Here is a 288358-nt window from a genome sequence, read left to right as displayed (position 1 = left end):
ACGGGGAGTGCAGGCATCAACCAAGTCACGGAAGGACAGGAAAGGAGAAAAAACAGAATCACATTCCACAATACAACTCAGAACACAGTCTTCATTCAGTCTTGTTAATCTGGTTTTGTCTTAGTACTATTTAGGTTTTAATTGACTTCAGAAGTTTACACAGAAGCCATAGGCTCTCTGCCTGCTGATGTTAGACTTAATATATCCCAGGTAATTATCCTCTTTTTTATATTAGTTTTTTGCTTAACCTTTGAATACATTATACTATCTCCAGTCATTTTTGTTGTTTTTGTTTTGAAGTGGAGTTTAACTCCACTTCTCTCATAGCAATCTTTGTGCCTCAGATGAAGGGGGTTCTGGGATTTCAGATGTCATCCGCCATGCCCAGTTTTACTTCCATGTCTTTCAAGTGTCTCAATTACCTTTTATTATTGCTGATTCATTAATTTGTGATGGTTTCCTAGCCTTTGGAAGCATTTGTATCATGGAGGCTCTTGATATTTAAAAAGCTTCTACAAGAAAATCAAAATACTAGCTCTAGTCATCATGGTCCATACAGCTACATGTAATGCTATAGGCTCTTACTCCATGGATTCTCAAAGTAGAGACATAATACAAATAGCTTACACACAAATGATTGGCACTCAAATGCCAATGCAAATTAAGTGCATTAAGAACAAAAGGAAACACAGAATCATTCAGTAGCTGATTCCCTTCCAGTCTGCTCATTGCACTGAGGTTTTCTTGCAATGAAAACAGTAAAATAAAGCAAATAGTACTTATTTTCTGATGACTATTAGCCTCAGATTCAATAGTATTTCTTCTCCACTTCCTAATAACACTTTACTGTAAAGGCAACTTTAGCTAGGATATAAGGAGTGTTTTTTACATCCATAATGAAAACAAGTAGAGCAACATGAACACCACATATATTAGATTCTTAGCAGTTTCCTAGCAAAGCTCTTGGGACATAGAGGTAGTGTTTATCGACTCTCTGTGTGTGCCTTACACATATTATTATAGGTCTGCACAACCACCCTGTAAATTAGTACGTAGGAGCAGAACCTTGACATAATGAAGGGACATGGTGAGTATTTCCCAGTCCTCAATCCTCTAAACATGGCTGGAGCAGGTAGTTTCCCAAGTTATATTTTTGCCAAGCACCGAATGCTTCTTGTAAATAGCCTCATGCTATGCTGTATAATTTTCCCACAGTTAGAACAATCCTTTTCTCCACCTGCATAGCCATTTTAATAAGCAAAGAAGCAAACTGAAAAAAATCACTTTGCAAGAAGACTGTATGGCAAATAAAGTGAGAACAAGAGTTGGCTGAGCTGGGCAATCAGCTGAGATCACTTATGTCTAAGAAATTTCCTGGTGTATTAGTCCCCCAGAAGGCCCTCTTCTTCTTATGCTATGTACAATTGTACACTTTTGGGGTGGGTACAAATTGGCACAGTGTTGTGGGAGGGATTTTTGTTAGAAGTCCAAACATTTAAAAATACTTAAGTCTTTTGGCTTGGCAATTTCATCTGTTGAAATCTCTTCTGTGGAGGATGTGGTATCCATGAGCAATTAAATAAATATTGATCATAATTTTAGTTATAACATTAAAAACATGCAAGGAGGCAGTTAAAAAGAATTGAATTGTTTTTGAGCTGTAAATCTTTATTTCTTTGTTCTGCTTAGAATCATGAGAGCTGGACTCCGTAAGCATCTCTGTGCCAGCCAGCAGAATGTCTAGTGTTAAGCCTGTAAAACCTGAGTTTTCCAGGACAGTGAGCAGATGCATGGTGATGAACTGGACCATCTAAGAAAGACTTGTTAGGTACCTGCCTCTCAATCTCTGATCTGTGCATTGTAGCTATTCGACAGAGCCGTGTATCAATTATTTGATTTTTGTTTATGAAACATCACTACGACAGTTCCAAGATTCCTCCCCCAGAGGACTTGGATCATCAAGGGCTTGTTTTGAAGCTTAAATGTCTTAGTGGACATTTTATCAGGCTATTCTATGTTTCCAGACATTTCTGAAACATGGGGTAACTGATAAGACTAATGACCCTCATAACTGTGAGCAAACTAGAATATTTTCTTTGCTGTACAGTGATATTTTCTTCTCCTCCCCTTGAATTTAGCTAACCTGTGTGACAACCTCAAGGGAGAGAATGTAGCAGAAGTGATGCTATATGGTGCTCGACATAAGTTTAGGAAAGACTATGTTTGTTTCTCTGGAGACATTGGTATGGAAGCTGTCAGTGACCATCTACTAAACCCACAAGGTTAGCAGCAAAACAAGTCTTCCTTAGTGCTCATTGGAGCACCAATACATACACTATTGAAAAGCCTTGCTTCCTTATGAAGAAAAAATTAAAAAGGTCCTACTATTATAGCATTTGGGCTCTGGTTGGATGATTTGGGGAAGATTTGAGTAAAAGGTTTTGTCTAGATTTGGTGCTGTTCAAAGATGAAAAAACACAGCTAGGTATTTTGTGGATGTGGTGATTTGAATAAAAATGACCCCCATAGTCTTATTATACTTAAATGCTTAGTCCCCAGCAGTGGCATTATTTGAGAGGTTTAGGAAGATTAGGATGTTTTGTGGTCTTGTTGGAGGAAGTGTGTCACTGAGAATGGGCTTTGAGGTACCAAATTCCATGCCAGGCCCAGTCTCTTTCTCTCTTTCAATCAAGAAGAACTCTCAGCTACTTCTCCAGCACCATGCCTGTCTGTGTACCACCATACTACCTGCCCTGATGATAATGATTAATCTCTGAAACTGTAAGCAAGTCCACAGTCAAATTCTTTCTTCTTTATGAGTTTCCTTGGTCATGGTGTCTCCTCACAATAACAGAACTGTGACTAAGACAGTGGAGTATTGGAATGACCGTATTTTGTCTGCATTTTTATAAAATCATGAAGTGGTCTCAGAGTGACCTTGTCTGAGGTTGACATTCTATAAAATTGTTTATGTCCAGTAAGGGAATACAGCTTGGCTGCACAGTCAGATTGATTCTGGACATGAGGGATTGCTTTTGCCTTTTTCATAACTTCCACCATTTATGTAAGAAATGTTGCTATTCTGAGATACCATATGGAGCGACCCCATAAATATGTAAAAGAAGGGTGTAGAGTTCAAGCCCCCAACAATTAAAGTAGTCTCAATCCAGCTGACAAATCTTTGAAGGAAGAAGACTTTGATAAAATCACAGCTATAGCTAGTTTGACTACAGCTTTGTGAAGCGGAGTTGCTTAGCTGAGCCAGGTTAACATCCACATTTGTAATTAAAAGAAATAATTATCATGAATTTAAGTGACTCTTCTCAAGTGGCTTTTTACACAAGGATAACTTATACAGCTGTCTAGAGCGCAGCATCAACATCTGGCCTGGGCCCTTACATCAGGAGGATTTTTAACAAGAAGTAGGTGCTTGAAGTGACTTGAGAGGAAGAATAACAATGAAACTTGAATAGCACCCTTAGTAAAGAGGCAGAGAGGACTAGGCAAAGCAAAAATGACTCATTTACAGAGAGACAAGCTAATGGTAAGGCTTAGATGATGTATAAAAGGTGATGCTCAGGAAGTCGGCAATGAGAACATTCCAGAAAGGGGGCTGATATTGAGAATTCAAGCTTTGGAAGGAGATCCAGTAAGAGAAGCTGGAAAAGTCCTTTGGATTTAGCAGCAATGAATTTTCATTGTTGAGAAGAAGTGGGACATAGGCAATGTTGTGGGCAGAAGTCAGTTGAAGTGTGACAATCAGAGAAGAGAAAATGAGAAAGAAAAGCATCAGAACTCCATGCTGTTTTACCATACATCTTGGTACTGTTCTTCTGACCATTTGTTGACAGAGCTTTATGTCCTGCATGGTCCTATAACCACTCAGTCCCAAATAAACACACAGAGGCTTGTATTAATTACAAATTGTTTGGCTTCTTTGCTCAGGTTTTTTACTAACTAGCTCTTACTACTTAAATTAACCCATAATTCTTATCTATGTTTAACCATGTGGCTTGATACATTTTCTCAGTAAAGCATTCTTGTATTGCTTCCTCTGCATCTGGCTGATGACTACACCTCTGTCTTTCTTCTTCCCAGAATTCTCCAGTCTGGTTGCCCTGCCTATACTTTCTGCCTGGCTACTGCTCAACCAGCATTTTATTAAACCAGTACAAATGACAAATCTTTACAGTGTACAAGAGCATTATCCCACAGCAACTATCTGTGCCTATATAATTTCTTTTCTACCATTTAATAACACCTGAACCAATCACATTGTGCCATGAACCCTAAAATTTCACAACAGCTTGTATAGGCCATCTTCTGGGACATATTATTGCTGGACTTTCCAGTCATAAATGTACTACTGTATCATCGAGTGTTTTAGTCTGTCATTATAAGCACTTTCAATCTCTCATGTTTATTTCTCTGGCAATTAAAATAGGCCATCATTTAGAATAGTACCCGGTGTTCAGTGTTCACTGGTGCCTTGTAATTATTTCAGAAAAATAGTCTCAGTTTAAAAATTATAAGTGCTGCAGAAATAGCTTACTTTTGCCAGAGAAGTCTGGCTAATCATTTTAGTTATACCCTGCTGACTCATTGGCCTGCTAGTCAGGACGCCCAGACCAGTGTGCTCTCCTAGCAGGCAATTCTGATTACAAAATGGGAGTCAAGGTCTCCATGGTGACCGTAAATGAGTTACTAGGGATGGTGGATAGAAATCCCTCTCCTTTGAACCCATAAGTAGGTCCCGCTGTAAAGACATTGTCCTCCCCCATTGAATCTATTTCCTCATTACTTGTCTGTGCTTTCCTTGCTAGAGATGCATAGAGGAAACCACCAGGGCAAGGATGGCAATAGTTGGCATCAAAGCTTTAAAATGAAGTGTTCATATTTTAAAGAACTTAAAGTATATGTTTAAAATGCCAATTATAAATGAGACTACACAGACAAAAGCATGATTGGTATGTTTAGAAGGCAATATGTAGCACACATTTTAAACTGTGGTCATATTTCTGGGCAACACTGAAGTCAGCCTCTTTTCTAGGTCCTGCAGTTACCTTGAACTATTACCACCAGAGTATATTGTTTGTGAAAATACTCTTTTGCATGTATGTAAAGGTATAAAAAGTACATGCCGTGAGGCAAAACTATTTGTGCATTTCTTCCTATTTTTAGGTTATCAGCAAGGGCCAATATGGAAGTTTTCTACACATTCCTCAGGATTTCAGGAGACTTGCTTTGAGCTACAACTCTGACCCAGTGGGGGAAGGAAACACTTGCAGAAAGTGAGTAGAGACGCTGAGGGAGCTTGTCACAGAAGTGACTTACAGGGTGTGTTTGAATGCCTGGTGTTACCCTGGAGATCTTCACACACTGCATTTAGTCATCTATGATTTCATGGAATGTGCCCTGGGACTATGACATCCTGAGAGAGATAGGCTGAGCTGTCATCTTAAGGGAAAACTGTAGTATGCAGGGCCAAAACCAGCCTGTGGAGGGGCTTGGGGGTAGAAGAGAGGGAAGGATCTTGGCAAATGGCTCATGTAAAAAAAGTTGTGTCATCTTCATTTGTATAGTTTTTGTGACTCATTTCCAGGCTCATATGGTGGGCAGATGGGTGCAAAATGCCTCTTGGTACCCTTGGCAGGTTCTTAGAAGGGACATACAAATCACAGTGGCATAGTGTGACAAACAGACACAGCCAAGTTTCTGAGGGCTTCTCATGTGTGTGCATGTAGGCATGTGTGTGGACACATCTCTGTGCTGACATGTCATAAACCTGAATCTGATTTCCAGATCCCCAAATTGCATATGCCTCCTTGGTATGCCCAAGAGAATGCCTCTGTAGAAGTAAAAAGCAAGATGAGTGCAAAGCTCTTTCTTCTCTCTGCCATCAGGGACAACACTAGTTTTATTGATAGTGATTTGGGGGCCTCAAATACCTTCAGCAGTATTGACGGTGCAAACACAAAAGGTAGCAGATGATTTGACCCTGTGTTATTTTATAGAGCATTTTGTTTCTTTTACCTTTGCAAAGTATAAAACTCATTTTAAAATGAGCTTGAATTTTTAATTATAAATCTTTAAAACTGTGATCAAATCTGATTCTTTCTTCTTACTTAGAAGGAGCAATCTCATCTGGGAAACCAGAGCCCGTGTCGTACCATTGACATTTTCACTTTTGCATTTGTTATTTCTTATTATTGTAGAAATACTCATTCTAAACGTAAATAGCTAGAACAATGTTTTCTGTTTACTTCATCCATCTTTGTACATATTTCTTATCTCATTTCTATTTAGTGAGATCCTACTTAGCATAGTTTACAATCCTTTCCTATCCTAAAGAAATCTCAAGGATGCTGAGATGGTATAAGAGACAGTTCCAAGGACACATGCTGTTAGCAGCATCCCAGCAAGAAGCTTGAACCATGGCCTGGTGAACTTATTGCCTTCTTGTTCCACCAAGCAGTCCCTCCAACTGATGGCATCACCAGGGATAGTCCTCACTTCTTCTAGGAAGATGTGATGACTAGTCTCAGTTGTTAACTAGACTACATCTAAATTTAACTAAAACCAAAACAGCTGGTAACATCTGTGAGGGATTTTTTTCTTAATTAAATCATTTGAAATAGAAAGATCCACTTTTAATCCAGATATTTTAAGGTGTAATGATACACCATTAATCTGGGTCACAGCTTCTGCTGGCAGTCTATAAAGGACATGGAAAAAGGAAACTTGCTCTCTTTGCCTGCTTGCTCTCCCTCTCACTAGTAAGTCTATTTTTTGCACTGGCATTAGAGCCTATTTCTTTGCGATCCTGGCATATATTGAAGGTCAGCTGAGATATTTAGCTCTGTGAACTGAAAATCTACTATATTATTGGATCTTCCATTGGTAGACAGCCATGGTTAGAGTAGCTGGATTACAGCCTGTAAGTCATCCTGATAAATCACACACACATACTCACATATGCACACATACACATGCATGCATGTATGTTTTATTAGGATCTACAGTGGGATCTACTCATAAATTCAATTATGGAAGCTCACACACATATGTTCCTTCTATAAGTTCTATTTCTCTAGAGAACCCTGAATAACACAGATTTTGGTATCAGGACTGATTCACAATTAGTCATGCAACCATGCAACAGTGCATAAGGGTGCAGAACCAGTCCTGTAACCATGCAACAGAAGCATGAGGATGAATATTTTAAGTATCTGGAACAGGCTTTCCAATTTGCCAACACCTACAGTTACTGAAGTCTCTCCAATTACTGAAACCTGTCCAAGAAGCTTGGAGAGTACTTAAACTCATGGTGTGAACTATTTTACAAACGTTTAAAAAAACAAATACATTTTTTTATCCTGATTTACCCACTAAGAGGGGCAATGCCTCTGTAAATAAAACTTTTGAGAAATTGTTGGAAAATAAGGAAAACGATGATGATACTAGTTGGTTGCTCATAGCATGTCTGATAAACTGACAAAGGAAGAGAATGAGCTCCATGATGGAATTAGCCAACTTCTAACATCTCAGAATACAATGAAGGAAAACAATAAACTCAGGAATAAAATTAACCAACTCCATATGTTCATACACAGTCTAAAAGTTTTTAAGTGTGCCCTAGAAGAGAATCTTCTTTCTGGAAACCGCAGAACTCAGGAAAGCAAACTGAAGCCCCCCCATTATAAAATTAACTGAATTAGAGCAAACACCCAAGTCCCACCTCAGAGTGTGGCAGTCCTTAAAGTAAAGATATTAATTGATAAGGAATTGGATCCTGTAACATGAGGGTGGAAAAGTGCAGGAGAACCTTACTGAAGCTGAGAACTTTGAATCTTCAAATTCTAAGGGTTTATCTCACCTGAGGAAGTAGTCTTTCTACCCTCACTGGAAGATATACTCCCATATCCATCCCTTGAAATATTGCTTTTTAAAGCTTTGGACTGAGGAATAATTCTTCTTTGTCTGCTAAACCAGCAGTGATTTTTTTTTTTGGAGGGAGAAGAGATGCCAGGAAAGCCAATACCAGTGTTCTTCAGGGCCCACCAATAGTTACCTATAGATCTATAACCAGACTTAAGTCTAAAAGACTCCTAGAGTATAAACAGAAGTTTCTGTCACACCCGATCTCACAACCATTCAGTCCCAAAGAAACACACAGAGGCTTATATTACTTATAAACTGTTTGCCCTATTAGCTGAGGCTTATTATAAGCTAGCTCTTACAACTTAAATTAACCCATAATTCTCATCTATGTTTAACCATGTGGCTTGGTACCTTTTCTCAGTGCATCATTTTTATCTCACTTCCTCTGTGTCTGGGTGGTGACTGCAACTGCCTTTCATCTTCCCAGAATTCTCTTAGTCTGGTCGCCACATCTATACTTCCTGCCTGACTATTGGTCAATTATTGTTTTATTAAACCAATATGAGTGACAAATCTTTATAGGGTACAAGAGCATTATCCCACAGCACTAGGGGTAGAAGAAAATGTAGCCTATAAAGAGGTGTGCTAGACTACAAAGCATTTATTTAATAAATTTGCTAATTCATTCAAGCAGAAACCTGGGGAAATATTTGTGGAAATGAATTTTAAGGGTGTGGGATATTGGTGGATTGAACATACAACTGGTTAGGTTGAGTTTATTGATATGGGCCCAGTGAGTAGAGATTCCAGGTTTAAAATGGAAGTTTACACAGTTAAAAAAGGAGAGAGAGGGGAGAGAGAGAGAGAGAGAGAGAGAGAGAGAGAGAGAGAGAGAGAGAGATTTCAAGTGTGTGAATGGTTGATTGAAGTATTTGTCAAAAAATGTCCTACTGAAATGGAATTGGAGATGTTTGTTAGTCTTTGGCTTAGTGTTGATGAAGGGATTTTAAGGCTCAGGGAAATAGCAGAGCTGAAGTTGGAATGCTGTGTAAAACTTAGTGCTCCACAATGGAATGGTCCAGAATACATGCCCTTCACTAATTCTATATGATGCAAAAGGGTGAAGGGGTACTGGTGCATTTGAAGGGCTTTGTTGCTGTCTGTTTCCTTGGGCCAAACCTTAGGATGCTGTTGCTCAGTTGGATGAATTAAATTCAGTGGGTCTAATTGGGCTCAAAAGTAGTGAGGATCAGGTGGCAGCAGTGATTCACTGAAAGCCAAAATGATAACACTTGTCATAATGGTCAGAACAGGCAAAGCAATGTCCAAAATGGTGTAACCCATAAAGGACAACACAGGTAAAGTGGCATGACTCATGTGGACTTTTGGTATTTCCAGTCATGAAATGGATAAGCCTACTGCATTTTTATTATTTAAAAATTATTTAAAAATGAAAGAAAGACTATGGCAAAAGGGAATCTAGGCCCACAAACAAATTTACAAACTTGAGTCTGTTTGTAAATCCAGAACCCCTTGAATAAAAGGTAGGCAGTGTTCCCCCGAGGAAGGACCTTGATAAATATCAACGATTTTTTACTATTAGCCTTTCTCTAGTCCTTCTCCCAGAGGGACCTAAGGCCTTTTACAAGGGTAATTGTACACTCTGGGGAAAGGAAACAATCAGAAGTTCAATGGTCTATTGGATACTAATTAGATTCTCGTTCTTGATACTGATGCTAGGAGATTCCAAGAAATATTGTGGCTCTCCATTTAAAGTAGGGGTTTATGAAGGTCAGGTGATTAACAGAGTTTTGGCTAAAGTCCAAGTCACAGCAGGTCAACTGGATCCGTAGAAATCATCCTATGGTTATTTCTCCTGCCCAAGAATTTATAGGTGAGATATACTTAGGATTTGGTAGAATTCTCCCAGTGGTTTCCTGACCTGTGAAGAGAGGGCTACTACAATTGGAAAGGCTAAAGGGAAGCCTTTAGAGTTGCCTCTGTCAAGGAAAATAGTGACTCCAAAACAGCATCACTTCTCTGAAGGAATTGCAGAATTGCAGAAAATAGTACCTCCATTAAATACTTGAAAGACACACTTCCTTTTACTTCTCCTGTCTGGCCAGTTCAGAAGATAGATCATGGTGAATGACAGTTGACTATTGAAAACCTAGTCAGGTAGTGACTCCCATTGCAGCTGCTGTGTTCAATGTGGTGGCCTTATTTTAACAGACTGACTACATCTTCTGCTACATGGTATGCAGCCATTGATGTAACAAATGCTGTTTTTTCAGTACTTGTCCATAAGGACCACCAGTAGCAATTTGCTTTAAGTTGACAAAGCCACCAGTATACCTTTACAGTTTTACCTCAAAGACCTATTAACTTTCCAGTCCTACAGTTCAAAGCTTAGTTCAAAGAGTTGTTGATCAACTATCTTTTCCATAAAACTTCGTGTTGGTTCACTATACTGACGACATTATGGTGATTGAACCAAGTGAGCTAGAGATAGTAACCACTTTGGGCTTGCTGGTAACACATATGCACATCAAACGAAGAGAAATAATCCAACTAAAATTTATGGGCCCTCTATTTCAGGAAAATTCTTGGGAGTTCAGTGGTAATGGAACACACAGAGATATTCTTTCTAAGGTGAAGGATTCTCCAGGCTTCCCAAAACCAAGAAAGAACAAAGTTTAGTAAGCTTGTTTGGATTCTGGAAACAGCACTTTCCTTACTTGGGTATGTCACTCTAGCCCATATACCAAGTGACTCAGAAAGCTGCTGGCTTTGAATGGGGCTTGAAATGGGAAAAAGGCTCTTTAACAGATCCAGGCTGCTGTGCAATCTGCTCTACCACTTGGACCAAATGATCCAGCAATCATAGAAGCCACTGGTTTTGTGATGTTCCCCTTCATTTTGAACCAGCTGGCCTGACAGAAAGATGGAAAGGCCCTTCAAAAAGAGTTAGAATGACAACTGGGTGACAGCACCTTGGAGGGCTGGAGAAGAGCTACACAGATGATATATGCTTTGAATCAATGCACAATATATGGTACAGTTTCTCCCATAGCCAGGTCTCACAGGTCCAGGAATCAAAGTGTGGGAAGGAAGATAGCTTCACTCATCATCACCCCTAGTCACACACCAGGAAAATCTTTGTTTTCTGCTCCTGTGACCTAGAAGTTTTGCTTTCAGAGAGTGTTGGGGTTACACCTGCCAGGGGCCATCACAAACATTTCATTGAACTGGAAGCTCAGATTCCCCACTGGCCACATTGGGCTTCTGACAACCTTAAGCTGAGAAGGCAATAACAGTGTTATTGGTGATTGGTCAACATTACCAAGGGGAAATTGGACCATTTCTCTACAACAGAGGTAAGAGGGATTATCTGGAGCTCAGGAGATACTTTAGGGTGTTTCTTGGTGCTACCATATATTTTGATTAAAGTCCATGGAAAACTATAACAACATAGTCAAGGCAGCATGACAAAAGGGCACAGACCCTTCATGAATGAAGGATGTGTCACTCTTCCGAAGGAAGAGCCAAGATCTACTAAGATGCTTGCTGAAGATGGGAGAAGCACAAAATGAATAGTAGAGGAGGGTAGTTATAACTATCAGCTAAAGCCCTGTGACCCATCGCAGAAACAAGAATTGTAGTTGATATGAGTATTGCTGTTGTATTTTGTTAAGAATGTGTCTGTGCAGGTATTTGTGTTTTATTTGTTTGATTCCTTTATCATATAATAGACCCTCAGTTAAGAGAATATTAGTGGTTGTCACATTTAAATTTGAGATACTTACTGAAAGAATCTTACTCAAAGGATATTTCCACCCATTCTAAAATTTATAATGTGTTTTCTCTTGTACAAGGGATAGTTATAATTATGAGCTGGTTACTATTTTCATTTTGGAAATTAAGCAGGACTTAGGGAGATATGATTGCATGTCAGTTTAGCAAGAATGGACTTGTGATGGCTATTGTTGGTTGTCAACTTAACGACATCTGAAATTAACTAAAACCCAATTGGCTAGGTATATACATGAGGGTTTTTTCTTAAGTCGTTTTAAGTGGGAAACCCATTTTTAATCTGGATATTTAGAGGTGAGAAGAGCCACCTTTACTCTGGACTACACATGGTGGCAGCCTATATAAAGGACATGGAAGAAGGAAGCTTGCTCTCTTTGCTTGCTTGTTGTTGCTCTTGATGGGAAGTCCATTCCTTCCCTGGCATTGGGGCCTACTTCTTTGGGATTCTGGCATATCCTAAATACCAGATGAGATATCCAACTTCAGAGACTGGACAACTATTGGATTATTGGAACTTCCATTGGTAGACAGCCACTGTTGGACTAGGTAGGTCATAGACTATAAGCCAATCACCATTTTAATAAATCCTCCCTCATATATATATATATATATATATATATATATATATATATATATATACACACACACACACACACATATGTATATGTATGTATATTGTGTGTGTGTGTGTGTGTCTATATATACAGCCATGGTTTTGCAAGGTCAATAGGTTAGTGGAAAATTCTATTAAGAATATTGATTATGGTGGGCTGGGGTTGTAGCTCAGTAGATAGAGAGCTTACTTAGCATATACAAACCTATAGTTCAATCCCCAGCATCACATAAAGTGGATGTGGTGCTACTTTCCTATAATCCTTGAGTTCTGAAGGTAGAGGCAGAGGGATCATAATTTACAGCTCACCATTGGCTACATAGTGAGTTTAAGGTAAGCTGGAGCTACTCACAACTTTGTCTCATCAAAAGGTATGATAGTATAGTCAAAGGTACTTGGAATGCTATGGCAGGAGGATACCATGTCCAATAACTGCTTAGATCTACAGAGTTAGTTAAAGATATCCTGGGTAACATAATGAGAACTTGTCTCAAAATAAAAATTATAAAGGGGGCTGAGTCACAGTTCAATTAGAAATCACCTATCTAGCACGTCTGACTCTTCATTTAAAAGAATGAGCTTCATTTAAAAGAACTAAGCATTGACAAAAATAAATATTGCTTTTGATGCAAAATATCCCAAGCTCCTACAAAAGTTATACAGTACTATTAGGTTCTTCCATCTGCCTGGTGTGTGTGTGTGTGTGTGTGTGTGTGTGTGTGTGTGTGTGTGTCTGGTGTGTTTGGAGCCAGGCTAAGGACATTGCAGACAAGGACACAGCATGTTCAAAATCAAGAGGTTGAGATGGAAAGTCATAGATTGTTTGGTTGAACTCTGTGCAGCAGAGTATAAGAATACAAGTCTTTGAGAATGGTGAGATCAGGATCTTGGCTTTGGAATCTTTGTAAACTTGATTTGCAGTTTCCTTGATAAGACAAGTATTTTCCTTCCCAAATGAGGTTTTAGATCTTTTGAATACATAGTATAATAGTCATAATATTTTCCCTAAGAAGAGATGCAATTAACTCAGAAATTTATGGCGTATAAAGGTCTCTCTGGTACTCAAGATAGAAAACAATTATCATCCTAGCTAAAGAATAAAACTAATGAAGATATCCAGTATTAGTAAGAACAAGATGATGAGGACAGTATTTTTTTAAACAGTCTATACACTGGTTAAATGCGTTTGTGTGGCTGTGTACAATACATAATAAGATGTTTTAAATGTTTATGCTCTTTGCGTCAATAGAATGAGTATTGAAATTCTATAATAAGAAAGCTATAATAAATATTTATTTCAGCTTTTAAATAGTGAATCATCAAAATTAAACTAAGTAGCTATGGTGTATTACTTTGATGCAACTTAAAGCATCATTAAAATTCTGTTTGCAAATAACCTTTAAAATACATTTAACATCTGATCATGGTGGTGAATCTTTAATTCTAGCACTTGGGATCGAAGACAGGAAGATCTCTTTGAGTTTGAGGCCAGCCTGGTCTATATAGAAAGTTCTAAACCAGCAGGGGCTACATAGTGAGACCTTATTTCAAAAAATGGCGAATTTGATATAATTATGGATAAATAATATGACACTGATACATTTATGTGTATGTGAGTGCGCATGCTCAACACACATACACTCCCACACCTCTAATAATGAATTAAAAATTGTACTTTAAAATAGTGAATTCAGGGCTAGTGACATGGCTCAGCATTTAAAGTACTTGCTGCCAAGTCTGATGACCTGTATTTGATTCCTGGATCTCACATGGTAAAAGGAGAGAGCCAACGCCTGCAGGTTGTCTCCTGAACTACATGCACACACCATGACCTGAATGCATTCCTTTTCAAATGAATGGAACGAGTAAAATGTTAATTAAAATGAAACACTAAAAAAAGAAGTTGGAGAGGAATTCACAGAATTTGTAGAAATGGTACCTGGTTTTAGATAGTATAAGTGTGGATAACTTTTCTTTATTACTTTATATTTTTAAATAATACTTTAAATTTTACAAATAAAATTTATATTTATATAGATATATATATTTACAAATAAAATTTATTTCATGTGTGCTCACATATTTGTGTGTATGTGTGCATGTGCACATGTGTATGTGCATAAATGCTTGCCTGTGCTTATAGAGGCCAGAAGAGAATAGTGGATCCCCTGGGGCTGGAGTTACAGGTGGTTGAGAGCTGCTTCATGTGTTAGGAATGGAAATTTGCTTCTCTGCAGGAGCAGTAAGCGCTCTTAAGCAGAGAGCCATGTCTCTAGCCTATGACTTTATAATTTTTAAAAACAAAACTAGAATGATTGTATATGTTGCTAGTAAACACAAAACATGTGCTATGGTGTTCAGTTTTGTTGTATGTTTTTTATATTTGCTACACTCTTACACATCTGTAGCTGGGGAACAATTTCTTTCTGCAATTCTCAATATTAAGCAAAATTTCTCTTGTTATACTTCTGCTGAACTGGAGAAAATCTCCCCACCTCTTTACCCAGCCACTTGTCTTTGGCTTTCTGGACTGATAGAAAACTTGGTAATTTATGGTCAACACTGAATAAATTACTAGAGTAATTCTAATCTACAAGTACCACAGAAACTGTTATGTACTGTGACATTTTGTGTTGTGAATTAGAATTCGCAAGTTATAATACCCATAAATAGTCTCACATCAAATATGACTTTAATAGTTGTTTTATCATTCCTTGAAAGGGCTGTTTCTTTACCAAGAAGTCTTTAGAAGATTAAGGACGGTATTTTGTGCCAGTCCTCCATCTGTTTGTCTTCTTGAAAACAGCACATCTGGATCAGTGTCTCATTGTTCAGAGACAATCACGAAAAAGCATCAACGGAACCCATAAAAGTAACAGTAGCAAGAAGACTGAGAACAGGAGCCCGATGGTGCCAAGAGAAGAAAGGCAAGATTCAAAGCTGCCCGAGGAAGATGGAAGTGGGCAGAGAAAGGGTGGTGAAGTGCACCAGGACATGTAGTAATATGGAAACCAGAAGACACCCTTACTGATGACTACGGGAGATTCCACACTGCAGGAGCTTTCCCAAGGCTTGCAATGAATGGGAAGGCAATGGACACGAGCGACAGATGGGAGTTAAAAGCTCAATTAAAACACTGGAAGTGGCCAAACATGGTGGTCCACACCTTTAATCCTAGAACTCTAGAGTTCCTGGATATCAAGTATATACACTGAGAATCTGACATAAACAATAAAAATAAAAAATACCATAGTTCTCAGGAGGAACCAAGAAAGGTCATTGAAAAAAAGCACAAAATTTGAGAACTCAGTGAAATAAAAAGAATCTGGGTTTAAGAAGGGTATGTTGTACAGATTGGAACAGCTCACAGATAATAACATTAGCACAAAGAACAAGGAAACTTATGTGAGGGTCTTAAGATTGTATCAGGCAGGGACAGGAAAGATGGTGCAATGATTAAGAGCAAGAAACCTGGATTTGAGTCCCAGAACCACATGGCATCCCACAGTTCTCTGTAACCTTAGTTCCGGAGGGATCGGACACATCTGTGGGCACTGGAGTACAGGACATGAAGTGGCACATAGGCCTACCTGAAAAGAAAACATTCATATACATAAAGCAAAAAATTAAATGTGTTACGTACAATCTGGGTTTTAAATACCAGCTCTTAGGAAGAGGAAAAGCATTTTCTAACAAAGGGGGCAAAATTAAAATAAACTCTAACTTTTCTTATGTACGCTGAGTTACTTAAGAACTTAGAAACATACACATTGTTTTGTAGGTGACAGATTAGGATACACATCTGTCAGATTAGAAAAAGCCTCTTGCATTATAAGACAACGGAAAGGGTGAAGTTTCAAAATAGAAGCCCTCTATCCATATTTAGTTTCCTAAAACAAGTAATTCAATTGTGATAAATAAAACCGGCTTTCATCTGCACTTTATTACTGAGAGATGAGTCAAAAGGGGAATGTGAAGAATCAGAAATTAGTATTTGTGGGTAAATGGAGCTTTCTACACTTTGTTCAATAAGAGTAGATCCAGTATAATGAGATGACAGATCCAGGATGAGGTGAAAGATCCAATATGAGATGCTAGATTCAGTATAACAAGATAATTGATCCAGTAGAACAAGATGATGATAGATCCAGTATAACGAGATGCTAGATTCAGTATAACAAGATAATTGATCCAGTAGAACGAGATGATAGATCCAGTATAACGAGATGATAGATTCAGTATAACAAGCTAATTGATCCAGTAGAATGAGATGATGATAGATCCAGTATAACGAGATGATAGATCCAGTACAGTGAGATGGTAGATCCAGTATATGTCTCTTGATGCTTAAAGAACAAGTCTGGTCCTACCTTTCCTCCTCTTTGTTTTAAACTCCTTCATATTATTCTTTTTAATGGCCACATAGTATCTGTATATATTTATGAAGTACAGCATGAACATTTGGTAAATGTATGCAAATGTCTGATGTTAAAGACAAGATAAAATCTAGTTTTTTGCTAGCCAATAAATCCTTTCCCATTTGAGACTGACTGTCTCCATGACCCATATCGCCATGTGGGGTTACTCTTTTGCTGCAAAGGTCAAACACAGATTGATGTTCCTGGGACATTTACAATGATATGACCTTGCTTTCAGCCAGGGTTTGAGGGCCCTCATGCTTTTTTCTACCCAGGGATAAGCAAAAGAGGGCCATAGTAGATACCAAAGCCAGTTGGACCTCGTTTATATTCAAATCTGGGGCTAGATGTTTAGTTTCTGACTTCATTTTCTTTCTTCACACTCTGAACATAGAGATACTTTTTATTTTCTTCGTGATCCAGGATTAAATCAATAATATTGACACCTTTTGACTGGTATACAATATAAAAACAAAACATCTAAATTTTCCTCACTACAACTGCAGGACAGAAACTATTTTCTCCATATACCTTTTGGTGATTAAATATGGGAGGGGTTTCCTAAACCTATTCAATTCAGTCTGTCAGACAGCTCAGGTGAAATTCAGTTCAGTTATGACAACACCCCCGCATAGTCACAGATCCCATGTATTAACATCTCAGTTCCCTAAAACTGTCCCTTTTAGATGAAAAAGGAGAGTCAGGATTGTCACTTGCGTGGCTATAAATCAGAGGCTCCCATGACCTCTCCCTCCTCAGATCTGGTAACTGCTAGAATGACTCCCAGAAGTCAGAAAAGCAGCTTATGTATTAAGTTACTGGCTTATTGTAAAAGAAATTTATAACCTAGAGAGAAATGGAAGAGAGAGATAGGAGGACTTCTAAGAAGAGAGAGATAGGGGATGTCTAAGAAGGGACAAGTAGCATCTTGGTTTGAACTCCACTCACAGAACTTTCACAGTTTGCTAGCACACAAACTCTCTCAACTTACTCCCTTAGGGCTTTCTGATAGATCCATCACATGGCATGATTGCCTTTGGGCAACTGTCAGCTCCATCCTTCTTCCCTCCTCACACTGCTGACTCTCTAATGACATAGCTTGCTTTCTTGGCAACGAGCACCACCCGCCTCCTCCAACACTAAAGATAACTCTGATAAAGGTTGCCTTATAAACATAAACTCAAGTGAAATTGAGAAGGACTTGTCTGAACAAGAAATGCTCTTTTTTGTTAGGTCCAAAATGGGCACCCCAATGTCAGTGCCACTGATACTGCCCTAAATGGCAGTCTGGGCTCAGCTCAGGTTGGTTTCTAACTTGTTCTAAACTGCTAGATTACTAAAACATACAAGTTAATAGTCAGTCGCCTTATAAATGGTCATATTTTTTCATGTCCAAAACCATGTATGTAGTCATGCTGTAAATATATTTGCAGGGATAAGCTTGGAGGGGAAGACCAATTCATATCTATTATATAATCTCCTGTGCATATTGTCAAAATAAACCTGAAGACTGAAAATAACTTTAAAGAAAATTAAAAGTTTGTTTAATGTAAAATAATATTTAAAATAATATAAATAATAAAAGAACATTCAAAATCAGATATATTAAAAGATTTTAATAGACTAGACAATAGCCCTCAAATCCCTCAGAGAGATCTGATGAATAAGGCATTTAATGGAAGGGAGAAACAAGAAAGGATGGAAAGGGTTTTATACAGTAGGCAGAAATACCAGCTCTGGCATCAGCCCTGAGGCCACCGCCAAAAAAGATGGGGTACTGACTGACTCCACTTGGAGCTTGCTTCAAATGTGGCAACATGGGTCATTGGTGGAAAAACTGCCCTATATGCTTCACCTGCCACTAGGACCCAGCCCAAACTGTGGACAGGAACTGGAGGATTGACTGCACCTCCTTGCATCACCAAAGTTGGTCAGTTCCCCAAATTCCTTCCTCCCAGGAAAATCTCTTGGATCTTCCGAGGCTTGATGCCAAAGACCGACACTTCCCTGGGATCTTGGTCCCTGAGAACATCATTAAGATTACCATGGAAAAGCCTAGATTAACTGGCCAGATAGTTGGGCGCACTCTGTCATTGTTAATTGACACTGAGGTCATGTTTTCTGTGCTTCCTGCTCACTCTGGGATAGGCACTGATGGCCGGCCCCATTTTGTCCCAGGCCATGTCTTCATGAGACACCCTAGCAGCCCTGCTATCTGCTGCTACAGCCGTTCCCCAGAGGATGCCTGGTCAGTCCCCAGAGGATGCCTGGTCAGTCCCCAGAGGATGCCTGGTCAGTTTTGGGTTTACAGTAACTTTAGATGCAAAGGACAGACATGCCGCTTGCTGATGATACAGACCTGAGAGCTTAAAAATCAAAGTTTAAATTGCCTGAGTCTTTTGAACTAAAAAATAAAAGATTCAAAACGGAGGCTTACCTTTCAGTCAAAATTAGTTTCAAGAACTAAAGGCCTTCCCACTAAAATAGTTAAACTCACAGACAGGTCTCAATAAAAAACAAACTCAAAACTACCATACTGCTGCTGCTAACTTTAAGAAAATATCTTTTACTATTCTTTGATGCTTTAATGGTGATTTTAAAAAGACTTTTTTTTCAAGGATTCCTCTCAATAATCAAGCATCTATGCCTCATGGTAATGACTGGATAGTTACAAATGGATAGGAAAGGTAGGGTTTTCACAAGTGGCACAGATTAAGATGGCAGGTGTTTCCAGAATGGAAAAGAGAAGTAGGTTTGTACAAACTGTGAGAGTCTGAAGAAGTGGCTAAGCTCTGTGAAAAATGAGACTTGAAGGTGATGATATGAAGTTACAATTTCAATGTTCAAACTTTAACACATTAATGTTAAACCTCTAAGTCAAGAGAGTTGCTCTAAGTTATTAATCTACTTTTGGTAACTGTTAAAATGTTGCCTATTAAAACTTTAACAATGATTAAAACGAGCATAGTCACAGGCCCAACAATCTTTCCTTCTTGTTTTTCTAAATATAAACTTGCTCCTTGAGCTGGAGACAGCACTTTCTGGTCGGTAGCTCTCCATTATCTTAAGGTGGTGGTGGGAAGATGAGGAAACATAGAAGAGCATCCTGCTTCTGTCCCAGAACCATCCCTCAGGCCCTCGAGCTCCTCTTGCCTTTCTCCTCTTTCCTGTTAGGAAATTTCTGTCTTACTAGAGATTAATGTTCACATGTATATTGATAAATTTTCGGGCTTTAATTTTGCTAAGCCCCCCCCCCGCAAAAAAAATAACTTGAGTCTGCTCACACTATTTGAAGACAGTTATCAACTGCTTCCTCCACAATGAAGACCTCAATACAAATTAAAGCAGACCATGGTCCTCCCGATATAGCAAACACGTTTATGTCTTTTTCTCAACTTAAGTAAATAAATCATGGAAGCTGCAGGAAGTTGCTACTTGGATCCATCTGTCACAGCGCAGACGAGCACTGCACGTTTTGCCTGATACATCTACCCATCAGTCAGTGGGACTGCTAAAGCTTCAACTCCCCTGCCTACTGACTACCCCTGAAGATGGTCCCCACTTCTCTTCCCCATCTGGTTGGGTGTTTCTCTATCTTTCTGACCTCCCAGGCAACAGGACAGGTCTGAAAGTTTCAAATACATGTCAAAGATAAAGATGCTTCTAAGCCCCGTAATTTGACCATAGCCTATTTCTATCCTAGCAGCTATCTATTGAGATAGCAGACACCACCCGGGAATCAACATCGGCCCTTCAACTACTCGGGAAACCAGCTCACCTCCCTAGTTTTGGTGGTCCTATAAAATCAGCAAGCCCTTGATTCGCTAACCATCCAGAATGGAGAAGACACTTGTCTCTTCCTCGATGAAGAATGTTGCTGCTGTGTGAACTAGTCTAGACAAGAGAAAAAGAGAATTAAATACACAGGCTGAATCAAGAATATCAGCCTCCAGATGCCAACTGCTGTATAGGGCTTTTATTTTTTGGTCTTCCTTGGGTTTCTGGCTCCTCCATTTTCTTGGTTAACTGCTACCCATCCTTCTTGAAATAATTATTTCTTCCTGACTTTTCAGGATCTTTTAGGAGAGAGTTGATGAAATAACCCAATAGTCAGTAAACCAAAGGCTTTAGATGGAAATTCCCCAGGTCTCCTACTATCACTTGCTTGCCTACCCCTCTTCTTTTCACTGGTGTTTCAGTCTTCCTAAGACCACTCCCACCCCATGATGTTCCAATCCATGCTGGAGTAGCTGGATGACTACCATTGCCCCTTATCATTAACAAGAGACTAAATCATTAGGTCCAAAGACAGCCTTCAAAATGACAACGCCACTGACAATGTCCTATGTGAGAGTCTGGGCTCAGCTCTGGCTGGACCCTGACTGGGTAAACAGAAGGATTGCTGCCTAAACTCAGCATTCCCTAGATACCTAGTGAAGCAGGTTTCTGTTTGTCAGGAAAGGTCATTACTTACCTTATCCTCTCCCAACAACCAACTGCCTCTGACAGAGGGGTTCTAGGTCTCTATTAACTCAAACAAAACCCCAAGAGATCACAGTTCCCACACTAGTTCCCAGCCTGTAAGTGGAGACTGCTTGCTCATTTCCCAGCTGCCCAGACCCGAACAATCACACAGAAACTATATTAATTTCAACACTGCTTGGCCAATAGCTTAGGTGTCTTTCTAACTAGCTCTTATATCTTAACCCATTTCTATGAATCTGTGTATCACCACAAGGCTGTGGCTTACCAGGTTAGGTTCTGGGAATCTGTCTCCTTTGGCAGCTACACCAGCCTGTCCTGGGCCACGTGCTCCTTCCCTCTAACTCCCAGTCTGTTCGACTCACATGCCCTCTCCTGTCGCTACTGGCTCTCCATAAAATTGGCAAGGCTTTTCTAGCCTTTTGCTGTTCTCTCTGCTCCCCTGAAAAAAGGCCTCAGCAACTTGAGTTTCCAAAATTAACCTGTCTCTCTACCCATGGATTATCTAGTTTCCCAGTTTTACTATTGCCCTCGCTTACACTTTTACATCTACTATTAAGAAACTCCAAGAATCTTAGGGTAGGATTTTTTTCAGTCATAGAAAAAGACAAATATATAGACTTATATCCTGATTATGTCATGGTATCATGTTATTGTTCTTCCTCTGACTTATAAGGATACATCGGCCAAGTTACATCTCTTTGTGCGTTCAACTAGATAACTCAGAAAATCAGCCAGGTAGCAGCTAAACACTGTAGAGCTTCATGGGCAGCTCCCACCGAAAGAACTGCTCAGTCCCAAGAGTCAGTCATACAGGAACTGAGAAACTTCAGCTTACAGAAGACTGGTACAGTAACCGAGTTCAGAACAAAAGCCTTGGATCAGCAGTGGGTAAGTAATTAAGCAGTACTGTCAAGGTACAGGTGGCTGTGGATGGCTCCCTGACTCCTGCTTCTGAGCATCACTGTCATTGCTTGAGGTGAACAGTGTGGTCCTCATGAGATGTTCAACTCTGCTCCAGGGTGTTGCTTCACCATAGTGGATAACTGTCTCCATTTGGGTGTAGTCTCTTGCTTGGGGGTAGTTTTGACTTCCACCTGACAAAGTGTTCACAGAATTTGAAATGAGAAAAAAAAAGTTAAGAAGGTAAGTAAAGCTAGAGAGGGACAAGATGAAACTAGTCATTCTAGTGACCCATGTCCTCTTCCAGAATTTCTGTTATATTTTTTTCAGTTAATAATGAGAAGAAATATGGAGCAAGGCAAGACTGTCTTTGGTGCTTAGAAGTCCTTAGGTCTGTGTTATTCTTCTGCTGGTTGGGTAGGTCTTTCGACTGACAGAGAATAGAAGTAAGAAAAAAATGGTTCTAAAGTAAAAGAAAAGAAAAAATGCAGAAACTTGCTACAGCATGTTCCTATTGAAGAGAGAACAGGCATGAACAGAAGCACATGTTTTCTTTTTATGGTATAGGTTTGATTATGGTCACTGGTCTTGAGTAGGTTTGCCTAGAGTTTCTTTATTTGATTTACTTACTTGCCTGCAGCTGAATCAGTTGGACTTGCAGGCTTCCCGCTTCAATTTTATGCATTTGTTTGTTGAGTGTCAAGTACTGTGGGTGATGAAACTTCTATAAACTTCATTCAGATCTCAGCTCAAATGCAACTTGCAGGATGACTTCTTGCAAACATCTCATTTCAAACAAAAATACCTTCACTCTTTGCCTACTACCTTTCCTGCTATCCCACGCCTGCTCTAATGCACCTCTTTGTATAACTATAAGAATCTTAACCATTTCTTCATACATTAATGACCTGTAGCTCTCACTTCTCAGATACTATAATACGTGACTTCCGTCTCCATGGAATGAACTTGGGGCCTTCCTTCATCTTTTGAAACTTTTTTTCCCTCCCACCTGTAACTCTGATTTGTCAGGTAGTCTTGACTGTTCTCTTCCGAGCATCTTGACCTCTCCCAATGTCCCCTACTGTCACTCTCGTCCAGGCTCCTTTGAGGCGTTCTAGTGTCAGCAACATCCTGAAGACTCTCTTACCCTCACTGTGCCTGTGGTGGCTAGTTTTATGTCAACTTGATTCCAACTAGAGTTTTCAAAAAGGAGAGAACCTCAGTTGAGAAAATGCCTCCATAAGATCTGGCTATAGGACATTCTTTAGTGATTGATTGGGGAGGGCCAAGCCCATTTTAGGTGATCCTATTCTTGGACTGGTGGTACTGGATCCTATAAGAAATCATGCTGAACAAACCATGATAGGCAAGCCAGTAAGCAACACCCCTCCATGACATCTGCATCAGCTCCTACCTTCAGGTTTCTGCCCTGCTTAAGTTCCTTTCCTGCTTCCTTCAGTGATGAACAATGGTATGTAAGGGTAAGCAAAATTTACTCCTTCCTTTCCATCTTGCTTCTGGTCATGGTGTTTTATCACAGCAACAGCAGCTCTAAGAAGGCAGCCTTTTAGCCTATCTGACAAGAGAAGCTGCAAGGATATGATCCGAATGTAGAGCAGGCCATGCCTGCCCGGCTGAAGCGCCCACCCAGTAGTCTGTGGTCGGAGCTGAACATAAGAGCCAATGAGGCCAGAGTGACTGGCCAGAAAGTCTTTCCAGTCACGCTTACAATGAGGGCTAGCAACAATTGCATGGCGACCTGTCAGATTAGGGACTATAAATGCAGTTTTTCTTGAGCAGACAAGGACTAATAATATATGGAAAATAATGCTGCCGGAGCTCTTCATGCCAACAAATTAGAATTTTATTTCACTTTAATGCACAATAATTTTTAGTTTTGACAAATTGTTATTTACTTGCCGCTGAAAGCAAATTGAAGAGCTCAGAAAAATATTGAAGAGCTCAGAAAATAGGAGCAATTTATAAATTAGTCAGGTCTGCATTTACTATCAGCTTTAGGTTTTTCCGTGCCGTGGTAACATTTATTTATTGAAAGTATGCATTTGTTTTTATAGCAAGGAGAAATGTGAAATAATTTAGCTGTGTTGTGAATTTTATTACCAGAAGCTAACTGCTGATTATTCTTAATGCAGTTCATTCCATTTCATGAGGTTTCTCTTTGGGAACTTTGTGATGTGAATTTTCATAATGCATGGGAAGACATTTTAGAGAATACTAATGAGACATTTCAGAGACTTGACTTCATAATTTTAAATATGAGTTATATCATTATTAAGATAACTTTGTCATTGTATGCCTAACCCAAAGAATTTTTATAGCAACTTTTTAAGAAGTAGAAAAAAAGGTAAAACAAACTTTGTCACCATTTTAATTAGGAAAACGTAGGTTTGCGTAAACCTGTGAGGTGAAATGAACCATGACCCGGCCAGTGCTGAAGCATGCTTGGGCAGCTGTTTATATTGGGTTTTATGGTCTGAGTTGATGAGGATGACTGTCTCTTCCTCAAGGAACAGGTTCCACCGAGATACGACCTCAGATGACTGGATTCAGAGTCTGATGTGGGATTCTCACATTGAATGAATACCACTGGTTAATAAAGAAACTGTCTTAGGCCTGTGATAGGGTGGAGTAGAGCTAAGTGGGGAAAACTAAACTGAATGCTGAAAGAAAGGAGACAGAGTCAGAGAGAAGCCATGGAGCTGCCACCAGAGACAGACATGCTGAAACCTTGCTAGTAGGCCATGATCCTCATGGTAAAATATAAAATGATGGAGATGGGTTAATTCTAGATGTAAGAGCTATCTTGCAATATGTTTAAATGATTTAATTAATACAGTTTCTGTGTGCTTATTTTGGTTCTGAGCAGTCAGAAACAAACAAACAGCTCTCCTTACAAGAGTCTAGCATATTAACTATTACACAATGGGACCTGGTGTGCATAACTTTGTAGCTCTCTTTAAAGACACATGCACACACACACACACACACACACACATGCACACATGTTGGACTTTCTTATGGATTTTATGCATAAAATGCATATATAAGATATATTGCTTATACATAATATTTTTATATGTAATCTCTGCAACATTTACACATTTTATATCTGTTTTTTCATGTGTATTGATAGAGTTGTTCCTGTGAAATGTACATTCAAAATATATTTAATTTGTTTTTACACTTGTCACTACAATAAGCATTCTTACCTAATGTGTAGAAGAATAAATATAATTTAATACCAAAATTATCCTCTTCTTAATAAAGCAAGAATGAATTATTTATTTTAGCATAGCAAGACATGTCAAACTCCAGTTGCCTTCAAATGCAATTTAATTTTCCATTATCTAGCTTTTCAAATTGTCCTTTTCATCTCTTTTCTTCTTTTAGGCACTGTCTATTCTCCATCTCCAATATTTAAAATCAATTTCAAACTATATCAAAACAATTTGAAATGATCAAAGAATCTATTTTATTATCAAATTTTCAGGATCAATCTATAGCATTAGTAAAATATGTATCTGATGCTACTAATTTAAAACTTTAAAAAAGTTTTTAACAAAATTCCTAGAACATTAAAATACTTCATAATGTATGGCAATGTCTTTAGCATGACCTATTTTTTATGCTTTTCATATCAAGTCTAAGAACTATATATATAGACCCTGAGCCTCAATATAATTTTCTATGATTTTTTTAAATCCTTATAGTTTAATTGTTAAAATTGGCTTAGTGAGATATTGTGTCAATTTTTAAAGCTAATGTTTTTATTTATTCTTTGAGAACTTCATACAATCTACCCAAACATTTTCTAGATTACCTCCCACTTCCCTATCAATTTAATTTTATGTTCTATCTTCCCACATCTCTGCATTAAAAAAAAAAGATACCATTGAGTTTGGCTTCTTTTGACTGACATGAGAATGAAGCATCCATTTGAGTATCAACTACATTTTTCTATGTTCTATGACTCAAGTGTGTGGGGTCTCAGCTATTGGGTCTTACCATCAAGTTCTGAAAGGTAACTGATGGCATTGGGATATTCTATAAAGTTTGGAGGGGGAATATCTATAGGACTGCATTGCTCAGCAACAACTCAAAAAGAGGTAACCCCTTCTTGTATTGGAGTTTTAGTTAGTAGCATATGGTATCTAGTAAAATTATTGTTCTTCCGTTATAGGGTCACTTCATTTAAACTCCTTTTACACACACACACACACACACACACACACACACACACACACGCATACCCACATTTTAGGAAATTCTACAGTAGTAGGCTTTCATATGGCCCTGCAAAAGGCCTTTAGTGTTAGTTCTCTGACCCCATATTTGCCCCTCTACCTTGCCATTCCACCTCCCCTCCCATTTGATTATTATTGTTTTATCCCCCCTCTTTTATCTGCCTATAACACTACATTATATCTTTCCTTCTTTGGAAGATTCCTTCCTCTCCCATGGTCCCATTGTGGGAATGTCCCATATTTTGATTTCATCATTTATTGATGAACATCTAGACTGTTTACCATTTTTATTACTACAGTTCTCTAGTATAGTTTGTACAGCCAGGAATAGTGATACCTCCAAAGTTCTTTTATTGTTTGAGATTGTTTTAGCTGTTGTGTTTTGTGTGTTGCTTTGTGATGTTTAAGCTTACTTTTCAATGTTTGTAAAAATTATGTGAGATTTTTATGGAGATTGCACAAATCTTTGTATTGCTTTCTGGTAGGATGGCCATTTCCATAATATTAATCCTACCAATCTATGAACATGGAAGCTCGTTCTATCTTCTGATGTCTACTTAAGTTTCTTTCTTGAATGTCTTAAAGTTTTAGCATACAAGTCTCTCACTTGCTTAGTAAGATTCATTTAAAGATATTTTTGAGGCAGTTGTGAAATATATTGTTCCCCTGCATTCTTTCTCAGTATATTTGTCATTTGTGTATATCTTCTTGGTAGATTTGTTGCTCTTTAATGAGTATGCAATGTTGTTTTCTATCTCTTACATTGCAGGGTTCCTGAATGACTGAATAGATCTTGTACAGTATAAAGTCTTATTTTTCTTTCCAGCCAGCAATTCTAGACAAGTTTATTCACAGCTGCAGAACAAACCATGCTAACAAAGTTATTGACCTAGTTCTAAAGGGATTCAGTTCATATCTCTCACTGGAGAATGGACAAGTAATGTTCCATACACAGCAAAATCAGTAGGTACAGACTGTGTGCTTAGAGAAAAAATGGTTGCCTTGCTGGCTATAAAGGGCTTATTGTCATAAAATTCTTAGCCAATGATGAACATCTGTATTACTCGCTTTAAGACTTAGAGAATCCAAGAGCCAGAGGAGGGGATGGTCCGCTATATGGTGCTTTCCTCTAAATTCCAGCATTCCCTCCAAACTGAAACTTTTCCTTCAGGAAAGAACTGTTTTCCTTCAGGAAAGAACTGGAGATGATCAGCTTTGATGGGGAGCTTCCAAAACTGGGTTGAGAGAAGTAGAATCCTCCCTTAGAACTGTGAACATGGACCTACCACAGGGGGATCCGATGCCTCCAGATATGGACCCATAAGTCTCTATGTGGCTTTTCCTGATGTTCTACTCATTCTGTGGGCACATCTGCCCAACAGAGCATATTGTCTCACTCAGATTTGCTCCAGACACCGCCATGTTATCCCCCATACTATCCTCAGATGTATGTTGATATCTATTCTATATGCCCCAAACCTCAATTACTCATTTTGAGTAAAGATTCGGGTTAGATTTAAGCATCATGATGTGAAGAATTTTTGTTTTGTTTTGTTTTGTTCCTTGGTATTATTTGAGCCTTTTATTGATAGAAAAAGTCCTTCTTGACCTTTTGTAAACTTTCCATCCAGTTTTCTTAATATATGTTGTATATCTGATTCTTTCTGGTCCCTGTGGGGATTTCATTTAACATGCCAAAATGACGGATAGCACAATTGTGTGTGCTGGCTCGTTTTATGTCAACTTGACACAAGCTAGAGTCATCAGAGAGGATTGAGCCTCAATTGAGAAAATGCCTCCATTAGCTCCAGCTATAGGCAAGCCTATAGGGCACTTTCTTAATTAGGGATTGATGGAGGAAGGCCCGATGCATTATGGGTGGTGCCATCTCTGGGCTGATGGTCTTGGAATCTATAAAAAAGCTTCAAGGATCAAGTCAGTCAACATTACCCCTCCATGGCCTCTGTATCAGCTCCTGCTCCCAACCCCTGACCTGGTTGAGTTTCTATTTTGTCGAGGAACTGTGATGTGAAAGTGTAAACTCAATAAGCCTTTCTTCCCCGAATTTTTTTGGTCATGGTGTTTCATCACAGCAGTAGCAACCCTAATTAAGACAAGGTGACTTTCAAGAACATGGAAGAGATGGCTCCAGCCCAGCCCCTCAGTTGCTGATCTCAAATTTATATGTGTACTGTGGTCCAAAAACTAGTGAGTGGTATTTCCTGATACCTTAGTGATGTAAGTCACATAGAAAATAAAAATAGTGCTCACTTTTATTTAATCTATTATTTAATTTATTTAATTTAATTTAACTGAAGATAACCTTGCCTGTCTTCCTGCCTATCCTCCTGCCCCCACCTGTCAAGAGAACTCACTTTTCCAATTGTTTTTTGTTTCTTTGGCAGTACTTTTAGGGGCAGTTGAGAAAGCCTTGGGTATGGAGTTGAGTTGGAGGAATTGGAACCATGGGATGTTTGGGGGATTGCCAATGCAGTAAACCAGGGGCCTTACTCTCCTGCTGCCTGTCATCAGTGGGCACAACCAGGTCCTTACCTGCCCTTTGGGATCCACAGCCAAAACACTCTGTCTCCCTTAAGCTGCATCTTGCCATGGTCACAGCCATAGGAGAAATAACAGTTCTTGGTGACGGAAAGTAAGAGGAACTGCTTTGGCTTGTGCACAGCTAGACTGGTTCCTTCCTTGCTGTGATGTCACAAAGAACCATTGTGAGGAATGAGAAACACTAGGGCTTCTAAAACACTGGCTGGGTGTCTTCTACAGCAGAGAAGTGGCTGGTTGTTACAAAGCAGTTGGCTTAAACCTTGGCTCTGAAGGCTCCTGTATTATTCATCTTTTGGAAACAGACATCAGTAATCTGTTCTAACAAAAATCATGGTGAGTTTGTTTGCTGATTGTTTTGTTTTGTTTTGTCAGCTTGGGTCATATTTTGATTGGTTAATTTTGGTTTTTAGCTTTATTTGTGTTTTCATTTCAGTTTTGTATGATTAGTTCACTTTTCTTTTGTTAAATATCCATTTTTTTTTTTGATTTTCGAGACAGGGTTTCTCAGAAGCTTTTTGGTTCCTGTCCTGGAACTAGCTCTTCTAGTCCAGGCTGGCTTTCAAACTCACAGAGATCCGCCTGCCTCTGCCTCCCGAGTGCTGGGATTAAAGGCGTGTGCCACCACCTCCCGGCTTAAATATCCATTTTTATTTGACTTTTTTACTTGCTTATTTTAAAACTTCTTTTAGTAAATAACAACTGTGGAAAATACAGAGTTTCATTGTGGCAGGCCCTTTGAACATATCTATATAGCTGCTCTTACTTTCATCCTGCCCTTCCATGTACCTAACAGTTCACCGGCAGCCAGCATGTCCCTCTGACATGTCCTTATTAGAGAAAATACCCTGGAGTATCTTGAGCATAAGCACATTCTGGTACATCATCAGTGTCATGCAGAGGATTCCTTCCTTTTGATGCCCATAAATAGCAAGAAAGGAACTGAGTATCTATCTTGAGTATTAGAGACGATTTTTGTTGAAGGCAAAGTTTCCACAGAATTAGGATCAGAGTGAAAAGGACATGGCTCAAGGTGAGTTCACTATCATGTCATTAGCACTTCTAATAACCCAGGGAAGAGCGGTGTTTTTCGAGTCTGTCTTCTTTGTTACTACTGTAATTATCATGGCAGTCCAAATGTCCCTATGGTTTGAATGTGAAAGATCGCATGACCTGTCATGTGCTTGAAATCTTAGTCTTCAGCTGGTGGTGTTGTTTTGGGAAATAAGGAAACTCTTGGGAGGCAGAATCTATCAGGACTGGAGTTGAGTCAGTGAAAGGAATGGGTTTTGCCAAAGCCGTGTAACCTGTGTTTCAGACCTATCTCTCAGTCACTGTTCCTGCCATGACAACGACTTTCCATCCTCTGAAACCCTGAGCCAAAATAAGCTCTCCCTCTGTTAAGCTGCTTCTTGCCATGGATTTGGTCACAGCCATGAGAGAAGAACTAAAACATTCTGGGGAGACAGCATGTGAAAAATAAATTATGCGATGTGTGGGACCAGCTATGATTGGTTCACTTCTGTGGTGATGTCACAAGGAGCCGTTGGGGAATGGCAGATACTCACCTACATAAACATGATTATGGCTGGGTCTTGACTTATACAGCAGAGAAACTGTCCGTTGGCTGCACGGAGACTGGACTTACTTTGGTTCTGATAGATTTGCATAGCACTTTTTGAAATTGAGTACAGGTGATTTGGTTTGACATCAATGTGATGAGTTTATTTCCTGATTCGTTGGGTCTGGTTGGTATTCTGATTTAATGTTTAATGATCACCCATTTTTCTCGGAGCTTTTTCTCAAGTACTTTTTTTTTGACATTTTTTTTTGCTGTAGAGGAAGCAAGATGAGAATGCTTCACTGAGAAAAGGGAAAAGGTACCATGCCATGTGGCCAAACAAGAATTATGGGTTAATTTAGGTCATAAGAGCTAGTTAATAATAAGTGAATAGGCCAAATAGTTTATAATTAATGTAAACCTCTGTGTATTTGTTTGGAACTGAATGGCTGCCGGACCAGGCTGGGCAGAAACTTCTGTCTACAGATGTGGCTGAATGGCTGAGGGACTGGGCAGGACAGCAGTCTCTGTCAACATTTTGCTTTGATTTTGTTGTTTGTTTAATTTTAAAATGCTGTTAGTATATGTTACCTACATAAAATAAGGAATATCATTATGGTGTCACTTGGATCATATTCACCTGTTCCATTACTTACCCCAGGCTTTTTGTGTACTAAAAATTGCCTTAGAGCATGGTCTTTCCTCTCCTCACCTTATTAGACATGTCACTAATCAGACATGCTTTTGGGTGTCTTGAGGGATGAGGTAGAGCTACCATCTTATTGATGCTCATAAATATGAGTTTGAGAAAAAGGAATTCAGTAGCATGACTGAAGAATGATGATGTGGTCTACAGAAGGCAAAATCTGTACAAAATTTTCAGGTGTAAGTCAAGAGACCATTGAATCAGTCTGTACGCTCACTCTCTTCTCAATACCCATGCCCATACCCCAGGGAAGCACAAAACTTAGTCTGTCTTCATTGTTGCTACTACTTTTGTTTGTTTTGTTTTTGTTTGTCAAACACCATGCAACTTTGGCTGGCCTGGCACTCACTATATAGAGCAAGCTATCCTGAAATTCAAGAGAGCTCTTCCTGCCTCTGCTTCCCAAAGTGCTAGGACAAAAGACAAGTGCAAACAAGCTTGGGACGTTACCACTATTGTTATAAGTTAAAATGCTCTTGTGTTTTGAATGCAAAAGTCCTCATAACATCTCATGTGTTTCAGTGCTTGTTCACTAGCAGGTGGTATCTTTTGGGGGCTTAAGAAAACTCTTGGGGGGGCTGGAGAGATGGCTCAGTGGTTAAGAGCATTGCCTGCTCTTCCAAAGGTCCTGAGTTCAATTCCCAGCAACTACATGGTGGCTCACAACCATCTGTAATGAGGTCTGGTGCCCTCTTCTGGCCTGTAAGCATACACACAGAAAGAATATTGTATACATAATAAATAAATATTTAAAAAAAAAGAAAACTCTCGGGAGGTGGAATCGTAGCAGGAATAATGGGAATGACTAGGAAAACAGGACCCTAACCATCCTGTCACCAGCTGCTTCAGATACATTCCCAGGGCCACCAGCTCCACTCACAGCAGTGTCTTCCCAGTTCTCTGAAATCCTGAGTCAAATTAACTACTGCTTTGTTACTTCTTGGTAAGTATTTGATCACAGTCATGGGAAATGGAACCAGTGAAGCTCTTGGGGAAGGAAGGTGAGAGAAACTGCTATAGTTTGTGCCCAGCTGGATTGGTTTCTCCCTTGCTGTGACATCACAAAGAACCATTCTGAGGAAAGATAGACCCTTGAGCATACCTGGCAACGCTGGGGCTGGGAGACGCTCTTGTTGGCTGGAGAGGAGCTGGACTCCAGCACTGGTTTTGATGAACGGAACCTTCCCAATCGTTGGAACCATGACACAGTGAGTTTTATGGTTTGTTGGTTATGGTATTTATGGTTGTTTGTTTCATTTTATTTATCGCTTTAATTGCTTTTGCTCTGGAGTTTGGCTTTGTTTCTTTCATTAATATTTTATTTTCAAACAATTTTTGTTTGCCTTTTTCACTTGGGATTCATTTTTCTTAATGTAAAACTTGTATTTATATTAACTGTACAAAATGACTAATTTCAGTATGGTATTTTCATACATGCATATAACAAATGCTGATATTATATTTCCTAGCTCTGTTACATTTTACCAGTTCCTTGAATGTGTCCAAACATCTCCATTTTACATCGTCTTATTTCATCTGCTCATGCCTCTAGCTAAACAAAGCATGTTTTTATGTAACTGGTTTATCCCATATAATATAAACCATTTTTTCCACATATATCCCAGAACATGATACAATTTCTTCTTCATGGCTGAGTATGAAACTATTGCCTTGAATCTGATCATGCGGTTTTTTTGTTGAGTTTGTGAATATGAAATTATCCCAGGATTCCTTGTTGAACCCTTGTTGAACAGCTAGGCAATGGTGGCGCATGCCTTATCCCAGCGCTTGGAGCCAGAGGCAGGCAGATCTCTGAGTTTGAGTTTAATATTGTCTTCAGAGCTAGTTCCAGAACAGCTATGGCTACACAAAAACCCTGTCTTGATAAAACTAGTCAACCAACCAACCAACCAACCAACCAACCAACCAACCAACCAACCAACAAAACCATGAAGCATTATCGTTGACATGTGTGTGGTAAACTGTGTATCAAGTATTAAATATTCAGGGTTTTCCTGTGCATATTCTTAAAGACTATAGGCTTATACTTTATGATTTTTGTTGTCTTTACATATTTTTGGTATTTGGGTAATATTGGCTTTGTAGAACAAGCTTAGAAGTGTCTACCCCTATTTTATAAAATAGTTCCAGGAGCATTGTATCTTTTACTCTTTTCCTTTTCTTTAAAAGCTGGTACAATTTATCAGTGAATCTGTTGATTCTGGGATATTCTTTGGTGGAAGATAACTTTATTACAACTTTAATCTTGCTCCTTGTGTTGATCTCTTTAAGTGGTTTGTGACATCTTATTTCAATTTGGGTGTTGGTTGTAAGCCTAGAAATTTATCCATTTCTTTTAGATTGTCAACTCCCTGAAGTGTACATTTTCAAAAGATCTGCCTGGGAGTGGTAATTCACACTTTTCTTGCCAGCACTCAGTAGGCAAAGGCAGGTAGATCTCCACGATGTCTGGGCCAGCCTGGTATATATAGCAAGTTCCAGGCTAGCGAAGGCTACATAGTGAGATCTCTAGTGGCCATATGGTTTTAGTAGTGTCTGTTGAATTTTTCTCCTTTTTATGCCTTTAACTTTATGAATTTGCATCTTGTGCCTGTAAGTTTGGGTAAGAATGTATCAGTTCTATTTATTTTCTGGAACCAGCAGTTTCTTTGGTCTTTGTTTTGTCCTTGCAGTGTGCACTTAGTTAGAGCTAATTGGCTAACTCTTATATCTTAATTTAACCCATTTCTAGTAATCTGTGCATCACCACAAGATCATGGCCTACCAGCAAAGTTTCAGCACATCTGTCTGATAGCTCTATGGTTTCTCTCTGACTCCACCTTTCTTCCTCCCAGCATTCAGCTTATTTTTCCCTGCCTACCTAAGTTCTGCCTTACTATAGATCCCAATAGATTTTTATTCACTAATGGTAATCACAGCACACAGAGGGGACTCACACATCATGTAGGATCTGTGTTTGGGACAGGGGAAAGGAGGAAGGGGATCCCTATTTTGGCAGTCTTCATCTATGTGGCATGCCTACCTCATGAGTGGGGTCCACCTTGTGAGTGTTGAGAGGCCCTTAAAATAATTCAAGGTTTAGGAAAAAATGTTTCAGTCTTTGAGAGTAACAGCAAGACTGATATTGTCAGCAAACAGTAGTGAAAGGTGCCTGGTCACCACTGTGTACAGTAAAAAAATGTGTCTGAGGAAGAGATGGTTGCCAAGCAGGAACTTGTTTGTGCAAAAGAACTCATTAGTGTACAATGAGAAAGGAAGCTCTGGCTGACATCGAACATTGTCTCTCTGATTTAGCAAATAAATTAGATAAACAAGAGGATAAGTTCGTGTGTTGGTTTGCCATGTCTGATGTCTTGGCAAGCCAAAGGGAAAAGGCCCTGTGGTAGACCTGTTCTGAAAGCCCTTCTCGAGACTCAAGAACTTAGAACTCATGGGAAGAATTAGAGAATAAGAATTTCATACAAGTGGAAGAAGATATCCATGGGATTTGACCTTTAATAGAAAATAATGGGGGCGGGGTGGTATTTGTGATCCAATATACAGATGGAACCTGTAAAAAGGGCCCAGTATTAGAAACTATGGTAACTAGAGAATACTTGGCATTTGAACTGACAGAATTGGGGAAGAATTTTAAATAGGAAATGAAAGAACCTGTCATAGCATTGCTCATGAAGCTGTGGGACATGGGAGCAGGGAGGATCCATCTGACTCTTGTGGAGGTAGAAAACTGAGTAACATAACTAACCTTCACAGAGGCTGCTTCCCCTGAGACAGCAGGAGATAACTCAGTCCCTGAGAGAGTGGACTGTTATCTTGAACTTATTTGCCTTCGTTTTTCCTTCTGTTGGTCAAAGACCTGTTTAAATCTCCTACATGTTTTCTATTGAGCTGTGTGTCTTAGCTGTGTCTTAGCTTTAGGGATTGGCCAAGTTCCTTGCCAGCCATTTAATTCACAAACACTTCCCCCATCTGTGATTATCCTTTCATTTCCTTTCCAGGGTTTTTGGAAAAGCACAGGTTCGGAGTTTTAAAGTTTAGTGTTTCTTTTATTGTTTGAATATTTCACATTTCAAGAAAGCCCCGCGTCGCTCAGTTTCCTGTGTGTTTTCCTAGGAAATTTATAGAGGTGGGTCTTATATTTGGTCTGTGGTACATTTGAAATTAACTTTTATAAATAAATCACCAAGTGTTCTCTATTTGGATGAAAAGAAAAAGCCTATAAGCAAGGAATCAGTTTTCTAGTTTTGGTAGCCCTCGACCCTTGAGTACCTGAGGCTTGTAACCTCAGAGGCTCTAGGCCCGAAGAACCAAAAGCTATGATTCCAAAGTTTCAAAACCAAAGACTTAAATCTAGGTACTAAGGTCACAGGAAGTTCTGGGTTTTTCACAGACAAGTACTTATTGCTGTAGGCCCTAAAAACTGGGGGCTTCTTGATCCAAACTTTCCAAATCGTGCGTACAGCTTAGAGGGTTACTGTTCCAGGCTTTGGTTGCTGGAGAGCCGGCACCTGGTACCTGGTGTTTCAGCATCTTAGCTTTGGGGGCAGGATCCTCATCTTTAACCCTTGGTGGTTTCCAGAAGCTGTGGATTGTAACATTTCAATCCTTAGCCCTTGTCGCTCTTTTGCCCTCAGATTTCACAACTAGCTTCTGCAGTTGTGGCCTTCCACACAGGTTCTGCTTTTGTGCTCTGGAGCTATTCTGCTACCTCTAGCTGTTTGCTGAATCTAGGGCTCAAAGAACTCACAGTCCCAGGAGCTGATGAAAATCACTCTCTGTCTGCCTTGAGGATGCTGATACCGGCGGCATTGCGGTGGAAGCCCGTTTTGTCTGTCATATTTCCAGGTCAGCACTCCACCCATAGTGGAGAGCACAAATACTAAAACGTTCCTCAGGAGAAGCCTTTATGCGGACGTACGGTTTTAGTGTTGGTCTGTAGGACACTGAATGAAAGTTTCCTGAACTCATCAACAGTATCCAGCTCCACTAATCACTGCCTTGAACATATGATCTGGATAGTTTAATGTCAACTTCGCAAAAGCTAATATCATCTGAGAGGAAGAAACCCTAACTGAAAAAATGCCTCCAGAAGGTTAGGTTGTAGGGTATTATCTTAGTGATTGATGTGGGAAGATGCAGCCCATTGTGGGTGATGTCACTCACAGGCGAATGGTTGTATCTGGCTATAAGAAAACAGGCTGAGAAACCATGAGGAACAAGCCATAAGCAGCAATCCTCCATGGCCTCTACATCTGTTCCTGCCACAAAGGTGAGCTTTTTATTAACTAAAATGTTGAATTCTTCTAGCCACTTGCTTGAAAAGACTAGCATTGCTCAACAATATTGTCTTTGACTGCGGGACACTTAGCGGTATATGCGTGGGTGTATTTCTGGACTCCATGTTTTGCTGCATATCTGAAGGCCAGTGTGTACTCCACTATGTTTACTACAGTTGTCTGGTGAAGTCTTGACGTCAAGGAGTGTGTCTGCAACTATTGTCTTCTTTTCCTAAGTAGTATTTTCTCTTCTATGCAATTAGTATTTATAAACAAAGTTTTTGAATTGACTTATCAGTGTGTTCATTTTTACTATTAGGTTCCATTCTGCTCTGTTTAATGTTCTTAAATTGTTAGTTTATAGATATATGTTTTTGTCTCTGTGTTTTTAATATCCTTACCATATTGTGAATAGTGCCTTCTCTTGAGTATGTGGGAGAACTTTCTGCGGACAATCTTCATGGCAGAGCAAATGTCCAGCTTGATCGGATATTGTTGAATCTGTTTCCAGAGAAGCTGAGCTCAGACATACTCCCCATGCAGACTATTTAAGATACCTTTCATTGCCATTTTTGGCATCACCAAACTTCTGTTTTACCACTCAAATAGAGAAAAGCTAAAAGTCACTTTTGTAGTCATCATGATTTCTACTACCTAAGATTGAGCTTGGGCTCCTTTCTTGTGTGTGCTGGCTGAGAGTCTCTTTAAAGTGACCTATGATTCTGCTCCTTTTGGGGCTTCAGGTCACATTATACCTAGGAATAACCTTATTCTGTTTTCTCCTGTTGCAAGGTTCATCTGCTCATGTTGACAGACTTTATTTCTTCTGCTAATACTTGTGGCCTGCAGTGGCTGTACATGAATGGTCCCACTTTTGTTTACTTTGAAACGTGTTGACTAACAGATTTTTACCTTAATGTAGCTTAATTATCTTCCGAATTTTTCCATTGCCGGTACAACTTTTTTTATTATTATAATTTTGTAGGTGAAAAGCTTGTAGAGCACCTTTTGTTAATTTATATATTCATTACTTTTTGTTAGACTAGTTTTTAGAGTCATTTTGTATTTATGCTTTTATTAATATGGGTCAGGTCAAGTTCTACATTACTCTCAGTCTAGATTATAAGTCAGATAGTCTGCAAGAGAACCTCATCTCTTTATAGAACCACCCAGAATGTCTGTTAGCTGTCTAACAATCCCAGTTCAGTGCCCAGCAAAGGAACCATCCAGAAGCTCTTTTATAAGCAGAAGTTGATTTCAAGCTATCGTTTGGAGCTTGTTAAAGTCTGCACATTACTCTATTGATTTCCAGAAGCATCATATGTGAGCAGAAATCAATTTGCAAAGCCAAAGGCTTCTCTGGTGTACATGTGCCAACAGGATCCATTTCACAACATCGCTTCCTCTTGCCAAGGTCAGCACACCAGGCCTGTTATCACCAAAGTAACCAGAGAATGCCGGAGTTCTCGGGCTCAAAACCCAGCTTCTTTTGCAACATTCCATTTCAACACGTTTTGTCTCTTTCATTCTTTTCAATGGCAGAAAGCCTTATCATTCTAAAATGTAGTTGGCTTCTTTCTCATGAGAATTTTAAATAGAGAGAGAAAAAAGTTATACACCCTCTGCCCCTCCCTGCTCTGAGACTATTTCCTCATGTTCGGGGGAGTAGAGTTTCACAAAAGTTGAAGAAAGGGGTACAATGTGTCATGCCATGCCCCCACACTGAAGACAATTGTGAAGCTGAATGCTCTTCGCTTTGCCCCTTTGACCTGGAGTCCAGGTGTGGGCGCAGCTTCGTTACTTACTCATTTAATTTACCAAGTATACCTGGCGGCTAGTATTTCTCACCTTTCTGAGAGTGAACTGACACGGCCCTCCCTATATGTAATTAGGATAAAGCCCTGGGCTTTATAAGGTAGACAGGAAGTCTAGGCATAAATGGAAAGAAGACAGATTTAGACTGAATATGACATAGAGGATCACACTAATTTCATTTTGAGTGTGAAGCTCTCGAACAGACACTTTTGACCTGAGTACTTCATCCTTAAATGGGAAACTAAACAGCCATGAAATTTTAATAGTGAGGAAATTAGTGCCTTCTTACATTTCAGACTGTGAAATGGCACCAGGGAGACTCAGGGGCAGGCCGTAGGCAGTGTGTAGAGGTTCTAGATCAAACCTGAAAGTTTTGCCACTCTGCCCAGCAAGCCCCCCACGGAGACATTCTGACCGGACACCTCCAGGATGCCACCCAAGAAAGGTATTTCAAAATAATTGTCTGTGAATGTCTGTATATTGCTTAGAAGGAGATGTTCTCTTCCAAATTTTGTTTCAGCATTTCTAGCCCCTCATTGTTTTTCTGTGGTTGAATTCCTTTGTTTCTTGAGAACTTGGGAAGATTTTTAATAGATCTTCAATGTCTTTTCTTGTATGGTTGTCCAATTTCTCCACTGGCAAAAGTGGCCACATGTATTTATGTTTAGGAAGACAGGGAGGAAGCAATGTACAATGAGATTCTGGTGAGGCAGCTCGCAGGATTTCTGTAGCAGAGACCTATCTATGGTCAGATCATCATGAGGGCTTTTTGCAAAGTACCTACACTGCTTAGATTTACACATTAATGTCCCTAATTAAATGCAGCTAAGAACAGAAAACAGACTAAGACAGAGAAAGCTAAGAGACATGAAATCACATATTGGGGGGTTATGAATGGAGATGAGAAGCTGCCACTGGCCATGAGGTCTGTCTGTATTTTGAAGTGTTGACTAGCTTTTATTTTGATCTGTTTCTGGCAATATTTAAGTTCCCCTAAAGACAAACTGGTAGAATTTTCAAATGGCAAAAACCTGGACATGCTTTTATTCTTGTTATTAACTAATTCATTTAATCTTAAAATTAAGAGTGAAGGCTGAGACTTCATGGAGAGATAATCTATGAAAACTATCCAACCTCTGACTGGTATCTTGGGGATCTGAGCAGTAGCCTACTTAATATGTTCAGCCATTTTATTAATGTCCAACATTTGGAGAATCATAGGCACATCAGTATTGAAATTATTTCTTTCAGAAAAGAACAGAGAGAGAGAGAGAAAGAGAGAGAGAGAGAGAGAGAGAGAGAGAGAGAGAGGAGAGAAAGCAGGGCAGCAGGAGAGAGGAGAGAGAGTTTGCCAAATCTTTCCCAGAAATAAAATGTCACAAAGTCAGGTATTAACTTTTAGCAGCATGGAGTTGATTTCATAGTAATAAAGATAAGATTCACATCTCAGGTAAAATTTTCAAACCTGGGGTCCTCAGGCTTCTGACGCTATTTTGTTTGTTAGGGTGTTGGAGGACTTTTGGTTTTGGTTTGTTTTTATTAGCTCTCCAATAATACTTTCAAATCCTCGTAATGGAAATTCTTGGGCTCTCTGGGTCATCTTCTTAACAAGTAGTATCAGAATTAGTAATTTCTTTACTCAAATGTGGTGCTGGGTATCTAAACCAAGAGCCCCACAATCGCCAGGCAAGGGTTTTACAACTGAGTTTCTTCCACTGTGGTCAAGTGGGCTGTTCTCATTTATGGTTAATGCTTTCTATTGTATTTCATCTACTAATTTTTCTACACAATAATATATTTTAAAATTTAATAACTTTGATTAAGGATGTAATATGCTTTGTACAAAATGTATAAAATTTACAGAAAAATGCTTTAGAATAGTTCAGTGAAAAGACAGAACCCCACTATAGAAAGATCAGCATAAACACTTGGCTGTCTTCCAGATGTTTTATATGATAATTATGTTTGGTTTACACTTAGTAAAATAGGCATAATGTAAGCATCACTTTGGATCCCATGAATATATAACATATGTAATTATTCTTTGTCAATTAAAAATGGAATGAATAAGTGAAGCAGATGCAAATTAATTTAATAAGCAAATGAAAGCAGTTTCATAGAATTCAGTTAGGCTTTTCAAGGAAAGGATGATAGCTTTCTCTCTTTTGGTTGATGGACTATCAGAGCATCCTGATGATTGTGTCTGTAATTGAGTCCTTGTAACATGCCAGGCTCTAGACAATGACCAGTAAGTAGTCACTCACCATGGTGGCTAGATGTGAAACAATGACAAACAATTATTACCTTTCTGCCACTTCCAACAAGCTGTGAAGGACCGTAGTGTACTAGTTCCAAGTACATGGCTCCGTGTGAGGAAAGGCACCTGTGCTTTTGGGCGATGGAGAGGTGAAGGGAGGCACATCTGTCTCTCTGGGTCCCTCTCAGGCTTTGGCCCAATTGAGAAAAATAACAAAACAAAGGTAACCTTAGCCTTTTCACTGGGGGCATCATTCTACCCTGCCACATCCTATACTCTGTCATCTGGTATTCCATCCAATGACTGGGATGGCAGAGGCCCTTAAACTCTGGAGGTCCATGTCGTTATGTGCTTGGTACTTTAACAGCAAGTGATTAGTTGGACAGGGATTTGGCTGGAATTTCGAGAAGGCACATTTGAGAAAGTTGGAATATGTACTTGAGGTTTATAACACAGAAAAGTAGAACTCCAGAAACATCTGATGCACCATAACTCTAGTTCTTTGTGAGGTTTAATATGGAAAAATGAAAGAGGGAAGGTGCCACAAATGCCCTTCTACTTCCAAGTCAACTGAGCAGAATTAAATTCCAGTAAACAACCAGAACACAGCAGAAAGGGAAAGTTTAGTGGGAATGTGACCTGTTTTCTGCAAGGTTTTCCTTAAGGACCAGTGGAGAGGTGAGCGTTCATGATGGGGTTGCAAAGAGTTATTTTAGTACTCTTGGGGATCATGAAGTTAGTGTAATTATGTAGATTACTTTAAATTTTAAAAAAAATATTGTAGATTGAGCCTCCAGCCTTGTACATGTCAAGCAGGCACTCTGTCCCTGGGTCACACTCCAGCCTTCATGTGGCTATCTAAGAGAATATAAAATGATAAGAGATGAGAAACAAACAAAAAAGTAGGTCCTTGGACAGCTGCAGCACTGAGTGGTAGGTGGGGAGAGTCAGTGGGTTGCAGACCAGAGGAACCGAAAAGATGGACAAGAGAGTTGAGAGATCGTTTAGAGATGAAAACTCAGAATCTGGGGACTGAGGGAAGAGAGGTGATCAGTGAAAACCTTCAGGATGCATCAGAGAAATCTGCAACACAGAAACATAAGGGTGTGTAAGGCGGGGGGAGGGAGGGCGGGAGGGAGAGGAGAGAGAGAGAGCACGTGCACATTTAAAATGTGGCTACTCTTTCTTACCATTTTAAACAGATTAGCAGAATGCTAATGAGCAGAGATGTTTAGAAACTTTCCACCAATACGTCAGTGAATCCTGAAGATTAGAAACTGTTAGTGGTTAAAGGGTGTTCCAAAATAAGACCACGAGACCCTGCTTATGCAAACCATTTGTAAATTCCAAAGTGATATGTTAATGATGGTTTCAGGAACCACTATGCTCCTATGCTGTTGTTTGGGATAAGAATGGTTTCTTAACCATGCAAAGATAGGCCTCTTTTCTGCTTGAACAAATTAGTCAAATATCTGAATTTCTGGTTACTCCAATGATGCTCTTTAGTATTTAAAGGCAAATAGGACACATTTTGTATAACAGATGTTGATGTGTGTATATACATATTATGGTTTTATAAATTCTTATAGAAAGTCACTCTGTTAAATAATTTATTTGACTGTGTTTTTAGTTCATTTGACAAATAATTCATTTGTTCTTGTTATATGCTTTTGGTGGCTTGAATGAGGATGGTCCCCATAGGCTAATATGTTTGAATGCAAGTTGGTAGAACTGTTTGGGAAGGATTAGAAGGTGTGTTTTTGTTGAAGGAGATATGCCAGTAGAAATGGGCTTTGAGGTTTCAAAAGGTCATAGCCTCTCTCTCTCTCTTTGCCTCTCACTTGTGGATCAGATACAAGCTCTCAGCTACTGCTCCAACATCATACCGGCCTGCCTCCTGTTGTGCTCCCTGTCATGATCATGCATTCACTCTCTGGGACTATAAACCAATAAACTCTTTCTTCTATAAGTTGCCTTGATCATAGTTTCTCTTCCCAGCAATAGAAAAATAACTAAGACAATGCTCCAGGAAAAATGTGATGTGACAATGTCACAAAGAATTCATAGATTAAAGTGCTGAGGGGAATACTCAACAATTATTGGAACAAAGTCAGTCAGAAACACCATGTTACAAGCTAAGATCTTTGAAAATTTGTAACACGATGTGTTTGCTTCTAATGTGGCTTGGGTTTTTAAGGTTCCTCTGAACTGAGAGCATTTCCTGAGCTTGGAAGTGAAAGGATAGTGTCCTACTACCTGATAAAATCTTGTTGCGTCTTCATATTTCAATCTACTTACTTCATGGAGGAACTTTATGTCTAACAAACTGTATACATTTAAAAAGTACAAATTGAAAGTCTTGATAAATACTTATCCATTAGAATCACAACCAAGATATTTCATGTCTTTTGTTGGCAGAAATTTTCAAAAAAAGCCACAATGTCCCTGTATACTCTACAGCAGGACCCAAGGAATTATTAGCTGACTTTTGCCACTATTGAATAGTTTGTATTTTCTACAATTTTACATAAAGGAAAATAATAAAACTGTTTTTAACATCTGAAATCTTTAAAAGAATATTTCAATCGCCCTTATTGACTTGTGGTTTATACCTACTTAGTGCATGTGTTTAAAAGACAAAGTCAAACAGCTTTAGATCCACATGTATTCTGTGAAAGCACAGCCACAAAAAGTGCACTGAATCAGTGCCTGTACTGAGAGATCCCCCTCCCCCCGCTGTATTGTCAGACGTCTTAGTCCTTTGCTGCTTTGGATTGCCAAGCACACCCCACCTTGTATTTCACACTTGGCTTATCTATTCACCTGTTGGTGAGTAGTGGAGTTGTTTTTAATTTGGGGATGAATGAAGCTCTGAGTGTTTGACTACAACTCTAGATGAACCTGCAGACCAGAACAGCTGGGTTTGTGGGATTGTTTGAATAACTTCTCAAGTCCTGATCAAATTGCTTTTCCAGGTGGCTGTGTCATTTGTCCTCTATATGTGTGGTGGAGCCTCACTGTGGCTTTAATTTGAGTTTTACTAATGCCTAATATGTTTAATATGCATTGATTCTTTTTTCTTTTACTCTCATCTGTTCTTTGCCCTTCATTTTTTATCTAAATTTACATTAAGTACTTTTTATTGCATTCCATCTCTACTGTTGGTATTTTATCTATAACTGTCATTTTTTTATTCTCATAGGTTTACAAAAAATCTGTTTGTTACTGTCTGTCTCCAAATAACAGTAGACCGTTTTATATATATAAAAAAATTACTATACTACGTACATTACCTCTTGCGTCTTGTTATTATTTTTATGTACCTTTCTAAATATCATAAATTGTAAAATCTGTCATTATCTTTGCTTTATTTATTTATTTTTATTATCTTTGCTTTAAATATCAATTACACATATCTATATATCTATAGCTGCATAAATATTTGTTGCTTATTTTATCTGGTGCTGGGGATAAAACCCTCAGCAAGTACCCCTGAGCTTTAGTTCCAACCCTAAACTTCCTGTGTTTTAAAATATTTTGAAAAATGAGAAAGTTTTCCTATTTTTCTACTTCTCTAGTGTTTCCAGTGTTTCTTCTTCAATTTCAGATTCAAATATCCACCTGGTATTATTTTATTTCTTTTTAAGGGTTTTTATTATTTGTGTATTTGTGTGTGTGTGTGTGTACATGACACACACAAGTCACAGTACATATATGGAAGTGAGAGGTGTACTCATTTCCCTCCTTCCACCTTTACGTGGGTTTCCAGGATCATATTCAAGCCACCATATGTAGTGATAGTTCATTTGTGTTTTAATAAATAAAGTTTGCCTGAATAACAGAATGCAAAGCAGTCACACTAGTCAGCCATAGAGACCAGACCAGGCAGTGGTGGTGCACACCTTTAGTCCCAGCAGCCACACTAGAGAGCCATAGGGCCAGGCAGTGGTGATGCACGCCTTTAATCCCAGCACTAGAGAGAACTATAAAGTGGGATGAGACAGGGGCTCCCTCTTTCACTCTGAGATTTCTTAGTGGTAAGAGCTCTCTAGTAGCTTGGCTGCTTTGCTTCTCTGATCATCAGGTTGAACTCCAATGTTTGTGTCTGGCTTTTTATTATTGGTGCTGTAACCAGGTTTATTCTTTGAGTCAGAAAATGCTTTGTCAGCGGAGCCATCTCACCAGCCCCCTGGTATTATTTTCTCTCTGTTGGAAAACATTCCCCTGATGTTTTGGATAGTATGGTCTGTTGGCTATCATTTTGCAACCCCTCAATGGTTGAAAGTCTTCACGTTGACTAGTTTTTGGAAGCTCGGGGGATGCAGAGTTCTGGCTGAGGGATGCTCACTCTCCCTCAGTACTGGAAAGATCATTTTGAGCTACTGACGAGAAATGATGCTATTCTTGGTTTTCTGTGTCATGCTGTTGAATTTATTCATCGAACATTTTAGAGTTTTGATATATAGTTGCTGTCAAACTTAATATGATTAGTCAGTATCTTCTCATGTTCTCAGATTCCCTCTTCTGAGGCAAAAATTACCCAGATCCTTGGAATTACTGGAAGGCTCCTGAGACTTGCTTTTGAGTTTTGTTCTGGTGAGCTCAGAACTCTGCTAATTTGGTCTGGGATTCTGAACAATGGGATGAATTCTCTTCTCGCTCAAGTGAACAACATAAAGTGTTTCTAAGCTTTGTAAGTTCTGGGAACTGTTTTGTTCAATCTGTCCAGGGCATCCTTCTCCGGATTTCATGCAAGTATGGCCCATTTGTATATGTATACACACCATACTGCTCAGTCAACGTATGAAAGGTATTAGTCAATTAATTTCTCCTCAGGAAAAAGAGCAGTGTGGAGCTCATATCATTCACCTTTGTCCTTCCAGAGGTCACAATTTGGGACTGCCTATTGAACCAGCTATGAAAAGAGATATCACATATATTTAGTCTGGCTTCTTAGTTGTTAAAGAAAGTAGAGAATTCCAGTTGCTTCAGTTGTACTGAAAATGAAACTCTAATACTCTTTTTAATGATTTTGCCTAATTATGTGAAGATTCTTTTTAATTATTTATTTTTAAATTGTATAAATAGGCAAGTGCGAATCTTTTTAAAACCTGTTTTATAGTGTAGAGAATAGAGTTCTTACAGCCTACATCTTACCAAGGATATTAATTTCTAATATCGGACATCCTCTGTGTCTGTAAATATTAGCTACTACTCATATGATAGGAGAAGATGATGATAAGTATTCTGCTCATGACTGACATCTTCGCAGGACTTGGAGAGACTTGAAAGAGGGTTATGCGGTTTATAATTCATTTTAAGTGATAAAGCATTAATGTAAGCTAAGCCACACTTCAGTTACTCTAGGCAGTGGAAAAAATAGCCTCATGAAGAAATTGAATTCCTTAAACTTTTTTCCCCTTCCTGTAATTCAAATTCAACAGTGATTATATTTGGAAAGACATTCTTAACATTATTTTAGATGTTTCATTTTAGTATGTGATAATCCACCTGCTTTTCTTGCTGTGATATAGCCAAACGTCAGTTTCCATCAAGGCAGAGAGTTACGGTGTCATGGCTAAGTTATGCCATCATCTGCTTTTGTTTGAGCAAGTGTATATATTTAATTTGAATTCATGTAAGACAGTGTCCAATATCTAGTGATTATCAACTATCACAAAAAAACCCAGCTTCTCACTAAGTTTAAGAAACTCATAACTTGTGAATGAGGCAAATATGTAGGGTAAGTTGAAAGCAGAATACCATCATGGTGGAACAGTGTTTTGGAAGAGTAGAGGCAGTGTGGACCGATTGTGTAGGTGATGAAGTAGTCTGTTACCGTTTTCCCTTTTCCAACCCTGTTTTTTCTTGCTTCTCTGATGAAGCGCCTCAGCAATGTAATGGACATTCTTCAGTTTGTCTTTGTCATCTCTCAGATGCAGAGCTGAAACAGCTGCTGGGGTTGGATCTGTTTAGAATCTATTAGGTGATCACAGTTCTCATTGCTCCCATCTTGTTCATTCGTCCCAGGCCTATGCTTGCTTGGGTAGCAGAGTCAATACTAAAATCATAAGTATCAAAGTTGAGTCTGTACAACCTTTATACCTTGAGTTGCTGTGTTAGTGAAGCACAAGTTGGTTAAGAAGAAAATATTCTAAGAAGTCTAGCCTAGCCTTCAAGAAGACAGCAGGAAGTAACTCATGAAACATACAGACAAAAATGAAGCTGAGCCCCTAGTATTAGTTAGAGCCAGAAAACCCATAGCAGAGCCAGGGAAAGTTCTGATGTTTGCCAGTCTGCTTCATTTGTCCTGGCTACATAAGCTTTCTTCTCTTTTGTAGTAGACATGATAGGAAGACCATTAGTGTGTTCATAGCACTCAGTCTGTCAGTCATGTGTCTAAGTATGTGCGTGTATGTCAAAGTTCACGTTACAGAAAATGTTAGGGTAGGGAAGAAGAATCCCATAAATGTAAAAAGCTGACCCTAGAAAACTGAAGACTGTTCACTAATGTTAAATATTTCATACTGTCAGTCCCTCTTTCTCATCTGTAAAATGGTGATGATGCCTACTTTATAGTGTGAGATCTGATATAAAGCAAGAATTCTATGGACCCTAGGTTCTTTCCTAACTCTCCGTTCTGTCTGCCTAACTTTTCATTCTTTATCTTAGATAATCCTCTGCTAAATTTGTTCACTCTAGAACACTTACAGCTGAGAAAATATCCTGATCAAACAGAATTATTATAGAGAGCTTACTTGAGGAAACTGCCTGACTCCATTTTGAAGGCAGGGGCCATTGTGCTAGATTGTTAAAAATCAGTTTCTATCTGCTGTAAGAGCTGAGTTGCTCTCCATTTCCTGGATCCTGACCTTCCCCGCCCATGATCTTCCTGACCTGCCCTGATCACATCCCTAATCACATGGGGACCGCATGGTGCCTTCTGGAGATTTTTTTTTCTGTGTTTCCATATTGCCCCATTGTCCCTCTTCTGTAAACCTGCTTTGCAATTACTCATGGTTTTACTCTTTAAAAGGGCCCCAAGATTTGGATTTGGGACTGCTCTCTTTAACTCAACTTAGGAGGCAGTCTTGGCCAATAACAATCAAGCTTGCTTCAAATATGGCTCAATTTGTGGTAGTGGTCTTGTTCTCGCCAGCAGGATTCACATACTGTCCTATCAGTTTCAAAGTAAGGATTGGTATTTTCCTCCTGAGCCAAGGACATGCAGATGGCAGAGCTGGGTTGAGAGCTGCCTGTTGAGTGAAGGGGGCAGCCTCGAGGGTTAGCTTTGGGAGAGTACTTACAGAGGGTTGTAAAAGGCACCTAGAAGAAACCACAATGTGAGGGCTCCCTATGTGCAGCAGGAGACAGCTGTGAAGGGGGTCACAGCAAGAGCTGCGGTATGGTGGGGAGAGGGGAGGATGTGAACCTGGACTGGATATTTTAATACCTGAAAATGCATCTGAATTTTCAAAGTGAAGTGGTTCTTCTCACTGAAAACGATCAGAGAGCTACGGGATATATCTGAGAGATACACATTTACAGCTGGAAAAAGGACTGGGGATGGTTTCTTTACATTCAAATAAAGTGTCGGTGTGTACCAAAATGAACCGTATGCTCAGTTGTAGGGGCCACACTAGACTTTGATTAAAAAGTCTCTTCCTTTTATGAGTAGTTAGACCATCAGATCAAAGAATGTCTTATGGGTAGCTTATCCACTGGCCTGCCCCCTCTATTCAGCCTTTGTTCTAATCTGAGCTAAGATTTCCATTTGACCTTAATTACTGATTGCTGAGCATCGTCCGGCATTGCATTCTAACCTTGAGAATGACTGCCTGATGCCCTGAGTCCTTTTCTCTTCCCAGTGCTTGTGGTCTGTTAGTTTAGCCCACACATCTTCCCTTTCTTCTTGAAGTGGTGGGTGGTCCCTATGCTGTGTCTATTGAACAGACCTTCCTATACCTTTGATGCCACTGTTTTCTTCAGTCCATTAAAGGCTGAGTTGAAAGCATGTCCCTAATTTGTGAGAACATCATGACCTTTTTCTAAGTAATAAACAGCTAAGCATCCTTGCCAGAAGTCTTGGCTGTTTTGTTTTTAAACTTCACAGCCAGTATTGTGTGCAAGTTATACTTGTGATCAGCCCGAGGCTTCACATATGGTGATTTTCATGAAATCTAATTCTCTACTTCATATGTATTCCCTTCTCCTTAGCTTGTATTGTATTCAAATCAGTTGCCCGGTTCTTAGACATCTAGATTTTGAGAAGTAAGGACTAACACAATAACCACCCACTATCCCAAATTCTCTTTTGTCTTTTAGCCAATAGGAGGGAAAAATTCTTCTCTACTTCTGCTACTCCCCAAAGACACAATTTTTTAAAGTGTTTCTAAGTGTCTGACTGTACACATTAGATTCTCAATAGAGAGATGTGTTGACAATACTAACCTCCCACTGAATCCTTGGAGGAATAAATTTATTTTACATTTTAATGTTTTCCTAGCTGTATGAATAGACAATGTTCTTGGAAAAGTATTTCTTGGGCCATGGTAGAATGTTTGGAAGCCCTGGTCAAAATTATGAAGCAGCCAAGATCTGTGCCTCTTGTGGTTTCCCTGTCTTATTATACCACTGTTGTTCAGGACCCAGTGCCCATGAGTTCTTTGTCCTTCTTCTTTCATGTTAGACTGCTTTCATCCAAGTATCTGTATGGAAAATATTGGCACATCATCTGTACCCCAGAACTGTACCAGGCTTTCTTTTGGGCTACCAACCAGCTCCCAAATCTCGACATGATGTGGGATTCCCCTCTGTATGCTGATAATACTGTTGGTTAGTAAAGAAACTGCTTTGGGCCTATGGCAGAGCAGAATATAGCCAGATGGGAAATATATCTATCTATATCTATATCTATATCTATATCTATATCTATCTATCTATCTATCTATCTATCTATATATATATATATATATATAGAGAGAGAGAGAGAGAGAGAGAGTAGGCAGAATCAGAGATGCCATGTAGCTGTTGAAGGAGAAAGACACCAGCCATCAGCTAGAGCCTTACTGGTAGGCCACAGCCTCATGACGATACACAGATTAAAAGAAATGGGTTAATTTAAGATGTAAGAGTTAGCTAGAAATATGCCTAAGTTATTGGCCAAACAGTGTTGTAATTAATATAGTTTCTGTGTTGTTATTTGGGTCTGGGCGGCTGGGGATACACGCGAGCAGTCTCTGCCTCCAATGATATAGAGACTTTTTAATTGTAAATGTTCAACTTTAGGTTAGGCTTGTTTCTTGTTAGCTCATATAACTTAACCTGCTTCTCTTCATCTACATTTTGCGTTGGGACATTTTACCTTTCTTTCCTTCTGTATATCTTACTTTTACTGCTTCTTTTGTCTGGCTTACTGGAGACGGACTGACTTCTGGCTCTGGGCGTGTTCCTCTCTTCCTTATTTTCTCTTCTTTCTTCTCTCTCAAACCTTTATTTCTCCTCTTTATTTTCTTTCCCCACCAGTCCTGCCTATCCTTTCTCTGCCTACCTATTGGATAGTCAGCTCTTTATTAGACCAATCAGTTGCCTTAGGTTGGCAAGGTGAAACAAATGCTACACATTTTTACATTGTTAAATATTCCACAGTGTAAACAAACACAACACATTTTTACATATTCCACAACACAGGATATAGAAATTTCTGGTTGCCTATTGTTGTGTTTACAACCATGGTTCCTGTTTATCAGACTAATCCTTCTAGAATCAGTCCGTGGTGTTGTTCTCATTATTGTGAGACCAGATGCTTTGCACTGCAATTAGTTGCTTCTTAGGGCTCTCCAAACCTGAATGCCATAGTTTGAACTTGGTCTTTCTTTAGTTCCTACTTGGTTCGTGTGATTTGCTTTTCATTCCCTGCAGGCCCATACATGTTCCAATCTGTGAATCTTATTTCATTGATGCAATTGCTGTAGTCCCTCTCCATTTTTTGATTGAGTCTTTCTGGGCTCAATTCAGGACCACCTTCTCTGTGAGGCTTTCCTGGATGACCGCAGTAACACATGATTTCTTCCTTTTCATACTTCCTGTGGCATTAAATACCTATTGTTTATGTGCCACTCGTCCTTTGGAGTAGAGCTATCATTTCCTTTGTGTGACTGTAGAACTTCCTTTAACGGAACAGATGCTGAGACATTTTGGCTAGACGATTTTTTTTTCTAAGTTTGTGAGGTTCTTTCTCTAAAGTATTTGATATGTTTATGAAATTAAATCTCGTTGTCAGGATGGGTTGAGTTTGTGGAGTTCAGTGGTCTGGTTGCTAGGCTCTGTGATGGCTTACATCTGCTGCCCAGGATGGATGGAATACTTATTCTATGTGAGAGAGTCCTGCTTACCATGCCTGAGTAGCTTCCATAGCTCATGTACAGTCAAGATGGAGCAACATGCTTGAATGCTTCTTCCAGACTGATAGAGTGTCTGCGGAACAGGTTCTAATGTTTCCTCCAGATTAATGGAGTACCTAGGTTTCATCAGTAGAAAAGAAAGCATTGCATTGCCTGTCTTTTCCAGAACTACATCTTGTTCTGTGCAATAACATTGAATAAGCATGAACGTTGCTTCCTTTTTGGGTTCCCATTGTCGGTGCATCTTTCCTCATTATCTCTCTGTTGAATCCTGTTATCTTTCTTTATGTGTTCCAATTGCATTGTTTGGCCTTTGTTCTGCTTTGGTGTCCAGGCTGTTTCCCGTTCCTTCTTTTCTTCCCTCTTCTCTACCTCCTTTCCTTTTTCGTTTGTGGAGTTGAGGCCAAAGCCTCACACATTCTAGGTGAGAACTCTACCAGTGACCTACACCTCAGCTTTTATATTTCAATATTTAATAGCACTCAAAGGTTTTATTTTTATTTAAATTATATAAAAATATGTTCACGCCATAAAATTCACATTTAAAATGTGTGTGTGCATGTGTGTTTAATTTGAAAGACAACAAGGAGGAGAATATGGGAGGATTTGGATGTAAAAGAAAGGATAAGTGATACAATTTTATTATAATCTCAGAAATAAAAGAAAAAAGTGTTTTCTTGAATAAACAAACACATTTAAAAACTCTGAAATGGTAATCTTAGCCATAAAATGGTTGTCATCAAGAAACCTCTTGAGATTCCAGGAAGCCTAGTTCTGAGCTATTTTATTAGACAGAATGTTTTTGTCTCCATGGAAAAAGCTCTGTCTATGCAGACCTGTGAAATAGGGCCTCAGTTGCTGAACTCAGAGTAAATTTGATAGTGTTCCTTTCCTTTTTATTTTATGCAATAGATGGAGGAATAATTGCACTAGCTCATTTTTAAAGGTCTGGTAGAAGTTGATGCTGAATCTTTCCAGTTCTGGGCTTTTTAAGTAGGGAGACTATAGTACTGCTTTGAATTTTTGCTTGGTGTTGATCTACTTAAATTGTCAATGTCCTCTTACTTTGTTTTAACAAGTTCCCTGTGTCTGGGAACTAAGTTTATTTTCTTAGATTGTCCAGTATTTTTGAAATATGTTTGTAAACTACTTCCTAATGACCCTATAGATGTTATTGGCAACTGTTGTTACCCTCCCTGTTTTTTCTTTTTTAAGTTTGAATTTTATTAACTGGGCTCTTCTATCTCCTTTGGCACAGAGTTTGTCAATCTTCCTAATGGCTTTAGAAAACTAGCTCCTTGTTTGATTCTTTGTTTTATTCTTTTAGTTTCCATTAACTTTTGCCCTCATCTTTGCTATTTTTTTCATGTATTGCTTTTGAGTTGGCATTACTTTTGTTTTTTTACCAAGACCGCTCTGATTTTTTTAGTTAATTAAAAATATTTTGCTTGTGTATATTCATTGTACATGGGACTGTGTCACATATGGACATTTTTATGGTTGCTCTTTTTCTGTGGTTTCTCTTGCTATTGATTTCTAGTTATATTACACTATGATCTGAAAAATGATAGAAATTATTTTGATTCTTTTGTATTTGTTCTGACCTACTTTATGACTTCAAATGTTATCTACTTTGAAGAAAGCTGCATTAGCTTCTGAGAAGATCAGATAGAACACTTGTAGTATGGCTTTCTTTCTCTGGTTATGACTCAGGTGTCCCATCACTGTCTTGGAGTATAGGATACACTAGATCTATAGTCATGGCAATAAAATAATCAAAACAATAGATAGAGAGTTCTGTTTATGGTAATCTTCACTGAGCCACGAACCCTTCATAACAGGAGGGTCACAATACCCTCACATGGTATTCCAGGTATTAGGTATTCCTAAGCAAACCGCAGTTACAAGTGATCTTAGGAGATACTAATTTATGGGAAAAGTTGAAGGCAAACTGAAGGTGTGAACCCATAATTCATATTTGAGTCTATAAAGTTGCCATCCATGATGAGGTGACTCGTTGGAGTGATGCAGCTGTCTTGAGGTCACCTGAGTGTCTATTAAAAACTTCTCACCCATGCACCTTAAGAAAATCCAGTAAACTCATTGGTGAAATGCTTATTTTGGTTTGTTGTCAGTGCCCAATATGGGGATAAAAGACCTTTGTTCTTTCTATATGAGAAAAATCAATGCAGCAGCAGATCGTGTATAGATACCTATGGTAAAGATTGACTTTTAATTTTTTTTATTTAATCTTAGTGTGGATGAACTAAACATTAAAAAGTCTAGGTTATTAAAATGGTGGCAGAGTCTTCTTTATGCTGTGCTGTTCTTGTTTCATGCTTTGAAGATTGGGATGGAAGTGTGGACTATGAGGAGTAAGTAAGCAAAGAGAGCTTTATTAGTCAAAAGGAGAAGGGTAAAACTCTTGGCTGCTGAGAGGACCCTACAGCCAGTTGCAGGGAAGGGTCATATCCAGGGGTGTATATCTCAGGGTAAGAACGATATCGGCTTGTATTTGTTAATAAAAGTCATTGTTCTGGAGGGTTATTAAAGAACCAAAGTTCCTAATGCATTCATTTGTGTGTGTATCCCTCCCTCCTTCCATCCCTCCTTCTCTCTCTCTCTCTCTCTCTCTCTCTCTCTCTCTCTCTCTCTTTCTCTGTCACACACATGATATGTGAATGCAGTGTTTCCTTAACCTTGTTTTCCATCCCTGATACTCTTTTTTCCAACATGATGCTTATCTGCAGTTTTTATTTGGTTTACTAAACACTTCATTTGTAGTGTTTCTATTTTTTCTTTTCAAAATCTTACTTTCCTTGCTTAATTTCTCATAGAAAAAAATAAAAATAAAAAGGAAGATATCGATAGGCTAAAATGACACTAATATTAAACATAAGCTAATGGGATAAGAGATAAATTCAGATGATGCCAGACAGGTATTCACAGAAAATGTAAAAAGAAAATCAAACTCCAGTTAAAAGTTATAAATGATCAAGTTTTATGAAGAGATAATATCCAATTGAAAGGCTTTCAAAGAACAAAAGAGGTTGAAGATATAAGATGTAAGAAATATATTAAACTAATAAAAAAACCTAGAATGGTCAAATTAGTATTAAATTAATTATATTATCAAGTAAATAGTATTACCATGAATGAAAAATTCCATTTTATAATAAAGGAAATTTATCAAGGGAAAATTTAAAAAATATTTACCAAATATTAGAGCTTAAGATATATAAACAAACAAAAAATATGTATGTAACTGCTGATAAAAATAGACAAATGAGCCAGGCATTAAAGGCAACGTGCCTTTATTCCCAGCACTTGCAAGAGAAGTGGATAATCTGTGAGTTTGAGGTCAGCTTGATCTAATGAGGTCCAGACCAGCCAAGGCTACATAGTGAACACTTCCTCAAAACCACAATTATTGTATCTATGTGTGCATATATGCAAATGCATCATTGTATTTTTATTAAAGCATATCTCTGTAATAGAAAACTAAAATATCAGAAAACACATATAAGACCTTTAGAGTACTATCGGCAGCTTGATGTAATTGATATAATAGCCCCTTAAGGGAAGCAAATACACATTTTCTTTAAGTGCACACAGAACATTTAGAAAGATAAATGACCATTGCAGGCCAAAAATAAACCTCATAGATTTAAAAATGTTCAAACAATACAAAACATTTTTATTCAAAGTATTAAATTTGAAATCAAAATAAAATATCTTTTTAAAATCTCTATTTTGAGACTAAATATTGCACTTCTGAATGATTCATTAGTCAAATAAGAATTAAAAATTGTTTTTTCTTCTTTCTTATCCTTTTCCCTCTGTTTTGCTTGTTTGTTTTTTAAAAAGAAAGTATATTTCGACTCACAGTTTTAGGGGATAGACCTTCACAGCAGACTAGTTGCGGCGGGGGCATGAGGTAGCTGGTCACATTACATGTGCAGTTAGATAGGGAGAAGCAAATGCTGCTGCCTAGCTTGCTTTCTCTTTGCTACTCTGTCTGAACAAATTGCTTGTATGACACAACTTACCAGCATCACTCAAGACATTTTGTACCTCTTAGAGAAGTTAAATTTATGATTAAAAGATTCCATGAAAATCTCTTAAGGCCTAGTTCCATCATTAGAATATTCAATTAAATAATTGAGGGAGAAGAAATTCTGATTATGTAAAAACTTTTCTAGGAAGTGGAAGAGCAAAGATTATTTCCCAACTTTCTCTGAGATGGCCTTATTTTAATATCAAAATCAGACAGATGTGTTAATTTTTATTTGCTTATTTGTGTGTATGTGTATAGGTAAATGCATGCCCAAGACAGATTTTAGGAGTGGATTTTTATATCATGTTGAGGGGCAGGGTCTCTTTTTATTTTTTTAATTAAAAATATTTCTTTTATTTTGTGAGATTATAATATAATCACATAATTTCCACCTTCCTTTTTCTTCCCCCGAGCCCACCTGTATGCAAAGTTAAATGTCTACAAATAACTGTCAGAAATAGAACTTGAAAAAATAGCATTTACAATATTACAAACAAGAATTGCATAGTAATTAGGCACAAATTTGAAAAGAAAGTAGTGCAAAACTTGAACATTGAGGGCTACAAAATACGGCTTAAAAATTAAAGATGGTAGAATTAAATAAATACACCCAATTTGTGAATGAATTTGAAATTTATGCCCTGGCAATGCTGAAGCATGCATGGGCAGCCCGTATGTGGCAGTTCTGTTGAACTTGTCCATATTAGGTTTCATGGTCTAAGTTGATGAGGATGACTGACCAGGTCTTTTCCTCAAGAGGGCACCAGGTCTTATCACAGATGGTTGTGAGCCACCATGTGATTGCTGGGAAATGAATCCAGGACCTTTGGAAGAGCACACAGTGTTCTTATCCGCCAAGCCATCTCTCTTAACCCCAGAGAAGATCAATATTAAGATCTCTGCGATTTGAATCAATTAACACAGTTTCATTTACTGTTCTATGATGCCTTTTAAAATGTTTATATTAAGTCAAAACCCAACCTCAAAATTTAAAATACAAAGGACCTTTAAGAGGCAAATAAAGTTTGAAAAGAACAAAGAAGGTCAGAAGACATATATGAAGACACATGATGGCAAAGACAGGTCACTTCCAGGACAGAAGAGCTCTGCTTCCTCAAACAAGGTGGTAGTTGGTTCTCCTAACCCGTCCACCAGGCTGTCTCAAAGCAGTGGTTCACAAACACTCACTCTCAGCTCCAGTGTGTCCTGGAAGCATTTAAGATAAGGCAGCTACTGGGTTTATGAAAGAACTAGCAAACATAATTTCCAAGGTAAGATGCTGGCGTCTTGTTTCACAGGCACTCTCTGGGACAGTGTTGCATGTTAAAGTTGGGAAAGAGTTGCCACAGTTTTTTCTGGCTAGAAATATGCCAGGATTCGGGAGACAAAAGAGGTCTTCAGACAGTGGCAGGCTTCATTGTCTCTGAATGAAGAGAGTGCTGATGGCCTTTGTCCATCAAATCCATTAAATTTTACATCAAATGTTGCCGGGCTGAACTGATAAATAAAAAATAAGATAATCTCATGTCTAGCCATGAGGGCACTGACAATAATTAAAGCGCACAGCTTTACCAAACACAATTTGTTGCTTTGAACTAACAGTCTGTGAAAAGATTCTCAAAAATAATGTAAAAGTTGTGAAAAGAAACTCAGGATTCTAAACCTTATACTATCTCTTTAAAAATCCCTTCTTATACACTCACACAATCTAAGCACACATATTCACTATAACATATCATAACTCACAAGACAGGATAAAAGGACAGTTTGATTTTTCAGTTATAAGATCACTCTTAAAAACCAGAAATGAAGGTCTATGGGGGGGGGGGGATGTCTTTGAGTTGCTATCCAGTTTCTTGGGAGCATTTAAGTGTATTAGGAATTCAAGGGGTCTGATAGTAACATTCTGATTCCAGGTCTAACTCAAGCATCTGAAAAATAAACAAGATTGAAGGAGTAAGCTGATTAAGGGTCTGCTCTTACTGTAAGCCCCGAGAACCACAGGAGGGGCCATGGCCCCTCTCTCGATGGTCAGTTTCCACTTGCAGACTACTCTAACTACCCTAACTGCTAAACCTTGTCCCTATCCTACAGAGTAAAAAGCCCAATCCATGAAATCCCATCAATCTCCACCCCAGAAAGCTCCACCCTGAGAAGTTCCACCCCCTTCCCAAGAAGCTCTATATAAACACTGTATCCTGTTCAGTTTGCTGCTATTTCTCACTGAAGCAAAGGAAGACATCCTTCTGCTTTTTTCCTCTCCCAATAAATCTCTTGTTGTGCAGTGTGCCTTGTGGCTTTGTGGTATTCCTTGGCTTCCAGCTGCTAGGATAAGGGTATGGTTTGTCCCAAGAACCAAAATGATGTCATCTCACGTAAAACAAAGGAAGGACAAGAGATAAGAAGCACCGATGACCTGCACTCTGTTTCTTCAGAAGGGACTCTGCTTTTTCCACACCCATCATCCCCTTTCTGCTCTCTTTCCTATCATCAGAAAATTAACGAATTCATTAATTAATGAATTAATTAGATAATTAATTAATTTAATCTTAGACAACTGTCTTTCTCTGCACGATGTGATGGTTACCATCCTAGTCTCAGTCTTCTGGCATTTAATCAAAGTGGAATTGATTGCCATAAACGGAAAACAGAAACTGTCTCTTATAATCATAATGCAAAATGTATTAGGACAGAGAAGGTCCAGACTTTCACGGGCTTGGCAGTCAATCAAGCCCCTACTAAGTGCTCCCTACCTCGCATCTCTTTTTTTCAGTTGACACATAGTCATGATAATTTGTCCTGTGGGTACCAGAATACTGCCAAGAAAAGGGATTCTGAATTGTGTGAGGAAGAACAAAAAAATCTCTTCTTCCAGACGCCATTGACTGCTGATCTTCGTATTGAACTGATTTAGTTGTTGTACTGAAAGACCTAATGGTTACCTCCTGTTTATTGATCAATGTCTGTACCACAATCCTTCCTCTAACAGCTGAAAAAATAAAATAAAATAAATTGGACAATGATGCTGACTCCAGGCTAGGTGACATAAGTTTGAGTTTGGCTGCCTCTGCTTTCAGCATTGGTTATGGCCATTAGCAGGCATGCGTGTCAAAGGAGCTCTGAGTGTCAAGAGAAAGAATTTAGTGTGACATATTTTTCTTAGTCAGTAGCCTCTAATATTATCTCAGACCAAGTATGATGACAGTTTTCCTATTTGTAGAATCCAAAGTATGAAGATAATACAAAATACATGTATCTTCTAGAATTTTAGATGAAATTTGCCCCAAACTTGGAAACTTGGTACTATGTTGTTTTGTGAAAAACTGTAACAAATAGGAAATAGCTTGAAACATCAACTAATAGGTTTTCTGTCCCCCAATAATAAATTTCTCTGCCAATGCAGTAAGCTACATCAAGCCAAATTTGAAAAGATATAGCAGGTTTATTTAACCATACCAACTTCTGGGTGAGTTCTCTAGTCCCAGAGATTGAGGTCAGAAAAGTTGTGACCTGAACTAAAGCAGGGAGAATAGGTTGTAGGCAAGGAGTGGTGACATGTCTGCCACAAGCTGGGTTTGTGCCTAAGTATGGTTAAAAGCTGAGTGTTTAGGCAAGGATTTGGGCTGCTGATGACAATAGAGGAGAAATTGTAATAGTTGCTAAAAATGTAGAACTGGGATTTTTTGACTCATTTCTTTGTTCAGAGGATCTCTTAGTGGGTAGGGTTTGGAGAGAGAGAAAGATAGGAATGGTGAGTTCCAGATTGTGCAGGGGGTGAGCTGATGGCACCCTCCATCTCCCTGTCCCCTCTCTAAACCCCACTGTGCCATCCTCCACCTCTCACCTCTGCTAATAAACCTGATGTGCTGCTTTTCCCACTCTCATGGGTCTTTTGTGTATGTTTCCTTGGTGGGATTTGTCGACCTATATCTTACATCTTTTTATTTTTGTGATTGTGTGTGTTTCAATTTATGTTTTCACATGCATATGTCAGTGTACAGATGTATACATGCATGTATTTGTGTATGTATAAGTCAGAGGACAATCTCAGGTATCAATTCTCAAAAGCCATTTATCTTATTTTTCATTTTTTTTTAATTTTTTTGTTTTATGATACTAAGGCTCTTATTGACCTGGAACCCAGTGACTCTGCTAGGATATCTGACCAGCAAGCCACATCATTCAACTGTCTATGCCTGCTCAGGACTGGGACTGCAAGTGGCCACCATCAAGCCTGGATTTTTAAAGTGGTTCCAAAGAATCAAACCTAGGTTTTAATGCTTTCTCAGCAAGCACTTTAGCCATGGAGTTATATCCCTAGCCCATACTTGTATCTTTCTAGTACACTTGTCTGATTCCACCGAAGTATATGAAGACCAAGATCATCCACATTGTCCAGGTTTCTTCAAAGAAACAGAAATATGATGTTTTAATAATATAGGATAAATACATAATTTTTATTACACATAAATTACATACACACACTGGCTGATTCAGGGCAACTAAGAATTCCCAAGACTGGTCAGCTCAAAGGCCTGCAAACTAGACGCTCCATTGATAGGAGTTTCAGTTAGAGTTTGAAGGCTGGAGGAAACCAATTGCCCACAGATTCATGTAGGGAAGACAAATGTTTTCTTGTTCAGCATTTGCTTTATTCAGGTCTCCAATGGATTAGATGATGTTTACCACACAATGGGAACAGAACCTTCTTTACCTAATCTGCCATGCCAAATGATGATTATGTCCAGAAACAACTCTTGTGAGATACATGATTTAATTATACTGACTTTCATGTTTCAGAAAATTAGAAAATCATAACGCCAAATCTAATCTCCAAGTCAAATATTTAAAAGCCATGACTAAAATGATTTCAGAAATACATCTCACATAGACAAATTCTTTTCTTATTTTTATAATGTTGACCTCAGTATCTATTGTTAGTAATAAGTATACAAGTTGGGAAAGCCATATATTGTACTTATTTGTAACATTTTTACCTGTCCATACCTACCAGTTTGCATATACCTAGTTCTTTGCTTATTCCTTCCTCTAAAGTCTATTATATTTCAGTGTTCTTCTATTTTCTCTGGACCCCACTGTTGTAAGGAGAGTGGGCCCTTTGTTTCGGCTGCCCATCTATAGTATACCCAAAATAATCACACAGAAATTGTATTATTTAAAACATTGCCTGGCCCATTATCTCTAGCCTCCTATCAGATAACTCTCACATTTTGATCTAACCCATTTCTATTAATCTGTGTTCACCACGAGGTCGTGGTTTACTGGGAAAGATTCAGCATGTCTGACCTAGCAGCTCCATGGTGGCTCTCTCTCTGCTCTTCTTCTCAGAATTCAGTTCTGTCTCCGCTGCCTACCTTAGTGCTGCCCAAGGCAGTTTCTTTATTCAGCCAATGAAAACAACATATAGACAGAAAAACCTCCTACACCACCCTACCTCTTTCTTGTTCCAGAATACTGGGAGCTTACACTTCAACATGCAATTTGGGAAAGAACATAAATCTATCTAATCATTTTTAGGATAAAGTTTTACTGACTCATTACCTTATATAATGAAATGTGATTGTAGTGGTGTTACAGGGAGCCCACCAGAGATGACTACTCGGGCACAGTTTATAGCCAATAGAAGTTTTATTCTAGTCATCTGGAACCACAATCAGGTATTTGTGACCTAAGTGTACCATTGACCATTGAGAGCAAGGGACTTTTAAATACAAAAACACCCTGGTATCTAGCTGCAAGAGAATGTTTTTCACAAGCAAGTATTTAACAGAAACTGAGATAAGTTCGTTGGACATCTTGACCTCAGGTTTCCGGAATAGAGTTAGGTAATTTTTCATGGAGTTCTCCATCAAGGAGATCAAATGCTAGTTAACCCTGGAATGGCCTCAGCAGGAACCCTTCACTGTCTTACCTTGTCACATTCCCCACTGGTTCTATGTGTATGAGTCAAATTGTTGACCCATCCTATTTATGAGGACATAGTTGGTCCTAAGGAGAGGTAGCTTACGTGAGTTTATTCTATGTTTAATATAGTTTGCCATGCAGTTGTGGATGCAGGAATGCACCATTAGCCCAGTGAGAATAAGAATCAATAGTTTGCCTAATGTTGACAGTAAGGTGTTCATTCATAGAGAACAAATAAATAGAAACTGATAACCAATTTTCTGATCTATGCCTCCTTTCTTCTCTTTTATTGAGACTTCTCTGACCAAAGCAAGGTTTTCCCTAATTACTGCTGATTGGTTGGCATAGAAAATGCAAGTTTCTCCTAAGCCCATGCAAAGTATTCCTTGCTACAAAGTGTGTGTGTGTGTGTGTGTGTGTGTGTGTGTGTGTGTGTGTGTGTGGTGGTGGTGGTGGTGGCATCCTTCTTCAGTTCTATAAGACTAGCTCTGTGAGGGAGTCAACTTGGCTTTGCCTATGGAAATAGAATTCTTCCGATGTCTAAGTTTTGGCTCTCAACAATCAAGGATGCAGGGCCTTGTCACTCACACAGATAGTAATACACAAAGAGACACATAGAAACATATACAGAGAGATACAGCCATGCAGAGAGACAAATAGTAAAGACAACTAAGGGTGTCCACCACACTTCATATACCTGAACTGACTAGGGGAGGTATCTCAGATGGTGTATTCACTAAGAGTCCTCTACAGCCACTCTTCCCTGCTTCTGGGGGTCCCAAGACTCCTAAGTGTTGGGTTCCAGTCTTTAAGAGTCTTACTGGATCCTCCACAGTGTTATGGAGAGTCCACCAGAGATAACCACTCAGATACAATTTTTAGCCAATAGAAAGTCTTTATTCCAGTTAGCAAGGGCGACACTCAAGTATTCAGGACCTAAGTGTGGCCTTAAAAACTTAGAGCTAAAGGGCTTTTAAAAGCAAAAAGACATACTATTGTCTTGCTTGGCAGCTACAGGAGGGCTTTTGTGAAAGCAAGCAGTTTAACAGGAGCTAAGATAAGCAGAAGGTGAGGTTTGCACAATCAAGCAGTTTAACAGAAGCTGAGATAAGTTATCTGGAGCATCCTGGTCTTGGGCTCTTGGAATAAATCTGAGTAAGTTTCCATGGGATTCTCTATTAAGGAGATCAAGTTCTAGTTAAATCTGAAATTGCCTCAGTAAGAATACAAGATGGAGCATCTGCATTGTCTTGCCCTGTCACAGTGGTTTTTTTAAAAAATTATATATATTTCCTATGAATATCAAAGTTTTGTTTTCAATTTTATTTTACTTCTCTTTTCACCATGTATAAATACAGAGATGACAATATTTGTCTCGTTGGATATAAAGAAGCATCAGTGTCCAGAAAATGTGTATTATGTGTATTGACCAAATGAACATAATCTGATCAGCAAAAGTAGATTTGTGTTCATGTTCTATGTAATAGTATCATACATTGTGATAATTTCATGGGGTCAGAGAACCTGTATTAGTATTCTTGGATTGAGGATCTGGTAACTTCTGTGTAATACTGACAGTGATTGAGACGATAAAGCCTGGGTTTTAGATTTGGGATGACTTCAAACCTCAGGCCTATAATTTATTCTCTCTGTGAGCTAATGTTACCATTTTATAATCTTATCACCCTGTAGTTCTTTGTTTTTCTCACCTGGAAAATGAAAAGAATAATTAGTTCAAAGAATATTTATCAGAATACAAAAGCCTCCATTAATTGGCAAAGTTACGCGGTATTTGAACTTCTTGGTTCAAGAATACCTACTGTTACAAAAGGATATGATTAAAAGCTGCTTTGTTTCTCACCTGATGCATATCAAGGTAAAGGGTATTGATGATGTTTTACCCAAGCTACACAATGTGATCATCTTTAACTAGTAAATTTTGCTTCTGATAAGTGTTTTCCCTATTAGTATGCCAACCTGGTTACCTGAGTAAGGAGGTGAAAGTGCTTCTGACTAAGTCTTTGAGATGCTCAGTCTCCATTCTAACAGTATGGGGGTACTCACTAGAGGACTCCTAATGTTAGTAGCTGTCCTAGATATAGGTAATATACATGCCACATCTCAAGCACAAAACTTTTGTAAGATAACGAATCAATTACAAATCAAGTAGAAGTCTGGTGTTTTTAAGCATGGTTGAATCTGGTAGGAAGAAGTAGGGATGAGTGGATGAATGGATCTCTTATAAATTTATAAAAACCTTGGATTCAGAATTATGTTTTTATGGTCAGTATTGAGTATTGTCCCCACTGGATAGAACATTCTATAAAGAGTAATTTTTACCCTTAAAGAACAAAACTCAGGAAAAAAATTCAATCTAGTACTCACTGGACTGGCGTTTTCTATCCTTCCCTTTCTTTGTTGTTTAGAAGAAAATTAACTAACATGAGTATTTCTTTTTCTTGGTGTTAATACTGTTACCAGAAAGAGAAGGGGAATAGTAAAAATTCCAAGAAGAACATTACCCCTCCCCATTCCTTTCTCCCTCCATCCCCTCCCCTAGTCCTGTCTTTAGTTGCAATCCTTCCTGAACTATTCACCTCCATCCTGACTCTCCCTGAACCCACTGCATTTTGTTCTCTGGAAGATGCTGATTAACATTTGCTAATGTATGCTAATGAGTGTTAATTACCATCTCTGATGTGAACAAAAGCAATGCTACAAAGGAAGGATAAAAATGGGGGAGGGGTGTTCCTACATCCTCCTCTTGCTTCTCTATGCTCACAACCTTCTGCTTCCATGCCTCTTTCAAATTTCCTCAGTATTTTTTGTTTCCTTCTGTTTATCCAGGATTTCTGACAGCCATTCTTCTTCACCACTTGAGATACTGCAGATGTGCTCTGGAGAGCAGAAAGATTTCCTTTTTGTTCTAAATAATATGAAGATCTAAGCTTAGCTGCTATGGGTTTTGTTTTTTGTTTTTTTTGTTTTGTTTTGTTTTGTTTTGTTTTTCGAGACAGGGTTTCTCTGTGGTTTTGGAACCTGTCCTGGAACTAGCTCTTGTAGACCAGGCTGGTCTCGAACTCACAGAGATAGGCCTGCCTCTGCCTCCTGAGTGCTGGGATTAAAGGCGTGCGCCACCACTGTTTTATAGCACACATTTGTATTTTCATTTGGTTGTTATTTTGGTATCTTGATACTATAAAAGACTGTAGCCACAAGAACTCCCAAGGGGATGATTTTCATTTTACTCCACTTATTTATGGGGACTACCCTGTATGGAGGGAATTGCCATGCTAGAGCGCACATTCTGATTATGTATTATGCCAGCATGGTTCAATACGAAAGCCCCCTCCAAACAGTCTAAGCAAAGAACAGAGTACACTCACCACTGACTCTTTTTTTTTTTTTTTTGGTTTATTTATTTATTTCATTTATTTGCAACCACAAAGAAATCTAAATGTCTTCACAAATAGCTATTTATTTGTTCAGTATGTATGGTTTAAAAGGAAAAATGCCAGTAACTAAACCACACAGAGTAAGAAATGGTTTTTAGTCTTTTTTTTTTCAACCGTTGGTATCGTGAAGAATCTAATTGCAGCTTTTCACACTTACACCAGCATGTAATTCACCATCTGAAGAACTCCACCTCAGCATTTCATCCTCCCTTCCAGTGTAGGGGTGGGGAAATTTGGAAGCACACCAGCTATTCTCTTCAGTCAGCCTAAGTTTAATTATAATTTATTGTGCAATGAAAGCAAAAGGGAAAATGGCAAGGATTTAATGTCTTCCTTTCTTTTCCATTGATATGTGTGTGTGCATGTATATAAATAGAAATAACTCATTTATTCAGTAATATATGTGCACCAATTTAGATATAGATATAAATTCAAATATACATAAATTTTGAATTACTTCCATTTTAAAAAATAGAAAGGGGATCTGTATCTCAAGTGGCTTTAGTTCCTTGTGTTTTTCTAAGTGTTAATAATCCTTTGTCTTTAATCTCATAGTAAAATGTGTTTTCCTGCAGACTTCTTCCTCAATTTAACAACTGCAATATTTTGTATTGTGTTTCTAGTAAGGCAGATATGAGTAGCTAATTATTTTCTTCTTCTGGGTGTCCCAGATTCTCAGGAAAATGGGCACAATACATATGGAAGAACACTGGAGCAGAACCACCATTATGACAGTTGTATCCCTCCTTACCCAAATGCCAGCTTATTATTCGCTTTATAAGTTTAAAGCTACAGAAATTTAAAATAGCTATGCAGCATTGTTAAGACATTATAACATTAGAAAATGTGAGCCATTTTAGAAGGATTTTTAATGTAAATTTTTATTAGGAATTTTTTGAAGTGTTTTGTCTGTTCACTTTCTGGTTTCTCCCTCTCTTCCTCCCATTATGGTATTTTTGAATGTGTGTGCCTTATGAAAGTTGAGATCTCTCTTAAGGAAGATAAGACACTGGTACATGTAAATGGAATATCAGACTAGCTCTGTCGAATTACATTTTTTTCCAGTGTTGATGATATTGAAGTATAATGATCTCCTTTTCATTATCCATCCCTGAGAATTTTGAAATGTCTTATAGTTTGCAAGTGTATTAAGACAGTTTATTGATATGAGAATCAAGGAATTCTACTCTTCACCCAGTGGCTTTCAAGATTATCATGCTCTCTCCCATCACCAAGAGGAGTAAGAACACCACAGTGAGAGCAACATGCATCTATTCTTGCCTAAAAACAGCAAAAGTAAAAGGAAGTAGAGGAAGAAGTTGCTCAGTCTTTCATTTTCATTCAATTTTGTTCACTGAAATTCCTCTGCTTCATATCCACAGATAGTGTTATAATAAATGAATGGGAACTGACAGTTGGGCTTTTCTCTATGGAGAGTGTTAATCCTGAAATTCTCAAGAGAAAAACCAGTTCCAAAATTTGAAGCAAGCTTTAATTACACACTGGCCAGGAAGATGGACTCTGACCAGATCCACCCCTGGGTTCCCAGGGAATGGCAGCTAGTCACATTGTGCAGAAGCTTATAAAGGCAAAACCCATAATCCACTGCATTTTCCATTGGTGTTATTTAGGGCCAAGCCTATCCTCTGACTTCTTTCCTGCCTATGTACCTGCTGCCTACATGTGATCAAGCACATACAGTGTAGTTGGTTCAAACAAACATGTTTAGGGGAGTGAAAACATGTGGCTTCTTATTTCTCAAGAGCTAGAGCTCCCAACATTCCAGGAAGTTGTCTTGTCCTTGGGCAAGCGAGGCTTACAGAATAACTTTGGCTCTTAGAAGAGATCACACCTGACTATGGTTTGGTGACTGACTTGAGTACACAAGGCTCACAGTATGGAAATCCTACTTTAGAGCTAAATTAATTCATACACTTTGAAATTTAGATTTATTTGTTTTTTGTTTAATTTTTAAGAGAAACAGGATTTAAATTGTTCTTTGGGAAGGCATGTATATGTGAACATGCATGTGCACACATACTACACATAAAGAAGTATCAACTGTGTTCTATGTATCATTCTCTGCATCATGCCAATTTTGCCACTGTGGGGAAACATAGTTTATTATTTAAGAGACTGCTGGATTGTTGAAGATCTGGAATATTCAGAGCATTAAATTTCCCAACTAGCCTATTATTGAGGATTCTACAAGTTTAGAGAAATTTAGAAAATAGCTATTTTCTATTGGTTTTCTGACCTTTCCCTGATATAGATATGAATAATTTGCATTTGTATAAATTTTGTCTTATTGATAGAAATTTAAGGTCAATTTTGTTATATGTATATGTATTTCTGATATTGATTAAAGTATTGTGATTGTGTAGTTCATTTAAAAATGTAATGTATATAGGTTGTTAATGGATAATCAATAATAATCAAGCTTGTAGTCATGTTAGTTATATTTTCTACATGTGCATAGATATATTTCAGATAGGCATTCTTCATATCTTTCAAAGACTACAGAATAGGACACTTAATGTTTTAATAACTTAGGGCTTTTTATGACAATGAGACACGTCTGCTCCTGGCAGCACCAATCTATTTCAAAAGGAAGATGGGCATCGAAGAGGCTCCTTATGGAGTTGTTTAGCCATTTGGGCAAGAAACTGCTCTTGCCTGGACTGTTGCATAAACTGTACATAAAGAACTCGCAGAGAGAGGACTGTTGAACTTGCCTAAAGGTGAGATGATCTTTTGGGGTTCCTGATTCATGAAAGAGTCTGCGAGACATTCTGCAGGACATAGCAGATAGTGACTGAACTGCCTTTGAAATTTCCTGCTTCATGGAAATGTCTTCTGGAAACTATGGGCCTGTAGGCTGAAGATGGATGCCCCAATGGTACAGAGGAACTTTGGGTGACTGTCCAGGCAGCAAGATGTCTCTGTGATTTCTAGAGTTTTGTAAGTTGCTTACTTCTCATTTACTTAGGTAATATCATATGCTTCTGGAGTCTTTGATGAAGTTAAAGAATAGATAGTTACAGTTTTCCTTTGTTATGATAAAAGATAAAATAGATATAAATATTGTAACTGTAATTCTTACTTGATTACTGCTTTGTTATGTGTAATTTTGCTATGTTAAAGTTAAAGCCTTCCTTTTTGTTTAAACAGAAAAGGGGGAAATGATGTGGGATTTCATTGGTCAATAAAGACACTGCCTTGGCCCATCTGATAGGGCAGAATTTAGATAGGCAGAGTAAACAGAATGCTGGGAGGAAGAGGAAGTGAGGCAATTGCCATGCTTCTCCTCTCTGGGGCAGAGGCGATGAAGCTCTGACCCAGGATGGATGTAGGCTAGAATCTTCCTGGTAAGTGCACCTCTTGGTGCTACACACATTAATAGAAATGGGCCAAGCAGTGTTTATATGAATACAGTTTGTGTGTCGTTATTTTGGGGCATAAGCTAGCTGGGGGGATGGGAGTCCAGCAGCAGGAACGCAGCCAGCAGCTCCCATACTACATTTTCCCTTAAATGAAGGGATCTCAGGATTTTGTTAAGGGGTCATAAGTCTTCTTTATTTCATTCACTCTGCAATACACCATCTTGTCCCCAACTTTCAATTACTCATTGAAGCAAAGTAGGTGTTTTGTTTGTTAACACAGATAATTTACAAAATACATGATTAAGTACGTGACTTTAGATTAGAGATAAATTATTGTTTTGTTTGGGTGGGAAGTCATATACCCAAAGAATCTGGAATGTTTGGATTAAGGCTTCACCCTGTCCCTGGCATCCATATACCCAAAGAGTCTAGAATGTTTGGATTAAGGCTTCACCCCAGTCCCTGTATCCAAAAAGTCTGGAATGTTTGGGTGGAAGTTGCATCCCAAGCTCTTTCCGCTTGGAGTTGCCTCAGTCCAGACTTCACCTCTGAGAAAGCCTGTTAAATTATGACCCCTCCCCAGAGATGCTCAAGACCACTCCCACAGGGTATTTAAACAGCAACCCAGAGAACAAACACATGGTTTTCTGGCCTTCCCACCTGGGAGCGCTGGCATCCATTAAACCTGGGCTTTTTCTAATTCAGTTTGATTTGGTTTGATTTGAATTATTACATTGGTAGAGAGGTTTATCAGAGTGCAGAAACTTTTCAATTATAATATTAGCTCATGTAAATGTCATTGGCCCTATGATCTGTCTTTCATATCTCCGAATCTAAGCAACACAGACCCACGCTCTTCAGAAGAAACATGCATAGGAGATTGGGGGGAAGACACAGCAGTGAACACTTACTGCTCCTATTCCAGCAGCACCCCAGTCTTGTATGATGTTTTGATTATGTTCTGCTTGAAGTAAGAGGGTGGTGCTAGATACTGGCTGACCAAAATTACCATAGAGGTTTGGAGGACTGTAGAAAGAGAGAAGACAGGAAGTAGTAAGGTGGGGCAGACAGGTTCGCAGCCCTTTTGGATGGGGAATGGAAGGCATAGGAGGTGACTGGTGGCTGTTCCCTGCTTCTCTGATCTTTCAGGTTCTTATCCCAATATTTGACTCCTGATTTTTTATTGATAAAGATTCATTAGATTAATGAATCCACATTGGATGGCTCAAAAATGCCTGTAACTCCAGCTCAGGGGAATCTGAGTCCCTCCTTTGGTCACCATGGCACCCTGACAAGTGCTTTCCCATTGGCATAGAGGAATATTCTAAGTAGAAAAACTAGCTGCTTTCTATACTGCAAGGCCCATTGCTATTTAGTTTTTATTTGTGTGTACACTAATGTATGTGCACATGTACATATATGTTTGGAAGTCAGAGGACAAATTTCTGAGTAGTTTCCCCCCTTCACCTTGCTGAGACAGGTGTCTATCGCTGTTTCTGTACTTCATAGTCCAGGCTAGCTGGCCCTTGAGAGTTTCAGTGATTCATATTTCTACCCATCACCTCCCTTTAGGAGTGCTGGGATTCTAGATGTGTGCTACCACATCTGCCTTTTTACAGGATCCAGGTACACACCAAAGATGGCCTTTACCCACTGAGCCATCTCCTCCAGCCACAGCCAATTATCTTTTATTGCCATAAAACTCAGGCTTTGTATCAGAGAAATGCAAATCAAAACATCTCTGAGATTCCATCTTAAACCCGTAAGAATGGCCAAGATCAAAAACACTGATGACAACTTACAATGGAGAGGATGTGGGGTAAAGGGAACACTCCTGCATTGCTGGTGGGAGTGCAAATTGGTACAGCCCCTTTGGATATCAGTATGGCAATTTCTCAGAAAATTAGGAAACAACCTTCCTCAAGACCCAACAATACCACTTTTGGGTATATACCCAAAGAATGCTCAATCATACCACAAGGACATGTGCTCAACTATGTTCATAGCAGCATTGTTTGTCATAGCCAGAATCTGAAAACAACCCAAATGCCCCTTGACCAAAGAATGAATAAAAAAAATGTGGTACATTTTCACAATGGAGTACTACACAGCAGAAAAAAATAACGACAACTTGAAATTTGCAGGCAAATGGTTGGATCTAGAAGATATCATATTGAGTGAGGTAACCCAGGACCCAGAAAGACAAAGATCATATGTACTAATTCATAAGTGGCTTTTAGACATAAAGCAAAGAAACCAGCCTACAATTCACAATTCTAGAGAACCTAGACAACAAAGAGGACCCTAAGAAAGACAGATATACATGGATCTAATCTATATGGGAAGTAGATAAAGAGAAGATCTCCTGAGTAAATTGGGAGCATGGGGGCCTTGGGGGAGGGCTCAAGGAAAGGGGAGAGGCAGGGAGGGGAGCAGAGAAAAATGTATAGCTCAATAAAATCAATTAAAATAATGAAGAATAAAATTTCTATTCAGAAAAAAAACCCCTCAGGCTATGGTCCACACCACATCCCTGATTCTATGGCCACCATATTGGTTGATTGATTAACTTCTATGTTGCCCAACCCACTGGTCAATTTCCAGTTCAAAGTGTGGTTAACTGTCAGTCGTGACATATTTCTTTGATATACATCACTTGTCTTCCATAGCATCTTATTTTTGCCAGAAATCCTGGGGAGCCCCATGAGTTACCCCTGCTACTAGACACATCAGGATCCTTTCTTGAGGTTCTTAGTCTCACAAATAAAGGAATTTAGAATGGACACAAACGGAAGCTCAAAGATGATGTCACAATTTCAAAGAAAAATACCAGGGCAGCAAGCTTACTTTTCAGCAGCTGACCAGAAGCAGACGATGAAGGGAAGGAAAAGGCTCATGGAGGACAAACAGCCCCATGACAGAGAAGAAAAGGTCCTAGAAATGTGTTCTGGATAGCCTCCTAAAGTAAGAGAAAGGAAAACAAGCAACAACAAAAATCCATCCAGCCAAATAGACAAACAAAAAAACAAGGAAAATTTTTACCTTTACCTTGCTCAGAAGGATCTCTGGATCCAACAGAACCTCATGGTGGCTGATAGGAGACTGCATTAGGGGACAGAATTCTGATCAGAAAAGTACTGAAGTACCCTGCCTTGTTAAAGGCCTGCTCATTTCTCCTATCTCTTCTGCACACCCTAAGCTGAGTCTGTCTTTATAAGAATGGTCCCACTTTCCTGAGGGGTTTCCCTTTTGCTAAGCCATTGATCTGTCCACTTTGAATTTTAGGTCTTGACCCAGGCCTGAAAATTTGTTTTCTTGATCAGAGGAGATGCAGATGTTTTTCAATGGGCCTTCACTGCTAACTGTGACATGCCCTTCTCTGACTTTGTCCTAACATCATTTGGGAGACAGGTCAGGCATGAGAGTGCTCAAGCATTGACATTCCTGGCCTTCAGCCAGGACAGGTCCATTAATGTTTTCAGTTCATAGCCAGAAGCAGGAATGGAGGACCCTGTCCCTAACTGCCCATTTCTCCCACCTCAGCTCTATTTTCCTTGCATCTCATTACTGTTTGCTTTTTAATTTCTTAGTGTTCTACCTGGGCTTAAGGCTTTAAAGATTTCCATGCTAATTTCAAGTTCACATTTCCAGCCTACACTTTTCTTCAGAACTTCAGGCTGAAATACTCAACCGCCTATTTAATGCCATGCCTGAATGTCTTAAAGGCATCTCATATATAAACCCAATCTCAAAGGAAATTGTTGCAAAGGCATCCCCCCCCCCCCCGCTTGGATCAAATAGAAAACTCCTTAAATCAAGGGCATTTTCTATAAGACTTTATACATTCCTACCCCAGAATATTTCTGTGTATCTTTGCAGATATATAACCACTAGTTGAAAAAAAATTAGAATTTTCAGCTTCCAAAAAACAACCTGGTATGACAACATCACTTTAAGAGCTGGCCTTGGTCAGAGGAATAAACAATATTGAATTCTTCTGCCCACTTGGTTACTGTCACCCTGAAATACAAAGAACGACTTTCAGAAACGCAGATTAAATAAGAAAGCCTCAGACAACATCCGCTTTTCTGAACAACTCCAATGCTTCTGAAATATGACATTTTGCTGTTGTTTCCTTTTATGGTTGTTTTAATTACTGACTTTATTTGCATGAAATGAGGATCTGGGTTGCCTAGGAGTTCATCTGTTCCTACTGCATATTCTTCTCTTAAATAGGCACCCTCTGATGTAGTTTCCCTCGCCGCCTCCAACATTTGACAGAGCTTGCTGTCTTCCCCCCTCTCACTGTCTTCACGTTACTACCAGAGAGAAGGGCTATTTTAAAAAAAGATCGATAGGGCTTTTGAAGGAGCCAATGAATGAGAGAGTCGTAGGATTGGAAAAAGCTATAGGGAACTGCTAAGTAAAGGATAGCAGGTCTTTCCCGAAGATTGTATGAGACAGGAAGAGCAATCTTTTACACAGGATTTGGCCTTAGGTGTCTTAGCTTGGTTCCTCAGTATTGTTTTCAGTGGGATTGAATACAGAACCGTATTGATGGATACTCTAAAGACCCTGCACAGCTCCATTAAAAGAAAACCTGGGCTAAGAATTTTGATAGAGTCTTAAATCTTGTTGTAGTTTTTGATGTTGATGATGTCTTAGTTGAGGGTTTGGGTTAAGAAGAAAAGTTAGTGATTACATCAGTGGCTATAAAAAATGGTCCTGTCAGAAAAAGGAAGGCTAGAGCAAAGACCGTACCTCATGAGAATGGGAGGTGATCACACAGAGACTGGCCCACTCAGGAGAAGAGAATGGCTGTATCTGCAAGATTCATGACATCCCTTAGGAATCACAACTCTTTCTTAGTTTCTTACTTGACACCACATTTGATGGCCAGTTAAAATAGTTCTTTCTTTACCAGGGAAGATGTTCCTTGACTCCAGTTTTTCTCTCTCTACCCCCAACCCATCTGGAGTTAGGGAAAACCCAATTGTTTCTGATGTTGTTTTTGTTTAGTTTGTGGTCTTTCCTAAATATGGGATACACTTTTCTTCACTTCATAGTTTTCCTATCTTGTCTTATTTTAGCCATCAAATCCTATTCCAACAAACTAATCATTATAAAGCACCATAATGTATTATTCATTTTAGTTGCTTCCAAAATAGTTGCTTTGGATAAGTTGTTGTGCTGGATAATTTTATGTCAGCTTAACACAGATAGAGAATTATGTGACAGAAGAGAACCTCAATTGAGAAAATGCCTCCATATGATCTGGCTGTAGGACATTCCTTAATTAGTGATTGATGGGTGAGGGACCAGCCCATTGTGGGTGGTGTCATCCCTGGACTGGGGGTCCTAGGTTTTAAACAGTGGTTCTCACCCTTCCTAATGCTGTGACCCTTTAATACAGTTCCTCATGTTATGGTGACTCATAGCACAAAATTATTTTGTTGCTACTTCATAACTGTAATTATTGCTACTGTTATGAATTGTAATGTAAATATCTGATATGTAGGATATGTAATGTGTGTCCCCCCAAAGGGGTTGCAACACACAGGTTGAGAAACACAATTCTATAAGAAAGCAGGCTGAACAAGCCATGCTGAGCAAGCCAGTAGGCAGCACAATTTCAGGGCCTCTGTGCCAGCTTTTGCCTGCAATTTCCTGCCCCGTGTGAGTTTCTGAGCTCACTGCTTTTGATGATGAGCTGTTATATCATTGGGTCTCAACTTTCTAATGCAGTGACCCTTTAATACAGCATCTTGTGTTGTGGTGCCCCAAATATGAGATTATTTTCATTGCTGCTTCATAACTGTAATTTTGCTATTGTTATGAATTGTAATATAAACATCTGTGTTTTCCTGTAGTCTTTGGGGAGTCTCAACGAACAGCTTGAAAACTACTGGGCTAATGGAAGTACAAGCCAAATAAACCTTTTCCTCTCCAAGTTGCTTTTGGTCATGGTGTTTCATCATAGCAATAGTAATTCTAAACTAAGGCAGTGGGTTGACATTTGCTATTGTCTTCAGCTGTTTCCATATTCTGTATTCTGATTAGACCCTGCTCTAGGAGCAATCTTACGCAATCAAAATGTCTTCCTAGGAAATTCTTTGACGAAAGAAGCTTGGAGGTGGCGTTAATTGCAAATAAGGAACATGACCTCTGTCAGTCAGACTGTAATCTTCTCAGATTTGCCTTCATTACTACAAAGTCTTTGTAGTGACATAAAAATTCTGCTAGCAACAGAAGGCACACGTCCACCCTGAACAAAAGGACATTGAGTTCTGCAGTCCAGGGCTGATGTTGATAGATAACATTTTTGCATATCTTAAACTTTTTATGGCGATAATATTTAAAAGCAAAAAGTGCTTCACAATAGTCTGCTTTGTGGATGAAATTTACATCTTTGGCATGTGTTGCCTTTTTGATATGTGTGTCAGGAAAAAGAGAACCTTTTGTTTTAAAGATAGAGTCTCACTAGCTAGCCTTAGCTGGCCTGGAGTTTGCTATATAGAGCAGGCTGCCTTCAGACTCACAGAGATAGGCCTGTATCTGCCTCTTGAATGCTGTGATTAAAGGTCTTACCTTTGACAGAGAAAATCAGCAACACAGCCAGAAGATGTTTGACCCACTCATACCAACATTGTTTTCCATGATGGCATTTTTAGATTTATGCCACTCCATCTTAAATTATGACAAGTTTTTAGACTCTGTTTTCTTTCTGTTGTTAAATTTTGCTTGCGTGTTTATAGGTGGTATGCCTCTGTATGCACGTGTGTGTATGCGTGTTCCCATGTTTAAATGCATACATGTGTACAAACCTGTATAGACCTGGAGTCGATGTTGGGTGTTTTTCTCAGTTGCACCACACATATATTTATGGAGGCAGAGTTTCTCCCGATGCCTCAACTCGGGGACTCTGGTTACGCTAGTTAGCCAGATGACCAGTCTGCCCAGGACCTAAGACCTCAGCCTCAGTGTTGAGATATCAGGAGGCTGCGACTCATGCCTGACTTTTTCATGTGTTTTGGGGTCCAAACTTCAGTCCTTCTACTTCTCCAGCAAGAGTGTGACTGAGCCACCCTCTGGCCCCTAGCTCGTAGTTTCCATAAGAACTTACTGAGCTCTCCTAGCAAGTAGTGATGCCTGCAGCGATAAATTCAACTTCAGCATTCGGGAGAACACTAGGAAGATTCCACCAATTCCCACACATTTCTTATATTATTGTACTGTTAAAACTTTTTATAAGAAAGTTATTTGTCTTTCAAAGACAAATGTAATATGTACTCGCTCATAAGTGGCCTTTAGACATAAAGCAAAGGAAAATCATCAGCCTACAATTCACAATCCCAGGGAATTTAGACAACAGAAATGACCCTAAGAGAGACCTGCCTGGATCTAATCTACAGGGGAAGTAGGAAAGATGAGATATCCTGAGTAAACTGGGAGTGTGGGAATCATGGGAGAGGGCAGAAGTGGAGGGAAGAGAAAGGGAGAAAAACAAAGAGCTCAATAAAAACAATAAAAAAGAACATTATATTCCCTTATAAAAATGAACCATGGCTGACATCAAAATGTTTGAGAGTTTGGGTAAGGGATAGATAGAAGGCTTGAGTGTTAAAGTCATAGGTTCCCACGTTGACATGGAGGACCACATGCTGGGACCTTTAGGCTGCACTGATACAAGGCTGTAACCGAAATAGGGAAGACCCAACTTTTTACATGTTTATACAGGATTTATTTTTTTTTGGGGGGGTGATTCTTGGAAAACTAGGTTGGAATGAATTATTCTCCATTTTACAGTAGTAAGTTTGGTAAAATCGTGATTAGGAATAGGAGGCTGATACACAGACACAAGTGTCTTAGCTGTGCAGGTGATGAAACGTGGACTTGTGTGGGGGTTTGAGTCAGGGCCTCCGATATAGCCCTGAGTGACCTTGAACTCAGACTTTCTGGCTCACTCTCTGGAGTGCTGTGATTCTGAGTGTGTTTTTAGTTTTGTCATTGTGTGTCAGTTTGTGCCCAAAGAGGATCTGAGGAAACACCAAATGGGAAACAGCAGTAATCTGGGGATCTCGGCAGGAGTGGAATTGGGTCACCAAGTATCAGCTTCCTACATCATGTATTTAATAACAATTGGATTTTATAATGTTTTGAAAAGCCATATATTTTGTAATAGTTAGATTTTTGTATTTACTATATAATCAGAAAAGAACTAGTTTAAAAAAATAGAAAAAAAGTTTTAAAAATATTCATTTCTTTGTGTGTGTGAAGGTTTTACCTGTATTTTTATGTATCACTTGTGTGTCTGGTTCTTTGGAGACCAGAAAAGGATACCAGGTCCCCTGGAACTGAAATTACAGATAGTTGTAAGCTGCCTTGTGGGTGCTGGGATTCGAATCTTGGACCTTCTGTAAGAACAGAAAGTGCTCTTGCTGCCTGCACCATCTCTCCAGTTCTCATTTTTTTTCTCCACCCGCACAGAACCCTTATGATAAAAACGATGACAGTAGAGGCAGTGGCTGACTGTTCCACAGGCATTGAAGTGATTGCTGTTCTTGTCTTTCTTCAACAGTGCAGATCAAAGTGGAGGAGAAAGAAGACGACACGGAAGAAAGCTCAAGTAAGGAAGGGTGGGCTCCTAGGGAAGAGTTTCCAGCCCATGGTAGGGCATGCACCTGCCATCTTGTCTCCTGAGCCACTGCATACAACTACAGGAATGTGTGGGCATGCTTTCTGCCAATCTCATTGACCAGTGAATAGAATCCTCACAACCTCCATATACACACACACACATGAATGCACACATCACACACACACACGCACAAGCACACACACACACACACCTTACAAATGGTTCGCTGTGAAGAAAATAGTAATGTTTAACATTTTTCTTTCTACTTCTGTTCTATTTTTACTGGGAACACCTTGACTGATGACAAAACAGATTGGCTTTTCCTGAACTGTAATATTTAGTTCATGCTTGCCTTGGTGATACATGAGAGGTAGCACTTTGAAAGCAGAGGCACCTTAATCTCTGTGTGTTAAAGGCTAAACTAGACTGTGTAATAAATTTCAGGCCACTCTGTACACACACATACACACACACACACACCTGTTTGCACATGTTCAGGTTGAATTATATACTAGGATGTTTGGGCTGACCAGATGATTCAATTAAAACAAAAGAACATGTTTGTCTTGTGTGTCCAGTTCTTAGATGGTTTGTATGAACTGCTACATTCTTCTCACTTTGTATAGGCTCAGCTCAAGAGCACGAATCAGGTTTTTTCCAGGCAACCAGGCCACTCATGGGCAGGAATGTTAGAAATATCATTATATGAGCAAACGTTTTGAATTTTTCAAACTAAGAATGAAAGAGCAGTATCTAAGGAACAGTTCATTTTTAGGGACACTGGGCCGACAATTTAATATCCATACAGTGCAAGCAGACCACCAGTGGTACCCTACGAGCTCCATCCCCAAAATGAAAACAGCCTAAAGCTTCTCTATGTCTTGGTTTCATTGCTTAAAAGAATTGACTTGAATTGACTTGTTTTTTTTTTTTGGCATTTGCAATTTTGTCTATTTGTAAAATTTGGCCCTTTCTGGCTCTTCTAGCCCCTGGCAACCACAATTCTATTGTTAACTTCTGAGCCTGAAAAGTTTAGGCATCTCATGTAAGTGTAATCATGTGCTTTTTGTCTTTCTGTGTGGCTTATGCCGCTGGATGTAGCATCTTTAGTGTTCACATGCATTGTATGAAACAGCAGTGTTCCCTACATTTTACAGCTTGAATAGTACATTTCTTGTCTCTGATGATGAATGTTTCCGCTGTTCCTTTATCTTAGCTGTTGTGACTATGAGGTAATCAGACTTCTAGATCTCAGTTGAGTTATTTGGGTTAATGCCTGTGACTGGCATTGCTGAAGCACCAGATACTCTTATTTCCTATTGAAGAATTTCGTGCTTTTTATGGTGGTTGTACAATGTTACCTTCCTACCAGCATTGCACGTGGACTCTAATTTCTTCATATCATTGCCATCATTTATTGTATTTTTGATGAGTTATCCTAGTAACTGATGATATCTTACTGCAATTTTGGTTCCCATTTCTCTTATGATTAAAAGTATAATACATACCTTCATGTCTGTTGGCCATGTTGAATGTCTTCTTTAGAGAGATCTTTATTAAAGTCCTTTAATTATTTTAAAGCATAGACAGTTACTATTATTTTATCTTAAGAGTTCCTTATGTATTTTGGACATTAGTCCCTTTTCAGATACATGGTTTTCAAATAAGTATTTTATTCTGCAGATTTTTTTTAGTGAACTATTTCCATTGTTGCATAAAAGCTTTGTCTGTGATGGGGCCCCATGGCTAAGCACAATGGTTCATTTTTTGATGAGTACAAAGCAGATAAGCATGGCCCAAAGGGAGAGGAAAGGAGACAGGTGTTCTTTCTGCACTGGAATAACTTTTGGAGTTATTCCAAAATCTTCTTTGCATGAAGGAGGCCTGAGGCCCGCAAACACTGAGCTTAAGCCTTTTGAAGTAATACAGTTCTTCAGAGGTGGTACATCTGGAGCATGCTCAGTTTATGTGATACATTCTGGAGCAAGCTCTGTTTAAGGGTATAAGTCAAGGAGAAAAAAAAATAGTCAACGTATTCTTGGGCCTGATTAGCTCAAGGTCATGGGCATATGTATAAAATATTACAATGTAGACAAAAATATTTCCATCTATGTTTAGCAAGCATCCTAAAGATGACTGGCAGAAATATTTCTTGGTATACTAAAGTACTTTTCTCCAAAATGGCTTTAGCCGAAACCATAGGAAAAGGAGATATTGCAGTAGTATTAATGGAGGACTTTGCCCTTGAGGGCAACTTTCTCTCTCAGTTCCTAACTGTACACTAACTACTTTTGGTTTTATTGCTTGTACTTTTGATGTCATGTACAAGAAATCATTACTAAAATCAGTTATTATAAAGCCTTTCGAGCATATATTCTTTGGAATTCTACAGTTTTATAGCCTATATTCAAGGCTAATACATTTTGAATTGATACTTGTTATAGTATAGACTAGGGGTTTAGATCTATTTTTCACAGAGCTATCTGGTTTTTCTAGTGTCGTTTGTTCATGACCTCATTTTCTGTTCTTTGGCATATTTCTGAATATCACTTTACTGTACGTGTTCATGTTTCCTTTGGGACTCTCTGTTCCCTTCTGTTGGGCTATATGGATGTTCTCTATGTCAATAACATTTTGGTTTTATTTATTTATTTTTAAATGAATATTTATTATGTGTACAGTGGTCTGCCTGTATTTATGCTTGGATGCCAGAAGAAGGCACCAGATCTCATTATAGATGGTTGTGAGCCACCATGTGGTTGCTGGGAATTGAACTCAGTATCTTTTGTTAAGAGCTTTACTACATCTATTGATGTGTTCTTTGTCCTTCATTCTGTCAAGGTAGCAACGTTACATTATTTGAATTTTGCACTGAACTGACTTTATATCTCATTTAATTTTACTTGGTTACAGTATGTAGTCTTTTCACTATGTTGTTACATTGAGCTCAATAATGTTTCATTGTGAAAATTTCATCTATATTCATCAGAAATAATCTTCTCTAGTCTTGGGTATGACAGTAGAGTGGGTCTCATGGAATGAGTTAATATTCCTCCTTTTCAATTCTGAAGTGTTTCATAAGGACTTACACTAATACTGAAAAACACCCACTAGAACCATCAGACAGCATTAACTTTTACTTAGACTGTGGGTTCACTGGTCAATCAAGTAAATATAGGTATTATACATTTTTTTAAAGGATGGAAAAATACAATTTCAGAAAACGAAAAGAATTACTTGGAATCAACAATGAAGAAGAGTTTGGTATGGTACCTGTAGTCCCAGGAGCTTGGGAGACAAATGCAGGACAATCCATTGAATCCAGTAGTTTGTACCAGTCTGGTCAAATTAAGCAAACTTCTAAAATGAATACTAAATTCCAAAACAAGGGTGGATAATTTGAACTAGGAAGACTCTCAGGATTTAATCAATTTCTTTAAAACTGTTTCGGTTTGTAGACATTTTCTTGTGAGTTCTGGTTTCTGTCCTAGGAAAACTAGTAATAAAAGCACAATGCTTTATAATTTTACATTACATGTTACATGGTAGCCTTCAAACTCAAGGCTACATTGAATGGTTTTAGAGAAATTATAATATAGTGATAAACTTCAAGATATCAATTTATCTTAATAAATTAGGACTGAAGCTATAAGGATTAATTGTAACGGAGAGACCCATATTTGTATATTTGACTAGATGAACCACAGAGCAAATTAAGTTAGGGGTGTATGTGTATGTATGTGTACGTGTGTGTAAAATACTATTTCATATTACATTGTGAGGAACTAGTAGTTGCACTCACTGATATGTGGCACATTTATTAAAAAGTAAGAATAAACTTGTTAGTGAGAGAAAGCAGGCACTTTCTAATGCTTCTTATTGATGAGTCAACTGTTGTGGTCAGGTGAAGAAGAAGACAAACTACCTAGGAGAGAGAGCTTGAGACCCAAGAGGAAACGGACAAGGGATGTCATCAACGAGGATGATCCAGAACCCGAACCAGAGGATGAAGAAACAAGGAAGGCAAGAGAAAAAGAAAGGCGGAGGAGGCTGAGGAGAGGAGCGTAAGTTATTCCTCCTGTATAGCTGGTGGTATTATTATATAAAAACACGTGAAAGAGGATTGCTCTATGTGGGGACTCACTGGATTTTACATCAGTCATTAAAATTAGTTCTAGTAAGATAGGCTTAAAGTGATTCTGCCATTTTCCTCCACTTGAATATATTTAAATACCAAAATATACTTTTGAAAATGAATACACAGTGAGAATGCACTATGAGAAATTCCCCCGTGAAAGACTTAAATTATTACAGGTTGTTACAATGTTATGGTTGTTTTAAATATTTGAAAATTGTATAGAAAGATCCAGAAGAATGAGCTCTGGTCTCTTTAGCTTATGGAGAAGTATTTGGTAAAATTCTACTAAATGCAGTACAGGAGCTATCCGCACAAACTTTTACAGTTTTATAGTGTTATTAATAAAGAAAATGGGTGGTGGTGGTGCACGCCTTTAATCCCAGCACTTGGGAGGCAGAGGCAGGCGGATCTCTGTGAGTTCGAGACCAGCCTGGTCTACAAGAGCTAGTTCCAGGACAGGCTCCAAAACCACAAAGAAACCCTGTCTTGAAAAACAAAAAAAACAAAAAAAAAAAAGAAAAGAAAAGAAAATGAGTATAAGACAGAGTTGTATGTAGTATTCAAAGCCTAAAATATTAGCTGCTGGGAATTTTGTAGAAAGAAAGTATGCTGGCTTTTGTTATAGAAGGTTAGGGACACACACATGCACACACACAAATTTAATTTGTTTCTTGTTGTTTTGAAGACAGGATCTCACTGTTGGTTGCCCTGGAACTCACTGTGTAAACCATGCTGGCCTCTGAAGTGCTAAGATTAAAGGTGTGAGTCACCACAGTCAGTTCATACTTATGTTAAAAAAATTCAGCATCTTTTAGCTTCAGACTTTTATTTCTGACACTGTAGAGAGTAATGTATTTAAACGCTATTTTTAAAAGATCCAAGAAGATAAGTTTTTGGATTACTGGAAATTTGCGGGTGGCAAGAATTGAGGGAAAGCGTTCCTGCACACATCTAGTCTGTGAAACCGAGGCTCTGTGAAAAAGATTCCAACAAAGAGCTAGCCTGTTCTATACCTGCAGGTTATGGGCTTTGTGGACTACCATCAGGCAATACGACCCAGTACTCTTCTTCTCACTGAGGAATGTCCTCACCTAATCCTCCCAAGATGGTGCCTTTCAGTGTTCAATAAGTCTATTGCACTAACTCCGGAAATAATCATTATTTAATGAAACCATATGGAAAATTGTCAGGTAGGGAGTAAAGCTCTGCCTTAATAGACTGTACTTTTTTTAAAGAAATGTTTTAGTTTAAGTTTTGAATTTCCCTTCCACTGTTATTTCTTGTTCCTCCTCCTTAAATACCATGGTGTCATTTGCTTTAGATTTTAGCTCTGATATTTTTTATTTGTATTTTCTTTTTAACAAGAAATTTTTTAAAAACTTAAAAATGTAATTCAATAAAATCCCATGTAATGTTATGCTGGTTAGTGCTATATACAGGAATATGTCCTGTTAGCAAAGCTTGTTCTTTTTAGGAGGGATTTCATCATGAAAACATCGCCAATGTAGACATGTGTTCCACAGATTCCACAGAATTTGCTTTTCCTCCTCATTTATACTTGGGAAAAAGAATCTAAGAAGATATATATCGGGCTGGAATTTTTCTGCTTGCCTGCCCTCTTAGGGCTCTCATTCAAAATGCCCAGCCTCTGGGAAACAGGTCCATGCTCACCAATTGTGTCTTCTTCTATAAGAGTATCTCATCTCAGTTGGTCTCATTTCCATTTTGGTTCTGAGGATTCTAGAGTTACTCCTCATCTCCCAAACCTTCCCCATAGATAACTTTAATATCCTCAGAATTTTCAAATTATATTGCCAAAGCTCTGTATATTTAGTGTTGGCATTCTGACTAATATTTTAGGGTCTATTTTTCTCTGCTTTTCTTTGTTAAAAAGGAAAATATACTTTTAAAACTCATTTTGAAGAAAATTAGTAGGCAAATGAGGACACATTGGTTTAAGTAAATTAATTGAGAATCTTTCTTCTTTAAATATTCAAGCAAAGCCTCAGGGAGATTCCCTTACCCTCACAAACATTTAAAACCAAGTAAATCTAATACTGTAATGCTATCTTTGGTGATGGTTAAGACATATTGCCTTGGTAGATGCTGTAGATTATTTATAGTGATATCACAGGCTTTTCCTGACCCACTTTTGAAAGAGTAAGCAAAATGTTGGTAGTAGTGAAAATTCAGTATGTTATCCTTTCTTTTTCCTCACAACTGTTGGTAAGCTCAAGATAGAAAGCCTTTCTTGCACAGAGCAGTTCTAAATTTTAGAAGGTAGAACATATGTCATATGTAATATATATATATATATATATATATATATATATATATATATATATATATATATCTTTGAGTGGTTCCCAGATAAGCAGTTTCCTTCTAATTCCAATGAGCATAATTTAGGTGCTTGGGTATTTGAAGGTAACTTATCTGCCAAGCACACTCTGAAGCACAGCAAAATCCTCTTGGGACTTACCAACAATTAACAACAAAGTCTTAAAAATATACAATTTTGGGTCACTTCCTATAAGAACGGACCTCTTCCCATGTCATGGAAACATTTCTGTAGAGCATTGCTGTGTTCTAGGACACTTTAATTAAATTATCGGGTTCAGGGTGCGAACTCAATGTTAGGCAGGAAAGTTTGATACATATTTCTTTAATAAATATTTATCCAGACCCCCAAATTTATAGTCCAGTAAAAGAGAAGCTACTCAGATACAAACTTTTATGAAATAAGATAGAATGTACATGCTGGAGAAAAAAGATGAACAAAGTTATTTGGAGACTGAGAGAAGAGAAAGTTCCTAGAAAATCAGAGATACACAAAAAGTTGATTGGTGTCAGAAAGTTCTCTGTTAGATGGTCGCTTATATTTGGCATGTAAATTCATAAGCTTTGAAGCCATTCATACATCGATTGCTCATAGCTCATTCTTTTATCCCTACTGAGACTTTCGTATATAGTGGAACTCAGTAATGTAGTACATTATTGTACTTACTGTACACATAGGATATTTGGGAATAGGGGGCCAGTTAACGATTTGAAATATCAGATAACTAACTTACTAATCTTAAAGTCTTCTCATTGTAAACTGACCCCATTCTTGAGAGTTTCATGTATCTAGTTACTTTTACAAGCTTTTTTTATTTTCAAAAGGAACATGTCTTAGGATTTGTATTTGTATCTATAGCTACGTAAAAACAAGTTCAATTATTTTTGTCAAAACATTTCTAACCTTTTTAAGACTAACCACCACAACCTATATATTGCTTCAGATTGTCACAAGTATTTTATGTCATTGTTATACAGTATCACAGTGTTTTGTATAATAAATACCAAATAATTAAAAAAAAACAATGATAATCTAAATTGTATCTTAGTAAATGTCCACACATAGTTTTCTTGAACCAAGATTGCTGTTTTAAGTAAAATTTATGTACTAGTTTGCTTCCTGTTGCTGTGAGAAAACACTGACCAAAAGCAGCTTGTGGAGGGAAAGGGTTTGTTGAAGTCAGTGGTTCTCAACCTTCCTAATGCTGTGTCTCTTTAATACAGTTCCTCATGTTGTGGTGACTCCAACATAACAATTATTTTTGTTGCTACTTTATAACTCTAATTTGATACTGTCATGAAACATAATGTAAATATATGATACGCAGGGTAGTTGATTCACAATTCCCGTGAAAGGGTCATTTGACCACCGAAGAGAGTTGTGACCCACATGGTTTAAACATTTGCTTCACAATCTGTCACTGAGAGAAGTCAGAGAAGGAAATCAGGAACAAAGATAAAACCATGGAGAAAAGCTGTTTACTGACTTTTTCCCCTTGGTTGGCTGGTGAAGCTACCTTTCTTGTACAGCCAAGACCGATCTGACAAATGTCAGCTAGGCATTTGTGTATCAACTAGGAAACAAGAAAATTCCTAACGCATATGCCTACAAGCCAACCTAATAGAGGCAGTTCCTCAACTGAGCTTCCCTGTTCTTAAGCACATTGAATTGTCAAGCAAGGTTGGCATACTACCACTAGAAAGTGTTAGTTTATAGGGGCAGTCTGAAATTTTTTTTGAGAAGGCATATTTAGAAACAATAGAAAATAAGTAGGAGATTACAACAATCATTTTCTAGCCTGGTCTGTAATCTGAAAATGTGTGTTTTTTTACAATATAATTAATCAATTAAAAATAGCTTTCCCCCATATTCCCATTGTGTCTAGCAATAAACTTAGTCAAGTATAAAATATGTTTTTCAATAATAATGAATAGTTTACAATTTTTCAATCTGGGTCTAATGAGGAGAGAGACTTCAACAGTAAATTGAATCCTGAGAAATTTATATGAGAGTTGTTAGGGGTTATACATAAAAGTCTTGTTAACTAGGTCTTTGGAAACTGAAATATGATGGCAACAGCTGTAGAAGTCAGACAGCATTCATAAACTGCTGGTGTAGGAGGTCCTTCTGCCTTTGTGTTGCTTTCGTTGGTTAATAACGAAACTTCTTTGGGCCTGTTGATAGGGCAGAACTAAGGTGGCTGAAGAGACAGCTGTGGGTGCAGGGAACCAAACTTTTACATTTTTGGTTGTGAGCCTAGCCTTTATCAGTATGGATAAAACTATGCCCATACTCCCAAATATTGTTTATAATTGTTTGATGTGGGAGTGTCATATATCAATCTGTTGATTTCATTGGTTAAGTAATAAACAAACTGCTTGGGCTCATAGCTTAGAACATAGGAGGGTGGAGTAAACAGAACAGAATGCTGGGAGGAAGAGGAAGTGAGCTCAGACGGACAGCCCTGCTCTCTGGAGCAGAGACGCCGTGCTCCCGGCTCCTGGGCAGACACACGCGATGAAGCTCCGACCCAGGATGGATGTAGGCTAGAATCTTCCCGGTAAGCGCACCTAGCTGTGCTACATAGAATATTAGAAATGGGCTAGTCCAGGTGCGAGAGTTAGCCTAGAAGAGGCTAGATAGAAATGGGCCAAGCAGTGATTAAAAGAATACAGTGTCCGTGTAATTATTTCGGGGCATAAGCTAGCCAGGCGGCCGGGGTGCTGGGAACGCAGCCCCACCGCTCTTATTACTACAATTGTTTGTTTACATTTAATTGGGGGATATGATATAGATATGAATAATTTGCATTGGTATGATTCTTGGTTTATTGATACAAATTTAAGGTCAATTTTGTTATATGTATATGTATTTCTGATCTTGATTACGGTATTGCAATTGTATCGTTCAATTACAAAAATGTAATGTATAATTAAGAAATATAGGTTAATAGATAATCATCTATAATAGTCAAGATTGTAGTCATGTTAGTTAGATTTTCTAGAATTATAGAGATATATTTCAGTTAGATAGGTATTCTTCAAATCTTTCAGAGACCTTCAGACTATGGCATTTAAATGCTTTAAGAACTTAGAACTTTTCATGACAGTGAGACACATCTGTTCCTGGCAATACCAATCTATTTCAAGAGGAAATTGGGCATCAAAGAGGCTCCTTATGGAGTTGATTAGCCATTTGGGCAAGAAACTGCTCTTGCCTGGACTCCTTCATGGCATGCTGAAAAAACCAGATATGCAAAACCCACAGAGAAATGACTGCTGAACTTGCCTAAACGTGAGATGATCCTTTGGGGTTCCTGCTTCATAAAAGAGTCTGCGAGACATTCTGCAGGATACAAAAGAAAGTGATTGAACGGTCTTTAAAATTTCCTGCTTCATGGAAAAGTATGCTGAGTACTATGGGCTTGTAGGCTGAAGATGGATGTCCTAATGGTACAGAAGAACTTTGGTGACTGTCCAGGCAGCAAGATGTCTCTGTCAATTCTAGAGTTTTGAAAGTTACTTACAATGCATTTCTTGTTTACTTAGGCAATAGTATATCCTTCTAGAGTCTTTGATGAAGTTGAAGAATAGATAGATAGTCATAGTTATTGTTTTCCTTAGTTCTGATAAAAGATAAAGTAAATAGAAATATTGTAACTGTAATTCTTGCTTAATACCTGTTATATATAATTTTACTTTGTTAAAGTTAAAACCTTTATATTTAAACAGAAAAGGGAGGTGATGTGGGAGTCCCCTCTGTGTGTTGTTTCTATTGGTTAATGAATAAAGAAACTTCCTTGGCCTAATAGGGCAGAACCTAGGTAGGCAGAGAAGACAGAACTGAATTCTGGGAGGTAGAAAACAGTGTCAGGAGATGCCTTGGACCCATCGCTGGAGATAGACATGCTGAGACTTTGCTGGTAGGCCACGACCTCGTGGTGATATACAGATTAATAGAAATGGATTAAATTAATATGTAAGAGCTAGCCAATAGAAATTAGAGCTAATGGGCCAAGCAGTGATTTAATCATACAGTTTCTGTGTGGTTATTTTAGGGCTAAGCTAGCCCAGCAGCCAGGACAAACAAGCAGGCCCTTCTCCAACAAGTTGGAACCCTGGAAAGGATTAAAATGAAAATGTGATGTGCAGAGGAGAGATCCAGGGAGCTGAACCCTGAAGCTCCATGGAGGACTGATGCACAGAAGAACTGGTTATACTGGGGGAGAGGATGAAGCTAATTCTTCTAGTATTGGAGAAATAACAGAATAGACTCACCTCCAGCTATGGAAGAGCCATTCAGCTTCTGGAGTAAAGTGTTGCCAAGAAGGAAGTGTCAGTCTAGGAGACAAAAGGAAGTAGACAAGAAGTCAAAGATGAGAAGGTAGTTAGTGATTCCTACAGTCTGAATATAAAGTTGAGTCTGATTATGAAGCGAAAATATGACTTATAGAGCTCCAGTCTCAGTACTATAATATTAAGTATGAAAGGGTGTATTTAAAACTGATACACTAGCCTAATAATTAAAACAATCTATTGCCAACAGTTTGATTTCTATAATATAGTATTATGTTGCTCCACTAAAACCATGTGACTCATGGTTAGATTTTGTTTTCTTTTGCTTCCAATTTTGCAACAGTAGGATCACAGAAAAGAGAACGCGGTATCTGCTTAGTGAGAAGCAAAATTCCTTTGAAGGCGTCTTCAAAGCATTCGCCTCCACCAAAAGCATTTCAAGTTGAATTTTATCAAATGAAGTTTTGGGTGTAATTAACAGATTAGGCTTCCTCTGAGAAGCAGTTTCATTTTTTTCCCCGTGTTTCAATTTTTCCCCTTTTCTCTTGAGACAGGGCTAATTTAAAATGTCTAAGGACACTTCAAAGATGTCTTCACCTTTAATTCATTATCCTTATTGAAAAATAAGGTTCTTAAATGAAATATAGACTTGGAGAGGATAGCTGCCAAGGGGAACAGAGGAGAGAAGTGTGTATCTTGATGAATATGTAGCCATTCTTTCCACAGCTCCCTTGTTCTGACAGCTGGAGGCTGAGGACATAAAAGAACAGTTCCATTTTGAGCATTAGAATGCAAATAGCATTGTTGAAAGTTATAATAATCCCCAAGCCGGATGGACGTCAGTGCAGTGTTGAGATGTGAATTCTCGAGCTTAGGGGACTCCTCATTGACTTTGGGCAGCTGAGTTTGAAAAGGGGGCTTGGGTATCTGACAGGAGCCATTTTAGCTTTGGAAATGGAACAAAGTTTAACCTTTCATTTTCTTTTAAAGGGAAGAAGAAGAAGAGATTGATGAAGAGGAATTAGAGCGACTGAAGGCACAGTTGGATGAGAATAGACAGATGATTGCTACTGTCAAATGCAAACCTTGGAAAATGGAGAAGAAAATTGAAGTTCTCAAGTAGGTTGCTGCTTTCACATGCAGAAACATAGCTCTCAGAAATCGGATTACCCATGTATTATAGATAATGCTATAGTCACATGTGTGCATGTGCCAGAGAGCTTTGGGATTAATAACTATAAACTGAAAACAATTTTGAACATTAGCATGTCGGCTCGTGTAACTTCTGTGGTCACCTTGAATTATCTGCTCCTGAAATTGGGCTTGCTTAGAAACTATTCCTGTGCAAACAGTGTTTGACGTTTATAGGTCTGTGTGGTCCTTTGCTTTTGTTTCTCTATAGCTTCCAGATCCTAGTGAACTTTTCCATCTTGGCTCTCATGAAGGCACAGGGAGGCTGCCAGGACACTAGAACGGTGAATGGGATTAAGTTGAGGCTTATGCTACCAGCTAGTTCTTGGTCACACGTGAGTTACCCGTTTGCACTCTCATGTAGACTGCTGAGGTGGGTGTAAACAGAGACAGCACGCAGCTTTCTAAATGTCTCGTGTGCAAAATCAAGTGAGCATCTCTTTCTGGGGCCGGGGTCGGGGTAAGCAGATAATGTTGTTTTCCTTGCTGTGACCTTCGGAGTGGCAGGCTGTGCAAAAGAACATGGGTGTGTTGATACCTATGTCTGCATCTTTCGATTCTGTCACAGATGTTGTTTTCACAGGAGACAGTTTTATATATGGTGGTGAGTTTCCCAAGCTATCTTCTCTCCAGCCCATCTCACCAGTAATGCTGTCATGTGGGAGGGTCACCTAATTGGTGATGGCAATGATTAAAGGAACTGAAGGAAATCTCAGGACTGTTCTCTTCTAGACCTTACTCTGCTAGAGTCAGTTTATTATTTGAGGAAATTATTTTAGTTTGTAACTTCCTGAGAGCTTAGTTATGTCATTAAAAAAAAATAAAACCACCTTTTGTTTTTGGATCTGCCTTTCCTTCACAGAATTTGTTTGGCTTTACCTTATATATTAAGGTTGTCTAAGCTCCAACAATATTGTCTCTGGTGGCAAGCACCATTCCATTCTGTGTATGTATATGTGGTGTGTGTGTGTGTGTGTGTGTGTGCCTGTGTATAGTATCTGTGAATATCTCTGCACATGGCCCATTCACCTGTTTGCATATCAAAATACTTTTAATGTAATGAAATGTTAATACTGTTTTCATAGGTTTAGAAGTGTCCTTATCGACAACCTACAAGTCCCTTCTGGCTCCTGAAATATATTTTGAGATATAAACAGAAAATGAAATTCCTAAACCTGGGATACACACACACACACACACAAAAAAAAAAAAACTAAATAGAGAAGTTTAGGCATTATAAAATAATGTCATGGACTTTAAGAGAATAAAATTGAGGAAGAATGCCAAGGAGCAGCCTGAAGCTATAGAAAGACCATTTCACCCTAATCTCCCCCCACACCACAACCACACAGCCCCCTCCACAAACAAACACATATACACCTTTACCAGCAGCTCCCATGTGGGACGGTAGAGTAGATACAGGATTCAAACTTGAGGTTGAATTTCTTGTCTTCAATTTACTGGCTGTTCAAACTCGAAGGAGATGTAGAGTTTTTCTGACTCTGTTTCTTATAAAATTATATTTATAACATGACATGGCATAGAAAACATCTGGGACAGTGTCAGCACACAGCACAAATCTGGGAAGCACCCCCGAACTCCAAAATGTATAAAATTTCTAAAATTGATTGTAGACAGGTTTAACGGTTTGGGGCTAGTCAAGAGAAAAGTCTAAAGAATAGCTGCTTAGGGTTATGAGGGTGTTGGGAGTCATTCAGTAGTCATTCCCAAATCTTTACTATTTATATTTTAATTTTTTTGAGATTGTAATATAATTACATCATTCCCTCTTCCCTTTATTTCCTCTTTTCAAATTCATAGCCTCTTTTTTTCATGTGTTTCTTACATACATTAATCCAACCTGCTTAGTCGATAAAATGTTCCTTGTGTGAGCGTTTTCAGAGTTGAACATTTAAAGAACATTTCACACTAGGAAAATAAACAACTTCATGGCTCCCAGTCAAAAGACAGTAATGGAGTTAGGAGCATAACCCAGTGGTAGGGCACATGTCTTGTGAGGTTCTTGGTTCAAATGCCAGCACTGCAAAAGTGGATGGGGGGAATGATGGTTAAGCAGTTGCCATGTAGGTAGGCAGCTTTGGAAATTATGAGCGCTCTAGCAAGATTCAGGAGTGGGTGCTTTGTATGTTCACAGCAGTGAATTTGGTTCTATAGAGACTAAAGGAACTCCTTCACCTCATCGCCCCACCCATGCATCACTGTGCTTCTCATATGCTCTTTGTGTGTACTCAGTTTAGAATATATAGTCTCTATTCAAATACACAGGACTCTACATAGATGGCTCAAGATAGAAGTCTTTATTTCTTACTCTAAAAACTACTGATATGAGAGCACGAACTAGAGACACTAGCTCTGAGACACAGAAACTATCACTAAGTACATCACTCTGCATAGATGACATGTGTAGGGAGAAGGGGAAAGTGTGCACCATTTTTTTTTCATTTACCTAAAAGTCAAGGATAACTTATATTACTTATCTATAAAATTTCTATCACTGCGAATAGTAAGTATACTCCATATTTTAGTCACTCACACGTTTAGCACAGAGGTTGAGTGACTAGATCTTCCTGCTTGTAGAAGGTAGTCACACCCACCAGGGCTGAAAGAACGCACCTAGGTGGAGGACACCTGCTGTACTTCTTACTCACCAGAAACCAAAACCTTTGGCTATAACACAGCATTATAACTAAAGCTAACTGAGAAACCACCTTATTCTGCTGCTAGGATGTAGCCTTAAAAAACAAAACAAAACAAATCCAAAAACCAAGGGCCTGGATTTTGATCTAAAGCTATCTCCAACTTCAGCAATTTACAAATCCAAGAGTGTGGATTATGGTCCATAGTTCTCTAATTGTGGTCCTCAGAGATCAAGCGGTTTGGCTAAGTCAGTTCAGGGCAAGGATGGCCTGAGATAAGGAGTACATCACGTGGTTTCAAGCCAGCTATACCCAGGAGAGGTCTCTGTTGTGCTTACAGTGTACCGTGTTTGCATATGAAACACTCACTGGAGAATGAATGCCCCCATGGAGCTTAAAATAAGAAGCATTACAAAATGGATCCTATCTGGGTGCTTTGAAATGCTTATTTTAGGAAAGGAGAGTTTTCATAAATCCACAAATGAGAGCGTATAAGTTCTTCAGGTTCCCTTTTTCATGGAGTTGGCTCATGATAAAACACCATCTAATGTGATGTACTTCAGATAATAAAAAAAAATTCGATGTCATATTAAATCATTTCTAAGTTTTTCAGAACCCTAACCCAGTGTTTTCAGAATATGTTCATTGTGTCTGGCTGTAATTGTGATTTATTAGTTGAGAATAAGAAATCAAATAGAGAACCCTTAGCATTTTGTCCTAACATGAAGAGGAACTGGCCAAAATAAGCCATAAACCTACCAACTTGGTTTGCTTTTTACTAATTTATTTTTGCTTTAGTTTAGGGATGAGGAAGTTAACATCTGTCTAGAAAAGGGAAATTAGACTAGCTGGGCTCTCAGCCCCACCTCCTTCCTTAAGCTCATTGTGAGCAGTTGTCAGGAGATATTGAGGTACACATTTTCTTCACCTGACATTGTAAAGAAATGAAAGGTTGCCCAAATGAGGACTTTTAAGCACACCCAAGAACACATATTTCATCACGCTCATTTCTTTTTTTTTTTTAGCTAACACCTATAATGATAAACAGGCCTTTGTTTCCTGTTCCTCCCTTCCTACTGCACCAGGCGTCATTTTTCACCTGGCCTTGAACTCAGAGATTTGCCTGCCTCTGCCTCCTGAGTGCTAGGATTAAAGGTGTGTACCACAACCTCCTGGCTTAATTCATTAATTTATTTATATTTTGGTTCAATTTTTTAAAACATAGTTACTCAGCTCTTAGAACTACCTTCATTGTAGTAAATTTGGAATATGTTTACATTCGCATTCATTCAATTTTAGAAAGTGTTATTTTTTTTTGTTAACTTCTGTCTTGATCAATTTTTCATCCAGTAGTGAATTGTTCTTTTTTTTTTATCAGTTTTTATACTAACTGTTGTTTCTGTCATTGATATCCAGTTTTAATCTGTGGAGGTCAGATAGGATTCAATTTTCTTACATCTGTTGAGAGTTGTTTTCTGTCCAAGTATGTGGTCAGTTTTGGAAAAACTTCCATGAGGCGACGAGAAGAGGCGCTTTCTTTTGTGTTTGTGTGAAATATTCTGTAAATATCTGTTAGGTCCATTTTGTTAAAATGTCAGTTAGCACCAGCCTTTCTCTGTTTAGTTTTTGTCTGGATTACCTGTCTATTGGCGAAAATAGGGTATAGTAGTCTCCTGCTATCAGTGTGTGAGGGTCAATATGTGATTTAAGCTGCAGTAGTATTAGTGGTTGGTACTCTTTAGGATCTTTCGGGGGATCCACTACCAACCTCTCAAATATACACGGAGGTTTATTAGTATGTATAAATAAATGCCCGGACTTAGTTTGGCTTTTTTTCTAGCATGCTTTTCTTAAATTAGCCAGTCTTCTTTTTGCCTCTTGGATTTTTCCTTTTCTTAACTCTGTAATCTTATTTACATTCTTACTCTGTGGTTGGCTATGTAAATGGCTAGTAGACCAATTCTTTTCTCACTCCTTGATCTCTCTTGCTTCTTGATCTTTTCCCCAGATTTCTTCTCTTTTTTTAATTCTTTCTACCTGCCAGCCCCACCTTTCCTTTCTTCTGCCTTGCTATTGGCTGTACAGCTTTTTATTAGATCAATCAGGTACAGCTCTTTATTGTTTTGTTTTTAAACAAACTGTGTGTATTGATTTTAAGACTTGCAATTTCCTCTTGTTGGAGTTTTCTTTTGACTTGTATGTATTGTTGTTCCCTATCTCCTCAGATTAGTTTTGTTTTGAAGTTAATTTTGTCACATATTAAAATGGCTTCACCAGCTTGTTTCTTAGGTCCATGTTCTTAGAATATCTTTGTCCATCCTTTTACCAGAATCTGTCTGTCCTTGATTTTAAAGTATATTTCTTGCAGCAGAAGCATGGATCCTGTTTTCTCATCCATTTTGTTAGTCTTTCTTTTTTATGTTGAGAGATGTTATTTAGCAGTGTTTATTGATTCCATTATTTTATTGTTGGAGAGAGAGAGAGACAGAGACAGAGAGAGAAAGAGAGAAAGATTCATCTCTTTATAGTTGCTCATCTGACATTATTTATTCCCATTATTTATTCCTTGTGTTTTCTTTGGTGATGACAGCCTCTTTAGGTTCATTCAATACCCTTATAAATGCCCTCATTTTGTGTCCTAAAATTTTTCTCTCAAATTGCTTATTGTGGATAATTTGTCTTTCTCCAGTTAGCTTAACTTTCTCTTTTTTCATTCTTTATAAAATCAAAAAAACATGTTATTGAGAGAGAAATTAGATCCAGATTAATATCAGAAATCTCTTATTATTTATATTAGAGTTTGTGTCAAATGCCAGTCTCATTACTATTGCTTCAGAATGTGTCTTTCCAATCAGTAACAAGCATGAACCTAACAAACTACAGTTAAACAAAAACAATGTGCTTGTAACTTCCGGTTTTAGGATTTAGCCTACTGATAATAATCCACATGCAAATACCTAACAATTTTCTTTTTGTACTATTGGTGCAATTGTGAGTGTCTAGCAACTTCTTATCAAATATCTCACTTAGAGTTTATTAAAAGGAGTAATAACAACAACAAAAATCTGATTCTCTTTCTCCTTGGGATTTTTTTATAAAATTTCCTTTGCTGAGATGAGCTTTGGAATGCATGATCAATAGATTTTTGTCTGTCCTCAAGAACTCTTTTCTGCTTCAGGATTCACCTTCCATATCTTCCCTGTGTCCTTTGCCCCACAGAGTCTTACAGGTGTACTTACCCTTGCTTTGGATGGGAAGGATTCTCAGGTGCCACCAGGGCTACTCCTCCTGTTTCTTTGGGAAAATGGTGTAGGTGATTATTTTTGTGTGCCTACATTGAAATCTCATTCATGTGGGCTAGTTAAACCAGCCAAAATTCTTCCCAATGGACAATGGAAAGATATGAGTCAAGGAAAAAATGACCCTAATCTTTGCTAATATTCAAAGATATTTCCCAAACTTGTTGATAATAAGCTTTACTCAATAATTGTCACATTTACTTATTCAAAGGTGAAAAAGCTTATTATTTTATCCATAGTTAAAAAAAAACTATGAACTTCAAAAAACAAAACAAAACTATGAACTTCAAAGAAGCAGGACTTTTATATAGCACCATTTTATGGTAATAAATAATAAGTGATATAGATAAGAAAGTCCTAAAGTTTTCTTCCAGATAAATAAAGGCATGGTTACTGCCATGTGGTTTTACTATTGTGGATGATATCCAGGGACTCTGGATGCTAAACATATGTTCTACCACCCAGCTATACCTGCAGCCATCAGCATAACTGCAACGGAGCATTGCCTATTTCCTGCAGCCTTATCCATCAGCGCATCGTGCATGATAAAACCCACTGAATCAGTTTTCTCAGCATTCCAGAGCTTCCTACTTTACAAGTTCTGATGAAACTCAGATAGCTGGACTTATATTCCTCAGCAGTTTAGCTGTAAGTAACAGCTAGTTTTTGCAACTTTTCTATAAGACTATAAATATAATGTTAATTTGAAAGGTGATAAAACAAGATGCATTAGTTAGCACTTAAGATTATCTAGGGACGACTTTGAATATATTTAATCTAATGCATTTAGCCGTAGAAAGAAAGCATATGTGGTCCTGATAAACACAAATGCAAATAATCACAAAAATGAGGTTTTGCTGCTTTTGGAAAATCTTATACTGACCTCAGGTAAGACATATATTGTAGATATAATCTAGCTTATAATATCTTTAGGGCAAGATGAAGCAATGGCAAGTGACGTACTATTTTGGGGGTCTTTAAGAATGTTCGTTGTTACTGGATGATACAACTGTTATGCTTTATTAAGATATACATGCTAAAATACATCTTTGGAGAACATTATTATAATATCATAACAAGTTGGGATGAGATTAAGAAATGGCAATAATTGTATATTCCCAGTATTAAATGTTTAAGATGTCCATCCTTTAGTTACACAAATTAGAAAATTTTAAATAAAATGAATCAGTTTTCAAATAGTTGTATTGCTAGTGTCTATATCTATCTATCTATCTATATATATGCATAGGTTTACATATATACTTTGATATGTTACATATATAAATCATTCATATAGTCACTGTGATAGCCACATGAAGATTTATGACTCCTATTGATTAATTTTTATACTTTTGCAAACAATGTTCTTGTATTTCATGACAAGGAGTTGGTCATAGGGGTCAGGATAGTCTACGGGGGAAGCCATGAAAGAACACAGTAAAGCAGTAAATCAAGTCAGTTCATCAGAAAGACCAGCTCGTGTAGGATTCCTGTGCTCTTTGGATGACCTTATCTAAGCTTGGGTTCTCCTAAAGAGGATGGCTCTCTCTTCTGAATTTGTCACATTGAGATCAATCAGATTCACCAGGCAGTCCTGATTACTTGCAAGATGGACTGGACCACAATGATTTTGAAAATATCATTTTAAATTGCTTGCCTACTCATGAACCAAATTACAGAACACATAGTTCTAACAGATAATGGAAAGTTCTGTTGGAACATTTTAGAACCAGTAGTCCCAGACATCAGTGAACAAGTTGGAAAAAGAAAACCTTAACTCTTACAAATGTTTTAAAAAATAATCATAGGACCACATCGGTATTGTGGTGAAGTATTTATTCTGCCAATCTTTCCATGCAGAATGCTTCTTTGTCACAGACAGCATCCCGAGAATGCTTCTGTTTCACAGTATTCAGAATTTATGAAAAAATGCTTAATTAGAAAATACATGCCTGAATCAGAATAAGTAAATTCTTTTTCAAGCTATATACATGATCTTGTAGAGAGTTGGGTATTAATATAAGAATATTAATCTAAGATTATAGATGTGTGTCACTCATGGTGGAAATACAACCTTTGTTAGAGAAATCCTGCAAACCCATGCCTAGAATGCCTTTTGCTTCCTACTCGAATTCTATCAGCCTCATACTTTCCAATCCAGTTATTATCTACAATGTCTACTGCGTGCCCCACAATTTTAAAGCCTCCATTGTCCTTGCCCCTGAATTATTGTTGTAAACATTTTACAGGCCTGTATCTCATTCTTCCTAGTATAGTTTAAATCACAAAGAATTCTCCAGGTTTTAAAAAGATTTTTCAAACACTTACCACACTGAAGAAATGATGGCTAAATAGAAGAGAAAATGAAACAATGATAGAAATAAAATAAGGGTCTGGAGAGAGGACTCTGCTGTTGAGATCATTTGCTGCTCTGCTAGAAGGTCTGAGTTCAGTTCCCAGCACCCGTGTTAATGCCTTGTTACTGCACTAAATGCGTCACACACACACACACACACACACACACACACACACACACACACACTCACATACACACATGAATAAAATAAATGTCTTGACTAGAATTTGAGGGCATCTGCTTTGTAGTTATACATATGCAGGTATTGTATTGGCTAAAGTTATAGTTTAAATTTAAATTACTGTGCCTAAGAAATCTATAAAACAATCACCCCAACCTGTAAGCATCACTTGCCCAAGGACACATAACTTCCTGGAATACTGGGGGCTGTTGTTCATGTAAGATAATAAGCCACGTTTGCTTTTGTAAACAATCTTGGTTGTCCCAACAATATTTAATAAAATTTGTTTCAAATTTAGCTCAAAAATTGTGGTAGTGGTCTCATTCTTGCCCAGTGGGGTGAACAGTATCTGCCCCAGTGTGGTATGTCTGCTGCTGGGAATAATTTTCTCCCCATGAAGCGGCATGCAAACATTCCCCTTTGGCAAAGTCTTGGCCGGTGAGCGCAGTTACAGTAATGTCTTAAGTTTACTGCCTTCATCCTGAGAATTTCAGATTTTAAGACTCATTTGTAGCATTAGGGTCACAGTCTCACCAAACCTCATTTCTGTTCAAACATCAGATCCATAATAGATGGCTGAAGAATGTCCAGATGGTTCAGGGGTTGATCCAGTACTCCACAGCCCTATACTCCCAAATCTTCAGGATAGAATATTGCTTTCCTGATCCTCAAGGGACTTATTAAAAAAAGCCCTCAACAGCAGAGGGGCAAATAGATATAAAACCTTCTTATACCAGTCAGCAAAAGCATATAGTGAGATGTTTATAAAATCAGCACTGTAGAGTTTTTCATACGATATGTCAATAGTCTGGTTTGTATTGTGCTATAGAGAGAGAAGAAAATAACCCACACTTTTCCTATTCTTTCTATTGTTAGGTTGGTTGACTTGGACTCTGTAAGTGAAACTAACCAAAAGCACATTAGCATGAGGAACACAAAGCTTATTGCTGTAGGCATTGAGCTTGCACAGATGACCAGTGAGTGAGGAGTAACTCAAGGAGTGGTTCCAGTGCGTACTTAGAATCTTAATCATAGGACACATGTCTAGAGAAGTCGGGGCTAGGAAAAAGGACTTTGACTACAGAGCAGCAAACTGGAAATCAGCTACCATGATGACACAATGGAAGATATAGTCCAGATAGTAAAATTCACAGTTGAGCCTTCTGAGCTGATAAAAGGTAGGGAATGGGGGGGGGGGGGAGTACCTTATCTTCCCTGCTTTTAGCCAAGTAAGGGCACAGAAAACTTCCATTTGTTGCTTCTCATTTGCTTCAGCTCAAAATTGTCCTGTTCTATTTTTTGCACATTTTACGATATTTTGTATATTACGGCATATACATAAGTGACATATTTTAGGGCACTGTATTCTGTTATCTTTCAGTTCCTCCTGCTGACAGGAGTGTTGATAGTTATTTGGTGTTTTTCTACAGAGGAATGCCAGACAATATTTGAAACCCAGGGTAGGCACAAGGGAAGAATGTGTGTTGTTCTGTTTCCTGCTACAGTAATACAAAGAATTCTTTAGAAGATATAAATTGAATCTTAATTAGGTACAGAATAGGGTTAGGAAAACTTAATTACAAGCAGAAAGATTATCTTCTAATATTTAAAGTATTAAGCACAAACCCCACCTCAGTTGTTATTGCTTCATTTCATCTCCTATTGCCTGGAGATGCTTGGCTGACCTTCATGGTACAAATAAAACTTGCATTTTCTTTTGACGTTTGAGCCAGTCCTGAAAATCAGCACTGTTTTAGAGATTCGGCATCTTAGTGTGCTTCCTCTTATTGTGATAAACACCATGATCAAAACAACCAGGGCAAGAAAGGGTTTATTTCATCTTACAGCTCTCAGGTCTATCACTGAAGGAAAGTCAAGGCAGGAGTTCAAGGCATCTGGAGGCAGGAACTAAAACAGAAACCATGGAGGGGGTGCTGCTTACTGGCTTGCTCTCTTTGGCTTGCTCTGCCTGCTTTTTTATATAACCCAGCACTATCAGTTCAAGGTTGGCATGGACCAGAGTGGGCTAGGACTGTCTACACACCAATCTGATGGAGGCATTTCCTCAGCTGACATTTCTTCTCTCTAGAGGACCCTAAAGTATGTCAAGTTGACACAGAACTAACTAGTATACTAGGGGACAAAAACATCTATCTTAAATCTGAAATATTTCCATTACAATAACTTTGATCCCTAAAAATCCGACCACCCTGAGCTTTGTTTGTAACACATTTCCATGTGTTTTATTAGTGTCAGGGAAAAATTACTTTAAAAACTTTTTAAATGCAGGTTTTTCTAGAATTCTTTGGTGGGGGCGGGGGGCTAGCATAAGCAGTATCTTCCTTTTTCCTAAGGTTCCAATGATAAGCAGGGAGCACAATCTCACTACAGTTCATGCCGAGGAACTACTGAGTTTATTGACTTTCCTCACAGAGCATGGGTAAGGGGTTCCTTACAGGAGCATGAGTACTTCTTCCCCATATAAACCACTCCTGGAAAGCCTTACCCACCAGACATAAAGGCTTCCCTGTGGTTGAAACCCCTGCCCTTCCTATCCCCAATCCATATCCTCTCACTGCTTCCCTCAAGCCCCAAGGCTACATTCAATTAGGGCAGAATTAGATGCAGCTGGTTGTGAGTGGTGGGTGGATGCCCCAGTAAGGTGACTCCCCACCTCTGTCCTACCTGCCTACACTCCTAGGTGGGAAGATCGACAGGCCCAGCTGTGCCAAGCCTTTGCAAAGAGATCCAACAGAACCCTTGAAGATAGCAGCCTGACTAGGAGGATAGTCCTGCACGTTGGAAGGTCACTCAGAAGTTGCTAGTAAAAAGTGTAAAGATCATTGGTCTACTGGGGAATAGCGATTGTCTTGTTGTCTTTGGGGCTCTTCGTCTCCTTATACAAGGATTTAAAAATGAATGAAGAAGGATGCTTGAAGGCAGTAGTATTAGAGTTTCAGAGAAAAAGTACATATCAGATGAGATGTGAAGGCCAGCTGCTGTTAAAAGAGAGACAGAGGAGAGAAAGAGAGTCATGCCCCTTGGTTAAGGTCAGATAGAGGTGTGTTCAGCAGTAGAGAGCAGCAAGCAGATATATGAACGAAGGAGGGAGGAAAGGATGAGGGGCTTCACAGAAAGAGTGAGAACGCATATTAAAGCTTTTGATCAACATCCAAAAAGCGAGAAGAGGAAGAAAAAGAAAAAAAACATGATTAGTTACAGGCCATGGGCCCAAGTTCAGAGGGCATCAAATTCCAGGTTCCTGACTCTCGAGACAAAGACTGCACCAGGGACACAGGGTTATAAGTAGAAATAGAGACAATTTATTAAAAAGGAGGATCCCCGAGAACAGGAGTGAGCTGAGGTAAAAAAGTCCTCAAGGAAAGGATGGTCTCTCACTTCTCCTACTTGTATAACATGGGGTTTTGTGGTACAGGCTCAGAGCTTTGCCTGCCCCGAGCATGCTCCATTTCTTATCATGTCCACATAGATTTCTCATGTTTCTCTGCCATTCTTTTATATTCTAATCTTTCAAAAAATGTTTTTTTTTAGAGTGAGATAAAACAAACAAAACACCCAAATCAGGCACATGTGTGCAGGTGGCCATTGAAGCCAGAAGACGTCATGGGATGTTTGGAACTGTAGTTAAAGCTAACATGGGAGCTGGACCCAGAAGTCCAGCTGTCTGCATGGCAGAAAACTTCTGTGCTATTGAATGCAGCCTCCAGCCCCTTGATGTTCTAGTCTCCAGTCCCAGCTCCTTCATCTCATGCCATGAAAGTCTGAAACACATATATCTTAAATGTGAAGTGGGATTGATCTAAAAGTATATGAAAATAAGCCAGCAATACAAGCCTAGACGTTATACAAAAGCATATGAATTCTTGTGGTTCTTTCCAGTTTTGCTTCATGCTATCAGATGGTCAGTTAAGTGGTTTCTCTTAAGCATTATGAGATAGTGAGCTAGGGATGTGAAAATGAATTTCTTCACATAGACTCATAATATACAGAGTACTTCTTCCCCAAGGGCACATTAAAACAGTTAGAAATATACTGAAGCTTATCAGCACAACTCTCTGAAAATTAGTCTACCATATGAAACTCTTTTAAACGTTGTCTCAGCCGGTGATATTTGATTCAATACCAGATATTGCCTTTAAGTTGCACATCTGAATTGTTTGGGACACTGGAGAGACACTGACCCGCATCTCACTCCTAGAGAACACAACATAAGTGATCTGAGGTTGCAAAGACATAGGCCTGGAAACTGCTAAAGAACCTACAGTGATGCCAAGGTGCAGGTATCCAGAAACCACAGCTCGATTGTCATCCAGCGCTTTCACCAATGATAATGTAGTCAATTAGAAGTGTTGAAATTCACTTGTGTGCAATGTGTTGTATCATATACTAGGAAACTGGAGGGAAAGTCAGCCCTGTTAGCAAAGGGCTGTTAAACCAGTTACTATTTTATAGCACATATGTTAGTTGTCACGAACTAAGCTAAGCATCTTGTATTGTCTTGGGAACTATGAAAACCCTCCAATGTGTCCTCTTTGTCATTTCCATTTTGTAGATGAATCTATTGAGCACCTCAACTATTCTTATTATTGTCAATAGAATCCCCTTTAAAGTAATACATGTCTTGACTCATTACTTCCAGAATCAGGATAACTTAAATTATATATAATTGTATTTATATGTAATATATATGTTATCTAGAAAATTTATGGTGTTTATTTTCCATCGTGGTCTATGAAAGCAACTTCTCACTTCTGTAATTCTGTTTTAATTACTCATCAATATTTCATAAAAGTCTGAGTTTTATAGATAATTTGGCTAATTAGTTTTGAAATGTCAGTACTCATTAACAAAAGACCTTCCATTCTTCCGATTCCTTCCCTGGGAAATATTTATGAACAACATTTTTGGTTATACTTAGCCTAAGCAGCAGTTTTGAAAGTCTCTCAGTTATCTGAGCAAGAAATTGGTTGCTTCTCCAAGCTATCAAATTGTAAGCAAGAGGAAAGAAAAGTCAACTTAAGTCTAACCCAACGCCAACTTGTTTCAGGGATGAGAATGTGCCAAAGGCAGAATAGCTTGTTCTGACTCCTCTGTGTACTCAGGGCTGTATCATATGCTGAAGGTAAATTATCTATTTTGTAAGTTAGGCCAAAGTGTGCTCTTTCAGGTAACTGTGAAAGCATTCTCGAAAGCCCATGAAACCTTATTATTCTAATTACCATCACAAGGGGTTGGTAAATGAATGATGAGGCCAGGTATTATTGTCATTAAATAGACCATACTCAATAATTCATCTCCAAGTCTGGGGTTACAGTCCAGAGTGCAGTACACACTGTACCAGGGCTCTGAGACCCAGAGACCAGATTACAGTCTTGGTAGAAAGCATTTGTTAAAAGCAGTTCAGGGGGTTGGCACACATCTTTCAGCCAGACATTTGGGTGGATTACAGCCCGAAGATATTCAAGGCTTACATGTGAAGTACAATTTCATTTTATTCGTATAGTAAAGATTCTTTAACTAATCTAGAAAACTACACACAGATAGGAAAGTGAATTCACTATAGGAAAAAGGATAAAGATGTTTTCTTAACTTTTGGTTTTCTAATGGCTATTTTCTCTGCATTCTGCATTCTACTCAGGCACCGTACTCTGAGGGACACTCCATATCTGTGCATTTTCTTTTTTTACTTTGTATCTAGCTGCACAGTGCAAATGTTGTTTTTGGTTAAGAAATCTGTTATCAGGGAGGACCTGATTGGTGGGTACTTTTTTTTTTCCCCTAAAGTTGCAGTTCATGCAGAAAGTCATTCATAAACACAATGTTAAAAAACGTTCTTCCACTGTGTTCCTGATCTGTATCCTCTGATCGTGTACATTCTTCTGGACCTCTAAGTAACAATGAGGCTTCTGTTACCAGGCCAGCATCAGATGTGAGCGGAAGGCAAAGAAGCTCTTCCTTGTAAACAGTTATTCTCAGTACACTTTGGGGCATTTGGCTCTGTTTTTAAAGTACCTCCAGGATTTCTGATAAATTATATCTAATACCTATTTTGGCCATGGGGAGCTAGGTAGCGAAGGTGTTCTGGGATCTTTTTGTTCTTGTGGGGTGTGTGTGTGTGTGTGTGTGTGTGTGTGTGTGTGTGTGTGTGTGTTAGAGAACAGAGAAGGAGCAGGGCATTAGGAAAAAGAGGAACTCGTGTTAGATTTTGTGATGCCCAGCAGTCTAGACTTTCTCTGAAAACCAGACAGAATATACATATTAGAAGTTGAGTAGGATGATGCTCTTCATTTGCTGTGATAAAATATCCTGGTAAAAGCTACTGAAAGAGGAAAGGCTTTACTTTGACTTACGGTTCTGGAGGGACAGAGCACATCATGCCGGGGAAGACATGGTAACAGGCAGGAAAAGTGTGACAGCAGGAACAGGAAACTGGGTGATCACATCTTCATCTACACACAGAAAGCAAAGGGAACAGGAAGTAGTTGGGTCAGTCTATAAAACCTCAAATCCCCTGCCCGCCTCCATGTCAGTCTTCCTCCACTAAGGCTATACCTTCTAAAGGTTCCATAACCTCATCAAACAGCACCACCAGATAGGGACCAAGTACTTAAATGCACGAGCTTCGGAGGACATTTCCCATTCTAAGTACCACAGATGGTTACTGAAAGACAAACTTAAGAATATACTTGGGGTCAAGAAAACTATCAGTAGCTAATGAAGGAAGCAATAAAACATCTTTCTAATGTGCAAACAAAAATGTATCTTTAATAACTAAGAAAATCTTTAGGAAAGACACACAAATATGGGTTCGTATTATTAAGTGAATTTGGAATTAATTTTGTGATGGTTATAATTCGGTTGTACTTTTACTGATTTAATGCTCATCAATTCATAAAATTAGCATAACTATCTACTCACACAATTAAAAACCTTGGCTCAAATAGATAATAGAATAGGTATTTCTTATACTTCTGGGGCTTAGATAAAAAATACATTCTTTCTAATGGTCCATTCATGTAGAAAATGTTCTAAATACAGTATAAACAAAATGTGGTTCATAATAAATACAAAGTATCTGCAGTGCTGGATTGGTGTTCAGAGCAGATGAGGGAGGGTGACTTGATCGGGGGAGGGAGAGGGAAATGGGAGGCGGTTGCGGGGAGGAGGCAGAAATCCTTAATAAATAAATAAATTAAAAAAAAACAAAAAAAACCAAAACAGGTTCATGGTTAAGAAATGCATGAATGCTACATAGCATATGGCAAGATGCTTTGGGAAGGACTTGGACCTTACTTGTAGAAGTGGTTTTCAAAAGGGTTGCTGCTTGTGAAGTGGGAGGGGAGGGTCACCTTGACCCCGAGTGGGTATGACTTTTCTGGTAGTGTCAAGTGAGGCAGCGAGGTGTGCTGTGTACATTCTGGGCACTTCCCATGCTTCTTGGCATTGATAAATACCATTTCCTGTACTCATCCAGTGTTTTTCATGAATAAAATTATAAGCCAGCAAGGCTAAAATTCGTGTTTTGTTTAAGTCAGTCCATGGAATATCAATCATGTTAGAACAGATTTCAGTGTTTGGAAATAAACATTGTAATAGATGGCTTCAATACTTTCAGCATCTGTATTGCCTCTTGTTCCAGTCACCTCCTTGGGAAGGAGTGAAGGGATTGTTGAAATATTGTTGATTGAGAAATCCTGACCTGTTAAAAGCCCTGTGGGAACAGCTACATTGTGCCAGACCCTGATTAGTTAGTGGCAATCCTGAAGAGGTGTAGTTATATCTGAAAGTAGAACTCATGAACGCGAATACAGACACCATCATAAGCATGTACAAGGCTGCAGAGTCAACTCACAGAGGCTGCTTAGAAGCGAAGGAAGCTCATCTGTATTTTACAGCCTTTGGTTCAGCATTTTACACAGTGTGTGCCAGCTACTGCCCTCATTCTAATCTGAAAATTTATATAACAAATGGTGTTTAAACACGACGCTTTCTTTGTTGCATAGGCCTGAAAATAAGTCATGAAAGCTCAGTTTATAGTATTTTACACTGTTTTATTAAATATTATAAGAAGTCTCAGTGCTTTAGAAATTATTTTTCAAACAACCTTCCCAACCCAGAAGGCATGCCAGAGTGATAAAGCTAGCCCCAAATTTTTCTCTATTTCTAGGACATCACCAGTTAAATTTCAGAGAATAATAATTATGAAGGTCACAATCTAAGTCATGGGACTAAATGTCCTTAACATTTGTGAGCATGGAGAATGAAATCATTAAATACAATTTTGCAGCCAGCTTCATATCATTTTATCGAGTACCTTTCATTGTCAAGATCAAAACCATAGGGTGGTGGGGTGGCCTGCTCTTCAGATTTAGCAGGTGTTGGGTGTTGTTTGTTGACCAAAGAGACTTCGCCATGGTGCTTGTGTTTGTGTGCCAGACTGTAGGTGGGCACTTGCCCACATGTTTATAAGGAAGGTCTATTCCTATCCCAAATTAGGTAGCTAGTGTTTGGTAGTTTTGATCTCCGTGCATTATGAGATTCTATGCTTAGCATGGAAACTAAGAAACATCCTATACAAAACTCCTCTTCTAAATTTCATCTTAAAAGACTTACTCTATATGGTAAGTAAGTTCATAGTCACGTGTGAAGGGTCTTATCTGCAAAACCACAGTTTTAGGGGCCACCCAACTGACTATCACATTACAGCTACAGAATCACAACCTGCTTGAATTGTCCTTCTTACTCTGGTCCCTCAGAGAAGAGAAGCCAGAGCCACCTCAAATTTTAAAGTTGTTTTCATTGAACAGACAACAGCAAAATGACAATGTTAGCCAGGTAGGGTTAATAGAACAAATTAGATTGGGTAGCAAAAACAGCAAACATTTATTTCTCACTGTTCTATTGGCTGGGTCTCCATAGTCAGGATGCTAGCACCATTCCAGTTGCAGATAGCCAATTGGTTCTGTTCTTATTAACCTCTCCCATCCTCACATGCTGGACAGAGGGTAGCTAATTCTGGTGGTTAGACAGCAATCCCTTTTACCATCTACGGGTTCTCCCTTCACAGACTAACTAGGCATTCACTGTGTGAGAGGTTAGCTAATTCTGGTGGTTAGACAGCAATCCCTTTTATCATCTACGAGTTCTCCCTTCACAGACTAACTAGGCATTCACTGTGTGAGAGGTTAGCTAATTCTGGTGGTTAGACAGCAATCCCTTTTACCATCTACGGGTTCTCCCTTCACAGACTAACTAGGCATTCACTGTGTGAGAGGTTAGCTAATTCTGGTGGTTAGACAGCAATCCCTTTTACCATCTACGGGTTCTCCCTTCACAGACTAACTAGGCATTCACTGTGTGAGAGGTTAGCTAATTCTGGTGGTTAGACAGCAATCCCTTTTATCATCTACGAGTTCTCCCTTCACAGACTAACTAGGCATTCACTGTGTGAGAGGTTAGCTAATTCTGGTGGTTAGACAGCAATCCCTTTTACCATCTACGGGTTCTCCCTTCACAGACTAACTAGGCATTCACTGTGTGAGAGGTTAGCTAATTCTGGTGGTTAGACAGCAATCCCTTTTATCATCTACGGGTTCTCCCTTCACAGACTAACTAGGCATTCACTGTGTGAGAGGTTAGCTAATTCTGGTGGTTAGACAGCAATCCCTTTTACCATCTACGGGTTCTCCCTTCACAGACTAACTAGGCATTCACTGTGTGATAGTTCCGTTGACGTCCTCAGATACCATGGTGTCCCATAGAATGACATTGCCTGGTGGCATTGTCAGCATATGAGTTTCTACATGTTCACTTTATGACATTTGAACAAACACAAAATGTATCTCTGTTAGAACACATCCTTATTGTTCACCGATGCAGGGCTGTAGCTCCTGAAGTGGTCACTCCATGTTCTGACATACTGGAATTATAACAGGGTGGTGTGGGGAGGGGCAAGTATTCAGTTTCTAACAACAATAAAAAAAACATGTGTTTTTAACATGTTCCCATTATACATTTTTGATAATTTAATATACTTTTTAATAAACACTGATGTGAGTACTGAACATGTATTACTATCTGGGAGTCATGTTAAATTTGATTTAAATCCCTGTCTGAATTTGAGACTCAGATTCCTCCTTTCCTTACTCTTCCTCAACCTTATCTGTTTTGGAGTGTGACTTTTGTTCTCTGAGCCATAACTACTGTCATAAAATTCAATACAGGTCAGCTTGTCCTCAACTATTTGTTATTTTCTTTTTCCTCCTTTCTTTTATTTTTTTTTTTAAAAAGGGGGGGGGGAATTCAAAATAAAGATTTTGGTTGCCAGAATCTGAAATAAACTTCAGGTTTAATTTTATATATGATGGGAATGGGAAGAAAGATTCCCCATCTTTACATTTGACACAAATACCCCACTTTTCAATAAGCTGATAAGTGAGATTAATATATCTTACACTTCCTGGTCATTTTTTTTAAAAAAATTAAAAATGCATTAAATGTCTCTGGGTGATAGATTTTTACAAAGGTGCCTAAAATCATGAATGCATACTTGACACAAATGCAGAAGTCACACCATTTAGGTGTTCAAATAGGGGTGTACAGGAGGCGGGATGCAAACCCAGAATTGGGGGCATTGCAAAATATGTTGAAAAAATTAGAAATCTCTAAGTTATAAAATCCAACTTTGGTTTAGTCGCTGAGGGCATGGAGAGTGTAGAAGAAAGAAGGTAGACCACCTAACCAAATTAAATGTCTCCTACTTGTATGTCAACATGTTTGCCCACTTCTTCCTTTCTTTTCCCAGGGAAGCAAAGAAATTTGTGAGTGAAAATGAAGGGGCTCTTGGGAAAGGAAAAGGGAAGAAGTGGTTTGCATTTAAGATGATGATGGCCAAGGTAAGCATTTTCATGATTCAATCTGACCAGTGTCACAGTGGCCCTGCAGGAGAGAGAGGGAGGGGGGAGGGAGGAAGGGAGGGGGGGGGAGGGAGGGAGGGAGGAGGGGGGGAGGGAGGGGGGAGGGGGGAGGGAGGGGGGAGGGGAGAGAGAGAGAGAGAGAGAGAGAGAGAGAGAGAGAGAGAGAGAGAGCATTGTTTCTGTTCTGTGGGGCCGAAACCAATCTTAACTCTATACATGCATACATACAGCAAAGACTCATATGGTATATGGTGTTGTATTAAAATTTTTGGTGGGATTTAAGATTACCCTTTAGGATATACTAAAAAAATTAAATAGTTGCAAATGCTGATTTATGCCAAGGGACTAACTTGATTTTACCACTTCCAGATGTAAAAGACTGGACACCCATTTTATTTTCATTTTCTAGAGGGTCTCTTTTCAAGGCTTCTTTCCCTAACTGTTTCTAAGCTAAACTGCTATAAAAACCCTTCCTCAACCCCTTTTCTTTTGCTATCAGGAACCTCAACTAGACACCACAAAGAAGATAACAAAAATGATAGCTTCATAAAAATACAGATTTGGGAGAAATATAGGCAAGAGGCTTACTTTTAAATGCACTTGCTGTGGGCCACACACAATACCAAATCTCTCTATCAAGTTCCATTTCTTACAGTGAAGTAGGTCCATAGATTTTATGCTGTAAAAACTGTAGCTAAGTGTATTCAGTGGAGAAAGAGAGCTTTGCAAGGGCATTGTGAAGATCTTCGTTTTCTTTTAATGCACACGAATAGCTAACTTTACTTGCTCTTTATCTTTTATACGCATTCAGTCATACTGTGTGTGACAGCTTTGTGCCTTCTTTGTTGTACAATTGGTGTCACGAGATACAATTCTGTTGCTGGGGGTTTACAGTTCATGTTTAAAAGTAATACATTATGCATTGTATGAAGATGCCATAATTTACATATTCACGTATTCCACTGCTGATCGGCATTTGGGCCCTTCCTACTTTTGAAAAATCTTTTGAACTTCAGGGTTGGACAGTTGTGTCTACTTATCTCTCACAAAGTCCAGCCATAATGAACGCATATGGAAGTTATCTGCCTCATTGCCATTTTCTCCTTAGTTTTCTTGACCATAGCTCACCCAACACTACAAAGTAGAAGGCAGACCTTTTGGAAAATGAATTTGTTATATTCTGTGATGCCCTTTATATTTTGTTGACTATTCTCTTTTATCAAAATGAAGAGTCTCATGTATGTGATAATTGTGAATCAAATTGGCCTGTGTTCACACAGTCTGCTTAAGGAGACTAGAGATCATTCTAGAAAAATATTCTATTGGTTCCTCATGCACTGAATATTAAACACAGAATTTATACCAATCACCCTAATAATTCAATTCCTATTCTGCTGTTGTCTGAAAGAATGAGCAGATCTTTCTGATAGGTTGGTATACTCTGTTTGCTTTTGACCTGTGTGTGACTATTGCTCAGGCTGTCTTTGACTTGCTATCCTTGTGTGCCAGTCTCCCAGGGATTGTAAACATGTTTGATGATAGGATTTTAAGTTATGTAGGAATGGCTAGAAATAGGGAAGGACATGGATCCTGTTGTTTTTCCTAAATAGCACTAGTTGGCGCTAGAGCTCCCTTGAAGCCACTCTTGTGATCTGGGGAATGGGGAAAGAAACATCTAGAAACACAGGAGACTGACTACCTTACTAGTGTTTGGCTTTGTTTTCAGAAATGGGCGAAATTCCTCCGTGACTTTGAAAACTTCAAAGCCGCTTGTGTCCCGTGGGAAAACAAAATCAAGGCAATTGAAAGTAAGTGTTCACCGGCTGTACTGAGATGCGGGAAAGCTCCCCTAGAATAAAATCTCGTGAGCTTTTCACGGACCTTTCCTTGTTTGTGGACTCTTGGAGAAATTGAAAACCAAACAAACCGTCAATGCAACAAACTAGGCAGACCTCGACCTTGTCATTGTGAAGCTCTGTGTTAGTCGGCTGGCTGCTGAAATGAGACACCTGATGTAGTGAATGCAAAGGGACAGGATGTTTATTTCGCCTCACGGGTTGGGTTCAGCTTTCTGTACATAGTCACCTGGCCCTGTAGCACTGGGCCGGACGGTGGTGGTTCGCCATGTAATCTTGGGGTTGTGTGGTAGCCACAGCCTGATCACTTCAAGTCAGGGAGGGCTGTGAGTGAGAGACAAGGAGGGGCCTTGGTGCTGTATCCTTTTTGGAACTGTGTTCTAGGTGACTTAACTTCCTTACTCTGGGTCCCCTCCTCCTAAAGATGCCACTACTTCCCAGGAATCCCACAGCTGACAACATAGGACTTGGGGACATTCCAGACCCGACCTGTGCATGTTGTACCAGCACTTATCAAGGACAGCACTGGAGACTATCTTCCTTGTTTTATTCTGGGCAGAAGCACTTGTATCTGAGCCAGGAAAGGAAGTATTTTATACAGTGACTCTGCCCCATATTGGGAAGGCAGTGGATAATATGTTACAAATATATACTGTTGGGAACCTTAGACAATAATCAAAGCAACAATTTTAAAGAGGAGTCTTAATAGATCACATTCAGTCTTATAAATGTAAGGAGGCTGCTTGTTTGTTTCCCGGCTGCCAGGCAGCTCAGACCCAAAATAATCACACAGAAACTATATTATTTAAAACGTTGCTTGGCCCATTAGCTCTCGCTTCTTATTGACTAACTCTTATATCTTAATTTAACCAACTTCTAGTAATCTGTGTATCGCCACTTGGCAGTGGCTTACTGGGTAAAGTTTCATTGGCTCTGGTTGGGCTGTATGGCTTCTTTCTACATACCTTTCTTTCTCCCAGCATTCACTTTAGTTTTCTTCACCTAACTTTTTCTGCCCTGCTCTGCTTTAGGCTCAAAGCAGTCCTATATTAACCAATGATATTCACAGCATACAGAGGGGAATCCCACATCACAAAAAGAATAACCACAAAAAATTTGCTACCTTGATGTTCATAATAGACCTTCATTTTCTGTGCAATGCTCAGTAAGTACAGAAAGGTGAAGGATTGTTTAATATAGCCATGTTTGCATAGAATAGAACAATTAAAATTTAAATATTGTAAAAAAATCAGTGCATCAGTAAAAATACTCTACATAGAAAAAAAATGAATATTTGGGGGAAATCACAGTTTTGGCAGGTGTGGTTCCTAGGGTTATGGTAAGGATATGACTTTCACCAATGCCTGTTCAGATCTGAACCTAGCTGTCCTGATGGCTAAATATGACATTGTATAATTGATATAGAGACTCCACAGAAAGATAAAAGAGCCAATGCCATTTCCCTGACATGATTGGGCATGTTTGGAAGTGGCTATCTCTCAGTTCTTAGTCCCTCATTAACTGACAGTTGTTAATGACAATGAATTAAAAGACATCAACTCCTAATTTTCACATCTCTCCACACAGTCTTCACAGTGTACTTTCTTGCCAATTTTCGTTCTGCTCTTCTCTTTATTCAAAATGCTACCCTTTAAAGTGAATCTTTTAATTACATTCTCACTATACTTCATGCTTATTTTTCTTGATAGATATGAAAGTAGGTATTTTTGATCATACCAAAAGCCCATTTAGTATTCAACAAACATGCATTGAGTAAAATTACAGATGTATTTTTCAAAGGTCCATATCACACTAGATATTAATAGACGGAATTTCATGAACATGAGGAAAAAGGGAGATATAGAATCCTTAGGGTTCAGCGGCACAGCTGAAATATCTAATGTAGCCCCTAAGTACACAGCATGTGGAACATTATGGTCCTGATCAAGGGACAGCAAGATGGCTGAGAGGGTAGTTTCACTGAGCCGATGACCTGGGTCCAATCCTTGGGACCCACAAGGAGGAGGGAAAAAGCTTCATAAGCTGTCATTTGACTCCTATATGTGCATCATGACATGACATCATGACATGACGAGATAAAAGCTTAATGTAATTTAAGCATTAGAAAACACATTTAAAGAAAACCCTTGAGGTGAGGTTAGTTCTTATTCTGTCCAAGATTGGCTGTGTACCTTTCAGCAAGTCATTTAAATCCTCTGGACTTTACTGCACTTCTGGATCAGCTGTGAGATGTGTTCTGAGAAACTTGGTATTGGTATCGATGGGAAGAAAACATGCAGCAATAGAGCGATTCTTTTTAAAACACCCTGGAGCATGTAGGTTCCAGCCTATTTCTGTAGCAAAGCCATGCAAATTTGTGTTTTAGCGAAAGGGTGGGATTATTTTATTGATTAAAGTTGTATATAGCAATGAAACATGTATGAATTATTTACACACACACACACACACACTCATATCACCGGCTATCAGGAGTGTCATACACATGACAAGAGCTACTCATAGTTCTCTCAGCTGTGTTCCTTCTTCCTTTAGGACTTTTGAAGCAGTTAAGTGGGTCAGCTAAGTGTGACTATTTCCCTTTTCTTGTATAAGCTGCTGTTCCTGTGGTGCCCTGTTTATTCACAGGGACTGAGCCTTTCCATAAGCTGTGAAGGATCTGCCTCCTATCAGCCACCATCTTAACTATGACTCACCCATTGTCACCATGGGCCCGACACTCTACCAATGTCCCTTCACCTGATCTTACGTGTGCCTGTGGGTGTACATTTCTTTCCTTTACAGCACAGTAGTGTTGAATGCAGCTGCTAGCTGCGAGAGAAAGTCTGCCAGGTTTCAGCCTGTGTAACTTTTTCGCATTGAGCAAGATTTTAGATGCTTTTTCTTTTCATGCCTGACTCACACCTCTGCCAGGTCAGTGGGGGAGGAGTGCAGCAGAATCCACTGACATTTATTGTATTTGGGAATTTGTTTCCATTTTTCATATGTTTACTCTGAGGAAATTATTTTCATTACACATGTCTGTTCTGTAATATTCCAGTGTGCTAATCACCTCCTTTCAGATTATGGTCTGAGGCAGAATTTATGAAATATGAAGGACTGTATTTTCTGAGCTGTTGAGTGGACTAACCATCTTATAGAAATTACTCTGCTAGGTCAGGAAAAAAAATGTATTTCTAAGATCGTCTTTGAAGCTGAAGTGAATGGAAAAGAAAAAGCAATGGGACATGGAACCAGTTCTCTGCCATCTGTACACTCTGGATGGTCCTTTGCATCTCTGGTCCTCTATTGCTATATCCATGGCTTCTTATCAGTTCTTCAGGTTTGGCTAGTGGTTACACATAGTCATTTCCAACCAAACAACACATGATGTAAACTCATACTGAGTTTTAGATGTGTAGTGGCATGTATAACCATTTATGCTTTTGAGGAAAAATTTTTGCAAAATTTAAATAGAAAACAGATTGTTACTATTTCCCTATCTAATTATCTTCTCATATTTAGAATAAAGTTGAATAAATATGTTCCCAATTTATAAAATACATTTCATTAGAAAAACAACATTAATGCCTTTCTTTGAAAGGAATGGCAGTTTAATTATACAGAAACTCCAGACACATTATTTTTATTGCTTTGAGTATTATAACCATTTTAATATATATATATATATATATATATATATATATATATATATATATATATCATGTTATTTTCAAGGAGATCTTGGCTTTTATTAATGATTTCAAAAATGCTCAGGGAAAGTCCATTGTGTGCTAGGTATCTTTTCAAGCACCATCGATACCGACAAAGACAGACTAAACTGCCTTTCTTGACTTAGTTCGGCATGTGTTATATATTGTGGGTGGTTGAGAGGAGGGGACGCAATAAAATGAGGCTGTAATGGAGTGCCAAGTGACCAGCCTCCACTGAGTTTCTGCAAAGCTTGGCCAGCAATTGGCAGAATCAAGGAAAAACTCAAGTCAGAGTCTGAACTTCATGTCATTACCATCTTGATTCCAGGGAAGCCTGGATGGCTTGATTAGCATGGGCCAGATACTCCCCTAGTGACTCTCCAGTTTTTCTAATTTAAAGAACTGATCTGATAATTCTAGCCTCAGAGTATGCAGGGATGGTCTATATTCTGGGGAGATACAGTAAAGTTTTACAGGACAGCCTTTTAAGGAAGTCAGTGCTTATGACTGCAGACTCACTGTTACTGGCATTGCTGAAGAAACTGAATCAGATATTATCTGTACCCACTAAGATGCTGGCTGACATTACTATTAAAGCTATGAATTAAAAAAGGCTGAATATTTTTCAAATGGAGATTATAACTTTAAGAATAAAAGTCTACTTTTATTTAATAGTAGATTAGAGCAGGGCTTGCCAAACGTTTTCTGTTTGTGATTCCATTTTGTCAATGTCCCTGGTATATATAAAATCAAATGGTTACTGAAAATAAATCACAAAGAAAAAAATTTCTGTTTTGGGTTTTTGAGACAGGGTTTTTCTGTGTAGCCCTGACTGTCTTGGAACTAGCTCTGTAGGCCCACAGGGTAGCCTCAAACTCAGAGATCTGCCTGCCTCCACCTCCTGAGTGCTGGGATGAAAGGTGTGCATCACCATACCTGGCTTAAGAAATTGTTTTAAAATATTGCTTTGTACAGATATGCTTTTACATATAAAAGGTAAAAACAAACTTTATATTACTAAGATGGATGTGAATATATTTACATAATTCAATCTCAGCTGAATAATTGATATTGCAGGACAGAGATTATCAACATTTTCCAGAGCGGATTGATATTTTGATCTTATAATCATCAACACTGAAAATGCTTCTCTGTATAAATATGCAGTACAAATTGGCAGAAGTATATTTAGGGCCATTTAAAAAATTGTCAGAAATTCTGTCCTAATCCTGAGCCAAAATTCATTCAATAATTTTTTATGCAGTTCTAGTTAGTAACTGAAATAGAAATTCTTAACATCGAGTATTCCAACAGAATTCAATATAAATATATACTAATTTACATGCTGGGCAGTGATGGAAGGAGAACGTGGAAAGTCTTTGTTTTATATAACTAAATGATTTTGTTTCTCTAAAACCAGAAGCTTTCTGTCTCACTGCTTCTCAGATCCAAAGAAGGCATCTCAGGCAACGCTCATTGGCATTGTGGGCATGATGGCATTCGTGGTGCCAAGCAGGAACATGTGCTCAGAACCAAGGCAGCTATAAAGTCATACTGTGCAACACAGGCCAGCATTGCCAGAGGCTCTGCGGGATCATTGCGAGTTTGATTTTGAGTGAAATTTTGGTCACCGTGTACTCATAAGCCTTTTATTGCTGATAAGTTATTCATGGCTACACTTCAGTTGTGTGACCCTGGGGTCATGACCTGGAGTTTACAGAGTTTGGATTGACTACAGTATCAAAAATATGCCACGGTAGCTTTGTTTCTCAGACTAGAAATAACTTCAAATAGGCAAGCCAAAGCACAGAGTCTAAACGTCATACTATCCTGCTGGTCCATGAACTCCAGGAGACACAAAGTAAGCATGTCACTTAATTTTCTACTCCTAGACTCATTTGAAAAAAACATTGCATCATATAAGAGTTGAATGATGTTATTTACATTGTACTCACAAAACCAGCCATTTATTCGGCCTTTCTCATTTAGAAATGTGTGTGTTTGTGTGTGTATGTATGAGTGTGTGTGTGTGTGTGTGTGTGTGTCTTATTACTCATCTGTTCAAGCAAAAATCCTATGTGGTGATAGACTACAAATTACATTCCTTAATAATAAATAACCAGAGGGAGAGGTAAAGCCTTAATCTTTAATTTAAAAGAAACACAAGAAAATTCATGACAAGAATATGCATGCACTTAATTTTCACTTTGAAACACATGAAAGAATTTTGACACATTTATAATGTACTATGAAAGCAGCATTTATCAGTTGTGTTAAAAATATTAAAAGAATTAGCTATTTATGGGTGCAGACCAAATTGTAAATTTGAATAGCCTTAGCTTCAGAAATTATTTATATTCTTTCAGATATACATGTTCATTCCATAATTATTTTACATATTAAAAATTTAACTATAGTTCTACTTGAGGCGCCATCACATCATGATTAAGAGAGATCTAGATTGGAGGCAAAGAATTACAGATGAGGACTGCCTTAGAAGCGAGGCTTGTTACTCATCACCCGCATCTCCAAATCCTAGGGACTGGTTGACTAAACAGGTTAGCACACTGAGATCAAATAGGGAACTGAAGCACCAATTCATTACATTTCGGTCATAATTAATCAACCCTGCTTCTCTCAGTGTCCCTGTTTCAATTTTTGTGAACTTAACTAATAGAACTTAACACCATCAGCATTAGTAGCAGCTAAAGTGGATGTTGGTAAAGTTCTGACTGGCTGACCACTGAGGGATGCAAGCTAGGATCATCATCATTGTCATCGTTATCCTGATGGACACAACTATTTTCCACTAACACTCTTTCAGCTATACAGCATATGTAAGAGTTTTCTCTTTAGCAAATGCCAGCAACGTCCAGTATTACACAACATCTAGAATTATATATATATAGGGAGAGGCCCTTTTTGTATTGAGATAGGAAAAGGTATCCTGGTGCTTGGATGTCACCAATTGTCCCCTGTACCAGCTATAGTATCTCTGTCTTGTTAGTTCATTTCTCCCACTGTAGGTTGAATATGAATGGAACATGGCCTTCTGGATTCCTCAGTCCTCTGACTGTGTCTGAGTCTTTTCTAAACTCATGCTAGTTTTGATAAAGTCAGTTTTAGTGAAGTTCATTTTCTTTATACTTAGGATTTTAGTTTATTTATTTATTTATTTATTTATTAAAGATTTCTGTCTCTTCACCCCCACCGCCTCCCATTTCCCTCCCCCTCCCCCAATTAGGTCCCCCCCCATCAGCCCGAAGAGCAATCAGGGTTCCCTGCCCTGTGGGAAGTCTATACTTAGGATTTTGTAAAGAAATCATCTTCCAATGCTACAGAGAGAAACCCTGTCTCAAAAGACAAAAACAAACAAACAAATAAATTGGCCTTTAAATAAGAGTTATGAAACTGCTTTAGAAGAACCCAAATTGTAGTTTGGATGCTTTTGTCTTAGAAATATGTTTCATCTGTAATGTAGCTAATGGAGGAAGGGATGACTTCTCAACTATGCATTTTGCTTTCTGTATTTAATCAGTTAAAATCTATTATCAAGGAGCTTGCTTATCTGTGGTTGTGTGTGAGAACTGATGAAGGCCACAATGGCAACCAACTAAGAAAAGCTTAATAAAAACAAGCAGGTTAGGGAGGAAGGAAGGACAGAAGACAGGACAGATGGAAGAGGGAAAAGAAAACGGAAGGAGGGAAGGGGGAAGGATGAGGGAGAAAGGGAGACTCCATACTCTGCTCAGGTGTCTACATCAGGGGTCCCTCATGTGTTTGTACAGAGATCCTTACACAGCTGTCTGCAGGCAGTTGCTTGTTCTCTTCCAGTAAATGAGGGTTGCTTCTCTAAAACACTATTAGTGAGGCTGACTGAGCAGCCCTCAGGGAGTTGTTACCAGAGAACAGAGATAAGAGCTGTGCAATGGTATGAAATCCCTGGGAGCCAGGTCTGTGATCAGATGTCCCTGGTTGGGAGGAGTTCGGGTCTGCTTTAGTGCTGTGCAGGCAGGCCAGTGTACATGGTTGCAGTATCTTGGCAGGTCAGGTCCCAGATAACCCTTACAAGGAGCCGTGAGACCTAGTTCTCCTTATAAACATGAACACATATTCTTGGACATCGCAATAGATTCCTTCCTAAACACCCAAGTAGTGACTTACCACTTTTCAAATTTCTAACTGCCCCCCCCCAGAAAAAAATCAAAACTAACCAAACAAAAAACAAAAGCAAAGACACAAAACAAACCAAAACAACATAAGCTGCTCCTGTGCTGTGGGAACAAATAAACTGGTAACTGACAAAAAAGACTGAGTGTCCGAATGAGTGCTATTAAGGATGGGACATTGGCCTCTCCTTAGCAAGCAGAGGCTGCGACTGCTCTGTTGGGGCCTCGCCTTACCTGTTGGGAGTCTTTTCCAATGGGGAAGCTTCAGAGCAACAGGGCTAAAGAAGAGCACTGGTTCTCCATGGGGATTTTGCTCAATAAAAAGGTTCAGCGGTACTGATGTGGGGTTGCTGTGGCTGTGTGCAGATTCTCTGTGGATGACTGAAAGGGGTAATCAATAAGTCTCGGGGAACAAGAATCTAGATACTGTGAGCCTTCTCTCCAGCCTGGAATTCTTATTCTTATTTCACTGATATCAGCTTTAAGAAAATGTTGTCTGCTTATGTGTTTACATTCTTCTCAGTCAGCGAGAATCAGACAGACCTCTGCTCTCCCCTAGGGCAGGTGTGAGTTGACAGAGTCTCACCCGTTGCTGTCTACTGGACCCAAAGCTCACATGTGATTGTGAAGAGGCATGCTGGTCTCACCTCCACGCCCACAACAGAACACCTGTTTATTAACTAGCTCTTACAACTTAAATCAACCCATAATTTTTGACTATGTTCAGCCACATGACTTGGTACCTTTTCTCAGTAAGGCAGTCTCATCTTGCTTCCTCTGCCTTTGGCTGAAGACTGAATCTCTGCCTTTCCTCTTCCCAGAATTCTCATAGTCTGGTCGCCCCACCTATGCCTGGCCAATGGCCAATCAGTGTTTTATTAAACTAATCCAAGCGACAAGTCTTTACAGTGTACAAGAGTGTTATCCCACACCAATACTACTGTTGGGTTAGGGCACCCTACCCAACATGGTTTTGCCTCCCTTCAGCTGCACCTTCCACCGTTTCTCTCCTCCTTGAGATTCCAGACATGCAGGCTTTAGTTTTATTTGACTGCCCAAAGCTCCTGCCTGTCTCAGGATTTTGCAGCTTGGCATATTGCTGCCTCTGATGCCTGCTCCAATATCATCTTCTCTAACACCTTTTTTTGCATAAAACTGATCTAAAGCAACTCCTCTCAATAGTCTCCCTGTAGGACCTGTCTGGTTCCAATGCTCACTCACACACCCTCTATGTAATCCTCATACATGTTTGGATACATATAGTATATTTGCTGTTCCTGCTCCTCACTGAAACTTCACTCCTCAGAGCAGCTACAGCACCTGTGATAGTGGGCTCTGTCTTGAGGAAAAGCTCTGCCAGAATGCACTTAAGCTGTGTGGTGTGACTTACAGCATCTGTACCATCCCTTTAGCATGCCAATAGTGATGGGAAACAGCACCAGATGGTCTTAGACCCACCATGAGGGTACAGTCGACGTTTTTGGAGAAGGGTGTGCTTATCATGAGTCCTAGAAAAAGAGCACTGTAATCACTGTCATTGTCCCCAGCAGGAGTCATGGAACTAGAGCTACTGTGTCCACATGTCTCCTTGCTGGACTCAAGGACTAATGCACACACTATGTGTGGTAATTGTAGCTTCTAACCGAAGGGAAACCCTTCCTTAGATGGACCCTGAAGGTGTAGGCTGCACTTTGCTTTTACTGTAAAGCTACAGATTCATTCTGCTCCCTATGGAGTGCTGCCATGCCTTTGAAATATTCTTTCCAAGAGAAAAGAGTGGGAAAATTGCCAATATGAAATGGTCCAATGGCATGTCAGTTAGCAGATGTACTTCCAGTTTTTAAATTTTATTTTTATTTGTGCATGTGTGTGTGTGTGTGTGTGTGTGTGTGTGTGTGTGTGTGTGTGTTGGGGATGTGTGTGCAGATGTGTGCAGGTTGTTGGTTAGCCAGAAGAGGATGTCTGATTCCCTGGTTCTGGTGTAATAGACAATTGTGAGTTGTTTGATGTGGGTCTGGGAGCTGAATTCCTCATCTGGTGGAGCAGAGTAGTTAGAGCTCTTCATTGCGGAACCATGTTTCTGTTTCTGACTAGATTTACTTTGGAGGGCCACTAAGATAAAGCTACTGCTTTGTTGTTGTTGTTGTTTTGACTTTCTTCCAACCTTTACACTTTTTTTTGCAATAGGTCAGTTTGGTTCATCAGTGGCCTCATACTTTTTGTTCCTGCGGTGGATGTATGGTGTTAACATGGTTCTCTTCATCCTGACATTCAGCCTCATCATGTTACCAGAGGTAAGCTGTGACTTCCTGCTTGAAAAAGATACTGAAAAATAGTTTTACGTGAGTGCGCTCCTTCTGTCCTACCCCCAAACCTCCCTGCTCCTTTTAGAGTAACATGACAGACTAGTTATGGTCATTTCACAACTGATAGGATTAACAGACTTACCTTCAAAATAGTGGCCATAACCAAAGCTCCTTGCTCCAAGAGTATGTGACCCTCATAGAATTATATATAACAAGCTGTGTTTATGTCTAAGTATGTGCCTTAGGTGGGGAAAATCATGGTTTAATCAAAATCACATTGGTTTGTGGTTCAGTGTTAAGCACTGTTGGTCAGTGGGATGCCTACTGAGCTGTATTTACTTTTTCAAAATTTGCTTTCCAAGTTCTTCGTCACACAACTGAGAGGCCTAGCTTTGTAAACTGGAGGCGCACAACAGCAGCGGGGTTCTCCGACAATAAAGCTTCATTTGTCCCATGCACACAGTTGATGGGGGTCACTGATCATCGAGTGTTTTAAGATCAAAATCAGGAAAACAGAGGCTGAAGGAGAAACAAAACCCTGAGCTGATGTGGGAGGACTGAGTTGAGGCCAAACCACCAGGGTGCTTGCTGGCACCACCACATGAAGCCACTCAGGTGTCTTGGGGTGCTTATCCTTCTAAAACTGGGTGCAAATTTGTTTACCCTGCACAGAACCTGTTCTGCTACCAGTATTTTAAGACCAATTTGTTCAATACAACATTGTCAATAGTCCACCCTGTTTAAAGTCAGTGAGTTATCCAACGTTTGTAACAAGGCTCCTCGGGAACAGAATAATATTATCTTACAGCCCTAAAGAGATGCTGGCTTCCCACAGAGCAAAGTTTTTTCACATTCTGTATACAGAGCCTCACAAGATCATGAGGAGATTGTAGAGATTTTCGTCCTGTGTATGCCTCAAACACCTAGATTAGGTTTTACATAAGTTATTAATGATAGCTAAGTTATTTAGTATTTTTGGTTTCTTTTATCATCCAGATTTTCATTTTCGTCAGCTAGTTTTATAATTCCCATGACAATTCTGGGGCTTCGAAGTCTGCTTGGCTCAGGAGACAGTGGGAATAGATTCTTACCCAAGTTAAAAGTTTCAGGCAGTGCAGCCAAATGTGCGTATCTCACCCATCTCAGATGAAGCCATGCTTTATTTTTGCTTCTCTATCTAAGGAAACCCGAAACTCTGCACTCCGTCTCTGCCTGCTGCTACTCTCCTTGGCTTCAGAGGCAGGTAGAGCCTGGAGTCTTTTCCTCACATGCTGGGCCAGCTCGGCACAGAGGGAATGAAATGCTGTTGTTAATTCTTTGAACTCTACAAGATTATGTAAAACACAGTGTGCACACTGATGGAGTGAGCTGGGAATTAGTGTGTGTGTGTGTGTGTGTGTGTGCATGTACATGTATGCAAGATACTAAAGGACATCTTGTTTCCTGGAATATGATTTCCAACTTCTGAATAGGAACAAAAGATGACGAGCTCCCTGTGTGTTAACTGTGCAGAAACACCAGAGACCACAGCTAAGCATGTTCCAACCACACAGTCATATTTCAGAGCTGCCTTTACCCAGCAGCCCCACCTAGCATTGTTCTGAGGCATGTGGTCTTTTGTCCCAGACTTACATGTCTCTCTACAAGCCCAACAACTCGATTATGTTTGTTCTCTGCACCTCTCAACTTTGGAGTGAAGCCCTGTGTGGAGAAAGCACTTCTTCTTCTGTTCAGTTTAGGAAGCCGAAGAAGCCAAAGTACTGTAGTGCAAGATCATACCCTTTGTACAAATGGAATCATCAGGGATTAATTCCTAGCATTTGTTTGGACAGCCTCTGAGCCCAGGTTTTAACCTGCGCGTACTAACTCACTCAAAGAGAGGGAAAGTTCTTTTCACATCTGAAACAGCTTTTGCTTGGCCACCTGTTGGGGATGGATGATGCTTTACGGTGCTTTCCTGAGAACTTGCCTTATTCCTAACCCACTGCTCTCCAGTGCTGTTCTCCATCACACGGCTTCTCTGCTAGCTCATAGCATAGATCCCAGTGGAGATGGCACAGGGGCTGCTGTAGTCAGGACGTGAGTGTGTGCTCCCAGGAGATCCCCTCTGATTGATTACAGGCTTGGTTTTCCTGAGGCTTTGGTCCCTTCCATTGAACCCTCCTTCCACCTCCTCTCCTGAAACTCTCCTCTCCCATGAAACTATGGGTCGTACCATTTTGCCAAACACTGAGGTGTCCCCCAAGACTACCTTTCTTCTTCTACATGTGGCTACTACCAGGGTGGTCGTGAGCATGGGCTCCCCAGCAAGCCTCCTGGTGACTGTGGTTGGCTTGCTCTGCTCTTCATCCAGTGAACTGAGGGTGCAGGGGCTTTACTTCCTTTGTTCTTAATTCTGGACTTTGTGGATTCCCAGAAAACAAGACCCCACATGGAGACCCGCAGAGTCCAAATGCAAAGTGTTCAGAAGTGTTTTTAAATGAAACCATTTGTGATCACATGTGTAGCTCAGATTTTGTGTCCAATTGTTAACTTCTCTTTTTTGCTTCAACCAGTACCTCTGGGGTTTACCATATGGCAGCTTACCTAGAAAAACAGTACCAAGAGCTGAAGAGGCATCTGCAGCCAACTTTGGCGTGTTGTACGACTTCAATGTAAGTGTTTCCACACATATTCATGACCATTTAAAAATCATTTGGGGATATGATACAACTCTGTGATGATGCAACCATTCATAGCGGAAAGAGCTTTTCTCTGTTGCTGTTGTCCTGAAACACTGTGGCCTCTTACAGGGCTAGTAGAATGTCTTAAGAGATATGTCCCTGCCTCCTGTTATAAAAGACTGTATGACTGTATGTGTAGAAGTGTGTGTTTGTGTATGAATAAGGTTTACACACGTTATATGATTATGTAGGAATATTGACTGTGGGTTAAAGATGAGTTCAGACTCCAAAGATTTCAGTCAAATATTCCTTATTCTCCCTTTGGAAAAGAACAAAGGAAGAAGAATTTGCAAATGTGCTTTTGAAAAAAATCTCATGGGATTCTTTGGGAGTTTATTTTTTTTTACTTGATATTAACCTCTTCACAATTCTATACAAGATTCATAATATTACTTGTCACTGCTAAATCAAGTTAAACATTTATATCCCGAGAAATACCCAATTCTAATAGTAAAATAAGCACTACTTTGCTGTAGTATTGAAATAAATAATATTCTATTATGGTACTGAAGTTAGTCTTATTCACTACCGTAGTCTGTTTCAAGAAAAAACCTAAACTAAGGAATTACATCTATCAGGTTAGCCTATGAGGAAGTCTGTGGGGGGGCATTTTCTTAATTTATGATTGATGTGGGAGGGCTCAGCACACTGTGGGTAGTGTTACTCCTGGGTAGGTGGGCTTGGGCTATTTCAGAAAGGCAGCAGGCCAAGAATGCCCACAGGCATTTTTCCTCCATAAATTTCTACTTTGTTAAGTTCCTTCTTCCAGGTTCCTGCCTTGAATTCTGCCTTGGCATCCCAGGATGATGAACTACAATCTATCAGATGAGAGAAATCCTTTTCTCCCTAAGCTGATTTTGGTCAGTGTTTTAGCACAGCAACAAAAAGCAAGTTAGAACTTTTCATTACTGTAGCACAGACTTATTCCTGTCAATTAAAAGACTATTTTGGGGTATGACTCAAGTCTGTAATGATGCAATTCTATGAATTGTTTTCAGAATACTAACCAGATCAGAGATGCTTGGAAGCATGTCAGTAGGAAAGTTCTCAGGCAAAGTTTAGGAAATTGATAATTAGATCTTTTTTTTTTTTTGGAAAATTTTGACCGAGCATCAAATTTTGCATATTTGATGTGCTAAGGATATAAAAACCTGATTTCCTCTTCATTGTTAACATGTGAATTCACAGAAATTTTGGTTTCTAAATTTAGAGCTTCTTAATGCAGGAAGATGGCTGCTCCATATTCTTTCCAGCTCTTAATATGGTCCTCACCAAACTGGTGAATGGCTCTCATGAACCCTACTTTCTCTATGGTTGGACTATTTCTAGACCTTTTTTCTCAAATTAATGAAACAGATGACATTTAGCATTGTGAGTCTCATGACTAGCAATCCTGAGTGAGGCAAAGATTTTTTAGATCTATGTGATAAAAACCACAGAAATGAATTTATGTGATCAGTACCAGAAGACCCAGATTTTCAGATGGAAATCCAGTCTCTAGGAGGACATGGTGAGCTACCAAGGAAGCAGAAAGCATAGACTAAGAAGTAAAGGTGCCATTTTGAATCTTTGGTCACCCTAATTGGACATTTCAAGTTAGCATTTGTTCACTAAATATAAGCATGCATCGGCCTTATAAAAATAGAATGCAGATCTTGACTGATTGTACTCGTAGTAATAGGAGGAAGATAGGTAACTAGTATGTGTGTGCCATCCACCATGTTTGCACAGTGGGAACAAGAATAACAATCAGAGGGTCCTGGAGAGTCCTGGTCAGGGGTGGTGTCTTAGTTACCTCTCTCTAGCTGTGGTAAGATACTATGCCTAAGGCAACTTATAAAAGTTTAATTGGGCTTCTGGTTCCCAAGGGCTATGGTCTATGATGGTAGAGTGAAAATGTAAACATAGGCAGCAGAAACAGCAGCTGAGACTTCACATCTTAATCCACAAGTAGGAGTCAGAGCATACACTGGGAATAATATGAGTCCTTTGAAATCTCAAAAACTGTTCCTAGTGATGAACCTCCTCCAGCAAGCTCACACCTCCTTGTCCTTCCTAAACAGTTCCACCAACTGGGAACTGAGTAGTCAAATGTAAGAGCCTGTGGGGACCATTTTCTTTCTAGTCACCGCATGTGATTAATTCGACTTGAAAGTTTTAATTCGAGATAGTCTTTGAATGGCACTTCTAAGTTTGAGACTTTAAACTTTTGAGTTTCATCTTGGTATAATTTACATAACATTAAATTCACTCACCAATGTAAGTGTATGATTTAATAATTTCAAGTGAGTCTATGCAGCAGGAATCACAATTGAGCATTAAAACACTTCCCTCACCACCCAAGGAGCCTGTCTGTAGCCTAGCCCTAGCCCTCACCTCCCAATCTTTTACAACTATTGCATCTATTTCTTTTTTGTTATGGTTCTGCCTTTTCTAGAATTTTTAAAGGAATAAATGCAATCATGTGACACTTCATATTTGTAGTCTGATATCTTTCATTTATTATATTTTCGGTTTCCTTAAATTATACATACATTTCAATTTATTGCCGAGAACACTGTATTCCATGGCTTTAATTTCCTTTGTTTGTCCATTTACTGCGTTTTCCTGATGTTTTGGTTATTTTGAGTAATTATATCTGCTGTGAGTATTTGCTTTAAATGCTGCTTGTGGACATACACTTTCATTTCTGTTGACTGGAGAAGTCTCAGTGGAGTTACTGAGTATATATGTGCCTAACATTTTAGGAAGTTACTGGTGTCCAGAGTAGCTGCCGCACATTAAGTGTTTCCACAACAGAGCTTAAGGAACATACTCCTCCTTATCTTTACCAGTTGACATTCTTATTCCTTTTGATTCTAGTGTTCTCTATTGAAGTTGTCACAGTATTTCTTCGTAAATTTAATTCACATTTTCTTATCATATGTTGACAGCATAGTTACATCTTTTATGGGGTACCACGTAATGTTACAATGTTTTAATACAACATAAAAAGATTAAATCAAGCTAATTAACCTATCGTGGATGTCAAATATCTAATGATTTTTGTGATGAGAACATTTGAAATTAACTATCTTAATATTATTTAAGTGCCCAGGACTTGGTTATTTGTTATGTCTGTTGTGTTTTGCAACAGATTTAAAAGTCTCATACATAATCTTCCTGCCTGAGTGAGGTTCTGTGTCCTTTAATTATCGTACCCAGATCTTCCCTTCCCTAGGCTCCATTCCACTTCTCGTTTCTTTGTGTTTGCTTGATTAGGCTGCACATAAGTAAGAACATGTGGCATTTGTCTTTCTGTTTGGCTTAGAAAGCAAACAGCAGTTAGGAAACAGAATGGCTGCACAAGGCTTATTGTATCAGACAAGGCTGGATTTGTGGTTAGGGCAAGGTAATGAGAGGTCTTTTATATTATAATAACCAAATAAATAAGTGCAGTCAGAATCTAATGAGGATTTGCTGAAGGATCCATGGGAAATAAGATTAGCTAATTGCTCATCAAATATGATTATTTCTACAGAAACATTAATATTGTTATTTTATGAGATGTTGTAAGTTTTATGGGTCTTGAAGTTTGGGAACCATTTTCTGCATTGATTTAGTCAAAGATTTTATTCTAACTTTGTTAGGGAAAGTCTTTGACTAATGTCAGGAGTATTTGTTTTTTTTCCATTTGTGTCAGGAAAAAGAATTCACCCACCCTAGCATAAACAGAAATGACTGGGGAGGTAACAGTTGCATAGATAACTATGTAGATAATGATAACTATAGATTAATAGATTACAGAGTAGATCACAACTAGTAGTTTAACAACCAAAAGATAATTTTATTTATAACTAATCTTTATTCTAGGAAAGGTGAACTTGATTGTTCCTGCTTTACAAATGGGGAGTCTAGGGGCTCCAGGGCCTTGCTATTTTCCCTCAGTTCCTCTGGTGGTAAATGACAGGGTTGGAGTCTTAGAACAACCCTGCAGTTGTCTCTGTGTGTACTGCCAGAGGCCCTGAAGGAATTAGAACTTTTATTAGGAATGCAGAATTTTATATATGGAATTACTGTAGAAATCATCCACTCCATGCCCAAGATTAGACATGGAGAAAAGTGAGCTCAGGTTGGCTGAGCAAGTCCTAATCTAATTTTCTACTTGTGTTCTGTGTGCCAGCAGCAACTTTCCTGTCCTGATTTTCAGTAGAATTCTCATGGCTGTTTCTCGAAAATTGATTGGCTTTGTCAATGCTGTGTCCACCCCAGAGGGAAGGGACCAAAGCAGTTTGATCCCCTTTCCTACCTCAATAGTAAACTTGTCCTTTACAAATCTGTACCTCATATGAAAAGGCAGACTTCTAACATCTTGCCCGAGTTTTGACTTGTTCATCTGTACAGTGACTTTACGGAAGGATTTTCTCTATATCATAAGGTGAGTTCAGAATTCCATCATGCTTCCTCAGAGGAGAACATAGGAAACTCTTCATTCTGGCTTCCATGGAAGTAACCAGGAAGGAAAGTGTGTTCAGGTCCAGGGCTGAGATGACCAGTAGATGGGCAGTTACGCCATGGGTTAGATAGCTTCTTTCAGGCAAAGGAAGGAAAGCAAGCCCTTTAGTCTGCAATTACAGAACACTAAAAGTAGATGCAAGCATGACCTCTTGTGGTAGAAGAATCTACTAAATAGAAAGGGTCAGAAAAACTGGGGAAGAAGTATGAACGTTCTAAGGAACTTCTAATACAGTGAACTCCAGTTGGGAATCTCGGAGCCTCCACTCTAGCTCAGCTGTGTCTTTAAAGCACGTTCTTCTACTCATCAAGACCTCTCATTAGTATAGACACGTATCATGTGGCAGTGTGAAAGTAACCAGTTTTATGGTTCCTCAGAGCCAGAAATTGTCACTCACAGAGCAAAGTGGTTTTGATCCGTTTATTGAGTGCCTAATGATAGGTCATACTGTTCAGGAGGGAAATCTATTTTATGAAAATAGCAAGAAACAGAGAGACTAATATGTATGCTATAAACTAAATAGGCAGAAATGTTATAATTGGAATTAGTTGAATTAGAAAAGGGACTCTGAGTCTGTGTTAATCATCATTCTATCACAACAAGGAAATAGCTGGGATAATTGATTTATATAGAGAAAAGGCTTACTTTGCTTGTTGCTCTGGCGAGTCTGTCCCAGTCAGAGAGACTTGTGGCTTTGCTTACCTGGTGCAGGTGACAAAGGTAGGGAGTTGGTTGTGGAGCACACTGCTCATCTCCAGCCTCAAAGCAAAAGCAGAGGAAGAGGCCATCCCTTGAAGAGTTTACTTCCTGACTCTTCGCAATGAGCTTTCCTTAGAGACTGTCTCCCACTGGTCTTGGCCTGAAAACCTTTAACACATGGGCTTTGGGGCTGGGCGGTCCACATGCAGACTGCAGCAGTTGGGAAGACAGAGGATGCCTCTGTTGGCAGAGCTCTTGGAGACACAGGGATGATGTGGGAAAATGGGGAGAAACCATAGTTTCAGTATCCTAGTAGGGAGAAGGAAGGTGGAGCAAGGTTGAAATTTGTAAGGTTTTTAAGCTGGCAGTGGACACTGAAATCACAGCCTTGAAAGAACATGCTTGGAATAAAAAGGAATGCACTCAGCTTTTTAGCTTGAAGGTGTCTTGCACAGTGTGGATGGCTAAACAGTGAGTTGACTTTGCCTTCCATTGTACTGGTCATAAGGATGTTAGGGAGTTTAGAAGCCTTTAAAGGGCCAGGAAAGAAGAGATAACAAAGCCATGAGCATTAAATTTTATATTTAACATTGCATTTTGTCTTCATAACAAGTCTTCAGGTTAGAGGCTATTAATATATTTACAGTTGCCAAAGACAACACAGATAATTAAGGGGCGTGCTGAAATTCTAACTAAAATCTGGTTGACTTCCATGTCAAGTTGTTTGTTTTATTTTGACATCTCATCTCAAGCCTAGTTCCTTCATATCCCCTCCCTGAAGCTTGTCCTCAAAGGACCTTGGTTTGCAGTGGTAGGAATGTTGAGAGATAGGGGTTTGGTTTCTTGTTTACCCAATGTTAACAGCTCTTTCCAAAGGAACACTGTTTACTCTGGACACAGCTCAGGTCAGCTTCTTCTTCTCTTACTGTGTTGACCACACTCAGAGAGATTTTTTTGTGACTTCTACATAGGATAATATATTCTCTATTTAAGTATCCCAAATGCATCTTTATTTTCAGGGAGTAAATTTAGATACAAATGGCTTTAGTTTTCTCAAGAAATAGGAAACAAAACCAGGTTACATGAGAAGGTATTTGAGGGAGAAATTTTTATAGAAAAGGAAGGAAAAGGAGGCAGGGCCTAGACAAAGAGAACAACCACAAATCATGGCAAGTCTGACCCATGCAAAGGAAACTGAAGAGGAAATACTGTTTAGGGGAGTCTGAAGCTTGAGGGAGTTTGTACTGGCCCGCCATAACCTGCTTCTATCAAATATGCCCCATATGTTCAGCGACTGGCTGCACATTGTATGTGCATCGTATGTGGCCTCAATGTGAAGCGTCATGATGGATCCTAAGTATGAAAGCTGGAGACTGTCTCTGGAAGGAGCTGAGCAGCACACCTGTTCCCAAGAGGTCTGCTGGCCTGGAACTGACTTAACCTCCTTTGAACTTCAACAGAAATAAAACCCTGGCAGCATGGTCGCTTTGCCACAGTTATTGTTTAAGCTTACTTCCGGGGCTGGGTCAGCAGGCATCCACCTCTTACATAATCCTTCCTTGGTGACATGACCCCAAACAGCAGGCTCAGCTTCTTGGGGAGAAAGACAAGTTTGTACATTTCCACCCAGAAATCCGGGTCTTCCCTTTGATAGCCTTTGACCGAAAAGGGCGAGGAGCATCTCATCTGTGGGTCTAGTGACATTCGTGTAGCCTTCATGGAACAGGGTAGAATACTGTAGGGACACATGGCCAGGGACTGGCAGTATCTAAGGCTGTCCACCCTTAGCTACCATATTTGCCTCACTTCCTCAATATCCAGCACCATTTGCTCAATGGGCTCTCCTAAAGTCTTTAAAGGAAGAAACAACTTACTATTTATTTTACAACCGAGATCTTTTTCTTGGTTCTTTAGTTGTTCATCCTGTTACTCCAAGACTTCATTAAAACCCACGTAACTAATGAGAGAGCTTCTTTGGTCTGCTTTTAGATTTCTTGTTTTCCTAGATTGTGGAGTTGAGATCTCATGTCCTATTGTGCCTTCCTTTGCTTTGGGCAACAAATTCTAGATTCCATTGCTACAGTTCAAGCCGCACCTGGCCAGCAAAGATGAGGCTTCCTGCTGAAAATATCTGTGAAGCCTTTGGGGGCTGGGGCTTGCTGTGCTGACCTCGTGAAAACAACATTCTTTCTTCGGGTGTTATAACAGAAATGAGTCATCTTTTGAGTCACTCAGCAAACATTTGAGAAGCCTTAGCCAGGTGAGAGGCAAAGCTGAGCAAAGCCCAACCAAACTTCTGTCTTCAGGAATACGAAAAATTAGCAGAATAGCCAAATAACACCACCAAACCAACCAAAACACAACCAGTAACAGCAGCTGCTATGGAAGAAACATAGAATTTTAGGAGACCTGTGTTGAGGAACCTGACAGGGCCAAGGGAAAGACATCAGTGAGAGAAAGAGTTATTTCTGAAAAAATAACCCTTTGCATGCTGGAGAGTCACATGCTGTCCTGACTTGAGAAAGGCCAAGCATGCTAGTACGTGCAGCAGCAAGTGCAAAGATCCTGTGGCGGGGATGGGTTGCTTCAGTCTGGGCCTGACTCAGAACAGTGAAAGTGGAGCTCAGAAAGAGGGAAAACAAGGGCCCAGGGCACTGGAGAGATGTGAAAGGGTCGAACCTTGTTACAGTCTCACAAATCTAAAATATATATTTTTTCCTCAGAGTAATTGAAAGTAATTTAAGCAGGCCATTGGTGGATAGTGACATAGGCTTCATTTCAAGAGGTCAAGGGACCTACTGGATTGAGAGTAGACAGGTGACTAGGAGTAGAGTAGGGAGAAATCTATCAGTATGTTCTGATGAGTTACTGGGACTGTGTCAAAAGGTGGGCTTGTCTGGCAGGGTTCCCTGGTATTTAAAAACCAGTAAATTAGACTATAACCCCAGAACCTACTAATTTACATCCACAAGTGCAGAAGACAACTGACCAATGAAACTCCCACATGTGATTTTTTCAACCTCCAATTTTCAGAGCAAACAAACAAAAAAAATTTGTGTGTGCACATGTGTATACACGTGTGTGTGTGTGTGTGTGTGTGTGTGTGTGTGTGTGTGCGGCTATAGATCAAACCCAGAGACTTGTACATCTCGTGCTTACATAAGCAAGTGCTCTGTCTTTGAGTTATTTCCCCAGCTGATGGAAAGAAACAATACTCATCCTGTATCTTTGCAACACTTGAGATCGTCTCAACTTTTTAAGATATGAGTTTTAGATGGTACAGACAAATTAGCTTTTTCTTTTTGCAACTTTAGTGTCTCTTGGATACCTTTTGATGGTTTAATTCACAAAATTGGAACATGAAATTATGCTTGGCATGCTACTGTGTTGAATGATACCTGTGATTTATGAAAAGGAAGAAGCAGAGAGCAGGTGTCTAGAGAGAATGATTTAGATGACAATCTTCTGGTGCCAAATCTGACTGAGGGCTGCTAACGATCCCTGGAAGTGATTTCTTTCTTCACTCAGCCATTGCCAAACACCCTGAATGGGAGAAACTGGGAGTGCCGAGAAAACCAACCTGTCCCTGCCCATGGGGATGCTATGGTCTAATTTGTTGTTCAAACCGTCAGTTGTTACGCAATGCTACATTCTCAAATGATCAGATACACCTTCTGGGCATCGTAAAGTACAGTGCTGTTTCGGTATGGGTCCAATATTCAGGTTTACTGAAATTTTATTATCTAGAGTTTTGAGAGAAATCTGTCAAATTGTAACTATTTCTGAGTTCTGAATGATGTGGAACGGAGAGGCAGATCGACATAAAAATCCCATATCCATTGCTTATAGAGTCACCAATTTCAGAGCCATTGCCAGATGGTCTCACTAATATGGGACTATGAATTAGACCATTTTTACCATGAGGTTTGCTTCTTTGCTACAGGAGGGAGTTACCTTTGGGCTGAACCAGTTCAGTAAATTTCAGTTTGCCAAGCAGAGAAGTCATCGCCCCTCCCTAAACTGAAGTGAGAAGAGGAATAGAGGAGGGGCATTAATTGGTAGAGCCCCAGGCACCTGAAGATTCTTAGAGATGTTTTTCTAACACCTGGCTCTTGAGAAGTCAGCAGAAGCCCTAGCCCAGGAAGACAATTTGATGATGCTAAGACACTGACTGTATCCCACAGGAAGTAGATGGGTAGAAGGGCCTTGTAGCAGGATGTGAACACATTCAGAGATTTACCTAGTGAAGACCCTTGTGATCATGACAGTCTCTCTCTATATGACCTGTATGACATTAGAAACATGTATTTATTGTTGTAGACATTTGTCTACTTCTCTGTATATGCACCTTGTGTGTACTGGTTCCCCACAGAAGCCAGAAAAGGCATCAGGTTTCCAGGAACTGGAGTGCAGGTGGCTGTAAACTTCTAGGTGTGGGTTCGGGGAACCAAACAAAGGTTTCTGCAAGAGCAGCAGGTGCTCTTAACCACCAAATCATTTCTTCAATCTGAGACTCAGCTCTTGTGTGGATGTTGAAAGCTTTTATGCTTTAGTGGCAGACACTTGACAACTGAACCATTTCCCGGCACCCATAAAACAATGGCTTTTTAAAGTCAACTGAGGAGCCTTCCAGCGACAGCAGGGCGGAGAAGGTATCCCTGTGCAATATAAAAATGAGGCAGAAACTATAGGATTTAGCTACTGACTGGATATGGGCTATAGATGAAAGAGGGGCAACAATGTAAATGACCAGGTTTCTAGCAGAGGTAACTTGGTGCCACTCTCTGAGAAAGGAGCGAGAAGCCTGTTTGAGAAATTGTTTGGAATGTGCTAATTCACCCTGTGCATCATCATGGTGGAAGGAGATATGCCATAGACACTGGACTACGGGCTCAGATTCATATCCAAGTGATAGTTGTGGACACAAAAGTATCTGGGCATGATGCCTTTAATCCAGGCACTTGAAAGGCAGAGACAGGGCAGGGGCAGGGGCCGGTAAATTCAAGTACTTTTTATAAAAGGCAGAAGAGTTATAATACAGTGTAGTTAGTAAAGGAAACTCCATTATGGAATTCACATGCACCTCAGTTGGAATCTTACTGCACACTGCCTTTGAGATGCCAGGCAACAACCCTGATGTTTTGAAAACCACATGTAAAATATTTTACTTGTAATATAAGCCAGGCTGGTAGAAAAACTAAATGAGATTATGTCTGTTAGGTATTAGTGCAATGTCTGGCACTTGGTAGATGTGGTGGTTTGAATAGGAATGGTCCCTAATAAACTCATTTGTTTGAATGCTTGGCCCATAGGGAGTAGCACTATTAGGAGGTATGTCCTTGTTGGAGTAGGTTTGACTTTGTTAGAGGAAGTGTATCTATCACTAAGGGGTGAACTTTAGATCTCAAATGCTCAAGCCAGGTGTAGTGTGACATTCACTTCCTCCTGCCTGCTGATCTGGATGTAGAACTCTTAGCTGCCTCTCCAGCACCATGTCTGCCTGCATGCCACCCTGCTTCCCATCAGGATGATAATGGAATTAACCTCTGAAACTATAAGCCACTGCAATTAAAAGTTTTTCCTTATAAGAGTTGCTGGGGTCATGGTCAAATATTCTTTTGTTGGAGGTAGAAAATGCACCAAAGACAAAAACCTGATATCTGCAAGCCAGAAACCAAAGAAAGCTGTGCCAGCATCTGGTCTGTGCAGGAGGCAGAGAAAAGCATCGATCCACAGGTAGACAGCAAAACAAATGGATTTTGTCACAACTTGGAGGAATGGAGTTTTTGACATTAACCTGCTGATGAGAAAGTCTGTGGAGGCTAAACCCTGCCTTGTCTCTCTAAGACACACATTATATCAAGAGCCATGTAGTAAGTCACTTGTGGTATGACATAGAATAGTGTCAGGAGTGGTACAAACTATGTCATACGGGAATATTTGAGTTTTCAGAGAAACCTCTGTACTGATTTCCACAGTGGCTACATGGGCTTATAGTTCCATTGCAGTAAACAAGGGGGCGTTTCCCCACATCCTTGGCAGTATTCAGTGTTACTGTTAGCCACAGATGAATGAATGAGGAAGATGTGATATATACCCAATGGGCTTTTATTCCCCTGTAAAGAAAGATGGCATCACCATACTCAGAGGAAAATAAAAGGAGCTGGAAATTATTCTGTAAGTAAAGTTTTGACTCAGAAAGAACGATATTTGTGTGTGTGTGTGTGTGTGTGTGAGAGAGAGAGAGAGAGAGAGAGAGAGAGAGAGAGAAGGGGAGGTATAGACCATAAAACCACACAAGGAAGGGCTGGGAAAGAGAAAGACAAAAACAATGAAGATGTCATTTTGAAGTCTATTACTTTGTATACTAATTAAAATACTAACAACTAAACAAACACACAAGCCATACGCTGTCTGGTCTAGGTTTCTGGATCTGCATTTCTATAGGAAGAAAGGAAATGTAGATGTGATCAAAACACTGGGCTGGAGACAGTGGATCTCATTAGGATCATGAGGGTAGCTTGATGGCTCACAGTATGCAGTGTGTCAGGGCCAGTCTGTTCCTGCTACATTAACTAAGGCTCCTGTTGGGTGTTATGAGCATCCACACTCTTTGCTTTTCTCAGAAAGTGGTCCTGTCCCTCTCTTCCACTCACACTTGCAACCTCCTTAATTGGAAGACGTAAATGATCAACAGCTATTCAAAGTAGAAATGTGCGTGGCCTCAGTTCCTGCAGGACCACCTCCTCCTCATGACGCTTCTGTGCTATGCTTCGTAAATCCTACCTTTATTTAAACCAATTTTAACTTTATGAGCTTTTTGCCCACAAAATAGTTGTCTGACAGTCACGACATATTAACCAGAGTTGCTAAAAATAATGAAATTCATTTACCATGTAGGGGGATAGATTTTTGTCTTTCAAAGGCAGTATTTATTTGGTGTTATATGAAATATGTAAGAGACAGAGATACAATTTTAGGTAACAAATACTTCTGATATGGGTATTTTGCATGCAGAGCTCTTGAGGAGTTCAGTAATCCAGTTTTCTCCTCTATCTGTGTGTTATATTTGCCAAATGCCGAGTTATCAGTAAATATTACATAAACACACAAGCTAATTCCTAGTGACAAGATAATCAAAACTTCTAGTCTTGCTTTTTCTGGTGATGTGTGGGTGGCTGTGGACCATGGCAATTGCAGCCTTCAAACAAGACATAAAAGGCATCGTGCCCCGGATTTGGAAAGGCATCTTCTGTGTTGATTTGGAGCTTGGCTCTGACTGTAGTTTATCTGTCACAGATTTGGGGAGGAGAGGACAATCCTCCCACAGGAAAATCAGGGCCCACTAACATAGCAACTGAATACATCCTTGACTGGGGTAGGAGTCGCTGCTATTTTGGTAACTTCCAGATGTCTGCTGCTGTAGAAGGGGAAAGACATGTGGCATGCCCACTGCCTGGCACGGGAGGTTATTTCTCTTCGAGGGCTCTCAACTCATATTTAACCATCACTACACTTCTTAGAGGAATTCGATAAAGCTTTTGAAATTAGAATTGAATTTAGTCCCGCATTTATCCACTTCCTTGCACATGTAGCATTAGGTAAATTGAAGAAAGCTTGGGAATAATCAGCAACCCCCCCCCCCCCGCCCTCCCACCACACACATGAGCATCAAAAAAGAATTTCTCCTACTTTGCGATGATCTACTATTTATGAAGTGCCACCTTTGAACATATGTTGAATGGGACAGGAACTAGATGAGCCAGCTGTCTCTAGTGACTCTTGTGCTAACCTAGCCAGATGCTCTTCATGGTCTGTGTTCGCTTCTCATGCTATTTTCAGGGCATCTTCTTAGCTCTCATAGTAGTGATCATGAATTATAGAAGATGTTAGACTGTAATATTTACAAACGTAGGGATGAATGTCTCTGAAACCTTTAAAAAAAATGTCCAGGGTCTTTTCAGAGAGTCCCAGGCAACACCAAGCATTGTCTCCTGTTTGATGAGTAGCATGCCTTGCTTCTTTCTTCCCTTGGGAAGATATGGTCACATGATCCACTTCTTGGAAGACAAAGGAAGTACAAGGAGAAGTGGATAGCTCAGTATTCAAAAGCATGGGATTTGTGCCAAAGTGGGCTCATGTTTAGATTCAGTCACAGACTTGCTGTGTGAACTTGGCCAATTCCTTAACTTCTTTAAGGTTGAGTTTGTTTACCTAAAAAATACACATCAGGGTAGCAGCTACTGATTATTCATATGTGTTAATTGAGGGGCAATGTTGTGGTAAATGACTCCTCCATTACCTAACCAAGTTGTGAGGTAGCCAGAGGAAAAATAAGGTTAAGCCAGATGTGAAAGATGTGGTATCTTTTCTGGAAAATTAGGTTTTGCAGTCAGACCTTGAGCCAGGTGTCCTTTCGCAGGGGCAGAAAAAGCCAGTGTATGCTCCCAGAAGGGAAGGATGACATTCCCTTTCATCATTGGGCTCTACCCTCAGACTGGTTTCTGGTCCTTGGGCTTCAGTGAGGAACTTGAGAATGTCTGGGAATGGTATACGTAGAGAGCTTCTACTTATGAAAGAAACATCAGGGTGGGGAAGAATGAGTGACCCAGAAGCAGGGACTTCTCAGGGCTCACTCAATGGCTCTGTGAGATGAAATAAGGTGCTCTACTGCTACAAAATTATCAACAAAAGAAATTGACTGGTACTGCTGCCAGGGCATTCGGTAATACTCACCATATTCATTGGATGGAAACGGCAATTTGTTTTACCGAATTTACCTACACCAATGCTAATCTCATCAGATACGTCTCCAATGACCCACTCAGAAACTCTTTCATATAGAATTTCTGGGGCCTTAGCCATCACAGAAGGGCTTCATTTTGTAAGATAAAGGATGAAGGTGCAGCCTATGTGGTACAGGGGGGCTTAGCGCATCTTTGTCTACAGTTGTCACATCCTGTCTTGGCTTAGTTAGATCCACGAACCCATCTGAGATTTTGAGCTTGTGTAAAAATTTTATTTCCTGCTGGTTCTCATGGTATTAAAAACAAAATTCGAGACAAGTAACTTAGATCCTTCCAACACTGTGTTTGAACTAGGCATGATCTTTGTTTATGTTAACTTTCTCAATTTTTTCTCATTGTTCTCCTTCTAGGTCTTTCCCCCATCTCTCTCTTTGTTGCCCTACCCTATTTCTTCTTTCTCCCCGGATAGGTCTTACAGTCCTCCCACTGCGTTGATGTAAATGATAATAAGGATAGTTGGCTGGCTTTTGTCAGAGTTTTGAAAGTAACTCACTTGATTTCAAAAAGACGCCCCAAACTGTCCAATTATTTAACAAAGTAAGATGATTATTTCAATGATTCCCTAAGAAGAGAAGGCAGACAAGAGCTGGGGAGTGGATATATCATATGATGTTATGGAAACAATGATTCAATAATGAGAATGACAATGTGAGAGAGAAAGTAGCATCAGACAACATCAGTGTTCTGGGTACAAAGGGGGATTATTTGGTGGCTTTGGAGGAATGGAGACTCTTACCCAGGCAGGTAATTTTTGGGTAAGATGTAGCACACAGATGAACATGGCTGTTAGGAGGAAATGCTGCCAGTCTGCCTGAAGGAATCGCATTGCTTCCAATATCATCTCATCTGCTTAGTTTTGCTCACAAGTATCTGAGACACAGTTCTATGGCTAAGGAGAATGGATCTAATCATGGCTGAAGCGGCAGGAAATAGACCCTCTGCAATATTTTAAGGAGACATGTTCCAGAGATCTTCTACATGTGTATTATATAAATTCTTTAAATGGCACCATGAAGTTTGTTTTTATGTTTAACTCAATGGACCCTTCACAGTAATAGCTGCACATTGGAGCAAGCCAATACTTGGTTAACATTTTGTCTATTTAGAAGTCACTGAATTTCAGATAGCTGTCAATCAATATGACAACGGTAACATTAACTCTATAGGACGAAACAGGAGGTCTCATGTCAGACTGTGCCCTCAGTGAAAATCAATGTCATTTCATTATTCTTTTTAAAGTCCTTCTTTTCCTTTGTGTTGCTCTTAAAAACATCTGCTAAGTAAGTGACTTTGTTGTTGGATTTTAGGGCCTGGCACAGTACTCTGTCCTCTTTTATGGCTACTACGATAATAAACGCACGATTGGATGGCTGAATTTCCGGCTACCTCTCTCCTACTTCCTGGTGGGAATTATGTGCATTGGATACAGCTTTCTGGTTGTCCTCAAAGCGTAAGTTTTTAATATGATTTCTGGAATCAGTAGGAATCATTCTGAGAACTGAATAGTGATATTTCATGTCTAGAGGATAGCAAACATGTAGGAGATGAATGAGCATTGATGTTAAACTCTTCCACCCTGAAAAACAAAAGGGTTTAACATCACAGGGCCTTTTGGAACACTCCTCAGGGTTAGAATGTGGCAACACACAGGGTTGGGGATAGAAACTTGCGTATCATGTGCAAGGCTCTGGGTTCCTGGCGTCATGTCACCTTGCCTGTACTTCAGCATCCTTATTCGAAAATGGAAGCAAATCTCTATTTTAAATTATCTAGTTGAAAAATTAGAACGTAACAAAAGAAAGTACTTTGTGCATTTCGAATAGAAAGTCTTTTTTTTTTTTTTTTTTTTTTTTTTTTTTTTTTTTGCCAAGACTGTCTGAAAGTCAAGGGAATTCCTGGCAAATGGATGACTGGTTGCCTTAACTTTAAGTCTTTGCCTTCCTTCTTTTTCAAAGCTCTGGAATCCGAACACTAAATGCAATGCCTAAGCTTTGAAGGCAAGCTTGAACAGTTGAACGCTTTAATGTTAGTGGCTGGGAAACCATCCGTTTCTTCATAGTGTTTGTAGTTAATAATCTCAAATTCAAAGTGATTTGCTTCCCAAATGTAGCTGTTCTCATCCAAAGCAATTCTATAAGCTAAAACGTCTGGATTTTTCCAGCGTATTTCACATCTATCAAACTGCTGAAGGAGCTGAATAATTCATTGACTGTATGCCTAGTGAGAAGCTTATTAATGCCAGTCTATCCCAGGGGGTTTTCCCAAGACTTCCCTATTGCAAGGTTCCCCGACAGCACATATTTACCATTTACAAGCCTGGCAATATGCTATGCTTAGAATAGACTAAAAAAATCCTTCAGTACTTTATCTTGTCATGTGTAAGTTGTAAATGATGTTGAGATTTGTCTCCATATACTGTCCTACATGTATCATAAATTAACATATATCATAAACTGGTATAAACATAAATATACAAATACTTCTTTAAATTGGGAAAGTTGGCAATATTCATATTTCAGAATTTCTAACAAAAACTATAATTTATACTTCAAATAATAATTAATATTTGCCTAAAATGTACCATGCATCATGGAAACCACTAACTGTTCCTTTATTTTTTGTTTGATTTTTGGTTTTGGTTTCTTTTTTGTGAGATGGGTTTCATGTACCCCAGGCTGACCTCAAATTTACTTCTTCCAAAGTGATGGGATGGCAGGTGTATCCCACAATGCCAAGTTTATGTGGTGCTAAGGATTCAACACATAGTCTCATGCATGCTAGGCAAGCACTTTATTGAGCTACATCTCCAGTGAAAACCTTTACCTCTTAACTATTGCAAAACAGCTCTAATTCTATTTGACGGGCTATGAAACGAAGGATGTTGAAGACCATCTCCCCTTAAGGCCTTTGGAACCCAGATTTGTGGATGAAAAGTTTCCTGCTGCACCTGCCCTCCCTCTGTGTTCCTCCTTAGCTTTCGTAGGACCGAGTTGTTCCTCCAGTGTGTCTTGCATAGTGAGTGAAGACGTGCCAGTTACTGTCACGAGAGACATGATGGATTTAAGGTTCAGTAGCTTGGTTATCAGACCATGCTCACACAATCAGAACAGAATTTTGGACACTTCTCTAACTTAGTATTTCTCAACATATGAGTTGCAACCTCTTTTGGGGAAGGTTGTCGAATGGTCCTTTCACAAGGGTTGCTCAAAACCATTGGAAAACACAGATATTTACATTATGACTCATAACACTAACAAATTACAGTTATAAAAATAATTTTATTGGTGGGGGTCACCACAAAGTGTATCAAAGGGTCACAGCACTCCTGCCTTCACGGCATTCTTCTGTTTGTTTTTGTTTTGCTTTGTTTTGAGACAGGGTTTCTCTGTGAAACAGTCCTGGCTGTTCTGGAACTGACTCTGTAGACCAGGCTGTCCATGAACTCACAGAGATCCTCCAACGTCCATTTTTCAAGTGTGGGGATCAAAGGCATGTGCCACCACCGCCCAGTCCTAAGTGCATTCTTATTTCTCCAGTCTCTGAGGAGAATTCATTCATCTCATGATGGCAAAAATACATCTCTAGCTTGTTCTGGGTGGCCTTTTACAGCTTTAAAATCCATTTTAAAAATGATTGCTTAGTTGTAAAATCCCTTTGAAGTTAAATTGCCTTGATATGACTCTTGTACTAATTTTTTCTTAAAAAACTGAATTGATCAAACATAAATATATGACAAGACCCACTAATATTCCAGACCACATTAGGATTGGGGCCACCTTACACACTATATCCAAATGAATAAAAACATTTCTATATTCTAGTTAAATTGTCATTGTCCAAACTTCTTTCTTTTTATATCTTTTATATGTACTTAACCAGAATATCTATGACCCACCTCAAACCCTACCTAAATGTTTTTCATATTTCCTGACATGGAATTTTAGTATCAAATCATATCTCCCTGCTTCTTTCCCCACCACTAATTACATTCCCTTTTGTTGAGAGATCCACTCATATACATAGAGGAAAAAAACAGAGCCCGTGTTGCTATTTTATTTGTCAGCAGTATTTCCACCAGAGATGATAATATCCACTGTTTCTAATGATGAAATTCAGACCCTAAAGGATGCCTTGGAAGGCTCTGTGAGGCCGACTTATGGGAACATGACCTCGCGGCAGATCCAACATAGCCCATGAAACTGTCTCCTCCTCCTCTCTAAACTACAGTTGGCCTTCTTTCAAGAGTGCTTGGAACAAAAGGACAGTGATGGACGAAGGGCTAAAGTCACCATCTTCCATTTCATGTCCTTTCTTTACGACCTGGATCTAGAATTATGAGATTCAAAATGCAAAATTCTCTTCTTACAAACTCTTCCTAGGATGAATGGCAAATATTTACAAAGTGAAGATGATATTGTCAAAACCTTTTTTTTAATGTCAAGGACAGAACTGAAAAGCAATCCCATGGCAAGCATGTATGCAAAAGGCTATTCATGGTATATTTGCTTATTGGTAAAGCTTCTTCTGGTGCTGTTTCCTTCTTTTCATTTAAAAGCAATGTATGGTATCTTTACTGTGAGCTGTCTATAGAGCTATCTAATGCCTTGAGACTCATGCTGAATAAAATGAGTTTTTCATTGTCGTAGTTCTCAGTAAGGGAAATGGACTGTAAGCAAAGGTATGGCCCATACTTCTGCCTTCACCCTTATGATTTCACATCGCACTGTTTTCCAATCCAGTCTTTGTCTTTGTTTCTTTTGAAGAACAGAGTTCAGAGCTTCGTATCATCCTTAAAATGATCCCACCTTTTCTCTGCAGGGCATTTATTCTGTCGGTCCCTATAGGTATTAAAATCATCAGTGTGTAGCAGTTTTTGCTTACCACAAAATGAGAGAATTAAATGAAAAATGCATAAAATTTAAAAATCAAAATATCTATTGTCTATTTACGTGAGTACCCTGTTTAAAAATGTTTTCTAGACGTTGTATATCCAATGTATCCATGACTGCCGTTTTCTCACTCCCCTTGCCGGCCTTTCTTACTTTTTTTTGGCTGCTGTATTAAACTATTGCTTTCTACAGGATGACCAAAAATATTGGTGATGATGGAGGTGGCGATGACAATACTTTCAATTTCAGCTGGAAGGTATTCTGCAGCTGGGACTATCTGATTGGTAACCCTGAAACAGCGGACAACAAATTTAATTCTATCACAATGAACTTTAAGGTAAAGGCACAGACCCCCAAAGCTTATATTCTTTGTATTCTAAGAATATTGCTGGGAAGCGTACCGTGAGAATTGTCAAATCTCTTGGCAGTTGTGAGAAGGACACTCTCATCATGGCTGCCTGCTATGATGTGGACACAAGTCTGATTATGATGAAATATCCCGTGACCCGTAACAGCTGTATTTTCTCTTCAGAACTTTTCTTCACCAAATTTAGTAATAAGATACTGCTATTTGACTCAAATAGGAGTTGGCAGAATCAGACAGTTCAAATACCTTGACAATGCTCACCAGCTAAACATGCAGGCTCAGTATATAACTTGATTCTAAAGCATTACAACATAGCTTTAAAACAATATTAGGAGAGCAGGGTATGGCTGAACAGACCTGTGACCACAGCATTTGGAAGATGAGAGGCCCAAGGATCAGGAATTTAAATACAGCATCAGCTATAAAGTGAGTTTGAAGCCATCATAGGCTACGTGAAATTGTTTTATAAAAGCAAAGCCCTACATGTTGACCCACCCCACCCTCACTGTAAAAAGTAAGTACTGAAAGAGTGTATCTTATTGAATGAATATTCTCCTGCTGTTATTATTTATAAAGGGGTCTCAGGTAGCCCAGACCAGCCTCAAGCTTGCTATGTAGCAGATGCTAACACCAAACTTACCCATCCTCCTGCCTCTACCAATTCACTTACTGTACTGTTCTGTCATTATTCAACTACTTTATGGAATTTCAGATTTAGTTTAAATTTTGTTTCTTGTTTTTCTCAATTCCCAATCTTTTTCACAACTGTGTTTCTTTTGCGTTCTGTTCTGCCTGGCTACAGGAAGCCATCATAGAAGAAAGAGCAGCCCAGGTGGAGGAGAACGTCCACCTCATCAGATTCCTGAGGTTTCTTGCTAACTTCTTCGTGTTCCTAACACTTGGTGCAAGTGGATACCTCATCTTTTGGGCTGTGAAGCGATCCCAGGAATTTGCACAGCAAGATCCTGACACCCTTGGGTGGTGGGAAAAAAATGAAGTTCGTCTCTGCATGCTTGGAAACTCATACTTGCTGTTTTGTGGGTTATGTTTCTGCAGTTGAACATGAGACAAGTCTGCTTCCTGCCTGATGCTCTTTTCTACTCTCCTGCATAAGATAACCATTATGCTGCACATGTCTTCCCACCGTCTTCCTGTCCTCTGTCCAAATCCATGCTGTTGGGTTTTCAAGATGGAAAGTTAGAATGAGAGAAAAGAGAATATTTTATAGAGGGAAGGGTGGATCTTAAAAGATGGTATGACAGGCAAAGTTAGGAAAACCAGACTGACAGCCTTGACATTTTATTTCAATTCTAAGACTCTTTTTATAACCCAATATTGCTTTTTTGGAAGATGTTACTTCTACAACTGAAAGGCCAGTTTCCTGACTGTTTGTTTATAGTTCCTATGCCTTTCTTATAAGAAGCACCCAGATTGCCTGGTGAATTTTGTGTTTCCAGGCTTTTCACGAGAATCCCAGTGACACATCTCCATTTCTTTCTTACTGTGTTCCTCAGCTATTCAAGTGAGGAAGGCCAGCTCGTGGCCAGATTTACCTACAGAGAATCTGGCAATCAGTGTGTAGGAGAGCGTGATTAGAACACAGATTTACAGCAGGAAATCATTGGTTCTGAGTTATTGCTAGAGTCTGCGGTACCTGAGGTATTTTTGTGTGCCACATGACATCAGCTTGAACTTGGGCGTTTTCGAAGCACATGCAGATTTATGCTATGAGATGCTTGGGTACCACAGATGGAAACTTCCCCAAAGCTGTGTAGATGGAAGAGTTTTGAGATAGTGCTTCAAAAAAAAAAAATAACCTGTACATAAAAACAGTGTAAAATCTTCAAAAGTAATGACAGCAAAACTGAGCCACACATTTAGTGATCACAGTATCACAGTTTCCATGGAAACCTGAAAAGTGGCAGTTATTAACCAGGGGAACTTTTTTCTTTTAAAGGATTTTCAAAATATTCTCATAATGCTGGTAGTAAATGTAAGAAAAACCATTCAGCTTTGGCCCACGGCACAATGGTTCTATTCTCGTGTAAATGAATCATATCAAATGATGAATGGTTGCTGATCATTAACTTCTTCCCATCATTCAGGGGACAGAAAGCTAGCGATCTTGAAGCTGCCTGGACTACTCACTGAATCCTAGGCCAGCCTATCTCAGTATCCCAAAAAGAATAACTCTTTGTAAGAATGCATTTAATATCTGTTTAAGAGGAACTCTGAGCTCTTGATACAGATGAAGATAATAATGGAGACTCAAAAATGACCCCACACTTCTACTGGCACAAAAGCTAGACTGTCTTTATATGGAGGTGGACAGAATCTGCCAAATTTTAATGTCAGTTGAGATACTTCATGCTGATTTTATATCATGCTGAGTTGTACATCCCCTTGATAATTCTAATAGGGTGTTTTTAGTAAAAAAAAAAAACCTAAAAGATAGCTATTATATTCTAACTATATTCTGGTAGTTCTAATCATTCAAAATATGGAGTATACAAGGGGAAATAAAATAGGTAGTGCCGACAGTTTGAGTCTTGTGTTTAGAGAACAAGTTGCAGGAGTTACTTCTAGTCTTTTCTTCCTCTTTACCTCATTTTCAAAATGCCATGCATTAGCATATCACAATCAGTAACCACATAGATCAGTATGTTCTCTGGCCAGAGAGAGAAATTGTGCGCTCACTATGCCAGGGCAACATGATCATGGGCACATTGCAAGTTCATATGCATAGCTTATAAATACATGTCAAATATAGTCTTTGTTGTTTTATTGAGACCAAATGCTAAAAAGGCATGGCATATTCTTAGCTTTTTTTAAAGTGTCAAAGTAACCTACCTGAAAATTTTCTCAACTTCCAGAGGGAAGCCGTAATAACTGAAACGCCCTGATCCCTGTGTCTCCTTGTAGATGAACATGGTTATGTCTCTCCTGGGGATGTTCTGTCCCACACTGTTTGACTTATTTGCTGAATTGGAAGATTACCATCCTCTCATTGCTCTGAAGTGGCTCCTGGGGCGCATTTTTGCTCTTCTTCTAGGCAACCTGTATGTATTTATTCTTGCCTTGATGGATGAGATTAACAACAAGGTGAGCCTTGTGTCTGGATTGTCCTTGTCATCAGCATGCTAATTGCCCAGTCTAGCCTTTGAAACTGTGCTGTGTTATTTTCCTTTCCACCTTTTGGATTTCTAGATTGAAGAGGAGAAGCTCGTGAAGGCCAATATTACTCTGTGGGAAGCCAACATGATTAAGGCTTACAATGACTCCCTCTCTGGGAACACCACAGGACCACCATTTTTTGTTCATCCTGCAGATGTACCTAGAGGACCCTGCTGGGAAACAATGGTGGGACAGGTAACGTTATGAAGAAAAGTTTATGTTGTTAGGGGGCAAAGCTGGCTGAATATTTCCTCCAAACTATGGTGTTTTGTTTATGGTTTAATAATAAAAATAGAGATGGTTTATTGAATATTTAGTGTTTGCTGGCCCCACATTTCATATGTATTGACAAAGAAAGACTTCATATCTATCCCCGGAGATAGACACGTTTTCTTTTTATAGTACTTTTATAACTGTACATAAAAGGATAGTTTGCAATCATGTGAAGAGATTCATGCCACCTATTATATGCTAACAACACACCCTGATTTAGATAAAGACTAAAATAGTAATAATGCGGAGCTTTGCTTAATGTTATTTGTTTTTATAAAATGGCTCTAGTGGTTTTATAATACTAATTTTATCTAATAATTTTCCCATAAGCGTTAAAAGAAATGCTATTTTAAGTTGTTTGTTTTTATAATGGTTACGTAAATGACCCTAGTCTAACTAAGACTAGTGATATTTACCATATAAAATAAATAAGGCCTTATTTCTTATGTCCAATAAAGGGAAATAAAAATCAAACAAAAACAACCAGAGATGCTGTTTCAGAGTCTCCCACTTATGTACAGATTCTATTTGTGTTTTCTGAAGCTTGTAATTTTATCACATTGGAGAAAACATTTTTAGTGTTCATTCAACCTTAGTTTTTATCAAGTACAGAAAAATTGAAGTACATTTTAGTGTTTCTAGAACATAGCAGTTCATCTGTATTAGTCATGGAGTCTGTAAATTACTTAAACAATTTTTTTTTAATTTTTAAAATCTTTTTAGTTTTTCGAGATAAGGCTTCTCTGCAGCTTTGGAACTTGTTCTGGAAATTGCTCTTGTACATTACCAGGCTGGCCTCAAATTCACAGATATCCAACTGCCTCTGCCTCCCAAGTGCTGGGATTAAAAACATGCGCTACCACTGCCTGGCTATGTAAACAAATTTTAAAATTATATTTTCTGTAGGATGAGAATATCAATGTATTAATGCAAATCCTACTGAAGTAACGCAATGTAAACAAATGTAGCCTCAAAAGACATCTTCACTTCATGTCTGATGTTCAGGAGGTTAAGCCAATCAAGATTTCAATTATGGGAGAAATCTATATCTATATCTATATCTATATCTATATCTATATATATCTATATTACACAACACTAGAATTATGCGATTGAATATGGAATAGAGAATGCATAGTCTAATAAAATATTTTGCTTTATTTACTTTGTTCAGCATTTGATGATCAGATAAGTTTCTTTCTTAGTTCATACTGCTTTTTTTTCAGCCTTCACATGCTTCTAGAGACATACATGAAGAATAAACTAATACCTGTATGCTTTTAAAAGAGAGATTCTATGGGCTGTGGTGTGGTAGGCAGAGCAAGAGTCAACCAAGTTGTTCACTTTATGGATTTAAACATGTAGCAGCATAGCAGGATGAATGACCCTGAACTATTTTGAGTGAGTCTAATAAGGTTACAAGGTGTATCTCTCTAAGAGAGACACAGAGACAACGTCGGAGAATTGAGATGTGACAAAGAAAGCAGAGGTTGGAATGATGTGCTTTAGAGGTGGAGGAAGGGGCAAAGGCTAAAGGAGTGTGGACAATCTCTTGGAGTTAGAAGGCAAGGGAAGCAGATCTCCTGTGTCTACACTTTGATATTAGACTTATTATTTCCAGAACCATGAAAAAACAGTTGTATTATTTTAATCTACAAAGCCCATGACAGTTAGTTTTGTCAGGAGCAGGCAGTCACTTTTGCATGTTGCAGTGTTCTTTGGGAAGAATGTTCTCACGGGCTGTTTCTTCACACCTAACCTATCCCCTACATCTGCAACCTAGCGTTTGAGAACAGAGACCCTTACAATGTGCAGTTTGCAAATGTGCAGATTGATAGGCTTTTTTTTCCTGGAATGTATTAAAGCCTGCCCTTTTACAGGCAAGCACCTGCTGAACAGGATCAGTAAAACCAGCTGTAAAGAATAAGATACAGGATGACCATTTCTGAGGCAAGGAGAGATTAATTCAACATGAAATATCATTCTAAGAGAAAATTATGTTCCTGATGTAGAAGCTTCTGTGTCAACTCCTAATAACAGAAAAACCATGGGCTCTAGAATATGCTGTAAATCTCAGAACATGCTGTGTGCAGTTTTCTGAATCGTATCTTGTAGTGAGTTTCCTATTTCATTATTGTTTCTTACTGTCATTCTCTCCCTTCTTCCTTCAATATCTTGATAAGAGACATTCCCCTTCCATAACTGGCTCTTCTGACTTTCCCGTAAGTTTTTGACACCCATTTTGAGGAAGAAAAGTAGAAAAGAAGGGAAATATAGAAGGCTGGCTAGGCCAGCAGAATCTAGGACAGTGACAGTAACTCGGTGCATATATCAGCTTTGAGTGTTAGTAGGCACTGGCCCTCATTATATCAATATTTCCATTTTTGTTTCTGGAAACATTTCTATCCTTTAGTCAATAAAAAATGAAGAAATAGTAAAGGCAGTTGGGTTTGTATAATTATGGTGATGTACCCTAAAAATGCATGATTCTATGAAACATTCTAGGTGTTTTCTCTTTCCTTGAATGTCTTCTACTTTGTTCTTTCCATGATGCTGTGGCACTCAGAGCTCACTTGGTTCTAAACCCATTAAATTTGCTTTCCTTTCAACTCCGAAGTGCTTTTCAAATAGTAATTTATTACCTACAGTGGAAGGTAATAAGACAGACAACAGAAACTTTGCCTTGAGCCAAGTAGGCATGTTCTATGGCTGACATTATGTTTTGAAGACAAATATGAAGCCAAGTGCTGAGGACCCCAGTAAGAAAGGCTAACACTGATTCCCATGAAGTGTGCCAAGCATGAACTCCTTAAAATTTTAAGCCATCCATGTGAGATTCCCCCCAAGCGTCATCACTCTGTAGATGAGAATACTGAGAGATAGATATGCTCAAGTGAGCACCATCCTAATTAGTCTGAACAATAGAAACCCGGAGTCAGATATTAGGGTGAAAGCTGAAAGATCAGAGAATCAGAGCAGCAATCACTAGACTTCAATCCTCTACAAATCCTCAGACTGAATCAGGGGCAGTACTTCTTACAAATCTCTTTTAAATGCTCCATAGCCAGACCTCATCAGAGTTTGTACTAGTAGCCCAGCCCAGGAAGCCACCTTCAAAATTGTGTGACTTTTTTCTGCTACCACTTAATCAGGAAAACCTCTCTTAAAGGAGCCACGACATTAAGCCATGCTTAATTCTGTTGTTTTGTTTTTGTTTTATGCTTAGAATTCCTTCCCAAACTCTTTCAGGTTTTAAGTGAATTTTAGTTGCCCATGTTGGGTACCAATTTTTTATAAGGAGGCTGCTTGTTTGTTCCTGGCTGCTTAGCCCTGAAATAACTACACAGAAACTGTATTAATTAAATCACTGCTTGGCCCATTAGCTCTAGCTTCTTATTGGCTAACTCTTACATCTTAATATAACTCATTTCTATTAATCTGTGTATTGCCACATAGCTGTGGCTTACCAGATAAAGTTCCAATGTCTGTCTCAGGCAGGGCTACATGACTTCTCTCTTGACTCTGCCTCCTTTCTCCCAGCATTCAGTGTAGTTTCCCCCACCTAGCTCTACTCTACTCTATCAGGTAAAGCCAGTTTCTTTATTACCCAATGGTGTTCACATCATACAGTGGGGAATCCCACATCACCATTTGATGGTTGATACTTAAAATTTATACAAGTGTATTCATATCCTCCTTGTGGAATTGATGTAAAATATCATACCTTGGAGGAGAATATTTCAGTCCCTGGGTGATGACCCTTCTTCAAGGAGGCATGAGGGACTGTCTCACCACTTTGAAGTTTTCCCTTCTCAAGAAATCTTCCTGAGGAAATTAAAAAAATAACCTCCTCAACCTACCTCTAGACCATGCTTGTTGTCAGGGGCTTAGCATTGACAAGGGAATAAAAAGGCGAATGAGAGCATAGAAGAGAAAGATTTCATTCCAGAATAACCAGGAATTACTAGTGCATATAATCTTCTGTTCCATATTTACTTAATAGCTGATACATACCCAGAATTTTTGGATACTAGAGATATAAAGGGATTGAAAGGGGAACACGTTTTGTGAAAATTACAGCCTTATTGATTATTACATAGAGAGAGGCAAGGCCATTAACAACATAATTATAAAAAGATTTCAAATATACATTGGCAATGAGACAAAGATAGAATGCATGCAATCTGAGTCCATTTTGTTATAGCACATCTCTGTATCAGTGAGAAAAGGATGCTTGCCTTAGTCCTGCTCTGACAAGGTTTGTCAGTTGGTACAAACTGAGACAGGAGGGGAGTTAGGCAAGGTTGGTTGAGGAAGACCATGTGCAAGGCCAAGTACCCTGGAAAAGCATACATATATATGTAGGTCTAAAAAAGGCTAATGAGACTCAAACGAGAAAATAATGGAGGAGAAGTACAAGAATAACAGAAAGAGCTGTGTGCAGGGGCCCCTAGAAGGATGTGGAACTGCTTGCCCCAGTGATGAGAGGTTTTAAAACACCTATGAGCAAAGGCTTTCTTTCCTTTCTGTCATTTTTTTCTTTCTTTAACTCTGCTTTGAGGTCAAAATGTCCTACTGCTTCCAGGCCTTTTTCATGGGTTACTTTGCTGGAAAATTAGTGTTAAAATAATCCTAAAATACACATTTAAAATTTCAATAATCTTTTGTTTTCATTATATTTACATTGTAGTAAACTTACACCTAAGGCAGTTGCTGTATATATTTAACTTTAATATATTATAAAATAAATATTAGTTATTAATATTTCATATGGTATGCAAACATGGCAAGGAAGGGGTTGATGGCTTATCATGCCAGGAGTTTAGGGGCCCAGCTCTGAAGCATGAGACTGGAAATTCACTGATTACTCTGTCAAATGCTTACTTGCCCTATGAGATAATTAACTTGTTATTTTAGAAAGGAGACCATCTAGACAAATGGAAGTAAAAAATCAAAAGACTTTTTACAGAATAGTGGTATTTCTTTTTCTTATTTTTTTTGAAGACAGGGTCTCATGGACCCTAGCCTCGATGTGAATTTACTGTGTAGCTGAGGATGGCCTTGATCTTCAGATCTTCCTGCCTCTGTCTTTTTAGTGCTGGGTCACTGGTTTCACCACTGCTGGTGAACATGATTCTAGGAATTGAACCCAGTGTTTTGTACATGCTAGGTGAGCCCTTTGTCAACTGAGTCACATCCCCATCCTTGACCAGTAAGTAGTACCTCTCCAAAATTATGCCTTTATATATTCAATGGCATTAATCTTCAGAATACAATTTATTGTAAAGAAACAGAAAAGGAACATCAGAAATCAACTATGATGAAGAATATTTAAATTATTTGCCATTTTTATTAATGGTTGTTGTCATATATTTCCATGAGGTAATACTAATCTTCCTGCCCAACTCACAATGCATATAATTTGCATTTAATTTAATTTCAAACCCACACCACAGAAGTGACTTGCCTTTTCTAGAACACACACACACATACACTATATACATAGTGTATATATGTATACTCATAGACATATATATGTATACCTACATGAGTGTTTTGTTAAAAATAAGTTTATTCCACGTATCTTATCCTATAGATTTTTTAAAAACTTGTGTTGAAAACAAGATTTTATATTTTTAAAAGTATCACTGTTGTGGTTTGAATGTGAAATATACTCTACAAAGTGTTGTGTTTGAAAATCTGATTGCAAGCTGGTGGCACTGTTTTGAAAGATGGTAGACTCTTTAGGAAATAGAGCCAAGCTGGAGAAAGCAGAGCACTGGGGGAAGGTCTGGGGTAGGGTTTGCCTGAACACTACTGATGTTCATTCTTTGCTTCCTTACTGTGTTAGTATTGTGACCAGCTGCCTCACACTCATGCCAATATGCTTCCGTCATAATGGACCGTATCCCCTTCAAGTGTAAGCCGGAGGAAACTCTTCTCTTTTATGTAACCTCTTGTCATGTATTTGGCCAACACCAAGGAAAGAAACTAATACAAGCACTTTTTAAAACAACCTCATTGAAGTTCCAGCCACATACCATATACACATTACACTTTCAAAGCACACAATTCAATGCCAGATACAAACCTAAAATGCATGCATATTGAGTATTTTTCCACTTGTTTTTAAACTTCGGTGTCACAAAGTTTCTCCGTAAAAACAAGAAGCTGGTAGGAAGATTTAAGGATGGAGCTGCTTATTTTATGAGTAACAAAATACACAAGAGCTATTTTTCATTTACTCGATGTGCCCACTTGTCTTTTTTTTTTTCTCTTTTATCATTAGCTTTAGTCTTCAAGCCAGGGACTTAGAAACATCACAGTTTTGATATCAATATTAGGGTCATCTGAAGACCAAAATGTGTTCATTAATAAAGACTGTATTATTGTACCAGGAATTTGTACGACTCACCGTTTCCGATGTTTTGACCACTTACGTCACGATCCTCATTGGTGACTTCCTCAGAGCATGCTTTGTGAGGTTTTGCAACTACTGCTGGTGCTGGGATTTGGAATACGGATATGTAAGTATGGTGTTGACTTCCTCTTTATCAGATTTCTGCTCTGTGATTCATTTACACACATAGCATGAGTGGCAGGATGCCTCAGAGTTACATGAATGAAGTCGCCTCGTGAGATGCCAATAAGCAAATATTCATCAGTGCAGTTATCTGTTAATGAGACTTTCTCTGTCTTGCCAGCCAACCTCCAAATAATGATAGAGACTTTTTTTTCCATTTTTTTTTCTGAGAGAGAGTTTCTCTGTGTAGCTTTGGAGCTTGTCCTGGAACTCACTCTGTAGCCCAGGCTAGCCTTGAAATCACAATCAACTCTGCCCAGCCCAGCATGGTTGAGGCATGTTCCCAGTCTTTGAGAGCCATGCACATTGCACCATTTTCAGGCACACAGTGGGTCTTATGTTGCCATTAAGCAAGGTGTAGCACTCTGCTTACAAACCTCATTTAAATGCTCCGTACCTGGACCTCCTGAAAGAGACAAATCCATTTGTGCTGGCAAACCAGGAAGCTGCTGTTTTTAAAGTAGTCATGCAATTTATGCTGCTAAAGCTGAAGCAGGAAACCTCTTAAAGGAGCCACATCTCTGCTTGCCACCAGCAAGCAGAGCAAGAAGTTGTATTAAACTCTGTTTGTGTGTGTGTGTGTGTGTGTGTGTGTGTGTGAGTGTCTAGAAGTCCTTCCCCAAACTGTCAGGTTTTAAGTGGATTTAGTTGGCCACTTTGGCACAAATTAATTTGGTGTCAGAGGCCACTCATTTGTTCCCTGCTACTCAGACCTAAAATAATCACACAGAAACTATATTATTTGCAATATTGTTTGGCCAATAAATTAAGCATATTTTCAGCTAGCTCTTATATCTTAAACTAACCCATCTCCATTAATCTGTGCATCACCACGGGATTGTGGCTTACCAGCAAAGTTTCAGCAAGTTCCTGCGGAGGCATTTGTTTCTTGTGGCAGCTACATGGCTTTCCTCTGACTCTACCTAATCCCTTTCTATCTCTTTTGGCATGGCTATATTCTGTTAAGCCATTGGCTGAAAGCAGCTTCTTTATTAACCAATAAAAGCAACACAATTACAGAAGAACTTCATACACCATAGAGACTTCTTATTAATTATGAAAGTTTCAGCCTATAGCTTAGGCTTGTTTCTAACTAGCTGTTATAACTTAAATTAACCCATTTATTTTAGTCAATGATCTACTATATGTCATAACTCCTCTTCCATCTTGCACCTTCCTCCTGTTTCCTTTCCATGTCTTCTGGTGTCTATCTTGGGGCCTGGATTCCTCTTCTTTCTCTCTCTTTCTACCCGGAAGTCCTACCTATCCTCCCTTTCTAGCTATTGCCATTTCACTTTTTATATTAAACCAATCACAATGACACATCTTTATAAGTGATATTAAATTTTTCACAATAGTCATAATTCAGAAAAACCCAGACTTAAGTGTCATGGTTTCTTATACCAAAATAAAGTCAGCTCTGGATCTTTAAAGTTATGGACCTTAAACTGTCAATTAAAATGTTGAAGGAAACCTTGGCCCCATGGTCAGTTCCTTTTCCACGAAGCTAGTTGGTGTCACTACAAGATTGCTATAAACTATATACTCTTTATATCCCTGTGAATTTTGCTGTGGGACTGGGTAATTATCACGCACCAGTTACTATGTGGTACATGAGGTAATAAGAAGGTGCAGAGAATGTGGGGTTTGCTTTATGTGGCTCACAGACTAACAGTAGCCTGACAGAGACAAGAGTGGGGGACTGTGGATGTTTCAAGGAAGACTCAGTTTGCTGTCAGGACTTTGCTTAAATGGAGCCTGGGGTAGCCTAGTTTTCTGAAACAGAGCACAGGTTCCTCTGAACCTCTGTGGTGTTGTCTTTATCACCAGCTTTTCTTCTGTGCCCACGTTAAAGTCACCCTCATACTTCAGGAAAGAGGAACAGCGCACATACTTGGTTCTTGGTCTAACATGTCAACAGGTCTCCACTGCCCTTTTATACAAATAAAATTGGTTTCAGTTAATCCATAGAAACAGGAGTTGCAGAAATGATAGTGTCCCTATGTTTAAGCCCTCCATGGCTTTGTAAGCACCCGAATGTGCCCCAGATACCTTTCTAGGGCTCTCAGGCTCATTCAGTTTCCTTCTTTTCTTTCTGTTTCAGCATAGTTGTTGGGTTCTAATTTACACAAATATAAACTCTTAAAATTTTCCAACACAAAAAGGTCTTTTCATGTGCACTTATTATTTCTTCCTTAAAGGGGTGCTGTTGTCCACTTCCTTCTTGTCGTTAAGCATCCCTGTAGTAGGTCACCCCCAGACTCCTTCTCTGACCACCATTCTAACTTAGCTCATCTAATGCTATGGCAACTTACAGTTTTGTTTTATAAACAAGATGTACAGCTACTCAACATTTCCTTTTAAATTGCTTACTACCTGTCTCCTCTTACAGTGAGGCATGTATGAAAAAACTGTCTGTTGTTTGAACCAGGCTAGTCACGTGGCAAATACTCTCTGTTGACTGTTGATGAACATGTACCTCTACGCCCTGATACCATCAGGGCAGTGGCAGCAGCTGGAAGAACTCTTCCTTTTTATAGGCTGGGCCCAGGACATTGTTCTGGTCATATGTTTTAAGCCAGCAATGTTTCTCTTCCCCCGCCCCTCCCAAGAGAAGAAATCTTCTGCACAGGTGGTCTCACTTCTATCTCAGGCTTTCTTGTATCTAGACAAAGCCTACATTCGAGTTGCTGAGCCCCATCTTTTGGCTGCCTGACTTTGAGACAATATCTTTTATTAGATCATCTTTGCCGCCCTCACTTAAGGTGCCCCCTAGGATGAAGCAAAAGCAGTTAGGTAATGTTCTCTGGTCCGTAGCTGTGAGGTAATGCAGCAGATCCCAGATGCCCCTGTGAAGCTCTCCTATTGCTTACTATGAAGTATTCATCTGGTCTGGATTCGTTTCTATTTTCCCTGTCTGACTCAGCTCCTTTGAGGCTGACATAAAAATTGCCATCTCTTTCTTAGATCATGGTTTGTCTTTTGTTTGCCTTTTATCCCTTGCTGCTTTCTTCTTAAGTGGTAGAAAAGTTGACTATGAATGCAAAGTCAATATAACATGACCTGGATGCATAAAAGCTGTAATTAAACGACTGTAATTTATTATTTATTGTGTGCTGACGGAGCTCTTGGGTTAGTACAAAGTAAAGGAAAACGAGTTTCTGTTTTTAAGTCATAAAGGAAGACTTTTCTCTCATTCTAGCTTTGGAAGGTTCTTTGAAGGAAAGCTCAGAATCAAAACAAGTTATTAAATGTTAATGTTGGGTCATGTATCTTTATTGTGAATTATATCATCTGCAAATTGACTGACTTCCTTGGAAACCTTTAGGTGCTGGTCACTATAAGCAAATCTGTGCAAGGTGCTGAGGGGTATAGAGGAGATGAGAAAGCTGGAGTCCACAGAGAAGATTCAGCTTGAACCTGAAGTCTTGATTTTAGTTTGCCTGCCTAGTGCTTGGATATTTTTAATGAGCTCATTCTTTTAAAACTGAGAATTTCTACATAATACATTTCATTTGTTGACATGTTAGAAAACCTGGCCATATTAGACTCATTCCCAATTGGGAAAACAGGCAGAAAACCCCCACCTTCAGGCAGTAGGACAGTCATTCTTCAATTCTACAAGAACCACTACCTATATCTTGCGAGCTGTGAGAATCAAAAAAGGCATACAAGGTAAAGAGCAAAGGACAGATCAATTGTTCTCAGACTTTGGAGTGTATGTGTGAGAAGACAGTAAATAAGAGAAGGAAAGAGAAAGGAAAGGGGGGAAGAGAGGAGAAGAGAGAGAGAAAGGAGAGAGAAAGAGAAAAGAATCTTCAGAAATTGAAAAAAGAAGCCCGGCGATGGTGGCGCATGCCTTTAATCCCAGCACTCGGGAGGCAGAGGCAGGCGGATCTCTGTGAGTTCGAGACCAGCCTGGTCTACAGAGCTAGTTCCAGGACAGGCTCCAAAACCACAGAGAAACCCTGTTTGGAAAAACCAAAAAAAAAAAAAAAAGAAAGAAATTGAAAAAAGAGTGGTCGTTTCTGTCACAAAAATATTATTTCTTTGTTTTCAGAATTTCAAAAATATGAGATTTTTGTTAAAAAATTGAAAAATACAATAAAGTTAAATATAAAAATAAAACTACAGATAATCCTACCATTAGTGAGAACATTTAAATTATCTGAATCAAATAATCTTAATGTTGCATATATGTGCATAGTTATTATGTTTTTATATGTCCCATTATAGATTTAGCATGTGTGTTTGTGTACGTATATATACCTGCGTGTCTAGAGAGACGGAATCTACATGCCTATTTTGTGTCAACTCATTGGCTTATCACCACATCTTCATGTTACTGCTAGATTATAGTGCGATATTTATTTGTGAGTTGGGGACTGAGTCTAAGGCCTTGCTCATGCTAACTTGTGCTCTACTACTAAGCCAAAACCTTAGCCCTCTATAATGAAAATTGATTTTTATTCACATAGATTAATTGTATAAAACAATCAGATTTGCTATGATATTTAAATATAGCATATAGTATATTTTATCATAGTCACTCTTTGCTTAGTCTCCCTCCATCTTCCCCTTCAACAACCCAGATTGTCTAAATTTTAATTTCATGTCTGTTTTAGGCCCTCCTACCTTGCACAATGATGGGAAACATTCAGTTCCTATTTCTATGAATCTAGTTTATCATGAAGATCTGCACTTTCATCAATTTTTCCACAAATGTAGCATGATTTTTAATTAATATTAATTTTTATAATATTCTACAGTTAGATTTAGAAAAATTTATAGTAGTTTCATCAGTTGAACTATATTTTTGTTAAGATAACTGTCATGACGACATTTAATTATAATAACGTAGGCAAACATCATCATATCTACATCATAGTGCTATCCACACATTTGTTCCTTACAACATATTTCTCTAGGGTGGTTTGCTTGGTTAGAGAAAAGGTGCCTTTTCTGTCTTCTGTTCTCTTTTATTTTATTTTTGTTGTTGCTCCCTAGTTACAACAAATGTCTTAAACTAATGTTTAATTTACACTGACAACAAGCTTAGTGTTTATCAACAAAAAGAGTCAAGAGTATCTGAGAAGATGTAGAATTATAAGTGTGAACAAGTTCTTCATCTTTTTATATTTGTATTTTTAAGGAGATCTTTGTTGCATTAATACAAACTAAAACCATGAGAGATTTCCTTGAGATCTGATGAAGAGGCTCAAGGTTATCCATAGTAATAGTCAGACCATCCCATCTGGGTCCCCAAGAGATGAGTGACTTGGCCCTGCTCAAGCACTCAGGAAACACTAGGGCAGAGCATACTGCTCAAATGTAATTCCAAGTTGTGTCCATACAGAAGACTACAGAGCACAGAGGACACCCTTGCAGCCTCGCTGTTTCCTGTCTGTTTAGAAAACTGACAGCTTATTCCTTCAGTTGCTTCTGCTGTGTTGGGGAGGCCAGCGGATTCCCAGTTTGTCCCTTATGCTTTTTTTTTTTTTTTTTTTTTTTTTTTTTTTTTTTTTTTTTTTTTTGGTTTTTCGAGACAGAGTTTCTCTGTAGCTTTAGAGGTTGTCCTGGAACTAGCTCTTGTAGACCAGGCTGGCCTCGAACTCAGAGATTCACCTACCTCTGCCTCCCGAGTGCTGGGATTAAAGGCGTGCGCCACCACCGCCCGGCTCCTTATGCTTTTCTTATAAAGATTTCTTTCTTTTTATTTTTTGTGATGTGTGAGTATCTACATGTTCGAATGTGTGGTGCATGTGTATTAGTACCCCCAGAAGCCAGAAAAGGTGTTGGGGCTCTTAGAGCTGCAGTTACAGTTACTTGTGAGGTTTCCCACGTGGGTGCTGGGAACTGAAGTGAGGTTCTTTGTCACAAATGCTCTGGACCAGTGAATGGCCTCTCCAGCTCCTCCACTGTGCTTTTCTGGTCAGCAAGTTAGGTCTCAAATATCTCATTCAAAATGACATTGTGGGAAAATGGAGGAACTTAAAGGGTTGAATTTGTTACATGCCCCATACTTGGCTAAATCCTGATGCCAAAAGCAACCACAATTGAAGGTTTGATTCTTAAAAAGGCAGCAAGAAGCCCTTTCAGGCCACAGATGATGCAGATCACCTAACTAAACAGCTTTCTAATGTGTTTGGGGAATCACACAGGCTCTGGGCAAAAATCATACTCCAGGCAAAAGGCTTCGGTGGCATAGGACAGAGCCCTCCAGTGAACAGAGAGATTTGGAGTGCATATTGTCCAATTAGAGGAATTCTTGTTTCTTCCCCTGCCCTCTTTTCTCTCCCCTCCCTCACACTCCTTCCCTCCCATCTTTCCTTCCTTCCTCCTTCCCTCCCCCTCTCTTTCTTGAATTCCTTCTATTCATCTTTCCTTCCTTCTGTCTACCTTTCTCTTTCTTCCTCCCTCCCTCCCTCCCTCCCTCCCTCCCTCCCTCCCTCCCTCCCTCCCTCCCTCTCTCTCTCTCTCTCTCTCTCTCTCTCTCTCTTTCTTTTCTGTATATACAGGGTCTTCCATATAAAACGCTGGCTTCTGATTTGCTATATAGCTAAGAATGATCTTGAACTTTCTGATCCTTTTTCCTCCACTTCCCAAATGTGCAGATTACAGGCATGCACCACTGAACCCATTTTATTCTGGAGCTAGGGTGTACAGCTGGGCTTTTGTGTGTGTCAGCTCAGTGCTCTATCAGCTAAGTTAGATCTCTACTCCCATAGACTTGTGAGGTGAAGGACACTTTTTTGTTGTTCATTTTAGAACACAAGCTTTAGGCTAAACCTTTTGTATCCAGTGAACATTATGCTTCCAGTAAAACTTCAGACTAAATAAGTAATATACATGTATCCGCTAGCACTGCCTCGAATAAGTTTATATTGAAATTATCCAGGTCATCTTTGAACACACAGGGCTTTTCTTCCTTCTGTCTCATCTTGCCATTTGATCTTGTTTAAACTTTATTATTCTGGCATGTTTGCTATTTATGCCCTGGATTTGTTTCAAGGTAGATTGTCCATATTTATAAGTTGTGAAGGAAAGATAGTTTTGTTTTAGGGGGAAAGTGATAGGAGGCTTGAATTCATAAGGGTTTTGAGGAGAGGTCATGATAGGGATAGCTTTGTTGGATAGTCAAGTCAGAGACCTATTCTATCTTTTTACATGTGCCCTCCAACATGATTTAAGTTAGATCTTCGACCATTTCAGACATGTATACAATGCATTCTGGTTATCCTTTCCTCCCACCCTTTTATTTCCATACTGACCCTTGGTTCTCGGGCATAAAAACTGAGATACTCTCTTGTCACTATGGTATGTTTATGTGTATGTGCCCATGTATATATGTACGCATGTATGTGTATGTATCATGTATGTGCATGTGTGGACGTGTGTATATGTGTATGAGTGTGCATGTATTTGTGTTATGTATGTGTGCGTGCTAATATGTGTGCATATTTATGTGTATGTGTGTATATGTATGAGTGTGTTGAGGGATGGAGTTGTTATGGCTGAAGAGGGTAGAATCTGCAGTGTTCTTAGGAACCAGACACTCTCATGAGATCTTCTTGGCCATCCTAATTCCTATGCTCAAATTGATCATGCTGATTAACATAAAATCCATTGATTTAGAAGCTTTCCTACTAGGATAGATAATGTCTTATGAGGAAGCCTTTGGATAAGCTGCCCTTGGACAGGCACCTACTGCAATAATATTGGGGGTCTCTATGCAAGAGCAACTTGGAGCTGCTGCACTGAGTTGGACAGGATTGTTTATGACATGATAGCTGGACATTTAGTATTTTCTACATTTTTTTATTTCTTTTTCTATATTTACTTTATTTTAAAGTTAATTCACATTTTTTTAAAAAAAAATTTAAATACACAAAATTCTGTGTCACTCCCATTTTCTGATGACTTACTGGTCTTTTTTTCTACTGACAGTTCCACATGAGATTTCTTAAAAAAATTATACTAATATAGTAGGCTATTATATATTTTTATTTATCATTAGAACACAGTTTTCACTGATTTAATAGTCTTCCAAACTGGTTAGAGTTATCAGCAACAATATATATGCATGTATCTAATGTTGGCCACATAAATGGTTTCATCATTCCTCATTAAAATTTTTTTAAGTATTTATTTATTTATTTGTTATGTATACAATATTCTGTCTGTATGTATGCCTGCAGGCCAGAAGAGGGCACCAGACCCCATTACAGATGGTTGTGAGCCACCATGTGGTTGCCGGGAATTGAACTCAGGACCTTTGGAAGAGCAGGCAATGCTCTTAACCACTGAGCCATCTCTCCAGCCCCTCCTCATTAAAATTTATCAGCCTTTCTGATGACATTGTTAAGACAAATTCCTACCTGTGAACTTACCAGATCAAAGAAAGAGATTTTGAAAGCCTTTAAAATAACTGTCATCCTGTTTCTAATGATGAGATGCAGTTTTTACTTTTGTCATCAGGTAGATGACAGTGCCCCATCATACTTTCATTTGGGGATGTCACACACATACCCTGGGAGCACATGTGTGAAGGTCAAGAATAGATTCAAAGGTTTGTTGCTGTTCTTCTCTTTCCATGATGTGGGCCTTAAGATTGTATGCAAGCTGTTATGCTTGGCAGCAAGCACCTTTACCCATGAAGCCATTTTGCCAACCCTATGACTGGTTTTTAAAATGAGTCTTTGTATATTGAAAAGTGTTACATCCTTCTAGTTCAATGTATTCCAGTTGTTGCTCTGCTACTGTTGTTGAAGGGAAGTAGTGGGCTTAGGTATATTGATGGGAAGCTACTTGCTGGTTGTTTTCAATTTGAAATGCTAACACTACTGTGTGTGTTTTCTTTAGCCCTCATACACAGAATTTGACATCAGTGGCAATGTCCTTGCTCTGATCTTCAACCAAGGCATGATCTGGTATGTCAGTTGTTGGACATTGAAGCACATAGGGAAATGTCTCCCAGGTCATTGTTGTAGAAGGAATTGCAGCTAGGTATAGAGAAGACCCCATTCTGGGAATTCTAGCTCTTTATTTTCCTTGGTAGAAATGGGTGGTGTGGATAGATAATAAATAATAATAAATAAATAAATAATAAATCATCAGCCTGTTTCATCAGTTCTCCTTCAATAAAAACTGAGAGTCTATGCTCTTTCTGCTGGGTTGATTTAAAGATTCTCTTCTTACATCCTGTCACACCAGGATTGAACAGGAAACTATCAGTCATCAATAGTCAATCCCATTAGTTGCTGTAAGGAATGAACTATGTTGTTGTACATGGCTTTTGAGAAAAACTGGTAACATTTTCTTTCCACCTTTAAACATAATAAAAGCATATGTGACAACTATTCTTTTTACAAAATATTATCAAACCCAGCACCTTATAGATTTAGATACAGCACATATTTTAGGAAGTTCAAGTTAAATATAAGATCTTCATTTTGTAATGTGTTGAACAGGGCTATTTGCACAAGGGAATTTTTATTTTGATGTGAAAAGGCTGTCATATTTTCTATTAAGTGGAGGCATTTTCACTATCAATTCTGACAGGTTATGATAAGTTGATAGAGTGAAAGCCAGCTTTGAGTTTTAAAAATTGAATCACAGCATGCAATTCATCTGGGGATGCTGTGTCTTAGAATCTGTCGCTCTCTGCCGAGCGTCCCAACCCACACACAGTTACAGGGAAGCTGCTCTTTCTTCCTGGGGACAGGGACTGAGGGCGAACTATACCACTGTCCTGTCACAGGCACCAGAATAGCTTTAGCTGGTGTTTATTCTCTTCTTTGAAAAATTAGCTTCATATATCATGCACATCTTCCAGTCAGAATCGTTAGACCCAATGTATGCTGACAGAGCCTGGAGCTCTCTACAAACAGGAAAATCATTTTGCTTCAGTAACATAAGGGCCACTCCCAAGCCTCCATCATTCCGTCAATGGGATCTGTTGAATTTATGCCTCCATAGGTGAACTAGTACAAATTAAAAAAAAAACAAATATTTTCATAGTTGTCACGTCAGACATGGTTAAGAATGTAATTCCTGTCCCCTCCCTTGCTTTCTATGTTTTGTAAATATGGATCCTGTGTCCAGAGAGTTGCTTTATTTTCTGTGTAGGGAAGAATGACAAGGAGGTCTAACCTAAGCACTCACAGACCCAGGAGAGGGAGGGAGCAGCCCCCATGGAGGAGAAGCTTCTTCCAAGGCAGGAAGTAGACAGCACAGCTACTGGAGTGTTGTAAAACCCATTCCTCCTACCTGCAGCATCTATACAATACCACCAATGCCGCTGGACTGCTGATGCCACCGGTGTAGACTCACACTGAATGTCTATTGTGTTCTTCGTGAGCTAACACAGCAGAAATCACTGTTATTGTCCAAAAAGTCATTGTAATTACTACCCTGATTGATTTTGCTTGAAATTTTGTCACAAGTCTGCTATTGTTCATACTACAATACTGAGAAGATATAATTGGTAGGTTTTTTTTTTTTTTACAGTTTGTTAATGGACAGCAAACTGCATGCTTGAAATCTCTGTATTGCCACTTAGTGTTCATTCTTCACACTGGTCAGGCTTGTCTCTGGTGAATTCAATTAGGACTTTAGGTACAAGGGTATATAATTTTAAGAAAGTTTAGGTTTTAAATTACACACCAATTTTTGTCTTTGAGTCAAGTAGACTAAACCTAAATGAAACATCTCTCCAGGTCAGGAAGTGATTTGTGTTTTGTGAATGTAACAGAGAAGCACACACTCCTGAGTTTATCCTGAGGCAAAATAACTCTTATTCTTCCCCTTACCATGAGGTCAGGACTTGGCATGGATATTCTTTGCCTAACTTCCAGGAAGTTGATGAGGGGATGGGGATATGGTATGGTCAGAAAGTGTGGGGAGGGTAACATGTAAAAATAATATATTCTTTCTGCACAGGGTCCACACACACTATGATCCTGCTGGTTTATAAAAATGAGGAGCTAGTGCCTGTTAGCCATTTTCTATTGAAATAATCAAAACACGATAGGGGTTTTTATGTTCCATCCCATCAGTTTGTGACTCAAGACCTTCAGTTATTGCGTTAAGAGTTGCTGAAGACTGTAGATCACTTGCACAGATATTGCCAAAGTGAAAACATTTGTTGTGATTTAATTCACTGATACACTTATTTTGAAACTAAATACCATATATTTCTGTAATATGCTGAAATGGGAAAAGCACATAATAATTTTAAAAGATCGGGATATAGAAGAGGCAGTAGACACTGTTTAGCGAACAGTGATGGGAAAGTAGAGAGTTTCAGATCCATTAGGCATCATCCTTCCAGACCTGTCACCTTTACCCCATCACGTGCTCAGGGTTGAGTAATTTACCTGATACGTGTGTGCCCCTGGAGCAACAAGGAGGGCCAAATAAAAACGCTTTCCTTTGCTCTTATCGTCTTAGAACAAAGTCATTTTATAAAGCTGAGATGGCATAATGGTTTATTTTTTTAGCTGAAAGATGATGGCATTAGGTCTGGGTAAGGGACTTAGTGGGATGAGCTGATTATAAGTCACAAACCAAGAGGAGGTGACGACATTAAGACTGAGGCATTATTGTGCCAGAACTTGTGTTTTTAAGTTATGCCTGTCAGTCATGTGCATTTCATGTCCGTGTTTATTATGAAATTATTGTGTACCTACTGTGTTAGTCAGGGTTCTCTAAGGAACAGAACTAATAGATTAAAATCCAAATATATACATATGTATTTTATTATATTTACAAATATTTTATCATATAAAATATTACAATAAAAATTATTATATTTATAGTTTATAAAATACATATATGTATTTTAAAAATAATTTGAGTGGCTTACAGGCTGTGGTCTGAGTAGTCCAGCTATAGCTGTATCCTGACAGAAAGGCCAAAGATCAGCTGATAGTTCTGTCTACGAGACTGGAAATCTTAGCAGTCCCAATCTGATGATGGAGTCTCAGAAAGGTTTTATACAACTCTAAGCTTTTAATTAATGTTGGAATTCCAAAGAAGTAGGTTCTAACACCAGGGAAGGGACACCTCAGTATAGATGAGATTGAGAGCCGGTGAGATTGAGGGCAAGCAGACAGAAAACACGAGCTTTGTTGTTCCATGTTTTTTCATGTCACCAGAAGGTGTGGCTTAGATGGAAGATGGATCTTCTAATTTCAAATGTTGAAGATTTAGGCTGGGTCTCCCAGCTCAAATAATCCAACCAAGAAAAATCCTTGGCAGGTATGCTAAGCTGCTTGGGTCACTTTCAAATGTAGCCAAGATGGCAACCAAGATTAGTCATTAAAAGTCTATTTGTTATCAACTTTATACATAATCATATCTCCTTATATTATGCTTAACTTTCCAAACAATAATCAAATCATAATTATGCATAACACAACTATCCAACATTCAACCACCAATGCATCATAGAGTAAGTGGCTGTAGGCTTTGATGGACATTCTTCTAGTTTTATAAATTACTTACATATGACAAATGTTTACATGTACACACACATGCACACACAGATGTAGGCAGATTTAAGAAAATCTAGAGTTTGAATTGTGTGAAAAATTTCATCTTGGGCTCAGATTGTACATAAATGAAACACAACCCCTCTCATCTTCACAACATAGAGCAATAAAATATCTGGTGTAAGCTGAGGGAGAGCTCTGATACCATGCCTTATCCTTACTTTAGAAGTGCTTGCTGATGGAATAGCCTCTACCTGGAACATTACCCTCAGGGCAGTTAGAAGAGAACACAAAACCACATAGGACTGGTCAAGTTTTCTGCCAGCACTGAGGGATCGTATATGTAATCATCTTTTATTGGTCCAAACAAGTCACATATACAACCCTGAGTTTTAGAACAAGGTGGACCTGATCAGCCCAGGTGCTAAGCTTTGTAATTCTAATTAACTGGAACAATTGGTAACTTATTATCTTTTTAAATCCTAACTTCTCTCTTGGTAGTTACACAGTGATGTGTAGCAAAGGTACACAGTGATGTTTTAAAATCTATCTTCCCATTAAAAAATAACTTCTTACAAAGTTTGCAGTCAGTTCATTATGACATTATTCAGATTTGTTGCTTGGCATCCTACAAGCAAGATAATTGCAATTGTGGCAAGATTTCACTTTTCAAAGGAAAGGATTAACTTTAGGATGGTTTAAGTGCAATAAGATAACTTCTTCCTATTTAAAAAATGTTTCTTAAGTATACAAAAATTTCACCGCCTTTATTCCTCTGTTTTTCTCCCTGTTGTGATTAAAATATACTTACAAAAGCAATTTACAGGACCAATGACTTATTATAGCTCACAATTCTGGATGACAGTCCATCATATCAGGGATGTCAAGGTAGCAGGAACTTAAAAAAGCTAGTCATATTCTGTCTATAATACAAAGCAGAAAACAATGAATGAATATATAAATACACATGCTCATATTATTTTAGTTCAGATTTCTTGCCTAGGGGATGGTGCCATCCGTAGTATGCGGGTCTTTCCAAATTAATGTAATCAAGATGATTCTCCACAGACATACCCACAAGTCAGCCTGATCTAAATAATCTCTGATTGATATTTTTTCCCAGCTGATACTAGCTTGTGTTGGGGTGACAATTAAAAATAACCACACTTAGTTAAACAGTTACTATGTGCACTTAGGAAGTACAAATTATTAAAACTAAAGTTCAAAAAAATATAAAGATTTTATTATAAAATAAAGATTTTATTATACTTGGGACAGTTTAAAAAATAGGTCTCTACTCTGTGAGTAAGTATAGTGTTCTTTCTGGTTTTTATTGATATATTGACACTCAGATTACTGTGCATATGATCTTTCTCATCAAACTAAATGAGTTATTTTTTTTCTAAATGGGACTATTTATAGACATGGTATTTATGGTTGTGTCTAGCAACATGGTTTTTGATTTTGGTCAGAGGAGCAATGTAAAATGAACAGGGTGTGTGCAACTTGACGTTGGACTTGGAATTGAGCAGTGTTCTCATTTCTTTCTAGGATGGGCTCCTTCTTTGCCCCGAGCCTTCCAGGTATCAACATCCTCAGGCTCCACACATCCATGTATTTCCAGTGCTGGGCTGTGATGTGCTGTAATGTTCCTGAGGCCAGAGTCTTTAAAGCTTCCAGATCCAACAACTTCTACCTTGGCATGCTGCTGCTCATCCTCTTCCTGTCTACCATGCCAGTCCTCTATATGATCGTCTCCCTCCCGCCATCCTTCGATTGTGGGCCTTTCAGGTCTCTCCTATTTCAGATTTGACTTGAACATAGTATTTATTTTGGGTTGAAATGGGGTTGGTCATTCACTGTACCGGCTTTTCAAAATAGGACATTTGTCATTGGTAGAAATGAGATTCTTTGGTAGTCATGTCATCATGTGACATGGAACATCTCAGACAATTCCCATCTATTGTCTCTCTTGAGAGTCATAAAGGGGAAATATTTTGTAAGGATACAATATAGATGCTAAGTATTGCTGTTTCCATATTTGGGAGAGGCAAGAGCAACATTTGACTATGCTAGTGCAAACATGAGTGTTTTCCTGATGCTATAGCATCATTAGATCCACACATAAATCGGCTTTGGTTAGATTTCATGTGGACCTTGAAAAAAATTATTTCCCATTGATTAAATAAGAGGTGGAATCGCTATTAAATAATGATGCACATTGAAAGAGAGTTGTATATATTGTGATCCAAAGGGACTTCATAAATTGAAAATTGGTATGCTCCTTTCACAATTTTTCTACCCATGTGTCACTCCAATCAATAGTCAAGATTCAGAAAGCACTTTGACTCATTAAAGCTAGCTGAAATACACATCAAGAAACAGTGTCTTTGGGATCCTGAGGACAGGATTTCATTTTCTCAAAGTTACTTGTGAACCCACAAGTCCCCCAGTTATCTCTACATGTTGTTTCTCGTAGGCATGCATTTGATGTGAAGAGGGTGTGAAGGCAGGAAGTCTTGTAAATGCTAGACCCAATGCTCTAATGGTCAAATACAATTTTCCCTTTGTGTTGTCACACCAAAGGGATTTCTCAAGTCAGAATGTTTGCTGCCTAAGACTAAGATTTATTTACTATGTTTTCACACTAATAATTCCCTCAGTTATTATTCCTAAGATAGTTCAGAATTATTTTGTATCTATCAGACTTGGGAAACTGACTGATAAGCCTTGTACATCTCTCTCTGTTTCTCTCTGTGTTTGCTTGTACACTTGAGCCTACATGTGCAAGCATACAGATGCTCACATATCTGTTGGTAAGTAGGCTGAAATAAATAATGCAGACAGTGACATCTGGAGACGAAATAGGAAATTGCAGTCTTGAAGCTGACATATTAACCCAAAAGCAAAATTCAAATAACCAACCCTTAAAAAGTCTACCGTTAATGAAACTTACCCATGTGAGTTTGTATCTAAGGTACATTATAAAGATGTTTTTACCTTTTACTAGAAAGTTGATCTTCATCCTCCCCAGCACAACACTGGGATGAACCTTTGCTCTTTTATGCAAAGTGAGGGAAACCTAAATGCCAAGCTGGGTGGTGACACAACTGAATCCAGACTTGAATTACCATGCAGAAACATGCAATGATTATACAATTTTAGCTTCTTAAGTTGCATTCCCTCTGACTTTCTGGTTTCTTGGGTGCCTCAGCAAAACCAACTTACACCGATTTTTACTAGGAAACAAGGGATGGCAAAAATGGCATAGTATGTGACTTTTACCATAAATTCCTGATTGACACATTTAGGTGCAATGACTATCAATATTGTTATTTTTGAGATCAGAAAGCACCACATGTTGACAGTGGGCATCAGAAAGAGGTTTGCTGTTTTCTAGTAGCTTTCCTGCAACTTCCTTCCTGTGGTGCAAGCCAATGCTCAACTCCCTCTGCCCCTACTCCAAAGGTCAGAAAGGCTGCTTTGTTCTAGAATGAGACAATCACAATTCCTGTGGTTTGCTACCCTTAGGAACTGGGTGTTGCAGTGTTACCCTTCTGCGAAGCGAAGGTTCCTAGACCACATCTGGTACCTGGGCCGGGCAGCAAACCAGCAACAATGCATTTAAAAGAGGTCAATATGAAACTTGAATTTTGACCTCAGATTTGAATTTGAGGACACTAATGCTGTCTGGTTGTTCTCAGGTTATTGGTGTGTCTTCAGCTAAGATGTATATAGCCCAGTTACCTACCCAGCAAAACTATTTGCTGGACTTTCCCAACACATTCTGCTAAGTTTTCTATAAAATTGTTAAAATCATTATTTAAAGGATTTCATGTAAATTGTTGGTAATTTAAAAACTATTTCTTTAATAACAATATGAGGAAAATGTTTCTAAATGTTCAACCATGTTTCCTCCAATCTAATAGCCTCTTCCTGTCTTCATCAATAATTCTGAACAGTCTATAGTTCTTTAGTTCCCTTGACCTTCTTTTTACATTGTATCAATTTTATATTTTTCCTATAAAGCAATCATCCTATACGGCATAAAAAAATTAGACATATTTACCCATTAAATGCTGCTCATTCTCCCACAGACCTAACACAATAACAGCAAGCATGTTGGTATTTCTTCATGCTTGTTCGTGTTCATTTGTTCATGTTCAGAGTCTCAATCTGAGGTCATACACTAGATCCAAGCATGTGGAGCTTTAGGTGAGCACAGTGCTTGACATTGTTGTCGCCATTAGTCCCTTTCAGTTAGATTTTAGAGTCAGCTCTTGTCTGTCTGTTGTAAAGGAAAACACTGAAATCCATAGTCTGATAACTACTTGGGGTTACACCTTGTCTCTTGAAAGACAGTATTTATCCAATCTGAAGTGGGCGAAAAAACTCCATCTGATCTGCGATTGTGGGGCATATCCATTTTGCTTAAATATCGAAAGATTAAAAACCAAAAATAAACATATGTAATACTATACTGACATAACTGAAAACATGCCTGTTTCACTTTTCTGTGAATTACAGCATTTTATAGTAGGATCAATATACATATTCAAAGGAAGTAACTTGGCACCGTGAGTACTTCACCGACTCTAGACATTCCACACTGAGTGAAAGCTTTCTGCTCTCACCGTTCTAGTTCAGAGGAGCTGATTTTCCTAGACCCTAAACCCTCAGGGGGTCCGCACTGGGAGCTGTCCAGCATGAGGGATCTGTGCGTGCAAGGCTCCTCCTTCAGGAGTGCAGCTGCTACTTAGATCTCTGATAAATGAAGTCAGCTGGGCGATGAGTAGAAGCCGTGGTGTGGAATAAGATGTTGGGTTATTTGCCCATTGTATCCCTCCAGTCTATTTCTCGTGTTCATTTCCAAAGCCAATTAAAAACTGAGTGTACTGAATACCGAGTTCAGAGAGAGCATCCTCCCAGAGCAGCTGTCTTGGGAGCGTTTGAATTGCTACCCATACAATACCACTCAATCAAAATTTTAGAAGTACACATTATTAAAAATTCTTCTGAAGCTGGGAGTAATTCCTAAATACTTTGCTTCTCTGTGTGTACTAAGATGAGACTGCTCTGTTCATAGTGTACCCTTTAGTCAACAAGATGTGCTCAGAGTGTTAAAAGGGCAGCTCACTATCAGATCCTTAACCCACAAGAGAACCTTTGCAGTGTTGGAGAAATAGTTTCTTATCTCACTGTAGCCGTGATTTACCTTTGTTTTAAATTCAACCCCCCTCTACCACCACCAGTGGTAAAAACAGGATGTTTGAAGTCATTGGCGAGACCCTGGAACATGATTTCCCGAGCTGGATGGCGAAGATCCTGCGGCAGCTCTCTAACCCCGGGCTGGTCATTGCTGTCGTTCTGGTGATGGCGTATGTGTTTATTCTCCGTCTCCATTTGAGCCCCTTCTCCTCCAAATTCTTTGCTGACTGCATGATGGTAGGCGCTGAACGGTGCAAGTTGTCTTCTGCTCCTGCTGGATGCGATTCACAGCCATCTGCATCTGTCTCTGCCTCCCTAGGATTATAAGATTTGTTCCCAAGTAACCAAAATAATTATCAGTAAACAGCTAAAGCAAGGGAAACATGAGTGCTAAGCGCTAAATCTAATCAGCATGTTGAATTCCCCTTCGCGGCATGGCCCCCACCTCTTGTTCCATAAAGCAGATGGCTGTGAATACAGAAATTAGGAGCCTCTGTGTTAATATTCCCTTGGGGACCCCTAGGCCATATTTCAGGGCTAAAGACCAAAGAAACATTAAAAAAAAAAACCTACCCCATTCTTTTTTTTTTTCTTAGCGGCCTGTCGATAACTATGCATTTGCAGTAACAGAATCAGAGGAGCAGAGCGTTCCCCAGTTACCCCAGGCTATCCCCGAGAAGTCAGAGTGATTTATAAAAGAGCATTTCGCTGAAGGATTTTGTCCCTATTTTCCTTTCACTTTGGGCTTGAGCAGTATAAAATATTCGTCTTCTGGAAGAACTAGGAGAGATACTCTCCTCTTTACCAGCCAGACCCTCCTGGAATCACTGTATTAGAATGCCTGTCTCTAAAGATCTGCCAAACTTCCTCAGGACTTTATGCTACTCCTATTTTAGGGACCCCAGAGTGACTCATTTTCCCCACAATAATCATAAGGAGTAGCTGCACTAATCACATTGTCATTAGCACACGGATGATCTGCTCCTGAATGAAGTGGTTGATCAGTGGGACAAAGACTCGCCTGTCCCTCTTGCTTTGGTTCCTTCTGTTCATTTGCACCAACAAAAGTTTGGAATCAGTGGGACTGCCAGAAGAAGGTCTAAAATTTGCTTGTTGGGAATGGTTCAAGGGTGTCCAAAAACAGCGGACACAGCAACACGACACTGTAGACTACACAGGTGTTGAGTCTCATCTGTAGCTGTCCTAGGACACTTATGACCCAACAGCAAAAAATTGGCACATCAGGCAGGCTTATGGCATACTCTTAGCGATGCAGAAGTCGATAGTATAGGAGGATAGACAAAATTGGTCATGACGTATAGTTGAACATCTAAAGATGCAAAGAACATCCTTGGTATAAGAAGTAAAGAAAACACTCTGGGGTGCCGACTCTGATGTGTGAGCCACAGTTTCACAGTTCTTGACAGAGAGGGAACGTGGCAGCACAAGGGTTAAAAAGATTTTCTTGAGCGAGTTAAATTTTGCTTTAAGACCGTGGACTTTAAATCCAAATTGCAGTTCACTACTGATGTTTTTCCCCAAACTCCATTGCCCCATGTTCTTCTTTAAGAGGCCCCAACAATTGACTTGGATTTTTTATTACCATTAATTAGAGAATGTTACAAGCATTTTGAATTTCCCAGTAGACTATATTAAAGCCACTTGGATTGTTTTCGGTATTCACATAGTGTTTGGGTTAGTTTTCTGTAGGTGCTGTCAGTGAAAATGTGAGGCACACCCAGTTAAGAGGCTTAAGGAATCCCAGAACTGAGAACTTTACATTAACCTATGTCCAAAAACTTTTCCAAGAAAATTCTTATTCTACACACACACACTCACTCACACACACACACACACACACACACACACACACACACACACACACACGTTCATGCCAGATGCTGCCCCAGATGTTTTCCTATATGTAATTTCAGGCAAGCTCTAGCTAACCACAGAAGAGATAAACCCAACTAAACCGTGTCAATAATTATGCTGCCAGCACCAGATGGCTCATAAAGGATATTCTCTGGCATGTGGGTGGGCAGAGAAAATGTGTTTAATCTCCAGTTATTTGTAGTGGGGCCAGCACCAGCTATCTTTCCTTTTTACTACAGTTCCCCTTTGCTGGTTCATTTTGCCCAAAGAGAAAATGAGGATATTTATTTTGTCAGAATCGTTGAGCTGGAATTTGCTTTTTCTAGAAATGTAAATGCCATTTAAAATCCAAAATTATTCCTTGGTGAAACAGTTTCTTTTTGAGGGAGGAAGAAAGGCAAACGTTGTATTCTGTGGGGGGGAAATCCATGTTAATGAAGTTATGCCCTTGAGGATTTTATTCTTGGTTGTAAAGGCTAAAGGCCAAATAGCGAGTTCAAACATTCAGCTCGTTCCCTAAACTTCAGAAGACCTGCTGTTTTCATTGAGGCTCTCGCCATTGTTCAGAAGGTGACTGTAATTATAATTTAAACTGATGATAATGCACTTCCAAGAAGCTAACACTGGGCCTTGTGGAACGGTGGATAGCATGCTAGGTGGCATAATCTAAAACCTTTGGGTCAGCTTTCTGGCTTCACCCTAGTCATTGTCTAATTTTACCTGTGCTGCATTTTAGTCATATTGGGGATTGAACCTATAGCTTTTCTCATGTTAGACGCGTGACCTGCTACTCTACTCCCAAGGTCTCACTCTGTTTCCTTACCTGACCTTGAACTTCCAATGTACCCTAGCCAGTGAACATGAAATCCTCTCGCTTCATCCTCTCTGCTGAGTAAATGGACATCTCCAAACATGGGTTCTAAGTATACCACTTTACTTCTCTGGACCTCAGTTCTTACATTCAGAATATCACCCTTTGAGTAGAAAGTACCTTGTGTCCCATTTCATGCTATCATTGGTTAGTATAGTCTTAAGGAGAATAATAGGAAACTGAGAAATGCCATCAATTTTATTTTATTCTATTTTATATTTTAATTTAGTTTGACCATCTATTATCTCAATGCTACCGCCAAGGGCCAGAAAGCAGCAAATCTGGATCTAAAAAAGAAGATGAAAATGGTACAATATAATTATATATGTATATTTTATATCATCTTTACCAATGTCAATTAGAAGAAATCTGAATGTACTCTTTTCTCCCTTTTTATTGTGTAGCAAGCTTTGGAGAACAAAATGCGAAACAAGAAAATGGCAGCTGCTCGAGCAGGTTGGTGATATGTTTTGTTTGGATGTTTAGTGTTCCTAAAGAGTATACTCTTCCTTCCTCCACGTGAAGCATTTGATGGCCAGTGCATCGTTGCCCCCCAATAGCTCTTTCCATGGTTCCCACCATCCATCGTCTTAAATCTTCCTATGTTTCTATCCAAGATGTTGATTTCTCTTCCATGGGAGGTGGTTAGAAAAAAGGATGCAAAAATTCAACAGTGTAAACTTAGGGGCCCAGATGAAAAAGTGATCTTAACACCTGACAGAAAATGATAAATACTTCCTCTGGTCATATGCAAGTAGCAAATGCATTAGGGCTTCCTTTGACTAGTTTTATACGTGGGGAAATTGGGAGCTACCAAAGAATCCCCTTCTGAACTCATCATAGTCACCATCAGACTTTTTTCTATCCTATCACATTTCACTTTCATTATTTTCTTAACACTGAGGCTTAACCCCAGGATCAACCTACACAAAACTGTGTCCTCAGACTTTTTATTTGCTTATTTGGGAATGGGCTATCACTGGGTTTTTAAGGCTGCCCTTGTATTCACTCTGCAGCCAAGGCCTTTCTTGGATTTGCAACCTTCTGGACTTGACCTACCAAACAACTAGGATAGCAGTTGTATGTTCTCAGGCTAACTATACTGCCTTTTAAACCTCCTCAATGTTTAAAATATACATCTAACTGCTGAGTGACTGCATCTACAGATGTAACCAGCTAAGTGGTATAAATAACTCACAAAAATAAATTACAAACGTACGGGGGGCATAAAGACTTTTTATTTACCATCACTAGTCAAGAGTATTGCAGCTAGGATTTGTGTATCTATGGTGGTGAAGTTAGATCTAACCCCCTGAAAATAAGGCAGTGCATCATTGTTCAAATAAAGGGTACTTTTATTGGCAAAAACTAATGGTGGGTCTTGATCCAGCACCACAACCTCCACCACCAACACAATGATAGTAAAAAGATACTGAACAACTCAAACAAAATCTTTCCTAACTCATAACTTTTTAATAAATTCTTTCTAATAGTAGAACCTTAATCTCTTGTTAGCAATTTTGAAAAATATTCAACTCAAATTGATTTAATTTTAAAAAGAGACACCTATTAAAGCACGTGAACTTGGCCCTGTAAATCTGCGGAGCACTTGTCTTTTGCTTTGCTGAAACTGGAGGTTGAAACTCCAAAGCCTTGTAAGTTTTGAGCAAGATCTGTCATTGAGCTGAAATTCCATGCAAACTGGTGTTTCCGTTTTTTGTTCATTCTTGTCTTTTTCAAGATTTTTGAGACAAGGTCTAAGTTGATCAGGCTGGTCTTAAACTCACAATAGAGCCCAGGTGGCCTTGAAATTGCTATTCTCCTGCTTCATCCTCTCGAGTCGTTGGGATCACATGTCTGGATCTTCACTTAAAATCCGCAATGAGAGAGTGCTCAACACGGAGTCCACTTCCTTGTGACTCAATTGAGAGCAGGCTGCTTTCACTGGAGCTGACATCTACCAGGGTGCTATTGGATCCACATCCAAGTCCTTGCTCACATATTAACTCCCAAGAGAACTGAGCCTTAAATTTGAATAGCTTCCTGGGAATGATGAGGGAATTTCTTTCCTTGAAATTCTGTGGGATTCTGTCATTTAAGATCAAGCCCACTTGGGTCATAACCTGTGACCCCTCAGTCAGTAACTGGATCTGGGCAAGAGTTTGATAGGTGGTTGCAGCCAGTGAGGACTTGTTGCAGAAGATAGGCCGGTTCAGCTTCCTGATGTACATAAAACGCACCGAGGAGGGCCCAACAGTTTAAGAAAAGGGAAAAACTGCTGGATGGCTCTAAAGAGCATGACTCAAGACATTGCTTTCTTGTCTCCTTTAAGCTTAAAGTTTTAAAGCTATTTATTTTCTCCCAGCATGCAGAGATGTAAGAGGAATCACGAGAAGCTCACATGAGTGGAGACGGTGTAGTACAGGTTGCAGACTAGTCTTGCCCCAACCAGTGCTACAGAGGAGCACTGCGGAGATGCACAGGATTATGAACTCTTTTACAAAGTTCCAAATCAGCCCCTTTCCCCTACTCTAGACAGTTGTCTTCCGCTCTCAGCTTCCCAACCCAACTACACCAAGACAAACTTTTCTAGCTCTCTTACTTGGTTCTTGAGGTACTCATCTTCAAATGGCACAGTTTTGCTGTTTCTTTACCTCTTCTTTTTATTGTTAATTAATTATTGATTCCAATGCAAATAAGGATTTGGCTCTCTTCACATCCACTCTCTAAGCATTCTGCTCATGTTACTCATTTGGATTGGGATTATTATTATTTCCTATACTAATTTTCTCAAGATTAATATTTTTCTATATTTCACCAATCCAATATCTAAATTTCTGCTACTCATCCAATTACACTCTTCTACATTCTGTCTCTGTTGTTGTAGGCCCCACCACTCTGGAAATTCAGGCACGTTAACAGCATGCAATTTTCTCGATTTACTTGTTAGTGATTTCCTTCTATTCATTTTCTACTTGTGGAATTCCTAATATTTGGCATCTTGGACAAGTTTGTAAAATTCCTACTTATTTCTTATTCTATGTCCTTTTACTTTAACAATTACTGCTTTTCTTTGCTTTCATTTTTAAAATTTCAATTGATCTTTTTACTTTAGCCACCATAACTTGACTTTTGCCAAATTATTTTAGCTTCTAAATGACATCCCATTCTTTTTAAAAATAGTAATATCTTCTTTTCATGAAAATACTAATTCCTCTTTTTGAAGTTTCTGATATTTTCCTAGTCTCTTTTCTCTAAGCTGCTTTGTTTTCCTCTGACATTGGTCACCACTAAAACCTTCCCTCGGTTTGTCTGTGGCTCCTGACATCCAAAGTACAAATCAAATTTGTATGCTAGGAGTATATGAATGGAATATGGGCAAAGAACTCCATGAAACCCTGTAAGTATAGTTAAGTTTTTCTGTCCCAGAAAAATCAGCACTAAATGTCAGCCGAGCAAATGGGGGGATGAGGGTGTGGGTGGGTCTCAACTTCAAGCTTATAAATCACTCATGTGAGCTTCTTGTCTTCACTGTAGAACTCCTTGTAGTTTTCTAGATTTTGAACGCTTGTATTTTACTTTTTTCCAGGAAGAAAGAAAAAGTCCCCTAACCTTCTGCTCGTATGAGAAGTTATACATTGGTGCTAAGAAGGGAAATTGATCTGAGACTCTGATTGTCTTTTGTTTTATTTGTTGGTTTTTTGAAGCAGGGTCTCATTTTGTAGCTCAGACTGGTCTCAAACTTCCTAGGTTTCTCAAGACTGGTCTTGAGTCTGGAACTCACCGTCTGCCAGCTTCAGCTTCTGAAGTCCTGGGATAACTGGAATGTATCACCATCCTCCTCATCCATCTTCCGACTGCCTCTTAGATACCCAAAACCCCATCCTTACCTTGCGTTTTCGTTTCTAGAAGATGCTGTTCCTGATCACTGTATCTTTGGGGATTTTTCTGTGTAAATTCCATTTCTTCTCATCTACTTTTCCCCCCACTGGTTTAGTATTTCTGTTTGTTGTGACTGACAAGTTTCTTGTTCACCCATTAGTTTTCCTGTTCCCCAGCTCTCAGGTGCTTCTGATCTCTCCTCCATGGCAGGCATTCACATTGCCTCCCAAAGGTTCTGCTTGTTCAGTCCAGTGCACTCTCCTTCACAGTCTAGGCAAATATTATCCTGTGCTAAGAGGGAAGTGAGTTCATTTTTTTCTCCATAATGATTCTTCTTAATCCACACAATTACTCAGAGAGTGTTTACCTACTGAGATGCAGTTTGCCTTAGGGGATTGGTGAGCACTGCCTATTTTTATTGAAAGATGAAGGATTAGAAGCATCCTAATATAGTGTGTCTATGGAATTAATGTTACTAGATTAGTTTTTAAAATTGTGAGTGGAAAGACATGATTTCTATGACATAAATTCTAGTTAAGATTTACTATTATCTTTATTGGTTAACATGATAGTTATCTGGTTCCCATAATGTTGATAGTTATTGAGAAATGTGCACTGAGTGTCTAATGACAAAAGAAACTTTTATCTGAAAAAATTAAATGAAATGGGTTTCTATATTTATTGCATAAAGTCATTGTGGACCAAATAAGAATCACTTGTATTCTTCTTTCCCTAGAATTTGTGAGAACTTTGTAAAACGACATAGAGATATTTTGACTACAAAATTCCAAATATTGTATTAAAGTGGAACAAACTGGAAAGATAATAGATTTTAAACTACCTCATTTAGAATCATTATGTGCACTGATAGCTGAATTTTCATTTGCCTATTTTTTATCTCTCTTTCTCTCTCTTGTTTTAAACAGCTGCAGCTGGTGGTGGCCAGTAACTTCAGCAAACAACCTGGGAGGCTCCGAAGTACTCTTCACTTCTCTTTATGAATATAGTGAACAAGATGGGAAGGGCCAGTGACCTAGCATTGGGGAACTACTGCCCTGTATGCTACCACTGTGGGGTCATCAAGGCCATAACCTCGAGCATCTATGAAGGGCTCATCAGCTCTCCTTGAGCAAGAAGAATCTCATCATATTCTGTATTTCTGTGGGTTATGATACTTTCTCTCTTACTTCCCTGACATGTTCTCAAACTGAGTTTAAGTGGGTGTGTGATCTAGTGATACAAATTACTGAGTATAATTAATAATTTTAAATGTATCAATTTTAAAGGATACTTTTTAAAAAGTCAACATTTCCTTATATGGACTATTTTTTAGTGTCTTCCATTGGTAGTGGGACTATAATAGCACCATTTTCCCCTCCAAATTTGGAACTATCTAAATGAAATATTCGTTGTGACCATTGGTTGGTTCACTGCTTTATGTATACTCTTCTTATTACTTCATTGATATGATAAAGTTGATGTCTTTCTCACCCATATAAATGTCATATTTATATAATACTAATTTAAAGAGACTTGGCTCACTTTAAAAATATGACATCTTTCCTCCGTTTTTTGTATTTCTATCCATCAGCCCTCAGATATGCCCAGCACCTTTGTATTTACAACTGGATTCAGTATGAAAGGAAAAATGCTTTTCAGGAGATATTTATCACATGTAATTTGATATTCCCTGCAGTGCCGGCTTAACAGTAGTTTATCACCATAAGGAGGCGTGTGGTTCTTAGACAAGCTGGCCCTTTATGAATTCAACAAAAGAAGATAGCATTAATGACTGGTGTCCTGTCAGAGTCTCCTCATTTAACCTCCAATGTATATTCCTGAAATTTGATTGTTGTAGTTTGGGTTTTGCTGTGGTTTGTGTTTGTTCTTTGCTTTTGTTGTTGTTGTTGAGATTAGGAAATCATGCCTTCAGTCGGGGCTTTAGTTTATAGTGTCATTTAAACATTATGTTTATCTAAAGTTTGAGTTCACTGAACGGCAGCACGCAGAGCCCTTCTTGCCTTGTGCTGTAGCCTGGGTAGTGTCTCCTCTCGTAACTCACAGCATCCCTTTCCAGAGCTGAGCTAACCTCCCATCCCTCCAGACTTTCAGGCTTTTGTTGCCCTTTGACTTTTCTCCTCCTCTTTAACCTCCTACTGGCCGTGAGTGGTCAGACTGTTCTCTTGCCAATTCTCAACTCATTTCCCCCAATTCCCTTGTCCAGATAGCATCTATTCCCAATCTTTTCCTATTTTGTGACACTCTCCTAATGGGGTTCCTTAGAATGTTGCATCTGTATCTTCAGTGTAGCATCTGTACTGATTTTCTGTGATTTTTCATGGTGGTTATTGTCTCTTGCATGCATGACGAATTTTTCCTGTCTAGACCATAGCTCTTTAGGAGCAGGGATCATATCTCACTCTTTTATATGTCTCATACAGTGCTGTGCACAGTTGGGCACTGCATAAATGCTTGTTAATTAAATTGAATCAATTTGACTTATAGCAGTTGCATTATAAAAGAAAAGACTTGTGTTAGGCACATGAAAAATGTTCCTAAGCTGTATGAAATGGAAGAACTCCTGCCAGGCTTTTGTTATCATTAGACTGTAATGCAGATGAGTAAATAAAGACAGTGTTGATTTCTACAAGGGTTGTTCGACTACTGTGTGGCAATACAGAGAATCATCAAATTCAGAAGTGAATGTCATCCTTGCTCTAGATCTACTTCTTAAGGATGAAGAGAAGACAGTGTATTTGTAAGGTTGTCTCTCTCCTAAAGCCAGCATACTTTTGGAAACTATTTTAATTTTCTAAACATTCAAACTTTCTTTGCCAAGTTTTAGTCTTTCCACTATTAAAAATCAACTTTGGGTTTTAAAAGCACTTACACACGCTCTCCTGTTTTAAGTTAAGCAGTTTTTAGAAACTGTAATCTTTTTGTCTTCAGAGAGCTACTGAGAGCATGTCTGAATGACTGACTCCATAGACAAGGGTCTGGAGCAGAGAATGCTCAGTTCAAAGATGTTCTGAACACCTTTTCACTCAGGTGCTTAGACAGCTAAAGTTTACTTCTGTATTCTTCCTATGTCAAAGGCAAGAAAGCAGATATCTAGAATGTAAATTTTTGGTGTGGGACCATGGTCTGTATTTGGTCAGTTATGTTTTAAATAAATGCTGATTGGCCAGTAGCAAGGCAGAAAGTATAGGTGGGACAACCAGACAAGAAGTAGAGGTGGGTCAATGAGAACAGGAGAATTCTGGGAAGAAGGAAGCTCATTTCTAGGCAGTCCTGCCCAGACACAGAAGAAGGAAGATGTGACTGCCTCGCTGAAAAAGGTACTGAGCCATGTGGCTAACATAGATAAGAATAATGGGCTAATATAAGTTATAAGAATTAGTTAATAAGAATCCTGAGCTAATGGGAAAATCAGTTTATAATTAATGTAGACCTCTGTGTTATTTCTTTGGTGCTAAATGGCTGAAGACCTGGTGGGAGGACAGAAACCAGGCAGGACAGAAACCCTGGCAACAAATTTTCTTCTTTCTGAGAAGAATAAAAAATCTCTGATAAATATACACAAAATAACTTTACTTATCTAGAGAGATTTACCATGCTTGAGAAAATAAACTGCACTTCAACCCACTCCTTGCATGAATTCCTCGGCTTGCAGGGGCATATAATTTAAGTTATATCTATGAATTTATATTAACAAAGTGTTCAGCTGAGCTGTTTTCTTATTCTAATAGATCTATGGCCAGATACATGTGCCAAAATGGTAATTAATCAGGAATCAAATATGATAGGCTTAATAATAGGTTTGGCGGGCATTCTTAGTTCTCAATGCATGTCTGAATTTAAGTTTTTAGAAGACTTTCAGGATTAACCATAACTTAAAAAGTAATAGACTAGATCACAAGACATACCTAGCTTTATTTTGCTTCTTCTCTTAACATATCCAATATCACTGAAAGCATTTCTGAATATTTCAATGGCTATAAACTACTCAGTAATATTGTAGTTTAATCAGTCCTACTATTTCAGAGTTGTAGGGTTAGATTTTAGTATTATAAGCAAATTTTAAGTTTGTATACTTTTAGAACAGTTCTGTGCAGAAACACTGCGTATACAGCTTTATGTCAAGATATTCATATTTCAAGACAGTTTAAGCTTATTGTTTTACTTATATTACTTCTTGTTACTTAAAATATGTAGGATATTTTATAGCATTTGTTTTGCAGTCACTAAACTTCTCTCATGATGCTGTTTTTCTTTTTTCTTTTTTTCTTTTTTTTGTGGCTATGTGAAGTGTTCCTTACAGGAACTATCTTAAGTTTCTGAGAATCTTAAGAGGAAGTAGCATCATCATGGCCATCCACCCACTCTCAAGCCCTGTTGGAAATCAAGTATTACCTATATTTTCAAGCCTGCCAATGTGCTCTCTGTAGAGCCATTCTTCTCATATTTTGTTATTTAAAGCATTTAGTCATAATTACATTTCTGTTTTGAGTGTAACAATATCTTTATTGTTAAACATAACTGGTCCTAAATCATTTCCCCCAATAAAACAGGTAAACTTCCTAATATTTCTTTTGCTGATGTTTTTGTATTGCTGTAACTCGCAAAGGCCACATTTCTATAGTGAATATTACCATTCAAAAGAAAACCTCAGGTGTCATGAATGTGACCTCTCTCCACGTTGGCAGGTATTAGGTACTTTCCTTCCAGAACGACACTCTGTTGGCATCATGTGCAAGGCAACAGAAATGATCTAAATTCAAATGAAGACATAAAGTAATTTATAGCACAACAAATTGCTATCTGGTCACTTCAAGTGAATTGCAGTGTGTCCAATGTTTTTAGTTGAATTCACAGGCTGTTCCGGCTTTGGAGGTCCCCATGGGCCATCAGGAAATTTTGCCAAAAAGGAAAACAGGGGAAAATGGCATTGTAAAAACTGTTTGGAATATTCACATTCTAGGTAAAACACTGAAGCTGTAATTATACATATCACTCTACCAATTGACTCATCATCTCTCATACCTGTGTCTAATTTTGACAGCATAAGAGGACATGTCCTTGTCATCTGCAAAACTCACGGTCAAGAACACATTACTAAAAAATGCAAAAATATTTTACATAAGTTTATTAACCTTTGTTGATCACATTAATAGCTATCCTGTGATACAGTAGCCCATGGGCCCCAGCTGAGCATATCTGGAGAACTTCATTATCACAGTCGATTTTCTGAGAAAATTTTCCTCCATAAACTAAAATGTTCACACAGACAACACATAACATTTAAGGGAGTAAGGAGGATGTGCTGAAAAGAAAATTAGAAGCTATTAATTACTTCAGATAGAAAATACACACTAGTTTGTTCTAATAACATTAGCAGTTATTTTGGAAAATTAATCTTCAAAAGTGAAATTCCAAGAGTATGATTTCCACTGGGATTGGATAGAAGGTATTGCTTGCATATAGTCAGCAATGTTGGCACCATAGGTGACGTACAGACAGCAATGTGTGACATCATGGTGGCATATTGCCCTTATAATTTTCTAGATGGCTCACAGACCTAGTGTTCCAGACCTAGATGCCATGCAAACTTAACTGCCATGTTTTCATTTGGTGTAGACTCACTCTTCCATATCTGACTGCTTCCTATGGGCTTGGGGTAAGGGATGAACTGCTGTGTTTGCAGAAAAGGTACCCATGAGCAGCAGTGGGAAATTTATGTTGTGGCTATTCAGTGCTACAGGCCAGATCACGGCAGACAATTTGTTCCCTATTGCTTCTTTCTCCATTCATCAGTCACACCTTGTTTCTTTTGTTTTCATTACAGTCTTATTTTGTTTGCATGTTTGTATGTTTGGCCATATGCATGCCATTGCTTACATATGAGGGTCAGAGGACAATGATCAGAAGTTGTTGCTTCCTTTCCACCATGTGGAACCTGGAGGGAATTCTGGTTGTTAGATTTATCAGCAGATACCTCTATCAACTGAACTATTTCTCTGGCACATTTTTAAATTGTATGTTAAAACTATCAAATAGTCACCAATATCAGATTGCTCGTGTTAAATACTAAAGCAGGCAAGGGTAACATACAATGTGTGATTTAAAGGAAATTATTTCAAGTTCTGTCTTAGTTAGGGTTTTATTGATGTGATGAAACACCAGGACCAAAACCAACTTAGGGAAGGGAAGGGTTTATTTCACTTACACTTAAGCAACACAGTTCATCATTAAAGGGAGTTAGGGCAGGAATCTTGGATACAGGAGCTCACACAGAGACTGTGGATGTGTGCTGCTCGCTGGCTTGCTCTTTAGACATGCCCAACCTGCTTTCTTATAGCACTCAGGACCACCAGCTGAAGGTGGCACCACCCACAGTGAGCTGGTCATGCCCACACCAATCCTCACAGTTAACAGGATAAGGTTCAGGAATGCTAAATTCCTACATGCTATATTCTTTGCCTCTGGGGATCAGGGTTATTTTTCCACTTGGATATTGCTTAAATTTGATAATAGAAGTCGATCATGGAAATAGATTCAGTACAAGCTTTCAGAAATCATTTACGTGTTAAGGCAGCTCAAACTGCATCAGAGTAAGACAGATTTTTTTCTGTGGTTTCATTTTGTCAAACATGGTGAGGATAATTGAAAAACAGACCTAAAGATTAAGGTGCCTGTGTCACCGACCTCAGACATGCAAAATTTATTGGTAATGGAATTCCAATTCTATTGGATACCAAATAGTAATAGAGCCACCAGCAGATGAAAACAAGCCTCCTGCAAAAGAAACCTGGAGACTCGCAACCAATCTCAATGAAACACAGTACAAGATGAATCTATGAAACCTATTCATCTCAGGTACAGCAATAGATCAGACCCCCCTGGAAATATTCCTCCATTAGACTGTGTGGAGCCACCACACGTTTCCTCTCTGTAGACTCAGATAGCTTTGTGACTGGAAGCCTTGTTCTGAAGTTGCTGCTAAGATTTGCCTCACAACTGTGTTCATGACTGTTGTCTCTCATTGGCCACTGATTTTTATACTATCATTAGTCTTTTTATCCCTCATTAAGCAAACGTCAATTGCATCTTCTTTAAGACAAATTTTAAAAATTCATGCCCAGTATGGCTTCTGATGGAATTGCATGAGATGACGTCCCAGATCACTGAGCACTAAGCTTAACGTGTAATTGAGTCGCAGTGAGATGACATCACACATGAGCTCCCATTTTGTGAGTTAGATTTTTTTTTAACTTTAGAGATTTAGTGAATAATTAGTTAAAATTTAGGTCTAAGGAAATGGTTCTATGAATGAGAATGCCTGCTGTGCCAAGAGACCCTACATGCTTTTTATCTGCATTTATAGTACATGAGACCATGTCCAAAGTAGGCTGGTACTTAAAGGCTATTGGCTGAAGGAGTTCCCACAGCATCTCCCCCTGTTGTCTAAATAATAGAGTTCTAGACCTAATACAAAACTATATACAATAAGAACAAATATCAAGTATTAGCCAGGGAAAAGACAAGGCAAAAACATACATGAAAATTAGAATTACAACCAGCATGAACAGCATCAAACAAGAAGCATATGCTAAACATTTCAATAGTTATCCAAAGAGTCTAAGTCTTATATTAAAAATGGCTTGGCTAAGTCATGAGAGGAAAGTAACTATGACTATTTAGTCTTTAACCCAATTAAAGACCTGAGAAGTAAAATAATATTACTTGAGTAAACAGAAAGTGCAATCAAGCAACTTCCAAAAGGTGTAAGAAATGATAAAGACAACTGGCTACCTGGGCAATCACCCAACGTCTCACTTGCAATGTTGGGTCAACCAACTTTGGCTAAGGCCTAGAGGCACTGACAGATCATTTTCAGAGTTAGAAAAATTTTCAAAACTGTCTTACCCTGTCTTGGCATGCTTTTGATAGTCTTTTTTCTTGTATCCTGTTTGTCCAGTCTAGACACTGTGCATTTTGTCAGTGGTTGAGGCAGGGGCTCTTTGTCCAAAAACCAGTTTTGCTTAGAGGAAAAAAGCTCCAAGCAGAGTGTCTTTGGTGCCCAATATTTGTCTCAAAAATAGATTGGGGCTGTCAGGAGCAATCGTGTCTTACATAAACAAAATCTTAAGTTATTTAAATGCCATATTTTACAGTTCTTTGAAGTGGTTGAAGATTACCTGTATATGCACCTATAAAACCTATCATGACTACAAGCTTAACTATTATAATGACTACCTAATAATCTACAATGTTTAATTATACATTACATTGTAAATGAGCTGTCTAAACATAATACCTTAAAGAACATAAATACATATAATAAAATTGACCTTAAATTTGCAATCAGCAAACAAAGCCTATCTGAAAAATTGCAGCTACCAAGAAGCTGTGCTTGGCTCCCATTTTTGTGGGTCTAGGAGCCCTCTTTTTTTCTTAAGCTTTTTTTAGGTCTTATGTGGACCCATGCCTCAGATGATAGGTGCCAATTTGTTGGAATACAAAAGTTCCACAATAGCCTGGAATGGAGTATAACAAAGGTTTATATATCTGAGGATAAACTCAGAGAAAGACTAGTGATCCACAGTCTTCAATGTGTGCTGGGAGCTGGAACTGAATCCAGCAGCCAAGAGGCGTATGCATGCTTTTCATCTGCATTTATAGTACATGAGCCCATGCCCACAGTGGGCTGATATCTTAAAGGCGATTGACTGAAGAGGTTCTCATAGCAGTTGCTTCCCTGGCAGCAAGGATGTGTGGAAAGTCAGCTGGAAAATTGCAGCTACCAAGAAGCTGTGCTTGGCTCCCATTTCTTTTTAATATTGCAATACGTTTTTTTTATTATTTTTTAATTTATTTATTTATTAAGGATTTCTGCCTCCTCCCCGCCACCGCCTCCCATTTCCCTCCCCCTCCCCTGATCAAGTCCCCCTCCCTCATCTGCTCGAAGAGCAATCAGGGTTCCCTGACCTATGGGAAGCCCAAGGACCGCCCACCTCTATCCAGGTCTCCTAAGGTGAGCATCCAAACTGCCTAGGCTCCCCCAAAGCCAGTAAGTGCAGTAGGATCAAAAACCCACTGCGATTGTTCTTGAGTTCTCAGTATTCCTCATTGTCCGCTATGTTCAGCTAGTCCGGATTTATCCCATGCTTTTTCAGACCCAGGCCAGTTGGCCTTGGTGTGTTCCCGATAGAACATCCCCATTGACTCAGTGTGTGGGTGCACCCCTCACGGTCCTGAGTTCCTTGCTCGTGCTCCCATTTTTGTGGGTCTAGGAGCTCTCTTTTTTTCTTAAGCTTTTGTTTTAGGTCTTATGTGGATTATATTTAGATTTTAAATGTCTCCCAAGGGCTCTTGTTAATAGTTCAGGGAGGCTGGGCTTATGGGGGAGCATGTAGGTGAGCAGGGGTGAACCCACAGAGTGCATTGGAAGACGCTGGTCTCTCTCCTCTCCTCTGCTGGAGAATATTAAAGATGTGTTTACAACATTCCTCTGCTTCTTTTTCTTCTCAGACATGAGCTAAATGGTTTGATTGCCTTGGGTATTTTACTAGGGCGATGGAAAGCTGCTGAACTCATGTAGCAGTGGGCTAGGATAGAGTGCATAGAAGACAGGGCTTCCAGATGAAACTGATGGAGCTGTTTGGGGAGGTGATTCTGAGGTAGCAAAGCACATGGGAAGCATTGTGGTGGTTAGGAAACAAAGCCTCGCACAGCCTCCTGGGAAAAGAGCATACATACACTGTGACAATTATGGGTTGGCTGTTTGATAGCACAGGCAGTGATCTATTTGAAATGATCCTAGCTTTCTCATGACACCAGCCAATGGCAGGTACTTCCCAGGTACTGGAACTACCTGGGAAGTTACATAGGAAACCTAGCCTGCGAATCAGAAACTGTGGACTCCAGATATAAAAAGAAGCTTGCATAGTGCCAATGTCTATGACTCAGAGCATTTGTCCTGGATCCCAACAATGGCTGAAAAAAATCTAGGAAAGTGGTTTTTAATTTTTAATTTTAGGAAAACAACAACAATGACCTTTAAAAACTGCCTTGTCTAGAGAGGCCATGGCCCAGCAGGTTTCCTGAACTGTCAATGAGAAAGATTAAGAGACTAATGAGTGCCAATCTCAGTGTCCCCTCAGGATTGAGAAGAAGACTCACAGCAAGCTCAAGACTTAAAAGGATCTGAGGGTGAAAATGAGCTCTCTGCTATGTACTTTTCTGCTTCACTGTCTTTATTCTTCTGCTATACTCTTCTATTCGGTAAAGTTTTCAGTTTATATACACACACAAAACAAAGGCAATTCTCTAAGCTTGAATGTCCCTTTATCTTTGAAGGTCCCAAATGTGATCTATATGGAAAGACTCCTTTCGTGACTACATGTCCTGCCAAATGGAAGATAGTCGCAGGGAGGAGGCTTCTGATGTATCTCAGGGAACAGAGAGGAGATATGGTTGTGGGAAGCAAGGTTATTGACTGCATAACTAAATTTCCCACTGGAGGTTCCATAGAGTAGGGAGGGGGTGACCCATTATACCAGTATATGGGAAAGAATTGTGGTCAATAATCCATACCCTGCTGAATCTTGCACCAAGGGAAAGTGCTTATGGCTTCACAGGAGATCTAATGTAAGAACAGCCGATGTACAAAAGGTGGTAGGTCCAGCTCCTTGCAAATCTGGGTTCATCTCCATCAGAACACATTCATTCTGGTGGGCAAGCCTTTTGCTCTATCAGCTAAAATATCACTGCATGATTCCTGCAGGCTGCAGCAAAAGATCATGATGACTTAGTTGTCTGGCTGGGAGTGTGGAGTGTGGGAGAAGTGCTACAGTCACGCATGGCAGCTTGGCATTTTCTGCTCTGTTTGAAAATCTGATCTATGGTATTACAAGCATGCTATCTTTCTCTGGGATACACAAATCATATTCTTGAGGCAATGTCAAGGTTCAGTTCTGACATGTACTGTTTCTCAGGCCCATGCTCCTGAAACAAAACAAAACAAAACACTTTTTGACATATACCATTTTTTTTCCTAAATGTGCTTGTCCCAGGCTTCCTGGGCGTGGTCTATGCTGCTGATGGAGGAGCTGAGCCGTGAAGAACTGTAACATTCCAAAGTGGCCTGGCCCTAAGACTAAAGCACCTGAGCTTTCCTCCCAGTTTTCAAAAGGATGTGAATTTTATTCACATTTAAGTTTTGGTCAGAAACAAGAAAAAGCAATTTCAAAAATCCATAAAATAATAGGTAGTACTACGAATTCTTGGCTAAACTAGTGAGTATCTTGGAGTCATATTCATGGCCAGGTTGATATGATTCCCAATTTCCCAACTACTATTCCACAGTGCAACAGACCTAATTATTACTTCCCACTTTTCCACATTATTTATATACTTACTACTTATTTATTTAGTGTGTGTGTGTGGTACACACATTCAAGTGCACATGTTGATGTTGATGACAATCTTCAGAGGAGTCCATTGTCTCTTTCCATGCTGTGTTCTGTGGCATGGCAGCAAGCATCTTTCCTGCTGAACCCTTTTCCCCACCAATGGTAGAGATAGACGCCTGTGATTCACGGTTTCTAATCTCGCTGGAGAGAGCATGTGTGGATATGTCCACATGTCATCATCTGGTCTCTAGATGAGGTGAAGAACATTGCCCATAGGATCAGAAAAGTGCATGGGCGATGAATGCCTGACTCTGGATTAGTCTTTGGAACCCGGCATCAAGCAGCAGATCTCTTTCTATAGGGAGGACATAAACCACAAACCATCACAGAAAAAAAAATTAAACAAATGCCTGTACAATTTAAAATTAAACAATTTTAAAAATTCACAACTGATAATAGCTGAAGTAGGATACAATGAGTTCAATATTACAGAGTACTTGGAGAAGTGCATTTGAGGGGGCCACGTTCCACTTAAGACAGCTGCTGTGAAATGAATGGTTGGAGTTCATTGCCTTAAGGGATTTTGATTGCTTAAGACCCCATGGAGAGTAAAAAGTGTTCCCCCTAAAAAGGCTTTAATTACTACAGACTAGTTTTGCTTGCTTTAGAGAAATAAACACTACTTTATAAATGTTGTAGAAGCAAATGCAGGTAAGGATAAGGTGAGTGGGCAGGAAACAATCCATGTTCTATATTGTTGGAATGTAAATTATGGAAATCACTATGTGTTGTAGGAGCTGCGGGTTGCGTTCCTGCCCCCCCCCCCAGCTCCTGGTCGCCTGGCTAGCTTATACCCCAAAATAACAACACACAAACTGTATTCATTTAAACACTGCTTGGCCCACTAGCTCTAGCCTCTTATAGCTAATTCTCATATTTTGCCTAACCCATTTTTAGTAATCTGTGTAGCACCAGTCTTACCGGGAAAGATTCAGCATGTCTGACCTGGCGGCTTGCTTCATCGCATCTGCCCGGGAGAGGGGAGCATGGTGTCTTAGCTCACTTCCTCTTCCTCCCAGCATTCTGTTCTGTTTACTCATCCAACTTATGTTTTAACCTATGAGGGCCAAGCAGTTTCTTTATTTTTAAACCAATGACCTTCCTCCATCAACTATGGAGATGTTTGTGTGAGATTTCCCTAGGGAGATGTGAACAAATGCTTGTCCATTCTACATAGGCTCTGTCAGCAGACCAAATTCTACACAAGTCTAGTTTAGTGACCTAGTGGGTTTACTGGAATTGCTTATAAGAGCACAGATGATGACTTATTTATGTGAGCATGGATGACTCAAAGATAGCTGCATCACTTTTAAAGACCCACCCAAGCATAGGTGATGAGTCGCAGAAGCTGCATTTGCAGAGCTCTCTGGACCACTTGCAGTCAGCTCATAGGAAAGTCTTCTTACCCCAGCAGGTATTTTGCTGATTTGAAAATCTCTGGCAAGAGCCTTGAGCACTTTGAGACATTCTTGGCCCTTGAGCCTTATGGGTCTCACTCTTCCCTCTGAAAGTGAATGTTTTTACCCCACAGAAATTTCTAAAAAAAATAAAATAAAAAAATAAATAGAACTACCATGTGATCTAGCTATACTATTTTCATAGACATATGCCTAAATCAGTATACAACTCAGTCACTTGTTCATCTAAGTTTATTGTGACACTATTTGCTGCACACCGCACCCCCGTTTCTGCGCTCTGTGCGCTGTCACCCAGTTCGCGAGCTTTGGGCAAGGGGTCTGGAGGTTAAAATACACAGACACAGACAGAGAGACAGCAACAGAGAATTCCTTGAATTCTCCAAGAATGCCCCCTTTATTGTGTTTAGGGGCAGATTATATAGAGATAGCCATGCCCCAGCCAAACCCACCAGAAACCACTCTCCTGCCATCAGGAACTCCTGAAGGTCTTGTGCTCAGAGCAGCTGTAGGCACTCAGATCAGGGGATTACAAGAAATTCAGGATCTGGGGTCTCACTGCTCCCAACAACTATTCATAGATATATCTATGTTTATATGCACGTGCACACATGCCTATGCCCACTATGAAGTTTCACTGATTCTAAAGAAGTCACGTTACTTTCAGTAAAATATCTGAAACCAAAGATGATCATGATAATGTTATCGAAGCAAGTCAGACTTGGAAAAACAGGTATTGTTCATTATTGCTCACATCTAGGGCAAAAGATATGAAAGTAGAAGCTGTATATTATGGAATAGAATGAGGGTCACGGGAATGGAAGAAGAGCACTAGAGGGTAACAAGGGGTGAATGTGATAAAAGTGCATTTTGTACATGTGTGAAAATGTCACAGAAACCCCACCATTTTGTGTTTTTGTACACACTGATAAAAATGTAGGCTATACTGCATAGTGCTCTCCTCCTAACCCTGTCTAATCCAAAGCACAGCAGCACAGAGTGGTAAGGTGACCAGACTGGAATGTGAGAGAGCAGAAAAGAGGTGTTCTTTTTATTCATTATTTATTTTTTAATATTTTTATAGTTTTTGGCCTTTTGAAAAATTATTTGATCACAGTCTTTCCAAACCTAACATCATATTGTTTCTCTTAAAACAAACAAATCCAAACCAAAAAAATAAAAATCAATGAATCAATCAATCAAACAAACAATAAAACAAAACACAATACCAAAGCAAAAACAAGAAGTATGGAGTCCCTTTTGTGTTGACCAAATACTCCTGGGCATGGGGACTACCTTGGTGTATAGTTCATATACCCAGGGAAGCTGCACTGGAGAAAACTGATTTTCCCAGCAGCTATCTGTTTCAAACAGCTTTTGAGTGGGGTTATGGCTTTGTGTCCACCTCCAGTTCTTGGTGCTTGGATTTTATTTAGCAGGCTTGAACTTGTCACATTCTCCCTGAGTCCATGTGTGGATCAGTCCTTTTACAACTGCAAGAAACCGTCTCCTTGCAGTCATCCATCACTTCTGGCTCTTTTCTCTTCCTCTTCTGTACAGATCGCTGAGCCTTGAGGGGAAGGCCTTGATGAAGACATCCTGTTTAGGGTGGAGTGCTCCAAAGTCTCTCACTCTCTGTCCTTGCTTAACTGTGGGTCTTTGTGTTAATTACCACCTATTGAAAGAATAAGTTTCTCTGATGAGTCTAGAGTGATGTACTGTCCTATGGGAATAACAATATATCAATAGGAGTCATTTTATTGCTAAGTGTGGATCTCCCTCTTCCTCAGGGATCATTGGCCAGTGGTCTGTGAGGGAGGAGGGAGCAGAATCAGGACACAGGGTTCAGACGATTGTGAGCATGAGTGGAAATTGTCTTCAGGGACACTGCTTCAGTGTTCTAGCTCAACTTTATTCCAGAGTGAGGAGAAATATATAGGATGGGCAGAGCAGCAGGGGCATCACCTAATTTGCATTCGGCAGCATAGTCCAATCATACAGCTGGGAGCCCAAAACCAAATTATCATATGGGAGAGCACCTGCGGGGATTTGTGTCAAAAGTCATGCTTGAGATAAGTCAGACATCCAGGCTTAAGGACAGCTTTCAGATAAGGTCTCCAGGCCTAAAGACACCATCCAGACAGGGAGAAGCCCCAGTGGAAAGGGATCCTCCATTTTTCACCAAGCTCAGGGAGTTTTCCCGATATGGTGGACTCTGCCTTTAAGCACAGGGTACTCCAACAGCTATATTCATTTATCAAATTGATAGTAGTAAAATTTCCCCTGTGTCAATTTAGCAATGTCAAGTATTGGTTCAATCTCATGGAGTGGGCATTTAATCCAATAAGAAACTGATTACTTCCATAATATTTCCATTCCAATTGCACCTGTGTATCTTGCAGACAGGTCTCGGTTGTAGATGCCAGGATTCATAGCTGTGTGAGAGTGATGATCCTTTGGTAGTATCTCCCAACTCTGTGAACACTAATCAGTAGGGTGAAACTCCTAGTTAACCGCCAGCTCAATTTCTCTATGTTTGATGTCATAAGTAAATGGTGTCTTTAGCAATAGGGCCTTACTGTCAGATTGTGCAGGGTCTATGGTGTTTGGGGGCATCTAGGAGACCCTTTGGCCAACAACTCAATAATCCATAATGGAGGATTTGCTTGTTGCTCTTGTTGGTGCATTGTTGTTTACATTGCGTGGTAACTCCATTTAAATTCCTTTTATGTATGTATATATTTAGGGGCATTTTCACAGTAGTAGACTCCATACGTTTTTCAAATGGTCTTTAGTGTCAGTCATCTCTCCTCGTATTCCCTCTTTTACCCTTCTTTCTCATCCTTCTCCCCATTTACTCCTCCTAGTCTACTTTCCCCTTTCTCTCTTTCTAACAGGTTACTCTATTTTCCCTTCCTTGGAAGAATCCCCCCCCCCATTCCTTCACTAGCTACCTAACATCTGTATCTTTTGGATTGAAACACACATGTCTAAAACTTAAAAACTAACATCCATGTGGAATATTTTTCTCTCAGGTCTGAGTTACCCATCTCAGTATGATTTCTCCTTCTTTTTTTTTTTGTTTCAATCATTTATCTATAAACTTCATAATTCCATTTTTTCTTAATGATTGAATAATATTCTACTGTGTAAATGTACCAAATTTTTATTATCCATTCATCAGTTGATGGACATCTGGGCTGTTTCTAATTTCGTTCGATTATGAATAGAGCAGTAATGAACATGGATGAGCAAGTATTAATAGAGAAATTTTTTATTTTAAATTTCATGCTTCCAACTACACAGGAGATTTTTTTTTCTTGTTACATTTCCTCCTGTGAGCTATATCATGGACTAAGACCTCAGTAACAGCCAATAGACTTACACAAAACATGAAGTTCTCTGCTGTGGGCTATAAAATAATAAAGACAGCAGGTTCGATTTTTATGTTCTTCCACTACCCCTACGCTATAATTCTGCATCACAGATTGAAACTGTAGGTCATATGCAAGGGCTCTCCCTATCATTGTTCTCTAAATGACACAGTCTAGTGTAGCACGAATATTAAAAGCCCAAAGACAGAAAATGGGGTTCAACCAGAAAACCAGGAAAGCAAACAGCCAAGCCACTAGAGAAACTTTTCTCTACCAAGGCTGGGTGATGAAAAACTAAGCAGCCTAAGCCTATATCTTCTCTCATTTAATAATCCCTCTAGTGCTGGGATTAAAGGTGTGTGACTCCCTAGTACTGGGATTAAAGGTGTGAACCACCACACACCTGGATTTTTTTCTGCATTCATCAAGTATAGCACAGGGTGGCCTTGAATTCAGAGATCCATCTGACTTTATGTCTCTAATCCTGGGATTAAAGGTGCGTGAAACCAATGCCTGTCTGACCTTTAGTGGATTTAGCTTTGCCTCTGCTCTCCAGGCAAGATTTATTTATCAAAAAAGAAATAATATACCACTGCAGTTTACCTCTTTGCAGACCATTTATAGTGCATTAAGTGATAGTTCCTGGTGGCTATTATGCATAAAGAACTTCCAGATCTGAGTTTAAGGAGAATCTGAACACCTTTATTATTACATCACATATTAAAATATTAAATACGGGGGCTGGGGAGATGGAAAGCAAAGTGCTTTCCACACAAGCATGAGGACCTGAGTTTGCATTGCCAGAAACCATGTAAAACTTACCCCATAGCATGTGTCTGTGAGCCCAGTGATCTGATAGCAAGATAAACTGTGGAGACAGGAGGATCATGGGCCAGGTAGCCTGGCTATGCCACTAAAATTGACAAGAGAGGAATTGACGAGAGACACTGTTTCAAAAAAGGCGTAAGGCAAGAAGAAACACTGATGTGCGAGTGTGTGCAAGCACAGAGAGAGGGGGGGGGGAGGGAGAGAGGGATAGAAGAAGGAAGGGAGGGAGGAAAGGAGGGAGGGAGAAAAACTATAATACTTTAATATTAATTATTACATATGAAAGCATTCAGTCTACTGGGAAGATTCTGTACAAATCAGATTCTAATATTTCTAATAATAGAAATTCTCTCAGTAAACAATCTGTTTTTGCATATTTGTCAAAGATGTTTTATTTGCATTTTTTGTTTGTTCGTTGTTGTTTTTGTTTAATATAATTTCTATCCTCCACAGGCTTTCTTCTCAGTCTAGGATTGGGACTTTAGCTTGGGTCTCAAATATGTTATCACAAGGTGGCGCTCAAACCTCTCTTAAAGTCTTAAATGGTGCAAAAGATACAGAAAGCTAGAGAATTACTTTAACTGTACCCTGACCATCTCAGGCTGCAATGTAAGATACATACTTCTAATCCTCATTAGTATTTTTATGAGCAACATAAACATGAACTTTGAAGTTTTATCTGTGATGAAGATGAAGGAATGGCGCCAGGACTCTCAGTTGGGTTTTCATACATGTGAGATTATTAACCTCTGCTGAAATAATTCTTACAGTATCTTCAGAGACACTTGTTTCTTTTAAATTTGTTTTGTAATATCTTTATTGGCCTGTATTCATTGTGCATGGTTCTGAATTACTTAAGAATATTTCCATACAAGCACATAATATGCATTGCGAATAATCTACTCATCAGCCAAACCCTCCTTTCCCTCCCCCCTCTATCTTCCTATTCATCCTCTTTGCTCCTCTAGGCAATTTCAACTGTTTTCCTATCATAAAGACACATTTGATTTTAAGAGTCTATATAAAATTTGTGATCTATAAATAAGAAAATATATGATATTTAACAATGTGACATTATTCTTCTTTATAGCTAAAATTTTCCATGGTAAATATAAATCATAGTTTTTTTGTTCATTGTTTATGGACTCTCAGCTTGCCTCCATATTGAAATTCAGAGTAAGAAAATTGGGATGTCCTTCTCCCCTCTCCTGATAGAACCTCCCTTCTCACCTCTCCTGCTGGAATCCTCTCATGCTTACCAAGGAGCGCAGCCCATTAGCTTATTAGCTTTTTTGTGCATTCAGAACATTTCTTCTATATAAATCAGAGAAGCTGCATTTATGAAATCTCAATAATGTGGTTGTCTTAACAAGACCTGTTCTGTACAATGACAACACTAGTTGACATGCCAGCATGGATGAGGGAAATCTCACAGGGCCTCATCTTAGATGAAGAGCTATAGGCAATCAACATCTACTGAGGGGAGTCAGTCTTCTCCAAAGATGAGGCCCTGATAGGTTATCCAATGACAAAGTGACTGTAATTTGATTTAAGCCATGGTCTACACAATGAAACCTGTACTTGGCACTATTGTTGGGCCAAGAGTCTGCGACTAGATACATCATAGGCCCAAGGGAAGAACCTACTACAACTATCCTGCTTAAGAGACATGGAATGAAACTAATGCCTCATTAAACATATCAGCACTCAGCAGAGAAACCTCTAAGGAAAGTAAGCGACTGATAGCTGCTTGTGAAGGAAGAGTTAAGACTTCTTTAAGAATGTACTCTTCATAAATTAACTGTACTCCAGTGTAAGGTCACACACTCAAGAAGGTAAGGGCATCACAAATTGGACATTATGAGTATACAAAAAAAAGAATAAAGGGAAGGGATGGAGGGAGGGAGAAGACACACCAAGTTGCTTAGGGTGTCAAGCAGGGGATGGAACTAAGGAAGTAGGGAAGGGAGTGGATATTGTAAAAATACATCGTACAGAATTATCAAAAAACTAATAATATTGAAAAGATCTGTGCCTTAGTATGTGTTTAATATTTGCTTTTGCTGTGTTGACAAAGATAATGATCATGGCAACATGGGATGATATTCCTAATAATATGTTTGTTTTAATTAATTTTATAAAGAGAATATTATAGATTAGATAACTTAATTGTGGTTTGAATGTGGTATGTTCTCCATGGTCTTAAGTTTTTAAATACTTGGTCCCCAGGTTATGACAACATTTGGGAAAATTTTGGCACCTCTCGGTAGAGCCTTGCTAGAAGAAGCACATCTGTAGGGGCAGGTCTTAATGTTCAATAGCCCTGTCCCTCTTCTGTTTTTCTTTCTACTTCCTTGCTGCTGATCACTGTGACCAAGCTGGTCTCCTGCTTATCTTCGGATTCCTTCTCTGTGTGAATCATACCTTCTCCACCATGATAGAACACTCTTCTCAAACTCTAAGCTGGAGTAAACCTTTTCCTCCTAAGTTGCTACATGTAGTGCAACTAGAAATAACAGAGAGAATTTCACAATTCTGGAGGCTAGAAAGTCCAGGACTGAGGACCCAAATCCTTCTTGCTGTATCGTAAGGTGGTATTGGAACACGGTAACAGGAGAATGCACAGGGATATGAACTCGGTTTTAAAAGATGAGGGCTGATGAGAAGCCAGGGACAATGGCACGGGGTTTTGACCCTACTTCATGTTCTGGCTTTGTGGGAGCCTAGCCAGTTTGGTTGTTCACCTTCCTAGACGTGGACGGAGGGGGGCGGACCTTGGACTTTCCACAGGGCAGGGAACCCTGACTGCTCTATGGACTGGAGAGGGAGGGAGAGAGGAGTTTGGAAGAGGGGGAGAAGGGTGGGAGGAGGGGGAGGGAAATGGGAGGCTGGGAGGAGGCGGATACTTTTTTTTCCTTTTCTCAATAATAAAAAAAAAGAGTTGCAACTTCTGTGACCCACTTCTGTGAAAACAAAGCTTAGTAATGTGGGCTTGAGTCATGCTTTGAGATCCATACCTCTCCATTCAGTTGCACTGGAGATTACATATTTTAACATTATGAAATTTGTGGGACATTCTGATCTTCACTGTTGTGATATTTAATTTCAGGGTTCCTAAGAGCCAGAAAAATAGGTACTGGGGAAGAAAAGAGCATTGAGATACCTTTTTGTTTAAATAAATGCAAAGGTTTTAACTAACATAGTAAAACTATATATAATAAATACAATGACTAAATACAAATATATATATATATATATGCAAGAATTACATTAATAATGTTCACTCCATTTAAATTGGACAAGTTCAGAGAAAATATGCCATTATCTATCCTATGTTGGTGAGTCCAAAGTGTTGTACCTAATTCATCTTTTACCTTAACTGGTATTACCAACCCAAAATTATCTATTTATGTTTCTCGACCTTATATAGTTTACACCTCTTTTGTGACCTTCTTTTCTGAATTTCATAATAAGGAAAGCTAAAACTATAACTGTCTAGTCTTCAACTCCATCAGAGACCTGAGAAGAATATAAGATTACCTGAGTAGACAGGAAGTACAGAGTAAACAACATTCAAAACTAAGAAATGACAGAGCCAACTGGCTGCATGGATAGTCACCCAAGGTTCCTCTGTAACGTTGGGACAACCCTATTCAGCTTGCAGGCCTTGAATATCTGACTGATTTTTCTGGAAGCATGAATTTTGAAAGACTGTCCCACTTGGTCTTTGCAAATTTTGGCAGTCACTTTTGCTTCCTGCTTGTCTAATTTGGGCAGCATACTGTCAGCAGTTAAAGCAAGCAGAGTTTCCTGCCCACTATCTAACTTTTGCCACAAAGAAAATAAATTCCATATGGATTTTCTTTGATACCCATCATCTCTGTAGTAGATTGGCACCGCCAGGAGGAGTTAATTCTCTTTGCTATTTCAAGAAAAAGCAACTGTATATTCCTTATCTGTCAGATATCTCATTTGTACACTGGTTTCAGATCCTTTACCTGGTGTCTTCATTTCCCTGAAAAGACAAAAACAAAACCTTGTCTAAACTCTGATTTGGGGGATGTTGCATTATGGCAAGTTATATCTGATCAAATGAAAATTATTTTTTAGTTTTAAAAATTAGTTTAGATTGAATGGTCATGCTGTTTGTTAAACTATCTCTTTTTATAATCAAGCAATCTCCCTTATTCATATCTAATCTTTATAATATTTGCTTTATGTTTCTCCTGAAGTTTGTTTTATCTTATAAAGCTGTTCTATTCAGAGCAGTAGGTTGTGGGTTTTGTTTGTTTTTATAATAGGTATTAGGTCCTTTAATTGTTCTGGGGAGGAATTTACCCCATGGAAAAACCCTATACACATTTTTCAAACACACTATGATTCATTCAGAGGTTTATTTCTGTCTGAACCTGTCTTTACTGCATATCTGTAATCATTTTCTAACAAGAAATGCTTTTTAAATGATAACCATTTTGTTCACAGTGGCCCTGGATGCTGACTCTGCCTCTCTTGGTCTTTTAATATAAAAGAGGTACCATTTACTGCCAGCTCTTTGAGCCATGTTCACCACCCCAACTCCAGGGACACAGGGGTTCTATGTCACCATTTAAGGGCAGGACCTCCAAAAAGAGCCAGAGATAGTGCTGCCAGCATGATTTAGGAAGCTGTCTCTCAAAGAAGTTGCACAGTTTTTGTTGCTAATGCTGAGACAGGAAGACTTATCTTAATGGAGTCATGCATCTGCTCAAAATAAACAAACAGAGCCTATCTGAAAAAAAAATGTGGCTACCAAGAAGCTGCACATGGCTCCTGTTTTTGTGGTTCTAGAAGCCCCCACTTTTTTCTTAAGTTTTTTTATGTCTTATGTGGATCCATGCCTCACTTTGGGTACCACTTTGTAAATGGAAACTGCTCTTTTGTTCTGGCTGCCCAGACCCAACTAACAACACAGAAACTATATTAATTACAGCACTGTTTTGCTTATTAGATCAAGATTCATGTTAACTAACTCATACATCTTAAATTAACCTATTTATCTGAATATTACCACAAGGCTATGGCTTGCCAGAAAGTTTCCAGCGGCAGCATCTTTCTCCTTCTGCAGCTATATGCCATCCTCTTGACTCTTGGCTACACTCTCTCTATATCTCTGTTTGGTGTTCCCACCTGGCTTTTCTCTGTTAAATGATTGGCCCAAACAGCTTTATGCATCAGTCAATAAAAGCAACACATACAGAAGGACATCACACATAAATTTACCTATGAGGTGATATGTTTGGCAAGGCCTAAGTCTGAATCTCTCAATCTTCTAAGGTAAAGTAGACATTAGCACAATTATCAAGAATACACAAACATCAGTGTGCTTAAACACAGTTATTAAAGAGAGTAAACTGTGATTGAAAGTCTCAGCAGTCTTATGTGGCATTGTCACCTAGTGAACAACAACTCTTTCAGGCCTTTGGAGTCAGGCATCCTACTGTGCAGCCGTGAGTGTTGTCCAAGACAGTGCCAGAACCTGGAGCATTGGAGCCACTTCTATGCAGGATTATTTAGGAAGATGAAAGGAGAGAAGATATTGGGAGAAGAATGGGAAGGAGGATTAAATACAAATGATGTAGGAATTCCCAGAGATGCAAAGAGATACCTTGAGGGCTTGGTGATATCAAGAATCTTAGGCAATATTATGGGTGCTGACATCTTGGTTCATGTGGTCATTTCCATCTTGGCACCATGTGTGTGCTCCAAATCCAGTGATGTCAATAAAAAGATGGTTACAAAGTCACTTAGTTATTTTCAGCCTGTGGTGAGAGCAGCACCAAGACAAAATGGGCCTGCCCACATCAGGTCATGGCTCCCATACCTTACAGTTTCAATGTACATAGTGGGTTACTGCTTCCATATTAAGTCTCAGTAGCAACCACTGTCAATGCATACATTTCTGAAGGTGGTCTAAGCATACTATCAGACCCTAGTACTAGGATACTGTAAACTGAGGAAAGGTTAAGAAAGAAACTGAGTTGCATTTCCCCAGGCCTTTACTAATTTACCTTCAGCATATTTCCTTCTTTTGCAAGGACTCAAGGGAAGTAATAGATCAATAGTCACCAAAAGGAGAGGAATTTCCATCAATTACAACAATTACATCAATCTGTAAGATCTTGAAGGATGCAAATGAACTGTAGATTTAGGGGTTTGAAAATATTTCCTAGAATCAAGACTGGCTCTAACTTACAGTTCATAAGCACCACTGAATGTCGTTTCCCATATAACACTAACTTATTTTCACAGTGTTTTTTTTTTTTTTTTTGGACTCACTTGAAAATACCAGTGGAAATTACAAAGAGAGGGGCCTGGACTTATGAAGGAGTAGAACAAACAACAACGGTAAAGTAGTAGGTTCACATATATAAACATCATGGAGGAAATGATTACGGTTCATTGAGAACCGTAGTAATTAACACAGTAAGGATTTAGCCAAAATTGCAAAGAAAAAACAAAAGTAGGAGGAAATGAAGCACTTTGCTGAGCATGATGGATCACTCCTGTAATCCCAGAAAGAAGGGAGGGATTGAGAGAGGGAACAAATATGGTGGGAGGGAATGAGAAGACAAGTGGGCAGCCTTCAGATAGGAAGACACCATATTCTAGCTCAAGACAGAGACTTCTGTTCTTAGAAGAGATCTGAAGCTCAGCATTTATGAGGAAAGGAGTTGAGAAAGGAGACTGAGATGAGGCAGGTCTACCATGAAGCATATTTAACACATGCCAAGAAGCTTACATTTTATATTTCACAGGGTAGTGGGAGCCAATTGACGTGGACTTCACAGAGTTTATCCTAATTTGTGAAGAAAGGGGGAGTGAGGGAAGATTGGTAGGGTCCATTCTGACCATGTATTCAATATTCAATTCTCTTGCCCCAGTATTACATATCAAGTGTTCATGTGAAGTATCTGAGGGAACTATTGCCTTAAATAACTTCCTTTCTTATAGCTTAGGATAAATATGCAAAGGCAACACTATCTTAGAAAATAGCCATTTCTTTAGTTTTCTCTTTTTTTTTTTTTTTTGGTTTTTCGAGACAGGGTTTCTCTGTGGTTTTGGAGCCTGTCCTGGAACTAGCTCTGTAGACCAGGCTGGTCTCGAACTCACAGAGATCCGCCTGCCTCTGCCTCCCAAGTGCTGGGATTAAAGGCGTGCGCCACCACCGCGTTAAGACTAAATTTTTACCTCAGGAAAGAAAATTCTTACCAATAATAGTCTCTCATCAGGTATTCAGATGAAGCAGAGAAAAGCCTGTTAAAGTAATAAACACATTTTTTTTTTTAACTAAGGACTTTAGTAACAAACTAACATGACCCCGATCATTACATGTTGATAAAGCAATGTGAGTCTAGCATTGCTCAAGTTTGGAGCAAGGGTTTCCCACTAAGCAATTGTCCCTGCTATCAGACATTGTAAAGGTCATGCAAACAGGTTTCCACCGCTTCCTTTCACAAAGTGCTATGTCATTGGGATACCTGATCACAGAAGGACTCACCCTCAGCTTCAATGTTCACAATGTCAGCAAGTGAAAATCACCAGCTACCTAATTCTTGACCTTGAAGCAAAGATTATTCAAGGAATACTGAAAGCTGCTTAGTCTTAAATGTGTTTAACAAGGGAAATGAAAATGATATCTGTACACAGATATGGCTGTGGGCATAAACTGTCCACATTACATTAAGCAGAGAGTACACTCCACAGTTGTTACTGAACCATTTACAGAAGTTTGACTTACTGTTCTCCTGCTGTGACAGAACCCCTGACGAAAGTACCTGGAGACAAAAGGGCTTATCTGGACTCCAGCTTCCTTCTCATTCAGGAAGTAGAGTGATGAATGCTGTTTCTCTGCCCCTCCGTCATTTATCCCCACCCCACACTCTGAACTATCTCCTCTTCCAAATTACAACTTCTTTTCCTTTATAAAGAGGCTTTACACAGATTTAAAGAAGCCAGCATTTTTTTATGTTCTGTAAGTTCTGGACTGACTTTTCTGATTTTTAGAGTCCAAGTAATTAACATACATAGTTCAGGTATTTCATCTTACTCTATCCAGTCTTTTTTATCTTTATCATTGTTTTTTTTTATTTAAAGGTAAAAAAATTCCTAAATTTTCAGGAATTAAAATAACCTAGCTGAACTATATGTGTTTTCTACATTTAAGGGTTGTACATTTCCAATTATTCCTTGACAATTTGAGAAAATTAAAAAAATATTTTTTTTCTTGAAGTTTATTTTTCAGTCTAAATGATATTCCCATTGCCAGATCCATCACATTTACACGTCTTTCAAACGAGAATGGGAAGTAGAAATCTCAAGGTCCAAATCAGGAGCAGAAGGAGAGAGAGCACGAGCAAGGAACTCAGGACCGCGAGGGGTGCACCCACACACTGAGACAATGGGGATGTTCTATCAGGAACTCACCAAGGCCAGCTGGCCTGGGTCTGAAAAAGCCTAGGATAAAACCGGACTTGCTGAACATAGCAGACAATGAGGACTACTGAGAACTCAAGAACAATGGCAATGGGTTTCTGATCCTACTGCACATACTGGCTTTGTGGGAGCCTAGGCAGTTTGGATGCTCACCTTACTAGACCTGGATGGAGGTGGGTGGTCCTTGGACTTCCCACAGGGCAGGGAATCCTGATTGCTCTTTGGGCTGATGAGAGAGGGGGACTTAATTGGGGGAGGGGGAGGGAAATGGGAGGCGGTGGCGGGGAAGAGACAGAAATCTTTAAGAAATAAATAAATGGAAAAAATTGAAAATAAAAAAAAGAAAAGTACACAGGGAATACTAGAATTAAAAATAAGGACCCTTACTCTGTTGCTTGATGCTTGCTACTTATAACTTACACGTGGCTCATGTTTTGTTACACAAAAGAAGCAATTTAACTAAGGAAAAATCTTAGTAGGAATAAAATATAAAAACAACATAATGACAATAAAAATATCTTAGCATGGAGAATAGTTACATACAAATAGAAGATGTTCCAACTTCTCTAGCATATTCACAACCAGATCTCTAGCCACGGATTTCATGTCTATGGATTCTAGTTTCCTCAGATATAAAGTATGTTTGAAAATAATTACATTTGGGTCTGGGGAGATGACTTAATCAGAAAAGAACTTTTTAAACAATCATGAGGTCCCGATTTCCTATCCTCAGCGTACGGCAGAAAGTCCAGGCACATCTTATTATCCCAGCATGGAAGATAAAAGAGGAAGAGTCCCAATATTTGTTAGCAGTCAATATAACCAATTAATGTGCTTCAGATTTAATGAGAGGCTCTGCCTCAATAACAAGTTAGACGGTGATTGAGAAGAAACTCAACATTGACTTTTGGCATGTGTACAAATGGACACAAACACACGAATAGCCCTAACATAACTACGTCCATATCAAACATAAATGAACTTATTCCCGCTTATCTATTTCTTTACCAATGCAGGAGAACAATAATTTTATAAAGAAAATGGTAAACCATTGGTGTAAAAAATTCAAGGCGACATTAGTAAATGGGCAGATAGTCTGGTCTCTAAAACAACCAAAGGTTGTATAGAAATTTCTTCAAAAATAAAAGCATTCTTACTATTATTTATCAAAACTCTGAAGACACTTTCCTTATAGAAATATAAAGTCATCCTCAAATTCTTGTAGAACCATGAATGATACTTCTTTCATTTCATATGGGGACCTATTTCTTTTACTTTGTATGCATAGGACTTCACAGGTATGTATAGGATCTATTGCAGACCCATGGACACCCTGTGATTGCTGGCTTAGTTGATTCATAGAGCTGTGTTCTCCTGGTATCCTCCATGCCCTCTGACTCTTAACATTGTTCCACCTCCTCTTTTGCAGGATTCCCTGGGCTCTGGGGGGGGGGCGATTTAATAGAGACTTCCCATTTAGACAATTTCTCAGCATAATGTCTGAGTGTAGGTCTTCGCATCTGTTCCTATCTGCTGCCAGAGGAAGCCTCTCTGATAATGACTGTAAGGCACAGGTCTAGAGTATAGCAGAGAATCATCAGGAATTAGTTTATTGTTTTATTTTAGATCTGTTATGTTTGGGTTTATCCTAGGTCTCTGTTCTATTTAGTCTCTGGTTCTTGGCCACACAAACTGTTGTTCTTGGATACATAAACAGTGTATGGACTCCTTCTTGTGGAGTGAGCTTTGATGTTAAATCAAACATTCATTGGCTAGTACAACAAATTCTGTGCCACCATTTCCCTAACATATTTTCTAGGTTGGAAAGATAGTAGGTCAAAGGTTTTGCGACTATGTTGCTGTTTACATTTCTCTTTTGGTATTTTTTTTCAAACCAAAGAGACTAGAATATAGTGATCAAGGCTTCATGTAGGCACTAGCTTGACTTCCCATGTTCAGCGAGTTATTTGTGGATGTTATGCTCAGCAATGGAGTAATCCTTTTAGCATTACCCCTGGTTGTTTAGGGATTTCCATGGACCCCTTGGCAGACAATTAAATTTAATGCAACCCAGTTCCTCCCATGGTGCTGGGAGCAGTGAGACCCCAGATCCTGAATTTCTTGTAATCCCCTGATCTGAGTGCCTACAGCTGCTCTGAGCACAAGACCTTCGGAGTCCCTGATGGCAGGAGAGTGGTTTCTCGTGGGTTTGGTTGGGGCTTGGCTATCTCTATATAATCTGCCCCTGAACACAATAAAGAAGGGCATTCTTGGGGAATTCAAAAATGACCTGTGTCGCTGTCTCTCTGTCTGTGTTTGTGTATTTTAACTTCCAACCCCCTTGCCGGAAGCTCGCGCCCTGGGTGACAGCACACAGAGCACAGATACGGGGGCGCGGTGTGCGGCAATTGGAGGTGTCCACCGAAATATCGGCACCCTGGAAGTTTTGCCTAGCTATAAGAGATGGTCACTTGAGATTCTATATTCTCCGTAAATACAAGTCATCAATAAGATCACCTTCACAGATTTCATGAAGTTTCAACACCACTATGTATCCACATCAACTTCCAAGTTTCCCCCATTTCCACACATCTCTTCCATCTTCTTCTCCTCCATCTCTTCTACCCACTCTCAACTTGATCCATCTTGCTACCATCCCTACTAGTCAACATCAAGTTAAATGGAAGTAAACTCAAAGCATTTCCACTAAAATCAGGAAAACAAAAAGACTGTCCACTTTCCTTTCTATCCAAAATACTGCCCGAAGTTTAGCTAGAGTAATAAGACTAATGAGAAAGATCAGGAGACACAAATTATAAAGAAAGAAGTCAAAGTATCATTGTTTGCAAATGATATGACAGTATATACAAGTGATTCTAAAAAGTCCACCAGGCAACTTCCACTGAGTAAACATTTTCAGTTAAGTGACTAGATACAATATCAACTTAAAAAAAAACAAACAAAAATAGTAGCTCTCCTATATACAAATGACAAATGGACTGAGAATGAAATCAGGTAAACAATATCTTTTACCATAGCCTCAAATAATAAAAATATCTTGGGGTAACTGTCACCAAGCAAGTAGAAGACTTGCATGATAAAAACTTCAACTTTTTCAAGAAGATAATGGAAGATGGAGTAATGTCCCATGCTCATGAACAGGAGGATTTACATAGTAAAAAATGACCATTGTATTAAAAGCAATCAATAGATTCAAAGCAATCCTCATTAAAATATCAAAAGAATTCTTTACAGATATTCAAAAAACAGGATAGCTAAAACAATCCTGAGTAATAAAAGATTTGATGAAAGCTTCATCATCCCTGATTTCAAGCTGTACTACAGAACTATAGCAATAAACACCACATGGTATTGGATGGAAAACAAATTAAAGAGCCATTCATAAGTCCACACAACTCTGAACACCTGATTCTGATGAAGAAGCCACAAATACATACTGTAAAAAGGGCAACATCTTCTACAAATGGTGCTGCTCAAACTGTATGTGTACTTGTAGAAGAATGCAAGTAGATCCATACATATCACCCTGCATTAAATATAAACAATCTGCAAGAGAATACATCTGTGCTGGTTTTGAACAAATTCACAACATCGGCCATCAAATACCACACTACTAAATGGAAGCTTGAGTTCAGAGATGCCCAAATCACCTCTATCCTTGATGATGATATGAACCAATTTTCATATCATTAGTTCAGGAATTAAAAATTAAAAAAATAAGAGCAAAAATCTCATGGTAAATACTTTATAGAACAAATTGGCACATTGAGCTTCATGATTATGGAGAGTTTCAGTGTTCCAGAGCAAGAGACAAATTATGTCAGGCCATCCACAATCCCATAGCTATTCATTGTCAACCTCTTTTTCTAATCTGGCAACCTTGAAATTTTCAGGTAACATCTTTCAGAATATATTACATCTTCCAACAACTCAAATTTCAGAATTTCATCAGATAGCTCCGAGGCCCACTGTAGAGATTTCCCATTTTTCTGTAACTGCCTATATGACACACCCATCAATATATCTGAAAATGTCTTGATTTATGACTTTCTTTGTTCTATAATGTTGTGTAGAAGATTTCTCCGTAAATTAAATATTGTAATTTTCTAGAAAGCTCCTTAACACAGAAGATAAACCTGTCTTAAGGGACTTCCTGAAACTGACCAGATTCACTGAATTAGCCCCTCCCTCCCAAATGTAAACAGCAGAGACTACTAAGAGTTATGTGAGAAAACAAACTGGAAATAAGACTCTCAGACAAAGCAAGCTGCAAAGAATACTATGAGATAAGATCAGTCACCCAGAAGAAACAAAAACCAGGCCTGCAGGCTAGAAGTGATTTAGACCTACTGAGTCACTTGAAAGGGTACTTTTGAATATGTTAAGCTGCCTACATACCGTACATTGTGCTCCAGGTTCCAGGTTTGTGATCTGTGACCCATACTAGGGTACATTTCAGTGATACATTTGTCTTCAAGTCATTTATGCTCCTGTAAGCAACCTCTCATCCATATTCCTATACCCCCCCCCCAAAAAAAAATCTTTGGTTCACCATGTTGGACTTTAGTGGTGGCTGTGCTTTGGTCTGGCATGGACTCCCTAAAACATTTACCTATAAAATGAAAACATTTTCAAATTGGGGCTTGTTATTTGGGTCAAATTAGGTCATGGCAATTCATGTTTCATTTGAGAATAATCTGTCTCTTACTTTCTTTGATGTGAGAGACATTTTGAGTTTTCAGTTTTGATGATTTAACACAATGCACCTTGACTATAAGAATAGGCTGGACACATTTACCAGAATAAACCATTGTTCATTCATTGAGATGACAAGCACACTGTCTTCTCATGTGTTGCCACATTGGTAATTCATTTCTGGGACCAACTCTTTCCTTTGGTTTGGTAGAGAGACTATATGTTTATCCTGAGCAAGCTGGATATCATTTCATTTTCACCTGGAATGTTCATTGTTTTAACATAATAACACAATAATCAAAGTAATTTAAAAGAAAAGTTTGGTTTCAGAGGATCAAAACAGCCTAAGGGGTTAAGAACAGCATTTTGAAAATAAAAATGCAGTAGAATATAATATGTACCTGTGCATTTTATGTATTGTAACTCAATATCATTTCGTGAACTTTTCTTCAAATACACTGCTAAAAATGTTATATATATTACATAATATTTAAGTATATATTATGTTCAGAATGGCATGAAAATATCCACCTTATGCATTATATCTATAAGTATTTGTTGGAAATAAAGTTACTATAAGTCATAATCTCTGGAAACTAAATGTCAGGTTGATTAACATCCCAGAGTAGGATTTAAAAGAGATCATATTGTTGTAATAGGAGCGGCGGGACTGTGTCCCCAGCCCCCCGGCCACCTGCTAGCTTATGCCCCGAAATAACAACCCACAAATTGTATTCTTTTAAACACTGCTTGGCCCATTTCTATCTAGCCTCTTCTCGGCTAACTCTTGCACCTGGACTAGCCCGTTTCTTATAATCTGTGTAGCCCAAGAGGTGGCTTACCAGGGAGATTCTAGCCTACGTCCATCCTGGGTCAGAGCTTCATTGCATGTGCCTCAGAGAGCAGAGCTATCACATCTACCCGGGAGAGGGGAGCATGGCGTTTCTGCTCCAGAGAGCAGAGCTGTCGAGTCTGAGCTCACTTCCTCTTCCTCCCAGCATTCTGTTCTGTTTACTCCTCCCTCCTATGTTTTAACCTATGAGGGCCAAGCAGTTTCTTTATTGCTTAACCAATGAAATCAACAGATTGATGTATGACACTCCCACATCACCATATGGCACATTGAATGGTGCAAACTTCTGGAAGGGATGTCACAGCTGCACGATCAGCATGGTGTTCTGGACTATTACAAATCTTTCAGTCATAAAGACCTGTTAGAGTATACAAATCTCACAATGAAACATTTGATGGAAAGAGTCAGTGTTCGGTTCTTGGAGGATCAGGCCTGGCTTCTTTCAGGTCTTTTTTTTTTTTTTTTTTACCCAGATCATAGTGATATTGTGGTTTTCAACATTCACAGATTTTTTCCCCCCAGGTTCCTCTGTAATCTCATGTCTGAATCTATTGTAAACCAACCCAGGCTGCTTCTTTTTTCAAAGACCTTTGAGAGGAATAATAATTCATCTTTGATTAGATATACCTATGGATTAGAAAATTGAATATTCCCAAGGGATTACAAACTATTAAAACAATAATGCCAGAAACGTTATTTCAAAATAGATTATTTGAAAAATTACCCCTAAGGTAAAGATTTGTTGAGTCTATGTACAGATCAGGGAGCAAAAAAAAATATACATATGATAAATGTTCACACACCCTGTTGAACATTTACCTAGTTACTGACGCTACTAAACACAGACGGATGTTAAAGCACAGGACCGTCTATAGAGGTCAATTGCTGAATTAAGTGACTAGAATACAGATGACTTCCAAAATGTTTGATATCAGCTAACTCTTAAAAATATGATTTCTTTCTCAGAATGTCCATTATTATATAAAGGTGTTACTGAGAAGCAGCATTCATTACTCTACATCCTGATTATGAAGGAAGCTGGAGTCAAGAGAAGCCATTTGTTCTCCAAGTGCCTTTGAAAGAGGTTCTGTCACAGCAGAACAGTAAGTCATACTTCTGTGAATGGTTCAGTAACAACTGCAGATGATATTCTCTGCTTAATGTAATGCAGACAGTTTATGCTCATAGCTATATCTGTGTGCACATAATATTTTCATTTCCCTTGTTAAAAACATTTAAGAATGAGCAGCTTTCAGCTTTCCTTGAACAATTGTTGCTTCAGGTCAAGAATTAGGTAGCTGGTGATTTTCACTTTCTGGCATTGTGAGCATTTGAAGCTGAGGGTGAGTCATTCTGTGACCAGGTATTCCAATGACACAGCACTTTTTGAAAGGAAGGGATGGGAACCTGTTTGCATGACCTTTACAATGTCTGATAGCAGGGACAATTGCTTAGTGGGAAACCCTTGCTCCAGACTTGAGCAATGCTAGACTCACATTGCTTTATCAACATGTAATGATCGGGGTCATGTTAGTTTGTTACTAAAGTCCTTAGTTAAAAAAAATGTGTTTATTACTTTAACATTCTTTTCTCTGCTTCATCTGAATACCTGGTGAGAGACTATTATTGATATGAATTTTCTTTCCTAAGGTAAAAATTTAGTCTTAAGAGAAAACTAAAGAAATGGCTATTTTCAAAGATAGTGTTCTTTTTGCATATTTATCCTAAACTATAAGAAAGGAAGTTATTTAAGGGTTTAGTTCACCCAGATACTTCATGAACACTCGATAAGTAATACAGGGGCAAGAGAATTAAATATTGAGTACAGGGTCAGAATGGACCCTATCAGTCTTCCCTCACTCCCCCATTCTTCACAAATTAGGATAAACTCTGTGAAGTCCCCATCAATTGGCTCCCACTACCCTGTGAAATATAAAATGTAAGCTTCTTGGCATGTGTTAAATATGCTTCATGGTAGGCTTGTCTCACCTCATACTCCTTTCTCAACTCCTTTCCTCATAAATGCTGAGCTTCAGATCTCTTCTAAGAACAGAAGTCTCTGTCTTGAGTGTGTGAGCTAGAATATGGTGTCTTCCTATCTGAAGGCTGCCCACTTGTCTTCTCATTCCCTCCCACCATATTTGTTCCCTCTCTCAATCCCTCCCTTCTTTCTGGGATTACAGGAGTGATCCATCATGCTCAGCAAAGTGATTCATTTCCTCCTACTTTTGTTTCTTTTTTGCAATTTTGGCTAAATCCTTACTGTGTTAATTACTACTTCAGGATTCAGTCTTGATTCTAGGAAATATTTCCAAACTCCTAAATCCACAGTTCATTTGCATCCTTCAAGATCTTACAGAGTTAATTGATGGAAATTCCCCTCCTTTTGGTGACTATTGGTCTATTACTTCCCTTGAGTCCTTGAAAACAAGAAACAAAGATTCCGCAGGTAAATTAATAACGGTCTGGAGAAATGCAACTCAGTTTCTCTCTTAATCTTTCCTCAGTTTGCAATATCCTAGTACTAGGGTCTGAAAGTATGCTTAGACCACTTTCAGAAATGTATGCATTGACAGTGGTTGCTAAACTAAGACTTAAGATTTGGAAGCAGTAACCCACTAACTACATACATTTAAACTGTAAGGTGTGGGGATCCTTCAGGGAGCCATGACCTGATGTGGGCAGGCCCATTTTGCCTTGGTGCTGCTCTCACCACAGACTTGAAAATAACTATGTGACTTTGTAACCATCTTTTTTATTGACATCACCAGGTTTGGAGCACACACATGGTGCCAAGATGGAGATGATCACATGAGCCAAGATGTCAGCACTCACATTATTGCCTAAGATTCCTGATTCACCAAACCTCAACACACCTCTTTGCAAAACTTGCAATTCCCATGTCATTGGTATTTAATCCTGCCTTTCAATATTCTCCTAATTTCTTTCCTCCTATAATGCTCCAGGTGCTGGCACTGTCTTGGATAACACTCACTGCTGTACAGTAGGATGCCTGACTCCAGAGGCCTGAAAGAGTTGTTCACTAGATAGCAATGGCACGTAAGACTGTTGAGACTTTAAATTATGGTTTACTCTCTTTAATAACTATGTTTAAGCATACCGATGTTTGTATATTCCTGAAAATTGTACTAATGTCTCTTTTACCTTAGATGATCTAGAGATTCAACCTTAGGCCATGCCAAGCATACCATCTTAGCGGTAAACTTATATGCAATGTGCTTCTTTATGTATTCTTTTATTGGCTGATAAAGCTGTTTCGACCAATGGTTTAACAGAGCAAAGCCAGGTGGGAAATCCAAACAGAGATATAGACAGAGAGTAGGCAGAGTCAAGAGGATACCATGTAGCTACAGAAGGAGAAAGATGCTGCTGCTGTAAACTTTCTGGTAAGCCATGGCCGTGTGGTGATACAGATTAATATAAATGGGTTAATTTATGATGTAAGAATTAGTTAATAAGAATCCTGAGCTAAGCCAGGCTGTGGTGGAGCATGCCTTTAATCTCAGCACTCGGGAGGCAGAGGCAGGTAAATCTCTGTGAGTTCGAGGCCAGCCTGGTCTACAAGAGCTAGTTCCAGGACAGGAACCAAACAAAAGCTACGGAGAAACCCTGTCTAGAAAATCAAAAAAAAAAAAAAAAAAAAAAAGTATCCTGAGCTAATAGGCCAAACGGTGTTGTAATTAATATAGTTTTTGTGTTGTTGGTTGGGTCTGGGTAGCCAGGAACAAAAGAGCAGTCTCCGTTTACAAAATGGCACCCAACATGAGGCAATGGGATCCACATAAGAACTACAAAAGCTTAAGAAAAAAGTGGGGGCGTCTTCTAGAACCACAAAAACAGGAGCCATGTGTAACTTCTTGGTAGTGACATTTTTTCAGATAGGCTCTGTTTGCTGGTGGTGAGCAGATGCATGACTCCATTAGGATAAGTCTTCCTGACTCATCATTAGCAGCAAAAACTGTGCAACTTCTTTGAGAGACAGCTTCCTGGATCATGCTGGCAGCACAAACTCTGGTGCTTTTGGGAGGTCCTGCCCTTAAAGGGGATGATGATAGTGTGCTACTAGTTACTTAATGGTGACATAGAATCCCAATCCCTGGTGCTGAGGTAGTGAACTTGTCTCACAGAGCTGGCAGTAAACGTACCTCTGCTATATTAGAAGGCCAAGAAAGGTTGAGTCAACATCCAGGGTCACTGTGAACAAACTGGTAACCATCTTAAAACCATTGCTGGTCAGAAAATGATTACAGATATGCAATGAAAACAGGTTTAAACAGAAATAAACCTCTGAATGGATCATAATGTGTTTAAAAGATGTGAACAGACGTTCTACATGGGATAAACTCCTCCTCAGAACATTTAAAGGACCTAATGCCTATTATAAAAACAAACAAACAAACAAACAAACAAAAAACGACAACATACTACTTTGAGAAGAACAGCTTTATAAGATAAAAAATAAGAAACATAAAGCAAATATTGTAAAGATTAGATTTGAACAAGAGAGATCTCTTGATTACAAAATGTGTTTCCTACTCCAAAGAATGTTCTCCCCTTTGCTCCAGTTAATTCTTCTAGTAAACATTCTGCAAGACTGACCCAGAAGTAAGTTTCTTATTTTTAGATCTAATCAAACTGACAACTGTCACATATCTATCTTCAATGATATAGTTTTCTACCTGAGTACCCATATACCCCTGCTTAACTGTCTTTGGAAGGCTTTATGTCTTTTGCAGCAGACAAAACAGGCTTCTCTATGCACACATGGATTTATACTTTTCTAATTTATAAACAAATTTTCCAAAGCTTTACCATATCCTTTGAAGTATTTTCCCTTTTTTTGTTTGAAAAAAATGTATGGTTTATTGAATCAGTTAGTAATTTTTAAATTTAAAAATGATACTGAAAGACTTGAACTTTCATTTATCTTGTACCCCTTTAACCAGCACATTTAACCAGCTACTCAGCTAGGCAGGGAACACTGGAACTCAGAACTCTCTGCTCTACCAAGAGAACATGAGAATATAACAAACAAACACATAAATAGATAAACATGTATTGTGATATGTGCTCCTAACTTACAAGCCTTTGATTATTTTTATGAACTAATATTTTAAAATGGAGACATTAGCCGGAAAAGCTGGTGACATAGTTAGGTGTTGGGATGCTTGCCCAACAAGTCTGAGGCTCTGGGTCCAGTCCATAGTACCAGAAAAGAAAGAGAGATGGAAAAATTCAAAGCAATCAGGCCGGGACTAGAAAAAAGAAAATCACCAAGAGGCTTTTTCTGGGTTCTTTCTTATAAAGTCATTTTTCTGGGTTCTTTCTTATGAAGTCATTAATCTCACTGATAAGGTCTTCCCCTTCATGATCCATTTTTATCCCATAAATCCCACTTCTCACAGCAGCACACTGAAGGTTATGACTTTAGCACGTGCACTTTGAGAGGAAGTAAACATTTAGCCCACTGCAGAAGAGTTCATTCCACTATTCAGTTATGTTTTGTGCCTAATTTTATTTTAATTTATTATTCGTATTAGTAGAATGTTCAACTACCTATGTAAGGAAGAACTTTGCTTTCATAAAAAAATTGCTTGTTGGAAAAAATTTCAGGCAAGTACCAGTGTTAGACTCATTAGTTGGATACAGTGTGTTGCATGTAATCTTAATATACATATAAAACTAACAGGTATTACAGATAGCCAGGATTAGAGTACTTTCTGAATAAGCATAAAGCCTGGGCCTGTTTCACAAGTGTCTGTAAATATAACATATATGTACATTTCTAGCCAACATTTTTTTACACACACTGTTTAAAGCTACAAATGTATATTGTTCCTTCTTCAACTAACTCACCAAGTTAGCCTTGCTGTGTAAGTGCAAAGTGAATTAAATAGAATACCTTGACTATTTGTATTCTGAAACCAAAGAGCACACCACAATCAAACATGATGAGGCCTGATTAAGACGCCATGCTGAGAGAGGGCAGCTTACCTTTTCTTTTTCTGCATAATGTCAAAAATATGATTACAGAACTCTAAATATGATTCAGTGGTCTAAGCCCAATTTGGATACAGTTCTCTTACTTTTCTGCTAATTAGGAACTGCATAATATGAAATGGGGGTTATTTGATAAAGAACAATCACATGGAAAAATGTATTAAATGCATTTAAACAAGAGTCCACTTAAACATTCATACTCAGACAAAATAATGTATCTAATATGAACTAATACTTATAACAAATTTATAATCTTTAATTATTAATGATTTTTTTAAATAAAGTCTATTTCTCTTTAAAAAAAAATTGCTTGTTCAACGGAACTGTGTATTGATGTGTGCCTGTCGAGCTGGTTTCAGTGATGGCAGAAGTCATGGTCTGTACATTTCTTGGTACAGGAGTTGGAAGCCATCACTTAAATATAACCCTGTATTTCTTTATATGTATGTGTGTATGAGCATGAAATTTAGCTTATCACTGAGAAGGAAGTGATTAAATATTATTTGCAAGGTCCCCATGTTTAAAAAGTACCAGCTTGCACAGGGCGGTGGTGGCGCACGCCTTTAATTCCCGCACTCAGGAGGCAGAGGCAGGCAGATCTCTGAGTTTGAGGCCAGCCTGGTCTATAAGAGCTAGTACTAAAACAGGCTCCAAAGCTACAGAGATACCTTATCTTAAAATGCCAAAAAAAAAATTACATAAATAAAAAAAATAAAAAAGGTACCCGCTCTTTCATCAAATGAAAGCTCAGGGTCTAGTCATGAGGAGGCCTACCCAGTTCCCATCATTTTACTAAAACTTTATTTTTCCTCTTTAAGGGCAAAAATGAAAGAAAAAGTCTTTGACTTTTGTAATCATCCCTAGAAATAAACTTTTGTATGAAGTAAATTCTGGGCTTGGCAACAGTTACATTGGAAATTCCTGCCATAGTCCAGTACTGAGCAGAAAAAAACATCCTGGCAAAGGAAGCCAAAGTTTAGAAAAGCACACATAATGGTTAGTAAGAACTTGTTGAAAATTAATAGACTGTCATTGGTAGCTGCCTCCAAGTCTTTTCTGACTACAAGCTGCGATTCTCGGTTTAAGGAGTACATTACTACATAGATATCTAGTGAAAGACAGTGATTCACTACCTACTCAGAGAGTAAGTGGGAATGCCAAGAATGTTTAACAACCTGTGGTTTTACCTTCTCGACATCAAATAAACAAGTTTTGGATCCACAACCAACTGTGACCCTTGCAAAATGCAGCTGTTTGGGCATTGTTCAGAGCCCTAGTCTGCATGTTATGTAATAGCTGTTGTGCAATTGCGCATTTAACTCAAAGGGCATTTGTAAAGGAAAAAAAACATGTTTCCAAAATGAAAAGGGAGCAAGAGATTAGAGGAGCAGAAGTTTCTATCTTAATTCAAATGAGAGGCACAGGGTACTCAAGGACAACCAAAACGTACTGTCTGAGAATCTAGAAGAACGTTCTGTTCTCCAGGCCTGATATGTCTCCTATTTTCCCCAAAATACAACTATCTTAAAAACATAATCACTCTGACTACAGGGCAAGTCAAGTTTCGCCCCCCTTTGCTCTATTGCTTAGCTGAGGTCATCCTTATGGATTCTTGGGAATTTCCAGAGCCAGGTTTCCTGATAACCCTATCATGACTCTCTCAATTAACTATCTCTTTCTTGCTCTCATCTCTGTCTTTTCTCCATCTCGACTATCCCATTCCCTCAAGTTCTCCTCACCCCTTCTCTTCTCCCCTCCCATTTCCTTTCTACTCTGCCTTTTCCTTCATTCCCATGCTCCCAATTTTGTCATGTGATCTTGTCTATTCCGACTTTCCAGGTGGATCTATTTATATTTTTCTTAGGGTTCACCTTATTGCTTAGCTTCTCTAGGATTCTGAACTATAGGCTCAATATTCTTTGTTTATAGCTAGTATCCACTTATGAGTGAGTATATACCATATTTATCTTTTTGGGATTGGGTTACCTCACTCAGGATTGTGTTTTCTAATTCCAAGCATTTGCATGCAAATTCAAGATGTCATTGTTTTTTGTTTTTACCATTTTTTTAACCTCTAACATGTAAATGTAACACATTTTCTTTATCCATTCTTCTGTTGAGGGGCATCTAGGTTGTTTTCAGGTTCTTTCTATTACATATAATGCTGCTATGAACATAGTTCAACAAATGTCTTTGTAATATGATTAAGCGAGCATCTTTTGGGTATATGCCCAAGAATGGTATTGTTGGATCCTGGGGTAGGTTGATTCCCAATTTTCTGAGAAACCACCATACTGTTTTCAAAGTGGTTTTACAAGTTTGCATTCCCACCAGCAATGGATGGGTGTTCCCCTTACTCCCCATCTTCTCCTGCATAAGCTGGTTAATATCTTCAATATTACCATAGAACCTTCATCCAGCAACTGATGGAAACAGAGGCACAGACCTGCTCCAGAGCACTGGATTGAGCTCCAAAGTCTAGTTGAAGAGTGGGAAGAATGAGAACACGAATAAAGAAGTCAAGACCATGGTGGGTACACCCACTGAAACAGTCTACCGGAGCTAATGGGAGCTCAGCAACTCCAGTCAGACTGGGAAGGAACAAGCATAGGACAAAACTATTCCCTCTGAATGTGGTTGACAGTTGCATGGCTGGGGCAGACTGAGGGACCACTGGCAGTGGCACTAGGATTTATCCATACTCCATGTACTGGCTTTTTGGGAACCTATTTTCTTTGGATGGATATCTTGCTCAGCCTAGATATAGTAGGGAGATCCTTGGTCCTTCCCCAATGTGCCTTAACTTCTCTGAGGGTTGGATGGGGGTGGCGTGGGAGGGTGTCTGGAGGGAGTCAGAGGAGGGGAGGAAGTGGGAACTTGGATTGGTATGTATAATGAAACAAGATAGTTTGTTTCTTTTTTAAAAAATAAAATTCTATATAAAAATATAATCACTCATTTATTCATGTGTTGTCTAGTCTTCCTTTTTATGAGCATAGACTAAGTTACAATAGAATTGACATGTCTGAGAAAGATGAAAAAATTTACTACTTGTTCCATAAGAAAGGTGCCATTCTCTGCTCAGACGAATAAAAGGTTCAACATAATTTCCGTGTGTGTACCTACTTATGTGGAGATGCCAAGCTGATCTTTCCTATGATGTGGGAAGTCCTTTATATGTGTTACTTTTATTGGTTAATGAATAAAGAATATGTCTTGGGCCTCTCAGGGCAGGATAGAGGTAGGCAGGAAAAACTAAACTGAATGCTGGGAGAAAGAAGTCAGAGTCAGAGAGATTCCATGGAGCCTCCAGAGGAGAAAGATGCAAGGCACCAGCTGGAACCTTGCAAGTAGGCCAAGAGCCTAGTGGTAAAATATAAAATATTAAAAATGGATGAATTTAAGAGATAAGAGTGAGCTAAATGTATACAAAAGCTAATAAGCCAAGCAGTGATTTAGTTAACACAGTTTTGTGTGGTTATTTCGGGGCTGATCAACCAGGAACAGACAAGCAGCCTTCCTACTACAAGCCTATGTGGGGATCATCTTAGAGTTATCAAGGTAGAAATGAAAAGGAGGAATAATAGAGAGGGATGCTTTGCCTGGAATGATATTTCATCCTTATCCTGTGTGGTCTATGATCATAAGCTGTATTCCTTTCTGTGTTTAGCAAATGAGAAGCTCAGGTTAAGAAGAAAAGGTAATCAGGTTCCCAAGCTCCTCTTCCTGTCCTAGCTAAGTCCCCATGAATGGGAGATGGCAACTTTACTACAAAAAGGTTGCCATTGTTCATTCTTAATAACCAGAGCATCCAAAGAATGTTATCTAGTTCCTTCCATATCTTGTGCTAGAGCATCTACACAGAGTAGCATTGTGTTCAAAATGAAAACACTGAAGGTCAAAATGATCATTTACAAAGTTCGAGGCTTAAAACATTCAGGATTCAAACTATTAGGGAGTGATAATTACAGTCTTTCTTGGTACACCACCTAGACTTAGTGGAACTCAGTGGTTCTCAATCTTCCTAATGCTGCGCCCTTTAATACAGTTCCTCATGTTGTGGAGACCCCCCCCCCCAGTCATAAAATTATTTCATTGCTACTTCATTACTGTAATTTTGCTACTTTTATGAACTGTAATATAAATATCTGATATGCATGATATCTGATACATGACCCCTCAACTCCCAGAGGGTGGTTACCCGCAGGTTGAGAACTGCTGTCCTAGAGTAATTATTCACAAGTGCAAATCCTTCCAAAATCTGACATTCCTTTCACTTTCAAAGATTTTTGCTTTTCAAGTAGTGTAATGCTCTTTGAGGATCTATGAGTGACTGTGTCCTCTGACTAAAAGGCATCCACAATTTTCTCTTTCCACTGAAAAAGCAAAGATAGTCTGAGGATCTGATTTTACTCAGAGTGGAAATAGACCTGATTGTCTGAATTTTTAAAGGTGGCCAAAGACAGTCTAGAGAAAGGACCTTTCTCCCCAGCAGCATTCTAACCTGGGACATAGTATCTTCTGCCAGCTTTGGCCTGAAGATTTATGGTCTTCTGTAGTTGGTTGTTTTTTACTCATGTCTTTTGGAGCACTGCCACCCAGCTCCCAAATAAATCACATGGAGACTTGTTGTTTTTTATGAATGCACAGCAATAGCTTGGTTTATTTCTAGTCAGTTTTTCTTAACTTAAATGATCCCATCTACCTTTGGCCTCTGGGCTTTTATTTTTCTCTGTTTTCACCTTTCTTTACTTCTTATTTTGTGGCTTGCTGTGTAGCTGAATGGCTGAACCCTGATAACCTCCTCCTCCTTCTCTTGGTTCTCAATCTCCCTCCCAGATTTCTCCTATTATCTCTCTCTTCCTGTCAGCCCCACCTATCCTTTCTTCTGCCTTGCTATTGGCTGTTCATCTTTATTAGGCCAATCAGGTGTTTTAGAGAGGCAAAGTAACACAACTTCACAGAGTTAAACAAACACAACATAAAATCATGAGATCCACCAGGTTACACAGTAGATCAACTGACATTTAGAAGGCCAACCCACCAGACATTTACACATCTGATGGACGATAAATTCACACAGGGATGACCTGTGAAAAATGCTGCCTTTTGAGTAGCTAGCTATAAATTCTCTTCTGTGATAAGATAATATATTCCCCTTCTAACTCAGCTTTGGGACTCTTAAGCAGTGTATGCCTCATATGTTGGGCACAATTTTCCTGTGTTTTGTTATTAGGATGACTTTTTTTCCCAAAGTATGCAATTCTGGTGACTAAAATAAGACAGTCAAACCTTTTGTCCCATACTGCAATGAAAAACAAACAGATGAAAAACAAAAACAAAAACATGGAAGCCTGTTTTCTATAACTCATCAACAGTATGATTTGGTAAATCAGAAGTCCTTGTGGGGTGATCACAGAGGAACTTTCACAGAGCAGAATTGCAGGTATCTATCTAACCTTGCTAGATCTAAGCCCTTCAAAGATTTATGCTAAATTAGGTTGATATTGTAGGTGTCTGTCCTTGTTATATCATAGTCCTTCAAGAGATCAATAGCACCTATGTTAACCTAAGTTTCCTTCACTGACACCTTCCTGCTTTGATTCAAAATAGCAATTAACTCTTTGTACTAGCTTTTGATGCAATAGAGTAATTGCTTTTGATTAGGTCCTGGGATTCAGGTGATAATAAAGGCTGTTAATTTACTAACCATGTCCAGATATTATTAATCACACTTAAGAAATATAGAATAATGCACATGTTCTTTGCCTCTTCCTTAGTTCTCTCAATGGTTTAGTTTTCTCCCTTTGTAACTTTTGTAGAGGCCCCTTTAAGATACGGCAGGAACCTCCCCGCAGCTGCTGGGATGGTTAGCTACAAACTAGTTGATAAATTTTGCTACATATCTTCACAAAATGCCTGTGTCCCTGAGAATTTTCCTTGTATTTTTTTCATTACTAACAAGTTGTTAATGAATATATATATGAGTTTGTAATGGAGAAGAAGTAAGATTGAAGAGAAATGAATGTAGAAGGATAAAAATGTAGAAAAATGAAGAAGAAAAAAGAATGCAGAGTAATTAGAACAAGAATGAACTGGAACAGAGTGTGTAACAGGGAATTGGAATTAGAATTGAGACAGGGAGTTAGAGCACTGCATTGAGCTCCCAAAGTTCAGATGAAGAGTAGAAGGAATGAGAACATGAACAAAGAAGTCAAGACCATGATCACCCTCTAGAACAGTCTACCTGAGCTAATGGGAGCTCACCAACTCCAACCGGACTGGGAAGCGACAAGCATAGGATCAGACTAGTCCCTCTGAATGTGGCTGAGAGTTATGTGGCTGGGACAGACTGAGGGGCCACTAGCAGTGTCACTAGGATTGATCCCTACTGCATGGACTGGCTTTTTCGAATCCCGTTCTCTTTGGATGGATACCTGCTCAGCCTAGATATAGTAGGGAGGGCCTTGGACCTTCCTCAAAGCAATGTGCCTTACCCTCTCTGAGGATTGGATGGGGGTGGGGTGAGAGGGTATGTGGAGGGGATGGGAGAAAGAGAGGGAGTGGGAACTTGGATTTGGTACTTTTTAAAAAAATCCAATAAAATAAAAAAATGTTCCACAGCGAAACCAATTTTAATACATCTTTAAATAATATTGTATATCTCTCCCCCAGCTGCTATTGACAACAGAACCTTTTCTTCTTTACTTCACGAATTCCCTGTTTCCCAGTCTATCAGGGAAAGGAAAGTTACATGATAACCTAAAAAGTCATGAAAAACCCAGAAAATGATAACTGGCTTTGAGTGTCCAGAGCAGCTGGTCGCAAGTACTCTTTCAGCACAGGCAGGTAAACTAATTCATCTGTAAATAGTGAGCAGTCTCCAGATGGAACTTCAGGGCCGAGGAGCAGGTTCCTTAAGGATTCACATTTAAAGGCAAAGGCTCCCTGCCAGCCTTAGGTGTTAGAAGAGAGTAGTGTTCTTTCTGCCCTGCACTGAGTCTGCCCATCCAATCATATCCTAATATGCAAATGACCCTTAGTGCATGCAGAGTCTAAAAAGGAGCAAGTGCCCTATCAGAAACAAATTGCTGAGCCTGTCACCTGTGTTCCAGGAGCCAAACCAGCAATGTCTTCCCCTGCATAACCTGAAATTCCTGCCCCGCTGGGCAACTTGAAGATTCAGTATACCAAGGTAAGAAAGACACTTGCAGGTGGGGCTTTCCCAGGGGTCCTGGTTAAAGCAAGGTCGATTGGGGCTTCTTTGCAGACACAAAGACAAAAAACTTGCAAAGTGAGTGGCCTGATTCAGTGGTGAATTCTAAGCCATTTCAGACAGCTTCTCATAAGACACACATCCTAGGGAAAAGGGTTGTGCTCTATGTGAGTGATACTGTGCCAGAGGCAGCAAACCAGAGTGAGCAGCAGGTCTATTAACCCTGTGCAGTGAGCACTTATGGGGAGACAAACAGAGGAACTTACTGGAAGGAGCCAGGCACATGGGAAGTTCTCTCTGGCTCTATCTCTCAAAATAGCAGAGTGGAACCGGAAAATATGGCTTTATGTTTGCTGACAGTGTTAAGGTTGGAGGACTTAACCCTGGATCTTAGATGGTGGCTACTGCCAAAACCCCCAAATGGAACTGAATTATTTTTCTTATTTTGAGATAGAAATAGTAGTTGATTATTTCTCCAAGCAGGCTTGCTGTTGTAGGAAAAAAACATTCCATTGTTAACTGCTAAATATTTAGAGACACAAGAGCAGGAATCTGACCCAGGCTTGGAAATCTTCAGCGGGGGAGGGCAGATGATTAGGCTGGGCTCGTCCTGAGGGACTTTCGTCATATTACCTACTGAGCAGTTTCATGCCTACTTCTGTTACATGTCTTAGGATTCCAAAATTAAGAACTCTCTCTCTCTCTCTCTCTCTCTCTCTCTCTCTCTCTCTCTCTCTCTCTCTCTCTCTCTCTCTCTCTCACACACACACACACACACACACACACACACACACACACACACACACAATCAAGTCTTTGGGAAAGTCACTTAAAATTAGCTGTGTTATGGCCTGATGCAGAAAAAAAGGGAGAGACGAATTATTCGACTTTGGGGAAAACCATGCTGGGTTCTGAACCAAACAAGGGAATTAGAGAGTGTTAAAGTTAGTGAGCAGACCTGATGTCTTCTCTTATCTGTGTTTTCTTTGTGAGCAAATGTGGTTGCTTTCGAATCCCTGAAGCCTTTTGCATTTTCCCAAGCACCTGAAGTGAGGGAGCTGCCTGGTTTAAGGACTCTTTGCTTAGGCTCTGGTCTGTAGAGAGGAGTGGACCTAGGCCATGGTCCATGAGCAGCTAGACATGCCCTGAGGCATGATTTCACCAGGCTTTCTTGGACAGAAAATGCTTTCAGTGTAGGTTTTGACAAAGGAGAATATACGAACTAGGATGTATGCACACTCTCCAACAGCTCACAGGTGTCAAAGTGTGTACACTTTATAGACTTTGACCCTCTTCTCATTTGGAAGAAATACCTGTCACAATCTACAAATCAGGAATTCCAAGAAGATGGGAACTATCCACACTGTTTATATAGTTACAGTTTAATCACTAAGAAAAGTTTAATTTGTATGAATTCAAATGGAAAAGTATTTTGAAAGCCCCTCTCCTTTCTTTCTTTTGTCTTTTATAAAATTTCCTAAGATTGTGTTTGTGTGTGTGTGTGTTAGTCTATCTCAAGGAAGTTTTAAAGTGAGCTGTCTTTTCTCTGTGTTATTTCATTTAACACTTACTAATTAAAAATGAGATGAAAGTACTAGAAAAATAAGCTATTCCTAAAAGTACCATGTACAAATGCAGATAGGACCAGTAATCCCTTAATATAGAGCGATGTTTCCAGACTGAAACTTCTTCACTGCACATCATTCATAAAGACATCCTAGGGAGAATGGAGAGACTAAGTATTTAAGTGTCAAGAACACATTTATTTGATGTTCGAACACTTTTCTACTTAATAATAAGCAACACCATTGAGTGAATTTTGATTTTCTATGTAAGTTTGGTCTATTTATTAAGCATTATATTATTTGATGTGCTGGTTACAGCATTGTCACCCTTGGGAAGACACCAGCTATGTATGCAATTAAATCTCATTGCGGAACTTTCTCTATCCCTCTGCATGTTCCTTTACTGCATCCCCTGGAGAATTATATTTGATTTTCACTCTAAAGAGGGGTTGAAATAATGACTGTTAAATAAGTTCCTAGTTGCAAACCAGAAAGGCAAGGGTGAGAAATATTTGTCAATTTGCTTTGTCTGACCAGTGTCTCAATTTTTGTATTATATATCTCACTGTTTTAGTTTTTTTTCTTTATTATTGTAAGAGGTATATGGTATTGATGTCAGGGAAATTCAGGGTTATTTTTGGGGTTCTCAGATTCATTGATGGAATAATTTATGAATAGAATCAAATGGAATTTGGAGGACTATTATTGGAGCTTAGAAGGAAAACCCTAGCGTAAACCAGATGTGAAACCTCAGCAGCTGCTCAGAGTAGGAGACTGGAGGGGGAAGGGAGCATTCTCATCATTCAGACATTGACTGAAGTGAAGCACAGGGCCAACAAAGAGACACATCGTGGGCAGGGAAGTTCTGGGGGAAGGAATAAGGAAGTTCAAACTGTTGGGAGAAAAGATCAAACTGTTAAGAAAATCATTCTCAGAAGAGATATAGAAAGAGGAAAAGGGAAATTTATTTAATCTTTTCTAAATAATTCAGAAGAGCGATCAGATTTATCATCCTACAGTGCTTTGGTCCAAACTTATGCATTAGGACTGGGTTTTCTAGGAAGAAAAAGTACAGTATTTCATTAAAGGACTCATTATTCTCCTTATCTCTTTGTTTTGGGTTAAGGGGATCCCAGCTTCCTAGGAGTGGTCTACTGTCCAAAGTGATTGAACCAGTCCAACTCTAATGTTAAGTCTCCACCCAGGTCTGAGATTCTATTCTCGACCAGGAGATTTTTTTTTTCCTACTCTAACAATGTTTAGTGCATAAGGAAAGGAACGAAAAAGCAGATTAATAACAAAAAGTGATAGAAAAACAGGTGTAGTCAGAAAATCAGATAATCTTAACTTTCAGAATGTTTTTTTTTTGTTTTGTTTTGTTTTCTGCACACAAAACAAGCCATCGCTGAATCATTGCCTCTCCTATCCAGGTCTCATCTCGTAGTTCAGTTCCTCTTTGACGGGAGTAGGTAAAACAGAGTTCAGTGTTTAAGAATTATTTTTTCTTTTCAAAAGAAAATACAGACCATTTGTATTGGAAGTCTTTATAACTTTATAAATCCAAATGCACCCATCAACTTTCTGTCTGTAACGCTTTAGGAGCAGTGAGAAAACGCTCCATGTGCCCTCCATTCCTGCTACAGAGCTTCAGCACCAGGAGCTCATTTGAACATGACAGGGCCACTGGTCAGTTGCCTCCATCTGCCTCTGCCTTCTTACCATTGATAAAGGATGAGGAGAAGCCCCATTTCCTCAGGGGGTATAACAGCCAGAGCATTTGATTGGTAAAGAAGCACTTGAGGCAAGAACTGGTTCATAGCTATATTAGCCCTGGTGTATTTTTTTCTGAATAGTTTTTAACTTCTAGAATAGGTTTGCCTGACTTTTCCCAGATCTGTTTCCCACCGTACCATTTTCCTCTCATTTTCTCCTAATTTTCAGTCAGTCTGTCTTGCACAGTCATGTCTTGTCTGACAGAGACATGATCAGAGAGAAGTTCCGAGTGTTCTCCAAGGATCTCAGGAGTGAAGGATTTTGTTTCCTGGGATTGGGCTCTTATTTCTCCTTTCTTATTTCACACACCTTAACCACTTTCCAGTTCCAAGGCAGCCAAGGTTCTCTGTCCTCCTGCTCCTTCATGTATATGAAACTCACAAGGAAAAACACATATGGGTAAATAAAAAATGCACAATCTTTAACGAATTTAAGTTAGCAAGGGACAGTACTTTCCAAGCTCACAAACGTGTCAGTAGCTAGTAATATTTTTGTGCACAAGGATAAGCCACAAGGCTTCTGTTAGCTTTCACACAATAGCCCTATTACAAGGCTAAGATTTTATTTTATACAGAAGAAAAAATGGAGTCAAATGCACATAAAAACAATTTCTTAATAAAACTCAAGTTCAGAACACGTCAAGGGATCTACGGGTGCCTCTCCTAGTTACTATGTCCCTAGTAACACACACCTAAATTCCCAGTTGTCTAACCTCTAGTTTTTTTTCCTTTTTTGGTGTTAAATGACACACATCTAAGCATTTCTTAGATAGAAAAAGCCCCATAATATTTGGGCAACACTAAATGCCTCAACTCTAGTTTATCAAACCCTTCACCGAAGTGAATATTTAAATGCTTTTTGTCTCCCTTTGCTGCATCTCCTCAGATCTTCATCAACAATGAATGGCATGACTCAGTGAGTGGAAAGAAATTTCCTGTTATTAACCCAGCAACTGAGGAGGTCATCTGTCATGTGGAAGAAGGGGACAAGGTGAGTTTTCCAACATCTGCAGGTCTAGTTCACACCAGAAGTCTTTGTTTCTCACTGTTCTAAGCTCTAAGCCCACTGAAAGTTCAGTGAAAGACATGAAAACGTGGCTACTCAGGCAGTTGGGTAAATGTTCTGTTGTCCTTGGCATAAGAAATTGCCTTGTATACATCTGGTAGAGAATAAACAGCTATAATACACAAGAACTTAAAAAAGTAAAATATCAAGAGACCAAGAAACAAAAAATTAAAAAAAAAACCAACAGGCTATAGATCTGTTGTTAGCATTTCTAATGTTACCTGGGAATCTAGAACAGGGAGGCGGGGTTCAAAATGTTGATGTTCTGAGGCTCCTGTAGCATAAAGAAGTATTAATTTTTAAATGCTTGTCTCTTTTCTTAAGGGTTAACATTAGCATTTAGTATGGGGCATGGAGTTTTGATAGTATTTAGTAATAATAACATATTTTAGGTGCCTGTCTGTAGTTTTTTCAAAAAAATTTAATACCTCTTTGGCTCCTGGCTCTTTGGTTCTTTGTGGGGCCCATCACCCAGTTCCCAAATAAATATACAGAGACTTATTCTTTCTGGTCTTAACTCAATTTGTTTCTAGCCAGTTTTCCTTAACTTAAATTATTGCTGCTCTGTTTTTGCCTCTGAGCTTTTATCTTTATCCTATGGGCCTTCCTTAACTTCTTACTCCTTGGCTTGCTGTGTAGCTGGATGGCTGGCCCCTTGCATCCTCCTCTGCTCCTTTTCTCATTCCTTGACCTTTCCCCTGAGATTTCTCCTCCTTTTTATTGTCTCTGCCTGCAAGTCCTGCCTATCCTTTCTCCTTCCCTGCTATGCACCATTCAGCTCTTTGTTAGACCAATCAGGTGTTTTAGACAGGCAAAGTAACAGCTTCACAGAGTTAAACAAATGCAACGTAGAAGAATGCAGTAAATCTTTGTATCATTAAACAAATGTTCTCCAGCACAAACAATTGTAACACTACATCTAACTCAGCGAATAATGCCTTCTCCTTGAGAATAAAATGACACTAAAAAAGAAGACTAAGAGTCTGTACATATAAGGTAACAAAAAGTCATATTATCGATGCTTTAACATTGAGGCCTTGAACATTTAGCTTCTATGGAACATTTTGCTCTGATACTGATGTTAGTTCCATCAGGAAAACAACTCTCTACCTGGGTTCAGTAGAAACTTTTTCAATCAGGCTGAAGAGTTTGTTCAGAGGCCATGCATTGCCGTCTTAGCCATCCATCAATTTTTAAGATCCAGGCAAGGGAGTTGTACTGAATGTTCTGTGACTTCCAGGCAGATGTGGACAAAGCCGTGAAGGCTGCACGGCAGGCTTTTCAGATTGGCTCCACATGGCGCACCATGGATGCTTCAGAGAGGGGGCGGCTGCTGGACAAGCTGGCTGACTTAATGGAAAGAGACCGTCTACTGCTGGCTGTGAGTACTAACTTACACCAAAGGGAGACAGTGGGGAAGCTCCTGGGAGCATTCATAGTTCCAACTGGATGGTCAGTTTGATTGAGAGCCAGACTGACAAACTTGCTCCTGCCTTTTTTCTAGAACTTCTCAGAGCCCAGAACCCAGCTTTGCTATACTCATGAAATCTTTTTATGCACTCAGGACCTATTTTTTTTTTTTTACTTTCAATAGTTACGTAAGTCAGTACAAAATAAGGGTGGAGGGTATAGTTCCTAATCTTTTCAGCTTTGAATTTTAGTAAAGTCAAATGAAAACAAACTGTTACACAGCTTACAATTCAGAGTAAATATTATTAGTGTTAGAATCTTAGGAAGCAATAAGATTCAAGCCTTAATTTTATTAAAATATTAGCAATTCATCAATTATTAAAAATCACTTATTCTTTTAGGATTCTGCATTGTTCAAAACATGCCAAAATATATTTCAAAGCTCTGTAGTAGAGGAAATATTCTATTGAAAATAATTGGCATTTCCCAAAGCTTATTTCTTTTCATTTGTCTTAATTGCAGAGTGAAAAGTCGTAACTTCCTCTGTCAGCTTGAGAACAATAGGGATAGAAGAATAAATATGAAGTAACATTTGCGTTAATTTAAGATAGTGGACAATATCAAACCTGTGCATCTTGCCAGGTGACACCCAATGGGTTGTATGATATCAAAACATCCTTTAAAGTCTGCATAAAAGGGAGAGGAGAAGATACTGCTAAGATAAGAAAATGTGGAACTTCATAATCTTTTATTTTTCCTTTTATTAAAATAGATTCTTTCCTCATACAATATATTCTGATTTTATTTCCCCTCCCTCTTTTGCTCCCCAATATGTGGATCCACTGCTTGCAGTCTCTCATTAGAAAAGGACAGGCTTCTAAGAGATAACAACCAAACATGAAAAAAAATATCATTAAGTAATGAAAAAACCATCATATTGAAGTTGAACACAGAAGACAAACAGAAGGAAAGGAGCCCCAAGAGCAGGCATGAAGAATCAGAGACTCACTTGTTCTCACAGTCAGGGGATCCCATAAAATGAGAAGCTCAAAGCTTTACTATATCTTCAGAGGACTTTGTGCAGATCCATACAGGCCCCATGCTTTCTCTTCAGTCTCTGTGAGATCATGTGTACCTTTTTTAGAGGTTTTAGCTGTTTTAGAGGGCCTTGTCCTCCTGGTGTGCTCCATCTAACTCTGGCTCTTATACTTTTCCTGCCTTCCCTTCCATGGTGGTCATTGAGCTCTGAGAGGAGGAATTAATGAAATACTTATGACAATATTTCCCAAACAAGGGCTTAATAGTTAAATTCTCTGCTATGGAGGTACTGCAATTGTGTGAACACACAGGTATGGATATCACAATTGTATGAGCAGACCTTTTTATACATGAGAGGAATAGGATGGTGATAGTGACATTGTACATAGATGCAGAGCTTGAATTGTTGTTACAATCAGATGACAAGTGCAAACTTGTTGGAACTCTGATAGGATGTGGAGACTAAGAATCATTTTCACAGCTATGTACTTATGTAACTGGCTTTTAGACATGCTTAGCCAGAGGTACTTAGAATCGACCAGAAAGATTAGTGGGATCAGGCAATCAGAATATCACTACCTCGCTCATCAAGATCTTGTTACGTGACCACAAGCAAGTCATTTAATTCTTTCTTAAGTTGTTTTCAAAGGAATATCTGATTCAAAAATCCTTATATTTCTAAAATTCTAGTACATAATTACTGAAATCATTGACTATATATCCTTGATGTAATTTCTATTGTTGGATGTTTAGACTTTGATATTACTAGCTATTTTTCAGACAATGGAATCAATGAATGCTGGGAAAGTATTTCCTCATGCATACACAATGGATTTAGAAGTCAGCATAAAAATATTAAAGTACTGCGCAGGCTGGGCTGACAAGATCCACGGCCAAACAATACCAAGTGGTAAGTACATTTGGGAAACTACCTGCATGATGGCAGAAGTGAGGCCATTCATGCAGAACTGAATACCTCCAAATTCTCCCTGAAAAATGTGCCCATCAACTAGGTAAATAATTACTTTACATTTCACGTGGACCCAAAAGCTTTCTGGTGGCTGGATGCTCTGTTAAGAGTAAACATTGTGGATAGTATAGACAGAATTCAAGTAAGAACATTGTCATAGACTCATCTACTAATTTGAGTGAGACGCCTTAGGGTCCCAAGTTTTTAAAATGGTCACAGAAATTATTTATTGAGTGCCATTACCATAATGACATTTGTATTTTTTCTTTAATATTATTACCTAAGACTTTGCATGTCTGGAATGAGTAAGCTGTGCTGATTTGTGCCCAGTATACATAGTCCAAAAATACTTCAACAACCCTATATATACTAATGTGTTCCAAAAGCATCAAATCAAGATGAGACTATAATTACCAGCAGGATTAAGAATCTTTGCACAGAAGTGTGGTGTATTGCTTAGTGGGGTATGCAAGCAGCAGAACAGACACAAGGCAAATATTTCATGTGAGAAAAGAATCAGTTTGGAAGGGTTGGAGGCAGTTTCACATCTCTATCTACAATGACCTCAGGAACCCAAATAATCCACTTCATGTTCTGATGTGCACTTCCACTCAACCTGGAAGATACAGTATAAGATATATTAGCTTCTTATATCCTTATAAGATATAAGAATAGAATGAGACAGCATGGGTACTATGAAACAGGCTATTTTGTAGCTCTTATTCCTCTCTTGGGAAACATAGAGGAAGCTGTTCAGAATACCTGTAGATCTGGACAGGGAAAGTGGTTGTGTGCTAGCATTAGGTTCCTGTGGAAGCCAGAACAAAACATACAACAGCAAAACTCCAAATGGGACTGCATCATAGTGAGTATTTGCTGTGATAAAACACTATGAACAAAAGCAACTTGTGAACAAATGATCTCTTTCACTTGTATTTCCACACTATATTCAGGGCAGAAATCTAGAGGCAGTAACTGAAGCAGATGCCATGGACAAATACAATGTACTATAGGGTTACTTTGCATGGCTTGCCCAGCCTGATTTCTTATGCAATCCAGGATTATCTGCCAAGGTTTGGCACTACTCACAGTGGGCTCGGCCATCACGGGTCCAACAATAATTGAGTATATGTTGCATTCACTTGCCTACAGAACTATCTCATGGGAGCATTTTCGCACCCAAGTTTTCCTCTTCCAAGATATATTTAGGTTTGTGTTGATAGGGAGGCAGAAGAGTAAGTGAAATTAAGATAGAAAAGAACCACGTCATTTCAAATATTTCATTCATCGAATAAGAGATTGCATTTATCTTTGGTAGGAAAAAGGGAACCCCAAAACTGTAACAATTCCAAGAGAAAGACTTTTTGCTCCTTGGGAAAGTTTTACTATTTTAAATCTTGTACCTGTTTAAAAGTTGGAGCTCCTAGGACATTTGACTACTGGGAACTTTTGTGTGTGGTTCTACATTTATCTAGAGGGGACCTCACCTCCCAGTTCCTTTCTGCACCACACCACTCTGTGTATGAGAGTGATGTAGATGGCAGCCATTTTGGAATACAAGGAATGGAGTTAACAGCCTATGGATCTTCCCCGATCCTGTCACTTATTTTCCTGTACCTGGGTCTTTAGAATGAAATTGCTGTTTGAGAGCTTCATTGCTTATGTGATTAACCTTGTAGATAGGATGTTTTGTTTCCCTTTTGCTACTCACTGTGAACCTCCTCTCCGACCAACAGCACATCACCCTGCCCCGAGTGGATCCCGCATTTGCCTTTATTGGATGGTGTGTTTGCTCTGTTTTTCAGATGGAGATATTTTCACTTATACAAGACGTGAGCCTATTGGGGTGTGTGGCCAAATCATCCCTGTAAGTCTTACTTCATGAATCTGACAGGGGAAGAAAACTGTAATTCCATTTCATCTGAAGCCCATTCCCACACAAGTGAAGCTTATGTGATGATTATGTGTAAAGTAAATTCAATAAGCCTGACTACTTGAAGCACTCATTCCTATAACTTAACTTCTCCGATATGAGCTGTCTTATCCAGAAACCCCTCAATATAATGCTTTAACCTTTGAGGATGCTTCAATATTGACAAATAAGCCTTAAGAATTTACTGCATTTTTTTTGTCTGGAAATTGTGCTTTGCTCCGGTTTCATGAGCTGTGCTTTGTAACTATAAGACAAAGCTTCATCACAGCTCATCCATGTTTGAACATTTCTATGGAACTCAGCTCCCAGCACTTCTGTCTCTTGAGACTTTCCACTGTGGGTAGTAACTGAAGCAAGATATTTTAAATCCTTGAAAATGTTTTTTTTTTTAATTTTAGTTGAAGGAATAATCTCTATAACAATTGGGAAAGTATGTGGCCTATATTTAACTTTAGATAGCACATTTGGGTAGTCAATATTCTTCTTCCAAAAAAATCATGTTCTGGATTTTCTTGAAAGTTAACACAGGACACTGACTACATACAGCTGACATAGTTTAAATGGCTAAATTAAAATACTGAGAAGTATCCCAAAGGCTTTGGAATGACAGTCACTCTCTTTTAGTAAGACTGAACATACCAATGTATTCATGAAACTGTTCAGTACTTCAAAGGCTTTTAAAGCACTCAAACATGTCTACATCACTCTACCAGCTAGGACTATTGAAAAAGTTTAAACTTAAATCTTCCCCCTTTTGTCCTGTTTTCTTTCCTGGGGATCGAACACTGGGCTTCACACATGATGCAGAGATATGTGCTATGCCATAACCCTGAATTTCTTGATTAATCCTTAAGACATCCATCTAAAGTAGAGTGGACTGTTTTCAGGACTCCCGGGTGGCAAATTCCTTAAATAGAGAAGAAATTGTCACATGTTTTATTTCTTCTGCTGGCCAGCAGGTTTGCTGGGATGATCTGAACTCAAACACTCACCATCGAGATGGGAATTTGACACCTCTTTGCCTTTAACAATGTTTTCCCCCTGGACTGAACCTAGCTCACTGGTGTGGAGAACACATTCAATATTCTTACATCCTTGGGATCACTCCCTAGCACACATACACACAAAATCTCCTGGATGTGGATTTTTCGGGAATTATTATATTGGATAAAATAGCATAAGTGCCTCTCAGGAAGAAAGAGGGAGATGATTTCACACTCTTAAAACAAAAGTAAATGACAACATGCTTAACTATATGTGAAGCCATGAAGTAGCATTTTCTTGTAAAATCACAGTTCAGAATAATAAGACTTGATTGCATTTGGTAGCTCTTTCCTGTTCCCTTCTGCTACATAGTTCGTTTTGAGCTTTTTTTTTTTTTATCATTTTGTAGTTTTTTTCAAACTTAGGTACAATAAACTATAATTATACACAACTTCTACAATATTAGTCAACTGATATCAGCGTGGCAAGTATTAATAACAAATGTAGTTTCAAGTGATACAAAGAGTTCATTGTTCAATTTTGCCTTCTAGTGGAATGGTCCCTTGTTCGTTTTCACTGGAAAGTTAGCCCCTGCCCTTGCCTGTGGGAACACAGTGATTGTCAAACCCGCAGAGCAAACCCCTCTCACTGCTCTTCATATGGCATCTTTAGTAAAAGAGGTAAGTCTCCAGAGTCTAAATGTGCAGGCAAATTCTGGGTCACCCATTCACTTACAACCTCAGTCTCATCACTATGAGCTTCACTGATCACACGCTGATCCTGTCCAGTTGTGCAGATGAAAGCAGAAGAACTACAGGCTCCAACTTTTGTCAATCAGCAAAAATGTGTGTCTATCTAAATAATGACAGAGGCTCATAGCCAGTCACCTTGTAACTGGTCACTTACATTGTTCAAATCTCATGAATGTAAGTTAATTAGGAAATGTAGCATTTTTTTTCAAATGGTGAAATACTGAGTTTATCTAGCTTATAACTTGCCTGGTTGCTTCTGTAAACTTCTTTGAAGTTATTTTAGTTTTAATATCTTTAAATGTTGGAGGCTTCTCTGCCAATATGCCTGCTGTTTCAATATGTTTCTAGTTTTGATGGTGGTGACTGTAAAATCTGTCTTTCTGTGTAGGTAATTTAACATACACTCTGATATTCTATCTATTGAAGTTTCTTTTATAAAATTTGATGCAGTCAATCATTGGAGTGATCAGTTGTTGCAATTTTGTTGTCAACGTGACAAACCTAGGAAGGGGGTACCTCATCTGTGAAATTGTCTTCCTCAGATTGGCCTGTGGCCATGTCTGTGGGGTTTATCCTTGATTACTGATTGATGTAGTAAGGCCCAGCTCACTGTGGACAGTGCTGTCCCTAGGCAGGTTGGCCTAACTGCATAAGAGAGGTTGCTGAGCCAGCCAGAGAAAATAAGGTAGGGCATATAGTTTCTCCGTGGTCTGTGCTTTAGTTCTTGGCTCCAGGTTCTTGTATTTCCTCAATAATAGACATAACCTATAAACCAGATAAATTCCTTCCTTCCCAAGATTGTTTTGGTCAATATTTTGTCATAGCAAATGTTGAAGCAATTAATAAGCCAATGTGGACAGATTTGTCCATAGAACATAGTGTCCTAAGGGATTACCACCTTTAGAAATAATTTCATATAGATAAGAAATTAAAGACAGTAATGAATAAAGGACAGATACACTTGGGTGCATTTTCTTGAGAGAATAATCCCCACGGTGAGCATAAAGAAATAGCTCCAATTTCCCCACTCAGGTCTTTTATGAATTAAGTTCTTGGTTTATTAACTGCTTGCTTCTTATCTTGCAGGCAGAATTTCCTCCTGGTGTGGTGAATGTTGTCCCTGGTTATGGACCAACTGCAGGAGCAGCCATCTCCTCACACATGGACATCGACAAAGTGTCCTTCACAGGATCAACAGAGGTAGAGCCATTTTCAGAATATCTCCTCTTTCACAAGCAGAAGCTCATTTTCTGTAGCTGTCTTGCAGCCAACACTTTCTTTAGAAAAGTTGCTGTGATGATTTGCTCTTTATTCTAGACTCCAGATATGTTTATCAAGGACAAGTGGATGAATTTTGAATAGTAAGAAAATGCTGTTATGATTCTAAAATATTGCAGTAAATGATTTGTAGTGTAATCACTACTGTCTCTTAGGAGAAATATTGTGTTTGAGGCAGTCAGATGATTAGCTAACTGTATGGTAGGAAATAAAAGTTAGGCCACAGTGATTTGTTTGAGTTAATTTAATTACTGCCTCTAGATTAAGAAAAGTAAACGGTAGATTCTCAACTCTAGCTCCTGTGTGGAACTCTCTACCCAGCACAACCTGAGAGGGTGATGCATTCCAATTTCTTCCATGTTCCTGCCTGGAGAGTCTTGGTTTTCTGTGTGCCTTGCTATGCCCTGAGTAGATAAAAGTTGAAGAATGGGAACTAGCCACAACCATAACAAGACTAAGTAAGGGGAGAGGGGGCAATGGAGGAAGAGATGTAAAATAGAATTCTGGGGGTCAAGGGAGTTTCCATTACAAACAAAAGAATATATAGATATTGAGCTGTTTCTAGCAAAGCCATGCTGGTGTCACCCTGCCAAGTGAGAATGCTGTTAACTATAGATAGAAAAGATACTGCATGATGCATTGGCATAGGTGGGAAAGGTGAGCTTGAATAGACCTTGCCAGAGTCCAGCCTCAGCATGAGTTCAGGTCCTGAGGCAGAAAAGGGGTGTCAGTGCAAAGAAAACTTCTGACCACAAAGTGGATTCCACTCAAGTGACCTCAAATAGTCATGCCAATTTTTATTTATACTTAAACAAAGTTTTTTTCTTACCAGGGGTACATAAAGAGGTTATTTATTGGCTTCTAGTTTGGCTTTAGGAAATACATCACAATTCAAGGAATGCATTGTGATCATTATGAAAGTCCCCTATGTTCCCTTTTATGCTTCCTCAAATATACATTTCTATTCCCTATACAGCCTTCTTCTAGACATAGAGTTCAGCATTTTTGCAGGCTTACCTAAATATTGAGTCAGACACATCCCACTCTAGCAGTTCTTATGCCTGATGGCAGCTAACTGTGGTTACAAAGTTCAAAAGTATAGACCTGGGTACAATGCTTTAAGGACAACCATATTCAAACTCAGACAATTCTCCTTTTATCTTTTTTTTTAAAAAAATATTTATTTTTTATTGAAAATTTCCACCTCCTTCCCTCCTTCCACTTCCCTCCCCTCCCCCCTTCCTCTCCAGTCCAAGGAGCAGTCAGGGTTCCCTACCCTATAGGAAGTCCAAGGTCCTCCCTGTTTCCTCCAGGAAGGTGAGCATCCAAACAGACTAGGCTCCCACAAAGCCGGTCCATGCAGTAGAATCAAACCTCAGTGCCATTGTCCTTGGCTTCTCCGTCAGCCTCCACCATCAGCCACATTCACAGAGTCTGGTTTGATCACATGTTCCATCAGTTCCAGTCCAACTGGACTTGGTGATCTCCCATTAGATCAGTCCCACTGTCTCAGTGGGTGGACACACCCGTCAAGGTCCTGACTTCCTTGCTCATGTTCTTCCTCCTTCTGCTCTTCATATGGACCTTGGGAGCCACAGTCCAGTGCTCCAATGTGGCAGACAATTCTTTCAGGCATGCAAGATATGCTTTTATACAGTTCCCTTTTCTACAAGTGGTTTCCATGTCTCAATCTCTGTATAAAAGGCAGGCTTCCATAAAGCACTCTTTGCTCATCTCATTATACCATGCTTCTTCCACCAATATAAGCTCCGGTGTATGGTAAAGATGAATCTGCCCATCACATAGTTTGAATGGTAGCTTTTACTCTCAGAGCATCCCAGATCCTACCAATGATTCTATACTTGGTGTCCAGGAACGTACTCTCAACAGTGGCACTATGTGTGCTCCTGAGGTTTTTCCCCTATTCTGTGTCTGCATGCCCTGCTCTCCTTTACAAAACTTTGAGCCATTGCTAATGTTCCAAGTGTTGTTTCCTCAAATGTATCTGCCTGTCTCTATTCGGTTAGAAAAGTTCTCAGGATCAGGAGTTGTAGTTAGTAATCAGATAAGAGATTTGAGAAGCATTTGCCCCTTAAGGGAGTTTTAGGGGAAAATATCCTAGAAAGAACAGAATTTTCGGGGGGAAATTTCAGCTATTGCATGTGTGACTGGAAAACTAAAACTAAAAACCATCTAGAGAACCACCAATATAACAAGAGAGAAAAGAGCACGCAAGCCTCATGAATTTTGCAAATTCCAGGCTGTCCCATGGACTCCTGGTCCTTGCCAAGTAAGTGAGAGTTCATTTCCATAGGTGTTTTGCCCTGAGGCAACCTCCTGGACAGATAGCTATATGCTGCTCTGAGACTAGGCTGCATGGCTCCCAACAACACCTTACTGCCAATACAAGGAACTGGTAGAATGAAGAAGGCGATTGGAAACTTACAAAGTTCTATTCAAGGATCAAGAGAAGGAAACTTATGTGAACATGGAACTTGTTCCAGGTTTTGAGAGACCTCATTCTATGTAGTGATTGAGAATAAGTCAATTTCCTTATAATTGCAGTTAGTTACATAGCTAAACTGCACAGAGAATTGAAATAAGACTTTGAATTTTGATTTTCTTCATCTTTCAAATGTGTGTATATTTGTTTGTTATTGAAAGTAAAGTAGTGTATCATGTAAATCTCTGATTGAGATAGGTTAAATCAACCACACAGTCATAATTTCCTTTGGAAAAAATATGCGAGAGTACCCAAGACATACTGATAGTTTTAGCGATGGTGATGCCAGTAGGTAGTAGGATTATAGCAAAGTTAGATTGAAGAGGCAAGCAGAAGGAAGCCTAGAATTCCACATCCTCTGTACTAGAGATGCAATGAGCACATCTGAGCCCAGATCCTAAGGTCACTTCTCCAGTTTGCCTCTGTCAGAGCCTGATGTTCCTTCAACCTGGGAGCAGTTTTATTGTGCGATTCTCTTCACTAATCCTCAACTTGGTGCCATTTTGCTATTCCTGTAATGCTATCCCTATGTCCATTTACCTTCTAAAAGGGAAACAGTGAAATTAGGGGACTAAGGAATTTCTGGCTTTAAATAAGAGGGGTGTGCCTCAGAAAAACAGAAGAATCCTTTCCCTTTTGAGATTCTTTATTTGAGAAGCACAGGTACTGTAGTTCCTACTTTATTAAGTTCTTTCCACACGGTAAAAGTGAGAGCTGGTAGAAGATATTTAGCACCTTGCTGAGCACTCAGGAAAATGTCTGTGAAGCATCCTCAGCTTCTGCTTCCTCCTCCCATTCACTTTGTCACAATAATTTAGGACATGTGTCAATGCACCCTCTCATCTCCTGATTAGTCCTTTACATTTTCCCAGGCTTTGGCATGAATATGCCATAATCTCCTCTACCCTGACTCCCATTGATTCTGTATTGCCAGGATGCTAGCATCTTTAGGTCTGAGGGAATCATGAACAAAAAGCCTTCTCATCTGTGTTCTTTTAATCTACGATGTAGTCATGGGCATGAATGCTCTTGCCTCATAGCTAGTCTCTCACACTTGCCTGGTTTGTCTTGAAAACTCTTATTCTGTGTTAGCCACAAAAAGATGTAATACTGCTTATGAATTAATACTGAATAATGACATATTAGCAACATGATTTTAGACACCAGAGTGAACAAAAATAGCATTAGTCCTACTCAAACTCATTGTGCTTGTTTCTTTAAAGATACTGGCAATTGTGTAAGAGGCAGAGACAGTGTCTCTCACGGTGACAACAACAAGAGCCATTCCAATGAAACTTTTATTACATTCATTTAAAATATATCTTCAGCCACAAAGTAACACACAGTCATTCTGTAGAAGTGGCAGACACTGGCTACATTTGCCCTACATGGCAATGCAACTATATGATGAACACATTTTTCCACCACAGCCTTAAGGGTTCTGTTTTGTCTTTATTGAAGATCTCTTTAGGAGATTGGTAACACTTTACTACTTGTTCTGTGAACAAAAGTGAAATTATAGGCTAAAAACAATTTTCTTTTTTCTGTGAAAATTCAAATCCACTTCTTATTAGCTGTCTGGATATACACACCTAGAATTAAACAATTACCTTATTTTTCTGGTGAAATAGAAAGCCAGTCAATAAAAATACCAAAATGCAATGGTTGCCTCAAAGAGAGAAAATAGACCATCTTAGCTTTTTGTGCTCTAAATATATATAATGAAGAATCAATAATAATCAAAACAGGATGCAAAAGTCAAAACAAAAATAATCATAGATAATACACTTTATAGGACAAAATCCACAGGCAAAATAAAATAAAATAAAACAAAAGCAATATATTTTTCTTTAAAGAAGCAACTAGAATTAAAGAAAAACTGAGAATGGTGGGGTTCCCGCTAAGTGTGGTAGGAACAAAGAGCTTAGAGCCAGTTTCCTTTTTGTGAAAAGCAACATGTTTTTGATAAGGGAAAGAGTGGTTGGGGAGATAGAGAAAGGGAGGGAGAGAGAGAGAAAGAGAGAGAGGAAGAAGAAGAGGATGAGGGGGAGGGGGAGGAGGAAGCGAGGGTAATAATGAGTGGGAATACTGTGATAAATAAGTGGAAAATTAGGTAGTTACTGGGTATTTATGAGATTTACACAGATAGACATGACATCGTTTGAGGCTGACTCAGAAACATCTTTATGAGCATTGTGAGACTAGGAGAAAAGAATCATCTTTTCTTCTCATTAGAACAAGACTCAAAGAGGATCTATGCCAAGGGCTGATCCCAAGTAAAGGACCAACCTGGAGGCAGTTCAGGCTGGGAGGGTATTAAAAAAAAAAGAAGGAAGAGGGTTGAGATCTAGATGATGGACAGAATACTATTTCGACTGGACAGAATTCTCTGAATGTCACTAAAATGATGAGAAGTTAATACATGAGGTGCTTGGGGGGTATTTCTGATCAAATCTAGAGAGGATGTTCTGACAAAAATGAAAATAGTCTTTTATCTGTTCACACATGAAGTCAGCTCTCACATCTGCCCATGAATATTTTCATCACATCCAAATAAAATTAAATGGTTGTGTAAATGTCTTACAAACGAAAAGTATTAAAACATCCTATCCACACGAAAACAAACTAAGTCTCCTCCTCTGAAATGCTTGATTTCAGGTTGGCAAATTAATCAAAGAAGCTGCAGGGAAAAGCAATCTGAAGAGGGTCACGCTAGAGCTGGGGGGAAAGAGTCCTTGCATTGTGTTTGCAGATGCTGACTGTGAGTACAAGTCCCTTGCTAGTGTCTTACCTTCTTCCTCCTGATGTCTGATGATATAAAGTCATCTGGAGTAAAAATAAATTCAAAGTAAAAAGGAATTGACAAGAGTCTGTGATGATTCTGCAAAGCTTTTGACTGTTCCTATAGCACACAGCTGATAAACACAGAGAAGATTTTGTCCTGGGTTGGGATAGATTGCTAATCCCAGTGTCAATCTGAGGTAGTATAAATGGGCTGCATCTAGAATATATGATGTGTTTGATAATTCCATACCTGTAATTGTATCAAGGTCACAAGATACTTGAGACATTTGGAACCAAAATTATCCTCTTCTGGTTGCCAACAAGTTCCTATTTTTCCTCTGCTTTCACTCTGGACCATCATCTCTAGAGGGCCAGGAAAAAATTGAACCTGTGAAGTCATTTCTTTCTCTCTTTCCATTTAATATTAAATTAAAGATATTCTAATGTAAAACTCTAGACATATTGGACCATCTAAACTACATTTTAGTTTGCTTGTGTGATTACAGCTTTAGCTAAATTTTAGAAGCATTTTTCCTGGAGTAAGGGTGGGAGGGTTGTTATGATGTAGTGAGTATTAGTTGTTTGAATGTCACTTTCAGAAAGACAACATTTTATTGAAAAAAGTGTTCAGTAATGTTTGAAGTTACTAAAGACAATAGATAATTCAGTTTTCTTCTATTAGTTAATTAAAAACTGACACCTAAAAGAAATATAATTGACTAAAGAATTATAAAATGGAAGTAGTTGTAAAATTATTTGCAATGATATTTTATCTTCTAATTAAATATATGCTCTTCAGAAGTCATAACAGGCACCATCTTGTAGGAGTTCCCTTGTTATTATTTCCATCATAAATAAAGGATCAAGAGGTCTATTGTTTCGTGGCTTCCATGCAGTGTAATATGTTAAATCTATATCTCATTAGATGATTAATCATTTTTCCTATCACCATATTGCATCTGAAAAATGTGTGTCTGTGCGTATCCTTTAGAAAACGTTCTTTCTTTCCTGTGAATGTTTCCTTTGCAGTGGACAGTGCTGTTGAGTTTGCACACCAAGGAGTGTTCTGCCACCAGGGTCAGATTTGTGTAGCAGCATCCAGGCTTTTTGTTGAGGAGTCAATTTATGACGAGTTTGTGAAAAGGAGTGTTGAGCGGGCTAAAAAATACATTCTTGGAAATCCTCTGAATGCAGGAATAAATCAAGGTCCTCAGGTGAGTAAACATTAGAAAGGCAAGTGTTTTAGATGTAAAACTAATCTTTTTAGGTCTAATTTTGGTTAAGTGAGAGTAACTTCTTTTTATGATCATTGGTAGCTGATATTATTTTGATCTGGTGATTTAATGAAACTATTTTCAAACAACAAAGATCAATCTGTTTTGTCTTGGCTATTTTTTTTTACTTTCTATCTAGAAACATTCTAGGAGCCATAGCTGGATTTAAGCATAGAAAGAAGGGCTTATGAGACAGATTAACACAGAAAACATGTGTCACACAACCCCAAAGACCAGAGTTCTGATTCTAACACCCATATGAAAGCTGAGTAGTTAGACTGGAGCTTTGAGTTCAGTTAGAGAGCTTCTCTCAGTAGGAAAAAATGAAAACCATTGAGGAAGGCATTCAGTATCAACCTTTGGCATTGGCAAACATGTACATACATGTTTATGCACCTATATACACTTATTCCACATGCAGGTGCACACACACGTACATGCATTTGCTCCTACCTATATATACATGCATGTAAACACACACCCCTGCACACTGCACTCATATAACACACAAAAAGGGAGGAAAATTTTAAAATGGTATATTATTTCTTGAATTCTTTAATTGATAAATTCTTAATTCCCACATACCATTTTTTAGTCTGGAAATGTATACATATCTGCAAATTTTACCTCATAATCCTCATCTCAGTTGCCATTTTATAAGCAGTAGAGCACTACCTAGCCCTCTCAGGGTCCTCAGTTTATTTGATGTAACAATAACATACATGTTTTTGAAGTTCCTGGTTTCTGGACCAGAAAAGCTTCTTCTATTTATCAAAATCCAAGCATTCTATGGGGTCTCTGAGTTTCTCCTTTGTAGTTACATCAACTGTAAATATGAATGTCTTTGTCTCTCCCACCCCAATGTAAACTTTTGCTCTTGGACAACTATTGCTCATTGATGATTGTTTAAGCTCATGGACCTTCTGAGCTCACCCCTTTTTGTGGATATCACAATAGGGACCACTGACCTTATCTGGAGACAGATTAAATTGAAAGGGATCTACTCAAACTAGTGAGCAGATGAAAGGATGCTACTGAGCAGCCCACAGGGAACAGGAAAACCTCACAACAAAGAGTTTACTCTCCCCAAGTGCCTCACCATTGAGTTGTAACCAAACTTCATTCTTGAATTATTTAATAAATAAAACTTTAATTCAATTAAAAAAACTTAGAGTCTGTTACTACCATTTGTACCCTAAGAAAGGAGCCTGGCAAAGTCAAAAAACCCAAAGAGGACAGGGTCACTGCTTTCTCTGGACATAATTGGCTTGCAAAATGTCTTATAATTTTCTACTTAGCACACGTATACAAATAGAAAAGCTTTAGTACAAAAATAATACGGAAAGTGAAACCTCAAATACATACATAAGGTAACTGTCAAGTGAAGGAATTATGGTGTTGCTCAATATCATTGTTATTGTTCACAGATTATGTAGCAGTGTTATGATTTTCATCACATTGGTAATTTTTCAGATTTCTATTTGTGTTTCTCATAGACCTGAAAAATATATAGTTCTGAGTGGTTTTGTTGTTACTGTTCCTCATTCTAAGTATCCTATTGGTCTGTATACATAGCATGACATGTTTATCATTAGATATATGAATAAAAACATAGGAGATGGCAAGAGTAGAGGAACGGAAGACAGATATATGCTATTCTGGTAACACAGTGGTGCACGCTTAGAGGATATAAAGAAAAGAGAAGCCATGGGTATCTGTAATATATAATACTGAATGGGGAACTATATTTCCCTTGACCCGGAAAGAAGTCAATAGCCTCAAAAACTAAGTTTTAATATTCAATAACGTACAAGGGGGAATACGTTAAAACAGACTTAAAACATTAACTCATAGAAGTTGAAAACACAACAATCCCATCTTCTAGGTTATTAGCACAGGCCTTTGTGCGTTCATAGCTGCTTGTGACAAGTAGTGCTGTGCAAGTAGAGTAGACAGGCGTGCTGGGAATTTGGCCAGCGTTAGGCCAAATTCCAAGCATCTCAATGCTTCTCTCTGTCTCTCTTTATCTTTCTCTATCTGTAACAAGAAAGAGCTTATGGAAGAGTCATTGAGAAGGCACTTGCCTGGCAGTTCATCCATTGCTGGTTTAGTCATCAATTCTTTTAAAACCGAGTTTGGGAATTAATACTGTATCACAACCAAATACGTATGGGGAAGGCAAAAGCCATATATATTTGTATAGGAGAATTAACTTCTACAATTTTGGAGATTCTTCATTTTTATGATTACCAAGTTAATGTACCTGAGTTTTTAAGCAGTTAAAATAGGTCTGTTACTTATTTTATAATACATATTAGAGTTTATATAAGGATATTTTATTTATAAAACTTACCCTCCTAATTCATGAGAAAAAAAAGCATGGTGAAGAATAAGATGAGTATCTGTACCCTGTTCTGAAACACTGGATTTCATATGAATATCCTGACACTTTGAAGTCTTCATTTGCAATATGTTGTCTTTATTGTCACTCTTTTTCTCGTGATTTCTTTCAATTAGATCGACAAGGAGCAACTTGATAAAATACTTGATCTCATTGAGAGTGGCAAGAAAGAAGGAGCCAAACTGGAGTGTGGTGGTGGACGCTGGGGGAACAAAGGCTTCTTTGTTCAGCCCACAGTGTTCTCCAATGTTACCGATGAGATGCGCATTGCCAAAGAGGAGGTAATGGTCCTACTGTTTCTATATCTGGGCTTGTCATGTTCTTCTGTGCAAAACCTGTATGTTCCTTTAAAATCCTCAGCCCCTTGAGTAGCTTTCCCCTGAAATGCTTGATGATAAAGTCTAAAGAAATTTGTGATCACTAATTAGTGAGGAATGCAATGGGCTACAAATAGTTAATATCAAACCCAGAACAAAGTCCACAGCAGCTTTTAATTTACAGTCTTAAAGGAATGGGAAATGACCATGTCCTTTGTAAAAATAGGAATAAATATGGACATAATGTGTTACATTTGCCAGGCATGGAACAGCACTGCATTATCTATATTATCCATATAAAAAAGGTCAACCAAGAGAGACAGAGTGAACTGGTTATGAAAGGGAAGTGAGGATGAGTCCTGGGGAGCACAATCTAGGTAGTATCAATAAAGATGGTTCTCAGATATTCAACATATAATTAACAGGAACTATTTTGTGATTATAATGGTAGCTAATATACTTCACAAGTATGAGGGCTTTTAATAATATGCAGAGATATGAGCACTTGCTTTGAACAATGAAAGTGTCATGTACTACACTAAAATAGGAAGATACAGTGACTCAAAAACACTCACTCATAATTTCAACATTCAATGCATCTATACACATGCCCCTGATATCTGAGGATCTGAGAGGTTATTTTCTTTACTTCCATAAAGTAAACAAATAAAGAGAAAGGGGGACTATCCAGCTTTGTGGGGAGATGAAATAAAGAGAAGACATAAAAATCAAATGTATGTCTATCATCCAACACACTTAGGACATCTGCATCAATTCAGTACTCAACTGCATTTGCATCTCTGCATTCATTGGTCAATTCTTCTTCGATCAGATTTATTGCTCTTATGAATTTTGGTTAATATTCCTACAAAGAACAAAAAGGAGAAAATAATCTTCATTCAAGGAAACACTTATTGTGCTCCTATGGTGTGCTCACTGGAATATCTCTTTGGCTGCTTCACAAAGGCAGCCTGGAGCCCTTACAATGTCAGCTAAGTTACTACAACTCTGAGCAAACCCCCTGTCTTCCTGCTCCACCTGCTTCCCATTGACAGTATTAGCTTTGCTATGCTTCCCAGACAAATGTGTTCAATCATTGTCATGCTTTTCTTCCATAGTAAATAAACAGCACTTTGTATGAAACCTTCTTATATTCTCATGTCACCAAATACTGCCATGATGACTTGTGTCTGCTCCATTAAAAAAAAAATCACACACGATCAGAATATGTTTCTGGGTTCACATGAATGGCTATCTGTTTTTATCCTTACACAGGATAAAAGAGAGAGGCAACACCTTACTCTACAGAGAATGGCTTCTAAGAAAGCATAGGAAGGGTATTTAAAGCATATGCAGTGTGTATAGCATTAACCTGTGTTTGTGTCACTCTTGTGTAGATATTTGGACCTGTGCAACAAATCATGAAGTTTAAATCTATAGATGATGTGATCAAGAGAGCGAACAACACTCCCTATGGCCTGGCAGCTGGAGTCTTCACAAAAGACCTGGATAAGGCCCTCACTGTGTCTTCTGCTCTGCAGGCCGGGCTAGTGTGGTAAGTGCATCTGAAGTAAGCTGTGCCCTTCCTGTATCAGCCACATGTGCAGGCTGAGTTGCCCTCCTCTTGAACTTTCCTGGAAATTATCTGACCTGCTAGAAAGATAATTTCTGTACATAAAAAATAAAAACAAATTATTGTCTTTCACTTTGCAAGTTACTTATGTAGAATATTGACCATTTTATAGCTGTTTGATTTGTATAATATATGTATTATTAGATAATGCCAGGGTACTTGGTACTCTGCCATATAAACAGGAAGATGAAAATAAAATTCTATTATAATCAACTATACATTAGATAATGTATATTGGTACCTTATATACACTAGACTTTATTGCTGTTACTATCATTTACCATATTTGAAATTGACCAATGGTGTTACATTAGCTGAGCATATGCTCTACTTGTGAGCTCTATCCTAGTCTGTTTTATACTTTTTAATACAAGATAAGAGCTCAGTATCTCAATCTGGCCCTGAACTCACTCTGTGGCCCACACTGGTTTTGGACTTCTCATCCTCCTGCAAAATGCTTCTGAGAGACTGGGATCACAAGTCTACATCCATAGACTTGGTGCTATTTAATTATTTTTTTAAATTAATATATGTGCATGTGTACTTTGCTTGCATGTACGTCTGTGTACCATGTGAGTGCCTGGTGCATGCAGAAGCCAGAAGAGGGTATCCAGTCTGTTGGAAGTGGAGTTGTAGACGGTTAGGTGGAATCCACAGGATATGGGTACTGGGGCCCAGCTCAAGTCCTCTGTTAGAGCAGCAAAGACAGTTAACACTGAGCCATCTCTCCAGCCCTTTCTCTAGATTTTGACTTAGTTTGTTCTTTGATTTTTGGATTTCAACTTTAATACAAATTCTCACGCTGTGCCTCTCACCCTGAATCTTTGCCCATCATCTTTTTTCTATGGACTGTTTTCTCAGCAGCCTTTTCCTTATCAAGCCTCCCTTCCCTCAGTCCTGGAAACAGCACAAGCTGTTTTTTGCATTTTCTCACCTAATCCAGTTAAAGAAAACTAGGCACCGAAAAGCATCCTAAGGGACACAACGAGGCAGTTCTTGACCCTCTTGTTCACTTGAAATACCTTTTCCTCCTATCAAAATGAGAGTCATCATCTAGTTCCCATTGACTCAAAATTGTAATGTATTTCTTACACTCAACATTTTATCTTATTCAACAACTACTCTTTGTTATCTCAAACCTTGTCTGCGATTAAATACTAGGACCCTGCTGAGATTTAGAAAGTAATCAATAGCATACAATGATTAGCAGAGTGAGAGCTATACGCTCTAAAACATCCTTCTCCACAGGTGTCTATTTAGAGTGAGTTTAGCCAACTACACGGTAAAATGACAAATCCAAATGCTGTGAAATATGCCAACATAATGTTAAGACAGTTTGTATTCTGGGGTATTTTAAATTTTGTATTTTCAAATATGGATTTCAACCAGTACAGTCAATGAGAATAATCCACAGACTGAAAAAAACCTCAAACAGAAACACTTCTGATCCCCTGAAATTCAGAGAAGAAATATGAAGCCTGTATCACTGAGAGCTTAAGTACTTGTAATATGGGGCTAGAAAGATGGCTCAACAAGGAACGTACTTGGTGTGTAAGAGTAAGAAACCGAGTCTCATTCTAGCTTCCAAGTAAAAAGCAAGATACGGTGGCCGGAGACTGAAGAATCCCTGCACTTCACTGGCTTGGCAATTTAGCAAAATTGGTGGACCTGAAAAATAGGAGCAGAACTGAAAAATAGAAAAAATAATACTTTACCTTCATCTCTTCTCTGACCTCTTTGTATCTTTCCCATGAACCCATAAACACACACACACATACATACATACACATATACACGCACACATTCATATATACACACTCATGCACATAAATTAGATGGATGAAAAATATATCTGAACAACCAAATGAGGGATGCAGTTGAGAATCAGATATCTTAATCACCCTGTCTCTGGGGTTTACTCTGAGCAAAGGGTTTTTTTTACTCAATGAAACATATTAAAACTGCTGTAAAATAGTAATACACAATCATCACTAAAAGCCTGTTTTTTTTTTCTTATCATGGTCTTTCCACCAAAGTCTCTTAAAGGAAATTAATCAAAGTTGTAACGGCATAAATGAATGCAGATAGATTGTAAAAATATATACAGCTTTAATGGGGAAATAGACTTACAGAACCACCGTTCCCGCTTAGACCAGGAAAGCAGAAGCAGTGGCTGGGAGCATGCTCGCCAGATTTATAGGTAAACATTAGCCTGAGGTGAACACGCCCCCTAAGGGCTCGGGACTTATCCCTACATCTCCCCTTTGTGTCTAAATAAGACAGAACTAAACCAAATACAACTATATACAATAATAACAAATAATAAATATAACAAACAATATTGAGAACAAAAGTTTTGCTAAACATTCTGTCTCAAGGAGTCTAAATAATGTAGAGAGTAACTACAATTATATAATCTTCAACTCCGTCAAAGATCTGAGAAGGGAATAAATATTACTTAACAAACAAGATATATCCAAAATGTGCAACAATTGACAGAGACAACTGACTACCTGGGCAATCACCCAAAGTCTCGTTTGCAATGTTGAGTCAACCAACTTTGGCTAAGGCCTAACATAACTGACATACCATTATTAAAGGCAAGGAACTTTCTTAGAACTATCCTACCCTGTCTTGGCAGGATAAGACAATCCTGTTTCATTGTCAGAAGTTGAGGTATGGGCTTTTCTTAACCCAAAGGCCAGTTCTGCCAAGAAGACAAGCTCCAAGTGGAGTGTCTTTGGTGCTCAACGTTCTCTCAGGAGTAGAGTGGCATTGCCAGGAGTAATTGTGTCTCGTTGGCACAGAATTCTAGGTTAGATTAAAGGCCATTTTCTACAGCTCTTCAAAGAGGCCGAAGATTATACTATCTATCTTGAAGACTAAAAGAATAAATAACTGTGCAATATATGAAGACAATGATCTTCAACTGTAAACAATGTCATTACATATCAAATGTAAACAATGTTATTATATAAGTAGTATCAGAGGTAGAAATGTACATTGTAATATGGTAGATGTATCAATACAATATAGACAAAGTTATAAGCATACTCTTATACAAAAATAGAGGTAGGAACACTTACATTCAATATTCAATATATCAATATACAGGAAACAGTACCAATACAATTTTCTAAAAACAGTAATTCACAAATACCAAACATCCCATCAAACCAGTTAATCCCCCCCTTTTTTTTTGAAAATACCCCTATTTCCATAAAATATCTCCCCATCCCCTCAACCCTAAACCAACCACTAAAAGATGTCCCTACCCCTGAGGGCAAACTCTGTTGGGAGAGGAGACATCTTCCTTTAAAATTGCTTCTAGCTGACATGGGGGCGACGTTCTTCTTAGGGGCTCCTATGAAAGCATATGATGGTAAAATTCCCAAATCAATGTTTTTAAAATTACAAATAGTCTCTGAGTATTTTGTGCAAGTCTGGCCAAAATGTTGTATAAGATGTGCACCATTTCAGCTAACCAAGTTGGAACTGTCTTGTGCAGCTGGTACCCAAAGCAGGTCTTGTAGTAGCGCTATCAGTATCATGACGTCATATCAACCAGTTGAAGTTGTTATGGGGCCCCATCTTCTTCCTGGAAACTTTAAAGATTACTGTAGGGAAAGTTGTTGTTTTTATGGGAAATTTAAACATTAACAACAAGGACATAGACTGACATATAAAGAAAGACACAGATATGAGGAAAAGCAATGAAAGTTTATCAAGTACATAATTATTCTTTTTATTTTTTGAGACAGGGTTTCTCCGTAGCTTTTTGGTTCCTGTCCTGGAACTAGCTCTTGTAGACCAGGCTGGCCTCGAACTCACAAAGATCCGCCTGTCTCTGCCTCCCGAGTGCTGGGATTAAAGGCGTGCGCCACCACCACCCGGCCAAGTCACTTTGTATCAGACCAGCGGCTTTTGTTGCAAAACCGCAGGTACTTAAGCTTCTGCTAATTCAGGCAGCAGGTTCTGCTGCAAACTTAGCCAAGGCAGGAGTGTGTGTGTGTGTGGGGGGGGTTAATTGCTCCAGCAAGCAGGCAGGGCAGAATGGGCCTGTGTGGCCGGACTCAGCACTGGGGCCCGAGTCACGAACTAAAAAAAAAACGGCACCCTGGAGCATGCTGTGTTAGCTAGCAGGCTATGCGCTTGAGTCCAATGCGTTTCCTGAGCTCCGGTAGCTAATCTTGCTTGCAAAGGCTGGGAAAGATTGAGCTCGTGCCCCCAGTGCTGGGGCGAGGGCAAAACAGCCTGACGTTGGATGCCAAAATGTAATGGCGTAAATGAATGCAGATAGATTGTAAAAATATACACAGCTTAAATGGGGAAGTAGACTTACAGAACCACCATTCCTGCGGAGACCAGGAAAGCAGAAGCAGGGCTGGGAGCATGCTTGCCAGATTTATAGGTAAACATTAGCCCGAGGCGAACATGCCCCCTAAGGGGCGGGACTTATCCCTACACAAAGTCTCATCTAGTTAGTGTAACCGATGATCAACATAGATTTTTCTATGATAAAAGTCCTAGTAAATTCAGCATTACTATCTTATATATATTCATATTCTACATTTGCTAAAGACTTACTGTGTCCCATGTATTTTTATCAAGAACCTGTCAGAAGTCAATAGCAGCTCTATCAAATATAGAACATTATTTTCTCTACACTAGTATTAAAATAATAGTTCACAGCCTACAGAACAGCGCTCCAATCCCCCTCTCCCATCGCCTTGATCTACTACGACCTTCTCTCTAGATATAGTCACACTTTTTACTGTGTGTTTGTTAGAAACATCTTCAAAATATTTCTAAAAACTGGTTACCAGGCTGATAAATAGGCTCAATTGCTGCCACTACTTCTGTTTAGACTGTCTACTTATCAATGAATAAACAAATTAAATATTGACACATATAATAATTGCTGAAGAGAGTTGATTAGACTGCTGAATGTATAAATTTCAACATTGCCACAAGGCTTCATGCATATAAGCCATTAAAGAACTCCATTCAATCTCAGCCTCAGACACTTCCATTTATGGCATATTTCTTCTTTCCTCTGCCATGATTCAAACTAAGAATGTGTGCATATGCGCTACACATGCATACGTGCATGCACATAAATTCACACTCACAGTTGTATCATTTATTTCTAGGTATATATATGGATGCTTTCTGCGTTCTAGATTATAGTGCCGCTTTTAATCTAAGTGATCATACTTGACCAAAACAAAGGAGTACTTAAGGAGATTTCTGAATTTTTAAATGTTCTGCTTAGAAATTATGAATGTGCTACGTATTACCTACAGTAGCCACTTCTTCTTTGTTTTAGGGTGAACTGCTATTTGGCTATGGCTGTCCAGTGTCCTTTTGGTGGATTCAAGATGTCTGGAAATGGGCGAGAACTGTAAGTTAAACTTTATATTACAATGCATACATATTTTGTGATAAGAGTTGCCACTCCCAAGAAACTGTTCTGTTTTCACTACTCTGGGGGTAAACTACACCTATATTTAGCATCAAATAGTTTTTTACATGTTGGAAGTACTTTCTAAGTCCAGAAAAGCAACAACAGATGGATTATACTTAATTAAGCTCCTACTACCCATTCAGGGCCATGGTAGGTACACCACCTTGGTAAATAAATTGTTGCCTGTTTTTAGGATTCCCTATGGTATATGCAAATAGAAACTATTTTCAGAAAGCAGGTAAAATGGTAAACATTGAGATGAATGAAAATAAATATTGAAACACTCAAGATATTTGAATATATTTCTTAAATAACTTAAAGTTGCCTCATCACAAGTTGATTTGCTTCTGGTGAAGTCTACCTAATAACTGTAATACATCTGTTAAATAAAGCATTTGCTGCAAAATATCCCCAGAGAATTACTGAGACAATTAACTAGAATGACTCCATTCAAGAGTTATGAGTTATTTTCAAAGGCAGAAAAGCCAAATTATTGAATTTGAAAACATGGTTTCCCAAGAATCCCAAATAGTAAACTCAGATGAATTTTTATTTTCTTGATTGTATTTGTCAAATCAGCTTAGCAAGTGTTTCCCTGAACCTTCATTAAGGCTCATCTCTTGACACCAGAGGTGAAGCAGACATAGCTTAGTCTCATACTGTTTAGGCATTGGGTGGTCTTTCATGAGAAGCAAAGCTGCTATGTGCAGGCTTACCTGAGATCACTCAGATCTGCTTAGTCAGAATCAACACTTGCTGACGAGCCAAGGGGATGATTAGTATGCAGAAGTCAGAGACAATAATGTATAGACTTTTCTTAGCTAGGAAGAAATTTAAGGAGGTAGATGCTCTTGTGGTCTGCATTAAAATTATTTATATAGTGTTTCTGAGGAAGAAGGCTCAGGTCAGCCTGGGTGTGACAATACACATAGAATTCTGTTAGTGTCCAGTGTCCTAGTAACCCTAAATACAATGGAAAGAAACTTGGTCAAAATTATAGACTAAGTTGTCTGCCTCTTTGATATGAACTACTTATTAAAACACTACATTTTAGGGACTTTAGATAGCTGGGTCAAGCCATTTAATTATGTTGAAAAACATGATTTTGAGGTTTTTAAGAGCTAGTTCCAAAAGTTTAAATTATCCAAACAAGCTACCAATATACGGCATTATTGATTGCTTAGGAGAATAAGACATTGTCTATATACAAAACTGAATCTGGAGCAGAGTAGGTAAAGAATTATCAGATACCAGCTCCTTTGCAAACCTGTGTGTGTATAGGTTTCATGATCCTGGAAATAGTCCTATATACATGCAATGTGATCTTATTCAAATGATGGAGATCACAACTGAGTGTGGTCCTTATCAATTAAATCATCCATCGTGTGGAAAGAAATCATGATTTCCAAAATTGGACGCAGTTAGAACCCTAATAAATTACTGTGGCATCTACACATGGACTCAACTCAGCTTCTGATCACTTGAGATTGACTTGAAAATTTTGAAGTGTATTGTTAACATTGAATAATAGAGAAAACCAACATTTGCTAAAATCTCAAAAGCCTGCATCAAGCTAATTTTTAGTTTTTTCCTCCTTAAAAGGAAATAAAAGTATTCTAAAAAACAAAATTAAAGAAAACAAAAGGAAACAAAAAACCAAAATTCTGCCTGTGAAGATTAGGGGTTGTTTGTTCTAGATTAAAAAGTTCCTGTTGAAAGTACAGCTTCAGAAGACCAGAACCTTGAATGGAGGAGGATCTTGGTGTTCTTCTACCTGCTCACCTCTTCTGTGACAATGCAGATTGTGAATGCAGGCTCAAGTGAAGCAATGTGAACTTCTTCTCCTTATTCATTAGTCCAATAAAATATAATCAGATTGAATTATAAATTAGTTAGTTATATGGCCAAATAAACTAATTTAAACAGTGGATTTCTTCTCTGAAAATAAGCCAAGCATATAATTATTTCAAATAAAAGACATGTTTATGAATTTCTTCTTCATTGAAGAATTTATGTTTGGTCATAAAGCTTATTGTCAGCTAGCAGCTATATGAACTACTCAGTATTCAGTATGTAGCGACGTAAACGAATGCAGACAGATTGTAAAAATATAAATATAGTTTTAATGTAGAAATAGACTTACAGAACCACCATTCCCGCGGAGACCAGGAAAGCAGAAGAGCCAGCTGGGAGCAAGCTCGCCAAATTTATAGGCAGACATTAGCCCGAGGCGAACACGCCCCCCAAGGGGCAGGACTTATCCCTACATCAGTAAATATTTTCATTGTCCCTACACAGATAAGCAAAATAAAAATCTTGTACCAAATTATTTTCAGTGCGCAATTATGTTTCTATGCAATTTTCTTTCCTCTCTAGGGGTGAGCATGGCATTTATGAATACACTGAGCTAAAGACTGTCGCAATGAAAATATCTCAGAAGAACTCATAAAGAAGCCAGCAGAGTGATGAGAAACCATTCAGCAATTGGACACATCTCCTATATTCACCAATACAGTGTGACTCTTTCTTTACTGACTTTTTAAACATAAGTGATTTATCAGTATTAATGTCACACATAGAAAACATGTAGCTTGATCTGAAAGAATCACTAGCCTTCTAAGAAGTGACCCCAATTCCTAGTCCATATGAAAAGGATTGATTTAGGTACCTGCTCCTTGTGACTCTGTCCTGATCAGGTACTTTCTACTGTTGATACTTGTCTAGAATATTTACTTGGTAAGGGGGACCAGTAGTGTTTTAAGTTCTCTCCCTCAGTGACCCTTTGTATGCCTAATGACTACAGAGTAAGTTGTTCTGTTTCCTATGGTTATCCCCTCTGAGTATTGTGAAATGTTTTCTGGAATGTCTAGCTGGAATTAAAATGTGAAGTTTAATAAAGGCAATCTCACAAGATTTTTGTTTAACTTGAGTTTTTAAAATAAATGTTTATCCTTTGAAAATTTCATATATATGTACAATATGGTAGGATCATATTCAAACCGTCTCTCCCCTATGGCTCCCCAGATCTGCATCCATGTACATCCTCCTCCCAATTCCATGTACTTTTAAATTTATTGTCCCTCCCTCACTGAATCCAGTTAATGCTGCCCACATGCACACGAGTGTGGAGCCATTCACTGGGGACATAGTCTATCAGGAGCTAATCTACCTCTGGAGAAAACTGACTTCCCTTCCACCAGCAGGCATCGTCTGCTAATAGCTCCTCTTACAAAGGTGACTTTTGTGCTCCTGCATTCATGCTGTAATGTTGACTGGCTTTTTCTTGTGCAGGTCTTATGTAGTTAACCACAACCACCATGAGTTCAAGAGTACAATGACCTGTCTGTTTTAGAACATTTGTCAAAGCTGTTTTATCTGTATTTTCTGTTTGTTTGTTTGTTGTTGTTGTTGTTTAATGTAATTTCTATCCTCGTCCACAGGCTTTATTGTCAGCCTAGGATCGGGACTTTAGCCTGGGTCTCAAATATCTTCCCACCAGGTGGCGTTCAAACTTCACTTAAAGTCTTTTTAAAATTACTTTGTAAATAATGCCATTCAAAATTTCCACTTCCTCCTCTCCTCCCACTTCCCTCCCGCTGCCCCCATCCTTGCCCCCTCCCCCTCCAGTCCTAAAGAAGGGCAGGGTACCCTGCCCTGTGGGAAGTCCAAGGCCCTCCCTCCTCCATCCAGGCTTAGGAAGATATGCATCCAAATAGAATAGTATCCCAAAAAGCCAGTACATGCAGTATAAAAAATCCCAGTTGGCATTATCATTGGCTTCTCAGTCTGCCCCAATTGTCAGCCACATTCAGAGGGTCCAATTTGATCCCATGCTCATTTAGTCCCAGTCCTGCACACTGTCTCAGTGGGTGGACCAACCCCTCCTGGTCATGATTTCTTTGCTCATATTCTCCCTCCTGCTCTTCAACTAGACCTTGGGAGCTCAGTCCGGTGCTCCGATGTGGGTCTCTGTCTCTATCACCATTAGTTGCTGGACAAAGGTTCATATTCATATTTTTGGGTTTGAGTTATCTCATTCAGGATAGTGTTTTTTATTTCCATCCATTTGCATACAAAATTCAAGATGTCATTTTTTTTTTACTACTGAGTAGTACTCTAATGTGTAGATATGCTTAAAGTCTTAAATGGCACAAAAGATACAGAGAACTGTAGACTGTAAACTGTAACCTGGCCATCTCAGGCAATTATTGCCTGCAGAGATTCTGAGCATCTTTGTTTGGTTTGGAATTGTCTCTGTTTGGTAAAAGCACCAGCAAACAAAAGTACCCTAAAATCCAGCATCTGCCTTTATTAATTGTTTTTATTTTATCTATATGTTACGATATGTGGTATAGAAGCAGTAAGAAAGCCAACAAAATATCAGTTTTAAAGCTGTTGAGATCTTATAGGCTTGCAATTCAAATTTTAATTTTAAATAGAAAATGGACCCAAAGTAAGTATGAACCAGTAGTTCCCATGTATGCGCTGAGGTCATGAAAAATGTTCTCTAGATTAGGGCCATGTTTTTTTTCCTGCCTTTATTTCCTCTAACTTATCTATGCATCTCACTCTCTGAAAACACCTGTTGGCACTTCATGACTTGGGCTGAAATTCTGCTTAATGTCTGTCATTGGTTGGTTTGTTTACTGGTTATTTCTGTTATCTGGAAAAACCTTTGTTGGGTGCCCCTGAATTGTAGGTTCTTTTACCCAGTGTGTCTTCAAAAACAATTCTCGCTTCAGGCATCCTTGGATGACATGTGTGGGCCTCCTACAGGTCTTTCCAAACCATTTCCATCACTTTAGAAACTTCCTTTCTTGCAATCACACCATTGCTAGTTTATTCTGCTGACTTTAAAAGGTAAATGAATAAATGATAAAATGAGAACCTTGATTTCAATGTAAGATACATACTTCTAATCCTCATTAGTATTTTTATGAGCAACATCAACATGAATTTTGAAGTTTTCTCTGTGATGAAGATGAGAAAATGGGGCCAGGACTCAGTAGGTTTCTCATACATGTGAGTCTATTAACCCCTGCTGAGATAATTCTTACAGTATCTTCAGAGACACTTGTTTCTTCTAATTTTGTTTTGTAATATTTTAATAGACTTGTATTCATTGTGCATGGTTCTGAATTATTTAAGAATATTTCCATACAAGCACATAATATGCATTGCCTATTATCCATTCAAAAGCCAAACTCTCCTTTCCCTCCCTCCTCTATCCTCCTGTTCATCCATTTTGCTCCTCTTGACAGTTTCAACTGTTTTTATGTCATATTTGATTTTAAGTGTCTATATATAATCTGTGATCTATAAATAAGAAAATATATGATATTTAACAATGTGACATTATTCTTCTTTATAGCTAAAATTTTCCATGGTAAATATAAATCATAGTTTTTTTGTTCATTGTTTATGGACTTGCCTCCATATTGAAATTCAGAGTAAGCAATTTGGGATGTCCTTCTCACCTCTCCTGATAGACCCTTCCTTCTCACCTCTCCTGCTGGAATCCTCTCATGCTTACCAAGGAGCCAAGTCCTTTAACTTGTTAGCTTTTGTGTGCATTCAGAACATCTCTTCTATATAAACCAGGGAAGCTGGTTAATGAAATCTCAATGATGCAGTTGCCTAAACAAGACCTGTATTGTACAATGACAACACTAGTTGACATGCCAGCATGGATGAAGAAAATCTCACAGGGCCTCATCTTAGATGAAGAGCTATAGGCAATCTACATCTACTCAGGGGAGTCAGTCTTCTCCAAAGATGAGGCCCTGATAGGTTATCCAATGACAAAGTGACTGTAATTTGATTTAAGCCATGGTCTACACAATGAAACCTGTACTTGGCACTATTGTTGGGCCAAGAGTCTGCAACTAGATATGTCATATTCCCAAGAGAAGAACTACTATGACTCTCCTGCTTAAGAGACATGGAATAAAACTAATGTCTAGATATTACCTATCAGCATGACCCTACTAATAATCTTAACGTAGCTGAAGTCTCAGACCAACTAGAGTGCTGGTCTCAGGTAGATAATTATCTTTAGCATTGGTTAAAGGAGACACAATGGAGTAGCCAGGTTCATCCACTCACCCCAAAGAATAATATGTCATCTTCTCTGTGTGTGGCTTTTTACAGATACATAGGCATGGATAAAGTCTTCAGTTCCATGAGGAATTCTTTAATTTATACTTTATTTCTTAAACTTGTTATTTTTCTCAAGCTTTTTGTTATTTAATATTCATATAAATATTGAAAATTATAATTGCCCTAAATATGTTTATAGTATTTCAAGGCTTAAATCAAGTATGTATTTAAGTTAACCTATCCCAAATATTTAAATGGTTATAAATTTATTTTACTTTTGCCTTCTAAATATTTAATTAAAACCCAAACACCAGACTTCAAATTATCCTTATTGCTTTAAACATTTTTATGAAATTTCTTTTTGTTCTTTATCAGGGTGACCTTCGGTAGCCTTTTTCTACATGCTGACCAAGACAAATTTTCCACTCGTATGATCAAAGGCAGTTGAGATATGGAGGCACATAATAAACACTTCAATTAGGATCAGTTTTGTACTGGTTCAAATAGTAATTGAGAGAAGGTGGGCCCATGATGTCAATTTCAGTTCCTCTACCAGTGTGCTTTAGTCAAGCAGCAAGAAATGAAGAATTCACAGTTCTGTGGTGCAGAAATAAGTCTGACAGATCACTGAATACGCAAACAAGTTTGGGCATCAGCAAAGTGCTTCTTAGGTGTTTATACTTTGCAGGAATTGAATTGCAGAGCTCAGTTCATAACTGAAACAACAGCAGGATGTTAAAGCTTAATGCACTTGCCAGAGCCCTGCCAAGGCTTTGAACTGTGGAAACCAACTTGTTTGGATAAAGAGTTTGGAGTGCTCACAGATCACTTTAGTAGATTCTGTGCTTATGAAGGTAATGACCCCTACATCCGAGAAAACGGTGTTCATGTAAAAGAAACACGCATGAATGCATCGTTGCCTTTTTGATGGTAAGCTATTTCCTACCAGAGGATCTCCATTTGTGTGAGGACAGACGTTGAATCCTGGGTCCTGGAAGAACCACGATGCAATCACCCAAGACAAACTGTTTCCAATGTTTACACATCATTTGTTTCTAAAATGCTTGAAGTCCATTTGTTGAGTTGTTCTGTATTGTGAGCTACTGTAGCCTCCTGCCAGGGAGAAATGAAGCATAACTGTGAGGACTCTGTTTAAACCCTTATCGTGAGTAATCAGGGTAGCTTATAGACATTTTGAATTAACACCCATTTCGGGTTTAGTCTTTGAAGGAAGGAAAACTTGAGGGAAATTGTCTCTTCAAAAAATGTTCAGAAACAAGAAAAGTACACAAAAGCTGGCCCTGCAGATGATCATCCTGGAAGTGCTATTCAGAATATGCCAGTGGCATATAAGAGCTGCAGAGTCACTGAAGAAGAACATCTGAAATGGTATCAAAATCAGATCTCTACAGGTATCTGTGGCTGGCTCAGTTTGCAAGCATATTTACTTATAAAGCAGAAGCATGTTTCTGGTGTCTGTAATATCCTCAGTGTTACAGTGTCTTGTGTCCCTTTAATTGGTCATATGTACACTATTTAAATAAGACCCCAAATTACAACACATGGTCACAAATAGGGATCCTTGAGGTTCCCTTTCAGAATGACAACTCCTTACCCCACGTGTGTGTGTGTGTGCGTGCTTGTGTTTATGTGTACTAGTGTGCTTAGTATGTGTGTGTAGGCCAGAGGGTAGATATCGCCCTTACCTTTTGTCTTCTTTGGGGAAGGGTCTCTTGTTTGATCTTGTGTAATTTAGGTTAGCTGCCTTGTGAACTGGCAGCTCGTCTGTTTCCATCCGCCATCCTGCCATCCTAACACTTGGATTATGGATGTGTACTGCTGTCTGGTTTGTGGGATCCAAACTGAGATTCCCATACTTGCATGGAGGAAGCTTTACCTAATCTCCCCAGCCACTAACTCTGTTACTTTAAAAATAATTTAAAAAGATGAATTTCATACAGTTTACAGGATGAAAATTTATGATCATCACATTAAATGTTTTGATGTGATCTGTTCACTAGCCTTTCTACACTCACACTGTTGTGCAGTCTCCACCCTTATCTAACTGAAAGCATTTCTTACCTCTCAAGGTAGATTTTAGCTCCGAACATTCCTCTTGGTCCCCTCTGCCAGCAGCCAATGTCTCACCTGCTTCCCCTTTCCTGACCTACTCCTTTAAATGTGAGTCGTGACAAGTGCTTTTGGTGCCTGTGACCTCATCTGACAACACACTCTGCTTCCATGGCAAACATCATTCAGTTGATTCTGCAGCATAGGACACTGTCTCCCTTCATAGTCACCAAACTGCCAGGGTTCATCTGCTGCCTGCCTGCAGTCTTATCCACCTGGATGCTCTATCACCTGGACGCACTACCACCTGGCATGGCTGTGCTGCATCTGTGTAAACTGATCTCCTTGGATTTCTCTATACACATGAAAAACATGAATTAAGAACTTTTTCATTAATTAATTAATTTCACTTTTCTGTGCCTACTACTAAGATTAGAAAAAATGCTTGGGAGAGGGAAATTTGGGTCAGAAGCAAGTGTCAGACTCGACTTCGATCTCTGACAGTAAATGGATTCTTAAACACAAACTAACTTGCCCCTGCTATCTGCATTTAGTATTAGTGCCAATATTTTTAACATGACCTATAAAGGTGCTTCTGAAGGGCAAAGTATTAATATCTCCAGACACAGTGACTATCATTTGGATACAAGTAATCTTCATGTTGATGCAAACACACCTGGGAGATTTAAATAAAAGTAAGAAACTTCATGTTGGAGGAATGACAAAGTGTGGTGACTGGAAACTTTGGCATGGAATTGATCAAAAATTCTGTGATGGGTATAGATGAAAAAGAACAGACTCAGATCTTCAGAGACCTTACCTTCAATATGGATCTGAGTGTAAAACCAAGAAATAACAATAGCCTGAGAGGATGACAATGTTCAGAATTTGATTGCTAACCAGGAGGATAACTTATCAAACTGTGAAAAGCTAAACGTATACAAACTGCTACAATCTATTATCTAGGAACCAATCAAATTCTTTCCTAAGTATTGTGCTTTTTTTTCCAGATAAAAAAATAATTACCATTTCATCCAACACAGCACACTGGATTACATGAGAATTACATCTTAGAGTAAAACAAACAAAAAAACATAGAGTAAATTTATGTGTTGCTATCAAACACACAATTGGTCCAATTAGAAAGGCTGAGAAAACTTCAGAAGTCAAAAGAAAAGATGAATCTGAAATCCTGGAGAAAATCAAGCAGTTCCTGCCCTTCAGCATTTTCAGCTTTGATGGACCAAGGTTTGAGCAGCCAGGAAAGAGGAGCAGTAAGGCTTGGAGAGGAGGTAAGGCTGAGACCCACACCATTCATTGACTTCTACCTACTCAACAATGTAACAGAAAAATATGTTATCTGAATGACTAGATAGGGGTGTGGTCGTAGCCTCAGCCAGAACTGGATGGTAAAAGGTTCTTCCTTTCTTGGCATTTGATAAACAAAGATAATTTGTCCTTGTCAGTGTTCATGGTGATCCAGTACTGAGACTTGGCACTGTGGTAACTCCCAAATGTGAAGAAGGGCTATCAAGAAGTAAAGGATAAAACGTTCCTTTTCCCCATACAGAAATCCAGCAACACATATAATTCCATACCTTACATGTAGTTCTGATAAAGCTTAAATTGAGACGACTTACAAAACTCTCATTTTCTTTCTCCTTGTCCCCATATGGAGATCTATGTGAAAGTATGCAGTTTTATGCAGTTCCCTTAAACATCTCTAGATATGTTATTTAATCAAAGGGGCCTTTTAGATATTTAGACTTCCAGAGTGGCTGCTGCTGTGTCTTGTAAAACATATCCTCTTCCAAATGAACCTGCGTGGGCTTTGCTGAGTCCATTGTTTAAACAGTACTTCAGAGATTTCATTAATGTCACTCAAGATGTGTAAGAAAGAGGCCATTTGTTGGTTCACAGCCACTTAGTCCTGAAATAATCACACAGAAACTATATTATTAAATCTCTGCTTGACCCATTAGCTCTAGATTCTTATTGGCTAACTCTTACATTTTAACTTAACCCATTTTTATTAATCTGTGGATTACCACATGGCTGTGGGTTACTCTGCAAAGTTCCATCTCTCTCTGATGGAAGCTGCATGGCTTCTTTCTACTTTCACACTTCTTTCTCCCACCATAGAGCCTAGCTTTCCCTGCCTAGTTCTGTTCCTCTCTGCCATAGGCTCAAAGCAGTTCTTTATTTATTAACCAATAAAAGCAACACACAGACAGAAAGACCTTCCACATTATTTCTTCTTTTCTGTTTAAACAAAAAGGAAGGCTTTAACTTTAGCATAGTAAAATTATATATAACAAAACAGTTATCAAGCAAGAATTACAGTTACAATAATTATATATACTTTATCTTTTATCATAATTAAGGAAAAGTATAACTATTCTTCAACTCCATCAAAGACACCAGAAGGATATAATATTACTTAGGTAAACAGAAAGTGCATTGCAAGAACCTTCCAAAATTCTAGAATTAACCGAGATATCTCACTTCCTGTACAGTCACCCAAAGTTCTTCTGTACCATTGGGGCATTCATTTTCAGCCTACAGGCCCATAGTATGCAGCAGACTTCTCCATGAAGCATGAAATTTCAAAGACAGTTCCACCTATATTGGCAGTTCGTCTATCACATTTTTCTGTGCAGACTGTCTAGCAGACTCTTTCATGTAGCAGGAACCCCAAAGTATCATCTCATCTTTAGGCAAGTCATTTCACTGAAGGTACTGCACGTCCAGTTTATCAAGAAGTCCAGGAAAGATCAGTTTCCATAAGGAGCCTCTTTGATGCCCATCATCTCCTTGAAGTAGCTTCTGCTATCAGGAGCAGATATATCTCACTGTTATGAAATGTCCTAAATTTATAAAACATTTTAAATGCCATATTCTGAAGGTCTTTGAAAGATTTGAAGAATACCTAACTTAAATATATCTCTATATATCAAGAAAACCTAATTAACATGACTATAAGCTTGACTATTATAAATGATTATCTATTAACCTATATTTCTTAATTATACATTACATTTTTAAATGAGCTAGACAAATACAATACCTTAATCAAGATCAGAAATGCATATATACAGCATAACAAAATTGACTTTAAATTTGTATCAATAAACCAAGATCTATACCAATGCAAGTCTCCATAGCATATCCCCCTTAAATATAAGGAAACATTTAGAAACAATATTTGGGAACACGGGCATAGTTCTGTCCAAACTACTTCCTGCTGTTTATTGGGCAAAGTAATAGCTGGAGTGGTATTCAAGGCAACTTTTCAGATGGTCCGGATCCATCAAACCAAATTAGTCTAAAAGGATTCCATAAGTTCTCATCCTCTGTGGAAACAAAAGAAGAATCTCGTTTTCAAAGCAACATATCCTTAGACTTAAATTCTGAAGTCAACATACCATTATAATATACACACTTGTTTAGCTTAGCAACCCATACAATGAAATGTCTCTCTGTACTTAGCTCCTTTACAGTCAAAAATTAAAAGAAAACACAATAATATACAAAATCCAGACTATCTGTGAATTTTCTATCTTTATGTAGCTTACTCTATTACTTTTTTTGTACTCTGTCTTTTTTAAAGACTTTGTTTTAATTTTTTATAAATCATTTTCTTACTTTTATGATTATACCCTTTTTCTGCTCTCTCCCAAGACTATGTACATTTTTGAAACACACTGATCTCATTTAAAGGTCTTTTTTAAAATCTGAATTTGTCTTTATTGTGTATCTCTAATGTTTTACTGTCTAGGAGAGCTTTTTAAGATGCTAAGAGCTTTTTAAAAACTTAAGCTGTGCCATTGATAGGCGAAATATGGGAATAACTGCTTGCTCCAACCAGACCATCATGGCAGAGCTGCTCACCTCTTCCAAGAACCTTGCACCACTGCTGGAGAAAAGAGGATGCTTGATGATTTCCTGCTGCCCAGCTATGTTAGACTAGAGACAAAAAGCAGAATTGCAATCAGAGGAATGGATTAAGACTTAAGAAACTTTATAATCTTGAAGCAGAAGAAACCAAATTACAAGGACATCTTGGTAAAGTAAAAGCAGCAGTACGAATGAAGCCTATGAGAAGAAAACACCAGGAGTAACAATAGATAAGGCTCAAAAGACCAGTCTTTAGGTCACCAGTTGACAACACAGCAACAGCAAAAGAAGAATCTAGCATGGCTTAAAGTGGTAGCATGGCTTCCATCACAGAATTTCTCACCTAGGAAGCGCTAGTGCATTATACTAAAATATAAAACTGAGTTAATTTTATGCACATTGCTTTTATTAATATGATCAGCCATACACTGTCAGAAGAAAGGCAAAATAAATAAATATCTACAGAAAAAAGCAAATATAATCCATCAACAGAAAATTCTACCTAAAATGCAATAAATAAACACTAGTGGAAAATATTTTTGGGTACAGACAAACTATCCCTTGTTTAAGTTTAGAGATGAAGGAAGAACAATACCAATGAGCATAATAGAATGAAATGTAATTGAATGATTATAAATGGGCATTTTCTCTAGCTATATTTATATATTCTATATATTATATATATTTAGAATATCTCAATTAACACCTCATAATTTCAAGCTATGTATACATATAAATGTTGAAAAAGAGGAATCTAAAGGTACAATTTTGACTTCTAGCTAAACCTAAAAAAGAAGGTATTTTGAAGTGATAGTCCAATTAATCTTTATGTTTCTTGACCTTATATAAATTATACATCTTTTTTGAGCTTTTTTTCTGAATTTCATAACAAGGAAAGATAAAACTATATCTGTCTAGTTTTCAGCTCCATCAGAGATCTGTGAAGAGTATAATATAACCTGAGTAAACAGGAAGTACAGAGTAAACAACATTCAAAATTAAGAAATGACAGAGACAGCTGGCTGCTTGAATAGTCTCTAACATTGAGGCATCCCTATTCAGCTTTCAGGCCTTGAATATATGAGAAATTTTTCTGGAATCATGAATTTTAAAGCACTCTCCCACCTTGTCTTTGCAAAGTTTGGCAGTCACTTCATTTGTGTCCTGCTTATCTAATTTGGGCAGCAGTTGAAGCAAGGGCAGTTTCCTGCCCACTGTCTAGCTTTTGTCACAAAGAAAGTAACTCCATATGGAGTTTCAATGATACCCATCATCTCTGTAGTAGATTGAAACTGCCTGGAGTGAGGGAAGACTGGTAGGGTCCATGTGACTCTGTACTCAATATTCAATTGTCTTACCCTTATATTACATATCAAGTGTTCATTATGTATCTGGGGGGAACTATCTTCGTAAATAATGTCCTTTCTTATAGCTTGGTATAAATATGCAAACGCTACACTATCTTATAAATGTCCATTTCCTCAGTTTTCTCCTAAGGCTAAATTTTTACCTTAGAAAGGAACTTCCTATCAATAATAGTCCATCATCAGGTTTTCAGATGGAGTAGAGAAAGGTGTGTTAATGTAACAAGCACATTTATTTTAACTAAGGACTTTAGTAACAAACTACCATGACCCTAATTATTGCATGTTGGCAAAGCACTGTGACTGTTCATTGCTCAAGGCTAAAGCAGGAAATTGTCCCTGTTATCAGACATTGTAAAGGTCATGCAAACAGGTTCTCATCCCTTTCTTTTACAAAGTGCTATGTCATTGGGATACCTCACTGCAGAAGAACTTACCCCAAGCTTCATTGGTCATAATACCAGCAAGGGAAAATCACCAACTACCCAATTCTTGACCTTGAAGCAAAGATTGTTCAAGAAAAGCTGAAAGCTGCTCAGTCTTAAATGTTTTTAACAAGGCAAATGAAAATGATATGTGCATACAGATATGGCTTTGGGTATAAACTGTCCACATTACATTAAGCAGAGAGTATCCTCTGCAGTTGTTACTGAACCATTCATAGAAATATTACGTATTTTCACATGCTCTGACAGAACCCTTGACAATAGCACCTGGAGACAAAAGGGCTTATGTGGACTCCAGCTTCCTTCTCATTCAGGAAGTAGTGTGATGAATGCTGCTTCTGTTTCCCTCCCTCCTTTATCCCCTCTTCCAAATAGCAAGCTCATTGCCTTCCTATAGAGGCTGTATATATATTTAAAGAAACCAGCATTTTTTATGTTCTATAAGATCTGGACTGACTTTCATGATTTTTAGAGTCTAAGTAATTCACATGCATAGTTCAGTTATTTCATCTTACTTTATCGAATCTTCTTAATTTTTTTCAATTTTTTTATTTGAAGGTAAAGCAATCTTTAAATATTTAGGAATTAAAATAACCTAGCTGAATTATATGTGTTTTCTATAATTCAGGGTTGTATATTTCAAATTATTTCTAGGCAGTTTGAGAAAAATAAAAAAATACTGTTTTTTTCTTGAAGTTTATTTTCCATTTTAAATGATATTCACCTTGCCAGATTCATCACAGTTACATATATTTCAAATGAGAATGTGAAGTAGAAAGGTACACAGAGAATACTAGAAACAAAAATAGGGACTCTAACTGTGTTGAGTGATGCTTACTACTTATAGCATACACATGACATATTTTCGTTACACAAAAGAAGCAATTTAACTAAGGAAAAATTTTAGTAGAAATAAAATATAAAAACAACATAATCAAAATAAAAAATAACTTAACATGAAGAATATTTACATACAAATAGGAGATGTGCAAACTTCTCTAGCATATTCACAACCAGATCTCTAGCCACAGGTTTCATGGCTATGGATTCTACCTCTCTCAGATATAAAGTGTGTTTGAAAATAACTACATTTGGGTCAGGACAGGTGACTTAATCAGGAAAGCACTTATTGCGCAAGCATGAGATCCCAATTCCCTATCCTGAGCACACAGCAGAAAGGCCAGACACATCACTACAAGCTTGTTGTCTCAGCATGGGAGGCAGAAAGAGGAACAATGCCAAGAATTTTTAGCAGCTAATATAACCAATCAAGATGCTTCAGATTTAATGAGAGGCTCTGCCTCAATAACAAGGTAGACAATGTTAGAGAAAGAAACTCAACGTTGACTTCTGGCATGTGCACACACGGACACACACACACGAATAGCCCTAACATAACTACGTCCATATAAAACATGAATGAATTTATTCCTGCTTTTCTATTTCTTTATCAATGCAGTAAGCAATAATTTTATATAGGAAATGGTAAATCATTGGTGTAAGTAGACATTAGTAAATGGACAGATGGTCTGGTCTCTAAAACAACCAAAGTTATTATAGAAATTTCTCCAAAAATAAAAACTTTTAAGGATCATTTATCAAAACTCTGAAGGCATTTTTCTTATAGAAATATAAAGTCATTCTCAAATTCTGATGGAGCCATGAGTGATACTTCTTTCACTTGGTATGTATAGGACTTCACAAGGTAAGTATAGGACCTATTGCAGGCCGATATAGATCCTGCAATTGCTGCTGCAGTTCTGTGAGTGGAAAGGTTCCTGGCTTAGTTGATTCATAGAGCTGTGTTCTCCTGGTGTCCTCCATGCCCTCTGACTCTTAATATTGTTCCACCTCCTCTTTTGCAGGATTCCCTGAGCTCTGGGGGGCAGGGATTTAATAGAGGCTTCCCGTTTAGACTCTTTCTCAGCATAATGTCTGAGTGTAGGTCCCCGCATCTGTTCCTATCTGCTATCAGTGCATACCTCTCCGATAATGACTGGATAAGGCATAGATCTATGAGTATAGCAGAGTATTATTAGGAATTATTTTACTGTTTTATTTTAGATCAGTTAGGATTGGGTTTACCCTAGTTCTCTGGTCTATCTAGTCTGTTTCTTGGCTACAAAAACCGTTGTTCTTGGACACGTAAACAGTATTGAGCATGGATTCCTTCTTGTGGAGTAGGCTTTAAGTCAAATCAAACATTCCTTGGCTAGTCCCACAAATTCTGTGCCACCATTTCCCTAACATATTTTCTAGGCAGGAAAGATAGTAGGTCAAAGGTCTTGCAACTTTGTTGCTGTTTACATTCTTTTTTGGTACCCCATAGAGTATTTTTTCACACCAAAGAGACTAGAATATAGTGATAAAAGTTTCATGTAGACACCAGCTTGACATCTCCATATTCAGTGAGTTGTGTGTGGATGTTGTGCTCAGCAATTGTGTTCTTCTGTCAGTTTTCAGAGACTAATCCTTTGTCTTAGCATTATTTCAGGTTGTTTGGGGAATTCCATGGAACTCCTTGGCAGACAATTCAATTTAATGCAACCCATTTCCTCCCCTGGAAGTCTTGCCTGGCTATAAGAGATGGTGACTTGAGATTCCCTATTCCCCATTACTTGCAGTCATCATTAAGATCACCTTCACAGATTCCATGAAGTTTTCACTGCACTATGTTTCCACGTCAACTCCCAAGATTCCCTTAATTCTAGACATCTCTTCCCATCTCAACCTGTTCCATCTTGCTCCCATCCCTACTAGTTAACATCAAGCTAAATGGAAAGAAACTCAAAGTATTTCCACTAAAATCAGGAAAAGGAAAGACTGTCCACTTCCCTCACTATCCAAAATAGTACCTGAAGTTTAGCTACAATAATAAGACTCCTTAAAGAGATAAGAAGACACAAATTGTCTAGAAAAAAGTCAAAACATCATTATTTTCAAATGATATGACAGTATATACAAGTGATCCTACGAAGTCCACCAGGCAACTTCCACTGAATAAACACTTTCAGTTAAGTGATTAATACAATATCAACTTAAAAACAAATAAACAAATGAACAAACAAAAATAGTAGTTCTCCTATATACAAATGACAAATGGACTAAGAATGAAATCAGGGAAACAATATCTTTCTCAGTAGCCTCAAATAATAAAAATATCTTAGGGTAACTCTAACTAAGCAAGTGGAAGACTTGTATGATATAAACTTCAAGTTCTTGAAGACAATAACAAAAAATGGAGTAGTGTCCCATGCTCATGGATTGGTAGGATTAACATACTAAAAATGACCATCCTACTAAAAGCAATCCATAGATTCAAAGCAATCCTCATTAAAATACCAACAAAAATCTTTACAGGTATTGAAAAAACAAAAAACCTATGATAACTAAGCCAATCCTGAGTAATAGAAGATTTACTGAAAGTTTCACCTTCCCTGATTTCAAGCTTTACTACAGAACTATAGCAATAAAAACCACATAATATTGGCATGGAAAAAAATTATAGAGTCATTCATGAATCCATATACCCATGGACTCCTGATTCTGATGAAGGAGCCATAAATACATACTATAAAAGGACAACATCTTCAGCAAATGGTGCTGCTCAAACTGAATGTGCACTTGTAGAAGAATGCAAGTAGAACCATGGATATCACCCTGCATCAAACTCAAATCCAAGAGGATCAAAGACCTCATCATAAACCAGATACACTGAAAATGATAAAGGTGAAAGTGGGTAATACCTAGAATACCTCAAATATAAAAAAGTCGCACTGACACAAACTCACACACAAACACATGCATGCAGGCATGCACACACATACCAATGAAAAAAGAAATTTAGCCAAAATACAGGATAAAAAATATAAACATCAGTAACTATATTATAATGGACATTCTGAGATAGAAATCACATTTTAAGAGTTAGCTGATATCAAACATTTTGGAAATCATCTATATTCTAGTCACTTATTGCAGCCATTGACCTCTGTAGAAGGTTCTGCCCTTTAATATCCCCTCTATGTTTAGTAGCATCAGTAACTAGGTAAATTATCAACATTTATCAGATGTACTTTTTTGCTCCCTGTTCAGTGCATGGACTCTACAAATCATTACCATAAGGGTAATTCTTAATATAATCTATTTTGAGATAACCTTCTGGCATTTCTGTTTTCTGGGAAATATTAACCAAAGTTGTCCACTCATTGATTTTCTAATCAAGAGGTAGTTTCTAGTCAAAGATGATTAATTATTCCCCTCAAAGGTCTTTGAAAAAAAAAGCAGTCTGGGTTGGTTTACAACAGGTTCAGACATGAGATTACAGAAGATCCTTGGGAAAAAAAAATCTGTGAATGCTGAAAACCACAAAATCACTATGATCTGGGTGAAGAAAAGACTTGAAAGAAGCTGGGACTGATCCTCCAAGAAGCAAACAATGACTCTTTCCATCAAATGTTTCATTGTGAGATTTGTAGACTCTAACAGATCTTTATTATGGAAAGATTTGTGATAGTCCAGAACACCATGTTAATCATGCAGCTGTGACATCCCTTCCAGAAGTTTGCACCATTCAATGTGTCAAGTGATCTCTTTTAAATCCTACTCTGGGATGTTAATCAACCTTACATTTAGTTTCCAGAGATTATGAGTTACAGCAACTTTATTTCCAACAAATACTTATTGAGATAATGCATAAGGTGTATATTTTCATGTCTTCTTGAACATAATATATACTTATATATTGTATAATATGTGATATAATATATATATATATATATATATATAACATTTTTAGAAGTATATTTGAAGAAAATTTTATGAAACGATTGGTAGGGGACTATTTTGTATTCTGTGAATTACATTTTAAATAAATGCTGATTGGCCAATAACCAGACAGGAAGTAGAGGCAGGGAAATGAGAACAAGAGTATTCTGGGAAGAAGGAAGCTCCCTCAGGAGTCCTGCCCAGACCATGGAAGAAGTAGGATGTGACATGCCCCACTGAAAAAGGTACTGAGCCATGTGGCTAACATAGATAAGAATAATGTGTTAATATACATTACAAGGGTTAATAAGAAGCCTGAGCTAATGGGCCAATCATTTTTATAACTTATGTAGATCTCTGTGTGATTTTCTTTGGGATTTACGGGCTTTGGGAACTGGGCAGGATAGAAACCCCAGCAAGTAGAATTTCATGTTACAAACAATATTGAATTTCAGTATATAAAATGCATAGGTACATACTATATTCTATTGCATTTTTTTCAAAATCCTGTTCTTGACCCATTAGACTAGTTTGATCCTCTGAAACCAAATTTTTCTTTGATAATTATTTTCATTATTAAGTTATTCACTTAAAAAAATCAACACTCCAAGACAATGTGCTTGTCTTCTCAATAAAGAATGGCTCATTCTGGTAAAAAAAATCAACACTCCAAGACAATGTGCTTGTCTTCTCAATAAAGAATGGCTCATTCTGGTAAATGTGCCCAGACTATTCTTATGGTCAAGGTGCATTTTGTTAAGTCATCAAAACTGTTAACTAAAAATGTCTCTCACTTCAATGAAAATAAGAGACAGATTATTCTTCAGTGAAACATGTATTGCCATGGCCTAATTTGATCCAAATAACAAGTCCCAATTTGAAAATGTTTTCATTTTATAGGTACATGTTTTAGGGAGTCCATGTCAGACCAAAATACAGCCACCACTAAAGTCCAACATGGTGAACCAAAGATTTTTTTTGGGTTATTTATAGGAATATGGATGAGAGGTGCTTACAGGAGCATAAATGACTTGAAGACAAATGTATCACTGAAATGTACCCTAGTATGGGTCATAGCTCACAAACCTGGAACCTGGAGCACACTGTATGGTCTGTAGGTAGCTCAACAGATTGAAAAGGGCCCTTTCCAAGTGACTCAGTAGGTCTAAATCACTTCTAGCCAGCAGGCTTGGTTTCTGTTTCTTTCAGGTGACTGGTCTTGTCTCATAATATTCTTTGCAGCTTGCATCATCTGAGAGTCTTGTTTCCAGCTTGTTTTCTTAAGTAATTCTTAGCAGTCTCTACTGCTTACTTTTGGGAGGGAGGGGCTAATTCAGTGAATCTGGTCAGTTTCAGGAAGCTCATTAAGACAGGTTTATCTTGTGTAATTTGTCTCCTGTGTTTAATTTTTGTGAAATTCTGAAATTTGAGTTTTTGGAAGATTTAATTCATTCTGAAAGATGTTACCTGAAAATTTCAAGGCTACCAGGTTAGAAAAAGAGGTTGTCAATGAATAGCTATGGGATTGGGCATATGGCCTGACATAATTTGTCTCTTGCTCTGGAACACTGAAACTCTCCATGATCATGAAGCTCAATATGCCAATTTGTCCTATAAAGCATTTAATATGAGGTTTCTGCTCTTATTTTTGAACCATTAATTCATGATGGTTCATATCATCATCAAGGATAGAGGTGATTTGAGCATCTCTGAACTCAAGTTTCTGTTCAGTAGTGTGCTATTGGATGGTAGATGTTGTGAATTTGTTTAAAATCAGTGCAGATGTATTCTCTTGCAGTTTATTTATATTGAGACTGTACTAGTGATTTGACCATAGAATTTTGAAACTCAGAAATTTGATTTCATGTCCAGGAGACGATAATAAATTGATGATCAGGGTCTGTTTTTTTCTGAGACTCTAAGGGAGAAACCATATCCTTGTCTTTTCTACATTACACTCCTTTGCTTCTAACCTTTTTATCCTTTTGCTCTGGATCCTTCAATCAGCTTCAAGTCAGCAGCACAGTACTTCTTTTTATTGGTCACTTTGCCTTTGTTTATTATAATTAAATCTCTGCCACTCCTATATTGAGATCATTGTAATTGCATTTGGGACTATAAGGGACTATAAGGATTTAAGTAAAACGGTCCCCACCAATTTTGACCATGCATAATTTCAAGACATCAGAATTAACATTGTATTATCTGTTTTTCTCATTACTGCAACCAAGTATCTGACAAAATTATTTGTTTTGTCATATAGATTCTAAAATTCCAGACAATAAACTTAGTTCTATTTATTCTGGTCCATGGGAAGAGAGATTAACATTCCAATAGAAGGGCAGCAATGAAGGTTCATCCTTTGATACAAAGAAAGGAGAAGATTAGCAGTCAAGTACAGCCATAGCCATCTTCCTGCAGCTAGACTGCTGCGGATAATGCACTTTTATACTGTAAAGATTTGTCACTTGTATTATTTTAATAAAACACTGATTGGCCAGAAGCCAGGCAGAAAGTATAGGTGGCACAACCAGACTAGAAGAATTCTGGGAAGAAGAAAGGCAGAGATGCAATCATATGTCAGATGCAGATGAAGCAAGATGAGAATGCCTTACTGAGAAAAGGTACCAAATGGTTCACAAACATTTGGCAAGAATTTCCACAAAAATTCCAAGAAAGTTTAGAGAAAAAAAAAGCATTCTAGACAGATAAGAACAGAGTCAAATACAGCTTCTTGATAACCATCTTTAATCCTGTAGGCTCTGTTTGTGGGCTATAAGCAAAGGTGTGGCTCCTTTAAGAAAAGGCTTCCTGACTGAGCACTCACAACAAAAAACTGATGGAGACCAACTTCGACAAAAATACCACTTAGCAGGGTATAGGAATATAGGAATGGGGACCAGAAATGTTAGTAAAGAATATAAGGATGCAACTAAAAATAATAAAACTGAGACATCAGATAGCATTGGGAGAAAGTTCCAGTGAAGACTGAAATCATCTGTATGTGTTTACTTTTCCATACTCTTATATCCCAATACAAAAGGGGGAAAAAGGCAACAAAAACCTTCTTTTATGTGATACAAAGGACAACTCAAATTGTTAATTGTTTTAATACTTTGAGATACCAAGCTATTAGCATTCTGTTGTTTAGGCAATAAAGCCAGCCTAGACCAAAATTCCTGCAGGCAGCCACTCCCCAGGTAAAACCCCCAATTACAAAAGAAGTAGCAGAAGTATGTTTGCATATCTTGTTCATTTGTCTGGATGGCGTGGATCTACCTATATGGGCCATCTTAATGTCAAAAGAACCAAGTAACCACATCCTGTGTCAGGATGTGTAGCCCTGATGGTTGTTAACAACCAGAGTTGGAGCAGCCTCAAACTCTCTGACGGTCAGACAAGGTAGAAATAGGCTCACATTTTTGGACCTCCACAGATCTTTTCAGAGGCCCTGCCACAAAACACTTAAATGGCTTTTATGACCAGTCAGCAGCATTTTGTAGTGGCCCGGACCTAGAAACTCTGCAGAGCTGTGGCAATAAATGTGCCTCCTGCCAATACTTCTGCCATGAAGCTAGACTCTCAAAGAACTAAGGAATGGGCTTGAGTCAGTCGCCAAAATTGCAGCTTTTTTTTTTTTTTTTTTTTTTTTTGGTTTTTCGAGACAGGGTTTCTCTGTGGCTTTGGAGCCTGTCCTGGAACTAGCTCTGTAGACCAGGCTGGTCTCGAACTCACAGAGATCTGCCTGCCTCTGCCTCCCGAGTGCTGGGATTAAAGGCGTGCGCCACCATCGCCCGGCTTCAAAATTGCAGCTTTAATTCTAGCCTTACTTCTTAGCAGATTAAAGACTCTTGTGCTCAGAAAAGAGACAGACATAAGACATAAAGGCAGATTCAGAGGGGGAAAAAAAAAACATCTACATGGCAAACAATGTATACCATGTTCTTACGAATATATTTAGGGTTGGCAGAGAAAAAAACAGGATAGAGAAAGTCCTTAAATAAGGAAACAGAGTAGTTAGGTGTGATGACACATGTCCTGTGTGCTCAGGATAGGGAATTAGGACCTCATGATTGTGGAATAAGGGCTTTCCTGATTAAGTCATCTGTCCTGACCCAAATGTAATTACTTTCAAACATACTTTATATCTGAGAGAGGTAGAATCCATAGCCATGAAACCTGTGGCTAGAGATCAGGTTGTGAATATGCTAGAGAAGTTTGCACATCTCCTATTTAAATGTAAATATTCTTCATGTTAAGTTATTTTTTATTTTGATTATGTTGTTTTTATATTTTGTTTCTATTAAGATTTTTCCTTAGTTAAATTGCTTCTTTTTTGTAAAGAAAACATAAGCCACGTGTATAAGTAGTAAGCATCACTCAACATAGTGAGAGTCCCTATTTTTGTTTCTAGTATTCACTGTGTACCTTTCTACTTCACATTCTCATCTGAAAGATATGTAACTGTGATGAATCTGGCAAGGGGAATATCCTTTAGAATGGAAAATAAATTTATAGAAAAAAACTTTTTTTTTTACTTTTCTCAAATTGCCTAGAAATAATTGGAAATGTACAACCCTGAAATGTAGAAAACACAAATCATTCAGCTGAGTTATTTTAATTCCTGAATATTTAAGGATTGTTTTACCTTCAAATAAAAAAAATATTGATAAAGATAAAAAAGATTGGATAAAGTAAGATGAAATAATTAAACTATGTATGTGAATTACTTGGACTCTAAAAATCATGAAATTCAGTTCAGATCTTGTAGAACACAAAAAAATTTTGGTTTCTTTAAATCTGTGTACAGCCTCTATAGGAAGGCAATGAGCTTGCTATTTGGAAGAGGGGATAGAGGAGGGAGGGGAACAGAAGGAACATTCCTAACTACTTGCTGAATGAGAAGGAAGCTGGAGTCTAGATAAGCCCTTTTGTCTCCAGGTACTTTCGTCAGGGGTTCTGTCAGAGCAGGAGAACAGTAAGTCAAACTTCTGTGAATGGTTCAGTACAACTGCAGGGATACATAGTCCATAGCCATATTTGTGTGCACATATATTTTCATTTCCTTGTGAAAAACATTTAAGACTGAGCAGCTTTCAGCTTTCCTTGAACAATCTTTGCTTCAAGATCCAGAATGAGGTAGCTGGTGATTTTCACTTGCTGGCATTGTGAGCACTGAAGTTTGGGGTGAGTTCTTCTGTGATGAGGTATCCCAATGACATAGCACTTTGTGAAAGGAAGGGGTGGGAACCCGTTTACATGACCTTTATGATGTCTGATAACAGGGACAATTTCTTGCTCCAGCCTTGAGCAATGAACAGTCACAGTGCTGTGTCAACATGCAATGTTTGAGGTCATGTTAGTTTGCTACTAAAGTCCTTAGTTAAAATAAATGTGCTTGTTACATTAACACACCTTTCTCTACTCCATCTGAAAACCTGATGATGGACTATTATTGATAGGAAGTTCCTTTCTAAGGTAAAAATTTAGCCTTAGGAGAAAACTGAGGAAATGGACATTTATAAGATAGTGTCGCATTTGCGTATTTATACCAAGCTATAAGAAAGGACATTATTTACGGAGATAGTTCCCCCCAGATACATAATGAACACTTGATATGTAATATAAGGGTAAGACAATTGAATATTGAGTACAGAGTCACATGGACCCTACCAGTCTTCTCTCACTCCCCCATTCTTCACAAATTAGGATAAACTCTATGAAGTCCAGGTCCATTGACTGTTCAATGGCTCCACTACCCTTTGAAAGATAAAATGTAAGCTTTTGGCATGTGTTAAATCTGCTTCATGGTAGGCCTGGCTCACCTCAGTCTCCTTGCTAAACTCCTTTCCCTGTAAATTCAGAGCTTTAGATTGCTTAGAAGAACAGAAGATTCCTAAAAACACCAAGTCCTCAAGCCCTGAAAACAGCTCCTTGCATCCCTGGGAATTCCTATGTCATTGGTATTTAATCCTCCTTCCCATTCTAGTTCCAATACCTTCTCTCCTTTCATCTTCCTAAATGCTCCTGCACAGAAATGGCTCTAATGCTCCAGGTGCTGGCACTGTCTTGGACAACACTCACTGCTGTACAGTAGGATGCCTGACTCCAGAGGCCTGAAAGAGTTGTTGTTCACTAGATAGCAATGCCACATAAGACTATTGAGACTTTAAATCACGGTTCACTCTCTTTAATAACTATGTTTAATCACAGTGATGTTTGCATATTACTGATAAATGTGTTAATATCTCTGTTACCTTAGAAGATGTAGAGATTCAGACTTCGGCCATGCCAAACATACCGTCTCATAGGTAAATTTATGTGTGATGTCCTTTTGTATGTGTTGCTTTTATTGGCTGATGAATCAAGCTGTTTTGGTCAATGGTTTAGTAGAGTAAATCCAGGTGGGAAATCCAAACAGAGATATAGACAGAGCACAAACAAAGTCATGAGGGCCCCATGTGGCGGCAGAAGGAGAATGACACTGCTGCTGGAAACTTTCCAGTAAGCCATAGCCTTGTGGTGATACACAGATCAATAGAAATGGGTTAATTTAAGATGTAAGAGTTAGTTAGTTAGAATCCTGAGCTAATAGGCTGAACAATGTTGTAATTAATATAGTTTTTGTATGGTTAGTTGGGTCTGGGTATCCAGGAAAAAAAGAGGAATCTCCATTTATAAAATGGCACCCCACATGGAGCATGGATCCACATAAGACCTAAAAAAGCTTAAGAAAAAAAAGTGGGGGCTTCTAGAACCATAAAAACAGGAGCCATGTGCATCTTCTTGGTAGCCACATTTTTTCAGATAGGCTCTGTTTTCTGGTGGTGAGCAGACACAAGACTCCATTAAGATGAGTCTTTCTGACTCAACATTAGGAGCAAAAACTGTGCAACCTCTTTGAGAGTCAGCTTCCTAAATCATGCTGGCAGCACTAGCTCTGGCTCTTTTGTGAGGTCCTGTCCTTAAATGGGATTTGAGGGTAGTGTGTTATTAGTTACTTAATGGTGACATAGAGCCCCTGTGTTCCTGGAGCTGAGGCAGTGAACATTGCTCACAGAGTTGGTAGTCTCATTATTTTTAAACATTCTAGAAATGGCACATAAGTATAAATAATTATATTCTATAAATTTACTATTAAAAATTTAACAAACCACAAAGGATGAAAAAGACTACCATTCCACCTTTAAATATCAGTTCTGACTCAACACTGTTCAGTCGGGCTCAGCGCCAAGTTTGAGTCCACATGCACTTTCTAATTGACTCAAATGACGGAACAAATGTGATTTAAGATATGAGCATAAAAGTGAAGTGGGAACATCACTTCTAGTAAAATGATGTGCATGATCTAGGGTAATCTATGTATAACATAAATCTCAGAAATATGGGGCAGACTGGTCCTTTTGCTTTCTGTCTTTACTATTAGGAAACCAAGTGGAAAGCATTGACAAAATACTGAATATTGTGTTGCAAGGTAATTTCAAAGCCTATACCAGCCAAGATCCAGGAAACAACTTTGGCCTATAAGGTTTAGCAAAAACCTCTTTAAGCTCCAATAATTATCTTATAAGGTTATTAATCCACAGATTATTGTAGAGACCTTACTGTCCACTGAGTGGTTCAATTGCACTACATGCCTGGGATACATGGTATATGAGTAACAAATAGAAGGACAGTGATAAGTGTCAGGAGCCATTTCCCCCCAAAAAATATTGCAGGGACCATTGTCCTGGGGAGTTTGCAGAGAGTCCCACACCCCAACGGTATTTAGAAGTGTTTTATTGACAGAGCCTACTGTAGCGGCGTAAACGAATGCAGACAGTTTGTAAAAATATATATAGTTTTAATGTAGAAATAGACTTACAGAACCACCGTTCCCGCGGAGACCAGGAGAGTAGAAGAGACAGCTCGGAGCACGCTCGCCAAATTTATAGGCAGACATTAGCCCGAGGCGAACACGCCCCCTAAGGGGCGGGACTTATCCCTACATCTCCCCTTTTTGTCTAAATAAGACAGAACTAAACCAAATACAACTACATACAATAACAACAAATAATAAATATAACAAACAATATTGAGAACAAAAGCTTTGCTAAACATTCTATCTCAAGGAGTCCAAATAATGTAAAGAGTAACTACAATTATATAATCTTCAACTCAGTCAAAGATCTGAGAAGGGAATAAACACTACTCAACAAACGAGATATATCCAAAATGTGCAACAATTGACAGAGACAACTGACTACCTGGGCAATCACCCAAAGTCTCGTTTGCAATGTTGAGTCAACCAATTTTGGCTAAGGCCTAACATAACTGACATACCATTATTAAAGGCAAGGAACTTTTCAAAACTATCTTACCCTGTCTTGGCAGGATATGACAGTCCTGTTTTATCCATTGATGCACGCTCTGTATCTGTGTCAGTGGTTGAGGTATAGGCATTTCTTTGCCCAAAGGCCAGTTCTGCCAAATAGAAAGGCTCCAGGTGGAGTGTCTTTGGTGCTCAACATTCTCTCGGGAATGGAGTGGTGTTGCCAGGAGCAATTGTGTCTCACTATCACGAAACTCTGAGTTAGATTAAAGGCCATTTTCTACAGCTCTTTGAAGAGGTTGAAGATTATCTATCTATACTGAGTATAATCTCTATATATCTAAAGAACCTGATTAGTCTGATTATAAATGACAAACTTAGATGACTATTTATCTATATAATTCTCAATATCTATCTAACTTAAAGACTAAGACAATAAACAACTGTGTAACAAATGAGGATAATGACCTCCAAATATAAACACTGTACAAATATACATTGCAATATGGTAAATATATATCAATGCACAAACATTATATAAGTATCTTAATCAGAGGTAGAAATGTACATTGCAATATGGTAAATGTATACAATATATATATCAATACAATATATGTCAATACATAAAAATGTTTTAAACAGACATAGAAACATGCATGCATACAATAGTCAATATAATTTAACTTTGTTTCAATATACAAGAATTGATACCAATATATTTGTCTAAAAGCAGTAACTCACAATTATAAATCTATAATCCCATCATTCCCTCTTTTTTTTTTTCAAAATGATCCCTGAGCTTATAAAATTCCTCCCCCAACCTCCCAACCCCTAAATGATGTCCCTAAACCCAGGGGTAAACTTTACTGGGAGAGGGGACGTCGTCCTCTAGAATTACTTCCAGCTGTCATGGGGGCGACGTTCTTTCTGGGGGATCCTGTGAAAGTAAAATGATGGTTAAATTTCAAGATCAATGTCTTTTAAAATTGCAAATAGTCTCTGAGTATTTTGTGGAGGTCTGGCCAGAATGTTGTGCAAGATGTGCACCATTTCAGCTAACCAAGTTGGGATCGTCTTGTGCAGCTGGTATCCAAAACAGGTCTTGTAGTAGCGCTATCAGTATCATGACGTCATCTCAACCAGGTAGAGTTGTTGTTGTGGGGCCCCATCTTCTTCCTGGAAACTTCAAATGTCACTTTGGGAAAAACTCATTGTTCATTGTGAAAAACTTAAACATTAATCATATAGACATATATATACATACATATATATATATTCAATAAAAGGCATGATATATATATTCAATGAAAAGTATGATAGATATGAAGAAAAGCAAGGATGTTTTCTAAACTCGTATTTCTTTCTGTCCCATATCATGGCTCTTGACATGAGACAGAAACTCCAGAAACTCTGGGTTTTTCTCTTACTAACAGGCTTGGAATTGGAGAGGGACTGAGCCAGAGTCCAACTTCAAAACCAGCTCTATATATTTATAAAGAAATGTTTAATAAGATATATAAATAAAAATTAATACTTACAAAATGTGTCCATCCATCAGTAATTAAATATTCAGGGTCCCTCAATTTCTTTGAAGATGAGTATTTTCCTGTGGAGATAAGAAAAGAACCCTGCCTCCAACCTATCTGTATTTCTTACCATCAGTATGTTCGCCATCCTTATGAAAGAATTGTTATTTATCTTTTCCCAGTGGCTTCTCTTCTTCAAACCGAACCTTTATTAATTTTGATGGTATCCACAATTTTTCCTCACCTGTGGAGATAAGAGCAAAACCCCTTCCCCAACGTAGCACATATCCTGGCTTCCATTGTGAGGTCAGCACATCCTTGAAATAAACTGGTTGATTTAGTTCAGTAGACTTTTCCATTATCCAATGTCTTTCTGCAGCCGTTGTTCCTTTCTCATTAGCGTTGAGAAAATTCAAGGTTAACAAAGCATTATGTAGCCTATTTCTGGGGGTGTTTTCCACCCCTTTCTGTTTGTTCAACATATCTTTTATAGTTCGATTTGATCTTTCTATGACTGCTTGACCTGTAGGATTGTATGGTATACCTGTAACATGCTTGATATTGTAATAATCAAAAAACCGTTTCATTTTCCTAGAAACATAAGCAGGACCATTGTCCGTTTTTATTTGTGTAGGTATACCCATGATAGCCATGACTTCTAATAAATGAGTGATTACTGAATCAGCTTTTTCTGAACTTAAAGCAGTTGCCCACTGAAAGCCTGAATAAGTGTCAATGGTGTGATGAACATATTTTAATTTGCCAAATTCTGCAAAGTGGAACACATCCATCTGCCAGATTTCATTCCTTTGGGTGCCCTTTGGATTAGCCCCTGCAGGCAGTGGCGTTTGGTTATAGAAAGAGCAAGTAGGGCATTTCTTTACAATCTCCTTAGCTTGTTGCCATGTAATTGAAAACTCTTTCTTCAAACCTTTGCTATTAACATGATGTTTTTTATGAAATTCAGAGGCTTGTAGCACACTACCAATCAGTAATTGATCAATTTCTGCATTACCTTGTGCTAGAGGACCTGGCAGACCCGTATGGGATCGGATGTGTGTTATGTACATAGGGCAAAGCCTGTTCCTGATCAAATCTTGAACCTGGAGAAACAATGAGGTTAGTTCAGTATCATCAGGTATAAATTCAGCAGTTTCAATATGTAAAATAACTCTTTCTGCGTATTGTGAATCTGTAACTATATTAATAGGTTCTTTAAAATCCCTTAGCACCATAAGAATGGCATATAATTCTGCCTTCTGGACAGAATTATACGGACTTTGTTCCACCTTATCCAAGTCTTCTGATTTGTAACCTGCCTTCCCTGATTTATTGGCATCAGTATAGAATGTACGGGCTCCAGTTATTGGAGCATCACGGACGATTCGAGGAAGAATCCAAGAAGTTCTCTTTATGAAGTTAAGCCGCTTGCTTTTTGGATAGTTGTTATTAATGTCTCCCAAAAAATTAGCACAAGCTCTTTGCCATGGTTCATTATCTTCCCATAATTTCTTTAGTTCATCAGCAGTGAAGGGCACTATAATTTCTGCTGGGTCTATGCCTGCTAGTTGACGAAGTCTCAGCTTGCCTTTTATAATTAACTCAGAGACTTTTTCCACATAAGTTTTCAGTTTCTTACTTGGTTTATGTGGTAAAAAGATCCATTCCAAAATAATATCATCTCTCTGCATTAAAATTCCTGTAGGAGAAATTTTTGATGGTAGTATGACAAGAATACAATCGAGCTCTGGATTCACCCTGTCCACATGTGCCTGTTGTAATTTTTCCTCAATCATTGTCAGTTCCTTTTCTGCTTCAGCTGTTAATTCTCTGGGACTGTTTAAATCTTTATCACCATCCAAGGTTTTGTTCAAATGAATTATTAGATCAGGTGTTATTCCAATAGCTGGTCGTAGACTGGAAATGTCTCCTAACAGTCTTTGAAAGTCATTAAGAGTCCGTAGGCGATCTCTCCTAATTTGTGCTTTTTGTGTCTTAATTTTTTGCAAACCTATTTTATAACCTAAATAATTAACAGAATCTCCCTTCTGAATCTTTTCAGGAGCGATTTGCAATCCCCATTTAGGTAAAAGTATCTTTATTTCTTCAAACAGTCTGTTCAAGGTATCCATGTTTGAATCGGATAACAAGATGTCGTCCATGTAATGGTATACTATCGATTTGGGAAATTTCTTGCGTATTATTTGCAATGGTTGGTTCACAAAATATTGGCACAGGGAGGGGCTATTTAACATACCCTGGGGGAGAACGGTCCAGTGGTACCTCCTCGAAGGTTGAGAATTGTTATAAGTAGGCACTGTGAAGGCAAATTTTTCTCTATCTTCTTTTTGCAAAGGTATAGTGAAAAAACAATCCTTTAAATCAATAACTATGAGAGGCCATCCTTTTGGTAATAAAGAGGGCAAAGGAATTCCAGATTGCAGAGGGCCCATAGGTTGAATAACCTTGTTGATGGCCCTGAGATCTGTCACCATTCTCCATTTACCTGATTTTTTCTTAACCACAAATACAGGAGAATTCCAAGGGCTGGTAGATTCTTCTATATGTCCAGCATCTAATTGTTCTTGTACCAGCTGTTCTAAAGCCTGTAACTTTTCCTCAGCTAAAGGCCATTGCTTTGTCCATATTGGTTTCTCAGTCAACCATTTTAGAGGCAAGGCTGTTGGTATCTCTGAAGGGACATCAGTTGCTTGTTCTTGTACAGCCCGAATGGCCGGTTTTCTCCGTTTGTAATATCTTTTAATATTATTCTCAGAACTATAGGCTCTAGAAGTAGCAGGAATGTTAATTTCGGTATTCCATTGTTGTAATAGGTCACGACCCCACAAATTCATTGCGATATTGGCTACATATGGCTTTAATTTTCCTATTTGTCCCTCTGGCCCTATACATTCAACCCATCTCGTGCTCTGCCTTACTCGAGATAGGGTTCCAATTCCCAGGAGCTGAACATTTACATTCTGAAGAGGCCAATACGGATGCCAAGATTCTGGGGTAATGATACTTACATCAGCACCTGTGTCCAGCAGGCCAGTAATAAAAATGCCATTTACACACACTCTCAGTTTAGGTCTTTGATCATTTATAGAAGTTTGCCAAAACACACGTAACTTATCTTTCTGATCATTATTGCTTGTAACAGTAGGCATGGGGCTTCCTAATTGTCCTGATGAGGCACGTTCTCTGCAGAAACTGGATATGACTGAACCATGTTTGCCATGGGGGCCTGTGAGGCCCCCCCTCTCACGTTTCCCGACTGTATCAGGTTGCCTTGTCTATCTCTTGTAGACCTGCATTCATTCGTCCAATGTCTGCCTTTTCCACATCTTCTACATAAACCTGAAGGCTGAGTCCTCCTATTTCTGTTATTTCTAGAAGATGCATTATTATTATTATTTCTGAAAGATGCATTATTATTATTATTATTATTTCTGAAAATTCGTTGTCTACAATTCCTTTTCATATGACCCATTTTGCCACAATTAAAACATTTGGTATTCTGGTGTCTCCTTTTACCATTGGAAATTGCTTCTTCTACCCATGCTTCAGTGCCATAATCAAATGTATCAACATTGAGTGTATGCAAGACCCATTCTTCCAAAGGCGCTGATCTGAGCTTTAAAGGCCCCAAAATCCTTTTGCATTCCACATTTGCATTTTCATAAGCCAAAGACTCAATCATTATACGTCTTGCTTCTGGGTCAGATATCCCTATTTGTACAGCCTTAGTTAATCTTTGTAAAAAGTCACTAAAGGGTTCTCTCTGACCCTGTTTAACTCTGACAAATGATTCTATTCTCTGTCCTGGGTCTTGTACCCTGTCCCAAGCCCTTAAGGCTGCTGTAGTACACATGGAGAGTGTGTTTTCATCCAAATTAGCTTGTTCCTGAGGGTCGGAAAAGAGCCCTTCACCTAGAATTTTATCTAGGGAAATGTCAATTCCCTTTGCTTTTTCCTGCTGTTCTAAGAGTTTAGCCTCTTGCCTGAATAAGCATTGCCATTTCAATTGTGGTCCACTCTCAAGTACTGCAGAGCTCAGCTGGAGCCAGTCCAAGGGGGTTGCTCTGTTTGTCCTGGCCCAAGATCTTAGCATCTCTTTAACAAAAGAGGCTTGCATCCCAAAAGTCATGACAGCCTGTTTAATTTCCTTGAGGTCATTCATACGGACAGGCTCCCATGTATCCTCCTTGATGACCCTAGGGTTTCTGGAACCAACCACCTTCTCTGTTGTTATTACTGGAAAGGCAGGTAGAGCTGTCGGTAGAGCTTTGTGGAAATTGTCCCGGAGAGATTTACCCACGGATGTAGTTAAAATTTGCCCTTCTACCCTTTGCTCTTCTTCATCAGAATTTAGAAATTCCTCAATCTTTTCAATTCTATTCACTATTGCCTTCTGCAATGTCTGAATCTCCTGTCCAGAATTATGTTCCAAAGCCTTCATTGAGGATTCTAAAGTATGAAGTTTGTCCGTTAGAGATAACATCTTATCTTTGGACATAATTTTTATGGCATAAACAGTGCCTTCTTGTATTGACACTCTTTCCATCAATTTGTCATAAGCTTTAGACAAAATCCGATTGTCACATTCAGCAGTTTTGATTCTCTCAGTTAATGTTTCATTTCCTACAGAAAGGGACTGAATCTTATTGTCCAAATCAGCTGTTCCCTCTTCCATAGTAATGAATTTCTCCTTAATATCAGCCACTAATGTTTCAGTTCCTACAGAGAGGGACTGAACCTTACGATCCAGATCAGCTGTTCCCTCTTCCATAGTAATGAATTTCTCCTTAACATCAGCCTGGAGAGCCTCAAACTGATTCTTGAGAAGATTGTTATCAGCCTGGAGAACTTCAAACCGATTCTCGAGAAGATTGTTATCAGTCTGGAGAACTCCAAACCGATTCTTGAGAAGATTGTTATCAGTCTGGAGAACTTCAAACTGATTCTTGAGAAGATTGTTATCAGTCTGGAGAACTTCAAACTGATTCTTGAGAAGATTGTTATCAGTCTGGAGAACTTCAAACTGATTCTTGAGAAGATTGTTATCATTCTCAATTGTTTTTAAGCGTTCTATCTCTGCCTTAAGAATCCTGGATTCGTCTCGTAAAGACTTTATCATATTTCTATTATCAAACCATTTGGTGCCAATGAAAACTACGAATCCCAGAAGGATCCATAGAGGTGGCGTGATAGACACCTCTTGTAAAATCTCCCACATGGTACAATTAAAAAAACTGTTAAATTCTTGAACAGTAATGTGTTCAGACATTTTATTTATAAAAGAAAAAATTTTTTACCTGCAATGATCGGTTCCTGCTAGTTGTTGGTCTCTGTGTTTTTGGAGCCTGTCCTAGAACTAGCTCTTGTAGACCAGGCTGGCCTCGAAATCACAGAGATCCGCCTGTCTCTGCCTTCCAAATGCTGGGATTAAAGGTGTGCACTACCACGGCCTGGCAGGCCTCAAACTCACAGAGATCCGTCTGCCTCTGCTTCCCAAGTGCTGGGATTAAAGGCGTGTGCTACCACTGCCTGGCCGGCCTCAAACTCACAGAGACCCGCCTGCCCTTGCCTCCCAAGTGCTGGTATCAAAAGCGTGTGCCACCACTGCCCTGCCAAGTCACTTTGTGTCAGACCAAATCTGCCGCTGTGGCAGCTTTTGTTGCAAAACCGCAGGTACTTAAGCTTCTGCTAATTCAGGCAGTGGGGTTCCGCTGTAAAACTTAGCCAAGGCAGGCAGAATGGGCCTGTGTGGCCGAGTATGTCTCGGACTCGGCACTGGGGCCGGAGTCACGAACTGAAAAACAGCACCCAGGAGGTTGCTGTGTTAGCTAGCGGGCTACCCGCTTGAGTCGGGGGCAAAATAGCCCGACGTTGGACGCCAAAATGTAGCGGCGTAAACGAATGCAGACAGTTTGTAAAAATATATATAGTTTTAATGTAGAAATAGACTTACAGAACCACCGTTCCCGCGGAGACCAGGAGAGTAGAAGAGACAGCTCGGAGCACGCTCGCCAAATTTATAGGCAGACATTAGCCCGAGGCGAACACGCCCCCTAAGGGGCGGGACTTATCCCTACAGCCTACCCCACACCCAACTATCTTGAGAGCTATCTGTTACCGGAACCAGCCCCACATTCCAACTAGCTAGAGAACTAGGTGTGTCAACTCCTGACTTCCTGACCCAGGAATCATGACCTGACCGATCATAACCTCCTGGCCTACGACCTCGTGACCAGCTCGAACCAAGGCTGCAAGATTCCTTCCTGCCCATGCCCCTGTCCCCCATCCCAAACCAAATTTCTCATCCAGGGGCTATATAAGCTGCAACCATGACGCTAATGAATGGAGGCTTTGACAAATCTTGCTTGGCCTTCTTCCTCTTTCCCGCCCATGTCTTTTCAGACAGCGCCTCTCCGGGACCCTGGAATAACTGACCTGACAGGCAGGTTACAACCCCTAGACTAAATTACCCGCCAGGGCGGTCTACAGATAAAGCATGTGAGGACCCAAAACTAAAAAATGAAAAATTTGGCTAAATAAAGAAGACTAGTAGGTAAATAGAAATTGATCCATATATACACATGTTTAATTTCATGCATGCTTTTAAGCATCCAGTTGATAACAAACTACAGAAGGGTTAAAACCCTGAACAGGCATAAGAATGATGTTACATCAGATAAACCATAGTTATTAAAAATGAAAAGAAATATTTGTCATGGGGACATCTCAGTGATGATGAAGGAAGCAGTAGTTTGAGGGCTGTGGCATGAATCAGAACAAGATTCTGAGCTCCATGAACCACCCAGGATCCTGAAGTTAGATAATGTGAAAAGAAGGCATCATAGTCTATTTATGCTACTTTAACAACAGACCAGAGACTGGGTGTCTTTTAGAGAAGAGTCCTGGAGGTTAAAAGTCAAACATCAAAAGTCTAGCATGATCAGACTGTGTGGTAGCAGGCTCGTGACTTCTTTTGGATCTTCACATTGAAGGCATTTGCCAGAAAAGCTGGTGACATAGTTAGGTGTTAGGGTGTTGCCCATCATATCTGAGGCTCTGGGTCCAGTCCATAGTACCAGAAAAAAAGAGAGATGGAAAAAGTCAAAGCAATGAGGACAGGAGTAGAAAAAAGGAAATCACCAAGAGGCTTTTCTGGGTTCTTTCTTATAAAGTCATTTTTCTGGGTTCTTTCTTATAAAGTCATTAATCTCACTGATAAAGTTTTCCCCTTCATGACCCATTTTTATCCCACAGATCCCACTTCTCACAGCAGCACACTGAATGTTATGGTTTTAGCATGTGCTCTTTGAAAGTACGCAAACATTTGGTCCACTGCAGAAGAGTTTATTCCACTACTCAGTTATGTTTTGTACCTAATTCTATTTTAATTTCTATTATTCTTATGAATAGAAGGCTCAGCTTACCCATGTAAGGAAGAACTATGTTCTCGTAAGGAAGTGTTTGTTCAATGGAGCTGTGTACTGATGTGTTGTCTGTCAAGCTAGTTTCACTGATGGCAGAAGTCATGGTCTGTACGTTTCTTGGTATAAGTACATGTTTAACAAGAGTTGGAAGCCATCACTTAAATATAACCCTGTATTTCTTTGTATGTTTGTGTGTTTGAGCATGAAATTTAGCTTATCACTGAGAAGGAAGTGATTAGATATTATTTGCAAGGACCCCATGTTAAAAAAGTGCCAGCTTGTTGTGGCGCACACCTTTAATTCCAGTACATGGGAGGCAGAGGCAGGCGGATCTCTAAGTTCAAGGGGAGTCTGGTGTACTACAAGAGCTAGTGCCAGGACAGGCTCCAAAGCTACAGAGAAACCCAGTCTTATAATGCAAAAAAAAAAAAACATAAATAAAAAAATTAAAAAGGTACCAGTTCTGTCATCAAATGAAAGCTTTGGGTCTAGTCATGAGGAGGGCCTATCCAGTCCCCATCATTTTACTAAAACCTTATTTTCCCTCTTTAAAAGGAAAAATAAAAAAAAAAAGTCTTTGGCTTTTGTAATCATCCCCAGAAACAAACTTTTGTATAAAGTAAACTCTGGGCTTGGGAACAGTTAACTCGGAAATACTTGTCATAGCCCAGTACTGAGCAGTAAAAAACATCCTGGCAAAGGAAGCCAGAGTTTTGGAAGGCACACATAATGGTTAGTAAGTACTTGTTGAAAATTAATGGGCTGTCATGGTAGCTGCCTCCAATTTTTTTTTTTTTAGATACATGCTGTGATTTTCCATTTAAGGAGTACATAGTTATCTAGTGAAAGACAGTGAATGTTGTAGCTACTCAGAGAGTAAGTGGGAATGCCAAGAATGTTTAACATCCTGTGGTTTTACCTCCTCGACATCAAATAAACAAGTTTTGGATCCACAAACAACTGTGACCCTTGCAAAATGCTGCAGTTTGGGCATTGTCCAGAGCCCTAGTCTGCATGTTATGTAATAGCTCTTGTGCAATTGTGCATTTAACTCAAAGGGCATTTGTAAAAGTAGAAACAGGCCTTTCAAAACAAAAAGGGAACAAGAGATAAGAAGAGCAAAAGTTTCTATCTTAATTCAAATGGGAGTTGCAGGATACTCAAGGACATACAAAACATGCTGTCTGAGAATCTAGAAGAATGTTCTGTTCTCCCGACCTGACTTGTCTCCTATTTTTTCCCAAATACAATTATTTTAAAAGCATAATCTCTCTGACCACAGGGCAAAGGTCCCCCTCTGCTCTATTGCTTAGGGTCTTAGCTAGGGTCATTCTTGTGGATTCCTGGGAATTTCTCTAGAGCCTGGTTTATGCTAACCCTATAATGGCTTCCTCAATCAAGATATCTCTTTCCTTGCTCTCATCTCTGTCTTTCCTCCATCTCGAATATCCCATTCCATCAAGTTCTCCTCACCTCACCCCTTCTCCCTGCCTCTTCCTCATCCACCCTCCCTTTTCCTCCCACCCCCATGCTTCCAATTTTGTCAGGCTATCTTGTCTATTCAATTTTCCAGGTGAATTTATATGTGTTTTTATTAAGGCTCACCTTAATTCTTAGCTTCTCTAGGATCGTGGACTATAGGCTTGATGTCCTTTGTTTATAGGTAGTATTACTAATGAGTGAGTACATACTATATTCATCTTTTTGGGTCTGGGTTACCTCACACAGGATAGCGTTTTCTAATTACATCCATTTGCATGCAAAATTCAAGATGTCATTGTTTTTTTTACCATTTTTTTACACGAAAATGTGACACTTTTTTTATTATTCATTCTTCAGTTGAGGAGCATCTCAGTTGTTTCCAGGTTCTGTTTATTACAAATAATGCCACTATGAATATAGTTGAACACATGTCTTTGTAGTATGATTGAGCATCTTTTCGGTATATGCCCAGGAATGGTATTGTTGGATCCTGAGGTACATTGATTTTCAATTTTCTGAGAAATCACTATACTAATTTCCAAAGTTATTGTACAAGTTTGCATTCTCAGCAGCAATGGATTAGTGTTCCCATTACTCCCCATCCTCCTCAGAATACGCTGATGATTAGCTTAAATATCACCATAGAACCTTCATCCAGCAACTGATGGAAACAGAGGCAGAGACTTGCTTTGGAGCACTAGACTGAACTCCAAATTCTAGCTGAAGGATGGGAAGAATGAGAATATGAACAAAGAGGTCAAAATCATGATGGGTACACTCACTGAAATAGTCTACCTGAGTTAATGTGAGCTTACCAACTCCAGCCAGATTGGGAAGGAACAAGCATAGGGCCAAACTAGTCCCTCTGAATGTGGTTGACAGTTGTATGGCTGGGGCAGACTGAGGGGCCACTGGCAGTGGCACTAGAAATTATCCCTACTGCGTGTACTGACTTTTTAGGGACCCTATTTTCTTTAGATGGATATCTTGCTCAGCTTAGATATAGTAGGGAGAGCCTTGGTCTTTCCCCAAAGCAATGTGCTTTACCGTTTCTGAGGATAGATGGGCGTGGGGTGAGAGGGTGTGTGGAGGGAATGGAGGGAGGGGAGGGAGTGGGAACTTGGATTGGGAAAATTTAAAAATTACAATAAATTAAGAAAAAAAAAACAAATGTTCCACAGCATGAACAAATGCAATACATCTTTAAATAATAATCTACAACTGTCCT

General features: G+C 38.7%; 2 protein-coding genes across 2 annotated transcripts; both read left to right on the top strand.

Annotated features, from left to right (window-relative positions):
* Positions 1-73329: 73329 nt before the first annotated feature.
* Tmc1 (transmembrane channel like 1) lies at positions 73330-174074 on the top strand (the record flags this gene model as incomplete). Its single annotated transcript, XM_075975253.1, has 20 exons — positions 73330-73339; positions 76372-76419; positions 80336-80495; positions 88196-88324; positions 107715-107805; positions 109553-109634; positions 119749-119855; positions 122423-122521; positions 137899-138041; positions 141673-141817; positions 142650-142844; positions 144770-144949; positions 145055-145216; positions 151693-151821; positions 160740-160807; positions 165923-166162; positions 169624-169749; positions 172555-172633; positions 172730-172781; positions 174067-174074. Coding segments are annotated over 20 exons (2253 nt in total), but the record flags the coding sequence as incomplete, so codon positions are not given.
* A 46375-nt stretch (positions 174075-220449) lies between these two features.
* LOC142850308 (aldehyde dehydrogenase, cytosolic 1-like) lies at positions 220450-252636 on the top strand. Its single transcript, XM_075973666.1, has 13 exons — positions 220450-220555; positions 224800-224904; positions 226220-226360; positions 228208-228337; positions 230203-230264; positions 231866-231994; positions 233153-233266; positions 238506-238608; positions 239661-239845; positions 242423-242587; positions 244021-244178; positions 249586-249660; positions 252100-252636. Exons 3-13 carry the CDS (start codon positions 226286-226288, stop codon positions 252170-252172), a joined length of 1269 nt encoding a protein of 422 aa, XP_075829781.1. The 5' UTR covers positions 220450-220555; positions 224800-224904; positions 226220-226285; the 3' UTR covers positions 252173-252636.
* Positions 252637-288358: the final 35722 nt, after the last annotated feature.

This window comes from Microtus pennsylvanicus, chromosome 5 (genome assembly GCF_037038515.1).
Source record: "Microtus pennsylvanicus isolate mMicPen1 chromosome 5, mMicPen1.hap1, whole genome shotgun sequence".
In the NCBI taxonomy this organism is placed as follows: domain Eukaryota; kingdom Metazoa; phylum Chordata; class Mammalia; order Rodentia; family Cricetidae; genus Microtus; species Microtus pennsylvanicus.
This window is presented reverse-complemented; position numbering and strand designations above follow the sequence as displayed.

Bases quoted from the DNA above. Each gene is read 5' to 3' on its own strand.
- LOC142850308 (XM_075973666.1), top strand. From the start codon at position 226,286: ATGGATGCTTCAGAGAGGGGGCGGCTGCTGGACAAGCTGGCTGACTTA. The intron at 242,588-244,020 runs GTAATGGTCCTA...ACTCTTGTGTAG, and splicing joins TGCGCATTGCCAAAGAGGAG to ATATTTGGACCTGTGCAACA. The intron at 244,179-249,585 runs GTAAGTGCATCT...TCTTTGTTTTAG, and splicing joins CTGCAGGCCGGGCTAGTGTG to GGTGAACTGCTATTTGGCTA.